Below are 288,358 nucleotides of genomic sequence, written 5' to 3'. Positions count from 1 at the left end.
GGTAGGTGTAATCAATGGCACAAATTGAATTTTTCATTGTATTATGGTGAGGGGAAAAAAGAAGCAAAATGAGCATATAGGTATGAATTCATTTGCCTAGAAGGAAAAACACACTCATATGAAAATCTTAGACAAAATAGAGCATATTGATCATGAAATCTGATTTAACACTTAAGAGATAATCACCATAAGAATATAGATGGATGCTATAAATACTTAATCATCTGAAATGGATAAAGAAAACTAGAGAAATACAGTGCCACAAACCACATCACAAGTATCCCATAAAAATAGCTGCAACTGCATATATTTCTGCAAAAATGTCTAGTACACTAGTTGAAGAGTTGAGATTTAAGAATCCAACCCCATCTATGAGTTCATTCTGAATACATATAGATGCAAAACAAAATTTCCCCTCTCAGGGGTCGAATCCTGCTTCCTAGGAATTGATTTCCTAATCCTACCTAACCACTGCCACATCATGAGGAGTTAGAAACCACTTTCCTCCTTTACACTAACTGATTTGAATTTGACTTTGAAGGCATTTAATTACAAGATATTCACTCTAACCATCATTAAAACACTCAACTACAGGTAAAATAATTTTGACACTAATTACATCAAGAAAAATCAACTCTACACCACGAAAATTCATAAAGAGGCTTTCTCCACAGATGTGCAACGAAAGCTTCAGAAGCATAGCGAGTATTAGTAGAAGCACAAAAAATATTTGAGTTGATGTTTTGATGGCCTTTAAGTGGTTTTGAACTTTGATGACCTAGGAAGATATTTTAGGATGTCTACTACACCCTTAGACCTTTAATTCACCCAAATCCATCATTAAGACTCTTCAAAACTGATTTGAAAAAAAGTACTCTGGAAGCGCAGTGAGTGACCCAAAACAGTGGCAGAAAGGTGAAAAACAGGTACTAATAAAAATTCACCTCCACATGTTTTCCAAACTTCATTTGGAGCCTCTGGGAAAAAGTGCAGTGAGCACACATTGCGTTTCTGTAGCATGTATTTTTGCCAATGCACACAAAACTCCAAAAATTTCAAAACTTTGCAAAAATTTGTCTCCTTTCCTAATTTATGACATGGCTTCAAACAACTAAGGAGGCATCAACCAAAAGATCAATATTATCCCTCTTCTTAAGCTTCTTTAGGGTCTTCTTAAGCTTATTCTTCATGTTCTTAACCCTAATCTTGAATACCATGTTTCTTATGTAATAGTGCCTTTCCATATGCCTCTGTGTGCAGTGTCTCTTTTTACCTTCCTCACAAGATTCTCTAAATGCTCATTCATCTTTTCAATCCAATACTCCCTGTTCTCTTCAAAATAAGCAGTTAAGGATTCATGAAAGGTTTTTTGGGTTTGAGGAGGAGATGCCTCTTTGTCATGTTTTTCTTTCCTTGACATTGCTCTTGTTGTATGTCTCCTTGGCTGTCTTTGAAGGTCTTGATCCTGTTGTTCTACATCAATGACTTCTTTTCCCTTGTACTTGGCTACCAAAAGATCTTCACTGCTAGATGAGGGAGAATTTTCATGTGATTTAATTTTCTACATTAGGCTTAGCTTCAGTCGCCTATTCTCTTGTTTCAAGAAAGCCACCATGAAATTGGTTTTAGAAAGGTCATCTTGTAACTCTTTGATTTGTGCATGTTTCTCTTTAATGATGTCTTATGTTTCCTAATCTCCATGATCAGTCATATCCGCCTCAGGAGGTACCTTTCCATGATGCTGCGATGGTGAATCACCTTATTCCCTAGGTGATTGTTCTCTCGTGGCTTCAGCTTGAACTTATTCAATAATAACCTCCTTAGGCACTCTTCTTGCTTGAGCCCTAGTCATAGTTCTAGGAGTAGGCATGTCTCTTTCTATCTCAGGGGCAAAAACCAACCTCTCACCCTTCTTTTATGTTTGTGAAACCTCTTCTCTAGGTTCTCTTTTGTCACTGATTATTAGGATGGGGTCCCCTAGGTCAGTTTGGGGTTAGTTAACCCAAATTTTGTATACAGATTTGTAAAAGATGTAAAGTCTCCACAATATGTGGATGCGGAGCACGTATATGAATAAGAGTCAAAGGGTCTTAGCCCCCTATTTTGGGTAAATTTTTGAGTCAGTTTCGAGATTCACCCATGGTCCACAGACCATGGCATTGTATTGAAAAGTCTATAAATAGTTGAGTCTTAGTGAGTCTTAGAAGTAAGTTGGATAGAGAATTGGGTACATTGAAGATATTTTTGTTGTCTTGGGTAAGAGCTAAGGCAGGAAGGCTCTGCTTCCTGCACTTAGATAGAGAAGGGAAGGCTCCTGCAGCTGAGTGCATAGGAGGCCTAGGTACAGTCCACAACTAAGTGCGCAGACCCCTGCAGTTGTGTGCACAGGGTAAGAAGAGTCTGTAATTAGTAAATTGAAGATCAATAAAGATATTTTTCTGAAGAATTACTGAGTATTTCCATTTGTATTTATTTATGTTATATGTCGCAAATGAATTACATGTTTATGAAATAATGATTGAATGTTATACGAATGTCTTGAATCTATCTTAATAATGTATGAAATGAATTCTTAGCCACTTCTGTGAAGTTACAACCCTTTTCTCTTATGTTTTCTAATGAATTAAGTAGATCTACATGAACTCCAATCTAGGGTTACTTTTTGATGCGTGTAAGTAGGTAAATTGATTGTTTAAGGTACGCAAAGACTGATCGTGGACCTATGTGAAGTTCTAAAGGCCGATTTAACTCAGTTACAGTAACGAGCCCTAGAATTCTATTGATATGCACGGAGGTAGATCCAAGGAGCTGGAAGACATCACACTAGTCTCTTAATGCAAAAACTTGGTTCTTGCATACCCTAATATTGCTTCGATTGAGACTGCAGCCTGCGCTATGTAGGTTGTTGTCGAAAGGGCCAGCAATGTAGGGTTTTGGTGGTTGGCACAACTAACTCTGAACTTGGGTTGGGACCCCTTAAGCCAACAAATAGTTTTGTTTCTAGGACCGGGATCTGCTTAAAGGGATGTGAGATGTCGCATCATTGGAATCTAACTAAGAAGGAGATTGAAAAGTGGTTAGATGAGAATATTCATGAGTTCATGGCTCAAGAAAACAGGAATTTGCACCTGTCGAAGGAGGAGTGGTTGAATATATATCTGTATAAAGAGGTACATGAAATATTTTGCTGTACTTTCCCAATTGAACCATACAAGTGGTTAGCCAAATTAAAAGACAGTCAAGGAAGGTGGAAGCTCGATAGTCCTATAGTGTGGACTCCACAATTGGTGCGACAACTGGAAGCCTTTGAAAATAAGATTGTGTGGGCTATCAATCATTGGCTTGATTGAATTCTAGGAGGATTTATTATAGAATTTACAGTTGAAACCTCAATCAGCTATAGCGAAGCAAAGTGAAGATTCTTCAAGGGACCGCGAGGTAAGTATTTAAGGTCATTGAATACTTGGATTAAAATTATATTATGTGAAAAGAAGGTAATGCCATTAACCCGATGTTCAGAGCTACGAGAAGTGGAATATTCTTTAGAAATCGGGATGAATCAGGACCAGAGCATAACCCATTAATTGGACCTCCTTTAAGTGACGACGAAGGGGCAGTGCATACAACATTGTGAAGCGTTGTTCAGCTAATAACTTAGGGTTTTTCTAGAACACATCATCCATACACTCAACCTCCACCTCCACCTCCACCACATACACCTTCACCCACACCTCCACCTCCACGGCCACTATTCAACATGGTGAACGCAATGAAGATGTCGATCTTCAAGGGCATAGGAAGTGAAGATCTAGAGAAATTATGTTTTGTTGTGAATGTTGTATGGACAGTGTAACAAATCACTGATGATAATATAAAGAAAGCTCATTTGGTTATCTCCTTGCAGGATCATGGGCTAACCTAGTACGTTAAGTATTGTGATGACAATCCTCATGCACCACCAGCAAAAACTCGGAGAGCTTTGAACAAAGAGTTTAGTAAGCCTAAATCCAAGGTGCAATCGGTAATTGAATTTAAAGAGATAATGATGAAGGTTGAGGAGAGACCTTGGGACTTTGATCATAGGTTGAAGTTCTAGGTCAGATAGGCTAACATGAAAATCTCAGATATCTAGCATTGCAACTGGTTCATCGCGTCACTTTTGCCCCATTTGAGAATTTCCCTATCACAGCAGAAGATCGCAACACATGTAGAATCCTTGGAGATCACGATGAGGCTACATGCATCACCCATTCAGGATACGAACCTAGGGGTACAATAAATCCACTTGTAGTTAGCAAGCCTACACCTAGAATTACAAATTTTGAAGAAAGTAAAGGAGACTAAGCCAGAAGTGTCTGCATATGTATGGTGTTTGAAGTGCAAGGGCCATGGGCACGATAAAGATCATTGTCCCATGTACGTGAATTATATTACAGGGGGGGCCAATTCCCCTAAAGCCAGAAGCCCCAGCAGGGTCAAGCACAGAGGCTGCATTATGGTGTTCTATTTTTCAAGTTACTGGGAAACATGCGATGGATAACTGCCACTTGCTTTAGAATTTCGTTCAGACACCTTAGTAGTTGTTCTGTAATTTCTGTAAACAATGAGTGTCATTGTCAAAGCTATGAGCTGATGATGGAAAGAACCCCTAGTTACCGTATGCAAGAAGAAATTCGACCTCTAGATCCAGAGGAGCACACGGAGGTTTTTAGGGCCAAGGACAAGGGTGAGGAGGAGGACCTAGTAGAGGTCGTGGTCATATTATCTACTACAACTTTGGACAGTCGGGGCACTTTTCATGAGATTTCATGAATCCTACACACCCTTCGTATCAACACTGCAAAAATTTTGACCATGCCATAGAAGAATGTCTAGTGTTAATAGCTAATATGCAAGAGAATAAATCGCAACCTACGCAAAATTTACAAATGATGAGGATTGAGCCCTGCGAGGAGGATCAAGGCATTAATATTGTGCTAAGAAGTGGTATGAAAACTAGCACCAATAAGGGTAAGCGGCCTAAAGAAGATGGATGGGTTCGTAAAGCTCCAGAGAAGGAAGTCAACTTTGATCTTAATCACGCTAAGGAAACATTCATGGAAGCCAAGAAGAGCTTTGTTGAGGCCTCCACCTTAGGAAGCCAAGACAAGATGCAAGAAACTAGTGTGCCATCAGAGGTTGATCCTTCCGTACTCACTACTGTTTTGGAGACCTGCATAAAGTTACTGCATGACAAGAAGGTTTTGTAATGATTGTAGGACCTAATAGACAAGTGCGCCAATAAGGAAAAGACTCCTTTGAAGCAGCACATGGTCAAAAACATTGATAAGCATAAGGCATGCACCAGGTGAGAGATGTGGCTAACAGCATAGATAGGTGATTATGAAATGGACTAGGTAATTTTGGATTTAGGGTCTAATGAAAATGTCCTACCAAAACAGACATGGGAAAGGATGGGGAGACCTGCGCTGCAGTCGTTCCAATTCAGCCCAGGATGGTGAATCAATAGAAAATCATCCCCATGGGATGATTATATGGAGTAACGGTTGATATTGATGGTGTGAGTGCAGTAGCATACTTTGAAGCTATATAAATTGTCGATGAAAATGGGAATTGACTGGGCTATTGATATGAATGGGGTCATTAATCTGAAGAAGAGGACAATTTTGTTTGAAATAAAGTCACTTATGGTTATAGTTCCACTGGATCCTGCAAAAGGGGTGTGCTATACTGAACCAGCCCGCGATTATGTGGAAAGTGACGTCGAGCTAGACCAAATCTACAAGATAACAGCGCGAGATCAAGATTGGATCAATCCAACGGTAGATGGACAGATTGCATGGGATCGAGAGAGCTCCCGCACTTCTGATTTAGACGAGGAATTAGAACATTAGCAGAATCACTTACAAGAAGTTTCTACACTGCAATGCAATATCATGACGAAGTTGCTGCGCAGTGTTTCATAAGAGGTAAGAAAGTTACCTTATTATGATGGTTTGACTGATGTAGATATGTTTTTAGATGAATTCGAGCATGAAGTCCCTGAGGACCACTGATTTCAAGCATTGAAGTTGGCACTGCGTGCTACGCCCGCATGATGGTGGGGTATGCATAAGGATAGTCTTGTTGGATGGTGATATTATAGGAGAATGTTGAAGCTATGGTTTGGGCATGATAATACCAAAATGACTAAGAATTATAATTGGAAGGATGATCCGCACAATCATCTAGAAAAATGGACTAAGGTATGGGGGACAGAACCACAGCGAGAATGGGTACACATATTTTGTCATACCTTGGATACAATCCCCATGAACTGGTACCTTGAAACAGAGCCCCACCACGGCATTGTGGAATGGGATGTATTGAAGGAAGGTTTCTTACTGACTTTCAACTTCGAGGACGGATTTGCAAGCATCGACGAAGCGCTTCAATAGATCAAAGTGGTTATCTTTATTACACTGAAGGAACCTATGGGATGGACCTAACCAGATTGGAGTACACAGCTGTGCCATGCATTGGAATGCTATAATGTTACCACAGAAGAGGAGGAAGAAGACCTGAGGAATATCAATATTCCGAAGAAAGAAGGGCATCGTGAAGTTGAAGGCCCACAAGTAGAAAACACAGACATCTCTGCGCCTTTGAAAATAAGGCAAGTAAACATTGACATTGAAGAAGAACCAAAGTTCATGAAGATTGGAGATTATTGCGACAATGTTATAGTAGATAAAGTTTCTGAATTACTTCGTGAATACCAAGATCTGTTCCCCACTAAGTTTTCAGATTTAAAGGGAATAATTGGCAATTTGGGAGTTATGAAGATCACATTGAAGCCATACGTGAAGCTTGTTAAACAAAGGCCTTATCACCTTAATCCTAAGTATAAGGAGAAGGTTCTCCAAGAGCTGGATAAAATGCTAAAGGCGGGCATTATAGAACCTGTTGAAGAATCTGATTGGGTGAGCCCAATGGTGGTCCAAGAGAAGAAACAAAAGGGCGAAATAAGGATTTGCATAGATCTACAAAAGCTTAATGATGCTTGTGTTCATGATCCATTTCTGACGACGTTTACAGATGAAGTTTTAGACAATGTCAGAGGGCTGAAGGCCTATTCCTTTACTAACGGGTTTTCCAAGTATCATCAAACGAAGATTGCCCCAGAGGATAGAAGAAAAACCACCTTTGTGACAGAGTGGGGTTGATTTCAGTACATTGTTATGCCATTTGGATTAAAGAACGCATCTGTAATATCTTCCAGTGTGGTAATAGCAATGTTCAAATAATTCATTCATAAGTTCCTGGAAGTTTACTTTGATCACTAGACGATGTTTGTCTTGGTGAAGCGCCATGTAGAAAGTCTATGCCTTATGTTGGATACATGTCGAAGATACCAGATAATGCTGAATTTGAAAAAATGTATATTCTGTGTTCCTTTTATAATCTTGTTGTGTCATGTTGTGTGAAATCAAGGATTGATGGTTGACCCCGCAAATATTGCGGTGATTGTGAACTTGGAGGTCCCTAGGAACACCAAGCAGCTGCACGCAATGCTAGGTCACACAAGATACTATAGAAAATTCATCAAAGCTTATGCTTTAATTATCACGCCCATGGAAAGGCTGCTAAAGAAGGATGCGACATTCTATTGGGATGAAGAATGTCAACACAACTTAAATGTGTTGAAAGAAATGATGGTAACTATGCCAATATTGGTATTTCTCGATTGGAAAAAGGAGTTGCATGTGCATGTGGATGCCTCTTACATTGCACTGGGTGCAATGCTAAGGTAGGCAGGCGAAGGAGAAATGGACCACCCTATAGCCTTTGCAACTAGGAAGTTATCCAAGGCTGAGAAGAATTATTCAACAATAGAGCACGAAGGGTTGGCCATGGTCTACGTGCTGCAAAAATTCAGACATTATTTGTTTGGAGGACATTTCAAGATGTATACAGATCATTATGCCTTAAAATACCTGCTCAACAAACCTGTGTTGGGGGGAATATTTGCAGATGGTTGTTATTATTTGAGGAGTATGACTTTGAAGTCATCGTGAATTCGAGGAGGTTGAATGCTACACCTAACCATCTGTCACGAATTGAAATAGGCAAAGAACCCAGTAATTTGGAAGAAGGGTTTACCGATGCGCACCTCTTTGCGGTATGTGTAGCTGATAACCATTTTTCTAATATTATTCACTTCTTAACTATAGGGATGGCGCTTGAAGGATATACAAGTTAGCATAATAAAGAATTAGTAGTGTGTATAACCGATTTTTTGGTCATTACGGGACTTCTGTACAAAATGTGTGTAGATGAAATATTGTGGAGATATGTGTCGGACCTTGAGCGTGATAGTATTATTTCCGGAGCTCAAGGGGGAGCTATGGGAGGTCATTATCCCGGAAAACTAACCACGCAGAAGAATTTGCATGCAGATTTATGGTAGCTGTTGAAATATGGCAACAAGAATATTCCAATTTAATTTGTCCTTGAATTAAATTGTGAATTAAAATCGAATTTAGTCTTAACGGCTACTTGGAAATAATTAATTAATTTATTTTAAAGTAATTAGTTGGATAAATTCAAGTTAGAAGTCTTTCTAAAGTCATGCAGGAGTTATCCCTTAAATTAAAGAGATACGATTGAGTTATATTTGAGTTGTAATTAGTTAAATCAATTTACTGAGCTAATTCTAGTTAAATTAGTTCCAAACTGTTTGAGGAACTAATAGTGAGTTAATAGTCAGTTGATGCATTAATGCACTCAACTAGTGCTACTCCAATTAACTGAAGATTCCCTCATCAGAAACTCATGCATGTCTATTGTAAGAAAGACCCAGTTGAGATTAATGTTCAAGGACAGTGTACTATCAGCTACATGTGTTTTCTCATGGAGAAAACTCATCCATGTCGTCAAGGATTCATCCTTGAGGATTGCGCAGTTTTGAAGGATTGGTTTTCCACTTGGTAATAGGCAAATCATCCACAAGGAACAACACAAGGAAATAGGATCTTGGAGGGCAGAGAGGAAGGCTAGAGAGAAACCAAGATTGCCTGTGAGCATATGTGAGGATTGTACTGAGAGTTGGATAGCTATGAGAGCTAAGGCTTTGTATAATTCCTATGTATTTCCACCATGTATGATAATACAATAGTGTGGGGTTTTTAGCTAAGGATTTCCCCAAAGTATTTTCATGTGTATTGTGCCATTGATTCTTCTTCTTCTAGTTATATTTTTCAACTCAATCTTTAAGCTTCTGCAAATTGATAGTAGAAGTAGGTTATATTATTCTTCTTTGATTTATATTGCATTATCAGGTTATCCTATCAGATATTTTCTACATGGTATCAGAGCTATGAACAGTATACTGAGAAGAGAATCCAAAGTTTAAAGTTCAGGGTTGCAGGTGCAAATCGAATTCATATCATACTTCAAGGTTGGCCAATGGCGTTCTATGGCTTGAGGCTCGAGTATGCCTTGGAAGGTAGCTCGAATTACATAGCATGGAAAGATAGAATGGAGGTTTTATAAGAAGACAATGGCTTGAAGGAATTCATTGATCAAGAAATCCAAAAGCTAGCTTCAACTAATGCACAAGAGTTGGCTGAGTGGAAGAAGTGTGTGGTGAAGGTGAGACAGATCATCCTTGAGGGAGTTCAAGACCATATTGTCTCGAGTCTCCATGGGAAGGATACTCCATTTTCATTGTGGAAGACATTGAAGGACCTCTACCAGAACAGTAGCGACCAGAGGAAATTGGCACTCAAGGATAAGCTTCGAAGAATCAAGATGGAGGAGGGTGACAGTAGTTCCACATATCTGAACAAGCTCACCACCTACAGAGATGAGCTTGGCAGTGTGGGAATAAATATTGTTGATGATGATATGGTGAGCCTCGCTCTCCTTGGCCTTCCAAAGAGTTGGAATAGCTACCAGGACTCTGTAAATGGAAGGAAGAAACTGTTGGATTGGGAATGACTGTGGTCGGATCTTATGCAAGGGGAGATTAAGAGGAGCACACGAGATGGTTCTTCATCCAAGAATGATGATGAAGAAAATCAGGCCTTATAAAGTAAGGCAAGGAAAGTGAAGGGGAAGGATTCACATTTCAAATAGAATTCTTCTCATGGAGGGAAGAAGGGTGACATGTCTAAAGTAATATGCTTTCATTTTCACAAGATGGGACATTATGTGACTGGTTTCCCATCAAAGAAGTCCAAGAAGGGATCCTCGGAAGGATTGGAAGGTGAGGCATCAGCCTCTCAGTTCGAAATGGACTTTACCCTCATCGCATGCATGGTGTCATCGATGATGGGTTGTGTCTAGTATCTTAATTGTGGAGCCTCATTCCACATGACTGGTGATAATAATTTATTCAGTGCCTTGGAGGAGAAAGACCTCAAGATGCGCATAGAGATGGGTGATGATGGAAGGTATAGTGTTTCAAGAGTGGGCACGGTTGCTTTTCAGAGGGAGCATGGAGCTCCTCTAACCTTAACAGATGTGATGTATGTGTCTAGACTGAAGAAGAACTTGGTATCAGTCGTGATGTTCGAGGAAAAAGGATATGATGTTGTCTTTAGTAAAGGAAAGGCATTCCTAGGACACATAGACACAAGTCAGACCAAGAGGATAGGGATTCGGGTGAAGAATCTCTATAAAATAGAGGTAGATGATTGTATAGCATTGAGTACGAAAGCAGAATTGGTGCAAATCCAAGACATTGGCGAGTTGCGGCACAGGCGGTTGGGCCATTTACATCATGAGGCTTTGAAGATAATGCAGCAGATATCTACAGGACTTCCCAAAGGTAAACTTGAGAAATTTGACACATGCAAAGGATGTACCTTGGGAAATTACACCAAGTCTTCCTTTCATGATCGAGACAGTCGAGCAGAGGCTATCATAGAGAGAGTTCATACTGATTTGTGTGGACCATTCTCGACGAAATCCACATCGAAGCAAAGGTATTATGTGATTTTCATTGATGACTATTCTCGTAAATGCTGGATTAATTTCATGCAGAAGAAGGACCAAACTTTCACAAATTTTTGTGAGTTCAAAGCTTTGGTCAAGAAAGATTCAGGGAAGAAGATCAAGGCCTTAAGAAGTGACAATGGTGGAGAATATTTCTCTCAAGAGTTTAAGGACTTCTATGCAGCGGAAGGAATTAAATGAGAGTTGACGACACCTCATAACCCACAGGAGAATGAGGTGGCAGAGAGGAAGAACATAACTATTGTAGGGGCAGCACGGGCAATGTTGCATGACCAAGGCCTACCACTTCACTTGTGGGCTGAGGCATGCAACACAGTGGCCTATTTGCAGAATAGAAGCCCACATCGCATACTTGGGATGAAGACACTAGAGGAAGCTTTCTCCCGTAAGAGACTAGATGTGGGTCACTTCAGGATCTTTGGCTCATCGATATATTTCCATGTGAAAAAGGATGCACAAAAGAAGCTTGAGCCGACAGAAGAGTTGGGGATATCTGTGGGCTACACTAATACACCTCACAACTATCGGGTGTACTTGCCTACTAGTTAGAAGACAGTGGTTCGTATAGATCTCAAGTTTGATGATCAAAAGGCCATGCGAGTTTCCTTTGAGAGGGATCTCCAACTATAGGCTATAGAGGAACAATTGGTTCCTAAGGAGGAGGAGCCTCAGACGGATGCGGAGCAACCAATGCAAAGGTTCCAGGAGTGGAGACATCCACTCAAGCAAATCCTTCCAGATATGGATGGAAGCACACAAGAGAAGGTGACAGATTGTTGGAGGATGCGAGAGAGAATGTGGGAGCACCATCTTCTCAGCGCAGACAAAGGAGGTCACCTGGGAGGTACACTGGATACATGGCCCTCACTGGGGAATGTGTTGAGACCAAGCCATCTTCCTTTGAGGAAGCAATGCAGCAGCCGATTTGGGTTGATGCTATGGTGGAGGAGTATGACTCCATAGTTCGTAACAATGTTTGGGACATGATTCTGAGATCGAAGAACAAGTCAGTTGTGAGTTCCCATTGGCTTTACAAGGTAAAGTAAGCTGCTAATGGTAGTGTGGAGAAGCATAAGGCAAGATTTGTTGCCCGTGGATTTTCACATGTCGAGGGGATTGACTATGATGAGACTTTTTATCCTATCGTAGGGTACTCATCTATCAGATCTATGTTGGCACTATCAGCACAGATGGGTTGGAAGATCCATCAAATGGATGTGAAGACTGCATTCCTCAATGGCCAAATTGAGGAAGAGGTGTACATAGAGTAGCCAGAAGGTTTTGAGACCTTCGATCGTGAGTCACATTTGTGCTGACTCAAGAGAGAATTGTACAGTTGGAGCAAGCACCTCTTGCTTAGTACACCAGGATAGCCAACTACTTCACTGGGTTGGGCTTCACAAAGAGTGAAGTGGATGCAAACCTGTACCACATCGTGGTGAAAGGTAAGTTGTTGATCATTGTACTTTATGTTGATGATCTCATATTGATTGGTGATGATCAGTTGATCATGTCTTGAAAGGAGGACCTTCCAAGAGAATTCGAGATGAAAGACATGGGTCTCATGCATTACTTCCTTGGCATGGAAGTGTGGCAAAAGGAAGGGGAGTTGTTTGTGTCTCAGGGAAAGTATGCCAATGAGATACTCAAGAGATTCCACATGGAGAAATGCAAGCCCATGCAGATTCCTCTTGCAGGTGACTGAAAGAAGGAGGTTACTACTTCAAGAGAAGTGGTAGAGGCTACTGCGTACATGCATATTGTGGGTTCACTAATGTACTTAGTGAACACACAACTAGATTTATGTTATGCGGTGAACCTTCTGAGTCAAGCGATGGTTCAGCCTACCAAGATGTTTTGGAAGGTGGAAAAGCATGTATTGAGATACCTTAGAGGCACATCTCAGTATGGATTATGGTACAAAAGGACAGAGGGAGCGAAGCTACAGGGCTTCACTGATGCAGATTGGGCAGGGAGTCCATCATATTGAAAGAGCACATCAGGAGGGATTTTCAACCTTGGGTCAGTGGCAGTTTCTTGGTATAGTAGGAAACAGAGGTCGATTGCACTCAACTCGGCAGAGGTAGAATACATGGCTGCAAGTCAGGCATCATGTGAGGCCATATGGATGCAAAAAATCCTATTTGGTTTGTTTGAGAGGATGGATCCAGCTGTGATCTATTGTGATAATCGAAGTTGTATCAAACTCTTTGAGAATCCAGTACTTCATGATAGGTCCAAGCACATCGACATCCGGTATCATCATCTCAGAGACTGGGTAGCGAGGAGGATCATGTTTCTACAGTATATTTTGACAGAGGAGCAAGATGCTGACATTTTGACAAAGGCATTGTCAAAGTGTAAATTCAAGTTCCGTAGAGACAGGATCAGGGTGGTAGATAATCCCTTTCCTATTGAGAGGGAGTGTTGAAATATGGCAACATGAATATTCCAATTTAATTTGTCCTTGAATTAAATTGTGAATTAAAATCAAATTTAGACTTAACAGCTACTTGGAAATAATTAATTAATTAATTTCAAATTAATTAGTTGGAGAAATTCAAGTTAGAAGTCTTTCTGAAGTCATGCAAGAGTTATCCCTTAAATTAAGGAGATAAGATTGAGTTATATTTGAGTTGTAATTAGTTAACTCAGTTTATTGAGTTAAGTCCAGTTAAATTATTTCTAAACTGTTTGAGGAAATAATAGTGAGTTAACAATCAGTTGATGCCTTAATGCACTCAACCAGTGCTACTCCAGTTAATTGAATATTCCCTCATCAGAAACTCATGCATGTTTATTCTAAGAAAGACCCAGTTGAGATTAATGTTCAAGGACAGTGTACTATCAGTTGCATGTGTTTTCTCATGGAGAAAACACAAGCATGAAGTCAAGGATTCATCCTTTAGGATTGTGCAATTTTGAAGGATTGGTTTTCCACTTGGTAATAGTAAAATCATCCACAAGGAACAACGCAAGGAAATATGAGCTTGGAGGGTAGAGAGGAAGGTTGGAGAGAAGCCAAGATTGCCTGTGAGCCTCTATGAGGATTGTACTGAGAGCTAGCTAGCTGAGAGCTAAGGCTTTGTATAATTCCTATGTATTTCCACCATTTATGATAATACAATAGTGCGGGGTTTTTAGTTGAGCCTTTCCCAAAAGTATTTTCATTTGTATTGTACCATTGATTCTTCTTCTTCTAGTTATATTGTTCAGCTTGATCTTTAAGCTTCCGCAAAGTGATAGTAGAAGTAGGTTTGAGTATTCTGCTTTGATTTATATTGCATTATCAAGTTAACCTATCATAGATTTTCTACAGTGGCCAACATTACACAAGGATTCCATAGCATATTGTAATGCGTGCGATGCATGTCAAAGGACTGGAAAACCATCTTAAAGAGATGAGCTACCACTACATCCTCAAGTATCTTTACAGGTATTTGAGAAGTGGGCAATTGATTTTTTCGGACCAATTTAGCCACTTGGAAAGAAAACGATCATGCACTACATTATCACTGCGATGGAATATTTGACCAGATGGGCAGAAGCACAGCTAGTAAAGGATTGTACAGGGGCTGCGACAGCAAAATTCTTGTTTGAACATGTCTTAATGAGGTTTGGATGCCCAAAGGTTTTGATGAGTGATGGGGGAACACACTTTCCGAATGAAACAATTAGCGCGTTGAAAGAGGAATTCCAAGTCTACCTTCAGAAGAGTACACCATATCACCCAAAGGAAAATGGGACGGTCGAAGCTTTTAACAAAATTTTGGAGAACGCGTTGACAAAGATATGTAACCACAGTGGAATGGTTGGGATGTGCACATACCTGCAGTGTTATGGGCCTATAAGACAAACTGTAAGAAGCTGACATGACAAACATCATTTAGATTGGTCTATCGCATCGAAGTGGTGATGCTGATGGAATACATTGTGCCTAGCTCGCGCATAGCAGGCTTGACAGATATGGCAGATCACGAGGCCTTGGAAGAATGACTTGAGCAGCTCATGGAGCTAGACGAGGACTAATTTTTGGAAGGATTCCGCCAATAAGTACAGAAGGAACACGAAAAAGCATGGCACAATCACCATATCAAGCTTCACACATTCAAGGTAAATGATCTTGTGTTGTTATATGATATTAAGTTCACTAAATTTCCGGGTAAATTCCAGATGCATTAGTTAGGACCATATATTGTCAAGGAAATTACGGATGGAGGCATAGTTCAGCTCATGAAGCTGGATGGGCAGCCCTTCTCGGGAAAACTGAATGGAAGCAGGTTGAAGCTCTATACAGGGGATCTTGCGCAATAACTATATGGTAGTAGGGCAGTCTTAGTGCTCCAGTAATTTGCAAGGGAGTGCGGGACTATAAACTACCGTACCTAGTTTGAAGGACAAGGTAGCGAGAAGGTTGCGCAAAGAATGACGAGGATGCACTAGATGAAGTAATGCTTAGGACGTTGCATGAGAGGGAAAGGTACCGCGTAACCCAGTAGGAAAATTCCGTTGGAGTTATTATTCATGATGGGACGGCCAGAAAGCGGTTAAGAGTGTAGGAATTTACAGGGTAAGTTCCTCAGAAAGAACACCAAAAGGACACCGCTCACAACCAGATCATAGATCAATACACCAGTATTTTTGACGTGGTTAAAACCCTCAAAGAGGGAAACAGTCCACGGCCTGCGCCAACGTGGCTACTACAGGCAATTTATTAATCAATGAAAAATTACATAAGCTTCTCCCATGCACGGATTACACGAACAATGACCCTCCATGCACTTTAAATAGAACTCATGGACCAATCGGGTGTCAAGCCACGGATCAAGTGTCGGTAATACTGAGGAGAGAGTGAACCGTCGGATCACTACATATCGTGACCGTCAGATTGTAAGTTACAAAATGTACAACGGTAAAGAAACACACTTTACCTAACTCTATACTAGACCAAGTTGAACTTAACTATTTCCTATGTGTCGGAATATCCTAACATCCCCCCTTAAGAACAACTTGGGATAGGATTGAAGGATTTACAAATATGACACAATAGGAGAAGGAAGGAGGCACTAGAGCCTATCCCCCCTTAGTGACAACTTCTTGAACTCCAAGCATATATCGAAGTTTAGTGAACTTCGCCTCTGTGAAAGCCTTTGTGAAGATGTCTGCGACCTGATCATCTGTTGAACAATATTGCACTTCAAGAACATGGTCATGAATGAGCTTTCTGATGAAGTGCATGTGTAGTTCAATGTGTTTGTTGCGCTGATGTTGGACTGGATCTTTGCATAGTTGAATGGCACTTTGATTATCACACCAAAGTGTGGTTGGATGCTGCTGCTCAAAGCAAAACTCTGATAGGATCCGACGAAGCCACAAGGCTTCCTTACTAGCTTCCACGGCACCACGATACTCTGCTTCTGCTGACGAAAGAGAAATGGCAGCTTGTTTCTTACAAGCCCATGTAATAGGTCCTGAACCAAGAGTGAAGACATAACCGGCAGTAGACTTCCGATCATCAGGGTCACCAGCCCAATCAGAATCAGTGAAACCAACTAATAGAGGAGCTGCTTTGGCACTGTAATGAATCCCAAACTGTACTGTACCTCAAACATAACGAAGTATTCTTTTGGCTGCTTTCCAATGACTTTCACGGGGGTTTTGCATAAAACGAGCAACAAGGCCAACAGCAAAGGAAAGGTCAGGATGAGTATGGGTTAAATACAAGAGTTTTCCTACAAGTTGACGGTATAAGGTAGTGTTAGCTACCTATATCAATAGGTTTCATATTTCATGATTGGCAAAGAAAGGTCCAAATATGCTCTACTTTGGTGATGCAAAGATCCCATATTTCCTAGAGAAAACAATGTATGTACATAGTTCTTTGTTGACTCATTTTTGTGGGTGATCCAAAATCCTAATCTGGATCATGCCATGTTTCAATTTTCTGTTGTAGCATAGAGAAAAGAAGTCTGTCCAAACTGTTCAATCTTGGCAGACCAGTAGCTTAGGTAGAGAATTAAGGTTCCCAACTGCTTAATCTGGGACCTTGGAAGCAATAAGGGTAGCATTAGATAGAAAATCAAAAGGAAAAAGCCAAGGAAAAGAAAAAGGCATATAAGGGTCTGCAAGTCTAAGTGCACCCTCCATGAAGAAATAAAAAATGCTAGGCAAATAGATGGGTAGGCAGATGGGGTTGCAGAAGTGTCATTCCTTACAATTGAATGTGGGCTAAACTATTCACAAAGGAAAATCAATGGTTTGAGAACAACTTCTTCTCCATTATGTTGCATCAAAGCGAAGGAGCATGTCTAACTTCCAAGTTTCCCTTTTCACTCCCATTCCTAACATCCCTTCATCAGTTGAGATTCATGGAAGGATTTGTGGTTTTATGATGGTTCCTATTCCTTTAAAAGCCACATTTCTTGTCTAAAATTCTTTTCATTTTGATCTACTCCCTAAGCTAAGTGATTTTCAAATAAAATTAGTGATTTCACCCCTCATTCACCTTTTCCACCCATATTAACCCCTAACTTCTACTATCTAAATCCTCTATGTTACCCTTTCCCTACTATTATAACACTATGGTGTATAAACCCCAAGCATTTTATAAATATCCCTCCCCTTGGCATTATAGCCATATGTTCACGGTCAGGGATTAAATTGGCACCAGGCCAGTTTAAGAACCCTAAACCCTACCCCTTTTCCCCCTTTTCAAGAAGTCATTTGACCCATTTAACCCCTTCATATGCTAAAACCTTATAAAAACCCCATTACTATACCCCTAACCCGCTTCGTTTGCGAAATATCCACCAAAAACCCACTTTTTCATTTTATCCAAAGTCCTGGCGCTATGCGCATTTTTACAAAATAAATTGAAAAACCATAAAAATCCACCATATTTCCAAAGTTTTCCGCCTGGCGCAAATCCCAAAAGAAATATTATTTTATTGCCGCCCTCCACCCGTATCGTTCGGCCATCTCAACGTCTCGTCGACCGTCGGATCGGGCCCCCTTGATCCGACGACCCTTGTGCATATCGGACCGGCCCCGACGTCCGAGGGTTACCTTCCGATATCTGTCAGAGGGTGACGTCAGGCCTCTGCCACGCGCCACCCCCACAGCGTATCGGAGGTACGTCTGACATTTATGTCTCCGTATCAAAAGCGGTGCGATATGAAACCGCTAACCACTTCCGGTTTCGGTTGATCCGCCCTGCCAGCATCACCTCCAGCGTCACCGCCGTGTCAGCGCCCCGTCCTCCAGTCACCCCCACCTGTCTGCCACTTCACCATCCCCGTGGACCTCTGGTATGCCGCCACGTCGCCTGATGACGTCATGCTGACGTCATCCGACCTTGACCCCACCTGATGACGTCATGCTGACGTCATCCAAAAAAGGCGCCAAAGTCCTAAAAAACCATATTTTGGCCGAAATGTCGCATTTTTCGCACTTTTTGCAAAAAACACTGTAATATCCTCTGCATGAATTCTACGTCCGAGCCTTTGCCAACCTGCTGAATCAACCTTGAGACCACTGGCACGCCCATTCACCTACATTCTTGACCATTGCTGACTGTATATCAGGTATTTATCCGTGCAAATCCTTTCTGCGCCCGGTTTTGTCTGTAAATTGCCAAATTAACTTAAAGCAGTGGAAAAATAGATAATTCACCGGCAAATCCCCTCTGCCTGGTTCCCAGTTGCACCTAGAACGTCGAAATTCACCAGCTAAGCCTCGTTCACCTGAAATTTCATTAAAACTGCATTCTGTTCGCGCATTCGCGAACTGGTGACCCACACTGTACCAACTTGCTGCAAAAGAGGGAGCAAGGCCAGACATTTGCCTCATTCGTGTTCTAAGCAGTATTTCAATTGCTGCAACTCACCTTTGTCCTCTGTTCCTGAGTAAATTCACCTTCCTGTTAATAGAAAAACTCTTTGGTATTATTCTACACAGCAACACTAGTCCATAAACAGCAGAATCCTAAAAAGAAATCATGGATCCACCAGTAGCCCCGGTGGCATTAAACGTTGCTCCATTGAATGCCCCTCAGAGACAATTGGAGTGGCAGCCTCTGGCAGACCTGGACTATCAAATTTCAGAGGAAATGCTGATGAGGACCAAGTTCCACATCCACCTGCTAAACGAATTAAAGGCTAAACATGAGAGTGGGACAGATGTGCTGGGCATATGGGACTCTTTTCTCCCTATATTCAAGCTTCCTCAGGTCAATCAGTTCCCTGATTTGATCCACCTATGTGCTGAAAACTATGACCCTACTCAGAGGGCAGTTCTTGACCCTTCAGGCTCGGCTGTGTTCTATATCACCCCAGAAGCTATCAAAGAGATGCTCTGCTTCAGGACTGAGAAGAAACTGGTCCCTCTATCACTCATAGACTTGATAAATCAAGGAGCCAGATTGACAGATGCTCAGGTCACCAAATTAAATCAGCTGTACATTGACTCTGACTCTGTGAAGTATCCTCCTATCAATCAAGTATACCTCAACCAATTGGGCAGAGATCTTGCAGACATGATTAGTCCCACTTTGGGCTACAATTCAATTGAGTTTGTTGATGAAACTTGCTGGTAATGATGCTTATGTTTGCCCCTGGCAAGTCTCCTATCTGCTATGACTATGCCACCTATATATCAGACAAAATACATGAGCAATTGATGAACCTGGCAAGAGAAAGGGTGTTCAGATACACCTCCTACATCTACCATTTGATTTTGTATTATCAACACGAGAGATTTCATTTTGCTATGAAAAGAGTGGATGCCCAAGGCAATCCAAGGTCAGTGGTCTATTGGTCCTCTGGCTTCCACTACAGATCTCACTCTCCATACACTTACTGTGAGTTCATAGATCTCTTCATCCACCCAGCCATGTCTATGTTGATGAGCTCACCTCCTCCAAGGCTCACTGATGACATGCAAAGGATCCTTCAGTTATCCAAATCATACAGCATTGGGGACTGGTACTTCTACCAGAACCACACAGTCATCAGGATTTATGGGTGTGAACTGCCTCCCTACAGATTGCCCAAGTATGTGCCCATGAGATTGTTTTCCCTGGAATATTTCAGGCAATTTGGGAATGCCGATGTGCTGCACTTTTCAGGCAGAGGCAAGAAAGCACAACTAAAGGTCAGGAACCAACTTGGCCACTTTATCTACAACAAAAGGGAAGAAGGTTGGAAGGAGGCGGATAACATGTTAGAATCCCTTGGCCTGCAAACCAGTTTCCTGTGGAAACCATATGACCCCAGTCACTTCATAACTCTAAGAAGGGTCAAGTATAGGTTGTCCGGTTATGATCATGTGAGGATTCCTCACATAGAAAAATATGCTAATCAAGTAAAATGGAGAAGAGGAACCCTAGAGGAGCCTGTTACACAAGAAGAGTTGAATCAAAGAGCAGTGAGAAATCTGAAGAAGATGGCTGACCTTGAACTTTGTTCACAGGTACCCACTCTTCCAAGCACACAAGTGGGAGCAGTTGCCTCGTCCTCAACTGCAAATCAGCAAGCAGCCAAAGCTAGTGAGCAAACCTCTAGCAAAGGCAAGGAAAAAGTGATGGAAACAGAACAGCCACCTCATGAGGAGGTGCAGCAGCAACAGCAGCAGGTAGAGCAGCCACAACAGCAAGAAGAGGGGCAGCATGACAAAGAGCAGCCATTACAGCAAGAAAGGGCAGCTGAGGCCCCAATTTTCACTGAGCAACAGGCTCAGAACACTGTGCCTCCTAGGCAAGAGACTACTACTGAAGCTTCAGTCCTCCAAACTCCACAAAAGGAGGACATAAGTAGGAAAAGGGACAGAGAGACTCCCCTCACATCATCCATAGATCAGGGAGGAAAAAGGCATAGAATGAATCCCTTCTCTGAGGAGGAAATGCCAATAGGGCAGTCTCTGGGCATGGGCCCACCTAGTAGAGAAGCATCTGCTAGCTCCTTCCAGCAGGGACAAGACAGAACAATAGGAGGAGAAGTCAGCTCCTCAAGCCACCAAAGAGAAGCTGAAGGAGGAATCAAACAGCAGTTTATTGATATTAAAAGGAAAAATGAGCCACTTAAAATACAGCTCTATAATCATCTGTTGAAAATGGCTCCTACCAACCAGCAAAGACTGATGTCTGCCTATGATGTACAGGGGGGAAAAATGATCATGAGTCATTTTATGCCAGTTGTAGCACAGCCCCAGTCCCCTACAGATTATATAAGGACCAATCTTGAGGTCCTTGCCAAGGACATCCACCCAATGGACAAAATTGAATTGCACAAACAAACGGGTGAGATGGTGTATGCCTCCTTGGCAGACAAAACACTGGATAACTACAGGCTAGAAAATAGCCTAAATAACACCACTGCCCAGCTTGAATTGGAAAGGGCATCCTCTCAAGCAAAGGATAATAGAATCAGGGCCTTAGAAGATATAATTATAGAACTTGGGCATGATCCCAAGGATATTAAGGCTGTGCAAGCATTGTTGAAATTGAGGGATGCAGACATGGCAGCCCTTAGAAAGATGATCAAAGTCCCAGCAACAATTCACCCACAAACTGAAGAAGTTGCTCAGCTGAGACATGATCAAGATGCCACTGCTTTGCTGGTATCCTTATACAAACAGCTAATCCAGACCCAAGAGAAGTTGGGAGAGTCAGAGGCTGCCCAGGCAGCATTGCAGCAAAAGGAAGGAGGTCAAACCTCTCAGCCTCCTCCTGAAATAATTAACCTTGAGGAAGCTCCTCAAACCACTGCTCCTCCAACTCAACAAACAGAACAGGCACCACCATCCACCTCAGCACCAGCGCCAACAACAGACCAGGCTTCAAGCCTGGACATGCAGAAACTAAGGAATGAAATCCAAGCCCTGGAAGCCCAAATGTCAGAGTTAAAAGAGGCCAGGGAAAATTTGGTCAAGTTAAATGAGAGATATGACAAATCTAAGCAGACTGTAGCAGAAAAGGGCAGGGAAATAAAGGCCCTTAAAGACAGGATTAAGGAGCTGGAGAAGGAGCTCACATTGGATAAAGTGACAGCTGAGCTCAAGACAGTGCTATGGGCCAACATTGGCCAGTCCATCACTGACCAATGGCAGTATATTGAGACAATCCATGAGCAGATTGAGCTCATAGCAAAAGCACAGAGGGAAATCCAGAGATCAAGGGCATCTCTAGGCAATATGCCTGAGGTTGCCAACAGAATGATCAATGTGCTTAACAACAGAACAAGTGCTCAGTTAGCTACTATGGGAATCTCCAACAGAACTGAGACCATCCAGCTAATCAAGAGGGTCCTAACACTGAGAAGCCTAGTGCAGACACTAGAGAGAAGGACCCAGGATATGCAGACCGAGGTCAATAGATTCATGGAAAAATTTGTGGCATTGCAAAACAGAGGTCTTCCAAGCTTACTGAATAGCGCAGGAAGACTACTTTCCCATGAAAACTATGCCAAGAGGGTGAACATCTTTTCCACAAATCAGATCACAGAGAAGGCCAGCACCTCAGAGGAAACAGGGCCAGCAACAGGACAAAGTCTCTACAACAGAGTAGAGAACTTATTTTTTATCATGGATGAGATTAAACATCTGTTTGAAGTGCCTCCCAATTTCTATAAATATACAGAGGCAGATGAGACATTAGATGCAATTTTGAGACACCAATTGCCCACACAGGAATACTGGACTAAAATGATACAGCTGATATTGTAAGCCAGAGCCTGTAAATCAAGTTTTGTTATTTATTATTCAAAAACTACAAGTGATCATGCACAGGAAAACTTGGAAAGATCAGCATGCATGAAAAGGGAAGGGCTGAGCCAACTCAGCAGAACTATTCGGCCAACAAAGCACAATTGACAGCTAACAGGTAGCAGGGCCGAAAGTTACAGCACGACATGCCATAAAGACGCATTTTTCAGAGTTAAAGCAGAACGGTCAGACCGACTCAGTGGCCTCTAAAGGCCAAAATATCTTCTGACAGACATAAAGAGCATTTATGTTGTATTAAAAGCAGTAATAACTTCTTATCTACTGTTCTGTACAAAGTTGGTGAAAACATTCATTTCTCAGATGACTCAACGCCTTAGATATTTTGTATAACCGTTTGTATATATTCCCCCTTGGCAGAAGCTTGCAGGGGTTGTTGTTGATTACTCTTCAAGAGTTCTTTTGCTGTAAATTTTCAGAGTTTAATACAAAGGCCGATGGAATTTCCAAAGTCTGTGTTGTCTGAGGGATTGTGATGTGATTTGCTGAGTGCTACAGGATTCCTGCATGTTGTCATGACTCAATAAGTTTCCTTTGAACTTTCGTTATGTTTCTTTCTGTTATTTTTCATAACTCATCCATGTTCTAGATTTCACAATTAATGGCAGAGAAAAAGACTAATTCCAGGATTTATTCATAGGATACCCTGAATTCAATCTATGCTATTACAAATGTTTTCTTCAGTTATGGTTATAAAGGTGTGATTCTTAATTGCTGCACCTCTACACTGTATCTTTCACAGAAATTATTGTTTAGGAATTCAAGTCTGCTCCTTTACAATACATCTCTTTCTTACAACCCAGCTTAGTGGAAAATTCTTAATTGCTTTTCACTGGTTGCACACATTTCATCACTATAATATCAAGTTTGTTTCATGAGATATTCAAAAGGCCCTGCAGTTTCAGCAATCCTAATCTACTCCTCAAACAACCAGTAACCAAAGACTCCATTGCCCAATGGACTAGAATTATCTGAAGGTTTACACCTTGGGTACAGAAGACATCCCTCAACCAAAACATAAAACCAAACCCTGAACATCTCAGCTAGCCTAAAATACTGTCAAAACAGAGACAAATCATAAAGAGAGAGCCCTCTCTGATTACAGTTTGGCTAGAAACTGTAATCCAAAGATTGGTTAGTGGTTACCCCGGCCGTATTCCCTTGGGAGTCATAGGGAACAACCTGGGTGTTAACATAATTGGCGACTCCACTGGGGACTCCTTAAAATTTTCTAATTACTGTATATCTCCTAAATCTACAGATGAAGTCTGAATACCAGCCAGGAAGCCTTCAGGACTGTTTCTGTTTTACATTAACAGGTTCAGATAAATGCTGCTTCAGTCAATCTTCATGTTAGCTTTGAGAAATATACAGCCATTCCAAAATCTTGCCTAGTCCTTACAGATATAAAAATATTCCAAAAAACATACTCAAAAAGAAGTTCAGAAGCTGGCTCCTAAAAGGGAAACCAGACACACTAGGTCAAACCCTGACCCAAATCCACCAGCAGTTTTTGAAAATCCAAATACAATCCCCAAAATAATTAGGAAACAGCAAAAGCAGGAAAATCCTAGTGATTTGAGTCCTGAGACAGCTCACCCTGAACCAGTTCCAACTCCTATCAGGGTTCTATTTCGGTCTACTCCTGTTTCCCCCAGTTCACCATCTACATCTCAAAGCCCTCCTTTCACATCTTCACCCACTGCACATATCCCCTTGACCAACACTCTAGCTGCTGCTACACCTGTTACCCCTGTGGTACACATCGTTCCTTTTATCCCAGTTGCTCCTATAAATCCCCAAAACCTTGTGAATATGGCTAACAGATATGCACCCTTGCAGTTACCTGCTAATGCTGCAGCTCTACCCCAAGACTACCAAACTAATATCTCATATTTTGACTCTACTGGCCCTTTCACAGCTATTCAGCATGCCAAAAGGATGCAAGATCATTTTGAGACCTATGAAATAGATGATGACAGTGTGAGAATGAGGATGTTTGTTCAAAGTCTGACTGGGGATGTAAGAACTTGGTTTAGATCCCTGAATGCAAATTCCATAACAACCCCTGATGAGCTTTATCAAGCCTTCACTAACAGATGGGAGAAAAAGAAAGATCCTCTGCACATACTCGGTGAATATGACACTATCAAAAGAGGTCCCCAAGAGACTGTTTTGGAGTATTGTGCAAGATTTAACAATGTATATAACGCAATCCCACAAAATTTAAGACCTCCTCCTGATTTGGCCTTGTACAAATTTCCTGATGGTTTTGACCCTGATATGGCCTATCAGTTGAAGGAGAGAGCTCCTGAAACCCTTGCAGATGCCCAAAAGGTTGCTGTCACAGTGGAAGCTAACCTGATTGCCAAGAGAAACAGAGCAAGGTTGGAAAAGAGAACCACCTTCAAAGAAGAACCCTCAGCCTTTGATAAAAAAATAGATGCATTACTCACTGGTATGAAGAGATTGGGTGATAGAGTGGAATCTGTTGAGAGAAAGTCATCATGGGAAGCACCACAAAACAACCCTCCTAGGAATCCAAATTTTAGGAGAACTCAAAATCCAAACGTTGGCAAGGCCAGTTCTGACCCAGACATAAGACCCCCTTTCCAAGAAAATTATGCTGAGACTTCCACATCAAGTGAACCCAATGAAGATCCCCACATTAATTTAATGGGTTTGGATGGTGAAAGTCAAGTCTTTTTAACACAAGAAGATCATGAGAATGAGGAAATCAAGCTGTTCCAAACCAAATCAGGTGAGTCATTTGACTTTAAGCAAGGCTACGACACAGCTGTTTATGAAGTCCATAAACAATACAAGCTAAGGAGTAGAACTGTAAATGTAACACAGCCTGAAAAGATAAAGGATAGCCAGCAGCCCAAAAGAGCCATAGTCACAGAGCCAAATAACACAACGGAATCACTTGCAAAGGAAGTAACCATTGAAGAAATCACTGAACCATTTTCTTCAAAGCAGCAGCCCATGGCTACATCATCCTTGCACCCTAACCCAAGTGTCATTCCTCAAGAGATGAGCAAGAAGGGCAAGCCTCAAGATCAAGATAAGAATCAAGAGGAAGAGATAATGAACAAGGAAAGAACTGTCGTCCACAGCCAAAAGACCCAATCTGAAAAACCCTTTGACCTAGAAACTGAACTTAGCAAATTGAAGGTAGCTATTCCTCTTTCAGAACTAGCCAAGCATGACATTTATAAACAACAAATCAAGAAGTCCCTTCAACTTACTAACAACAAAGATGATGTCAATGTGCTGGATGATACCCCAGAATTGCTGTTCGGTCCAGAAGTGGATGGAAAAACAGTAGTCACAGGGATCTTACCTTTTTATGTCAGTTTACATGTTCATGATAAGATATTACACAATGCAATGTTTGACTCAGGTGCCTCTCACAACCTCATGCCAAAAGCAGTCATGGAAAGACTTAATCTATATATTACAAGGCCATATAAGGACCTATTCTCCTTTGACTCCAGCCAAGTCAAGTGCTTAGGTCTAATAAAAGATCTGTGTGTGTCTCTTGTTCAGTACCCAAATAAAACAATTCCAATGGATGTTGTAGTTGCTGATATCCCACCCAAGTATGGGATGCTGTTATCAAGGTCATGGGGGGCTAAACTTCAAGGTTCCCTACAACTGGACATGTCATACGCCACCATCTCTGTTTTTGGGCAACCAAAGAGACTATACAGAGAAACACTAATGAAATACATGGTCAGCAGTGAAGAAAAGCCCCAAAACTTTCCCATATATGCTGTCCATTCAGACATAGACTCATACATTCTCTTCAATAATACTACAACTCCCTCAAACAATGGTGTTGAAACCAATACACTCATACAAGAGGAGGACACTGATAAAAAAATTGCTACCCAAGGAATAATGGTTAAACCATCACTAAGCAAAGCTGCTGTTCTAGAAATCAAGCTAATTCAATCAAGTGATCAGACTATCATAGAAGACAAACTAGGTGAAAAATCAGAACTTCAACTCATGATCCCAGATCACAGAGGGGTTATTAAACCTCCCCTAGAAAGAGAGAACCTATGGTTTCTTGAATTTGATGGGTTAGTCAACAAATTAGGGGCAGGAGCTGGAGTTTGGATACATAATAAACAAAACAGTCATGCAGAAGGCCGAGCCTACAGACTAAATTTCAGATGCACTAATAACATGGCAGAATATGAAGCTCTTTTACTAGGCCTCAAACTAGTAAAGTCCCTACAAGCCATAAAAGTGTCAATTCTAGGGGACTCAGACCTAGTTATCCAACAAGTAAAGGGAAATTTTGTCACCAATGACAAAAGACTGAGATCTTATAGATCTACTGCTACTGAAATATTACAGTCCTTCACTGAATTTCAAATTACCAAGATTCCCAGAATCCACAACTTGCATGCTCACAGTTTGGCCACATTTGCGAGTACCTGCAAGCTACCTTTCGAGCCTCACCACTGTTTTACAGCTGAGGTAAAACACAGACCTTCTGTCCCAAACAATGTCAAGGACTGGCAAGTATTTGAAGATGATGCACAAATAAACAATTTCTTGACCTTGCAACAAGAATTTGCAGGATTAAATATTAATACTGAAAGAGCAAGTCAATCACAAATACTTGAAAGAGCAAGTCAATCACAAATACAGTTTGAACAGAATAACCACCCAATATCACCCAGGACAGCAAAACAAATGCTACATCCAACCATTTTCAACAAAGAAAACATACAACAAATTCAACAAAACAGTTATGAAGAAGTGCCTGTTACAAAGGCTGAAATCATAGAGCTGAAAGACAATTTTCTTCCAATAGGCCTAACTCCATTAGAGGACATCTTTGACTCGAATGACATCCCTAGAAAACCAAAAATGCAGCCCTTAAATGCGGCCATTGAAGAATGCAACATTGGTACCATTGACAAGCCCAAAATAATAAAGTTGTCTGCATCTTTACCTCCTGATCAAAAGCCCAAATACATTGACCTTTTCAAAGAATTTCAGGACGTGTTTGCATGGGGCTATGAGGATCTAAAATCCTATGATACCTCTGTTATCCAGCACACTATCCCTCTCAAACTTAATCAAAAGCCATTCAAACAGAAATTGAGAAGGATTAATCCCATGCTTCTCCCCTCAATTGAAAAGGAGCTACAAAAAATGTTTAAAGCTGGTATCATAGCACCAATCAGGTTTTCTGATTGGATTTCAAATTTGGTGCCCACAAGAAAGAAAACTGGTGAAATAAGGCTTTGTGTTGATCTTAGAAACTTGAATCAAGTGTCCCTCAAGGACAATTATCCCTTGCCCAAGATGGATCACATTCTCCAAAGAGTGGTAGGGGCCTCAAGGATTTCATTACTTGATGGATTCTCAGGCTTTAATCAGATCCTAGTACACCCTGATGATCAAGACAAAACTGCATTCACAACCCCATGGGGAACTTTCAAATATGTAAAAATGCCTTTTGGATTGAAAAATGCAGGGGCAACATTTCAAAGAGCAATGGATATTGCTTTTGCCAAAGAGATTCATGAATTCCTTGTCATTTATTTGGATGATCTCACACCTTTCTCAAAATCAGACCAAGAACACTTGAAACATTTGAGACAGATCTTCCTAACATGTAGAAAATATGGAATCTCCTTGAATCCCAAGAAATCCTTATTTGGTTTGGAAGAGGGTAAGCTATTGGGACATATCATTTCAAAGGATGGCATTAGAATTGACCCAGATAGGATACAAGCTATCTTACAAATGCCCCACCCAAGAAATATCAAAGAATTGCAAGCATTCTTGGGAAAAATCAATTGCTTGAGAAGGTTTATCCCAAACTTAGCAGAACTGATCAGATTGCTAAATAACATGCTAAAGAAGGATTCAAAAGTGAAATGGATTGTTGAAGCAAATCAAGCCTTTGAAGGTATAAAATTGGCCCTTACTTAAACTCCAGTCCTAACAAATCCTCAATTTGATAAAGAATCCATCATTTTCTCTTTTGCCTCCCAGCATACTATTGCTGCTGTTTTATTACAGAAAGATGACCAAGGAAATGAAAAGCCCATTGCTTTCTTTAGCAAAGCTCTTAGAGATGCACCTCTGAAGTACCAAATCATGGAAAAACAAGCCTATGCTTTGGTCAAGGCCATTAAGGACTTTAGAATTTATATCCTTTATTCCCATGTTATAGCTTATGTGCCTAGTCCTATTGTAAAAGACATACTCACTCAAGAAAACTTAGAGGGTAGAAGAGGAAAATGGATTGCCAACATCTTGGAATTTGACATTGAAATAAAACCTACAAAGCTGATAAAAGGGCAAGGCTTGGCCAAATTAATGACAGAATCAAACTTCCAAGCCTTGGACATAAACCAACTGGACAATGAACCGGAGCTGGCGACTCCAAAGATCAATGTAGCCTTTGAACAATCCCATTGGTATTCTAATATATGTTATGTATTAAAAAACCTGTGTGCTACACCAGGATTGTCCAGAACTAAGTGTAGGTTCCTAAAAATGAAAGCTTCTAAATTCTGTGTTATGGATGGAAATTTACTTTGGAAAAACCATGAAGGGATATTGTTAAACTGCTTAATTGAGAATGAAACTAGCAATATCATAAAAGAATTTCATGCAGGTGACTGTGGTGGACACTTGTACTGGAAGTCCACTGTGGATAAAATACTGAGGGCTGGTTACTACTGGCCCACCATGTTCTCTGATGTCAAGAAATTCACCACCTCATGTCATAAATGTCAAGTGTTTGAGGGAAAGAGACAGTTACTGCCACTTCCCTTGAGGCCTATTGCAACAGAGAGACCTTTTCAACAATGGGGCTTGGATTTAATTGGGGAAATTCATCCCTCATCTTCAGGACAACATAGATGGATTCTGACAGCTACAGACTACTTTACTAAATGGATTGAAGCTGTTCCATGCAGACAAGCAAATGATTCCACTATCATTCAGTTCCTTGAGACCAATATTCTTTCTAGATTTGGTTGTCCTGACAAAATAATAACAGACAATGCTGCTGCTTTCAGATCTAAGAAAATGGTGAATTTCTGCCACAAATTTCACATTACCTTGGGTCATTCTACTGCATACTATCCCCAAGGAAATGGCCTTGCTGAGTCATCAAATAAAAGCCTGGTAAACATCATAAAGAAAGTGCTAGAAGAAAACAAAAAGAATTGGCATAAGAAGCTTGTGAATGCCTTATGGGCAGATAGACTAACAACCAAGAGATCAATTGGGACCAGCCCATATGAGTTAGTCTATGGATTAGAAGCTAAATTCCCTTCATCACTAGGGATTCCTGTCATGAAACTTCTTCAAGAAAGTCAAGCTGAACCAAATGATATGCAGAGAAGGATAAATCAAATAATATGTTTGCAGCAAACTAGAGATCAAGTGTACAGCAGAGTTCAAGTTTTACAAGAAAAGCTAAAGAAAGCTTTTGACAGAAGAACTAAGGCAGAAGACTTTAATGTTGGAGACAAAGTCCTCAAGTGGGACTCAAGAATAGAGGATAAGGGAAAACATGGAAAATTCGATTCCCTTTGGCCAGGACCATTTGCTGTTCAAGCAGTGCAAGGAAACAATACTTATTTCCTCAAAAGTCTTGATGAAACTGATTTGAATGAAGGTCCTGTAAATGGCAGGATGTTGAAGCACTATTTTGACTACTATCCATGAGGGCAGTTGTGTTTCCATTGTACATATCCAGGTGTATATATTGCTTCCTTTAAAAAATATGTAAAAATGCAGTTTCTCAAGTGTTATAAGGTATCAGCAAAAGGCAAATAAGTTCAGACATTTACCATGATGGGAAGAGCACAATTTTGGCATTTCAAAGCAGCATACTTCAAGTTTTGGTAAAAGCAGTCAAGGGCTAAGGCATTCTGACCTGCTGTTCTTGGTCTTTCAAATGAAAAACCATCCCCATGTGGAGCCACTGTTAGCTACCTATATCAATAGGTTTCATATTTCATGATTAGCAAAGAAAGGTCCAAATATGCTCTACTTTGGTGATGCAAAGATCCCATATTTCCTAGAGAAAACAATGTATGTACATAGTTCTTTGTTGACTCATTTTTGTGGGTGATCCAAAATCCTAATCTGGATCATGCCATGTTTCAATTTTCTGTTGTAGCATAGAGAAAAGAAGTCTGTCCAAACTGTTCAATCTTGGCAGACCAGTAGCTTAGGTAGAGAATTAAGGTTCCCAACTGCTTAATCTGGGACCTTGGAAGCAATAAGGGTAGCATTAGATAGAAAATCAAAAGGAAAAAGCCAAGGAAAAGAAAAAGGCATATAAGGGTCTGCAAGTCTAAGTGCACCCTCCATGAAGAAATAAAAAATGCTAGGCAAATAGATGGGTAGGCAGATGGGGTTGCAGAAGTGTCATTCCTTACAATTGAATGTGGGCTAAACTATTCACAAAGGAAAATCAATGGTTTGAAAACAACTTCTTCTCCATTATGTTGCATCAAAGTGAAGGAGCATGTCTAACTTCCAAGTTTCCCTTTTCACTCCCATTCCTAACATCCCTTCATCAGTTGAGATTCATGGAAGGATTTGTGGTTTTATGATGGTTCCTATTCCTTTAAAAGCCACATTTCTTGTCTAAAATTCTTTTCATTTTGATCTACTCCCTAAGCTAAGTGATTTTCAAATAAACTTAGTGATTTCACCCCTCATTCACCTTTTCCACCCATATTAACCCCTAACTTCTACTATCTAAATCCCCTATGTTACCCTTTCCCTACTATTATAACACTATGGTGTATAAACCCCAAGCATTTTATAAATATCCCTCCCCTTGGCATTATAGCCATATGTTCACAGTCAGGGATTAAATTGGCACCAGGCCAGTTTAAGAACCCTAAACCCTACCCCTCTTCCCCCCTTCAAGAAGTCATTTGACCCATTTAACCCCTTCATATGCTAAAACCTTATAAAAACCCCATTACTATACCCCTAACCCGCTTCGTTTGCGAAATATCCACCAAAAACCCACTTTTTCATTTTATCCAAAGTCCTGGCGCTATGCGCATTTTTACAAAATACATTGAAAAACCATAAAAATCCGCCATATTTCCAAAGTTTTCCGCCTGGCGCAAATCCCAAAAGAAATATTATTTTATTGCCGCCCTCCGCCCGTATCGTTTGGCCATCTCAACGTCCCGTCGACCGTTGGATCGGGCCCCTTTGATCCGACGGCCCTCGTGCATATCGGACCGGCCCCGACGTCCGAGAGTTACCTTCCGATATCTGTCAGAGGGTGACGTCAGGCCTCTGCCACGCGCCACCCCCACAGCGTATCGGAGGTACGTCTGACATTTCTATCTCCGTATCAAAAGCGGTGCGATATGAAACCGCTAACCACTTCTGGTTTCGGTCGATCCGCCCTGCCAGCGTCACCGCCGTGTCAGCGCCCCGTCCTCCAGTCGCCCCCACCTGTCTGCCACTTCACCATCCCCGTGGACCTCTGGTATGCCGCCACGTCGCTGATGACGTCATGCTGACGTCATCCGACCTTGACCCCACCTGATGACGTCATGCTGACGTCATTCGACCTTGACCCCACCTGATGACGTCATGCTGACGTCATCCAAAAAAGGCGCCAAAGTCCTAAAAAACCATATTTTGGCCGAAATGTCGCATTTTTCGCACTTTTTGCAAAAAACACTGTAATATCCTCTGCATGAATTCTACGTCCGAGCCTTTGCCAACCTGCTGAATCAACCTGGAGACCACTGGCGCGTCCATTCACCTACATTCTTGACCATTACTGACTGTATATCAGGTATTTATCCGTGCAAATCCTTTCTGCGCCCGGTATTTATCTGTAAATTGCCAAATTAACTTAAAGCAGTGGAAAAATAGATAATTCACCGGCAAATCCCCTCTGCTTGGTTCCCAGTTGCACCTATAACGTCAAAATTCACCTGCTAAGCCTCGTTCACCTGAAATTTCATTAAAACTGCATTCTGTTCGCGCATTCGCGAACTGGTGACCCACACTGTACCAACTTGCTGCAAAAGAGGGAGCAAGGCCAGACATTTGCCTCATTCGCGTTCTAAGCGGTATTTCAATTGCTGCAACTCACCTTTGTCCTCTGTTCCTGAGTAAATTCACCTTCCTGTTAACAGAAAAACTCTTTGGCATTATTCTACACAGCAACACTAGTCCATAAACAGCAGAATCCTAAAAGAAATCATGGATCCACCAGTAGCCCCGGTGGCATTAAACGTTGCTCCATTGAATGCCCCTCAGAGACAATTGGAGTGGCAGCCTCTGGCAGACCTGGACTATCAAATTTCAGAGGAAATGCTGATGAGGACCAAGTTCCACATCCACCTGCTAAACGAATTAAAGGCTAAACATGAGAGTGGGACAGATGTGCTGGGCATATGGGACTCTTTTCTCCCTATATTCAAGCTTCCTCAGGTCAATCAGTTCCCTGATTTGATCCACGTATGTGCTAAAAACTATGACCCTACTCAGAGGGCAGTTCTTGACCCTTCAGGCTCGGCTGTGTTCTATATCACCCCAGAAGCTATCAAAGAGATGCTCTGCTTCAGGACTGAGAAGAAACTGGTCCCTCTATCACTCATAGACTTGATAAATCAAGGAGCCAGATTGACAGATGCTCAGGTCACCAAATTAAATCAGCTGTACATTGACTCTGACTCTGTGAAGTATCCTCCTATCAATCAAGTATACCTCAACCAATTGGGCAGAGATCTTGCAGACATGATTAGTCCCACTTTGGGCTACAATTCAATTGAGTTTGTTGATGAAACTGTGCTGGTAATGATGCTTATGTTTGCCCCTGGCAAGTCTCCTATCTGCTATGACTATGCCACCTATATATCAGACAAAATACATGAGCAATTGATGAACCTGGCAAGAGAAAGGGTGTTCAGATACACCTCCTACATCTACCATTTGATTTTGTATTATCAACACGAGAGATTTCATTTTGCTATGAAAAGAGTGGATGCCCAAGGCAATCCAAGGTCAGTGGTCTATTGGTCCTCTGCCTTCCACTACAGATCTCACTCTCCATACACTTACTGTGAGTTCATAGATCTCTTCATCCACCCAACCATGTCTATGTTGATGAGCTCACCTCCTCCAAGGCTCACTGATGACATGCAAAGGATCCTTCAGTTATCCAAATCATACAGCATTGGGGACTGGTACTTCTACCAGAACCACACAGTCATCAGGATTTATGGGTGTGAACTGCCTCCCTACAGATTGCCCAAGTATGTGCCCATGAGATTATTTTCCCTGGAATATTTCAGGCAATTTGGGAATGCCGATGTGCTGCACTTTTCAGGCAGAGGCAAGAAAGCACAACTAAAGGTCAGGAACCAACTTGGCCACTTTATCTACAACAAAAGGGAAGAAGGTTGGAAGGAGGCGGATAGCATGTTAGAATCGCTTGGACTGCAAACCAGTTTCCTGTGGAAACCATATGACCCCAGTCACTTCATAACTCTAAGAAGGGTCAAGTATAGGTTGTCCGGTTATGATCATGTGAGGATTCCTCACATAGAAAAATATGCTAATCAAGTAAAATGGAGAAGAGGAACCCTAGAGGAGCCTGTTACACAAGAAGAGTTGAATCAAAGAGCAGTGAGAAATCTGAAGAAGATGGCTGACCTTGAACTTTGTTCACAGGTACCCACTCTTCCAAGCACACAAGTGGGAGCAGTTGCCTCGTCCTCAACTACAAATCAGCAAGCAGCCAAAGCTAGTGAGCAAACCTCTAGCAAAGGCAAGGAAAAAGTGATGGAAACAGAACATCCACCTCATGAGGAGGTACAGCAGCAACAGCATCAGGTAGAGCAACCACAACAGCAAGAAGAGGGGCAGCATGACAAAGAGCAGCCATTACAGCAAGAAAGGGCAGCTGAGGCCCCAATTTTCACTGAGCAACAGGCTCAGAACACTGTGCCTCCTAGGCAAGAGACTACTACTGAAGCTTCAGTCCTCCAAACTCCACAAAAGGAGGACATAAGTAGGAAAAGGGACAGAGAGACTCCCCTCACATCATCCATAGATCAGGGAGGAAAAAGGCATAGAATGAATCCCTTCTCTGAGGAGGAAATGCCGATAGGGCAGTCTCTGGGCATGGGCCCACCTAGTAGAGAAGCATCTGCTAGCTCCTTCCAGCAGGGACAAGACAGAACAATAGGAGGAGAAGTCAGCTCCTCAAGCCACCAAAGAGAAGCTGAAGGAGGAATCAAACAGCAGTTTATTGATATTAAAAGGAAAAATGAGCCACTTAAAATACAACTCTATAATCATCTGCTGAAAATGGCTCCTACCAACCAGCAAAGACTGATGTCTGCCTATGATGTACAGGAGGGCAAAATGATCATGAGTCATTTTATGCCAGCTGTAGCACAGCCCTAGTCCCCTGCAGATTATATAAGGACCAATCTTGAGGTCCTTGCCAAGGACATCCACCCAATGGACAAAATTGAATTGCACAAACAAACAGGTGAGATGGTGTATGCCTCCTTGGTAGACAAAGCACTGGATAACTACAGGCTAGAAAATAGCCTAAATAACACCACTGCCCAGCTTGAATTGGAAAGGGCATCCTCTCAAGCAAAGGATAATAGAATTAGGGCCTTAGAAGATATAATTATAGAACTTGGGCATGATCCCAAGGATATTAAGGCTGTGCAAGCATTGTTGAAATTGAGGGATGCAGACATGGCAGCCCTTAGAAAGATGATCAAAGTCCCAGCAACAATTCACCCACAAACTGAAGAAGTTGCTCAGCTGAGACATGATCAAGATGCCACTGCTTTGCTGGTATCCTTATACAAACAGCTAATCCAGACCCAAGAGAAGTTGGGAGAGTCAGAGGCTGCCCAGGCAGCATTGCAGCAAAAGGAAGGAGGTCAAACCTCTCAGCCTCCTCCTGAAATAATTAACCTCGAGGAAGCTCCTCAAACCACTGCTCCTCCAACTCAACAAACAGAACAGGCACCACCATCCACCTCAGCACCAGCGCCAACAACAGACCAGGCTTCAAGCGTGGACATGCAGAAACTAAGGAATGAAATCCAAGCCCTGGAAGCCCAAATGTCAGAGTTAAAAGAGGCCAGGGAAAATGTGGTCAAGTTAAATGAGAGATATGACAAATCTAAGCAGACTGTAGCAGAAAAGGGCAGGGAAATAAAGGCCCTTAAAGACAGGATTAAGGAGCTGGAGAAGGAGCTCACATTGGATAAAGTGACAGCTGAGCTCAAGACAGTGCTATGGGCCAACATTGGCTAGTCCATCACTGACCAATGGCAGTATATTGAGACAATCCATGAGCAGATTGAGCTCATAGCAAAAGCACAGAGGGAAATCCAGAGATCAAGGGCATCTCTAGGCAATATGCCTGAGGTTGCCAACAGAATGATCAATGTGCTTAACAACAGAACAAGTGCTCAGTTAGCTACTATGGGAATCTCCAACAGAACTGAGACCATCCAGCTAATCAAGAGGGTCCTAACACTGAGAAGCCTAGTGCAGACACTAGAGAGAAGGACCCAGGATATGCAGACCGAGGTCAATAGATTCATGGAAAAATTTGTGGCATTGCAAAACAAAGGTCTTCCAAGCTTACTGAATAGCGCAGGAAGACTACTTTCCCATGAAAACTATGCCAAGAGGGTGAACATCTTTGCCACAAATCAGATCACAGAGAAGGCCAGCACCTCAGAGGAAACAGGGCCAGCAACAGGACAAAGTCTCTACAACAGAGTAGAGAACTTATTTTTTATCATGGATGAGATTAAACATCTATTTGAAGTGCCTCCCAATTTCTATAAATATACAGAGGCAGATGAGACATTAGATGCAATTTTGAGACACCAATTGCCCACACAGGAATATTGGACTAAAATGATACAGCTGATATTGTAAGCCAGAACCTGTAAATCAAGTTTTGTTATTTATTATTCAAAAACTACAAGTGATCATGCACAGGAAAACTTGGAAAGATTAGCATGCATGAAAAGGGAAGGGCTGAGCCAACTCAGTAGAACTATTCGGCCAACAAAGCACAATTGACAGCTAACAGGTAGCAGGGCCGAAAGTTACAGCACGACATGCCATAAAGACGCATTTTTCAGAGTTAAAGCAGAACGGTCAGACCGACTCAATGGCCTCTAAAGGCCAAAATATCTTCTGACAGACATAAAGAGCATTTATGTTGTATTAAAAGCAGTAATAACTTCTTATCTACTGTTCTGTACAAAGTTGGTGAAAACATTCATTTCTCAGATGACTCAACGCCTTAGATATTTTGTATAACCGTTTGTATATATTCCCCCTTGGCAGAAGCTTGGAGGGGTTGTTGTTGATTACTCTTCAAGAGTTCTTTTGCTGTAAATTTTCAGAGTTTAATACAAAGGCCGATGGAATTTCCAAAGTCTGTGTTGTCTGAGGGATTGTGATGCGATTTGCTGAGTGCTACAGGATTCCTGCATGTTGTCATGACTCAATAAGTTTCCTTTGAACTTTCGTTATGTTTCTTTCTGTTATTTTTCATAACTCACCCATGTTCTAGATTTCACAATTAATGGCAGAGAAAAATACTAATTCTAGGATTTATTCATAGGATACCCTGAATTCAATCTATGCTATTACAAATGTTTTCTTCAGTTATGGTTATAAAGGTGTGATTCTTAATTGCTGCACCTCTACACTGTATCTTTCACAGAAATTATTGTTTAGGAATTCAAGTCTGCTCCTTTACAATACATCTCTTTCTTACAACCCAGCTTAGTGGAAAATTCTTAATTGCCTTCCACTGGTTGCACACATTTCATCACTATAATATCAAGTTTGTTTCATAAGATATTCAAAAGGCCCTGCAGTTTCAGCAATCCTAATCTACTCCTCAAACAACCAATAACCAAAGACTCCATTGCCCAATGGACTAGAATTATCTGAAGGTTTACACCTTGGGTACAGAAGACATCCCTCAACCAAAACATAAAACCAAACCCTGAACATCTCAGCTAGCCTAAACTACTGCCAAAACAGAGACAAATCATAAAGAGAGAGCCCTCTCTGATTACAGTTTGGCTAGAAACTGTAATCCAAAGATTGGTTAGTGGTTACCCCGGCCGTATTCCCTTGGGAGTCATAGGGAACAACCTGGGTGTTAACATAATTGGCAACTCCACTGGGGACTCCTTAAAATTTTCTAATTACTGTATATCTCCTAAATCTACAGATGAAGTTTGAATACCAGCCAGGTAGCCTTCAGGACTGTTTCTGTTTTACATTAACAGGTTCAGATAAATGCTGCTTCAGTCAATCTTCATGTTAGCTTTGAGAAATATACAGCCATTCCAAAATCTTGCCTAGTCCTTACAGATATAAAAATATTCCAAAAAACATACTCAAAAAGAAGTTCAGAAGCTGGCTCCTAAAAGGGAAACCAGACACACTAGGTCAAACCCTGACCCAAATCCACCAGCAGTTTTTGAAAATCCAAATACAATCCCCAAAATAATTAGGAAACAGCAAAAGCAGGAAAATCCTAGTGATTCGAGTCCTGAGACAGCTTACCCTGAACCAGTTCCAACTCCTATCAAGGTTCTATTTCGGTCTACTCCTGTTTCCCCCAGTTCACCATCTACATCTCAAAGCCCTCCTTTCACATCTTCACCCACTGCACATATCCCCTTGACCAACACTCTAGCTGCTGCTACACCTGTTACCCCTGTGGTACACATCGTTCCTTTTATCCCAGTTGCTCCTATAAATCCCCAAAACCTTGTGAATATGGCTAACAGATATGCACCCTTGCAGTTACCTGCTAATGCTGCAGCTCTACCCCAAGACTACCAAACTAAGATCTCATATTTTGACTCTACTGGCCCTTTCACAGCTATTCAGCATGCCAAAAGGATGCAAGATCATTTTGAGACCTATGAAATAGATGATGACAGTGTGAGAATGAGGATGTTTGTTCAAAGTCTGACCGGGGATGTAAGAACTTGGTTTAGATCCCTGAATGCAAATTCCATAACAACCCCTGATGAGCTTTATCAAGCCTTCACTAACAGATGGGAGAAAAAGAAAGATCCTCTGCACATACTCGGTGAATATGACACTATCAAAAGAGGTCCCCAAGAGACTGTTTTGGAGTATTGTGCAAGATTTAACAATGTATATAACGCTATCCCACAAAATTTAAGACCTCCTCCTGATTTGGCCTTGTACAAATTTCCTGATGGTTTTGACCCTGATATGGTCTATCAGTTGAAGGAGTCTCAAGTTCTGCAATATGGAATCTCAAGAGGAGTCTCAAGTTCTGCAATATGGAATCTAAGATCAGGAGAAATAGACATCCCTATCAAACCACGTGCTTGATCTTGTCTATTTTCCCATTTTGCAGCCTTGTCCTCATCTTTGGGTTTCTTCTCTTGGTCTGTGGCTATTCTGTAGAGACCTTTACTTCTAAGTAAATCTTCCATGTAGGCTATCCATTGGAAGTAGTTAGTGCTGTCAAGAATGACTTGGCATGGACTTTCCATTTTTTTTTTTAAACACTGAAGCTGAAGATGCTGAAAGTAAGTGTTCCAATGGATAGATCTCGAAAAATTAGGCTGTTTTAAAAAAAAACGGCTCTGAAAAAGGCTTCCGGATGAAGAAGTTATGGCTTTTTGAAAAAAATTGTTGAAGTTGCCGGCAAAGTGCGCGAATGTGCGGAAATGAAAAAATCCGCCCCCACAAAATGGAGACTTGAACCCAAAACCTCTACTTTCTTAAAATAGCTTTGAACCAATTGATCTATACAAAAAATTTGAGAGAGAGAGAGAGAGAGGGGGGGGGGGGGGTGCCTTGGTTTGCGTGCTTGCCTTGAGAAAGCTCTTTTTCCCTACAAAACACAAAACACAAAACACAACACGGACATGCAAAGAAAACGAACCTTATGGCTTGAAGTTAGCTTTAGCCAAAAAACTAGATATTTTAAAAAAATGAACCTTGCGGCTCAAAGTTAGCTTTAGCCGAAAAACTAAATATTTTTCTCAATGTTTCTGATTTTCCGAGATCACACTAAGGTGCAGGGAAAAGAGCATACGCATGAGAAAAATCCTTCCTTTATGTTTCTGATTTGCCCAGATCGCACAGAGTCGCAGGGTAAAGAGCATACGCAGAAATGAAAGGTATAGATCCGGTTAAACAAAAGCTAAATAAACTGAAACCGAAATAAGCAGAGAGAAAATAACAGTAAACTGCAAATAAAGACTGTATACCTCCATATCTTAAAAATGACACAGCTAGGGCTACCGGAAACCTTTTCGCGTGAAGCGAAAGGGGTTCCTCACTGGAACAGATGCTCCGAACACAACAGAGCAGTCCTCTCGGCCCGAAAGCAGTCAGAAAAAGCAGATCTAGGAAACGGCAGTTGGATGCAGTTCTACCGGCTTCAGATTTGGATCACCAACGGACGCGGCCCTCAAATAGCTCTGATACCATGTAGGAATTTACAGGGTAAGTTCCTCAGAAAGAACACCAAAAGGACACCGCTCACAACCAGATCACAGATCAATACACCAATATTTTTGACGTGGTTAAAACCCTCAAAGAGGGAAACAGTCCACGGCCTGCGCCAACGTGGCTACTACAGGCAATTTATTAATCAAAGAATGAAAATTTACATAAGCTTTTCTCATGCATGGATTACATGAACAATGACCCTCCATGCGCTTTAAATAGAACTCATGGACCAATCGGGTGTCAAGCCACGGATCAAGTGTCGGTAATACCGAGGAGAGAGTGAACCGTCGGATCACTACATATCGTGACCGTCGGATTGTAAGTTACAAAATGTACAATGGTAAAGAAACACACTTTACCTAACTCTATACTAGACCAAGTTGAACTTAACTATTTCCTATGTGTCGGAATATCCTAACAGCAGGGAGGAAAAAATTATGGCAAAAATATTTGAAGTTCTGCTACCAAAGCAGCATTTATTATCAGAATTTGGGGGCAACAGTCGAATTTGAATTCAAATCCCCCTATAAATTGAGCATGCTGGTTTAGTATAGAACACTTTGCATTCTAAGAATTGCTAGATCCTTTTGTTGTCTGACGCATATGAGCTGAGCGTTCTAGGAAGAATGTATGTCGCGCCCCTCATTTGCGAACTGTTCAGAAGCAACCCAAGAGCTATTCATTGAAATAATGCTTGGCACTAACCCCGCCGAAGCTATGAGTTCGGGTGCTGCTACTTCTGACATGCCAAGACCATAAGTTACAAGTATGGAAGCTCTGGCTTCTTTGCCTACGGTACTAAGATTGCCTTGGCTAAAGCCCACCACTACAAAAGAGAAACAACCCACTACAAAGGTGAAGCACTCCGCAAAGGACAAACAGAAGAAGTCAGTGCTAGTGCGAATGTTGCCAAGAAAGAATCTGGAGGTGCAGCAAAAGGAGAAAAAGGGTAAATAGTCAGACTAAGTAGTGGACCTAGAAGAGGAATAATTCCAGGGTATCATGGATGTTGACACCGAGGGGGTAGAGCCTATGACAAAGTTTCCTGAGTATATCCCTCTACAAAAGGGAAGAACTAAAATAATGAAGGATCCTGATTCAGAGAGATTTGTAATTTCGACACCTTCACTGCCGAAGTAGGTCATGTTTGAAGGTCCTCGGCTAGTGGGCATTCCATTGCTTAAGATGAAGGATTGGGACCTCATGAACCATGCAAAGTTTCCGCACTTGGAGCCTCACAAGTATATGCAGAAGATTTACTATGATGACATGACGGTTACAATGTTGGAGCCCATGAAGTGGGTCCGCAATGTTGAGCAGTCAAGGTTCCTCAATCTACTGTTAGTGCCACATTATCACCTCTCAAACATCAACATGATATGTGTGCACCAGCTCCTCGTGCTAGTGCATGATGGTTGCCTATGGCTAGGTGAGCTTATCCCCATCACAGATATGTTGATCCACCAAATAACAAGGTTTCTGTACAAAGGGGAAAACCCTACCAAAGAGTTTGGAGGAAAATCCAGAGAAAAAAAGTTGGAAAATAGGATGAAGAAAGAATTTGGTCTAATAAAAAAATCACGAGGATACTCTATCACATCTATCTCAGACCTAGTAGTCTAGTTGGTTACCCAGATTCTAGCTAGCAAGTTAATGAGAAAATGTCGCACGGATGAAGTTCTAGCGCCAGTCATCTCGCTTGTAGCTTAGTGTGCGAAGGGTGTACAATACAAATGGGCCATGTATCTCTGTCAAGATTTCCTCGCAAACTACCGAGAGGCCCAAGAGGAGAGTAGGTCATTTCATTATGCCTAGTTGTTGTTTTCGATCATTCTAGTTGCTTAAAAGTTGTCAGAGGATAGCTAGTTTCCTCCACACAAAGAAGATTTGCCCATGGCAGAGTGATTTGCCTCGTTGTGGGCCACAAAAGATCTAGAGCGTGTTAAGGAAACAAATATATTTTGGGTTTTGATGGATATGGACCTTCACATGGTCATTAGTCAGCGACCACGGTTACCCCCCACCTTGTTTGCACAACTATCAGCCTATGTGGAATTCAAATTTGATTTCCATAGGGTCTTAATCAAAGTCACAGAGGCCTTGAGCAGAAATGGCACCAGTTTCCTTATATGGTGACAGACACAGATATATAAGAAGTTGTGGGGCTTTGGCCTCCAGAATGATGTGCTCCTATAGGGTTAGATGTTCGAACAAGCATAGACGCAAAAAGCTCCATTGTGCAAAAGTGGAAGGATGCCACTCAAAAGGTTGCTCATGCACTGACAGAATAGAAGAAGAAGGAAGCTACTAACGCAGTTGTGGAGAAGGCTATAGTGGAAAAAGAGTGTGCTACTAAAGAGTAGATGGAAAGGGAGCAGCAAGAGTCACAGGAAGGTGATGAGCCCCAGAAATGGGTAATTATATGGGCTCATTCTACCTCTTATTTCGACTTAATCCACCATTATCATTAGTTTAATGCATTTTTTTGAATATATTTATGCTCATAGAGTGAATTGGGTTAGTCACTTTTCCATGTAGCCTAATGTGTGTTGTATGCAGATTTTTTGGCCAATTTTGGACAAAGTCAAGGAATTTATGAGAAAATGGCAGCCAAACTCGAGGAAAACAGGGAAGAAGACTTGTAGGAGGGGTGTCTCCTGCATTTATGACCCCTTTCCTTGAGTCCTCCATCAGCAACTCGGAGCACAAAGGTCCACATTGATGATTTCAAGGGGCAGCCGAGCAAGTAAAGTAGGACTGCTAATTATCTCCAGTTCTAGGAAGTCGAGTTCCTTGATTTTAGGAGGACTGTTGGAGGACTCCACTTGTATAAATAAGGAGGCTTAGAGCCTCAGTAGGTTAGCCAATTATTAGTTGATTTTCGCACTTTTTTGCAGCCTTATGCTCAGCTTATTTTCAAGTTCCTTTTGAGAACAGTTTATGTAATGTAACTGCTATTTTTGATAATGAAGATGAAACAGTTTTTGAGCCAGCATTGATATCTTTCAGAGGGATGAAGCTCTTGGGTTAGGGCCCAATCCAAGCTTCCCAGCACCTCCTACTATGTACTTATATGTTTTTTCTTTAGTTCATCAGTTAATTTTTGTTGCATAGATTCACTGTACTTTATTAGATTAGGTTGCTTTTGATGGTTAATATAGTTGTTGTTGTTTTAGTTGATCAAGTAGGTTACTGCAGTGACAAGATAAGATTCAAAAAGGCCAACAACAGGCCCTGATCTCCTTTCTCCCTTCTTGGGACTATGATTTGAGGTCAAGGCACTTCTGCTGCCACCAAAAACACAGTTTTTGCTCTTCCAATGCAACTGCTAGTGTGATAACTTGATTTGGAAAGGTTGATAGATTAATTCAGATTCGGTTTCTTAGATCATTTTCTGTTCTTTTACCATATTTCTCTCCACATGCTTTTCTGTTCATAGGTTACTGTTCAGCATTTTCTGTTTGTAGGTCAGAAATTAGGTGAAGCTAGAAAAAGTTCTATTTTCATGATATAGTTAGCTCTTTCTTTGCTTAGTTTTGATAAGTAAATGTGCAGATCTCTTGCAGGTCATCTCAGTTCACCATAAATCCATAGAATAGCCATAACCAGCTCACTTCTCATAGATTTCCCAGCTCATTCGCAGCATTTCTCCAATCTGCCCTAATTTCTGTGTTTTCTCTATAAAGCTATTTTCTTTCAATTTAAACAAATCCAACCATCCTGTTCATCCCTGATCTTCTTTGACAAGTTCTAGACACCTCAAAACCTTCATCCGACCTTCAGTTCCCCTTTCCCATCATTTTTCCACCTTCAAAACTCCAAAAATAGCTCTCGACCTCCTCCTGTAGAACCTCCTGTAGAATTTCCTGTGAGTTATTTTTTGAAGTCCGATCACAATGGAAGCCTTTATAAGGGTACTAGGGGCCTCTTAGGACCTCTCCACACCTTCCTCCACCTCTGTAACAACCAACTCCATCTTCCTTTGCCACCAAACCTCTGCACAATCACAACCAGATAAATCACAAGCATAATAATTTCACATAAGGACACTCAAAAGCACAAAAATATGTTTTCTTCTGATTTCTTTTCAGAGGTAGCTTGAATAATTGAAATTTACCTTTTCAGTATTCAATGGCACTCATTTCATCAGTTTCCATCTCTTTTCTTGCAAAATTAGGGTTAATAGGTAAATTAGGGTTTGCTAGGGTTTGCGTCACATTTCAGTTTTCCTTCTCTTTCTGCAAGTAGAATAGCCTCTTTAGAGTTAGTTTTCTTTCATCATAGTTAAAATATTCTTCTAAGAACTCATAGAAGTTGGCTTAAGCTCCTAGTGAACTTGTGCCAGTTGATCAAGTGACAGCCTGCAGTAAGAGCTAGTACTTGTGCATTCAACACCATCGCTTTCAAGTTTTTTACAAACTACCAGGTTGATAAAAGTAAAGAAGGAAGCCCCAGGAGTTGCAACATTATTGCTGTAATACTGGAGCTCGCCAGAAGGTGACAAATAAGCTTCACCTGAAATAGAAGAATAGGAGCTATCAGACCAGGGCAGAGGTGTTGATGAGGGCAGAGCACCCCGTTCATTCTGAAGAAATGAAGGAAGGAACAAACTAGAGGATCGAGAAAGAAAATAAAAGTCTGACAAGAAGACACATCTAGATCCCATGGTGCTGACAGAAGACGATCTCAATGGGATTGGCAACAAGATACGGGACACAATGACAGAGGTGCTCCAACAATTTGAGCATCAATACATGCAGATGCTAGGAAGCATCCAGAAGGATTTGTGCAATATGCATATCCAAGCCAACAGGATTCAAGTGGATGTCAGAAAGGTGAGTAGAGCGAATCAATCCTGATGCAGGGTCATAGCACTATCATGGAGATTGAATGGCCTATGGATCTTAGAGTCTTTCCTTTACTAGAGTGGTCGGTCCGCGTGGAATCAGACGAGGATTGCGTGGTGCTCCACACAGTAAAAGATATGGGAATGAAACTTTCCATGTTGCGACTAAAGTCTCTTCATGCATTACATCAGGGGGTCTCAGATGAGTTGGAGATCAGAGAACAATGCGCACTCACTATCGTCAGTGAGTTTAAAGTCAACAACGAGCAGCTATTCGCTGAAAGAACTCAAGCATTGAAGGAGCAGGAAGAGTTGCGGACACAATGCTAAAACCTGGTCAAAGAAATTGAGCAGGCCTACAAGTCTATGTCTAAGCGGAATATCCCTGAATATGAAGAGGCCTCTGCTAAAGTGAGGAAATTGGTTGTTGGAGTGCGTGTGTCAAAATAAAATGTCTATAAGGTTACTTTCGATCTTCAGATGCAAATAGCTAAGTTGCAGTTGAAGTTGCAGACGATGACACAGCCGAAGGTTCAGGAACAAAGAGGTGCGGGGATAAAAAAATCCATGGCTCAGTTAGATGTCACAGTTCAAGGTTGTGACCAGCTCTTCATTTAGGCAATGGGCCTATGGGATACACTACAGGAGGATCCTATGTTGTAGCAATTGAACACATAAATTAGGGAAGTGTAGTAGCAATACGATGAGATCAGTATGACTGCGCAAATATTGGCATCAGTCCAGCGCTTCACGTTCTTGCAGGAAGGCAAGATAAAATTGATGCAGATCCAAGAGTTACATAAAACGAAGTCCTTTCTTAGAGCCTAGATTGGGCCTTGGACAAAGGAATCCTTCTAGTTTTCATAGAACATTCATGAGAAGCTGAAGGAAATGCAGCAGACATAGAGGACTACACAACTGGAAGTAGAGGGGCCAACCATAGAGAAACTGGTCCAGGAAGTACAGAAAGTAGTAGAAGAGAGTATCGTGAAGCTTCAAGCACTGACCAAGGAAATCAGCGAACTTTTCCAGAAAGTGGAACAACCAACTGAGTGACTCGAGGGTGAGTCATGATATTTATGTTGGGGGCTTGTTGGGATGGGGTCCCCTAGGTCAGTTTGGGGTTAGTTAACCCAAATTTTGTATACAAATTTGTAAAAGATGTAAAGTATCTGTGATACGTGGATGAGGAGTGCGTAGATGAATAAGAGTCAAAGGGGCTTAGCCCCCTATTTCAGGTAAAGTTTTGAGTCGGTTTTGAGATTCACCCATGGTCCGTGAACCATGGTTTTGTATTGAAAATTCTATAAATAGTTGAGTCTTAGCGAGTCTTAGAAGTAATTTGGATAGAGAATTGGGTACATTGAAGATATTTTTGTTGTCTTGGGCAAGAGATAAGGCAAGAAGGCTCTGCTTCCTGCACTTAGATAGAGAAGGGAAGGCTCCTGCAGCTGAGTGCGCGGAACCTATAGTTGTGTGCACATGGTAAGAAGAGTCTGTAATCGGTAAATTGAAGATCAATAAAGACAATTTTCCAAATAATTACTGAGTATTTCTGTTTGTATCTATTTATGTTATATGCCCCCGATGAATGAGATGTCTATGAAATAATGATTGAATGTTACGAGAATGTCTTGAATCTATCTCAATTCTGTATGAAATGAATGCTTAGCCACTTCTGTGAAGTTACAAGCCTTTTCTCTTATTTTTTCTAATGAATTAAGTAGATCTATGTGAACTCCAATCTAGGATTACTTTATGATGTGCGTAAGTAGGTAAATTGAATGTTTAAGGTCCGGAAGGACTGATCATGGACCTACGCGAAGGTCTGAAGGCTGCTTTAACTCAATTACAGTAACGATACCTAGAAGTCTATCAATCTGCACAGACATAGATCCAAGGCACTGGAAGACATCACACTAGTCTCTTGATGCAAAAACTTGGTTCTTGCATCCCCCAATAGTGCTTCGAGTGAGAGTGCAGCCTGTGCTACGTAGGTTGTTGCTAAAAGGGCCAGAAATGTAGGGTTTTGTTGGTTGGCACAACTAAATCAGAACCTGGGTCAAGACCCCCTAAGCCAACACTGATGGTATTCTAGATAGCTCAGGTCCTTTTGGCCCAGATGATGTAGGAGTATTGAGGCTTTTGGATTGATAAGAGATAGGAAAGAGCGCAGTTTCCTCCAAGAATGCTTCCCATGACATATTGACCTGTGTGAGCTGGTGGAGAACTATGACTTTGATCAAAGCATGATGGAATAAGCTTGCTTGATGATCTTTCCCTTTATTCTACACCTTTTCATTCATCTTAACTAGGATTCTAAACAAGTAATTTGGTAGGTTTATTTGTTTGATGGATGTGAAATGCATCAACAGCATGATGTGATATTGATATAACCTGTTGAACCTGCCTTCACAAGTGAAATATTTCATAATCATATTCATCAAAGGAGTATATTTATCCAATAATTTCCTGCAAGGAAAGATATGAGATGGGGTTTCCTTATATTGTGGTTTCAGGAACACTTTGTAGTTTTCAATGTCCAAATCCATCCCCTTAAACCAAATTTCTCCTTGATTGGGGATACTAGTGGCTGAAGCTATAACCTCTACTGAGACTATGAAGTCCATCCCTACTATGGTGGTCTTTTTCTTCTTGAAATTGGTGGAAAATAGCCAAGTCATCTCACAATGGTAGCCCACCTCTTGTACTTTCTCACAAAACCCTAGGCAACCTACTTTTTCAAATGACCTATTGATGAAATCTGAAGCATTGATCTCTTGCATATGCGTTGGCTCATACCTTGAGACCTATCCCCCCCACTTGTATTTCTTATTTTCATTGGTCATGTTGTTGGCTTTGCTTGACTTAGAATCTTATTTTGAGAGGAGAAAGGGTAGGGGTCGAGGGCTGCCAAACAAGGGAAACAGAGCATCTAGTTTAGGGAGGGAAAAGGAGGGGATAGGAGTTAGGGAAAATTTTAGGAAAAAATTGAGGGGTAGGGGTAGATGTTAAGGATACTTTGGCAGTGAAATTTCTTAGAATGGGTGAGGGAAGGAGGGAAAAAAGTGGAAAACACGGGGAAAACCCAGAAATGCAACAGAAACGCAGCGTGGGCTTGGGTTTTTGGGGAAAAGTGGTGAGATGGGGAAAACAGGTATGGGAAATGGTTGGGGAGGGTCTATCGAGTATATATAAGGGTTTTTAGGAAGAAAAAATAGGGATTTTATCCTTGGAAGAAATCAAACACCATGAAATCTTAAAAACGCAACAACAAACCCTATGGGAGGAGTTTATCAGTTTTGTGAAGAAATTGACTGAAGCAAGGATTTTTAATGGTCCTAATTACTTGTTTGAATTTGTTTGAAACACTGAGATGTATTTTTCACCTGTTTTTCCCTCCTTATGTCTCCAAAACAAAAGTGCAACAACCCTACCAGAAACGCAGCAAAAGCGTAGTAGGCTGATAAATTGAGCAATTTGATGATGTAGTCTAAACTTTTGATGGTTGTGGAAGGTTTTGCAATGCAAGAGAGGAGCTCTTGAAGGCTTGTAAGGATAGAATGAACTCTTGCAAAGCTTTATTTATCTCTATAGCTAAAAAAAAACTCAATTTTGGCTCATGGCATCATGTGTACTTTTATAAAATCACTAGTGATGTGATTTGACTGTAGCATCATTTCTTCAAATGGAAATGCTACTTTTTTTTACTTTATTCCCTAATTTTCCAACACCCATGATGGTGACCCAAATGATGAACATGACTCTCTTTTTTCTTTTGATGACTGATATTATGATGACAATTAAATGAAAATCCTTGAACATGACCTATATGATGGCACATTAGCTATTTTGATGACCTGGGATACCTAAATGACGACATGACCATGATGGGTGATGGTGAGCTTGAGCAAGTGGAGGGAGTAGAAATGACCTAGACAAAAACCAATAACCATTTGACAACCAAGAGGTATCAAGTTTTATTTTAAAACATAATAATTTGACCAAAGAATCTATTAACCACATGGAAAGAGAACATTTGATCACTAGAACTAATGGACACTAAAAAAACCCATGGTTTAATGATCCTTGTGGGTAACACCTACATGTTTGATGGGATATTAGTGGCTTAATTTGCTAAGAAGTCATATCTAAAAGTGATCTTGTGAGGAAAGGACCCACCATCACCATGGAAACCTATGGCATGAAAATTTCAAATTACTAAATTACATCTAGGACGTGCTCAATATCAGCCAAATTCCTATATTTTATGTGTTATGGTTCAAAGGATATGGATTCCATGGTAGATGAAATATGTATGCAAAATAATTAGTTTAGCATCATCCAAGCTACACAGACCTGGAATTATCTACATTTATATGAAATGATACACAATGATCAACATATTCCTTCTCCGAAAAGCGATCTACATCTATGCAAGAATCACTAGAAAAATCTACATCTGGAATTAATATGTGTGATTTGGTGTTTTTATATTGCAATCCACTACCATATCAGTGGGCAAGGTGATGTGAATTATTGTTGCTCTATTTCATGGAATTGTTTTTTGATGAACAAACACAAAGTGAACATGTCGAGATTTTTAGTAGTAACCATCCTTAACTATAGCAAAGTAATCCATTATTATCTATTTTAAGTTGGAAAGAGGCATAGGCACTAAGGCCAAACCTGCTTTGAAGCCTTATCCATCTAGCATGAGTTTTTGGTATTGAAGAGAATGAGTCAACCTTCTTGTAGGAACACACCTGAACTTATTTAGATTGAGGATTTTGGGAATATTATGGAATATGATGGACAAGAATGAAGTCAAAAAATTGACCCCACTCCTATTTGACAGATTTTCAAATATTCTCATAATATGAAATTGAGATAGGGATGCCTTAGAAAGATAATCAAATAAAAATATATAGTTAGTGAAACCACTAAGAAAGGAACCTCCCAAAAGATTAATGGTTCTCCTTTTTTGTGAATTCATTTTAAGCCATAAATTTTATTTAACATATGCATCTGCCACAATTCAATTCCCTGAGATAACTCAAGAAACCTTGGATGAGTATGAAAACCCTCAATTGAAAGCAGACAACAATATTTTTGATGCATGAACAACATCCATACCCTAGCACTAACCGGCCCCACACATCTACTGGACTGAGAAATTGTGGGTATCATTGAGCATATTGCAAGGAAACCATACACAAAAGGAAAAGAGATGCACCAAGGATCACCATCTTGGTCTAAACTGAAAATGACCTTATCACCTTCCCTCCTACACATAATTTCTCCTCTCAGCAACATCTCACACCATACGTAAAAGGAAAGAGCGACTTCAAAAATATTGTCAGCAAAAATAGATATGCTTTGGTATAATTTTATACACCATGGTGAGACAATTTCCACTACTTGGCTCTAGAATATGTTGTTGCAATGATTAATCTAAAGGGCAAAGTCATTTTGGTTTCCTTGTGCAAGGAATGTAAAGAGGATGATACGTATAGAATTGTGGTTGCCTTGTGCAAGGAATGTGAAGAGAAATATAGGCAGAGAATTTGACCACAATCAAATTTGTGGTTAAGAAGATTCAAAGATACATAGTAATCATGCCCAACAAACAATGCAATGTTTGTACCTATCAATAAGAGTCGAGGAAACAAGCATTCCCATCATCATCTCAATTTTATCAACAAGAGCATTAGTATATTTGATCGATATACTAATACATATCCATGCCTCCAATAACTTGCACATTATGTGAAGCAGAAAAAAAAAAAAAAAAAAAAAAAAAAAAAAAAAAAAAAAAAAAAAAACAAAACAAAACAAAACAAAACGAAACAAAAACAAACAAACAAACAAAAAAACAAAACAAAACAAAACAAAAAACAAAACAAAACAAAAAAAAACCAAAACAAAACAAAACAAAACAAAACAAAAAAACAAAACAAAACAAAACAAAACAAAAACAAAAAACAAAAAACAAAAAACAAAAAAAAAACAAAAAAACATGATGTGATTCATGGTTAATAGTTACGTAGAAATTGACATGGTGAAAATACATATATTTGAAAGGCAGAAACAACCCATTATACCCAAAACATGCATGCACTAGCTTGAAAGGAGGAGGTAAATCACTAATTATTATTCTTATGACCACTTTCCTATATTAAAAAAACAGGAGTGAGGTGATCCATTTTTATTTTTGGGTGAGGGAGCTTTCTAATTGAGTAGCAAGAGTGAGGTAAAAAAAAAAATCTTAAATAAATTTAGACACTTTTATAAATATTATAGCTGCAAAATAAAAATAAAAACGAAGTTTTTTTGATGAGCATAATAGTTAATCGAGTTGTTTGTATTGCCATCCAAGTGGTCCTTGTTGAAATTCTTTGTAGAAAATAAATTTGTGTTGTAAGTGTAAGAGTCAATTGTATCACAAACATTGGATTAATTCATTGCAAATACAATATCTCAATAAAATTGAAGCTTTTATTTTTCCCTATATTTGGCTAAAATTGAATAAGTATATGTTACATACACCATGTGTAGTGTGTGAGTGATTTTTCATTATTTCCTTATGTGATGATTTATATCTAGCTTTGACACTACAATCACAATTTATTCTATGTAATACAACCATATACAAGGAGTACAAAGTAAATTAATATAAATCAAACACATTTAATCAAATCCCACAAAGTGTCTTCAAGTTGTAGACCACGTCAACAACTTAAAAATCAGTGTGAATTTTTAGAAATATGCTTGTAAATAAAAATCAAGTTGAATTTCATTGTAATTAATTGGTGTGTTCTTAGTTTAACTCGACACCTCAACTTTTTGTAAGTCAAAATTGACAAGATTGAGTGGCTTAAACTCAAATCATTCTAAAAGTCACAAGTTGAGGTGCATTTTCAGTAGTATTCAACACCCTTGAGTTTCTACAAACAAAAAAAAGATCCAAGCAAGAAAGATATAAAACAAAAAAATCAAGTGAGCAAATTCAAGAGAGTGGTTTCAAGAATACAAGTGAACATGTGCAACAAAGGTAGAACAAGTAAGCAATGGCTAAAAGTGTGGAATTGGTTTATTTATTGGAAACTTTGCTCAAAACAACATAGAGATGTTTGCTCATATTGACCAATGAGACATTGGAAAATGTTATCGCATGTTTGTAGGTAATGAAAATAAAGGTTAATTTGCTATAATCTCAATTCCAAATCTTGAAATATTAGTGGATGGATCTCAAAATCAAAAGTCTATGAAGTATTCTGAATTAGTCCTTGTTTAGAATACCCCTCTCTTTGATGATGATGATGCTTATGATGATAAAAAATTTATTCTATTGGAAATATTGTTGCCATTGATGTCAAAGACTTGGGGAGATTACATATATCCAAGATAAAGACTAGAAAATCAAGATTGTTAGAAACATTGTTTTTGGGCTTTTGACGCCTGATTTGGATACCCTGTTATTGAAGGAATTTTCTCTAATTGTAAGCTGAAATTATATAATAAAATATAGTTTTGGAAAACTAATTCCAAGACCTTTCCAATAGTATATGGTACTCCCTTTAACTCTAAAGGAATGAGGATATATGAAATTTTTTTTAGCATGACTCATACAAATTACAAGTAGGCCAACCTAACTAGTTCTAAAAATCAGCCCCATAAGTGAACACACAAAAAGTATAAATAAATGTAATATGAGTTCTTTTAAATATGAGGTTGTAAGAGAAATTGAGGAATATTTTTGGGGTGGTTCTTGGAGTCTAAAGGTGGAAGCAAAAATGTGATTTATCGAGTAAATGATTCATCTTGGAAATTTCGCTATAAATTTTCTTTTAGGATGTTTCGGAACATGAAATTTGGAGAATATAAATAGAATATCTTCATGTACAAATCAATAAAATTTTAGACCTTGGTTCACAATAATTTCAGAGATATGGTATAAGGAAGCTAGGCTTCCTGAAAGCTCATGAAGCTCATGAAACAAGTCATCTTGGTATTTTTTCTATAACTATTGTTATGGGATGCTTCAGAACATGAAACTTGGCAGATACAAAAATAATATATCCACATACCTGTGACTAAAATTTCAAGCCTCAATTCACTGTAATTTTGGAGATGTGTTTTAAGGAAGTTGGGCTTCCTAAATGCTCATAAAATCTACTTCAAACATGTCAACTTAGTAATTTTTCTATAACATTCTTTTTTAGATGTTTCAAACTATGGAATTTGGATGAGACAGAGAAAATATCCCAATGCGCTTGTCGTAGAAATTTCAAACCTTGTTTCACTATAATTTTGGAGATATGGTCTAAGGAAGTTAAGCTTCTTGAATGCTTATATAAATCTACTTCAAATAGGTTAGCTTGGTATTTTCACTATAATTTTTTTTTATGATGTTTCAGACTCTGTAATCTATAGGATATAAAGAAGATATCTCAAGGTATCTATAGTATAACTTTTATACCTTATTTTGCTACAATTTCAGAGATATTATCTGAGGAAGTTAGTGTTCTTAAAAGGTCCTAAAACATGCTTCAAACGGGTCATCTCAGAATTTTTGTTATAAATTTCTTTCTAAGATGTTTCAAACTATGAAATCTAGAGGGGATAGAGAATAGATCTCTAGGTAATCGTGGTAGAAATTTTAGAACTATATTTAAAAAATTGGATACATGGCATGTTGTTCATGTTTGTTCTTAGGAAGAAGAAAAAAGCAACATGTTTGGAGAGAAGTATACTTTATTAAGGAAGAAGTAATAGGTAGATTTAGTGAAGACAGAAGCAACTAATAGACTTGGAAAAGGCCCAAGCAACAAGTAGACTTGGTATAAGAAAAAGAAACTATCATACATTATGAAGAGCAAGTATATTCAATGAAGTAGGATGGTGCCTATGAATATTTATAACAGAGGGGATTGGTGACTCTTGTAGGTTGGTACCTACAAATAATGCAGTAAAGGGGATTGGTGTCTCATGTAGGTTGGTGCCCTTTGTTGACACCTAATCTTTTGGATTAGGTAAATTGATGTAAATATTGTAAATAGAAAAAATAAAAGGAAGTTGGAATATAAATAGACATTGGGAGATGAAATCAAATAGTCTCCCTCTCCGTGTATATAGCCATATGTTATCTTAATGAAAATGCAACAATCACATTCGTGGAGTTACTCCTGGCATGACATGGTATCAAATCCAGCCTCATTTTTAACATTTTCTGCCCTGTAATTCTCATCTTCTACCATTATTCTCTGCTACATTCTATCCCTATGTATTCTATTTATTTTTGCTCATTATCTGTGTTGGTTTATGGTGAAGTAAATATTGTTCGGTGCATTGTTGTAGGTATCTATATTTTGTATGACTTGGTGTGGACCGACTCTAGCGACCATAATGGCTATCACAATCGTTGGAAACTGGTGGGGTGAGAGAGGCATCATAGTTTGAATGATGTTGTGCGTCGTACATGGAGGTCCCAACAGGTTTTGAGATATATGTTGACTACCGTGGTATGAAACCTTTGTTGAAGTTTTTAATAATTCATATGTTGTTGCTACCATTGTAGGAGGATAGAGGCACTGATAAAAGTTGACGACAGGCCACCAGAGGCACGCCTTTTCGGACCAAAGTTGTATTGTGTGGTCATGTTAATTGTGGGAGGACAGAGACCCAATGACCTACTGGAAAGGGAACCCCAGCGTGGTTGTTGTGAGGCAGCTTCTTTTGAACTGTAATCGACCAACCCCACTGAGCGTCTGCACATAAAGTGACAGGATTAAAATCCCAGCAGGGACATGGTGACCACTATTAAAGGTGATCCTTTTTAAGGACTGTGTGTGCAATTCTCCGTGCAATTTTTTTACCATTCATCTGTTTGTTGCTATTGGTTTGAATACATGTTGACTGGGTGTTGAAATATGCTAGCTAGAGTTATATTCTAGTCAATATATATTTTGAAGATCAAAGTATATGACAGAGGTCGTGTGCGAAATCTTTTTGTTTGAAATGGTGCGTATTATGTGTGTTGGTCTCATATATTGCATGGCGCGGTGACGCATAAAAACATGTGTGTTGAAATCCATTTGTATATCCATATTAAAAAGTGGTGGCATATTTTTGAGTACCTTTTTTAATATATAATACGCTTTATGTTCCATTTTAATGAAAAATCATAAAAGCGTATGGAGTATATTTAAAGGCGTGAGTGGTATATTAAAGGAGGTGAAGTTTTTTAAAGGTGTGAATGGTATGGTATTATAGGCCATATAGTATATGTTATAGATGATATATGGGAAAATATATATTATTTGAATATTGATATTTTTAATTTGAAGATATAACTAGCATTTGCACTTTATGTTGCAAAGGAAACGTCGTAAAGCATAGAGTGGTGAAGAATAGCATAGAGTGGGGAAGGATAGGGACATGTGAATGGACACTGTTGAAAGCAAGGGTGGATGATAATGAGTTACAATTGCAATAGTTAGTTGTGTATTCTGAAAATGGATATTTTGTAAATAATAATAGTTTGTGAAAGAATAGCGACATGTGAATGGACATTGTTGAAAGAAAGGGTGGATGATAATGAGTTAGAGTTGAAAGTATTAGTTATGTGTATTTTGAATATGGATATTTTGTAAATAATAGTAGTGTGTGGAAAAATAGCAACATGTGAATGGACGTTGTTGAAAGCTAGGGTGGATGATAATGAGTTATACTTGAAATGATTAGTTATGTGTATTTGAATATGGCTATTTGGTAAATAATAGTAATGTCATGTAGAGGTTATTCATTATCCATGTAGTTGTTTTTGTTTATGTGAACATGTTTTTGTACATTATTTTAAAGTTTTTTTTTTTTTTTGTCTTCCAAGATGTAATTTTTCCATAAGCTACCTATTTATGGTGTTATTAGAAAAATACTATTATATTGTAATGGAAGAGGTGAAAGAAACGATACGACATTGTGAACAATATCATGGTCGTCGTTCCATATTTGAAAATGCATGAAAATTGTTGGAGCCATCATGATAATAATAAAAATTCCAGCATGCTTTTGAAAAAATTTAGCTCATTTTTTTGAAAAAGTGGATTATAGTTGTCAAGTTTTAGAATTTTGAGTGCCTTAATTTTGCACAGAAAATCATAGAAATTACAGCGTAATTTTGAAAAAATCCAGCTAATTTTTTTGAAAATGTCAATTCAATTCTCTCAACTCAGTCAACTGAGTCAACAGTCGAATAGTAACCGACAAATGTTTCAATTCATTGCAATTCTCGAGCCTCAATTCCTTAAAGATATTCAAGTGACCAAGTGAAAGTGGTAGACTGTCCAGCGAAGGGCTCCCTATTTCTAGAACTTCTAAATCGCCCAAGTCTCCAATTTCATTTGGAAATTCTTTTATGTTTGTACCCCTAAGATCTAATTTTTTTAGGTACTTTTGATATGCTATTTGCGGAGGTAATATTTCAATGTTCTTACAATAAGAAACATCTAAACATTCAAGTGTGCTGATGTTTCCCAGTGTTTCGCTAGAGACAGTTAAATTATAGCACCAACTCAAATGAAGATATTTAAGACGAATTAAATTACCAAAAGAACCTGGAAGCATCTGCAACTGTAGGGAGTGAGACAGACCTATGTATTTCAGGTTTATTAAATTACCGAAAGACTTTGGAAGCACCTGCAAATGAAAAGTGTGAGACAGATTGTTGTAATCCAAGTTTATTAAGTGCCCAAAGGAATCTGGGAGTGACTTTAGATTTGGGCAACTTGTTAACTCCAATCGTTTCAACGACACCAAATGACAAAATTCATCTGGCAAAGTTTTAAGATTAATCTTATGGAGGACAATCAGTTCGAGGTGCTTAAGGGGCCCTATTGATTTTGGTAACTTTGAAAGGGGAGAATAAATAACTAACTGTCGCAACAGCAAAGGTGCCTGCAAAATGTTCCAGGGTTTTAATCATAAGAAAGAATTCGACGATTAGCTTTTGCAAAACCATTTAAATTCGTTGCAGATCCTACTGTGCGAAATCAATAATGAATAAACACATACTTTAAATCGCCAAAATTTTATTTACCTGATATCCGGATTGCCACAATGATTTCAATTTCTTCCCCCACACTTCTAAAACCCTAAGGTTCTTCATAGGTATCCAAGAAGGTAGAGAAAACCAGGGGCATTTATTCCAGCGAAGCCATATAAGGTTTGGTAATCGCGAGATAGTCAAACCCTGGAAGTGGATAGGGCTAGCTAAAGGCATGCAAGCAAAAGAGTTCCTGGGACTGTTGTGCATCAAGGCCTGTTAATTTATAAATTGATGTGTTTTGAACTCCTGAATCTGTGAGAATAGTTTTGTCTCTAGATGTAATCAAAATTAAGCTATCTGCCCTGAGTACACTTTGAACCAACAAAAATGCATCCAGCTGATTTGCCTGATCTATGTCATCAAAAACTGTGAAAGCATTAGAACATGAGAGATTTCTTTTAAGAATCTATATGCCTTCATAGATGCTGTCTATATGAATATCAAAGTGAGTCAAGCCATTGAGAAGTTCACTCTGCAAATGATGTAATGAACCTTTATTTGCATTTTCCCTAATATCACATAAAAAGTAAGATTTACTGTGATCTAACCTCTTCCTGTTGAAGAGTTCTTTCGCCAGGGTTGTCTTTCCAACCCCGCCTAACCCAACAATCCCCACGACCTGAACCTTTCCACTCTCCTACTGCTACTGCAACAGGACTCTATTTTCAAAATCCTTCACCTTTTCCTCCAAAGCAGTTCAATATTTGGCGACATTGAATATCAATTTTTTCACTTGTTTCAACACGCATTCAACCACTTGATCTAGCAACTCCCCTTCATCTCTGGTTATTCACAAGAAAATAAATACAGCTAATGAGAAACTTTAACCTATGTATATCTAATCAGCGTGAAGTATTACAATACTGAGAGGGGAGGGTTGAGATCTCACCCATTATATGCGTCCAGATCGAAACCCCTTATTTCTGCAACACGAGAAAGGGCATCTCTCCAGGTTTGAATGCTAGTGGAGTCGTATCGCGGTTTCCCTTCACCTGTTTGCGTGATTTCTAAGTTGCATAGATCTTGAGCATACACTCCATCTTTGCCCTGCGACAAACAAAGATCATCTGGTTTTACACCGTAAAACACCGGAATAATAGGAGCCTTCGACTCCAACATCAGGAAGAGCTCATTCAAACACGAAGTCGATGTTGCATATGTACGAGAGAAAATAGCCACATGGACTGAGGCGGTTCTAATGGCAAATTCTATTTCTGAAGAAAAATTCCCCCCCTCATACAATTTCGGTCGGTCCAAAAAGACTCGGATTCCATGTAAACGCAGGCGATGATAGAGATGTCTAGCCAAGGTTTTCTTAACATCCGGCCCTCTATGATTGATAAATACATCACAATAGAAGTTGCGATTGCTGTGGGAATTACATGAGGTGGAGGCTATCGTTGCAGCCGTGGAGGACGAGGCGTCAATCGCTGAAACTGCAGGACGAAGATTGTGAGAACGAGGAGGCGAACTTTCAATTTCTATCCCGATTTTAGTTTCAAGAGGGTTTTGGGGGCATGAGGATATAGGGGATGCCATTGCCAATGCTGATTCGACTATACAAACAGAAATTGGAGCCCGTAAACTGAAATAGCCATTAACTCCACGAAACTATAAACGGAAACAGCCATAAACTCCACGAACTCTCCCGGAAGCTCGACGCACAGATGTCAAGTGGAGAGTGAACTATCAGCCTAATTAACTAATAACTAATACGACTAGAAATTGTCCCAAAAGGTACAAAGAGAGGCCGATAGATTGATTGAGAAAATCAAATCATGAAACTCTTGAAGAAACTACATTTCTAATTTTTCATTTTTCAATTCTGGTAGTGACATGTAGCATATTTCCTTCAGGTTCACATCTCCTCACATATGACCTTAAGAGGGGATTGAGAGAGTCTGAAGTTCAATAATTGTTTTTGTGGAATAATTGAATTAAATGTAAACTTTATGAACCACATACATGTTATTAGTACGTAATCTTAAAAGTAACATGTTAAGAGTGATATGGTTCATAAAATGACTTAATGTAATGTAATAACAAATTATTAATGTTTAAAATATTGGTGGATCCATATCCAATTTTAAATCTAACATCTGGTAACTTATACACATACACACATCAACCGGATTTAGCTCACGTGGTTGGCATAAATGCTGTTAACTTGTTATCGCCCCCAAACAGGTTCAATCCCTACATGTGATGTATTGAGTTCATAATGAGTATTTCTTGTAATGGCTTTGAGCCTTGATGTCTGAGCACTCCCCCAAGGATTAAGGCACATTGTTATTCAATTGTCTTGTGAGCACGAGTTGGCGACACAAGGCAGTGGAGAACACAGATTTGTGTTTGTGTGTGTGAACTTGTGAGAGGTTCAACATACAAAGAGAGGCTTGTGCACAGATTTATAGGAGAATTTCCTTGGGACTTGCGCAAGGAAATAGGGAAGCAGGGATCAAAGTCTTGCAAGGAGTGCTTCAACTTAGTACAAGAATAGAAAACCAAATTGGTTCCTATTGAAACAAGATTGTTTTTGTAAGATATCTATTGCTCATTCTTCTATCAATAAAATTCTCAATCAAGCAAAGGGTTTTCCCAGTTGGGTTCCCTAGAAAAGCAAGTGTTTTTATATTCTGCATCTCGAGTTACAAGTTAGGTTCAGATTTGTTCATTCAAGCAGATCAGAATTTTCGTGGAATTTCTACACATATGACAGTGACTTTCTCTCATTTTATTTTATTAACCTTATACAAGTGACGTGACACACATTCAATGTCCTCTGCACCCTTGGCTGTAGAGTGCACCTCACTTCTCTCAGGGAAAATGGCAAAAATCAAATATCCCAAACCAATAAGGAAACACATTTTCACAAAAGCAATTCGCTTAATTGATGAGATGAATGGATTCATATCTAGGTGCAACAATCTAAATTTATGTCGACTATCTCAAATAGCTAGTTGCAGAACCTACAATTGTTTGGGCAGAAGAGTCTTCGAATGAAGAAGAGCTCCAATTAAATAAGAATGGAACATGTTCCTACAAAATGGTTCACTACAGAGAAGTTGAGCATGATTTACCATGCGATGTACAAGAAGAGATGTTTTGATCCGAAGACCCACCCCCAAACTTCACCCCACAACACCCGGTACTCTTTCTTCCTGAACATTGAATATTTTTACTCTGGGAGCGATGTCCATTTGCAAAACTATAATTTAGAAATCATTGTCAATGGTCAGGGTTTTATAATAATACAGGAAAGGTCAACTCTAAAATTCTAGAAACAACGAAAAATTGACTTTCCAACATATGTCCTACAATATGGAATTCACTAACTGTTATAATTGTTAGACAATAGCTAAGTACAACAATAGTTACATCTCTAAGGTATCCAACAAAGACATTTAGTAAAAAGTCTTGACTTCAAGATCCCGAGTTAGCAATTCAAAAAATCTTTAAAACACAAATTTCTTACATATAGGATGGGCATCTTTTCAAAGTCCATTGTCAAAGGTAGAAATAGTGAGTTACCATCAAACCTGTATGCCATATGTTATTATGCAATCCATGACACTACCACATTTATCCTCCTCGTATAGGTTATTTTCAATTCATCCTTGGATATCTTATGTGAATCTTACTTTGCAAAATGCTCTATGCAATGAAATGAATGCACATTTGCTATAACAAACAGGCAAATACAGAAAAAAGAAGAAGAAGTAGAAGTAGAGATACAATGCACCACAATTTATGCCCTTGCCTCATGGGCCACCCAATATCAGTAGAAACAGAGATGAAAGTTTGTTGCATTCGTTCTTAGCAATCACAACATATAAACATAAAATCAAGACTTTGTGAACAATCTAAAGTGTCCAAACTTGCCCTGATTTATGTACCGTATAAGTTAGAGAAATAAAATGTGTCCTACCAATAAAATTGTAGAGGAGAGAAAATAAAGCATTATCCATACCTTCAAAAGGAAAACAATGAAAATGCACTTTTAGAACCTAGAATAATCTTATACAATGAGAAACGGCTTAGGCTCTTCTTTTTAGTATGCTCTTCTCCCATTGCCTTCTGTTATAATATCTTTAAAAGCTCCACCACTGGGTATCATAGGCAAGACATGCTCCTGGTGTGGCACAATGGCATCCAATAAATATGGCTCGGGGTATCGAGAATTTGTAAAATGGCCTCCCTAACATCTGCTTTCTTTGTTACCTTAGCTGCTAGTATATTGCATGCATCTTCCATCTTCAAAAGATTGAGGAAAATCTTAGATTCAGCAGATGGATCCCCGAGGTAAGTATGTGCTCTGTTTGCTTTGTAAAAGTGATCTTCCCATTGGACCACCATGCCCAAGTGTTGATTGTTCAATATCATCATCTTAACAGGTAGGTTTTCTACCCTGATGGTGGCCAATTCTTGCACATCCATCATAAAACTGACATCTCCATCTATATCAACAACAATAGCCCCTGGATTGGCCACGGCAGCTCCCAAGTGCTGCAGGCAAACCAAATCCCATAGCCCCGAGAACCCCTGATGTCAGCCACAGTCGAGGTCTCTCATATTGGAACCATTGGGCTGCCCACATCTGGTGTTGGCCCACTCTAGTACTGATTATAGCATTACCATCAGTTAATTCACATAGCAGTTGAATGTAAAACTGGGGAGGAATGGCATCCTCAAAATCTTGGAAACTCAAAGGCCATGTTCTTTTATGTTCTCGTAAGTCCCCATTCCACTTGAAAAACTCCAGCCTATCATATCATTCTTGCAATTGTAAATCACGAAAGAAAAAATGTAATATATTTTTGTGTAATCCCAAGGTTGTTCTATAAATCACGAAAGCTACGTCGGATGTTAAATTTAATGAAATTTTTAAATCATGAAAGCTGTGTTGGATATTAAATTTTATATACAATATATGAAAATTTAAAATACATACTTTACTGGGATGTTCATGAAAATGTAAGTTTGTTACATGTACATGTTTCCACTGTAGCCCATCCTCAAGTAGAACAAAAGAAGATTTGCAATTCCATTCAATTCTAAAAACATCCATGAAACAAGGAAATTTACTCCGGATAAGATAATTTTTCACATTAAGATTAATAATAATAAGGTTTATGATTATTCTTTATAATCAGCCGAGATATTTAATTCACTTTTTTACAACAGACAGCCTAATTATTAACCTTTCTACTTCTGAAAGCAGTAATAATAAGGTTTATGATTATTCTTCATAATCACCCTAGATATTTAATTAACTTTTTTACAACATACAGCCTAATTATTATCCTTTCTGCTTCTAATCATCACCATTTAGCGAAACAACTCAAATATCAATTTTGTGCTGACTGCCCTGCACTCTTTATAACTGGCCACATTTGTGATGAGGAGTATGAGGGTTATTGCAGTTTAGCTTACAGGTTGAATAATTGGTTAATGTGGTTGCTGCAGTTTAATCAAACCAAAATATGCACCTCCTTCGGCTTTTCTCAATAGAGAAGAGTGATTTCCTTGTTCAACAACCTTTCCATTCTCAATGACTGCTATACTATCAGCATTATGAATTGTGCTCAAACGATGAGCTACAACCACGCTGATTCTTCCTACCATGACTCCATCCAGTGCTTCTTGAACAACTTTCTCCAAATGACTATCCAAAGCACTCGTTGCCTCGTCCAATAGCAAGACGCTTGGATTCTTTATAATTACCCTTGCTATTGCTATTCTCTGTTTCTGCCCCCCCAGACAACTGAGTTCCCCTGTTGCCGGTGTAGGTCTCATATCCATCCCTCATGCCACTGAAACATTAACAATGCATGGAATTTAACAAGAAGTCTGGCAAGTTGTTCATATAGGACTTATTTATTTATAACTTAAAAGAAAAAGATAACCTGCATTGAATTCAGTAAGAATATTTATAATAACCACTAATTTTTAGGTTTAAGAAACTTGGTTAATAAAACATGAAGTTTAAGATAGGATTCATGAAGTGTCCCATGGAAATTATGTTTTGTAAGTTCAGAAAAGTTTGTGAAACAACTTAAACATGATGAAAAAAGAAACAACTTATACATCATGCAAAAATAAAAAACCGTGGTTGGAAAACAAATTTTGCAATGGCTGAAAAACAAATTGAACAGTGGTCAGGGGATTTATTTCAGTGTACTTATGAAATGAAATCGTGGGCATTGGCAGCCTTTGCAGCCTCTACTATCTCAGTTTCTATTACATTCTCTTTACCGTAAGCAATGTTCTCTCTGATGCTGGCTGCCTGCAAATAGAGTGGGCCCTTGTGAGCTTAACTTGGCAAATGAGAAGAAAACCCAAAACCTAGAGCTTGGAATAACATGCCCAATTTGACATATACTAAGCCCTAATTTAAGTATAAGTCGACAAAGTAATCATTCGTCAAACCTGGGATCTATTCAGATGAAAATTCCACAAAACAAATGTGGTCAGACAAAATCTACAACTTGATATAACAAAAGCTTGCCCAGTTGAAAATAACAAGAGCATTGTACATACACTAAACCTTAATTTAACGACATCATTCAATAGACTGACCACTTGTCAAATTGTCACCTTACCCAGATCAAAATTTCACTTAAGTAACCTAGAGAGAGTTTTCTCAGGCAAAAACTGCAACTTAATATAACAAAAGCATGGGAAACAAACCTTAAAACCCTAGTTTAGCAATGAAATTCAGGGACTGATCATTCGTCAAATTCGTTTTTACCCAGATGAAAACAAGTGTGCTCAGAAAAAAAAAAAAAAAAAAAAAAAAAAAAAAAAAAAAAAAAAAAAAAATCACTTCATACAACACAAGCGTGGCGAGATGAAAGCAACAAGGAACAAGCCTAAACCTTGATGAAAAAAACAATTGAAGAGAACTATTATTCATTAACTTCGGATTTGCAAGATGAAAAATTCACAAGAAAAAAGTGTACCCGATCAAATTTGACAAAATAAAACTTTGGTATTCAATTAATTGACGAGAATTGAGGATCGATTAATTCGCTGCCTTGTAATAGATGGCTTTCCAGGCATTGGAGTTTGCTCAGACAAAAAATGCAACGTAATATGACAAAAGCATGGGAAATTGAAAAAATCAAGGGCATTTAAACAAACCATAAAACCTTAGTTTAGCAAAATAATTCAGGAACTGATCATTCATCGAATAAGTTTTTACCCAGATGAAAATTCCAAGAAACAAGTCTAATCAGAAAAAAAAAAAAAAAAAAAAATTGCACCTTCATATAACCAAAGCATGGCGAGGTGAAAGGAACAAGGGAATTTAAACAAGCCCCACACCATGATGAAAAGCGCAATTGAACAGAACTATTATTCATTAAATTGGGTTTTTCCAGATAAAAATTCACAGAAAAACTGTACTCGGTCAAATATGAAAAACTAAAACTTTGGGATTCAATTAATTAACAAAAATTGAGGATCGACTAATTTTCTACCTTGTGATCGAGGGCTTTCCAGGCATTATCGTCGTTGGCCGCCCAACGCATGGAAGAATTCGTCATGGAGAGATGGCACAAGCTCGGATAATCCAAATAACTGAGAGCATGCGTTGTTATTTCGGGAACCAATTGCTCCATCATCGACGCTCCTGGAGGGTTCTGTGATAACCTCTCAACCCGCTCGCTTGGTGGTCCAAGCATTAAACGAATCAAATGCCTTGCAAAAGCACAAACAGCTGCAGGCTAATAACGTTTTTTAAGGTTTTTTAATGTTTTAAAACATTTTTTATTAAATTAGACGGTTGATTTTTTTCAATCGTCTAACAGATACAATTAGGACAGAAAAGCATTTGGGGGAGTTCATTTCAGAGGGAAACACCTTACGACGTAACTAGATGCAGGAGCATCCTGCTATCTCCCCTCAACTGCAGTCGTGGTTATCTTTTAAGATTCCTTACAACTCAGCAGAATGATTAGTGGAAAGAAACCGCACTACATGATGTGAAGAAAGAAAAACTAACCATGGAATAGGTGCTAACAAAGAAACGTGGACAGAAGGTGGGCAGGTTGGGCAGGCTACTTCTACAACTCAACTGTGGCAATTCCAGAAGGACATACCATCAATGAGATTTGTCACAATCCACTGGCATTTTTTAAGCTCATTAAACAGGAGTCTGGTTTGGTATAGATGTATATCCAGTGCTTATAATTGTCATATGGGGATAAAGAATGTGCTCAGATGAGCCATAAGTTGAGGGAAGCCATTGTAGGGCCGGTATGCTAGTTATCTAGGGAGTTTTCTTTGTATCAAAGATTAGAGATAATGGAATAAAGACAGCTTTTCTAGGTTTTCGGCAATCTAAAGATTGGTGTTGTCCCCTGTAGATTATTCATCCCAAACCTGAATATTTTAGTGGTTTGCATTCATAAATACCGCAATTGTTTGTAGGGACAGAGCATCACGTAATTCTTCACTAAATCTCTTCTGCTATAAACTTGTTTGCAGGTTTTGAGATTGGAAATATTCATTTGATCCCTCTGCTAAAGCTTGCACAGCCTATTCTCTATTATAGTTACTAACCCCTTTTCATATCACAAGAAGCGTTCTTTGACATTTATGTTAGGTTTAAATGGGTGGTGTAAGTCTAACCCTGTGGAAACCTGAGGACCAGAGTGCTGTGCAGATTGGAGGTGTCTGCATCAAAACATAAAGGCATACTTTTCTCGTAGAAGAACACTGTTAAAAATTCCATATGTGAGCATAATGCATACTTCGCACATGCAAAATATGAATATATCTTACTGTGATATGATTTGTACACACTAGCTTGAGCACTCTAGTATTGTTCACAGCAAATGAGAAGATCCATTGATCTCCATTGTCTTTCACAAAATACACTACTTATTGAATAATAGTGAACTTAAAAATGCTTATGAAGGTTATAAATTTTCAACATAAACACATCAAAATAGTCACTAAATACACCACAATGGCAACCCCAACAACACAGAGATGTTTGAGCCTGGCCAAAAACAACCATCCAGACATTGCAATCAAGATAGCTAATAGATAGAGTTAATACAATTATACCAATCGATGTGATGAAGTATATTCCATGAAATCGCAATGTTTGAGATAACTGCATTTAAGATAGAAAAAAATGCCACAATAATATTTTTGTCCAGATAGAGTACAAACCCTTCACACAATTCTTTCAGGAAAAAGGATGATATTGAAGAATGTAGCAAAATTAAAGGCATATTTGACCATACCATAGGTGAATAACCTAAAATAACCATCCATATACAATTACACCAATTGATATGATGAAGCATATTCCATGAAATTGCAATTTCTGAGATAACTACATTGGAGAAAAAAAATTGTCACAATGACATTATTGTCCAAATAGGGTACAAACCCTTCATACCATTCTTTCAGGAAAAAGGATGAGAATGAAGAATGTAGCTATTTGTTAGCTGCTATAAAGTAAAGGTGATTTGACTATACCATGGGTGAATAGTATATTAAGAAATAAGTTAACTTCCAGTTCAAAATTTATGCAGAAAACTACAATTTCTCTCTAATATTTAGAGATAAAAATAGAATCAAATAAAAATAATTAGGCTATATCCTGCACTAGTACCTCCAAAACATATTCCTATTTTGCACTGTCACAAGATCCGGCAGGGTATTCCAAAGCAATTCCTTTATGCTCCGCAATCCCTTGTTCAACTAGGCATCAAAAGGAGGTTCTTTCACACCATTTCCTCCCTCTATTAGAAACCTCTCTTGCAGATAAAATAACAGCAATTTCTGCAGAGCAGAGATCTCTCTAACCTTGCCTTCAAACTCACCTACTCTGGTTTCAAGCTCTCCTGCTCTTTCATTCATTCTTGTATCCAACAGCCTTATGAGCTCATCTTGAATCACCTTCTGTATCATCTGGGACCTCTTATACTCATCCACTTCCTGAAGCCACAGATCTGCGAATTGGAAATCTTTCCAGGCCTCGAACCAAGGGCCTCCCATTGTATAATGTATAGCTTTGGGAAGTTCCTTGTCATCAATCTCATTGTGACCAACAAGGAAATTCCAGGTGTAGGGAATGGGTCCAATATCATTGTCATCAAGCCAAGTGAATCTATGCAAAAATTCCCTAGATTGGGAATTCACAACAGAGGGTGTCAAAACTTTGTTCTTGGGGTGCCCGCAATTATACAAAACCATAGATGACTAGTTCTTTCTAGGGTAAGTAGTCTGCACAACCCCATCCATTTTTGTAGCACTCTTGGGCTTGTAATCGTGTTTGACACACATTATAGCATACTTATCATCAATGAGCTCAGCTAATTCCCTAACGTCAACAGTATAGAGAAAATCACAGTCTACGAACATAGCCCAACCCTCGAACCCAGCTAGGAAAGGAGTCAAGAACCTGGAAAAGGAGAACTGGGTGCTCTCAGTGGGATCCCTTGTGCGCTAGTAAAACCCAGCTTTGCGGAGATCCGCTTGTTTGATGGGGATTACTTCAACTGGAAATGTGGCATGTTTCAGTATCGAATGCCTGCAGACCTTGTAGGCAAGATCCTCACGGGGATCGTAACCCACAAAGATCTTGAGCTTTTGAAGCACTTTTCCACTCTTGGTAATAACAGGTCCTCCCATAATGCCTGCTCGAGGCTGTGGTGAGACTGGATCTCGCGACTTTTGGTCCTCCTGCATCTTCAGCTTCAGTTCTGGAGACTCGACAAAACTTGGGGGAGATACTGCGAATGCCAGCCCGATGCCCAGTCCCAGTCCCAGTCCCGATACTAGCATGTCTCTAGAATTCCTATATGCATTCGAATGTGAATGCCCATTTCCGCTACTGAAAAATCTCTGCGGAGGAATTGAGTGCGAGGGGGATCGAACCTTGGCACTGATAACCTCTCAACCCTAACCAAATTGGTGGTCCAAGCGTTAAACAAATCAAATTCCTTGCAAAAGCACAAACAGCTGCACGCTAATAACGTTTTTTAAGGTTTTTTAAATTAGACGGATGATGTTTGTTCAATCATCTAACAAAAGATCTAACTGCTACGATTAGGACAGAAAAGCATTTGGGGGAGTTCATTTCAGAGGGAAACGCCTTACGGCGTAATTATATGCAAATTAATTAGTTGTAGAGACATATCAATTTTATTGTAAGTATTTTGGGTCCAATTAAAATTTGATGATGCATTCACATATCTCTATAGTGGGAGTAGTTATCATTGGAAAAGAGAACTACCATGATTGGTCTAGGAAGATAAAACACACCTTGATTTTAAATGAGTTGTGGAAAAGAGTTCGTGAAGGAGAAGGAGACAATGGACTAGAAAATATCACTTCAAACAAGGAGCTTTCCATTTGGGAAAACAAGAACAGCAAGGCCTATGCCTTGATTGCAACATCAATAAATGAAGAAGTGAATCATCATATTTCTCCATTTTCAAATGCCTTCGAAGACTTAAATAAGTTTAAGGAATTGTATGACTAACATTATGAACTTAAAGTTGTTCAATTGATGATTGACTTGTTCAATATTAAGTTGAAAAATTATGACCCTCTTGCCTTAGCATTAGAAGCAAGATCAATTATGCATGACATAAAAACCACTGGTGTTGAAATATATATTCCTCTCATAGCTTATGTCAAGGCACTATATCCCACCTATTCACATTATCTTGATTCATTGCAAGCAAGTGGCAACCTTAAGGAGATTACCTTTGACTCCCTTGTGAAGAAGTTTGTTGAGAGAGAGAAGGGTTTGGGGAAAAAGAAAAATCCTTAGTCTACTAAACAAGTTGTGTGCCTTGCACAAAAAGAGAAGAATCGTGCACAAGATTCTTTAGAGGAAGAGGTGGTCGAATAGGAAGAGGAAGGAAGAATTTTAGAAGCAAGGGGGCAGACATTTCCAAGGATAAAGGTATGATCTTCATTGCATACGATGAAAAAGATGGACATGATGCTTCCACTTGTAAGCTAGCTTGGGACAAAATTTAGAAGGAAATTAAAGAAGGAAAAGGTAAAACACCTCACAAAGGGAGAGGAAAAGCACATGAGTCCACTCATTATGTTGTGACACATTGAAAAATTGGAGTAACGAAAGACTTATTCAATGCTTCATTTGCTTCATGGAAAGATACTTGGTTGCTTGATTCAGGAGCAACTTGCCACATGACTTTCAGGAGATATTTCTTTGAAGAATTCATTGATAACATTGATGGAGGAGTATACTTTGTAGATAAGTCAAAACTCAAGCCATCAAGGCTTGGCACCATCGGGCTCAAACTACCTGGTCTTCTAGAATTTCTTCTACATGATGTTCCATACATCCCTGAGTTGAGGAGAAACTTGTTGTCTTTGGTCCAAATCCACAAGCAAGGAAACTCTATTCATATATTTTATGGCAAGGTAGAGGTAAGAAAAACATCAAATCACTCACTCTTCATGACTGGGATAGAGGAAGAAAGACTTCTAAAGCTGCAAGGAACCTTTGCTCATGCATAGAAATTTTCATACAGTTCTCACAATGATGAAGGTACATTTCCATAAAGTATTTTATGGCATGCTATATTTGGACACTTCAACTATGACGGCCTCTGTTTGTTGAATAAAAATGGTGTTATTGGTTTTCCTATTATTCCTAGGAAACTTAAGCAATTTGATGCTTGTATCTTAGGAAAACGCAACAAACAGCCTTTTCATGTTTCTCATTCTAGAGCACATAGAAAACTTGAACTCATTCATTCTAATTTATGTGTCCCAATGCATGTTCCTTATGCAAATGGTAATAAATATATGATGACATTTATTGATGACTACACTAGAATGTGTTGGGTTAATTTATTGAAGAAAAAATATGAAGCTTTAGAAACATTCAAGAAATTTCATGCATGGATTGAAAATCATGCACAACCTCATATTGGATCTATTCGTACTGATAATGGAAAACAATATACATCAAATGAATTTGAAAACAATTGTTATGAAACCAGCTTCAAGAAAGATAGAAAAGATATATCAATGCCTTAGAATTCAGCCTCTTGGAGGGGCAACCTCCTTTACATTACATAAATGAACAATTCTTGGATGATTCAAATGACAAAACCTCATTTCTATATATAGGAGTCTAAGGAGTCACAATATAACCCAGCCGACCTAACAATAATAATATAAAGCCACAAAAATAACAATAGAGGGATTCTATGGGGCAGCAGTAATAACAATATGGGGATAATAGGGGCACAACAATATCAATAAGGGGTACAACTACAATAGTAATGGGGTAATCACTAGTATTATAGGGACCCAACATGCCCCTCTCCTTCAAAAAAGTGTTGTCCTCAACGCTTGAGAAGTTCTGGATGCTTCTGTATAAAATTCTCATCCTCCCATGTGGAATCTTCAGCGGATAAGTTCTTCCACTTGATAAGATACTCCGAAATTGATCGATTTCGTAGATGTCGAGTTCTTGTTTCTGTGACTGCTTCCGATTCCAATATAATTTTTCCTTCCTCGTCAAGTTTTGGCAATATTGTTTGAGCTAGGAGCTTGTCGCCTATAACCTTCTTTAAACATGAAACATGGAAAACAGGGTGCAATCGAGAAGCTGCAAGAAGCTCCAATTTGTATGCCATAGTACCAATCTTTTGCAACACCTTGTATGGACCATAATACTTCGATGATAATTTATTATCCTTCTTAGCTTGCTTGAGGGACATTTTCTTATATGGTTGTAGCCATAGGAATACCCAATCACCTACATCAAAACTTCTTTCGCTACGATGTTGATCTGCCTATTATTTCATTCTATTCTGTGCCAACACGAGGTTATCCTTTAAGAGTTGGAGGACTTGTTGTTGATGTTCAATGTGATGTTCCACTGCTTGAACCTTAGAATTTTCTCTTAAATATGATGTGACGGATGGTGGATGATATCCATAAAGTGCCATAAATGGGGTCATTTTTGTTGTTGTATGGAAGGAAGTGTTATACCACCATTCAGCCAGAGGCAACCATTTGACCCATTGTGTCTGTTTATCAGATACAAAGCAACAAAGATATCCTTCCAAACATTTGTTTACTATCTCATTTTGCCCATCAGATTGAGGATGATAAGATGAGCTATGAGCTAACTGAGTACCAACACAAGAAAATAATTCTGTCCAAAAATTTCCAGTGAAAATGGGATCTTTGTCACTTACAATAATCTTTGGGTTTCCATGTAGCTTTTGAATTGTTTCCATAAATGCAGTAGAAACTGTACTAGCTTTAAATGGATGTGATAATGCACAAAAGTGTGCATACTTGGTAAGTCTGTCAACTACCACCATGATGACACTCTTTCCCTCAGACTTGGGTAAACCTGTGATAAAATCCATTGAAACCTCCTCCCAACGTTGGCTTGGAATGGATAAAGGTTGTAATAGACCTGGTGTCTTAATTGTTTCAACTTTATTTTGTTGGCAAACCAAACATTCTGCCACAAACTTTTGAATATCTGATTTAAGGCCATCCCAAAAAAATTCCTTCTTAACCCTGTGGTAAGTTTTTAAAAATCCTGAGTGCCCTCCTAAGGGAGAAGTGTGCAATTCCATAAGAATCTTTTGTTTTAGCTGGGAATTCTTACAGAGGTATAAGCGATCTTTGTACCATAACGAATCATTTTGCTAGCTAAATGTATCAGACATACTGGAATCTTGTTGTAACTGTTGAATAAGTGCCCACACTTCTTCGTCATTCTTCCATTCCTCCCTTGCTTCGTTTATCCAATCTGGTTGGATAATAGAAATGGCGCACAACAATGCTTCCACATCCTCATCCTTTCTTGAGAGTGCATCTACCACCACATTTTGCTTCCCTTTTTTGTAGATGATTTCAAAGTCATAACCCAACATCTTTGTGACCCACTTTTGTTGCTCTTCAGAGGATAATCTTTGTTCTAAAAAGTATTTAAGGCTATCATGATCCGTTTTTACCTTGAAGTGTCTTCCCATTAGGTAGGGTCGCCATTTCTTAAGTGCATGGAGTATTGCCAACATTTCCTTCTCATAAATAGCTTTGTGTAAAAACTTTCCCTTGATTGGACGACTTTCAAAAGCAATGGGTCTTTCATCTTGCATTAAAACAACACCCTTCCATTTCCTGAAGCATCACATTCCACAATAAAGGTTTTTGTGAAGTCCGGTGTAGCTAACACCGATGCTTGGCACATTGCCTCTTTAAGATGTTCGAATGCCTTTGTTGCTTCTGGAGTCCATGAAAATACATCTTTCTTCAATAATGTCGTTAGAGGTGCTGCTATTCTCCCATAATTCTTAACAAACTTGCGATAATACCCTATCAAACCGAGAAATCCTCGCAGATGCTTTATGGATGTGGGAATTTTCCATTCCTTAATGGCTTTAATTTTGCTAGGGTCTACCTTAACTCCTTCATCAGATACAATATGACCCAGATATTCCACCTCTTGTACTCCAAAGAAACATTTGGATCTTTTTGCATATAATTGTTTCTCCTCCAATAGTTGTAGCACCCTGTCAACATGTTCAACATGATCCTTCCAAGACTTGCTGTAGATTAGTATATCATCAAAAAATACTAACACAAATTTTCTAAGGAATGGTTTGAAAATTGAATTCATCAAACCTTGAAATGTTGAAGGTGCATTGGTAAGGCCAAAAGGCATGACCAAAAATTCATAATGACCCTCATGAGTTCTAAATGCTGTTTTCGGAATGTCTTCAATCTTCATTCTGATTTGATGATATCCTGAACGAAGATCCAACTTGGCGAAGTAAATTGATCCATGCAATTCATCCAGTAATTCATCAATGACAGGAATGGGAAACTTATCTTTAATAGTGAGTTTGTTGAGCTCCCTATAATCCAGACACATGCACCATGATCCATCCTTCTTGTGCACCAATACGACTGGAGCAGAGAAAGAACTTTGACTTGGTTGAATTATACCAGCCTCTAGCATTTCTGCAACCATACGTTCAATTTCACTCTTTTGGGCATAGGGATATCTGTACGGCCTGATGTTTGGAGGAACACTTCCTGGAATCAGATGAATAGCATGATCATGATCACGAATAGGTGGGAGACCTTTGGGAGTCTCAAATACCTTGGAATGATTGTCCAAGACTTTTTGGAGATCTGGAGATATAGATGATTCCACTGTGGACACATCTAGCGAACATAATTGTGCAATTACACCTCTTTGTTCCTTTTTTAGAAGCTTTGTCATACGATTAGAGCTGATTATCTTTCCCGATTTCCCTGCAATACCCCTTAATTCAACTTCCTTTCCTTCCACAGAAAATTTCATGAAAAGTTCTTGAAAATTAAAAGCTATTGTACCCAAGGATTGTAGCCATTAGACTCCTAGTACAACATCAGCACCTCCCATTGGAATGGAAATCATTGGGCTAGTCAATACATATTCTCCCATGGATAGCTTGATATTATGGCACTTTCCCAAGCAATTTATTGTTCCTCCATTTGCAACCATCACTTGACACTCTGGTGCTGGATATAAGAAGCAATTCAATTCTTTTGCTACCTTACAATGAATAAAATTGTGGGTACTTCCTGAATCAATCAACACTATTACCTTTTTCTTCTTGATTTGTCCTTCTATCTTGATGGTTTGAGGAGTGGTAATTCCCGCCAATGCATTACAAGATATGGTCGGATTCATTTCTTCTTTATCTAGGCTTTGTTCGTGGAGTATATCCTCTTCTTTTGACCTTTCTTGCTCCTTTTCTTCTTCCTCTTCACAATCTATGTAGAATAATTTCTTCTCAGCACACTTATGACCTTTAGTGTATTTGCTATCACAACTGTAACAAAGCCTTTTTTCTCTTTTTCTTCCAATTGTTGTGGTGTCAACCTTATAGGTTGTAGAAGACTAGCGGCAACAACACTTCCGTCTTTATAGTTGTGAGTGGTATGCTTCCTGGTTGCCATAATTTTGCTTTCCATTTTTCTTGCTAACCTGAATGCCTTCTCTAATGAATCAGGTTCCCAAAGGCGAACATCATGTTGGATATTATCCTTTAAAGACCCTATGAACACATCAATCCTATGCTCCTCTAGAATATCTTTTACCCTTATGTTCAATTTTTGGAACTCCTCAATGTGCTCCATTATTGAACCCTTTTGTTTGAGACTTATCAATTAGCTAAAAAAAGTGTTGCTTTTTGTATCCTCATAATGTGCTATCAATTCTTCCGTAAAAATTGCCCAAGTGATAAATTGTTTACGAGAGCAAAGCCATTGATACCATACAAACTGATTTGGTTCCAAATATAAAGTTGCAATACGTACCTTTTGTGTGTTTTGCACATTATTGAGATCGAAAAATTGCTCCATCTGTAATATCCATGTTGCGGGATCCTTGCCATCAAACTTCCTCATATCAATTTTTGGAATATGGTGGGTCTTTGATCCAACATTAGAGTCTATGGAATCATGATTAACATTTCTTTTGTTCTCATCATGAGTTTCCTTTACTACCCTTTCACCATTAGTGACCCTTTCTTGTAGCAACTTATTCATATTTATCTTCAATTCTTCCATGTATGTCTTCAAATCTATCTTCAAATTAACCATCTTAGCTTCCACTTCATTCATCTTAGCTTCTACACCTTTCTTTAAACAATCCATCTTAGCTTCTACGCTTTTCTTTAAACCATCCAGCTTAGATTCTCTTCCTTTTTGTGCAAGGGACAGTTGTTGCACTTGGTCTTGTAATTTTGATATATCATGTTGCATTTCTTCCTCTTTTTCATGAGTCATGCTAGAGCTTTCAGGTTCCTTACTAGGTGTTTGCATTTTCTTTCCTCGGGGCATCAGTTACCGATAATAATTCTCTACTATGCCCTTTGAATTCCTTCAAAATAAATTTTCAAACCAAGCTTAAGCAAAAATTTAAGAAAATCTACACACCTTTTTTCACTTTGTATGAGCTCGATATTGCCTCTGATGTATCTCTGTACTTTCCAATCATCTAGATCTAAATTTGTGATCTACAGTAGCCCGTTGTGTCCTTTTTCCAATGCCACAAGTCTGACCCAAATTGGATTCTCCAAAGAAGAGTTATGCAAAATCTCCCACAGTGACTTGATTATAGACTAGTTCAGTAGAGCGAACTTGTACGACGTGCCACGAGTCACTGTTTCGACCTTTGGATCTGAAAAATGCATACAAGAAACTAAAATCCGTCCTATTTTTGTAACTTCTTACGAAATTTCAATCCGATCCCCAGAGAGAAAGTTATGACGCTTTTCCCCAGGTCACCTGTTTGGAATGTAATTCAGGAGTCTGCAAAAATACCAACTTCCTCAGATCATATCTCCGCAAATATAGTACGAAAAACTCTGAAATTCGGATCCAAGGTTCAGCACGATTTCTTCTCGAATGGGTTTTTTTTGCAACTTCTGAAACATCACAAAAAAAAGTTATAGCGAAAATGCCAGAATGACCTGTTTGGAGCAGCAAAACCCTAGAATCCAAAGCTCTGATACCAAATGTTATGAAACCAGCTTCAAGAAAGATAGAAAAGATAGATCAATGCCTTAGAATTCAGCCTCTTCGAGGGGGCAACCTCCTTTACATTACATAAATGAACAATTCTTGGATGATTCAAATGACAAAACCTCCTTTCTATATATAGGAGTCTAAGGAGTCACAATATAACCCAGCAAACCTAACAATAATAATATAAAGCCACAAAAATAACAATAGAGGGATTCTATGGGGCACAGTAATAACAATATGGGGATAATAGGGGCACAACAATATTAATAAGGGGTACAACTACAATAGTAATGGGGTAATCACTAGTATTATAGGGACCCAACAACAATCTTCGTCAACATGGGATCAAACATCAAACAATTGTGCCTTATAATCCCTAATAAAACATAGTACTTGAAAGAATGAATAGAACAATCTTAAATATTGTATGTTCCATGATGCTTTTCAAAAATGTTAAATTGATGTTTTGGGATGATGCACCTCTATGTGTTTTGTATATAAAGAATAGGTGTCCATCTAATGTTGTCGAAAATAAGACTCCCTATGAAATGTGGTATGTCCACATTCCTTCGGTGAGGCATCTCAAGGTTTTTGGTTCCACTTGTTATGCCTTGATACCTAAGGAATAGAGAAACAAAATCGGTGCAAGAAGTCATAAATGTATCTTCTTGGGGTACTCAAATACCTCCAAAGCATACAGTCTCTATGATGAACTGAATAAGAAGTTTATAATATCTAGAGATGTGATTTTACTTGAATCTTCCAAGAATGACAATGTTATTGAGCAACAACTTGACTTCTTGGATAGATTCATACATGCAAGGTATTTTCAAGGGTTTGATAATGATATTCCACATCTTGAAGGGGGGGTCCCTATACTGGATCAATCAGTGGAATCTTCTTCCGAAGCCCTCTCTAGAGATGTGAATTTTCTTGAATCTTCCAAGGCGAAGAATCTTGTTGATCGATAACTTGATTGCTTGGATAGATTCATACATGAAAAGTGTTTTCATTAGTTTGATAATGAGATTCCACATCTTGAAGGGGGATCCCTATACTAAATCAATATATGGAATCTTCTTCTTAAGAACTCTCTCCCCTACATGAAGCTCTAGCCAAATATGACACTTTGAGTGATGTGATTGAAAAAATTGGGAGACTAAATCTTGATTCATCCTCATCTCAGTCAATTGAGTAGCCTAGGCCATCTCAGAAATGTACTCCAAAATGGCTGACAAAGACACTTGAAAGTGTCCATCCTGATGAGGTTGGAAGTACAGGAATAAGAAGCTCAACTAAACAAAATGGAGGTGATGTAGAAAATCCTTATTGACCTGTTGATATGGATGTTGCTTATGATTGTCAATTTAATTTGTCTACAGATTTTGAACCAAATTCCTTCAAAGAAGTTGCTTCTCATGATGAAAAGAAAGAAGTGATGTAGAAATAATATGATTCTTTGATAAATAATGGCACCTAGAAGCTAGTGGATCCTCCATTGGGCACAAAACCAATTGGCTGCAAGTGGGTCTTTAAGAATAAGTATAAACAAAATGACTCACTTGACAAGCATAAAGCTAGGCTTGTGAAAAAAAGTTTTGCACAAAAGGAAGGGGTTGACTATGAGGAGACTTTTTCCCCAACAGCAAAATGGGCTACTATCCAGACACTCTTTGCCTTAGCAGCTTAGAATGGTTGGAATTTCCATCAAATGGATGTCAAAATTTCTTTCTTGAATAGAGGTTTGAAAGAGAATGTTTGTATGTCCCAACCAGGAGGATTTTTTGTGAAAGGTCAAGAACACAAAGTATGCAAGCTTTTTAAATCCTTGTATGGCCTCAAGCAAGTACCGCGAGCCTGGTACAAGAAGTTAACTAAGAATCTTCTAAAACTCAACTTCAAAAATTATGATCTTGATGATGCAACTTTGATTGTAAAGAAAGTTGGCAAAACAATTGTATATCTTGTGGTGTATGTAGATGATCTTCTAATGATAGGGAGCAATGAGATCTACATTGCATCCATAAAGAAAGAACTATGGAAAGGTTTTGAAATGAAAGATTTGGGCTATGTTCACTACTATCTTGGTATTGAAGTAACTCAACATCTAAAGTTTATATTCCTCTCTCAGAAGAAGTGCATTGGAGATATGTTGAACAGGTTTGGCATGGTTGAGTGAAATCATTTCACTACTCCAATGGAACATAACTCAAATCTCACATCCAATGAAGGAAAATAATTTGAGGATGCCAATGAATTATAGACAGCTCGTAGGAATTCTCAACTACCTAACTACCTCCATACCAAACATCATTTTTTGTTGGAATTCTCTCCAGTTTTATGCAAAAGCCTTATGAGGGTCACTGGTCTGCTGCAAAAATAGTTCTAAAGTACTTGAAAGGAACTCAAGGCTTTGGACTCAAATATACAAAGGTGGATGACTTTAGCTTGATTGTATACTCTAATTCAGACTTCAATGGAGATAAAGAAATTGAAGTATCTGCTTCAAGTTATGTTATGAGTCTTGGGTCAGGAGTTATCTCCTGGAGGTCGCAAAAGAAATCAATTCCAACAGATTCCACAATTGAATCATAATATGTGGCAGTCACTGAAGCAACAAATGAAATTGTGTGGATCGGGAAATTTATGGAAGATTTACAGGAGAAACAAGTGCATTCAACTCCTCTTTTGATTAGCAACACTTCTACAATAAATTTGGCCAAGAACCAAAAGTTATGTGATCAAACGAAGCACATCAATACAAAATACCATCTGATTCGACATCATGTTGAGGCCAAAACAATCCACCAATGACATTGTTCCACAAATAAGCAGATTGTAGACATCTTCACCAAATCGCTTGGAAGGGAAAAGTTTGAAAGATTCAAAATGATGCTTGATCTCACCAACATCCTTTTAGATTAAGGGGGGAATGTTGACACCTAATCTTTGGGATTAGGTAAACTTATGTAAATAGTAAAATTAAAAGGAAGTTGGAGGATGAAGATACATTAAGAGATGAAACCCAATAGTCTCCCTGTCCTTGTATATAGTCATATTCTATCTTAATGAAAATGAAACAATCACATTCATGGACTTACTCTTGGCCTAACACCCACAAAGTACCAAGGGGATTGGTGTCTCCTATAAGTTGGTACCTACAAAACAGTAGAGGATATTGGTGTCTCCTATAGGTTGGTGGCTACAAAGAAACAGAGGGGATTGGTGTCTCTAGGAGGTTGGTGCCAACAATTGATGTAATTATAGTTTGGTGCCTACAAGATCTTTCATATAAAGATGTTTTGTGGTATTCTCCTATAACGGTTTCTATGTATATAATGTGCTACTTGTTTAGTTTATGATATTGATGTTTTGTGATGTTCTAATGTTTAAATAAGTAAAAATTATATTCACCCACCCACCCCAACCCCCCCCCCCCCCCCCCAAACCACCCCACCCACCCCCCCACAAGTATAATTGTGACCCAAAAAATTTATGAGACACCTAAAAGTACAACTTCAAGTGTATAAGATGGTGAAGTTGTACACAATCAAGTTTAGCACAAAATTTTCCGCAACATTGTAAGGTCACAGGAAGAAGTCCAATGTAGAAAAAAACAACATGGGCTAGGATATGAGAAAGAAAACTAGTTTCCTATCCCAAATTACTCAAAACCACTTAAGTTTCTAAATGGAGGATTTTAGGATAAATATACATCAAAAATGAATGAACGAAAATCGAAGTGAAAACATTTCAATTGCACTAGTCATATGGAAGATCAATGTTTTGATCTCTATTCTTGCTAGCATTATTGAAAGAAGAATCATGCAATGGAGAAATGTTCCAAAAGAAACAGAATTGCAATATCAAAGATTCACTATGATTTGTTCAATCATTGGCAGTGGTCATTAATAGTCAAGTGAGTATATCAATCTTACCAAATAATTCAATCTCAAGTAAAAACAAGTCCTATAATGGATATTGGTACTCTCTTGCGCTTCAAAGAGTGGAAGTACATTGAGGAACTCTCCTACACCTTTTGGGTTGGGGGAAGGGAGTGTAAAAGTCAAAATTATATGGTTTGTGGTCAACCAAAAATAACTAGTGGTCTCTCCTTTAAAGTGACAAAAGGGGAAATTATGATGGTTTTTAGACTCAATGTTTTAGGAACAAATTGATCACCATATGAGCATCAACAATTTATAGAAGAGAAACTTCAACATTCAAGCAGGTCTGTAGTGACAACTAACTTACTTCTCAAAAATGATTATTCAATATTTTTTGATTGAATCATGCGCATGATATAGTATTAGGATGTTGAGTGAGAGAAATATTGTAGACATTTTTTCACCTGGGTAGTTATTTGACCTAACAGGGGATAGATGGATCTTTTTGCAGTATAGCTTAAGGAATTTGATTGAGTTTTAAAGCATTTTTAAGGATGTATCAAACCTATTTTTGATTCACTTGTCTTGGTTTTCTCTCATCATCCTAGAGTTCAACATTCGATTTTGGCAATTTTTCACTCAATTCTTCATTGAGGCTCAGCTTAGGAATTTTTGTGTGAAGACTTGGAGATGATACCAATGTTTACTACATTGCCAATATTATTGTCAAAACTTAAGATTGAACAAGGGAATGTTAACCACTTATTCATATACAATCATGAGGTTCTAATGTACCACCTAATGTATTTCATATTTAAATCTATTTTTGTCATCCTAAGTGTGTTTATAGATTCCTATTTTGCCTCGTCCTTATTTATCTCTTGATGAGGTGAAAACGTGAGAGAAAAGAGGTAGTTTTAATAATTTATTACATACTTTTATCTTTGAAATGAATAAAATGTTTATAATATGGATTGAGGCCTTTTATATCAAGTTTCTTTCTTTTCCTCATTCTTGTTTTATATTTTATCAACCATGGCTTCATGCATAAACTTGCATTGCCCCAAAACCATCGACCTGATTAAGAATCAGATCCCCATCTTTAGAAATGTCAAACTTAGCAACAAAGAATCCATTTTCACAAACGTTAATGAAGGCTTTCTGTTTAATCACTATAATTAAATATTTCACAATCTAGTCATGGAAACCTGCAAGCCAAGGCCAAAACCCATAAAAAAACAAACCAAGCTACTAAAATTGATCAAAATTTCTTTTTCTTCAACATTAGTTCCCATAGGAATTGAAATGGTTGGGGATCCCCACACCAAAAGAGAGGAAACAAAGAAAAAGAGCTTTACTACACAACATCCTTGAAAGGAAATCCTCCAAAAGCACCACATTAAAGATCAAACATTGATGACATGTTACAGGGTGCACTAGAAGGAGATCCATAGCACATAGTGATGATAGTGGACAGTGGCACAAAACATGACATGGATCTTATGAAACATGATACAAAGGATACGAGAACGAGAAGCAAGTAACTAGAGTAAAGCCCAGTCACAACAACTATGAAGAGAAGCTCCATCATTGATTGTCATCCTCTCTCACTCTCAATTTACACAATATAGAATCATTACAAATTAAATTTAAAGTGTCTTCTAAAGTAGTGTTGATGGTGTTGTACCCGCCAACATTTAGGGGATATCCCTGATATGAACTCCCAATTAGACCTCACACCATTTGGAGTACGAGTCCCAACAGTGGGTGGTAATGTTATGCCTTCGCCATGGAAACGTGTAGAGGAAAGTATGATAACTTTGGGTAGGAGAAAGTGTGTGACCCTACGGAGAGTCAAGCATGATTCATGAAGGTTCCAACACACGAAGGGAAAAATTAGTGTGCCCCTTGGAAGCCTGTAATAGTATACAACTTGAAAGGAACACACGAGAGGAATGACATCACACACTAAGATGCGGAATAGTCCACAAGTTAAAGTGATGATTTAATCCAACAACACACATTCAAAAATATTTGTACGAATGCAAACAAAATATTTCATAAGCATATGCGTAAGTTAAATAACATACATTTCCAATACAACAAGAATAGTCTTACTATATTAACAACATATGCATGAAAGCATGTTGGCTCTGATTTTATTATTATAAGTGAAATTTCCATCCTTGCATACACCATTGATGACCACTAGCCCTAATAGTGGAACATTACATTCTAGAACACATGCTCCTCCAAAGAAGTATACTCACTCTATGCTATGGAGAAGCCAAGGCTCTTCACAATACTCCCAAACTCTTTCTAAGCCTAAATCTAGCCAAAATCTTAGTTCCCAAAATCCCCTTACATGAGTTATGAGGTTCTATTTATAACAAGAGGGAGGGTGACCCTTCAACTCCCATTTGTGATCTTTGGACTACCCTCATGACTCTTCAACTTATTCACAAAATAAAACATTACATTACATGATGACTTTTCATACTCCAATATTGACACTTGGAATTTCACTTACAACATAATTACAAATAATATTACATTTTCCACTTGTACCCATATAAGACAAAATAGGGTAGGGACAACCTAACAAGACACAAAACTATGATTCTAAAGTTTGGGGGAAGTGTAGCTCAACCACCTCCACTTGCTGCTTCTCGGTCAAATATTGGTTCAAAGCTTGGTATTGTGTGATCTTGTCCCCAAACTTCTTAATGGTGTCTTGCTGGAAGCGGATTCTAGCCTCCATGGCATCCAGGTACACTGTCTTAGAACCTATGTGAAACTCATTATGAATCATGAGAAGCATTTTTTGACTTTGACAGGACCACTGATGAACTTCTGCATGTTATGTGCGCTCAGCTCCAAGTCTTCCCTGGTGGCAACATGTCTCAACTACTCCAAGTACTCTTCAATATCCTCCCTGAATTGGTGTTTGCGTTTAGCTTTGGTGAGTGAGTTGACTGATGGGGTCTTGTGGGTTCTCACCATGAAGTCCAATACTGTCGTACAGTCGTACATATGGGGCCTGAATGTTTCCAACGAATGAGGCAAGATGCTTGTTTTTCTGAATCAACATTCAAATTCTTTCTTTCTCCAACTCTGCTCCTATCTTCATCTTCTTTACCAAAGTAAGCAGTGCCCCTTTATATTTCCTTGTCCATTCTTGCATGGTGGTGATGGCAGTTTGCACATTCCTAAGAGTCTTGAAAATTTCCTTACTCTACCATTCTAGGCTATGCACGTGGACAACTTCCTTATGTATGGCCATGAGCTCCTCATAGAGGCCTTGCATGGTCTCTTTAAGTGTTGATACCTAACCAAGTATCGTTGTTATCATTTCCCCCAAGCATACCTGTGTGGGAGTTGCATTATACATTGCTTCGTGGAGCTGTTATATCCTTTATCAAGCAACTTGTAGATTTTTTATCAATTTATTGCTCTCGATCATCAAATACTAAGATTTTTATCTTTTCATACCCATGAAGGCCAAGTTAGCTTCAGTAATGGAATTTGAATTCCTACTGGTGTCCACCGCAATCACCATTTCTCTAATGAATGCAGGTGATGCATGATAATTGCTCGGGGCTAACTCTGTGGCTGGAGGTGGTAGAGGTTGAACGATGACCTACAAGGTATTCAACATCATATCAATATCTTCATCCTACGATTCTGGTCCCAACTCCATGTTTGCAACTTCAATCAAATCTTCGATCGGCTGAGCAAGATCCTAGTCCTGCATATTTTCATTCTTTCCCTCTACTCCTAGTTGGTTTCATTCTTGAATTGGCACTATTTCTTCTATCATTACACCTTTCTTTTATTCTCCTTCCTCCTTCTGCTTCTGTTCTTGTTGTTTCCTCCTCAGCTCCCATTCTTCCTTCGATCCTTGTTATGCTTGCTTCGATCTCAGTTCTACTACCTACAAGCTCTACTTTTCTCTCTTCCTCTACTCTGGTCTTTGTATCCTCTACTTCCTTTTTCTTTTTCTTCCAAAGTTTCCTACATAAATATTGAATCTAATTTCACTCTACAACTTTTTTCTCCCTCGTTTCTATCAGTAACTTTCTCTTTCCCAAATCTTGTACTAGATTGTTGTTGGACTTGTTTCCATGTTAGCGTTGACTTGTTTTCTATGAATACTTGAGTGTCTACATATATTGGCAAGTTAACTAGAACTTTCTCAACTGCTTCCCCAGTACTTCTTTTAGTGGTCTCTCTTGAATCAACTTTCTTTGGTGCCATGGTAACAATGATTGTTGGAGAGAAGTGCTTCATGAGTGTGGTACTTGTGCAACAGAAAGGACACTCATGGCAAGAAAACATTAGCTCTTGCAAATTTAACTTCATAGCATGATCAAGCAGCAATCCGAGCATCTGACGAGAGTGATTGTGAAATTTTCACCTACAAGAGGGACTGACAGGCTATGGGAACTATGAATTTCATAGTCCCATCAGCCAAGGGTGTATCCCAAGTCTTAAGATTGTACAATTCACAGTTCATCCCGGGAAGAGCCTAGGAGAGACTACGCATTACACAGTCTCAGTGGCCAAGGTTGATAGGATGAGCCCTAGAATTATGCAATGCACAATTGGGATTGGCCTTTACTCTGCACTATGTAGTTCCAAAGGCCAATCTTGGAGCTTAAGCCTTAAGATTGCACAGTGCCCAGCTAGGCAAGGAAAACTCTGGCCAAAGGAAGTGCAGATCTACCTGATGGAGGCGTGAAAAATGAGTAAAATTTATTGATAATGCAATCTTCAGTGAAGATTTGACTAAGTGATGATAAATCAATGAAAACAAGTGTAGAAACTCAATGAACATAAAGAAACTCAAGTATGTGAGGAGAGTCACTGAGATAGCAATTGTTGGTGCAAAATCAAGAAAATAAATGCGACACTTGTGAAAGGAAAATGACAAACTGAAACAACACTTCTACAAGCTAAAGGAAGTTAAAATTCTAGTAACCAAGAAGTGAAACAAGTGAAGCAAAACTCACACAAGTCAAACGACAAAGAGCGATAGAAAAGTGGCAAAAAGCGATAAAAGAAAAACTCACTTGGAAAAGCAATGATGATCCCACCAAAGGTTTGTTGATATCTTTAGGAATGTTAGAGCTCCAATATTGAATGCTCAAATGAGCTCTAGAGGTGTCAATTAACTAGATTTGAGCAAACAAAGTTTTATGACGCACATGCCCGAGATCAAGGACAAAAGCAACACTTGGCGGAAACTTCTAAAAATAGCAATGTGCCACCTTTAGGAAACTAATAGTAGATCTGTACTTCGTAGGGATACTTTTTTCCCTTTAGTTTTATTTCATTTCAAGGATAAACTTGTCATACACACTGTCGGGCAAGATTGGGTAGTTCTGGAGAACTGGGCAACTTTATGTCTCAGTGTGCACTGTACAATTTCTAAGCTTAGTGAGGGTTGTACAGTTTTTGGGCTTAGTGTTGGGCTGCCTTCCATGACTGTGCAATTTATGAGATCAAGGTTGACTACCAATCTAATCAGCGCAATTCCAATCATCAAGGCTGAGTGCCTTCCCTTACTGTGCAGTTTCTGAGTTCAAGGCTGACTGCCAGTCTGAACTGCACAATTCCAATCATCAAGGTTGACTTCCTTCAAGGATTGCACAGTTTCTAGAGGCAATCCCATAACTTTTGTGTGACCAAGTTGGGAGATCAGCTTGTGACTTAGAAGAATCAACTACGTGAGCAAACACAAGTGAAAATGAAAAGATTAGTCTCATTCGAAACATGAATACCTAGATCAGTGTAAGATGAGTTGTTGTAGATAAGAAGGGAGGCTCCAAAGTCAAAGCATAGGAAAAATTTTGGAAGGTGGTTGTAGCCGCTACAACAAGTAGTTACATCTTTATTTATATATCTCCATATGGTTGCAATGCACTCCTTCCGTTCATCTTTAGATATTTTTTAACTTTTTTTTCGGTCAAGTTGTTTGTGTCCTCTAGAGATGACTATAGGCTTAACCTTTGGCTTGAGAATCCGCGACCAAGGGGCATCTAAGCCGTCAAAATCACCTAATGATCTCGCTCAGCCTTGGCCACACTAGCCCTTAACATGACTAGAATTTTCCCATGAAGTTTCCAACCTATGACTTTCACATCACAGAGTGACTTAACGGTATGCCCCATCACCGTCTATTCTTTACCCATAGACTTTAATTTTATTTTTTAAAATAAAATATATGCATGAATTATAAATAATGAATCATTATTAAACAAGTGATAAAAAAAATTAAATATATTATGTTTGGTATTTTTAAACAGAAGGATTTAATTTCTAAATGAATTCATTGACTTTAAATAATAAAAAAATCATTTTAAAATAGATAAATTTTATTGAGTAAAGTTCTAAATAAAGTTGTCTATATAATATTTTTCTTAATAATTTTTAACATATTTTAAGACGAAACAGAATGTTAATATTTCAATAAAATAAAATTGAAAGAATAATAGGTTATAAAATAAAAATAATATATAATTATAAATTAATATTTTTAGTATATAATTTTTTATTAAATATTTTTTTTTTTTTCAAATTTTTCTCTAAAATAGAACACAAAATTCAAAATTCGCATGTCACTTATTTTAATTAAAAGATAAAATTTAAGCAAAGTATTTCGGTAGAAATCACGGATCACAGAAGCTTGAATACATAAATTTATAAAAAAAAAAAAAAGAGAGAGATAAAATTTAATTCATAATATCGAAGATTAAAATAATATTTTAATCATTTAAGTTAAAAAATTAATATAATTGATGTGTGATCAATCTTACACTTATTTTAATTAGAAAACAAAAATTACTCCTTAATATTAATGATTAAATTTTTATTTTTAAATTTAAAAATATAGTTGATATGTATTTATAAAAAACATGAAATATGTTTTTATTTCTTGTTTTGATTTTTTTTCGTCATTTTTTTTGGAATTGATTGGATCGGATTCATATTTTAATGCTTCATCACTACTAGATGAATTCATATATATCTCAAATTTCACAAAAACTTTCACCAATACAATTTTGAAATTTTGAAAAATTAAATATTATAATTATTAATTTTTTTCACGAAGAAAAAAAATCATAATTTTTATTAAAGATAATAAAATTACATTCTGTAAACACATCAAGTGTGTATGCCCTGTGCTTTACACAAAAATTTGTTGAGAACAGATATCATCAAAAGAGTCATAAATATTGGAATGAGGACTAAGCGATAAAAAAATAAAGTCACAGAGATAGGTTGGGATCAAGTCTCGGAATTGTACCCATAATATGTACATATATGCTCACACCAAGAGCCAAAAAAGAGCATTAAAATAAGCTCCTATAGCATTGGATATGAAGAAAAGAGATGCAAAAATAGAAATTATGTAACATCTCCCGCCTTTGTAATAACAAGCATCGTCATTAGACCACGAACATATGAGGAAGAAACACCATAAAGAACCTCTTGAACCTGCCAAGTTCCATGTTCCAGAACTAAAGTTGCCTTGGACAATCGATCTACCTCCATGTTCTGCTCCCTGAGTGTATGATGACATGAAAGGGAGATAAAATAATTTTTTATATTAATTCTATGGTCCAATATTGGAGACAAAAAAATATTTCTACAAGCTTGAGCACTATTAAGCCAATTAATCACAAGCAAAGAGTCACCAAACAACTGAATGTTTGAAATCCCTAGGTCAATGGCAAAATAAAGAAGATTGCAGCAAGATAATAATTTTGCAAAGTTTTTCAACCCTAGTCCAAATCCCATAGAGAAATGAAAGTAATAAAAGGTTGATATGTGTAAAGTAAAATCACCATGATAGCGATCCCCTAAGGCAATGGATGCCCCATTGAAAAAATCCCAAGGAAGGGATTGATCGGGATTTTTTGCTTCTATAACCCTAACTTTGTGTGCATCCCTTTCTTGGGGGAAATGACACAAAATGGCCATTACTTTACCAGCAATAGACCTCGAAGAGGAGGAAACATCTTTAAATATTGTTCTAGTATCAGAAATACATATTCCTCAGCAAATAATCAGAGGAAATGTTGTACATGACAAGAATATGAGAGAGAAATCCATTGTTGCCAGGCCTCTTCAGTAGATATACCAGACCAAGAACTGATCGAAGACTTGATAGATGTAACCACCTCCTCCCACATTTACCCATTTTCACCAATTTTCTTGAGGTAAACATGAGCTGGGGGTCACTATGATAATACTCAACCTCCTATAGGACCTTAAGGAAATGGAGCCAATGACTTAAGACTTTACTGACTTCCCTCAAGTGTTACAGGACCTTTAGGAGCTACCCAACCACTCCAGATGTCCAATCCCTAAGATGACTCTCTCTTTTCACTAACCTGGATCCTCAGTTGCTCCCTCTACAAGACCTCTAAGCGACTGTAAGCCTTCATTCACTCCCATAATCCTACTTCCGAGCGACTATGAACTTTTCCAATTAGTTATGTACCAGCGACCCTGAATTCTGAGCCACTTTTTCATGGCTATGACTCAGGCCTCTTCTTAGAACTCAATGAAACTTCCATAAATGATAAAGAGCATAGAAACAAAGCCTCTAAACCAAAAAAAGGAACAAGGACTTTACCTAACCCCTCCCAACTAAGACAGGAATTTCGTCAAACACATGGTAAACATGCAACCTATGGGTCATTAATGCATATATGAACATATGGATTTGAAACTTACCTGGGGTGTAACAAGAAGGACCAATTCCTTCTCACAATAGTTATCGTAACACCAATTAGATCATGCATTCATTATCCATACATTTATTATTTAAAATGTGATAAGATTCATACTTAAATATTTCATATAACCATGCTTATAACTAGCATATAATCAAATAGATAACACTGAAAGAACAATCATTAAAGCCACATCATAACAAGTATAATTATTCATCAAAGACAAGATAAACTTAGCTATTATTAACAATATGAAAAAGACAACCAAGTCAGGGACTTCCACATACCAACTGACCATATATTGGGTTGAAACAAATCTCTCTTTCAACCAAACACCCCCATGCCATATTCCAAGCATGAATGTGGGATCTCATGGGATAAACAAATCAATAAATAATCAAGAGAATACAGAGGTTAAACCACCTCCACCCTCACCATACTATGATCTCACCTAAACTAGTCCCGAGATCAAAAAACCAAACAGAGCTTGGATGCCTCAAATTTCCTCCACCACCCCTTGAGGAATTTTCCTATCTCCACCCACCTGTTGAGGGCTTCCTGTAGAAAAACATATCCACCCCCAACCCTTGGTATTTTCCTGAGACCACCTCACCCAGATCCAAAACCTTCTGGTAATCCAAATCTCAACCAAGGAAGAATCCAATCACACCATGGTTATCCGGAAATGGCAAGGTAAGGCTAAAACCACCATCGAAACTCAGCAAAACCCATACCAATGATAGTAATGAAACCAAATACAGATGTGCACATACCATGCATGCTAAAACCAGCTAGGAAATCATACATGCACCTGTTACCTACAAGTATTCCCATTGAAGTTGCTTGATCCAACCTTTTCTTGCTTGAACCTTACTTTCCTTTGATTTCTTTTTCTTTCCTTTACTTTGCTTGTCCTTCCTTTGCTTTCTTGCTTTCCTTCTCCTCTTGGTGCTCTTCTCCTCTCTGAAACCAATTCTAAAACTGAACTAACAAAAGCTAAACCAATGAAAGCTATGAACTGATCCTCATAGGCCTTTTTATTATTGATGCCTCTAATTCCTTCATTTTCCTTAATTTTCCTAAATTTGCCTTCAACTTCGTCCTCGCATGCAACTTGTGACCTTTCACCTTCCTTTTCTCCTAATTTCCTTTATTTTCACAAAGAAAAGCCAATAATGCATTTTTTTTCCTTTTGAAATCCTTTGTCATTGCCTTTTCCAACTTCCCCTTAGCCAAAATACACAAAACGTGATGCCCACTGGGATATTTTTCCCAACATTCAACTTGGGAAAGTGTCCCATGACCTTGGTATTATTTTTCCTTTATTAACTTTATTACATGAACTGTTAATCTAGGGTTGTTACAAACCCCTCCCCTTTAGGGGAAAATTGTCCTTGGTGTTCTATGACACCTACAACTAGAAAAACCATTGAAAACCAAAACATATTGCCCATCGAGCTTTATAACCTAGTTCATTGTAGTATTTACAATGAACAACCTACTCAAAAGAAAAACCATCAAGACAAACATGACAACCTAATAACCATACCACTTATTGGAGCTTTATAACACAACTCATTGTGGTATTTGCGATAGAAACGATACATAAATAGGTAAAAATACCAAAAAACACATTTTTATCCACCGACAAATAATGAAGGATGCATAGCCAACATTTGATCAACCATCTCCCGTGTAGCTTCATCGAGCCCAAAGTTCTTCCACTGCACTTTAACTTGCTCAATTGCTTTGTTCCAGAGCACGAGTTGTTTCATTTGCAATATGCACTGAGGTTCTGGCTAGAATTCTCCTTCTAGCTCCACCTGCAATATATACCAATCAATAACACGATCAACATCCTTTACATATCTTTTAAGTAAAGAAACATGGATAACATCATGGAATTTCACTGTCGAAGGAAGTGAAAGTTTGTAGGCCACTAGTCCAATCCTCGCAAGGATCTCAAACGGCCCACAATACCAAAGTGCCAATTTGGTACATGATCTAATCATCAAGTAGCTCTTGTTGGGCTTGATGTGCAAATACACATGCTCCCCAACCTGAAACTCCTTAAATTCTCTATGTTGGTTGGCATAACTTTTCTTCTCATCCTATGTTCCCTATAAGTTCTTATTTATAACCTCCATTTCCTGTCCATTTATGTCAACATATTCATTCTAATAAGTACCCTTTTCACTGGATCACTTCAGCTTATGGATGTATTACAACTCCACCCATAAAATGCCTCAAATGAACTCATCCTCAATGACTCCTAATAACCATTGTTGTAAGCAAATTCAACCAATGGAAGGTATTCCTCCCATCCGCTCTTCTTGTGCATGACATACATCCTCAACATATCCTCGAGAATCTTATTGAACCTCTCTGTATGTCCATCTATCTATGGATGATAAGTTGTATTGAAGGCCAACTCTTTCACCAAACCTGCAAACATCTCCTTTCAAAACTTGGAAGTGAACTTAAGCATCCCTTTTGGACACAATCTTCTTCGGAACACCATGCAATCTCATTATCTCCCTAATGAATAATTGTGCCACCTCACTAGCTGAATAAGTAATATTCACTGGAATGAAGTGAGCTACATTGCTCAATATATCAACCACAAACATGATAGAATCATTCTTCCTCGATGTCCTTCTGTTGATGGTGCTAGACCCACCAACATGTCAAGGGGGTCTCCCTGGTAAGAAGTCCCAATTAGACCTCAAACCGTTCGGTGTAGGATTCTTAGAAGTGGGTCATAAGGTAATGCCTTAACCACGATTTCACACAGAGGAAAGTAAGATAACTCCGTCAGTAGCAAGGGTGTGACTGATGTAGTGAGTCAAGGAAGGAGTATGAGAGGTTCCAACACTTCTGAAGGGGAAGGAGGTGAAATTGAATTCCAGGTTGAAAGGGATCAGTCCCAACTCAGCTAGGAACACACAACTCAAAGGACATGCACATCTTCCAATGGAGAAGTCCACTCAGATGCAGTAGTCACATCATACAAGGTAAGATAACACGTACAACACACACAGATCAGTCTGAGATGAGTGGGACGGTTTTTATAGCAAGGTTCAAGTGAAAGGCCTATTTGATGTCTAGCAGAGAAGTCAACATGGACATTGACAACATTAACAACATATGCAACACATTAACAACAAGATTCATATAATTGCACGCGAATCAGTTCATACACAAGTATGTAAGTTAAACAACACATATCATTAAAGTAACTGAAGCATTCCAACTACAATAACAACATATGCATGAAAATGTGTTGGCTCTTATTATATAAAGAAGTGTAAGTCACACTCATACAATACATCCATGTAAACCTGGTAGCCCCAATAGTGGAATGTTACAGCCACGTCTTCCTGCTCCTCCAAAGAGATGTACTAGCTCTGTGCAGTGGAGAAGCTAAGGCACGTTATAATACTGTCCAAGCCTTCTTCAAAATAGTCTTAGTAGAAGCTTGACTGACCAAAAGCCCATTAAATAAGTTATGAGGGACTATTTATAGCAAACCGTGGGGTGACCCTTGACATTCCCCTTTGTGACAATTCAACTACCCTCATGACTCTTCACCTACTCTATGACTGTTACATCCAGTTGTTGACACTTTACTTACACTTGACATGAATCAACATTACAATGCACATGTACTCATGTGAGACAACATGGCTTGAGCAAGCCTTGCAAGACATTACTACCACTTGGTCCGCTGTGGTGAGACCAACTCTTTGACATGCTTGTGATGTTGAAGTTGGTGAGCTGATGCCAAGCTTGGTCATCTGTGATGGTGTGCATGCACCTCATGGTGACATCTTGTTGATGCAAACTCTTGCTTCCATTACAATTGGTGCATTGGTTTGGCCCCTTCATACAACTCATCTGCTAACATGCGCATAGTCTTATTGGGTGCGGCTGAACTGGTAGCACACTGATTCATAGTGTCTGTGTTGATCTTCAAGTGTGTGTTGGTGGTCATGCGCATAAATTTGTTGAAGTACCCATTCAACTCCAGTTGGACTTGCTTCTTGTCTTCGCCTTGGTGAGTGTGTTGAATGGGTTGGATTGCGTGTGTGTGCACCATGACATGCATGTTGTTGAATCCCTTGCATGTGATCAACCACACTACTCACCATGTCTGCTCCGTGTTAGCTACTGGAATGGATCTTTAACTTGTCCGGGCACAGTTCCATCTGTGAGTGCATGTTGAGCCCATTGTTGTTCTTGATCCTACTGCAACTCATTCGTCTATCTAGCACATGAAACTCCTTCTTCATTCCATTCTCTATCTTTGTGCAATCTTCATATCGTGCTGTCACCTCATAGCCTCAATCTCCAAAGTTTCTTTCATTATCAGTGGATCTGCTTGATCTTGCAGTGTTTGGTTCGCCTCTGTGTTGTCAACAACCTTCAACTTGCATTCGTTGTATTCATTGCGTTCGCTGCATTTGGTATGTTGCCTACAGATGTTGTTCACGATGTTGCTCGTTGTGATGTTGCTGCTTGATGTCCTTGTCTACGAACAACTTGATGTCTTCGTGAGTAGGCAAGCTCATAGACACTTGATCGACCGCATCTCCAAGAATTCTCTGAATGGTGTCTTCGTCTCTGCTCTCCTGGAAACCATTGTACCTGTACTGTTGAGAGGAAAATGAACACCTACAATACCTTGAGATATGGAAACACTAATGGCAAACAATCTGCCAGTTGAAAACCAAAATGAACATGAGAACTGACTTCTAACATACCTCGATGAATGATCATGAAGGTTGTGCTATTTCAGTCGGGAGGTCAAGAGACTGACTGCCAAGACTACACAAGGCACAATCTGGGCTGTTGGGAGACTGAATGACTATTGGAACTGCACAATGCATAGTCAGTCTCGTTGTTTACTGCTGGGATTGTGCAATGCACAATTCCAGCTAAGGAGGATTGCTGGCCTAGGGACATATTTGCACAATTTCTTGGGCCAAGCAGCCACTGTCCTCCAGAAATCCACAAAATATTCCTAGAGGCTAGTGCTGGTTAGGAATGCGTAAATCTAGAGAGGAAGGTGAGCTTTCCTTTCCCAAATTGCACAATGCAGCCTTGGTGAAGGCAGAGTTCGGGCCAAGGTTGGCCAAACATGCCGACGGGCAACCGAAAGCAAGTAATTCATTGAATGCATGGCGACGCTAACTGATAGTAGAAGTGATTAACAGTGCATGCAAAACATGAATGAAATATTCAACAAATAGATCAACATGCATGTGGGTGAGGCAGTTCATCGGTTGGACGAGCATCCGTGAAAAACAATTTCATGCATGTGACAGTAGTGAAATAGCAATGAAAACTGAAACACAGATAGGACAAGCTAACATACATGTAAATGACAACAAGCATTCAAAGAAATCAAGCAAACAATACTCATACAAGTGAAAACCCAAAAAGCGACAGAAATGCAACAAAAGCCATGGGAAATGGGCTTACACCAAAACGGATGAGTTCGATGTGAAAAATTCTCCTAGGTGTGATGTGGTATGTCAGAGTTGCAAGGTTGATGTGAGGAATGAGCTCGGCAGCATCCGATTGATGAGTTTATATAACATCGAGGTTGTGATGTGCATGCCACAAATCTAGGGGAAGCGACACTTGGTAGGAGGTTAATGAAATGATCCTTGCATGTAACCTCCAACTGCTAAAAATAGATCCCTGAAACAAGGTATGCCTTTGCATGCTGCCTTGGGAGAAGCAGCCCATGCATACAAGTCAATTTTTCTCAGTCCGGGAGGGAATCGGTCAACTCAACTGCACATGCAAGAGACTGCTCGACTGCTAGAAGGAAATGTGCATTTTTGGTTGGGTGTTTGGTTGACTGCCTAGGAGATTTTTGCAATTTCTGGGTAGAGCTGCTGAATACTACCTAGATTTGCACAAATCCTGAGCTGAACAGCCTGCTACTGGGAAAATTCACGCAAATCTTGTTGGGAGGGTTGGCTGGTAGGATTGCGTAATCCTGGAGCCCAGTAGGTTGTCAGAGAGAATTTCACAATTTTTGGAGGGAAGGTTGGTTGCCCTCTAGAAATGTGCAATTTTCAATGGGAAGCTGCTCAGCCAGCAGCTGGACCAAGTACGAGTGAGCAGCCTATGAAGGGAAAAGATCAAACTGTGATCGACAGGCTGCCTTTGTGCAAGAAAGACATTGAAGCTTGAGGACTTGACGAAGCAACACAAGATGTTGTGTAAGGTTGGTAGGAGGCTCCAAAACAAGCTAAGGCAAAATTTTGGAGGGTGGTTGTAGCCGCTACAACACTTGGCAACACACTGGTAGAACTCTAGCTCTTTGATGGACCTTGTTCATGAAAAGAAAGTTTAACACCTCTAGAAGTATTGTTCAGTTCTTAGCTCATCTTAGCTTCACACTGGCTTAATTGTAAGATGTAGCATCTACTAGACTCTTGATCGATTGACACACATCCCAAGCCAAGTTAACATAGTTGTTTCGATTGTGGTTGAGGGGTATATAGGTGCACAAGCAATATAGTCGTCAAAGTCTTAGTTTCATCTCTAGTGTTGCTCCACTACTAGCAGGCCTGGACAGTACCTCGGTGGAGTCACATAGGAACACAAGCATGCCTCAACTGCCAACGAGCCTGGTCAGTACCCAGGTCGAGTTACTTGCATCACCTCCCTGCGCAGGAAGCCTTTCTCTTCTTTCGCCTTATTCATTTTTCACTTTGAATTTTTTTTTACTTTTCATTTTTTTTCATTTTTCATTGTGCATAGCACTTATTCATTTCAGAGGCAGAAGAGCGATCTTGACTTATTGAGAGAAAAAGAGGTTGTTCCAGCAGAGAAGTAGTTTATTGTATCTTTGACATGCTTGTTAAGGTTTTCCCCCTCACCTTACTCCACTTGATTGAGCTGACAAGGGTTAACCCAAAAAAAATCGACTAGAGAAGGTGGCACTAGTTAGTGCACAAGCATTTTGTTTTCACCAAGGTTCACCTCGAACAGTATGTATTTTCCTTCAACGTATCATGGACTAAAAGTAACAAGCTCATCATACAGAGGCAAGATGAGAGATAACCAAGTAGTGATAGTTGTACAATCCCTCTTGCACTTTACCCAGCTCGTTTCATGAGTCACACATGGCTTCATGCAAACTAACCTACGAATGAAACAAGCAAATGAACTAACAATCAACAAAGCAAAGAAAGAGTAGAAGAAAAAATGAAAGCGAAGCAAGTAAACAAACAAGCAAACAAAGCATGTAAGAAGACAAGCATGCAAGCAAACAACTGAAATAAAACACTACTCCTACTCCTACACTAACGATGCATGGGCCTAATCACGTGAAGTGATACTTCAAATGCAGCCATCGGTGCATTGGTAGACCCATGTTAGTGAAGGCTTGGTCCATGAGCAACCTAGTTGTCCATACCAGTAACCAAGAAAGATATAACAATGAAGACAACCACACTTTGTGTTTCAAAGTGCCCACAGGACATAAGTGAGTGCATGTGCATGACGGGCAGTATGTGGACTTATTATGGTGTTGTGTGACACTACGTGAAACTTTGAAGCATAAGTACACTCTTGACTAAGACATGCAAGAAAACGAAAGAAACAAAGATAATTTGACTCGTGAACAAGTGCTTGCAATGTAAGACTCCTCTAATGCATGAAAAATGGGATCGTGCAGTTCAAGTGGAGGAAGTGTGATCTATGTGTAAGATTGATATTGAGTGCATACAGATGAGTGATGAGGAGCCTTGAGTGTTTGAATAATTTCCTGATCAAAAGCAAAACCAACCTCAAGACAGCAAGGGCCTGACATAACCATTAGCTTGGGTTGAAGTGCCTCAACGGTCTGTGGGGTTTGGACTTTGCTGGAATATGGATCTTCATAGACCAGTGGCTTAGATAGATTAAAAACGAGTGAATCAACATCATGATCAGATGATGAGGTGAAGAGATCATGACAACCAAGATCAGAAAATTTAGGATGTTGGTTGGCTTCCTCATGATTTGATGAATCACACAAAGGGGTAGCTGAGGAGGAAGGATGTTCAACCTTTGCATTTCTAGGAAAATCAGATGAAATATCAAGTGGATTTCTAGTGAATGATTGGTCCTCTCCATTGTTGGATGATGGGCTAACATACGGTGTGTCCTGCAAAATATCAACAACGGGTGCATCCATGGATGAAGACACACATGCGAAATCATGGATGGTAGTTTCACCAACGATGTTAGGAAAGAGCAGAGGGGGCTCAGACAGAAGGGAGTCATCCTTCACCAATTTTTGAGGCTCAAACTCCCACTAATACTCTTCATGAATGACAACGCATGTTGGTTGTGCAACACCAACACCATCAATGGGTTGTTCCTCGTTCACAACAAATGAAGAGTCTGGAATGGATGAACACAAGACATCATCATCCAGAGGAACACCCAGGTGCGAAGCCGGAGGTCAAAGAAAGGAATGCATATGAGAACTCGAAGGACTCATAACCAAATCTGCATGAAAATTGAGTGGAGTGATGTTGGGAGAGTGTGAAGGTTGAATAGGTGTGTGAGCATGATCCTCAACATCACTGGGAAGTGGTGGAGCTATTGAATGAGAGGGAGGTGGATAGTCAGTTGAGACAGTGCCTACTCCCACATGAGATTGCACAGCTCCATCAATGAAGAATGTTGAGCGAGGCTTGATCTCAAGCTTTCTCTTGGGATGTGAAGATTTATTAAGGAAATACTTGAACCAGTCCCAAAGAAAAGTGAATTTCATCTGGCTCTTCAGAGCTTGAAACTGCAAGTCACGGAAGTGCTGCCAAAAATCAATAATGGATTCATGCGGAGCCCTCCATTGCTGTAACAATTTCTAGTCAAGATAGTCTGGATCAAAATGATAGAATGTGTCTTCAATGAGATCGTAGAAGTGCTCAAATGAGTACACAGTGTCAGCCGATAGGCTGAGCACCCAACGAAATAGAGAAAACTCATCTTCCTCATAAATCATGAAAAGAAAGTTATGTAAGTGCTTAGGCTAGGCCACTTCGCCTTCACCGCCATACATGTGAGTGGACAAGAGATTGAAAAGCTTCCTCGAGATGGAGACATATTCACGATTCGAAAAACACCTCGGGGGAAGAAGAGTGCAAGACTCCATGAAAGATATGCAAAGGTTCAAAACTGGATGAGAGGACACAACTTGTCATCAGGCCCTCCTTCTAGTGTCAGAAATGTTGATGGTGATGGATCCGCCAACAGGTCAAGGGGATCTCCCTGGTAAGAAGTCCCAATTAGACCTCAGACCGTTTAGTGTAGGAGTCCCAACAATGGGTTGTAAGGTATGCCTTGATCGTGATGTTGTACAGAGGAAAGTAAGATAACTCTATCAATAGCAAGGGTGTGATTGATGCAGTGAGTCAAGGAAGGGGTATGAGAGGTTGCAACACTTTGAAAGGGGAAGGAGGTGAAGGTGAGTTCCAGGTTGAAAGGGATCAATCCCAACTCGGCTAGGAACACACACCAGAAAGGACATGCACAGCTTTCGACGGAGCAGTCCACTCGGATGTGGCAGTCACATCATACAAGGTAAGACAACACGTACAACACTCACAGATCAGTCTGAGACGACTGTGATGGTTGTTATAGCGAGGTTCAAGTGAAAGTTCTGTCTGATGTCTGGCAGAGCAGTCGACACGGAAGGTGACAACATTAATAACATATGCAACACATTAACAACAAGATTCATATAATTGCATGTGAATTAGTTCATACACAAATACGGAAGGTGACAACATTAACAACATATGCAACACATTAACAACAAGATTCATATAATTTCATGTGAATTAGTTCATACACAAGTACGTAAGTTAACCAACACATATCATTAAAGAAACCGGAGCATACCAACTACAATAACAACATATGCATGAAAATGTGTTGGCTCTTATTATATAAAGAAGTGTAAGTCACAATCATGCAACACATCCATGTAAACCTGCTAGCCCCAACAGTGGAACGTTACAACCACATCTGTCTGCTCCTCCAAAGAGATGTACTAGCTCCGTGTAGTGGAGAAGCCAAGGCGCGTTATAATACTATCCAAGCCTTCTTCAAAATAGTCTTAGTAGAAGCTTGGCTAACCAAAAGCCCATCCAATAAGTTATGAGGGACTATTTATAGCAAAGGATGGGGTGACCCTTGAAATTCCCCTTATTGACAGTTCAACTACCCTCATGGCTCTTCACCTACTATATGATTGTTACATCCAACTGTTGACACTTGACTTACACTTGACATGACTCAACATTATAATGCACATGTACTCATGTGAGACAACATGGCTTGAGCAAGCCTTGCAAGACATCACTAACACTCGCTCTGCTATGGTGAGACCAACTCTTTGACATGCTTGTGATGGTGAAGCTAGTGAGTTGATGCCAAGCTTGGTCGTCCATGATGGTGAGTATGCACCTCATAGTGAAATCTTGTTGAAGTGAAATCTTGCTTTTGTTGCAACTGGTGCATTGGTTCGGCCCCTTCATCCAACTCATATGCTAACATGTGCATGATCTTCTTAGGTGTGGCTGAACCGGCAGCACACTAATGCATAGTGTCCGTGCTAATCTTCAAGTGTGTGTTGGTGGTCATGCACATCAACTTGTCAAAGTACCCATTTGGCTCCAGTTGGACTTGCTTCTTTTTGTTGGCATTATGATACAGGTATGATACAGGTGTTGTCCTTGATGGCAACTCACTCAGAGGTATGATACAGGTGTTGTCCTTGATGGCAACTCAGTTAGATGACAAATCATAGTGCAGCAAGTCAAGAGCAAAGAATTAATGATCAGAAAGAGGTATACACAGGTTAACCTTGATGAAAGTGCATATGCACGTGGGTTATATGAACAAAAGGCGTGTATATGTGCACATGCAGGTTCACAGAAAGAAAGGCGCGTACATGTTGGAAAACTATGCTTTGGTTCGTGGTATTTGGTCCATGGTATTTTGGTATTGGTCCATGGTATTTGGTTTGAAGTATTGACCCCAGGTATTGAGTCCAAGGTATTGATTCTACATGGTTTTGGACCATGGTATTGAGAGAAGCCTAAACCTATATAAGGAGAAGATCATTAGGCCAAGTGGTGGGGTGTGCAAGTGATGAATATCTGATGAAGCGTGAGATCTAGTATGCTAGTTATGGGTTTGTGATGCTTTTCTTAATCTGAACCTAGGAGGCAACTATGCGGTTGATAAAGGTTGATGGACCAAGATCATGAAGACTAAAATGCATTATCATTATTTGGTATGATCATGAATAGATCTGAATATTGACGCATGTTTTATCCTTTATATCTTATGTTCTGGGTATATCTGAAGTTGAAAATTGCGGCAAAGGTATAAGTAATTATTTTCAGATCTGTACACGGGTTCTCTATGGTGAAAGGGCGTATACACGTTGGTTCAACACAGTCAAGTAGCATATACATTATGAGATTTGATGTTTGAGGTTGTTGTTGGTTCTAGTGGTTGTTGCAGAGTTCTAGGCTCTACTCTGTGTTCCGGTGACTGTGTTTTGATGACAGGGTTTCAGTGATTTAGTTGTTGGGTGATTCGGAATTAATGATTGTATTGCAGTGGTGATTGTTTTGTATTTATGGATCCAGTATGAAAATTTATGAAACGTGGTCCCTGGAAAAAAAGAGAAGGTTGTAGCCTTCTGTAGGTCAGCACCTATGTACTAGTACATCAGCTCGTATAAGAGCTAAGGGGGTTGTAGCTCCCTTCCAGGAAAAGCTGGAGAACGAGAGAAGGTTGTAGCCTTCTTCAGGTAGAAGCCTGCATACTAGTATAAGACTGCACCAGTATAGAAATATTGTAAAAAGAAGTTTCTTATTAAAAGAAGATAGAGACGAATTGGAGCAGGTAGTTTTCACCCACATTGGGTTTCCACCTTATATCATGGTGTTCATGTGTGATGATCTGTTCTGTTTTACTTCACTTGTTTACTCTCTACATGGTTAATAATGTTCTGATGTACTCATTAAAGATCAACTAACTGAATCATAAGTTTACTGTATATATGCTAGTTGCATTAAACACAGTTGCGTATACACACGGGTTGCCTTAACTGAAGTAGCGTATATGAATCTGAGTATGAAAATGAAAAAGTGTTTGATTTTCTAATATTGATTCAACCCCCCCCCCCCCCCCCCCCCTCTCAGTATTATTTCCAACAATTTGTATCAGAGCAGGTTCTTTAGAAGAAGCTTGATCGCTTGAAGGAAGATCCATTAGGATGAGTAATCACGAAAGAGAGGGATCCATCAAACCACCAATATTCGATGGGAGCAATTTTGTTTACTGGAAGATAAGAACCACATCATATCTACAATCGCTTGGAACAGATGTTTGGGGCACCGTGGAAGGAGGATATACATATGCATCAACAATTCCTACAGATACAGCAGATAGAAAGAAATATGAACTCAATGCCAAAGTTGTTACTGTCTTATTGGGAAGTTTGACACAATCAGAATTTGTCAAGGTCATGCAGTTCAAATCAGCTAAAGAAACATGGGACAAAATCATTCTAAGCTACGAAGGAGATGATCAGGTAAAATGTGCTAAGCTTCAAACTCTCAGAATACGGTATGAAACTCTTAAGATGCATAGTAATGAAATCACAGCTAATTACTTCTTGCGTATAGATGAGATTGTCAATTGTATGAGGAATCTAGGTGAAGAAATTAAGTTGTCTTAGTTGAGAAAGTTTTGAGATCCTTGTCTACTAAATTTGAATCCAAAGTGTCTGCCATAGAAGAAAAGGAGGATCTGCATAAAATCACTATGACGTAGCTTCACGAAATCCTAACTGCTTTTGAGATGAGAAAAGGAGGACCATTAGATATGAGAGAAGCCGCATTTAAAGTGTCAGCAAATGGAAAAGAAAAACTCAGTGAATCAAGATACATTTCAAAAGAAGAATATGAGGTAAATTTTGTCAAGAATCTTGAATGAGGATATGGAAGGTTCAAAGGTAAGCTACCTTTCAAATGCTTTTCTTGTGGTAGAGTTGGTCACTACGCTGCCAGATACCCTCATAACAAAGATAAGATGTATGAAGAAGGTAATAGAAGTTATTATACTCATGATAAAAATAATGACTCATACAATAGTGACGAAGACATTAGACTTCTCATGGCATATCAAAATAAGGACGTAGAAACAGAAGAAGTTACCAGATTAAAAGAACAACTGGAGGCAGTAACCAGAGTAAGGGAGCAGCTGTAGGATGTAGTAAAAGATCAGAGCATAACAATTCGTAGGCTTGAATCTAAGATCCTCTCTCTAAAATAAGATCTTAAAGAATCAAAGAAGAATAATAAAGAAGCTCTTTAAGAACAAGAACATGAAGTGCTCGAATTAAGGCAGCAAGTGGAAGAAGGAAGAAAAGCTGAAGAAAACAAAAGGAAGCAAAATCTGGAAAAGGAAGAACAACATCAAGTTGAGGTAAATATCTTAAAAGGTAAATTAGAAGAAAAGGATAAATTGTTACGATTTCAAGACAGTACTAAGATTTTGGATGATATTCTTAGTAGTCAAAGATCCCCTGCTATCAAAACTGGTCTTGGATTTTATGAATCTGTTGAAGGTGAATCTAGCTCATAAGGTGAGGCAAGGAACTCTAATGAGAATTCTGAAATTCTCAACAAGGAGATGAGAGGACAACCTCATCAACAGCCAAGGAAAGAAATTCCTCAAAGAAAATCTTTTGCTCCTAACTATGGAAGTGATAGACGATTATTTCCTCCGATGAATAATGTTGAATGTTATGTATGTCATAATCTTGGACATGTTGCAGCCAGATGCAGAAGTAGAATGGTTCAAGACCGTCACACAGAAAGATCATCACATTCCAGGTACTTCAAGGGATATTGTTTTGCTTGCAATATGTTTGGCAACAAAGCAATTGATTGCAATAGAAGGAACATGAAACATGTAAGATGTTATGCATGTAACAAGTTTGGAAATAAAGTAAGGGAATGCAGGAGAAAAATTCAAACTCCAAAGCAAGAGGATCATACATCATCACAATTCCAGACAAAATTAGAGATAGAAAGATGTGGCATAACTCAGTTAGCTGACATAACAAACACAGGGGAAACTGAAAGTGCAGACCTTTAGTATTCCAATTTTCATACGCAAATATTATGAAGATAAATCGCATATATACGTGAGTTAGAGGCTACAGAGTCGCGTATATGGAGCTCTGAAGAAAAAGCAGCAAAACAGACTCAGGAAATGGTTCAGTCTTGGTATATGATGGTTGGCACAGGCTCAGGGGGAGCATATGCTTCGAATAATGCATTGTTGCCATTATGGTTAGAAGTCTTTGGTGATAATGCTTATTGACACATCTTGCTACTGATTATTGATTGGCCAAGAGAATGGATTGTAGGTTACAGATCTGGATGCTAGTGATAGATGCTTATAGTGCAGATCATATATGATGTACGATAGTTGCTGATGACTATCATGACTCGGCATGTGCTCAGGGGGAGCATGGACGGATTGATGCATATTAGTATGTACAAAAGGGGAGCTCAATCAGAGATTTCAGCATGTACTCAGGGGGAGTATGGACAGCAAAAGGTATATCAAGGAAGATAATATCTTGGTCTGCCCTTTGCCCTTGATGTCAAAGGGGGAGAGTGACTTGGTGTGGTTGTTGCCATCAAGTCCAAAGGGGGATATTGTTGGCATTATTATACAGGCATGATAGAGGTGTTGTCCTTGATGGCAACTCACTCAGAGGTATGATACAGGTGTTGTCCTTGATGGCAACTCACTCAGAGGTATGATACAGGTGTTGTCCTTGATGGCAACTCACTTAGATGATAGATCATAGTGAAGCAGGTCAAGAGAAAATATTTAATGATCAGAAAGAGGTATACGCAGGTTAACCTTGATGAAAGTGTGTATGCACGCGAGTTATAAGAACAAAAGGCGTGTATACATGCACATGCAGGTTCACATAAATAAAGGCGCGTACATGTTGGAAAAATAAGTTTTGGTCCGTGATATTTGGTCCATGGTATTTTGGTATTGGTCCATGGTATTTGGTCCGAATTATTGACCCCGAGTATTGAGTCTAAGGTATTGGTTCTACATGGTTTTGGATCATGGTATTGAGAGAAGCCTAAACCTATATAAGGAGAAGATCATTAGGCCAAGTGGTGGGGTGTGCAAGTGAAGAATATCTGATGAAGTGTGAGATATAGTATGCTGGTTATGGGTTTGTGATGCTTTGCTTGATCTGAACCTAGGAGGCACCTATGCGGTTGATAAAGGTTGATGGACTAGGATCATGAAGACTAAAATGCATTATCATTATTTGGTATGATCATGAATAGATCTGAATACTGACGCATGTTTTATCCTTTATATCTTATGTTCTGGGTATATCTGAAGATGAAAATTGGAGCAAAGGTATAAGTAATTATTTTCAGATCTGTACGCGAGTTCTCTCTGGTGAAAGGGCATATACAAGCTGGTTCGACACAGTCAAGTAGCGTATACATTATGAGATTTGATGTTTGAGGTTGCTATTGGTTCTAGTGGTTGTTGCAGAGTTCTGGGCTCTGCTCTGTGTTCCAGTGACTGTGTTTTGATGATAGGGTTTCAATGATCCAGTTTTTGGGTGATTCAGAATTAATGATTGTATTGTTGTGGTGATTGTTTTGTATTTATGGATCCAGCATGAAAATTTATGAAACATGGTCCATGGAAGAAAAGAGAAGGTTGTAGACTTATGTAGGTCAGCACCTACGTACTAGTACATCAGCTAGTACAAGAGCTAAGGGGGTTGTAGCTCCCTTCCAGGAAAAGCTGGAGAATGATAGAAGGTTGTAGCCTTCTGTAGGTAGAGGCCTACGTACTAGTATAATACTACACCAGTACAGAAATATTGTAAAAAGAAGTTTCTTATTAAAAGAAGATAGAGACGAATTGCAGCAGGTGGTTTTCACCCACATTGGGTTTCCACCTTATATCATGGTGTTCATGTGTGCTTCTTATGTGTGATGATCTGTTCTGTTTTACTACACCTGTTTACTATCTACATGGTTAATAATGTTCTGATGTACTCATTAAATATCAACTAACTAAATCATAAGTTTACTGGATATAAGCTAGTTGCATTAAACATAGTTGCATATACACGCGGGTTGCCTTAACTGAAGTAGCATATATGAATCTGAGTATGAAAATGAAAAAGTGTTTGATTTGCTAATACTGATTCAGCCCCCCCCTCTCAGTATTATTTCCAACAATTGGTATCAGAGCAGGTTCTTTAGAAGAAGCTTGATTGCTTGAAGGAAGATCCATCAGGATGAGTAATCATGAAAGAGAGGGATCCATCAGACCACCAATATTCGATGGGAGAAATTTTGTCTACTGGAAGATAATAACCACAGCGTATCTACAATCGCTTGGAACAGATGTTTGGGGCATCGTGGAAGGAGGATATACATATCCATCAGCAATTCCTATAGATTCAGCAGATAGAAAGCAATATGAACTCAATGCCGAAGTTGTTACTGTCTTATTGGGAAGTTTGACACAATCAGAATTTGTCAAGGTCATGAAGTTCAAATTAGCCAAAGAAATATGCGACAAAATCATTCTAAGCTACGAAGGAGATGATCAGGTAAAACGTGCTAAGCTTCAAACTCTAAAAATACGGTATGAAACTCTTAAGATGCATAGTAATGAAATCATATCTAATTACTTCCTGCGTATAGATGAGATTGTCAATTGTATGAGGAATCTGGGTGAAAAAATTAAGTTGTCTTATTTGAGAAAGTTTTGAGATCCTTGTCTGCTAAATTTGAATCCAAACTGTCTTCCATAGAAGAAAAGGCGGATCTGCAGAAAATCACTATGACACAGCTTCACGGAATCCTAACTGCTTTTGAGATGAGAAAAGGAGGACCATCAGATATGAGAGAAGCTACATTTAAAGTGTCAGCAAATGGAAAAGAAAAACTCAGTGAATCAGGATACATTTCAGAAGAAGAATATGAGGTAAATTTTGTCAAGAATCTTGAATGGGGATCTGGAAGGTTCAAAGGTAACCTACCTTTCAAATGCTTTTCTTGTGATAGAGTTGGTCACTATGCTGCTAGATGCCCTCATAACAAAGAAAAGATGTCTGAAGAAGGTAATAGAAGTTATTATACTCATGATAAAAATAATGACTCATCCAATAGTGATGAAGACATTAGACTTCTCATGGCATATGAAAATAAGGACGTAGAAACAGAAGAAGTTACCAGATTAAAAGAACAGTTGGAGGCAGTAACCAGAGTAAGGGAGCAGCTGCAGGATGTAGTAAAAGATTAGAGCATAAAAATTTAGAGACTTGAATCTAAGATCCTCTCTCTGGAATAAGATCTTAAAGAATCAAAGAAGAAGAATAAAGAAGCTCTTGAAGAACAAGAACATGAAGTACTCGAATTAAGGCAACAAGTGGAAGAAGGAAGAAAAGCTGAAGAAAACATAAGGAAGCAATATCTGGAAAAGGAAGAACATCATCAGGTTGAGGTAAATATCTTAAAAGGTAAATTAGAAGAAAAGGATAAACTGTTACTTTTTCAAGACAGTACTAAGATTTTGGATGATATTCTTAGTAATCAAAGATCCCCTGCTATCAAAACTGGTCTTGGCTTTTATGAATCTGTTGAAGGTGAATCTAGCTCACAAGGTGAGGCAAGGAACTCTAATGAGAATTCTGAAATGCTCAACAAGGAAATGAGAGGACAACCTCATCAACAGCCAAGGAAAGAAATTCCTCAAAGAAAACCTTTTACTCCTAACTATGGAAGTGATAAACGATTATTTCCTTCGATGAATAATGTTGAATGTTATGTATGTCATAATCTTGGACATGTTGCAGCCAGATGCAGAAGTAGAATGGTTCAAGACCATCACACAGAAAGATCATCACATTCCAGGTACTTCAAGGGATATTGTTTTGCTTGCAATATGTTTGGCCACAAAGAAATTGATTGCAATAGAAGGAACATGAAACATGTAAGATGTTATGCATGTAACAAGTTTGGACATAAAGTAAGGGAATGCAGGAGCAAAATTCGAACTCCAAAGCAAGAGGATCATACATCATCACAATTCCAGACAGAATTAGAGACAGAAAGATGTGGCATAACTCAGTTAGCTGACATAACAGACACAGGGGAAACTGAAAGTGTAGACCTTCAGTATTCCAATTTTCATACGCAGATATTATGAAGACGAGTCATGTATATACACGAGTTAGAGGTTGCAGAGTCGGGTATATGGAGCTCTGAAGAAAAAGTAGCAGAACAGACTCAGGAAATGGTTCGGTCTTGGTATATGATGGTTGGCACAGGCTCAAGGGGAGCATATGCTTCGAATAACGCATTGTTTCCATTATGGTTAGAAGTCTTTGGTGATAATGCTTATTGACACATCTTGCTACTGATTATTGATTGGCCAAGAGAATGGATTGTAGGTTACAGATCTTGATGCTAGTGACAGATGCTTATAGTGCAGATCATATATGATGTACAATAGTTGCTGATGACTATCATGACTCAGCATGTGCTCAGGGGGAGCATGGATGGATTGGTACATCTTGGTATGTACAAAGGGGGAGCTCAATCAGAGATTTCAGCATGTACTCATGGGGAGTATGGATAGCAGAAGGTATATCAAGGAAGAGAATATCTTGGTCTGCCCTTTGCCCTTGATATCAAAGGGGGAGAGTGACTTGGTGTGGTTGTTGCCATCAAGTCCAAAGGGGGATATTGTTGGAATTATGATATAGGTATGATACAGGTGTTGTCCTTAATGGCAACTCACTCAGAGGTATGATACAGGTGTTGTCCTTGATGGCAACTCACTCAGATGACAGATCATAGTGCAGCAGGTAAAGAGCAAAGAATTAATGATCAGAAAGAGATATTTGCAGGTTAACCTTGATGAAAGTGCATATGAATACGGGTTATAAGGCCAAAAGGCGTGTATACGTGCACACGCAGGTTCACAGAAAGAAAGGCGTGTACATGTTGGAAAACTAAGTTTTGGTTCGTGGTATTTGGTCCATGGTATTTTGGTATTGGTCCATGGTATTTGGTTTGAATTATTGACCCTAGGTATTGAGTCGAAGGTATTGGTTCTACATGGTTTTGGATCATGGTATTGAGAGAAGCCTAAACCTATATAAGGAGAAGATCATTATGCCAAGTGGTGGGGTGTGCAAGTGACGAATATCTGATGAAGTGTGAGATCTAGTATGTTGGTTATGGGTTTGTGATGCTTTGCTTGATCTGAACCTAGGAGGCACCTATGCGGTTGATAAAGGTTGATGTTATGAAACCAGCTCAAGAAAAGATAGAAAAGATAGATCAACGCCTTAGAATTCAGCCTCTTCGAGGGGGCAACCTCCTTTACATTACATAAATGAACAATTCTTGGATGATTCAAATGACAAAACCTCCTTTATATATATAGGAGTCTAAGGAGTCACAATATAACCCAGCCGACCTAACAATAATAATATAAAGCCACAAAAATAACAATAAAGGGATTCTATGGGGCACAGTAATAACAATATGGGGATAATAGGGGCACAACAATATTAATAAGGGGTGCAACTACAATATTAATGGGGTAATCACTAGTATTATAGGGACCCAACATGCCCCTCTCCTTCAAAAAAGTGTTGTCCTCAACGCTTGAGTAGTTCTGGATGCTTCTGTATAAAATTCTCATCCTCCCATGTGGAATCTTCAGCGGATAAGTTCTTCCACTTGATAAGATACTCCGAAATTGATCGATTTCATAGCTGTTGAGTTCTTGTTTCTATGACTGCTTCCGGTTCCAATATAATTTTTCCTTCCTCGTCAAGTTCTGGCAATATTGTTTGAACTGGGAGCTTGTTGCCTATAACCTTCTTTAAACATGAAACATGGAAAATTGGGTGCAATCGAGAAGCTGCGGGAAGCTCCAATTTGTATGCCATAGTACCAATATTTTGCAACACCTTGTACGGACCATAATACTTTGGTGATAATTTATTATCCTTCTTAGCTTGCTTGAGGGACATTTGCATATATGGTTGTAGCCGTAGGAATACCCAATCACCTACATTAAAACTTCTTTCGCTGCGATGTTGATCTGCCTGTTGTTTCATTCTATTCTGTGCCAACACGAGGTTATCTTTTAAGAGTTGGAGGACTTGTTGTTTATGTTCGATGTGATGTTCCACTGCTTGAAACTTAGAATTTTCTCTTAAATATGATGTGATGGATGGTGGCTGATATCCATAAAGTGCCATAAATGGGGTCATTTTTGTTGCTGTATGGAAGGAAGTGTTATACCACCATTCAGCTAGAGGCAACCATTTGACCCATTGTGTCTGTTTATCAGATACAAAGCAACGAAGATATCCTTCCAAACATTTGTTTACTATCTCAGTTTTCCCATCAGATTGAGGATGATAAGATGAGCTATGAGCTAACTGAGTACCAAGACAAGAAAATAATTTTGTCCAAAAATTTCCAGTGAAAATGGGATCTCTGTCACTTACAATAATCTTTGGGTTTCCATGTAGGTTTTGAATTGTTTCCATAAATGCAGTAGATACTGTACTGGCTTTAAATGGATGTGATAATGCACAAAAGTGTGCATACTTGGTAAGTCTGTCAACTACCACCATGATGACACTCTTTCCCTCAGACTTGGGTAAACCTGTGATAAAATCCATTGAAACCTCCTCCCAACGTTGGCTTGGAATGGATAAAGGTTGTAATAGACCCAGGGTCTTAATTGTTTCAACTTTATTTTGTTGGCAAACCAAACATTCCGCCACAAACTTTTGAATATCCGATTTAAGGCCATCCCAAAAAAATTCCTTCTTAACCCTGTGGTAAGTTTTTAAAAATCCTGAGTGCCCTCCTAAGGGAGAAGTATGCAATTCCATAAGAATCTTTTGTTTTAGTTGGGAATTCTTACAGAGGTATAAGCGATCTTTGTACCATAAAGAATCATTTTTCCAGCTAAATGTATCAGACGTACTGGAATCTTGTTGTAACTTTCGAATAAGTGCCCACACTTCTTCGTCATTCTTCCATTCCTCCCTTGCTTCATTTATCCAATCTGGTTGGATAATAGAAATGGCGCACAACAATGCTTCCACGTCCTCATCTTTTCTTGAGAGTGCATCTGCCACCACATTTTGCTTCCCTTTTTTGTAGATGATTTCAAATTCATAACCCAACATCTTTGTGACCCACTTTTGTTTCTCTTCAGAGGATAATCTTTGTTCTAAAAAGTATTTAAGGCTATCATGATTTGTTTTTACCTTGAAGTGTCTTCCCATTAGGTAGGGCCGCCATTTCTTAAGTGCATGGAGTATTGCCAACATTTCCTTCTCATAAATAGCTTTGTGTAAAAACTTTCCCTTGATTGGACGACTTTCAAAAGCAATGGGTCTTTCATCTTGCATTAAAACAGCACCAATTCCATTTCCTGAAGCATCACATTCCACAATAAAGGTTTTTGTGAAGTCTGGTGTAGCTAAGACCGGTGCTTGGCACATTGCCTCTTTAAGATGTTCGAAGGCCTTTGTTGCTTCTGGAGTCCATGAAAATGCATCTTTCTTCAATAATGTTGTTAGAGGTGCTACTATTCTCCCATAATTCTTAACAAACTTGCGATAATATCCTGTCAACCCAAGAAATCCTCGCAGATGCTTTATTGATATGGGGATTTTCCATTCCTTAATGGCTTTAATTTTGCTACGGTCTACCTTAACTCCTTCATGAGATACAATATGACCCAGATATTCCACCTCTTGTACTCCAAAGAAACATTTGGATTTTTTTGCATATAATTGTTTCTCCTCCAATAGTTGTAGCACCCTGTCAACATGTTCAACATGATCCTTCCAAGACTTACTGTATATTAGTATATCATCAAAAAATACTAACACAAATTTTCTAAGGAATGGTTTGAAAATGGAATTCATCAAACCTTGAAATGTTGAAGGTGCATTGGTAAGGCCAAAAGGTATGACCAAAAATTCATAATGACCCTCATGAGTTCTAAATGTTGTTTTCGGAATGTCTTCAGTCTTCATTATGATTTGATGATATCCTGAATGAAGATCCAACTTGGTGAAGTAAATTAATCCATGCAATTCATCCAGTAATTCATCAATGACAGGAATGGGAAACTTATCTTTAATAGTGAGCTTGTTGAGCTCCCTATAATCCGGACACATGTGCCATGATCCATCCTTCTTGTGTACTATTACTACTGGAGCAGAGAAAGAACTTTGACTTGGTTGAATTATACCAGCCTCTAGCATTTCTGCAACCATACGTTCAATTTCACTCTTTTGGGCATAGGGATATCTATACGGCTTGATGTTTGGAGGAACACTTCCTGGAATTAGATGAATAGCATGATCATGATCACGAATAGGTGGGAGACCTTTGGGAGTCTCAAATACCTTGGAATGATTGTTCAATAATTTTTGGAGATCTGGAGAAATAGATGATTCCAATGTGGAAACATCCAGCGAACATAATTGTGCAATTACACCCCTTTGTTCCTTTTTAGAAGCTTTGTCATACCGTTAGAGCTGATTATCTTTCCTGGTTTCCCTGCAATACCCCTTAATTCAACTTCCTTTCCTTCCACAGAAAATTTCATGAAATGTTCTTGAAAATTAAAAGCTATTGTACCCAAGGATTGTAACCATTGGACTCCTAGTACAACATCAGCACCTCCCATTGGAATGGAAAGCATTGGGCTAGTCAATACATATTCTCCCATCAATAGCTTGATATTATGGCACTTTCCAGAGAAATTTATTGTTCCTCCATTTGCAATCATCACTTGACACTCTGGTGCTGGATATAAGAAGCAATTCAATTCTTTTTCTACCTTACAATCAATAAAATTGTGGGTACTTCCTGAATCAATCAACACTATTACCTTTTTCTTCTTGATTTGTCCTTCTATCTTGATGGTTTGAGGAGTGGTAATTCCAGTCAATGCATTACCAGATATGGTCGGATTCATTTCTTCTTTATCTAGGCTTTGTTCTTGGAGTATATCCTCTTCTTTTGACCTTTCTTGCTCCTTTTCTTCTTCCTCTTCGCAATCTATGTAGAATAATTTCTTCTCAGCACACTTATGACCTTTAGTGTATTTTCTATCACAACTATAACAAATCCCTTTTGCTCTTTTTTCTTCCAATTGTTGTGGTGTCAACCTTATAGGTTGTGGAAGACTAGGGGCAACAACACTTCCATCTTTATAGTTGTGAGTGGTATGCTTCCTGATTGCCATAATTTTGCTTTCCATTTTTCTTGCTAACCTAAATGCCTTCTCTAATGAATCAGGTTCCCAAAGGCGAACATCATGTTGGATATTATCCTTTAAAGACCCTATGAACACATCAATCCTATGCTCCTCTGGAATATCTTTTACCCTTATGTTTAATTTTTGGAACTCCTCAATGTGCTCCATTATTGAACCCTTTTGTTTGAGACTTATCAATTGACTAAAAAAAGTGTTGCTTTTTGTATCCTCGTAATGTGCTGTCAATTCTTCCGTAAAAATTGCTAAAGTGATAATTTGTTTACAAAAGCAAAGCCATTGATACCACACAAACTGATTTGGTTCCAAATATAAAGTTGCAATACGTACCTTTTGTGTGTTTTGCACATTATTTAGATCGAAAAATTGCTCCATCTGTAATATCCATGTTGCAGGATCCTTGCCATCAAACTTCCTCATATCGATTTTTGGAATATGGTGGGTCTTCGATCCCACATTAGAGTCTATGAAATCATGATTAACATTTCTTTTGTTTGCATCATGAGTTTCCTTTACAACCTTTTCACCATTAGTAAGTATTTCTTGTAGAAAATTTGTCAAATCTGTCTTCAAATCTTCCATGGCTATCTTCAAATCTGCCATGTCTCTCTTCAAATCTATCTTCAAATCTATCTTCAAATCATCCATCTTAGCTTCCATGCCCTTTATCTTAGATTCCACACCATTTATCTTAGCTTCTGTTAGCTTTTGTGAGCGTGACATTTGTTGCACTTGTTCTTGTAATTTTGATATATCATGTAGCATTTCTTCCTCTTCTTCATGAGTCATGCTAGGGCTTTCAGGTTGCTTACTAGGTGTTTGCATTTTATTTCCTCAGGGCATCTGTTACCGATAATAATGCTCTACTATGTCCTTTGAATTCCTTCAAAATAAATTTTCAAACCAATCTTAAGCAAAAATTTAAAAGAATCTACACACCTTTTTTTCACTTTGTAGGAGCTCGATATTACCTTTGATGTATCTCTGTAATTTTGGATCATCCAATTCTGAAATTGCGACCTGTAGTAGCCCTCTGTGTCCTCTTTCCAATGCCACCATTCTGATCCCAATTGTATTCTCCAAGGAATAGTTACGTCAAATCTCCCACAGTGACCTGATTATAGACCAGTTCAGTAGAGCGAACTTGTACGACATGCCACGTGTCTTCAACCTTTGGCTCTACAAAAGTTATACAAGCAACTACAGTCCATCCTCTTTCTATACCTTCTTACGAAATTTCAATCCGATGCTCAGAGAGAAAGTTATGACGATTTTCCCCAAGTCACCTGTTTGGAATGAAATTCAGGAGTCTGCAAAAAGACCAACTTCCTCAGATCATATCTCCACAAATATAGCGTGAAAATATCTGAAATTTGGACCCGAGATTCAGTGTGATTTCTTCTCAAATGGGTTTTTTTTTAGCTTCTGAAACATCACAGAAAAAAGTTATAGCGAAAATGTCACGATGACCTGTTTGGAGCAGTGAAACCCTAGAATCCAAAGCTCTGATACCAAATGTTATAAAACCAGCTCAAGAAAAGATAGAAAAGATAGATCAACGCCTTAGAATTCAGCTTCTTCGAGGGGGCAACCTCCTTTACATTACATAAATGAACAATTCTTGGATGATTCAAATGACAAAACCTCCTTTCTATATATAGGAGTCTAAGGAGTCACAATATAACCTAGCCGACCTAACAATAATAATATAAAGCCACAAAAATAACAATAGAGGGATTCTATGGGGCACAGTAATAACAATATGGGGATAATAGGGGCACAACAATATTAATAAGGGGTGCAACTACAATATTAATGGGGTAATCACTAGTATTATAGGGACCCAACAGTTGATGGACCATGATCATGAAGACTAAAATGCATTATCATTATTTGGTATGATCATGAATAGATCTGAATACTGACGCATGTTTTGTCCTTTATATCTTATGTTTTGGGTATATCTAAAGTTGAAAATTGGAGCAAAGGTATAAGTAATTATTTTCAGATCTGTATGTGGGTTCTCTCTGGTGAAAGGGTGTATACACACTAGTTCGACACAGTCAAGTAGCATATACATTATGAGATTTGATGTTTGAGGTTTTTGTTGGTTCTAGTGGTTGTTGCAGAGTTCTGGGCTCTGCTCTATGTTCTGGTGACTGTGTTTTGATGACAGGGTTTCAGTGATTCAGTTGTTGGGTGATTCAGAATTAATGATTGTATTGCAGTGGTGATTGTTTTGTATTTATGGATCTAGTATGAAAATTTATGAAACGTGGTCCCTGTAAGAAAAGAAGGTTGTAGCCTTCTGTAGGTCAGCACCTACGTACTAGTACATCAGCTAGTACAAAAGCTAAGGGGGTTGTAGCTCCCTTCCAGGAAAAGCTGGAGAAAGAGAGAAGGTTGTAGCCTTCTACGAGTAGAAGCCTGCATACTGGTATAAGACTGCACTAGTACAGAAATATTGTAAAAATAATTTTCTTATTAAAAGAAGATAGAGACGAATTGCAGCAGGTGGTTTTCACCCACATTGGGTTTCCACCTTATATCATGGTGTTCATGTGTGCTTCTTATGTGTGATGATTTGTTCTGTTTTACTGCACCTGTTTACGTCTACATGGTTAATAATGTTCTGATGTACTCATTAAAGATCAACTAAATGAATTATAAGTTTACTGGATATATGCTAGTTGCATTAAACACAGTTGCGTGTACACACGGCTTGCCTTAACTGAAGTAGCATATATGAATCTGGGTATGAAAATGAAAAAGTGTTTGATTTGCTAATACTGATTCACCCCCCCCCCTCTCACTATTATTTCCAACACTTTTCTTCTCCTTGGTGATTGCGTTGAATGGGTTGGATTGCATGTGTGCGCACAATGAAATGCATGCTGCTAAATCCATTGCATGCGATCAACCACACTTCTCACCATGTCTGCTCCATGTTAGCTGCTAGGATGGATCATTTACTTGTCCGAGTGCAGTTTCATCCATGAGTGGACGTTGCACCCACTGTTGTTCCTGATCCTGCTGCAACTCATTTGTCTGTCTAGCACATGCAACTCCTTCTTCCTTCCATTATCTATCTTCGCACAATCTTCATGTTGCGCCGTAACCTCATAGCATGAGTCTCCAAAGTTTCTTTCATTATCAGTGGATCTCCTTGATCTTGCAACTATGTTCCGCCTCTATGTTTTCAACAACCTTTGACTTGCATTCGTTGTATTCGATGTGTTACCTGCATTCAGTATGCCGCCTGCAGTTGTTGTTCATGATGTTGCTCATTGTGATGATGTTGCTTGATGTCCTTATCTACGAACATCTTGATGTCTTCATGAGTAGGAAATCGCATAGACACTTGATCGACTGCATCTCCAAGCATGCTCTGAATAGTGTCTTCATCTCTGCTCTCCTAGAAACCATTGTACGTGTATTGTTGAGAGGAATATGAACACCTAAGATACCTAGAGATATGGAAACACTCATGGCAAGAAATCTGTCAATTGAAAACAAAAAATGAACATGAGAACTAACTTGTAACATACCTTGGTCAATGATCATGAAGGTTCCGCAATTTCGGCTGGGAGGTCGGGAGACTGACTGCCAAGACTGCACAAGGCATAGTCCAAGCTGCTGGGAGACTAACTGACTATTGGAACTGTGCAATACACAGTCTAGTCTAGCTGCTGACTATTGGGATTGTGCAATGCGTAATTCCAGCTGGGAAATACTACTGGCCCGGGGATATATTTGCGCAATTTCTTGGGCCAAGAAGCCATTGTCCTCCAAAAATGTGCAAAACAGTCTTGGAGGCAAGTTCTGGGAAGGAATGCACAAATCTGGAGAGAGTTGTGTCTTGGGACACTGTTCAGCAGATAACTTTACACCTACATGAATAGGAACCTTCACCGGTTTACTATCCTACATATTAAACCTCTGCAATATTGTCTCGACATACTTCCTTTGGTTTAACCAAAGCTTCCTCTTTGTCCGATCTCTTTTAATTTCCATGCCCAAAATATAGTTTTCAACACCAAGATCTTTCATGTCGAATTTGGAGGACAAATGGGTCTTCAAATCCTGGATAATTTCTTTGTCATTTACAACTAGCAACATATCATCCACATACAAGACTAAATAAATAACATGGTCACCAATTAATTTAAAATACACACAGTGATCTAATTTGCTTCTGGTGAAGCCAAGTCCCTGTATAAATGTATCAAATTTCTAATACCACATCCTTGGTGACTGTTTTAACCCATATAGAGACTTCTTTAACTTGCATACCAGTTCTTTCTTACCCTTCACCGCAAAGCCTTCAGGTTGCTTCATGTAGATATCCTCTTCCAGATCCCCGTGAAGAAAAGTTATCTTCACATCCATCTGTTCTACCTCAAAGGCAAAAGAAGCAGCAACAGATAAAAGTAATCTAATAGAAGCTACCTTGGCAACAGGAGAAAAAAATATCACCAAAATCAATTCCCAGCACCTGGGAATAACCTTTTTCTACCAACCTAGATTTGTATTTCTCCACCTTTCCTTCTACATTTGTCTTCTTCTTGAACACCCATTTGCTGCCAATGGGTTTCCTTCCAGCCGGAAACTCCACCAGATCCCAAGCCTAATTTTTGTGCAAAGATGCCATTTCATCAGCCATGGCCTCTTTCCAGAGTTTTCCATCCTCTGAGTCTACTGCTTCCTTCACAGTTCTAGGATCTTCATCAGTAATAGATAAATAAAAATTTGAACAAAAAGCAGATGGACTATACCTTTCTGGATGCCTTCTTTCTGGAACTAATCTTCTCACACCCGGAGTTTGTGGCTCTTCATCTTTTGGTTCCTCCTTTGTTGTAGAGTCTGATTCTTCCTCCTTTATCTCAAACTCTATCTTCTCAGGTTCCTTTGGTTGGACTTCATGTTTAATAACATCTTTTACCTCTCTGAACACCACATCTCAGCTATACACAACCTTCCTTGTTACCGGGTTCCAAAGCTTATAACCCTTTAAACCATCCTTATGCCCAATAAAGATGCACTTTTCAGATTTACTATCCAACTTGGTTCGTTTCTCCTTTGGAACATGTACATATGCATCACATCCAAATACCCTCAGATGTGAAAAAGAGGGTTTCTTACCAGTCCATACCTCTTGTGGTGTCTTATCCTCCAATGCTGATGAAGGTGACCTATTGACCAGGTAACATGCTGTCTCCACCGCCTCTACCCAGAATTCCTATCCTAACCCGACACCATTCAACATGCTTCTTTCCCTTTCCATCAACGTCGTGTTCATTCTTTCTGCAACTCCATTTTGCTAAGGTGGATATGGAGTAGTCTTATGCCATGCTATACCACACTTCTTACAGAATTCTTCAAATTCCTTACTGCAAAACTCTCCACCATTATCTGTCCTCGGCACCTTTATCTTCTTCTCTGTCTGGTTTTCCACCAGAGCCTTAAATTCTTTAAACCTATCAAAGACTTCAAATTTCTTCTTAAGGAAATATATCCATGTATTCCTTGAGAAGTCATCTATAAATGATACATAGTACACAAACATACCCAGTGATGGAACCTTCACAGGTCCAAACACATCACTGTGCACAAGTTCTAATATTTGTTTCGCCCTCTTATCACTAGAGGGGAAACTCACCTGATTCTGCTTCCCATATACACAATTTTCACAGAAATCAAAATCCAGAGAGCTATTACTCATACCTTCTACCATACCTTTACCATGAAGTATTCAAAGGCCCTTCTCTCCAATATGTCCAAGCCTTTGATGCCACAGCATGGTCTTCTCCCCGGAGACCAATAGATTTTCTGCTCCACTTTCAGGAACCATAGAACTGTTGCATCCATCAATAACAGTGCTACCATGAAGCTTGTACAGAGTTCCAATTCGAACTCCCTACATCAATACCAGTGCCCCCTGAACCATCTTGTAGGTATCCTTCTCAAACACTATTTTTACACCTGCATCATCCAGCTTGCTTACAGAAATTAGATTTCTAGCTAATGTAGAAATATGCAAAACACCCGGAAGTGTTCTAACCCTTCCAGCTTGCAACTTCAACTTTACTTTTCCATGACCAACGATTCTAGCCTTCCTGTCATCCCCCAAGAAGACATCACCACCATCATATTTCTCATACTCGTAGAACCACTCTCTATGGGGAGTGAAGTGAAAGGATGCACCTGAGTCAATTAACCATGCCTCGTGATCTACATGTGTACTTGAAGAAGCCAAGTACACATCCCCACCTTCATATGAGGTGGTTTTCGCCTCTGCTGAAGGAGCATCATCAGATCCCTTTCCTTTGTCAGGAGCTTTAGATTTATAGTCCCTTTTGTAGTGCCCTTCCTTTCCACACTTCCAGCACACCATCTTTACATGTTTTAATTGAGATTTAGATCTCCCACTCGATGACTTATTTTTGTTTTTGTTCTGGGACCATCCTTGTATAAACAAGGCATCACCATTCTAGCTATCCATATTTTTCCGTCTCATCTCCTCCATCAACAAGGATGAGACTATTTCATCAAACTGCAAGGCAATTGCATTGCTACCTATTGCAATAACCATACTATCCCGCAAATCTGGTAGAGAACACAACAAATTAATGCACTTATCTTCATCTGAAATTTTGATATCAACGGGCAATAGCTGACATACCACAGTATTAAACACATTCAGATGCTCTGTCACCGAGTCTCCATCTTTCATCCTCAGGTTATACAGCTTTTTCCATAGGAACAGTTTATTCACCAGAGACTTAGATTGGTACAAAGTCCCTAACTTGTCCCACAAAGCCTTCGTTGTAGCTTCCCCCGATACTTTCAGCAGTACTGAATCTGAGACACATGATCGTATTGTGCTCTTTGCCTTCCAATCCAACTTCTTCCATTCTCCATCAGACACTCTTGTTTGTTTAGTACCCGGATCTACCACGACCCACTGATCTTTATCCATCGACAGATCCTCCATCTTGAGTTTCCAGAACTCAAAACTCTGACCATTAAATTTCTCGATCTCTATCTTTCCACTGCTCGTCATCTTATTTTACCACTAAAATTGATCTCACAAATCTCCCACTGAATAGGGTCTACCACAGGCTCGAGCAAAACCCCTCAGCAACAAAGGCGTCCCCTTGAAGCCAAAATAGTTCTGATACCAAATGTAGGTTTTAACCCCGTACAGAAATTACCTGCATATGAATTCTAAAACACATAAAATAAACAATGCGAGAGCATAACACATAAAACAGATATACACAGAGATTTGCCCCTGGAACCCAAAACTAGGACTACTAGCTTGATTTTTCATTATGTTCCTTTCAATGTTACAATACATGTTTATACATGTCGAAGCATCCAATACCATTGACCGAAATCCATCGTGTCCAAAACCATGGACCAAAAACCATCTTGTCCAAAACCATGTCCAAAAAACATGCACAAAATCATAGGTAGGTCTGCCCAACCTAATATAGGGTCCAAAACCAAAATTTTCTGGGGCGTTGCCCCAGGCCCCATAGAGTGGGGTTATCTGCACCGCTCAAACCCCCTGTGACTCCCCCTGCTACACAATTGGTGCAATGAAGGGGGGGCTCCACCCCCTTCTAACCCCCAGTTAACTACGTGGGCTAGTCGTGGAAAGAATATAACACAACCCAACAATGATAACCTAAATTTCATATCATGACTTCAGAAGGCATGTTTGACCTGCTATTCATTCATAACTATAACCAAGACCATACATGCATAACGACTACATATAAACATATAACATATCAGTACCAAACCATATACACCTCATTCTAGCTAGAGTCCAGTCATCAATGCATGACCATATAAACCACACAAACCATGACCTCATGCATGACACAACCATTACTCCATTGTACACATTTCCACATGCAACCATCACATGCATAAGAAATGCCTAATTAACTACACATACACATGAATGCATGTAGTCGAGCATAAGCAATCAATTCTTGTAACCAAGCTATAAGAGTGATACCTGTAATCAAAGATACAAGAATGTAACCTAACATGCAAGGATGTAATCAAGTGACATATAAAAATGTGTAAGAGTCATATAACAATATGTAACCAGTCATATACTCATGATGATGCATTCCACAAAATCAATCATCAAGTTCCTAATGACAACCTTACTACCATCATAATCAACATCAAGCAAATGCAACAATCACATGGAATTCAAGTGTAAGAGACACACATGTAACTGGCATGCATGCATGACTAACACAAATCACCCATCTAGTCTGAGGGGTGAACCATGCTCTGGTACCACTCTGTAACACCTTCCTCCCACATCTACCCAAATAACCATGCCAACAGGGTAAACATGCAACGAGAGGCTACTATGATTAGGTTTGACCCCCAATGTGACCTTAAGGAAGTGGAATCGACGGAACACATCAACCAACCTATCCACATCAGCAAAAGAACCCTGAGGAGACATGTCAGCCACTTAGACATCCTGTCCTTGGGTCCCACTGATGTTCTGGATATCTTAGGCCTCAATCGCCCCATGCTATAGGAAAGAGAGCGTCTAGAAACCAAAAGTCACTCTCACATACTTGCCTGGAAACAACCAGAGACTAAATTTGGTAGTGCTATGCCAATGACTCCGGGATTTGAGCCACTTTTTCAGGCCCAGAGCCAAGGTCACTGCCCAGAATGGAATAATAACTCAAGCATTGTAAAAGAACAGGGAAAAATGATGCAAAAGTAACGAGTTGAACAAGACCTTAATCAGACCCCTACTAGCTGTTAGTTTTAATATTTTCATACTGCCATCAGTGATCAAAATCCTCTTTTCATATCATATTAGGGTCCCATTCTAAAAAAAAATTCATTCCACTAGGTCGTCATGCAAAAATTTGGTCACTCAAGGTTGAATTAGGGTTTCCTTTACTCCTTTTAGAAATTTACCCCTTGCTGGCTCATTTCAACCTTGCTGAGTATCCATTGTCCATAAAGTTAATGACATCATGCCATCACATTAGTCATGTCATCTTGAAATTCAGTCCTTCAAGGTCTCATTAGGTCTTTTAGGGTTTTTCAAGGTTTCATTAGGTCATTAGGGTTTCCAAGGTTCCAATAAAACTCCATTCCATTGCATAAGACTGGCAAGTAAAGGGTGATCAAATAACATCTCTTCACCATGTGAAGATGATTTGTAAAGAGAAATGCTTATTTCATCATGTAATTTTATGTTCACTATATGTAAAAATTATTGTTCCTAAGCTGCCAACTCAATCTCTATATGCCAACTTCATTAAAGAAAATTCAAATTCAAAGAGTTCTCAAAGACCATCAAAATATCAATTTGTCAAAGGAAATAATCAAGTGAAATGGTAATGTTTCAAAAATTTAAGTGAATGCCAAAGGGAGTTGTCTTTTCCCAAGGGTGTCCAAATCATCATTTTCCATAAGAACTAAACCCTAGTTTCCTCTCCCACTGAGCTAGGGTTGGCTATGGAATCAAAAACATATGAGCAGAGGAGGCCTAAGGGAGGTCATTTCAGCAAGTATGAGGCCATTCCAAACTCACAAACATCATGCCTCCATAATTTTTCAAGAAGTCATTCCAAGGGACAAATCATTTGTCACACATAGGGCCAGTTTTGCTTCAAAGTATGTCTCCAACCAAACAGAGATAAATTTTACAAACGTGCAAGAAATTTTTGTCCATAATAGGCCAAGGATGGAAAACCTACTTAATTTTTTACACAAGTGTCATGTTTTTGGAGAAATGTCAAAAATACAATTGCTACAAGAGAGTTGTTGCACTTCTGGAGTGACCTCAGGAAAATCAAAATTTCTTCTAGATGGATTGTCCAAATAACTTTCTTGATGAGTCCAATGATAACTAGGCATCAATAGCTTTCCAATGAGATATCATGAGCTCAATTTGGAGTTGAGGAAGACCTCCAACAGTTTCTTGCAATATCACACTTCATTTTTTCACCCATGTTCTACACTTTTTTACCAGCCTTGGGAGAATGAACTTTTGGACGATTAAATCAAGTCCATTTTGAGAAATAAAGGCATATTTGAAAACTATATAGGATACAATTTCCAATGAAATATCCTAGGCTCAATTTTGACAAGTTTTGAGCAAATTTTTCAAGTTGTGAATTAATGTGTTTTATAAGGCATTTTTAGCACAGTAAAAAGGTCAAACATGCAACACCTAAGGTGCTGCGTTCTTTTTTAGGGCATCTAATGAGAAAAAGGTCAACATAATTGGATTCAAAGTGATAAGGAAATGCACCATGTGCATTTTCTAGGCATTTGGTGACAAATAGGTTAGTCAAAAAGATTAAAAACCACCAAAAAACCACCTTTCTGCCTCATTTCTAGCTTGGGCGATGCGCGTTTACCAGTCTTGGGAGATTGAGTTTTCGACAAGGTAAATGAGCTCCAAATTGAAAACTAAAGACATGTATAGAAAGTATACTTGAAGGTATTTCAAACGAGCCATCTTGGAGCAAATTTAGACATCGGGAGGGCACCCAAAAGCAGTCTTGGACTTGGAGGGCGCATTTGACAAAGAGAGGGCATGTTTAACAATCTTCTCCAATTTTCTGAGTTTCTCTCCTGTTTTGATTTTCACCTTGGCAAATGATGATTTTACCTATGTCAATGATTTGTTAAAATAGCAACAAGAAATGATAAAAATAGAATCCTGAATATTCCAATTTTAATTTGTCCTTGAATTAAAATTGAGAATTAAAATTTGAATTTAGTCTCACCAGCTGCTTGAAAAATAATTAATTAATTCATCTTGAGTTAATTAGTTGGATAAATTCAAGTTAGAAGTCTTTGTGAAGTCATGCAACAGTTATCCCTTAAATTAAGGAGATTATCCCTTAATTAAGGAGATAAGGTTGAGTTGTAATTAGTTAGCCCAGTTTACTGAGTTAAGTCCAATTAGATTAGTTCCAAACTGTTTGAGGAACTAATTGTGAGTTTAGTCAGTTAATGCATGCATCCATCCAACTAGTGTACTCCAAATAACTGAAGATTCTCTCATCATTAACTCATGAATGTCTATTCTGAGAAAGACCTAGTTGATATTAAAGACAGGGACAATGTACTATCAGTTGCATGAGTTTTTCTATAAAGGAAACTCATCCATGCAGAAGGAATAATGTTCCTTGAGGATTGCGCAGCTCTGACAGTGTGTTAGAGCAGGATGTGAGATAAATGTGAGTGATCAGTGTTACACTTGGTAATAATAGGATCGCCCAGAGAAAATGTGCAAGGAAATAGGAGGCTTGGAGCGTTGAAGAGAAGGTTTGTGAGAAGCCTTGTTTTCCTGTGATTATCTAGGAGGATTGTACTGAGAGTTGGCTAGCTATGAGATCTAAAGCTTTGTGTAATTCTGATGTATTTCCACCTTATATGATAATACAGATAGCGGGGTTTTTAGCTGAGGCTTTCCCTAGAGTATTCTTCCGTGTTTCATGTGTATTGATTCTTTTTCTCTGTTATATGTGTTCTGTTTGATCTTTCTCAAATCGATTAAGCTTCCGCAAGTTTGATTGTAGAAGTAGATTAAGTATTTTTCTTTAGTATATTGCATCATCAGGTTAATCTACAATGAGAATTTCTACATGGTATCAGAGCTAGCTGATCTATAAAGAAATTTCTACATGGTATCAGAGCCAAGTTTATCAGAGCAGTGAACAGTATACGAAGAAGAGAATTCGAAGTAAAAAATAAATAAATTGGGCCGCAATTTTGCAGTGCAGATCTGAAAATTTTTAGAAACAAATAGTAAATCTTGATTCCTTATGAAAAAAATACCCAAATTCAAAAAAAAAATCGACTGAATCGGAGTTTGGATGAGGGAGATATCACTGATTTAAAATCAGCCCTTTTTTCCAGAAAATTTCGTGATGGCAGGACAGATGAAACAAATTGGTGTGCGAGTCAAGAACCCGTATGCTCTTGAGGTTCAAAATGCATGCAAAGTCTTGAGGAGCAAGGAAAATGTTAGAGACTTGGTGGTTGAGAGGGAGAGTAAATTACCTCTCAACATGTAGTCCCAGAAGAAGTCTCAGACAATTGTGGAGGAGCCACAATTAGAGTCAGTAGAGGGATCACATGCAGCCATACCTCCATGTGTGAAGTGGGGCGATGTGAAGTGATAGTCCCAAGAAGGCTGAAATTGGGTAGGGTCCATTGAGAGGTTTTATCTCATGGATTTTACCTTGCTACGGGAGCCCAAAGTACATAGTAGCGGGAGGAATCAGTGGGATTGATTCATTCAGAGATCAAAGTGACATAGGCTAGAGCAGTCAAATATAGAAGAGCACAGAGAAGGATTGACAACAGGCAAAGTCAATAGAAGCAAAGAGTTTTTAGTTGATAGAGGCAATAACAGTCAGAGACTTTGATGACAAATGCATCATACTGATTCAGGTTGGATGTTTTTTTTTTTTTTGTTTCTAGAGTTGCTAGAGCAACAACACTAAAAAGAAGTGGTGCATGCAGAACATCCTGAAGGTTCAGGATTAGGATCGAGTTGAATTCCTTTCTTGTTGAGAGGGAGTGTTAAAAATATCAACAAGAAATGATAAAAATAGAATCCAGAACATTCCAATTTTAATTTTTCCTTGAATTAAAATTGAGAATTAAAAGTCAAATTTAGTCTCACCAGCTACTTGAAAAATAATTAATTAATTCATCTTGAGTTAATTAGTTGGAGAAATTCAAGTTAGAAGTCTTTATGAAGTCATGCAACAGTTATCCCTTAAATTAAGGAGAGTATCCCTTAATTAAGGAGATAAGGTTGAGTTGTAATTAGTTAGCTTAGTTTACTGAGTTAAGTCTAGTTAGATTAGTTCCAAACTATTTGAGGAACTAATTGTGAGTTCAGCCAGTTAATGCATGCATGCATCCAACTAGTGTACTCCAGATAATTGAAGATTCTCTCATCATTAACTCATGCATGTCTATTCTGAGAAAGACCCAGTTGAGATTAAGGACAGAGACAATGTACTATCAGTTGCATGATTTTTCCTATAAAGGAAACTCATCCATGCAGAAGGAATAAGGTTCATTGAGGATTGTGCAGTTTTGATAGTGTGTTAGATCGGGGTGTGGGATCAGTGTGAGTGATCTATGTTACACTTGGTAACAGTAGGATCACCCAGAGAAACTATGCAAGGAAATAGGAGGCTTAGAGGGATGAAGAGAAGGTTTGTGAGAAGCCTTATTTGACTGTGAGCATCCACGAGGATTGTACTAAGAGATGGCTAGCTGTGAGAGCTAAAGCTTTGTGTAATTCTGATGTATTTCCACCTTGTATGATAATACAGATAGAGTGGTTTTTAGCTGAGGCTTTCCCTAGAGTATTCTTTTGTGTTTCATGTGTATTGATTCTTCTTCTCTGTTATATGTGTTCTATTTGATATTTCTCAAATTGATTAATCTTCCACAAGTTTGATTGTAGAAGTAGATTAAGTATTTTTATTTAGTATATTGCATCATCAGGTTAATCTATAGTGAGAATTTCTACATGGTATCAGAGCTAGCTGATCTATAGAGAAATTTCTACATGATTAAATTGGGTGTAATTATCATGTTTTTACTGTTACCTAGGGTAAATTCATTAGGTAAATCAAGCAGATGAGGTGTAATGAATCATTTCACTTAAGATAGGAATGAGTCACTTGGACCATCCTACAATTTAGCTATCAGTTCAGATTTTTGTGTAATGTCTTCCTCACCTCATGGATTCGATCCCTAAGGATGAGGGGAAGTGGTTTTCATGTCTATTTAGTCCCTTTCTTCAACATAGACAATGGTTGGACTCAGTTGGATGTTTGGCTATTGATCGGAGACACTAGTGTAATCAGTATTTGGCATAATTTAATGAATGAGTTGCAACTATTTTGATGGAATAACCATGGTATGGAATTTTGACATAGTTTCTTCTTGTGTTGCGTATGTTTGAATGGTTTTCACTCCCATATTTCATTTCACTTCTATGATATGTTGATTTTCAAGTTGATGAGCAGAATACATCTTACATGCTCTGTTTTGGGGAAATATTCATAGTTTGTCCATTTTCTTCAGTTTAGAAAGAATACATACTTGTCTTGATTTTTCTAGCACCTCGCCAGTCTTATCCATCTCACTTCATAACCTTTAAGTTTTTGAGTGCCTACCTACCTTGCTTCATAAGATGTCTGCAATCATACCCTTATTTTCCTGACCTAGTCTTTTTGACCTAATCCTCTCCAACAACCCCACCAAATCAAATTAAACAACCTATGCACATCATAACTAGCCTAAAACCCTAATTCATCCAGCCCTCTTGGCTGTTATTATTTGGAGAGAGCCCTCTCCGACCTGGTAGGGCTAGCTACCAAGTCAAAAATTGGTCTGTGGTTACCTTAGCTAGACTCTTCCTTAGCCTTGGAGATCTAGAGGAGTGATAACACTAGACATGCCAGGCATTTCGTCAAACATATCATCAACATGTAACCTACAGGTGTAAACAACAAAACTAAGTGTAGGATCTCATACTTATCTAAGAATCACTATGAACAAATGTTCCCTCATGTCATTTGTTGCATTATCATCTATTAGGCCATAGATACATTATCCATTAATTTATAAGTAAAAACAAGATGTGATCCATACATAGTTGTTGTAATAAAACATACATATAACCAGCATAATAGGGACAAAAATATTATAAGCATATCAGCCGTGAAATCCACATATACATCAATACATTTACACATGAAAATCAAGGGAATAAATTTCTCATTAATGAATGCAATAAACCAACCAAAGATGGGACTACCATTCTCCACCAGACCATAGAATGGTTGAGCCAAATCTCTATTCAAACATTCACCCCCATGCCATTTTGCAAGCATGAATGTGGGACTCAAACCAAAAGAACCAATCAGGGCATACCGAGGCTAAACTACCTCAGTCTCATCAATAGATACTAGGCTTTACCATAATCCATCCCAGATCACTAGGCCAACATAATGAATACATAATAACAGGCTTTAGTGTAATCTCCACCCGAACACTAGGCCAAACAAGCATGGATGCCACCATATTTCTCCACCTACATCGTGAGGAATTTTCATGTCTCCTAGTCTCTCAGGCTTTACCACAATCCAAACCCGGATAACTAGACCCTAAACCGAGACTTAATCTCCAGGATTTATCGTGTATCACAAACTCGAGATTACTAGGAACAACGAAGATCAAACCACCTCTTGGATTTACCATATATCATGTCATTCACCGGAAAGGATTCCTAGGCCCACCGAGGCAACACAACCCTTTCTTTACCGCAACCCACAGTGTAGCTCATGAATCACTATGCCAGTGGCTTTACCGTGATCCATAGTTTGGTTTAGGGACCACTAGGCCATGTTCTTGATCATTCGGAGATCCACCCCACTTAGCTTTGAATCTATCCAACAATCTAGCTCAACCAAAACATGAGAACCCCATCACACCATGGCTATCCGGAAATAGAAAGGCTAGGTTGAAAACATGGTTACACCTGGAAAAACCCATGCCATGATAGAAAAGAACCACATGCAATACCATGCATGAAAAATCTAGCAAGGAAAATACACATGCAAATTGATACTTGCAATGAATCCTACTATAGCTGCTTGATCCTACCTTTCTCTGCTAGATCTTTGCTTCCTCATGCCTTCTTTGCCTTTCTTGCTCCAATGCCAAAAATTGCTCCAAGAAAACTCTAAGTGCCAAAAGTGAGAGAGAGGGAGAGAATAATGAGAGAGCTCCAAAACTCAATTTATCAAGATTGCCAACTGATCTTCAGAAGCTTTTTTATCAATGAGGCCTCTATTTTCTTTATTTTCCATCATTTTCCTTCAATTTCCTCCTCACATGCAACCGGTGACCTTTCACCTTCCTTTTCTCCTAATTTCCATTATTTTCATAAATAAATGTTCCAATTAATGTCTCCTACCTTTCCAAAGCCTTAGCCATTGCATTTGCCAATTTCCTTAGCCATAATAAACTGAATTAACACCCAATAGGATGTTTCCCCCACCATTCAACTTGTAATATGTGTCTCATCAACCGTGGTCTTATATAATTTTACACAGAGTTTTTACCAAGGTTGTTATAGTGAGCATAATATATAGACAAGTTATGAATGCTTCACCATGTATTTGTTTCTTATTATATGCTTGAAATAAATTCACATGAGAAACTAGACAGATTGGACTCCTTCCTATAGTGAAGAATATCCTTAAAGGACTACTGAGTAATGAAATGGAATATATTTCTAGTGTTGTGTACAGTAGTGAAACAAAATGTGATGGTTATTTTATGCTATATGAGATACCTAAAGTTCCCTATACTGAGCACATTGGTTAAAACACTATAACAATTAGGTTGGATTCACTATATGGAAATTTTTAAGCATGGAAATTTATCTTAAAGTTTAGAAACCTTGTTGAATCTTGTTAGTTTTTGTAGCAGCATATGTGTTCTAGCCACAAAATTCACTGGAGAGGCTAGAATACATGAGATCTCCAAAACCCAAAATCCATTCTGGAAATTCCACCTAGAGATGACTTAATTAGATTATTAACCTATTTTTTAATGTTTCCTAAGTCTAAACTTAGGAAAAATGGTTAATTGATCAGAATTAATTAATTCAAGGTGAGAATAGTATAGAAAATCACATGCACTGATTTCAATATGATCCTGACTAAGTTTTAATCTTGGCAGTTCATGCTCCAACAGAGGATTATAAGAAGAAGTCAATGGGCACTTGGAGAATACATTAGAGACACTTTTGGGAGAGGACTTGAAGGTGAGGAGCACTTGAAAGTGTGACCAGTTGCAGATACTCAGTTATCTAGATAGATTGATCCTCCAATGGAGGTCAACAATAGTGATCAAGTCAGAGACCGACTAGCGAAGTGTCAGAGGGGCAGAGACAATGATCCAAAGGAATATTTTCAGATCTAGAGAGGTAGAAGGCAAGTGATTGAAGTACTCCACATCATAGCTAGCCCAAATCAGCCATAAGGGTCACATGGATTTTTCTCACATCGCAGATTAGGGCTATGTAGGTTCTCCCAGAACAGATGCATAGATTGTGCGGGAGTTCCAAGCACAACCGCGAGGATAGTCAGAAGCATATTCAACCTGTGCAGAGGTTGAAGACCATATTTTAGAGGCCACGGGTTTTCTTGTGGAGGGAGATAATTATTATCTCTAAGTATTTGTTGTCAGATATTGCCATTTGGATAGCCAGTTGGGCTTCCAAAGATTTTACTTAGAATTCACTACTGCAAAATAAAATAAACCCTCAACTGCTACACCGGTTTTCCCAAGTTTGGTTTTTCCGGGGAAATTTGTCCAAAAATAACAGTTTCATATTTTTATGTGTGTATGCTAGCTTTTTCTCAATTTCCAACACTTTGTTTCCTACAGTTTATTTGTGAAAATCACAATGTGAATTATTTGGTATTTGTCATTGTAAACTGCAAATAAATTGTTTAACAAATAGGAAAATAATTTCCATTTGTTGTGATAGATTGAAATTTTCACATAGTATCAGAGTGTGAATGATAAGCCAAAAAGATCAAAAGCAGCAGAAATAATTTTGCTACTCTGAGAGAGCAACAAGCCAAAATTCTTAGAGGAAACATAGTGCTCAGATAGGCAGGCTGAATTGTTGGGGCATAAATTTGATTTTCAAGTGCAAGGTTTCAAAAAAGTTGAGTCACCCAGGTTAGTGATTACAGAAGTCAAAGGGGGTAGTTGCAAATCATATTTTCGTTGAGAAAATTGCTTGGTTGGATGTAGAGGGTTTTTCAGCAATGAAGACTACCCAAGAATACCCGCCGAAGCCGTAAGAAAATAACAACACCACGAAGACAAAGAAGGACACGAGAAAATTGTGTGAATTCCATAAGAGCTCCACTCACAACACAAGTGAGTGTCGGGCCAAGCAGTCACTGGTGGCCGAGCTAAAGGCATTTGAATCAAATGCATGTTTTGAATCTGAGTTAGAACCTGATAAGGGGAATGACAAATGGAAGGAGATCATTTATGTGGAGCCCAGTGCCACCATGGCCACCACCAAGACCCAGAAGAATGAGAATGAAGATCCAAAGGAGGGGGAACACCTCTTCCACTCACAGATGTGGGTGAAGGGTTATCCACTGCAGTCATTGTCGATAGCGGGAGCAAAAAGAACCTCATTTCAGCAAAGGTCGTGAAGTGGCTAGGCCTAAATACTACAACACATCCACAACTATACACAATCAGGTGGCTTCACCAAGGATGAGATCTTTATGTCAACCATCAGTGTCACCTTCCCTACAATGTCAAGGCCTTCACGGATGAGGTATTGTGTGATGCTTTTCCTCTTGAAGTTTGTGATGTATTATTAGGAAAACCATACTTTTGGAAGCGACATGTTGTATATGAGTCTAGACCTCGCTCTGTGATTATTACTTTGGCCAATAAATTGTATAGGATACCGGAGGTAGCCCTGCCTACCACCATCTCTTTGATTAATGAAAACCAATGTAGTGAGAACATTTCCCATAATAGGAAATTTTTTTTCCATATGATTCGCCTCAAGGCAAGAAGAAGGTTGTGGCCACGACTTCGAGACAGGGCTCCTTCGTAGAGTAGCAGCAGATGGACAAGGACGTGGAGGAGTACAGGGACATTTTTTCCTCACCTACAGGGATACCTATTCACTGTCAGGTCAAGCACTCCATCGATCTAACCCTGGGCATGCCGCTACCCAAAGGACCAATCTATCGATGCTCTGTTATGGAGAATCATGAGCTCAAGAGGCATATTCAATAACCATTGCAGAAAGGGCATATCAGGCCAAACTCATCACTCTGTGGGAGCCTGATTGTATTGGTACAGAAGAAAGATGGGACCTGGAGACTCTATATTAACTATTGGGGGCTAAACAAGATCACTTTCCGGAATAGGTTCCCAATCCCAAAAATTGATGACCTTCTAGACCAACTCAAGGGGGCCAAATATTTCAGCAAGATTGACTTGAAGTTAGATTATCACCAGGTGCCTATTGAACCCTTTGATGTGTGGAAGACTACCTTCAAATCCAAGTAGGGCCTTTTCGAATGGTTGGTCACGCCTTTCGGGTTGACGAATTCCCCTACAACCTTCATGATGTTGATGGAACACATCTTGTGACCCTTCACTAATGCATTTGTGGTGGTGTATTTAGATGACATATTGATCTTCAACCATAGTTGGGAAGAGCACCTCCACCATATTTGATAGGTCCTTAAAACCATTCGACAACACAAGTTATGTGCTAACTTGGAGAAATGCACTTTTGGCCTGACCCAGGTTCAATATATAGGGTATATCATTAATGAGCAAGGTTTGCATGTGGATCCAACAAAGATATGAGTCATTCAGGATTGGTCAGCCCCAACCACTCTAACAAAGCTCCGTAGATTTTTGGGTCTTTCCAATTTCTACCGTAGGTTCATCTTGGAGTTCTCTCATATCACTTGGCCTTTAAGTCAATTCACCAAGAGTAGAGCGAAAGCAAAAAAAAATTGGTCTAAAACCCAACAACAATAATTTTTCAAGTTGAAGCGTCACCTCTTTTCTGCACCAGTCCTCACATTACCAAACCTGCAACAACCATTTGAGATTGAGACAAACACCTCTCACTATGCTATTGGTGTAGTTCTTACTTAGCAGGGGCATCCAGTGGCTTACCATAGTGAGACACTTTCAGACACAGTCAGAAAGTATCCCACTTACGACAAAGAAATGTATTCCATTGTGTAGGCCTACCGTCAATGGAAGCATTACATTATGGTGAAGGAAATGGTCATCCACATAGACCACCGACCCCTGCAGTTCATACAAACACAAGGGAAGTTACAGAACGATTGCCATCAGAAATGGTCCACCTACCTGTGACAGTTCCATTTGAACACTAAGTACAAGAAGGGAAACAACAATAATGTTACAGATTAACTCAACCGACCACTAGTCATACAGTTTGATGATTGTGCTCGATTCCTATGGGAACGAGACTTCGGGGTGGCTCATCTTTACTAAAGCGATCCAGAATTCTGAAGCACATACTAGACACTCTTTGAAGGGAAGCAAGTTCCAAATTTTTAGCTTCAGGATGCAGTGTTATTCCACCTAGGACACATCTGTGTTACTTCAAGTGAGCGTGCCAAGATTATTTTGGAGGCGCACTACAGTCGGGTCACTGGACATTCCAAAGTAGAGAAAATAGTGGTGATATTGCAAAAGTATTTTTACTGGCTGAAACTTCGTCAGGATGTTGGGAAGTACATAAGATCCTGCACCGCCTGTGCCATTGCCAAACAAACCATCAAGAAGCAAGGCCTATATACTCCTCTACCTACTCATAGTCAGCCTTGGGAATCTATCTCCATGGATTACATGTTGGCTTTTCGTTCTACTAAGCACAACAATCACTGCATTTTTGTGGTCATTGATAGATTCTCTAAGATGGCCATCATGATGGCCTACAAGAAGAGTATCACAACAAAGCCCATTGTTAAGCTCTTCCTTGATTGAATGTGGGTACACTTTGGGTCTTAGATCAAGACAAAATATTCCTGAGTGCATTTTGGTCAAGTCTCTGGTCAAGGCTGAATACAAAACTCACTAATTCCATGGCTTTCCCTCCCTAAACTGATGGTCAAACAGAACTCGTCAACATGATGATCATACACATTTTGTGCATGTATAACTCGAAGCATCCACAAACATGGGATTAAAGTAATGTGATCAACATCAGGTGTTGCACAAGTTCTAGGTGGATGACAAAGTTTGGTTACATTTGCAGAAGGAAAGCCTTGTTGGACCCCATCGCAAGCTTCGCCCACTCTAATATGGGCCATACAACATCATCAAGGCTATAGGGGACAATGCCTTAGAGATTAACAATCCACCATTCCTTGGTTTGCACCTAGTTTTTAATGTATACTGCCTTCGACCATACTTTCCACCATTGCTAGACACATCTGACATTGCAGAACGACTCACACCAACAGAGCTAATCTGAGACTGCATGGAACATGCCACATCTGATCGGATCATGGAAACATAGATCAGTAACACTTACCAGCAGAAGATCCAATTATATCGGGTTGTCAACGCTGTCCAACTCCTGCACCAAGCCAAGTGGCTCACCAGGGACCAAGTTCAATAGAAGTTTCCCCATCTTGTGGAGGCACTCCATGCAATGGGGACCATTGTGTCCTAAGGGGGGAGGACTGATCCATGTGGATATTGGTGGCCAACCTCCTATTCCACTTGGACCCCCAACACTGCCTCTTTCAATTTTTTAGTTTCCTTAATTGTAGCACAACTTACTATTTTTAGCAATTTTTCAGGTCCTGAACTTCCGAAGCTGTTTTAAGGCCCTAAATGATGTTTTTAGGGAAAACGAAGAGAACGAAAACGTCCCAAAAAAGCTTACTTATTTTTTTTTGACCTTCTCTTAAAGATCTTCGAAATGAGGTATTATGATAGCCAAACAAAGATTGTATGCCAAAGTTATGACCCCAAGAAATTGATGTACCAATTTACCCAAACGAGGCCCCCAATTTGGGGCTTCATCTCCTAGAGTTAGGTTTTTGGATGTTTAGGATTTTCCATTGTTTCTCAATAATAAATAGGCCTTGGAGCCTCATTGTAACATAGTTCAGAGGCATGTAGCCACCACATCTCTTCTCAAAGATAAGTTACCATCGCCCGAGTTAGTTTATTTCCATTCTTTTTGTAAGTTGTTGTACTATGAAACAACCCCCCCATTTATATATAGCAATAGCTAAGGTTAGACATATAAATGGGGACCCTTTTTAAATTTTTGGTCTTAGAATAATAAAACCTAACTCTAAGAAATTGCCTTAAAAAACTCTTAAAACAACCCAAAGATAGGATCCCCATCGCAAATCGCAAATCACGTTTTTCCATGTGATAACCATGAAACACATTTAAAAAATTGTGATGCACAATCAAACCTCTCGCTGCGATATCCCAATCAAACAACTTACGAAATCGCAATCACATTTTGCAAAAATTGCAAGTAATTAATCCTTGCCATTATGAACTTCATTAACGATTTGCGAAATGCGATATTGTGATGATCATAATCGCATTTCACCTTATAAGAAGGCAACACTACATTACGTCATTTTAAAGATTGTGATGTGCGAATAGAGTAGTAAGCGTGTGAAATAATTGTGTTTTAATATAATAATGAATAGTTTAACAGGGTAATAAATGTTTATCAGCTCGAGGAGAGGTAATGATTTTCCAAGTTATGGACAGTTAACATTGGATATCTCATCTAAACCTTTCCCACGATTCAAAGTCATTTCAGAAGAGCTTTCAATCTTAATTGCCCGATACCGTCTATGTTGATATATCTCGTCCATTTCAGACAAGCTACAAAAGACATGTCATTGAGGAAGGTGATGTAGAAACAGAAAAAACAACCCATTTCTATAAAATATGTCATGTTGTTATTTTTCCATTGCTTCAATTAATTTTCAATAGGAAAGCCCTCAGGTTCTCCCAAGAAGTCGCTACAAACCTTCTGGCTATCGGCAAATATTTTGTTGAATAATGGTTCACCTATATTAGGGTTTTTGGTAGCACAATAGACCCACATGTCCTCCCTTTGTATATTTCTGATAAATTGTTGACAAGGGAAATCACTCACGAGATCGTGCAAAAAGGCCTTACCAAAGTTCTCAAAGAAAGCAAGAAGTTATTATGGCCATATTTTCCTATCCAGTGCGGTTATTTTTCTTTAGAAAATTTTAATCATGCGATAAAGGAATCAGTAAGCCTAGAAGGCCTCAGGCTTCATACTTTGTCGAAAAGGAAATTTGATCCAAACAAGATAGCATATAACATCACTACTGCGCTAAAGATCAAGCCATATAACCATGAGGCTAATGATTTTGAAGACCTGTTACAGTCGGTTGAATCCTTCGAACAATCATTTGAATGGGCAAGGGAAAATATGAGTCCTGAAGATTTTGAAAACTTTCAGGAGTTCAGAAACAGAAGGCTCGAAGTAATCCCAATGCACTTGTTGAAAATCAAGGACAAGCCTACACCCAGTGTGACTGTCAATAGCAAAGGACCTAGTTCTCACATAGAATCTCAGGTGAATACTGAGAAAACACTGGATACAGGGAAGGCCCAAGACACTGATAACACAATAGAATCCAGTAGGAAGTCAACCAAGAAACAGTTTATGAGCACCGCACTTAAAGAGATCAATTCAGAGGTCAAAATCGGTAGTTTGGAATAGGAGTGGGATCAGTTTAATAAGAAACTGCAAGACACTCCCAACACGACAGATACGCAGGAAATAATGGAGTGCCAAACTCATCTACATAATCAGTAAAATACAGAGTCCAAGCCAATGGATGAGCAAGCGACAACATCTCAACAGATTGAGATTATCCCTGCTCTACCCACATCAGAGATTGTCTTGAAAGTGATTGAAATTCCTCCTCTAGATGTGTTCTACAGCTCGATGCACAAGGCTGTTGTAAGAAGATAGAGGAAAAGGAGAAGGGTAGAAACACTCAACCTCCCACCTAGAAATGAGCCAATGGACATAGTTTGGAGAGACATTCCTTCCAACCCAACTAAGAACTTGACTAGATTGTCACAGTTTACGGGAGCATATGCAATGACCACCATGGAAAAAGCCACTAAAGTCTCTATTTATTTGAGAGAAAAGGAGGAGAAGATTGCACAGCTTAAGAAGCAGCTCGAAACCGAGAGGGAAAGTGTGAACAAGAAAGCCGTTGAGCATCTCACCCAATTGCAACAGAGCATGGATATCCTGAAAATAAGCCATGAAGCCGATATATCAGCCAAAAATATGCAACTCCAAGAATTGCAACAAGCCATGGAAAGATATAAGGATACTCCTACTGTCGAGGAGTTCATTAAAGAAGTGATGGAACTGAATTCCCTCCTGATGAAACAACAAGAACGATTATGCCAACAGATGTCACACATCACTCCATATCTAATCACTAGTGACCAACTAACAGATAAATCGATTGACCAGAGAACTAAATTTATTGATCTAAACACCAGAATCTCAGAGTTCATCGAATGGCAAGAAACAAAATAGGGGAGGAAAGCTAATATACCTGAGATTGAGGAGACACACAATGACATCCTTTTCATAGATTGGGACGCAAGGATCAAACAAGCTGAGCTAGCAGTGGCAAGAGCAGCTGGGGTGGTGAAGAACATAATCAAGGCGGTAAACCACACTTTGTTTGCCACCAACCTGGTAAGAGAAGGAAATCCAAAATAAATGCCCGATTTAGGTGATTTGCATAAAAGCTGGCAGGAAAAAGTAGAATCTCAAAGGGAAGCAATCGTAAAATTGGCAAAGACCGACTAGGATTCGTATTGGAAATACCTCGTCAAGTCGCATAGCAAAATCATGACCCTTAACTTCTCACTTCATTCAACTCAGCGGATGCTACCACCTCTCGCCGATGCAATTTTCACAAGACAGGTTAGAACACATTTTGGGGCACCTCCTCAAGTAAAACTGATGGCCAACATATGTGATTTGTAGGAAAAGTTGGCAGACAACAAATAATCATCATAGCCTCTGCTCATCAAGCCATTGTTTATTTTTAGAGTTAGTTAACTAGTTAGGAGGAAGGTTGTTTGAAACCTCCTCAAATTTTTGTATAATCTATTTTTGCACATTAGTTAGAATAGTATTTATACCCTTCTCATGCATTTAGAGAAGGGTCCATAATTTTATCAAAAACATTTGCAAAGAATGCACTATTGTAAGTTTGTGAATGCTTTGGTGAAATTATGGAACATGATCGTTTCTTTTAAATATCAGACTACTTTCCTTTGTTGATGCACTATTGTATACTTGGGAGATAATTTGATTTGAAGAAAGGAGTTGATCCATGTCATTAGTCAAATGAGAAAAACTTCACACATATGGTACTTTTATCTTGTATGTTTGATTATGTTTCTATTTAATTAGTGACAACACTTTATTTTCATGAATTGTGTATGGGATATATTCTTTCTGTTAAGCGTTAATTGCACTATTGTATGATGCCTAGCCAAAATTTTCTACTTTCATATATAAATCATCATATATGCGATATAGTTTATACAATTTCTTTGACTAACTATTTAGTAAAATAAATTATCTTGATACGTTATCATCTCTGTTTTATGCATGATTGATCTTTATTATCACATGTCAAGCAGATATCTTTGTAGATCACATATCACACAGAAATACCCGGTTTTATAATAGAATAAGTTAGCTAGAGATTTGTATAATAGAATTGGTCATTTAGATTATCATTATTCTATTTCAATCACTCATGAACCACCCACTCTCATCTTAAAACCCACACTGGGAAACTGGTCCCATTATCCCCACTCAGAGCCACCACTTTAAACGGAAAAGGAGCTGCCCTAAGGTTTGGACCGGGTGGTTATCCCCCATGTTGGGGCTACAGAAATTTGAGGCCGTAACATTTTGGCGCTAGAAGGAGGTCCATTTGACTATGAATGGCATATAAACCTAAATATCATTCAAAAAACATTCATAAGAGTCAAAACCCCTCCACAACTTATACACCTTCTAGATCTCGTTCAAAATATCCTGATCAAAAATCTGAAGTTTTAGAAACATCTCCCTCATCTCCTGAAGTAGTAAGACAACCTCCTTCTCCAGATTACACTCCTAAGTCTCCCGAAGTCCATTCTTTGATATAGAAATTGGAACATATATCCATTTCTGTCGAGAAACCAGAGAGGCTTGAAGTTTCTGAAGAAATTCTTACTTCCTTATTACAACAAACTGGTGTATTAACTAGATTGCAAAGTGAAAGGCTTGGAGTAACCCTTTTGAGTTCCCCATTCCTCCATGATGTAGGAAAGTTACTATTGGGTGCAATATAGGGTCTATAAATGTACCAACATTTAATTTGTCAATCCGGATAGTTCATGAACTTCAATACGCGACACTGGTAATGCTAGAGAGAGCCCTTGGCAACCTACAAAACAAATGCTAGTCTATCTTGCATATTAATCTCGTCAATAAATGAAATCCTGCACTAAAATAGAATTCGAGAAAACACACATCCAAACAATTAAATCATGTGGGAAATAAAAGGAAATTAACAATGCGAAAGGAAATCACAACTGGAAACGGAACAGTGTCGACACAATATCGAGACACTGTAAATGCTAGAAGGAATTCAAAATAAATTCAAAATCATTTTGACTGTACTATTTATGCTTGTACTAATCTTGTATGAAATTAACTTGAAAGCATCGGCAAGTATCTACCGTGTAAATAACTTACGAAAGAAATCAAATCAATTTGAATCTCGTGTTCCTTGTCCCTGAAAATAAATCATGGAGAACTGTAAAGAAGTTTAATGGAAAGTAAATATCATTGTTTTCAACATGACGCAATTTGCTTTCATTAATATCGGCTCCGCGGCATACAAGTAATATATGGTTTTTGTAAGCATAGTTTAAATGGATATGTCAGTACCTCAAAACCATAATCACTCACATCGTTTTCATGTTATGTAATATAAATCAATTACAGCTCATCAACGCATAAGCAGACCTTGTAAATAAGAACAAATGGAGAAATAACCCAAGTGTAAGCACAAATCTCAAGTATAGGAAAAATTTCCTAATGCGACAAATCAATGAAGTTTAGAGATGAAAGGAAAACGTTGCAACAAATTAAATAACATCAATCTAGAGAAGGAAAGAAACTATAATTTATTAAATAAAATTCACACAGTAAATGACAATTTAAATGCTAATTAATTTAAGAAATGAAGAGCGGTGGCGAGCTGGTCTGGTGGCCAACCCAGCCAGCTCACACCCTCGATTAACTTGGTTCACACAGTAATCATAATCATTAGACACAACAAATATATAAAAAGAACATGTTGGGAAATTGCTTCAATTAATTCCTAAAAAAATAAATCTTTACATCAAGCAGACAATGCTCAGATCCAGCAAGACAAAAGCAGTGATCCATGAGTTATGAACTACGTGAGGCTAAATTGGGATAGCTCCTCTTCCCTTCTACGCCTTCCTCCGTGTGCATTGCCTCTTGCTCAATAGATTTCCTAATTCCTGTCTGTCTAATTAATTGACTAAATTATGTTTGCTCGAGTCAATTTCTTATATAGACATCAAATTACATACTGGGCCTTTTAATTCAACCAATTAAAATATAGAAGATTCTTAGTTTTAACAATTCGCCGAAATAAGAATTAGTTTGAAACTAAGTGTTGAAAGAGGGAACGATTCTGGTGAATCATTCCTCTTTTCCTAGAGTAGTTGTTGCTGGAAGGTGTGATTCAATTGCTTCCTCGAATTTCCTGTTCAAATAAAATTATTTTCCTCAGCAAATTGGGATCGCCTAGAGAATTTATATTTTACAAATAACAATGTTGACTCCACATCGGATGGGCACATTACTGCCTCATCACAACTTTGCATAGCTATAGAAGAACAATTATTTAGCAAAGTTTTTGAATTAACAAGGTTTGAAACTATTCTTCTACCTATGCAATTGCCAGTTCAACTAGTGGCTTCACACACAGGATCCATAAGACTGTAAATGAAAATCCTTGGAGTTGTTCTTCAAAGTACTCCACCAACACAATTCAACTATTTGTGGGAATGACCCAATTATTGTCGTGGGGAGAATTGGAAGATTTAACTTTTGCTCAAGACTGGCGTAGCTCGTCGATGGTCAGAAGTCTTCAACGCTGCAATGGCCTTTTGAATTTCCTCGTTGGTCGTTCTTAGAGACATCCTCCTTGAAGTTTGTGCAAATGCGTTGACCGCAACTGAGAGTCAGTATCTCCAAAAGAGCTGCTCGAATATTTCCCCAAGGATGAAGTTATAATAGCATGAACAATTTCCTTCTCAACCTCAGTACCATCTGTCGCAGCCTTAGCGGCCTTACTATGCATGTCAACCACTCCAACATTCTTACTTGGTGAAGCATCCAGCAGAATATTTCTCCAATTCTGAGAGTAACTATATTACAATTAGAACCAAGATCGTTGTGTGCAAACCTGTGCCTTCTTTGCAAGATGCACCACCAATCGGCCAACAGGAAATGGTGAATCATACAAGAATTTGTAATGGATATACTCAGGCATCATGTGAAGAGATAGCATGCGCTCATCTGTAGTAACACCAACTTCAAGCTAAAAATACTCAAATATATTACTGCCCAAATCACTTCATCACCAAAGATACAATTCATGATAAAATAAAATTTAATAAAATAAAGGGTCTTATGGTGAAGCAATTAAGAGCAGCAGTGCATGATCATCGAATCCATGAATCCTAATGGAAGATTTGTGTAACACTAGAACAAGATCAAGGCACCCGGATCAACACATTTCTTGTCTCCTAGTGTAGGAACGTGAGAATTCTTCAGAGTGCAGGAAGCCATAAAAACATGCCTTCACTTGAACATGCCTGCACTAGTGCAGGAATCCATTGCATGGTGTAGGCAGGTAAGTGAAATGGTGCAGGCAGGTAAATACAGGTTCAAAGGTTGTATAAGACATGATCAAATTGATGTTTATACCTGCAACATACAAACCTTAATTAATAATGTTTTAATCATGTTAAAACAAGGAAGGTAACAAATATTCTCAACAATTAATCATTTAACCAAGCTAAATGAATGAAAATAAGACAAATTGGAATCCCAACAGTTACCTCACCAAGATCTAATTCAGATACCAACGAGATCACATCACCTTTTCATCCATTCACTTCTACTCAATCCACAACTTCTCAACTATCCACTTCTACTCAATCCATAGCTTCTCAACTATCCACTTCTCCAATTAGTACTACTACTAGTAGTACTAACCCAGTAGTAAGTTCTTCACCATCTATACCTACTTCTGGACTGACCTTCCCATCTTCTCAGTCTCCAACTCAAGTTATGGCCAATCAACCCACTCAACCTTGGACAAATCCTGGTGTTGTTCTGGTTGCAAATCCAAATGCACTCCCAACAAACCCAGAAAAATGGCTACCTAAGTATAATCCCGACGATGGTCTTCCTGCTGAAGAACATCTAAACAACTTTATGTTAGCCATGAATCTTAATGGAGTTGCACATGAAGATGTTGTAATTAGACTGTTCCCGTATACCTTCCAAGGATCTGCTAGATCTTGGTATTTTTCCCTTCCAGCGGGTTCAATAAGAGACTGGGACACTTTTCAAGAAGCATTTCTTGCAAAATTTTGGGATGATAGGACCATAACATCCTTGATCAATGATCTTTCTAAATTAAAAGCTAATTCATATGAAAGGATCAAAGAATTCAACTCCAGATTTAACAAGTCGCTAAATAAAATCCCAACTACATCAAAACCTGTAGTAGATGTACAAATAGAATGGTACATATCATCTTTTCCTTCTAATATTGCAATTTTTGTAGATAGAGCCAATAAGGTGACCCTTGTAGAAAACATGAAAGAAGCTCTGTTTGTTGAAAGAAGGATTATAGCTTTAGAAAAGAGATCACAAATAGATGAGAGGAAGTCAAAGAAAATAAAATTTAAGGATGATTCAAAAAAGAAAGCTTCAAAGGACCCTTTTGATCTTGAAGGCCTTCAAAAAGTGTTAAAAACCATGTCTAATGAAATGTTTGAAATCAAGAAACGGGTCACAGAATCCTCTGCCCCTAGGAAACCTTTTCACTTGTTTAAAAGAAATCCTTCTTCCACATCGCAGCTGCCAAATACTATTTCAAATTCCAAATCTGATCAAGAAGTAGAAGAAGACTCACTAGCCGAAGAGGAAGCTGAAATAGAAGAAGAAGTTGAATTAAATGGAATGTGGGATTTCATCCTCCCAATTGAAGAAGAAGCACAATCTATGCCAGTAACCACAAGAAGTAAAAACTCTCCTGATATGTCTATAACAAATCAGAAACAAAAGACTGCTACCCCTGTAAAGGAGAAAACACTAAGCAAGAAGTCTAAAACTATCCAAACTGACCCTATTCCACTAGATCCTCCAAATGCTTCCAAAACCTTGGTAATCTTAGATACAGTGGAATATAACATAGTGGAAGATATGAAAAATACTAGAGCAAACATTTCATTACACGAACTCACTAAACTCAAACAACAACAAAAAATTCTATTAAGAGAGTTAAAAGCAGTTCTTGTATCTCCTTTACCATCTGCTGTAGTTACTCAAGTTGCCTACGATATGGGAAAACCTCCCTCATCTTCAAACAAAGTAGATCCTTTAGATTTAGTCCTAATCGGTGATATATCTATTTCTCATATTCCTCCATTTCTTCTTACTTATGAAATTTTCAACAAAAATATTCATAATTTCCTTTTTATGATGTATACGCTACTTTGATATGCTGAACCATCGTGTATATGATCTTTTACTAAAGTGAACCTGTGTACAGATCTATAAATGTTAACTTAAAACATTACAACTCTTCCAGACTTCAGTCATACCCAAATCATCACATTTATAGAATAAAACATGTGCCAGTATTCAGATCTAGATTGTTCAAGATCAAACCACATAATGATAATACCTTTAAGCCTTTATGATCCCATTCCATTAACCTTCATCAGCCATATAGGTGCATCCTTAGATCATATCAAGCAAACCATCAGAAGCTCATTAACCTGCATATATGATCCAACACTTCATAAGATATTCAAAATCCCTTGCACTGCCTAGCCTAATTATCTTCTCCTCCTTATATAGTTTTAGGCCTTTCTCAATACCATGGACCAAAACTACTTAGGACTAATACCTTGGACCAAATACCTCGGACCAATTACCTTGGATCAAATACCATGGACCAAAAACTTTGGTTTTCCAAGATATACACTCTTTTCCTTCTATGAAAGCGCATGCATACGTATATGCTTCTTTTGTTTAGTAAACCTGCATGTATACGCAGCTTGGACAAGGTGAACCTGTGTATACCTCTCTTTCTTCATTCTTTGGAATCTGATTTGTAATTCTTTGTTGTTGACCTGCTACACTGTGATCTTTCATATGAGTGAGTTGCCATCAAGGATAACACCTGTATCATAATGCCAACAATCTCCCCCTTTGGACTTGATGGCAACAACAACACCAAGTCACTCTCCCCCTTTGACATCAAGGGAAAAGGGTGGACCAATATATTCTCCTCTTTTGATATACATTATGTTGTCCATGCTCCCCCTGAGTACATGTTGAATTCTTTGATTGAGCTCCCCCTTTATACATGTTGAGATGCACTAAACAGTCCATGCTCCCCCTGAGCATATACAGAGTGCAAAAATATTTTTCAAAAGAATAACATGACTCTATAACTCAACTAAGTGAGTATCACCAATGACTCATCCATACATCAATCTCCCAATCCACATGGGGATGTACCAAAATTTGACTCATCCACCCAACCAAGTACGGATATACCAATTGTTTATACATGACAAAAATATAATTACATCATCCTTCCCATGCAAAGTGGGGATACAAATTACATCATTTGTCCAATACGACTCATTCAAATATATGAGAAGACATATCACACCCTAGACTTTTTCATGACATAAGAAATAAAAAGGTATAAGTATCTGTAGCCATAGCTGGATTCAGCGACCATAATGCCAACAATGCAGAATGTGAGTGAAGGTTAATGCTCCCCCTGAACCTATGCTACATGTGCATTGTTAATAAGTCAATGATCAAGGAATCTTTGTCAATCAGATAAAAATTAATGAACATGGCATATCAATAGACTGTAATTAGCAACATTAGACAAATCTCCCATATCAGAGCCTGCCCCACTATTTTTCTTGTCTGAAAAATATATATGCTTCTCGACCCACAGAAACCCCCACGTGTATGTGACTATACTTCATGAAACACGCGTATAATAACCTTTCTCTAAAGAATTGGATGTAACAGTAGGATGATGCAGCAAGTACTCCTAGATTTTGTCTGAGATATTCAAATGTGTCTCTAGGCAGTGGTTTAGTGAATATATTAGCAACTTGTTCTTTGGAGGGAACATACTCCAATTTGACCTTTTCTTCAAGCACTTTTTCACGTAGAAAATGGTATTTGACGGGTATGTGCTTGGTCTTGGAGTGCATGATTGGATTCTTTGAAATAATGATGGCACTTGTATTATCACATAGAATGGAGATGGGTGGAGTACATGTGATCTAAATTTCATGCAAGGTTTGCATCATCCAAAGTAGTTGTGTGCAGCAAGATGCAACAGCCACATATTCTGCTTCAGCTGTAGATAAAGCAATTGAACTTTGTTTCTTGGTGAAGCAAGACACTAACCTGGAACCCATATAGAATGCACCACCACTAGTGCTTTTTCTATCATCAATACTTCCTGCCCAATCTGCATCTATATATGCATGAAGAGTAAGATTTGTATCTCTAGGATACCATAAACCAAAGTCCTGAGTTCCTTGAAGATATTTAAAAATTCTTTTGACTGCCTGAAGGTGTGATTCCTTTGGATTTGCTTGGAATCTTCCAACTATTCCCACTGCCATCATGATGTTAGGTTGAGTACCTGTTAGATAAAGCAAACTGCCAATCATGGATCTATAAGTTGGTTGATGTACTACTGTTGATTCATCATTTGAGCTGAGACTGCATCCTGTTACCATTTGGCTACTACAGGTTTGGAATCTTCCATTCGTACATTTTCAAGATCTGTTTGAGATATTTCGTCCGTGAAATAAAAATACCACCTTTATTTTGTTGAACTTGTATACCAAGAAATAAGTAAGTTCACCAAGCAAGGACATTTCAAATTCTTGCTGCATTACTGAAGCAAAATTCTGACTCATGGATTCGTCATTGCAACCAAAAATAATATCATCAACATAAACAATAATAATTAGCAATTTATCAGTTCAATCTTTGTACATAGATTTCTATCTGTTAAACCTTTTGTAAAACCTTGTTGGTGAAGATATTTGTCAAGACGGTAATACCAGGCCCTTGGAGCCTATTTTAGACCATAGAGGGCCTTTTTAAGTCTGCATACAAGTTTTGCATCATTTCCAAGAATGAATCCTTCTGGCTGTTCAATATAAATTTCTTCTTCTAAATCTCCATTCAGGTAGGCTGATTTTACATCCATTTGATATACTTTGAATTTCTGAAAGCTAGAAAGAGCAAGAAACATCCTTATGGCTTTAAGTCCGGAAACAAGTGCAAAAGTTTCTTCAAAATATATACCTTCTTGTTGAGAATACCAGTTACAAACTAGTCTGGCCTTGTTTCTAATGACTTCTCCATTTTCGTTCAGCTTGTTTTTGAATATCCATTTCGTTCCTATAATATTTTTATCATGAGGTCTAGGAACTAATTCCCAAGTGTCATTCTTTTCAATTTTCTCATGTTCTTCATCCATGGCCTTGACCCAACATTCATCTTTGTATGCTTCATTTACATTTTGAGGTTCGGTGGAGGATAGTAATGCTAGATATCTTGAGGTCCCTATAATAGTTCTTCATGTATGTACACCTACCTCTTTTTCCCCTAAATTTTGAGTTTCTGGATGATTTTTCTGAACATACCTGGACTGAGTCTTTTCTTCTACCACTATTTCTTCTTCAGGTGCTTCATTTTTTTCTTCTTCAATATCATTTTGATTTGATGTGGGAAAATAGTCCCCATATTCTTCATTGTCATAACCTTCTATTTTTATCTATTTTGGTATTTTTCATGCTTCATCAACTACAACATCAATTCTTTCAACAATTTTTCCAAGTCTTTTATTATAACATTTATATCCTTTACTGCTGGAAGAATAACCAAGAAGAATACCTTCAACTGCTCTGGTTTCAAACTTACCAAGTTTTTCATTAGTCCTTTTGATATAACATTTTCTTCCAAAAAACTTTAAATTATTTTACAGTAGGAGTCTTACCATACCAAAGTTCATGTGGAGTTTGAGTGCTATTTACCCGAACATTTTCTTGGTTGAGAATAGTTACAGCAGTGAATGCAGCTTCACCCCAGAAGGTTGCAGGAGTTCTAGATTCATCTAACATAGCTCGAGCCATTTGTTGAACAATTCTGTTCATTCTTTCTACCACTCCATTTTGCTGAGGAGTCCTTGCGGTGGAGAATTGCCTTTTTTATTCCATGTTGTTCACAAAAGTAAAAGAATTCATCTAAGGTAAATTCCCCTCCTCAATCGGATCTGAGGCATTTGATTTTTCGATCTGATTCATTTTCAGCCAAAGCTTTGAAGGCTTGGAACTTTTCAAATGCTTCATCTTTATGCTTTAGAAGACCTATGAAACACATTCTGGAAAAATTATCAATGAACAAAATAAAGTATTCTTCTCCACGAGGTGACTTTTTCCTTGATGGTCCACATAAATCAGTATGGACAAGTTCAAGAGGCTTACTAGATGACCCTTCTTTTTCCATGAAGTAAGTTATGGTTTGTTTACTGATTTGACATGGTTTGCATATTGTATTTTCAAGTATGCTGATATCTGGAAGATCACGAACAGCCTTGAATCTACATGCTTTTCTTATTTGAGAAAATCTTAGATGTCTAATCTTCTATGCCACAACAATTTTTCAACATTTTTGCTTAGATATCACTGTTGTTGTCCTCCCTTGAGTATGTATAAGTTGTTTGGAGTTCTTGTACCTTTGATCACGGTCTCTCCTGTATCAAGTTCACGAACAATACATCTGTTTGATTGAAACAACACTTCATTTCCTTGATCACACATTTGACTGACACTCAACAGGTTATGCTTTAAACCATCTACATACATAACATTTCCAGCTTTAACCTTTTCTTTCAAGAAAACAGAACCTTTATCTTTTATGACAGCAGGAGTGTCATTTCCAAATGAGACATTCTTTTCTTTTTCTAAGGCATTATATGAGTGAAGTTTTTCTTTATCACCTGTCATGTGTTTTGAGCATCCACTGTCGATGTACCACTGATTTTCTTGTCCTTCTGCATACAAGGCTATACCACATCTTTCTGTTTGAGATTCTTTCCTTCTCCATATCTTGGGATTTAATGGAGTTTGCTCCTTTTGAGACGTTTGTCAAAATTTTCTCCTGCATTCAGGTTCTTCATGACCAAAGTTGTTATAGATTGAGCATTCTATTTCATTTTCAAGAAGAGAAAAGTTATTATAGGAACTTTTCTTGATCCTTGTTACATTACTTTGATTTCGTGCTTCTCTAGTCATGATGGTTTTGTAAGAAATACATTGAGCAGCTTTGTGTCCAAAATTATGACATGAAAAACATTACCCATTAAAGAGGTTCTTGTGATTATCGAATCTATTGACATGGTGATTGAAGTTTCTATTGGTATTCATCTTTGGAGAAAATTAAGTATGATTTACCTGAGGTTGGTTGTGGCTTTTATTCATCCTTGGAGTAATTGAGTCTGATTTACCTGGTGATCTACTTTATTCTTTTGCTAACGATTGTCATACTGTTCACTGGTCTTTGCTGCATCAAGATAGCTTTTGGTGGAGGTTGATGGCTTTTGTGATTGAGATGCTTCTTCAGTATATCCAAGACCAGTCTTTATCAGAGGAGAACATTGAACTTTGATAATTTCATTTAGGTTTATGATCCTTTAGCAAATCTAAGATTGAGGGATTTCGTTTTCTTAATATCCTTTCTTAGACCCACAATTTCACATTCTAGTTTTTCATTGTGTTTTTCCTTTTCAGCAAGTTGATATGTCAAGGTATCTATAATCATATTATTTTATTCTAAATAGATTTTGAGTTTAGACATTTCTTCATGAAGGTCTTCCTCTTCTAAAGCATCTAAAAAATTATCCTCATCATAAGCCATGAGAAGTCTGTAATCTTGTCCAGTTTCATCTCCATCACTATTAGATAAACCATCGCTATCTTCATGAGTATAGTAGCTCCTTTTATTCACAACTTGTTTTCTATTACCTTTTGCATATTCCTTTCCTTTTTCAAATTTATCTTTATGAGGACATCTGGCAGCATAATGACCGACTCTGCCACAAGAAAAACATTTGAAGGGTAACTTACCTCTAAACCTTCCAGAACCCCGTTGAAGCTTTTTGAAAAAGTTTACCTCGTCTTCTTCTTCTGAAATATGTCCTAATTCATTTTGTTCTTCCTTTACTCTTGTTGAAGCTTTGAATGCGACTTCTCTCATATATGATGGTCCTCCTTTTCTCATTTCAAAGGCTGTTAAGATTCTGTGAAGCTGTGTCATAGTAATACTCTGTAGATCTTGTTTTTCTTCTATGGCAGACACTTTGGATTCAAATTTAGCAGACAAGGATCTCAAAAATTTCTCAACTAAGGTAACTTCCTTAATTTCTTCACCCAGATTCTTCATACAATTGACAACTTCATCTATACGTAGGAAGTAACTAGCTATACTTTCATCACTATGCATCTTAAGAGTTTCATACTGAATTCTGAGAGTTTGAAGCTTAGCATGTTTTACCTAATAGTCTCCTTCGTAGCTCAGAATGATTTTGTCCCATATTTCTTTGGCTGATTTGAGTTGCATGACTTTGACAAATTCTGATTGTGACAAACTTCCCAATAAAGTATTTACAACTTTGACATTGGTTTCATATTGCTTTTTACTTGCCATATTTGTAGGAATTGTTGTTGGGAATGTATATCCTCCTTCCACAATTTCCCAAACATCCATTCCAAGTTATTGTAGATAGGTTGTGGTTCTTATTTTCCAATAAACAAAGCTGATCCCATCGAATATTGGCAATCTGATGGATCCCATGCTTTCTTGATTATTCATGATGATGGATCTCCCTTTGAGCGATCAAGCTTCTTCTGAAGGACCTGCTCCGATACCAATTGTTGGAAATAATACTGAGAGGCGGGGGGTGAATCAATATTGTTAGATATATAATTTTTTTTCCCAAACTAATTTATATATGTTACTTCAGTGAAGTGAACTAGCGTGTACACGTGACTGTTCTTAAAGCAACCAGCGTATATGCATAAAACTTTTTATTAGACAATTTATCCTATATTGAGCTTAAATTGGTATATCAGAGATTTATTAGATAGTACAGTAAAAGCAGAATAAAGCATCACACATAAGCAACACACATGAACACCAAGATATAAGGTGGAAACCCAATGTGGGTAAAAACCACCTGTTGTTGTCGTCTTGTTTTCTTTTAATAATAAGAAAATATGTTTACAATCTTGTACTGGTGCAAACTCATACCAGTACGTAGGCACCCACTTGTAGAAGGCTACAACCTTCTCTCATTCTCCAACTACTACTAGAAGGGAGCTACAACTCCCTAGCTCTTGTACTAGCCAATATGTTTACTAGTACGTAGGTGCCAGACTACAGAAAAACTTCATTCTTCCACCAAGGACCATGTTTCATGAATTTTCAAACTAGATACTCCTAAAACATAACATCACAACCTGAAGGCCACGTTTCATCCAACTTTCATACTGGACCCATCAACAACATTGAAACCCAAAAAATCATATCTACAATACAACCATCTCATACATCTGCATCAACCAATCACTAAAACTCAATCATCACTTTCTAAAACAACCACAACTGAATCAATCAATCACTGACAACCCATCATCACTACAGCAATTCACAATCAAACAATCTAATCATTCAGAACACTGTCACCAAAACACAAAGCAAAACCCAAAACTCTGCAATAGCAAACAGAAACAACTGAAACTTTAAACATCATACTTTATAAGGTATACGCTACTTCCATGTGACGAACCAGCGTGTATACACACTTTTACCAAAGGGAACCAGCGTACAAATCTGTAAATTCCAATTTATGATGTATACGCTACTTTGATATGTTGAACCAACGTGTCTACACTCTTTTACTAAAGCTAACCTGCGTACAAATCTGTAAATGCTAACTTAAAACATTACAACTATTCCAGACTTCATTCATACCCAAATCATCGCATTTACAGAATAAAACATGTCAGATCTAGATTTCTCAAGATCAAACCACATAGTGATAATAATTTTAAGTCTTTATGATCCCGTTCCATCAACCTTCATCAGCCATATAGGTTCATAAGATATTCAAAGTCCCTTGCACTGTCCAGCCCAATGATCTTCTCCTCCTTATATAATTTTAGGCCTTTCTCAATACCATGGACCAAAACTACTTAGGACCAAATACCTCGGACCAATTACCTTGGGTCAAAAACCTTGGACCAAAAACTTTGGTTTTCCAAGATATGCATGTTTTTCCTTCTATGAAAGTGCGTGTGTATGTATACGCTTCTTTTGTTCAATAAACCTGCGTGTATATGCGGCTTGGACAAGGTGAACCTGTGTATACCTCTCTTTCTTCATTCTTTGGAGTCTGATATGTAATTCTTTGTTGTTGACCTGCTACACTGTGATCTTTCATCAAAGTGAGTTTCCATCAAGGACAACACCTGTATCATAATGCCAACAGAGTTGTGTGCACCAAATTGAATATTACACCTCGAAAGTCTGCAGTACACATATTTCAATTAGACAAGACAAAAGTAGAGGTACTTGGAGAAATAGCATCAATTTCAATTAGGCTTTCTTCTAATCCAAAATTTTCACAAATAATTGATATTCTAGTGGCTGATATCCCATAATTCTATGGTTTGATTCTAAGTAGGGATTGGTCTGAAAAGTTGCATGGTTACTTCGCAACTGATTGGTCTCACATGTGGTTGCCACATAATGGTAAACCAAATCAAATTAGATTAAACCGAGAAAAGTTCATGAAATACACAGTCATTGACCTCAACGGAAGCAATGAACATGTTGCCTTCACCAATAATATCATTGGAAATTACTCAGCCGAATCATTTTTGGGATCCTTTAATGCTCAAAGGTCTCCCTTCCCAGATAATATTGTAGTGTCTCAAATAGAATTTTTTTCACAAAAAGATGCTTCCAAGTGTGTAAATGTAGTAGATAAAATTTCAAATAATTCTTTGTTCTAGACACTTTATTTTGACTGTTCGAAATCTGAAGATGGCATAGGTGTAGGATGCATTTTGATCAACCCACAAGGAGAGAAAACCATGTTAGCCTGGAGACTTGAATTTTAGTGCACTAATAATATCACTGAATATGAAGCATTGATCCAAGGATTGTCTAAAGCCATTGGTCTTAGTGTCAAATATTTGCAAGTCTATGGAGATTCTGAAATAATTGTTAAGAAGGTAAGAAATACAATTCATTGTGTCTCTGGGCACCTTAAACATTATCAATCGTTAGCCCAAAAACTTACTTCTCATTTCACTGCTTTTAACATTTCTTCAGTTCCTAGGTTGCAAAACGCAAGTGCTGACTTACTCGCTAATGTGGCATCCAAGCTTATACCCTCAGAAGATTTCAGTCCAGATAGATTTTCAATAGAGTTAATATTTAGGCCATCTATTCCTAATAATGTAACAAATTGGAGAGTATTAAATAACGATGCGGATATAGTTAATTTCCTTAAATCAGAAGGGTTGTATGAGGAACAGATCATAGATGAACATAAACATGATCTGCAAATTAAACACAATCAATATTAAAACCCAATCTCGAAGTCTGTGGTTAAGATGGAATATCTCTACGATCTAAAGGATAGGTTCAAGAAAGTTACCAACTCCAAAACTCAAAGTTCTAGTTTGATATTTGAAGTAGTAAACCTAGGCTCAATCGAAAAACCTCAAAATGTCAACCTAGGTCTTAGCCTATCATCTGAAGAAAGAATATCATTCATTAGGTTGTTGAAAACATGCAAAGGTGTCTTTTCCTATGATTACATAGATATTAAGACCTATGATACCTCCATGATTCAACATACCATACCTATGACTTCGAATGAAAAACCAGTTCAACAGAAGCTTCGGAAAATTCACCCAAACCTTGAGAGTCAAATCAAATCTGAATTGAACAAGCTTCTGAAAGCCAAAATAATCTTCCCTGTTAGACACTCAAAGTGGGTATCAAATATGGTGCCTGTAAGGAAAAAGAACGATGATATTAGGATTTGTATTGATTTTAGAAACCTGAATAAAGCTTGTCAAAAAGATAACTTTCCTTTGCCTACCATGGAGCAGATATTGCAATCAGTTGCAGGTTCCAAATTAATGTATTTTCTAGATGGATTTTCAGGATATAATCAAATTCTTGTGCATCCAGATGACAGATTAAAGACAACATTCAGGACCAAGTGGGGAACATCTACCTATCAGAAGATGCCTTTCAGACTTATTAATGCAGGTGCTACATTTCAATGTGCTATGTATATTGCTTTTAAAGGTATGATTAATAGATCAATTGTTATTTACTTAGATGACATCATGGTCTATTCTAAGGATATGAACAATCATTTAAGTGACCTGAAGAAAATTTTTGAAATATGCAAGAAATATGGCATTTCCTTAAATCCCAAAAAATCTTATTTTGCTTTACCTGAAGGAAAACTTCTTTGGTTTACAGTGTCCAAGAAAGGGATTTACATTGATCCTGATAGAGTCCAAGGGATAAAAAAGATTCCTCTCCCACATAACAAAAATACCATGCAATCGTTCCTAGGCCAAATTAATTTTGTAAAAAAGATTTGTTCCAGATTTTTCACAGATCATACTACCCCTTCAAGCAATGATAATAAAAAACACAGTTTTCAAATGGGGAAAATATTAAAAAGAGTCATTTGAGTTAATTAAAAAAGCCATTATTAATGCTCCTTGTTTGAAAACTCCTAACTTTCTCAAACCATTTGTATTATATACTTTTTCACCCAATACATCATATGTAGAAATTTTGACACAGCTAAATGATAAAAATATCGAGGCACCCATCTCTTTTTTTAGTTCCAATTTGCAAGGTGCCAAGTTAAATTATTCAGCTGTTGAGAACAAGTATTGTTGTTTTTAAGACCTTGAAACATTTCAGATCTTTTCTTCTCAAAATCTATACAAAGATAGTAGTACCCTACTCCGCAGTAAGGCAATTATTGATCCAAAGAGAAGTAGGGGAGAAAAGAGCCAATTGGGTTACCGTGCTTCAAGAATATGATGTAGAAACCCGACCAGCTAAAATTGTTAGGGGCCAAGGTTTTTGCAAGATGTTAACTGGAGCTTCCCATTTATCAGCAGAAGGAGATCAAGGTAATGAAGTATAAATATCATAGGTAATCCTTAATGATACACAATTAGAATATGCTGATTTGAAATTTTATTTGAAGAATGGGTATGCTCCTATGCATCTTAATTATAAAACAAAGTGTGCTTTAAGGTTGAAATCAAATCAGTATGAATTAGACAATGATGTCTTGTTTAGAAAAAATTATGATTCAGTATTGTTAAGATGCCTGGAAAAAACTGAAGCTGAGAAGGTCATGCAGGAATTACATGATGGACCAACTGGAGTATATTTCAGAGGAAATACCACAGCTCACAAAATCCTACATGCAGGATATTATTTCCCAACAATATTTAAGGATGCACATGAATATGCAAGAAAGTGTAAAATTTGTCAAACCACAACCAGAAGAGAAAGGAAGCTAGCATTCCCTTTGCAACCAGTGAACATCCAACAACCATTCGAGCAATGGGGATTAGACATAATTGGTGATATTTTTCCTAAATCTTCCAAACAACATAGCTACATTCTTACAAGTACTTATTATTTCACAAAATGGGTAGATGTAATGCCCTACTTAATCTTATCATGCAAATTTTACTGTGTTTAAATTACCCTAAATATTGATTTATAATTATCAAGAAATATTGGTACATACCTACATTGGTGAAAATGTAAATTTATTACTGATATAAGTTTTGTTATTATTCAATTCCCAACTTACCTCCTCAAATTTAGATTTTGATAGGATATGGTTTCCTTCCATTTATTCCAATTTAAATATTCATATCTCATCCCCAAAATGTCCTCTAAAATTTACTTCGGAGAAGACATGGTCCTCCCCAACTAATTACCAATTTAAATATTCATATCTCATCCCCAAATGTCTTCTCAAATTTAATTGGGAGAAGACATGGTCCTCTACAATTAATTACCAATTTAAATATTCATATCTCATCCCCAAAATGTCATCTCAAATTTACTTGGTAGAAGACATGGTCCTCTCCAATTAATTACCAATTTAAATATTCGTATCTCATCCCAAAAATGTCCTCTCAAATTTACTTGGGACAAGACATGGACCTCTCCAATTAATTACCAATTTAAATATTCATATCACATCCCCAAAATGTCCTCTCAATTTACTTGGGAGAGGACATGGTCCTCCCCAATTAATTACCAAATTATATATTCATATCTCATCCCCAAAATGTCCTCTCAAATTTACTTGGGAGAAGATAAGTCAAATGTAAGGATGAGGGGGTATTTATGACATTAATAAGAGGTGGTTGAGGTGGAGAAGAGAAGGGAGCATAAAAGGGGAAGGATGAGGGGAGGAGGGGGGATCCTTGGTCTTGCTTTTGGTTTTGGTTTGGTTGTGGTTTTGTAGGATTTGTTTTGAGAGGAAGAAGGGAGAAGGGAGAAGGAAAATAATGAGAGTATTATTATCTTGGACACACACTACAACTAGTTGGACTTGGGCTCGGAGGGCTAGGGAACCTGTGGAGGTTTCCCGGGCTAGGAATTACTTCCTAGTTGGCTAGGAGGTAAATCCAGTCGGTAGTCAATAGAAGCATCCCAGTAGGATTAGGAACTCAAGGGAATCTCATCCAGGCTATGGGAATAGGTATTCCTATATTTATAGATTACTCATGTAAGTGATTGAAATGAAATGCTCACTATTTAATTGTAGGAAATAAATTTTAATGGTAAAATATCATCGATTAAATGTTTAGTTAGAAATGAATTATTTCCCATTTTATTGTATTTGAAATTAGAGAATTTAGTTCTATTATAGGACCCTAGGATGGAGCCCTCACACATGGTATCAGAGCCAAGTTTCAACTCTTTGGGAGTTTATAGGCCCTATGCACTTGCTTCAACATACTAAAATTCGTGGTCCAATATTTTGATTAGACACTTTAACCATCACCATAGACAAAAATTATGAGAAAACTTATAAAATACTTTCCAAGGAGTTTAATTTTCTTTTAAAAAGCCTCCAAAACCTGCCAAATGGTTTCCTTCTCATCTAAAAGAATTCAAATGTATTACAAATATTATAATTAGTGGTATCGCAAATGATAAAATTGAGTTTTGCCTGAGTTTCAATCAAGTCAAACTATTGTGGTAGCTAGATAGGCCCAGCTCATAAGCTATATATAGAGCTAGTAATTACATAAACCAAAGACATATAGTGGGTCTTTTTGTCTGCACATATAACTGTAGCGTAGAATTTCTATTAGATTCCTTGTGATGCAAAGTGCTAATTTTATAATTTCTATAATGCAAAGCACCAATCTTCCCTCTGCATTTCGGTATTTCATATCTATCTTTCCAATATCAACCCAGTTTCCCTATTAGATATAGATACAAAGCCATTCCCATTACATTGTCTTTGATATTTAAACCAAAAGATTTGGGTTGATTCTCTATACGTTGGTTATTTCATATCTAATATTTTTCATTATCAACACAATTCCCTTTTTCTTCATTATCAACCCAGTTTCCTTATTAGATATAGATACAAAAGCCTATCACCCTCGTGAGTTCCCAGACCGATGCTAATTTCACCCTTATCCCTAAGATAATAATCACAAGTTATTGTATATATCCCAATTATTTAGGGAAGATTTTAGAAAGAAATTAGTTAATGATTATATTGGGGTTTTAGAAGAGTTTCAAATCCAGATGCTTCAATTTTTAGCTAGACAGATGCTTCTAAGCGTTATTGGGTAGCGCCAATAATTTGGTTTCCTTTGAATTCCCTACACATTTCTCATCTGCCTGTTTATAGTGTATGTTCATTTTCTCTTTTCCGTGATAGGAAAATTATATCATAACACTGCATTGTCTTTAACATCTAAACCAAGAGATTCATTGCATTGGTGTTTGGAATTTAAACCAAGAGATTTGGGCAAATCAGCCCTCATATATTGCATTTATGTTAGAATTAACTTGGGATTCAAGACTATCATGAGAGAAGCTTATGAAAACCGAAGTGAATCCCTCAATGAAACGTAGATTGATGGATATAGAAATAACACAAAATTGAGCTTACACGGATCCAAAGAATGATACACTTTAGAATACTTGACAGGCACAGAAAATTGAACAAATATCCTCATTTTCTAAGGAAATAGCTAAATGATGTAACTAACATAGTTGCAACATTTATAAAATGAAGCATTTAAAGAAACATAATCCACCTTAACTGGGTATATTTTCCTCTTTTGATCTTTATCCTATGTCTCGCCTCTATAGCAACTACAAATTTGTTCTTTGAATTTGGCATTTGGTCATGAAGATCATTTGAAATGTTAGTGCCAAACAAAGTTTTCTTCCTGAGCGTTCAGATCAAGAAAACCTGAACAATGAGTATTCTTCTTAGCCATAGCACCATCCTTCTCAAACCCAAATGATAACTCAGAGGAAAAAGGATGTGTTGGCCTTCCAAGCCTCTGTGGCTAGTCATATGTCACGACTAAAGCTTACCTACCAAAGCATTTTTCACAATGCTCATGCTCATCGCATCTTTGAAAACTACCACATGAGGCAGTTGTTTCTATTTTCTGTCTGGTGCTTGAATGAGATGAAGATGGCCAAAATATTTAAGGCATGTTTTGATCTTACCTTTGCTCAAGTCATAATGCCAACTGCTAAACTCAACCAAAACTATTTGTCAATAAAACAATTACCCATGTCTCCTACTTGCAAATATGAGAGGGTGTAAATAAAATGATCGAAAACCCAGATGGGATATGTACCTGTGATTTCATATAAAAACTATAATATTTTGAGTCTTGATTTATTTTTCTCAACTTCTCTACCCCTATTCAAAACACAACTTGTGAACATCTGCTTTGGGCAAAAACCAGATAAACAACACATGGGAACATTCCAATTTCGTTGAACCCAGTAAATGACACAATCTAGGAAGAACCTGGCAAAGGTGAATGACATTCAGCTCAACAACTGACCATGATGGTGATAATTCGGAAGCATTCTAGCCTGTGAGAAACAATTAACAGAAATGACCCTAGTTCAAGTTTCCAATATTATAATTTAAATCACAGTCACCATTTTGCTATTAATGTGAATAGGGCATCTGGTGGTTTCTATGCCATGACCAGTGAAGCAGATGGTGTGAAAAATAGTGGTCATATCTTGGGTTATTCCTACCAACAATTATATGAGGGACCATACAATGTATAATCCATGGCATTCCATTAATAAAGTTTTCTACCTCATCCAAATATCCAACTCTCCTAAGAATTTCGACCATGCAGGTATAATTTGAAACATTGGGAACTATACCATAATTTTGAATCATCAAATTAAAGTAGCCAAGACCTTCATTGACCATGCCAGCATGGCTGCACGCAGACAAAACACCTACAAAGCTAATTTCATTTGGTTTAGTGTCTGCCTGCATCATCTATTCAAACAGTCGGAGAGCATACTTTCCTCGTCCATGTTGTGCGAAACCTATAATAATCGAGTTCCAAGAGACCTCATTCCATTGGCACATTTTCTCAAACACTTGGCAAGCATCTTCCATACTACCATATTTGGCATACATATCAGCAAGTGCACTCTACACAACGACATCCTCTTTTGCTCGAGTATCCTCATAGCTTGAGCTTTGATAGTGATCTGAAATCACTCGTGAGTGATCTCAGTTAAATAATTAATGAATGAAGGTATTACAGACTCATGTGCTGGTGTGTGTCTATGTTATCTTAGGCAACAGATCGATCAGATTGCAAAATACATAGACACTGGAATGGAAAACAGTAAGAGAAACACAGTAAGCAAATACAAGAACATAACAAATTTAATAAGGAGTTCACCCTATCCTCCAGGGCTACGTCTTCGGTCCAGCTTTCAGTGGTGGCCTTTTCTTATTGTGTCTTTAAAGCAGAGATTTACAATGAGGAGCTCAACTTGAGTCTCCTAAAACAGAGGATGCTTAGTAGGGTGGTTCTTGGATTCCCCAAGCCACTAGAGTGCACAGACTCTTTCCTTACCAAGTCTCGACCTCTCTGGTCTTTAATGGGAGGAGCCCAATGTGGTACTCAATTCCCAATAGATCCTCACAGGGATTGCTTGAACCTCTCAAGCCTTCTGTCTACTCAATGCTGCCTTACACTACAGGTCAGCTCGGCTCTCTGTTTTTCTGCCTCTTGCTTCACTGTCTCTTTCGTCTTTCTCCACTGTTCCCTTCTTTGGTTCTTCCTTTTATTCTTTGTTCTCCATTTGTTCATGGCTTAGAGCCAATTTGTCCTTGACTGTTCGCTTCCTCTTCCACCCCTTCGGATCACCTACTGTTGTTCGCTTGGAGTTCCCTACCTCTGCATCATCGCCAATGTCTCACAAGGAGGTGGCCACTTGTCCTCTCACAGACTGCGCCGGCTCTTCCTCGATGGTTCGATATTTCAGTTACACTGTGGAATGACTCATCCGTCAACTCAACGATTAAATCAGACTTTATACTTTTATATGCCATGAATTAATTCCCCTGTCAAATCTTATTTGTCCATCAGGTGCAATCTCCGCCGTCAGATCTGGAGCCCCCAGATCCAATGGTGTTCACTTATTTCACACGGTTGACTTGCTCGACCATTAGCTCGCGATGAGAGGCAGTTTTCTCTCTCATCCACCGGACACGCGTCGTGCAATGAATGTAATCACTCGTTTTCTACCAAATCTGCTTACCGCCCCAATATTCCTCCGATATACCGCCGGTTTTGGGAGCGCGGGACCTGACTTTCACCTTAGCGCTTTCCCTACGGTTTCCCAGCTTCCCATGCGACTGAGCGCTTTGGGGTTTTTCCTTCTCGAGGGGTTTTTCCCAGCGATGCACGATTAGCGTGATTAGTGCTAAACGCTAATCGCGCATCAAAAATGGCCTCTGTTTCCTAATTCTGGCTTCTTAACTGCCAGTTTTGCCTCTTTCGTGGTCTCCATGGGCCTCAGTCAGCGTGCTTTGATCGAGGTCCTCGTCGTTCCTTGCTGGTTGCAAACTGCCACTGTCCAGAGGTCTTCCTGATAGCTCTTTTTTTATAAACTCGAAGTCTATCCTAATTTGATACAGTCATGGCACTTTGATCATGTTCATGGATCCAATTCAGATCACAGCCTTCCCACTGAAAAGCTTTTGGACCACCGAAAGTTGGTTTTCAAGCATCAACTAAGTGAGGGTACAATTGTCTCACTTGTCCAATCTCTATCCACTTTGCATTGCTTGGCTTTGAACCCTTGAGCCCAACTCTAAGGTACTCCACATCTTCCCTGCGCATCATCCTCACCTTCCTATCCAAAACTGTGTCTTCCTACAATTCATTAAGATATTCAAGTAGCAGGTCATCAATAAAAGGCAATTGACTCTACTCTTCGGGATCCTCAATTAGTGATGGTTCAAACAATCTCCAGCAATCTGCATTTACAACTGAGTAGATGTGCATGTAAGCTAGTAGATCAAGGCAAAAAGCATTCTCACCAATCTTCTCAAGTATCTTGAAAGGTCCATACCTGATAGGCTTTAGTTTTTTACCTTCACCTTGCATTCTATCCTTGCTGATGTACATCCAGACTTGGTCACCAACTTGCAAACTATGCTCCATCTGATGCTTGTCATGCCTTGCCTTGTATTTGGCTTGGCTATTTTCCTACTATTCCTATACTCCCTGGTGGATCTCTTGGATCTATTCAATGAACCTAGTTGCCATGTCCACGTCACTGTGTCCCTCAACTGTGGTGTCTTTACCAAAGACAAAATCCAAAGGATACCTTGGTGTGAAACCAAAACAGGTCTCAAAAGGAGATCTTTGTGTCAAAGAATGTTTTTCTCTGTTGTAAGCATGCTGCACATAACATAAATGTTCATCCCAAAGCTTAGGATGCTTGCTACAATATCCCCTGAGTAACTGGATCATTGTCTTGTTAACTACTTCGGTCTGGCCATCAGTTTGTGGATGAAAAGTTGTGCTTTTCTTCAGTTTGGTGTCCATCAGTTCCCACAGACTTGACCAAAACTTCCCCACAAATCAGGTGTCTCGATCAGATACAATGGAAGTGGGTAATCCAAAATGAACCCATACATGTTGAAAGAACAGTTTTGCAGTTTGTTTATTTGTAATATGTTTATTACAAGGTATCAAAATACATATTTTGTTGAACCTATCTACAACAACATATAGATAATCATGACCTTTCCTAGATTTAGGAAGTCCTCCAACAAAATCCATGTAAACACTTTCCCAAGGGTGAGAAGGAACCGGTAATGGAGTGTACAAGCCTAGTTTTCTATTGTTGTGCTTGCTTTTAGCACACATAGTACACCCTCTTACATATCTAGAAACTGTCTCATTCATTTTTGGCCAATATAAAAATCTTTGCAGTTGTGAAACTGTTTTACTTACCCCAAAGTGACCTGATATTAGAGAAGTGTGTGCTTCTCGAATTATCTTTACTCTTTCAGTTTGTGGAATGCATAACTTCCCACAATGATATAAGAGTCAGTCCTTTACATGATAATCCAATTCTTCTATTCGTTTGCCTTGACTTAAAGTTGCATATACATCTTTAAAATCTATATCTCGAGCATATTGTTCAATGTAACTCTCATGTGACACAGAATTATGCTTAAGTATAGTAGATGCATTTATAATGGGTCTAGATAACATGTCTGCAACTTTATTATGTATGCCCTTTTTATATATGATGACTAAATGAAACTGTTGTAGAAAACCCATCCATCTATAGTGTCTTGATTGCTGCAACGTAGTTTGGGAGTGTAGATATTGAAGTGGTTGATGATCAGTATGTATTACTATCTCTTTGCTCATTCAGTAATGTTTCCACTTTTTCACACTCTGTACTAATGCATACAATTCTTTATCATATGTAGGATAGTTAACTACTGCAGAATTAAATGTCTCAAAATGATAACATATGGGTTTACCGTGTTATGTCAACATTGCTCCCATGGCATAGTCATTGGCATCCATTTGGATCTCAAATGGTCTTTGAAGATCAGGCAGTGCTAGTACAGGTGTTGTACTAATCTTTTCTTTTAAGGTGTCGAAGGTTTTCTGTTGTTTGCCTCCCCACTGAAACACCTTGTTTAATCCAGTTAAAGCATGTAATGGAGTTGCAATGTAGGAAAAGTTAGAAATGAACTTTCTCCAATATTGTGCTGCCCCTAAGAAGCTTCTAACTTCTATAGCAGATTTGGGTTTAGGCCAGTTCACAATGACTGCCACCTTAGAGGGATCTATCTTCAATTCACCACCCCCTACTATGTGTCCCAAAAAATTCAAAGATATTTTGCCAAATTCACATTTTGAGAGTTTAACATAAAGTTTTTCTCTTTTCAAAACATCTAATGTCTGCTTAACATGCTTTAAATGTTCTTCCCATGTTTTTCTAAATATCAGAATGTCATCCAGATACACAATAAAAAAATCATCAAGAAAATTTCTGAGTACATCATTCATTAATCTCATGAAAGTAGCAGGAGCATTAGTTAATCCAAAAGGCATAACCAGCCACTCATACAATCCCTGCTTTGTTTTGAAAGCAGTCTTCCATGCATCTTGTTCTGTAACCCTGACCTGATGGTATCCACTGTGCAAGTCTAGCTTGGAAAAATAAATAACTTCTTTCAATTGATCTAACAGATCATCTATACGAGGAAGGGGATAATGATTTTTTATTGTTATCTTATTCACTGTGTTAGTGCCTAAATCTACCTCAGTCTAAAGGAAGGCAGGTCTAGGGTAACATCAAACCACACTTAACCTGGTAGCTAGCCCTACCAGGTCGAGAGAGGGCTCTCTCCTTGCCAACAAAGTGTCACTGCAATAAATAAAATCTTAGGCTAGCTATAGAGTGCGGGGATTTGTTTGAAAATTTTTGGGTCGAAACAGCAAGAGAAAGGATGATTGGACTATGGAGTCGATGCCAGTTTCTATCAGCAAACTTGGGGAAAATTAAGTGGATTGTAAATGTGAGAAGTATGAGGGAGAAAGCTCGCTACCCTACAGGCATTAGACAAAGGATGGATCTACAGTAGCAACTTTAGATGAAAGAGAATAACGAGGTTGCTCAACAGAGCATCTAGCAACGGATGAATTCTGCTAAGACTACCATTACAACTAACAGCAAAATCATCATGAAAGGAGCATCATTATGGATGAATTCCTAACATATCACTTAGATAATGCTGAAACAAAGGAGAAAAACATAATTTATAAATGAATTACAGGAGAAAAAACATATTGAACATTTAAGCACTGTGATGAATCCCAGGCCTAAAGGGCAAAAACTGCTTTATTATGATATTCAATAAAACTTTACACAGTCCAAATGCTTCTTTGCTGCCAAAATCCAACCTCTACACTATGAAATTCATAAAATATATACATTTTCTCATCCTTGTACTAAGGGAATTGAGCTCAACCATTTTCTTCAAAATAGAATTAGTTACATTAAACTTCGACCGAATTTCTGAAAAAAGGTGTTGAAGATGAACTCGTATCTCCTAAACCATAGCACTTGTTACAAAACTGAAAGAGATTTTTGTAGATAAGGTTATGTTGGAGAAACACCTCTCTCAAAGTTTGGAAATTCGTTTCCAGTTGCTCGAAATTTGTGCCACAAAATCATCTCTAAAACAGAAAAATCATTAAAAAATTAAATCTGTGAAAATGAGCTATAAAGATCTAGTGACATATCTTAATTCATGACACCCGTGAATAAACTGAAAGAGGCTTATTCAATTCTTTGCTTACATAACACAGAACACACACCAACACATGAGTTTGTAATACCTTTATTCAATAAATCTTTAACTGAGGTCACTCATAGGGTGATTATCAGATCACAAAGTAAAGGAGATAAATGTTATAATAAAAGACCTGGGAAAATTATTGAAAGTATTGATGTTGTAGTTGATGAAGCATGCAAAAATCCAAAATAGATAAAAACCAAAGATCATGACAATGAAGAAGATGTGGATCATTTTCACACATCAAATCACACTGATTCTGAAGAAGAAACCAATGAGACACCAGAAGATGAGATAATGATAGAAGAAAAGACTTCGTCCAAGTATGTTCAAAAAAATCATCCAGAAACTCAAATTTTGAGGGAAAAAGGAGCAAGTGTGTAGACAAGAAGAACTATTACTGAAACCTCAAGCTATCTAGCATTACTATCTTCCACTGAACCTAAAAATGTAAATGAAGCATGCAGAGATGAATGTTGGGTCAAGGCCATGAATGAAGAACTTGAGCAAATTGAAAAGAATAATACTTGGGAATTAGTTCCTAGACCTCATGATAATAATATCATAGAAACTAAATAGATATTCAAAAACAAGCTAAACAAAAAAGGATAAGTTATTAGAAACAAGGCCAGACTTGTTTGCAAAGGATATGCTCAGCAAGAAGGTATAGATTTTAAAGAAACTTTTGCACCTGTTGCTAGACTTGAAGCCATAAGAATGTTTCTTGCTCTTTCTAGTTTTCAGAAATTCAAAGTATACCAAATGGATGTAAAATCTGCCTTTCTTAATGGAGACTTAGAAGAAGAAGTCTATATTGAACAACCAGAAGGATTTATTCTTGGAAATGATGCAAAACTTGTATGCAAACTCAGAAAAGCTCTCTATGGTCTAAAACAGGCTCCAAGAGCGTGGTATTACCGTCTTGACAAATATCTCCATCAACAAGGTTTTTCAAAGGGGTCAGCAAATAACAATCTATATACAAAGATGGACACTAATAAATTGCTAATAATTGTTGTGTATGTTGATGATATTATTTTTGGTAGCAATGAAGAATCCATGAGTCAAAATTTTTCCTTAGTAATGCAGCAAGAATTTGAAATGTCCTTGCTTGGAGAGCTTACCTATTTTCTTGGTCTGCAAGTTCAACAAAATAAATATGGTATTTTTCTCTCACAAACCAAATATCTCAGACAGATCCTGAAAAAGTACGGCATGGAAGATTTTAAACCAGTATGTACCCCAATGGTAACAGGATGTAATCTTAGCTCAAATGATGAATCAGCAGCATTACATCAACCAACTTATAGATCCATGACTGGAAGTTTGCTTTATCTAATAGGTACCCGATCGGACATCATGCATGCAGTGAGAATAGTTGGAATATTCCAAGGAAATCCTAAGGAAATAAACCTTCAGGCAGTCAAAAGGATTTTCAAATATCTCCAAGGAACACAAAACTTTGGTTTATGGTATCCTAGAGATACCGATCTTACACTTCATGCATATATAGATGTAGATTGGGCAAGAAGTGTTGATGACAGAAAAAGCACTAGTGGTGGTGCATTTTCTATGGGTTCCAGGTTAGTTTCTTGGTTCAGCAAGAAACAAAGTTCAATTGCATTACCTACAACTGAAGTAGAATACGTGGTTTATGCATGGTGCTGCACACAACTACTTTGGATGATGCAAACCTTGCAAGAAATTCAGATCACATGTACTCCACCTATCTCCATTCTATGTGATAATACAACTATCATCAGTATTTCAAAGAATCCAGTCATGCACTCCAAGACCAAGCACATACCCATCAAATATCATTTTCTACGTGAACAAGTGCTTGAAAAAAAAGTCAAACTGGAATATGTTCCCTACAAAGAACAGGTTGCTGATATATTCACTAAACCACTGCCTAGAGAGACATTTGAATATCTCAGACAAAAGCTGGGAGTAGTTGCTGCATCATCCTGTTGTTAAATCTGATTTTCTTCAAAGAAAGGTGGTTATACGCGAGTTTCATAAAGCATAGTCACGTACATACGCGGGTTTCTGTGGGCACAGTCGCGTATATGCTGGTTTGAAGGAAAACAGTGGGCCAGACTCAGAAAAAGGGGTCTGCCATGGTTCTGTCAATTATCTGCTCTATTTGATGATGGTTTCACTCTGCTGATAACATGTGGAAATATATTGGTCCTCATAAAGTTGTTGATAACTTGATGAATATATGATTGATGATGATGCTTTGATATCTCTTACTGACATATGCAATGATCAGATCTGACAGTGAACAGGTGGAACAGGTTCAGGGGGAGAACATGGTTGATGATAGTTTGGGAACTAATGATGGACATATACAGGTTGCTAGTCTGGATGCTGATTGACAGATGTTGTTGATGGTGCAGATCATATGATAGTTGTTGATGACTATCATGGTCTTGTTTTAGATATTTGGTCTCTATTATATAAGTCATGTACATCTTTTAATGTAAAGTTCATGAAAATACCTAATTTGTAACCCCACTATGCATGGGATGGATGATGTAATATTTGTGTTTTGCCATGTATAAACAATTGTATATCCCCACTTGGTTGGGTGGATGAGTCAAATTTGGTATAGCCCCACTTGGTTGGGAGATGGATGTATGTATAGAGTCATTTTCTTCTTTTAGAACATCTTTTTGTAGACTTTTCTTATGCTCAAGGGGAGCATGGACTCAATCACAGGAGCATAATCAACACACTTCAGCATATCAGAGATTTCAACATGCACTTAGGGGGAGCATGACCCTTTGACCTTGATGTCAAAGGGGGAGAGTGACTTGGTGTGGTTGTTGTTGCCATCAAGTCCAAAAGGGGAGATTGTTGGCATTATGATGTATGTGTTGTACTTGATGGCAACCCACTTATAGCTGAACAACTCACTTGTATATGGTAACTAGATGAATCTACAGAAGAGATATCAGATGTGACAGAATGCATGACAGTAGTGTTTACAGATGTGATGAAATGCAGGGCAGCTTCAAGGAATCAGTTTAGAAGGCAACTCACTCAGATGAAAGATCATAGTATACCAGGTTAACAGCATAGAGTTACAGATTAGAATACACAGAATGAAGAAAGAGAGGTATACGCAGGTTCACCATTGGCCAAGCCGTGTATACACGTAGGTTCACTGTATAAAAGTCGCATATACATACACATGCACTTTCACAAAAGGAAACGCACATATACCTTGGAAAACTAAGTATTTGGTCCATGGTATTTTGGTCCATGGTATTTGGTTCGAGGTATTGACCCTAGGTATTTGATCCAAGGTATTGGTCCTAAGTGGTTTTGGTCCATGGTATTGAGAAAGACCTAAAACTATAAAAGGAGGAGAAGATCATTAGACCAAAATACACAAGCATTAAATATCTGATGAAGTGTGAGATCTAGTATGCAGGTTATTGGGTTATGGTGCATTGTTGGATCTGAACCAAGGAGGAACCTTAGCATTTGATGAAAGATAAGATCTAATGATGTATCAAGATCTCAAGGCTTGAAGTGAATTATCTTTATGTGATTTGCTCATGTATCTGAATAACTAGCGCATGTTGTAGTCTGTAAATATGATGATCTAGGTATGACTGAAGTCTGGAATAGTTGTAACGTTTAAATCATCATTTACATTCACTTTAGAAAAGGAGTGTATACATGCTGGTTCTACATATCAAAGCAACGTATACATCATAAATTTCATTTGCAAATCTGTACGTTGGTTCACTTTGAGGAAAGCGCGTATGCACATAGGTTCGACACATGGAAGTAGCATATACCTTATAAAATATGTTTTAGTTGCTTCTGTTTGTTGTTGCAGTGTTCTGGATTCTGGCTTACCTTATAAAATATGTTTTAGTTGCTTATGTTTGTTGTTGCAATGTTCTGGATTCTGGCTTGGGTTTTGGTTACTGTATTCTGGTGACAGTATTCTGAATGATCAGATTGATGGGTTGTCAAAGTGATTGATTGATTCGGTTGTGGTTGGTTCAAAAGGTGATTGGTTGATGCTGATATATCTGATATGATGTTGTTGATGGATCCAGCCTGAAAATTTATGAAACGTGGTCCCTAGAAGAAAAAGGAGAAGGTCGTAGCCTTCTGTAGGTCGGTGCCTACGTACTAGTAAACACATCGGGTAGTACAAGAGCTAGGGGGTTGTAGCTCCCTTCTAGTAGAAGCTGGAGAATAAGAGAAGGTTGTAGCCTTCTGCAGGTAGAAGCCTGCGTACTAGTATAAGACTGCACTAGTACAAAAACTGTAAACAGAATTTTCTTATTAAAAGAAGACAAAGACGATTGCAGCAAGTGGTTTTCACCCACATTGGGTTTCCACCTTATATCTTGGTGTTCATGTGTGTTGCTTATGCGTGATTCTTTAATTTGTTTTTATTGCATTATCTAATGAATTCCCAATATACTGATTAAAGTTAAATACATGATAATTTGGGTAAATCAAAAGATCTCTACATATACCCTGGTTGCATTAAGTACAGTCGCGTATTCACACTAGCTCACTGAGCTGAAGTAGCGTATACAAATTAGTTTTGAAAAATTAATTATTGATCTGATAATACTTATTCACCCCCCCTCTTAGTATTATTTCCAACAGGCGTATGTGTCTGGATTGTAGGGAGCTCAACAATCTTGCTATTAATGATAAATTTCACATTCCTGTCATTGATGACTTGTTGGATGAATTACATGGAGCAATTTACTTCACCAAGTTGGATCTTTGTTCAGGATATCATCAAACTAGAATGATGATTGAAGACATTCTGAAAACAACATTTAGAACTCATGAAGGTCATTATGAATTTTTGGTTATGCCTTTTAGAATTACTAATGCACATTCCACATTTTGAGGTTTAATGAATTCCTTTTTCAAACCCTTCCTTAGAAAATTTGTGTTAGTATTTTTTGATGATATACTAATATAAAACAAGTCTTGGAAGGATCATTTTCAACATGTTGACATGGTGCTCAAACTATTTGTGGAGAACCAATTATATGTAAAACCTCCAAATATTTCTTTGGGGTACAGGAGGTGAATTATTTGGGTCATATTGTATCTCATGAGGGTGTTAAGGTAGATCCTAACAAAATTAAAGTCATTAACGAATGGAAAATCCACACAACCCTAAATCATCTTCGAAGATTCTCCAAATGACAGGTTATTATCACAAGTTTCTTAAAAATTATGGGAGAATAGCAGCGCCTCTAACAACATTTCTAAAGAAAGATGGATTTTCTTAGACTCCAGAAGAAACTAAGGCCTTTGAACATCTTAAAGAGGAAATATACCAAGCACTGGTCTTAGCCACACTAAACTTCAAAAAAACCTTTATTGTTGAATGTGATGCCTTAGGAAATTGAATTCGTGTTGTTTTAATCCAAGAAGGAAGACTTGTTGCTTTTGAAGGTCATTTAATCAAGGGAGAGTATTTACACAAACCTATTTATGAGAAGGAAATGTTGGAAATAGTACATGCACCAAAGAAATGGTGACCTTACCTAATGGGAGGACACTTCAAGGTAAAACAAGATCATGATAGTCTTAAATACTTTTTGGAACAAAGATTATCTTCATAAGAGCAACAAAAATGGGTCACAAAGATGTTGATTTATGACTTTCAAATCATCTACAAAAAAGCAAAGAAAAATGTTGTAGCAGATGCACTCTCAAGAAAGGATGAGGATGTGGAAACTTGATCTGTTCCATTTCTACTATCCAACGTGATTGGATAACTAAAGCAATGGATGAATGGAAAAATGACGAGGAGGTGTGGACACACATTCAAAATTTTCATCAAGATATTAGTACATCTAATACATTTATCTGGAAAAATGATTCATTATGGTACAACATCACTTATATCTATGTAAGAATTCTCAACTCAAACAAAATATTCTTTTGTAATTGCACACCTCCCCCTTAGGAGGGCACTCAGGATTTTTAAAAACTTACCACAAGGTCAAGAAGGAATTTTTTTGGGGATGGCCTTAAATCTGATATTCAAAATTTTGTGGCACAATGTTTGGTTTGCCAACAAAATAAAGTTGAGACAATTAAGACCCCAGGTATGTTACAACCTTTATCCATTCCAAGTTAGTGTTGGGAGGAGGTCTCAATGGATTTTATCACATGTTTACCCAAGTCCGAAGGAAAGAGTGTCATCGTGGTGGTAGTTGATAGACTTACCAAGTATGCACACTTTTGTGAATTATCTCATCATTTTAAATCCAATATAGTTGCTACTGCATTTATGGAACTAATTCAAAAGCTACATGTAAACCCAAAACTTATTGTAAGTGATAGAGATCCCATTTTCACTGGAAATTTTTGGATGGAATTAATTTCTTGTCATGTTACTCAATTAGCTCATAGCTCATAGCTCATCTTATCATCCTCAATCTAATGAGAAAAATGAGAAAGTGAACAAATGTTTGGAAGGATATCTATGTTTCTTTGTATTTGATAAGAAAACACAGTGGGTCAAGTGGTTACCTCTGGTTGAATTGTGGTATAACACTTCCTTCCATACTGCAGCAAAAATTACCCCATTTATGGCACTTTATGTATATCATCCATTGTCCATCACATCATATTTAAGAGGAAATTCTAAGGTTCAAGCAGTGGAAGATCACATTGAGCATCAACAACAATTTCTCCAACTCTTAAAGGATAACCTCACTCTCGCAAAGAATCAAATGAAACAACAGGTAGATCAAAATTGTAGTGAAAGAAGTTTTGATGTAGGCGACTGGGTATTTTTACGGCTACAACCATACAAGAAAATGTCCCTCAAGCAAGCTAAGAAGGATAATAAATTATCACCCTAGTATTATGGTCCTTACAAGGTGTTTAAAAAGATTAGTACTATGGCATACAAATTGGATATACCTGCATCTTCCCGAGTACAACTAGTAAGAAGGTTATCCGTGACAAGATCCCAATTCAAAAATATTGCCAACACTTGACGAAGAAAGAAAAATAATATTGGAGCCTGAAGCAGTCATGGAAACAAGAACCCTATAGATATGGAATCATTAAATATCAGAGTATCTCATTAAGTGGAAGAAATTACCTGCTGAAGACTCCACATGGGAGGACGAGAATTTAATACAGAAGCATTCATAACTACTCAAGCATCGAATACAACACCTTTTTGAAGGAGAAGGGAATGTTAGGTCCCTACAATACTAGTGTAGCCTCCTTATTGTTATTGTTAGTGTAACCCCCTTATTGTTATTGTTGTGCCCATGTAGCCCCCATATTGTTATTTTTTCCCCATAGAAACCCACTATTGTTATTGTTGTGCCCTTACATTATTATTGTTATGTATGCTCTGATTATATTGTGACCCCTTAGACTCCTATATATACCAAGGAGGTATTGTCATTTGTGTCATCTAAGAATTTTTCATTTATGTGATGTAAAGGAGGATTACCCATTGAAGAGGCTAATTTTCAAGTCATTGATCTATCTCTTGTTTTTTTTTGTGTTTTGGTTACATAACAATGAAGTCAACTTTCCCTTCCCAACTTCCAAACTTCACCATAACATATTTCATTATCCCAGAACTTGTATTCCTTCTAAATTCACTACTTTAGAAGATGCATGGACTGGAACAAACTTCAATCCCAATCTCATACCCAGATCTTCCTTCATAAATTTGCGAGACACTTTACTATCTAGCATAGTCATCAATTGACTCCCAACTACATCCACTTTCATGAAATCCAGCTTCATCCTTTCTAGATCATGTTTCAAGGTATCTCCATTTACCGTTGTTGCACCCAAAACCTACATTACTCCAACTGATGCATGAAAACCTTGTTCTCTCTCTTCTTTCTCAACTTGATGAAAAGTTGTGTCCTTCTGCCTTAATGGATAATGTTTGGCCATGTGTTTTCACTACACAACTAGCATACAAGAGGTTTCTTTCCCTTCGGAAAGCCTCCCGACTTCACTCCATATTCCTTTGAATAATTATCTCTCCCTTTATCTTATTTCTTCTTCTTCTTTCCTTGATCCTTCCATTTTGTCTTGCCTTCATGGTAATCCAGAACCTTATCTGTAATAGTGAGACCTTATTAAATAGTTTGAACCTTCTGCCTCTTATTTCAGCATGAGCCCAAGATTGCAACCCAATCATGAATATGAACAAATTATCCTTATCATCCATATATGGAAGTTCCAACATCACACTTGAATACTCCCTTATATACACTTGCAGGCTCACTATTTGCTTAATAAACTTTACCTTTTTTCTTTCACCCCAAGTCTCATCATTTGGCCTGAACTGAGTTACTAAAGCTTCCTTCATCTTCTCCCATGTGATGATGTCTTCCATTAAGTGTCCCAAAAAAATATTCTCTACCCACTTTCTCCACCACATCTTTGCATCCTTCTTTAGGAATGATACAACAATCCATATCTTAGTCTCCTCTGAAGTCACTCCTAGTCAGAGTAAGTATTGTTAGGTATCCCACATGAAGTTTCCCAATATGTTTGCATTTCTTAGACCATCGTACGATTTTGGTTCCTTCACCTTTACATGGATTGAAGTGCTAGAAGAACCCTTCCCTACAAATTTCTTCAAGACTATAAAATCATTTGGTGGTGGAGAGGTTTTGTATAAACTCATACAACCTACCCAATCTTTCATATGCTTCTTCAAGTTTATCCATATAATGATGAAACTTTTCCAAAGCTTAGTTAAGCAAATCCCAGTCCTCATCCTGATTTTAGCTATTCTCTCCTTCACCTAGAAGAGACTCCATCTCACTAACCTACTTTTGAAAAAGTCCTCCTTCGAGAACTTTCGCTCTTCAACTATTTTGAAACCAATTTTCATGACAATGATAGTTTTGAAGAGTGTACCATTATCTTCTACTCTGGGAAAGATCTGATACCATTTGTCATGCCCCCATTGTGTGCCTTCAAGGTGACGAGCTTCCTAAGTCCCCTAGGGAGTGTGAAACTAATGTGGTCTCTTCTAAATGGCGAAACCAATTTGAGGTTACTAACATTTGGACTATGCCTCTAGCTATTTTGTTTTTTATGTGAGAATAAAATATTATACTTGCGGAATTAGTATGCAATTTTCTCTCAAATACAAATCCTTAACTTATGTTTATGTGAATTATCCAATTATGATTATGTTTACTTCGTAATATAAAAACCAACACAAACCATGCATAAAAAACAAAAATTACATGGGAGGGAGAACTCCAAAGCAATTCCAAAAAAAAATATTTATTAACTTCAAAATAATACTTCAACTTGGAATGAACCTCTATACGACTTGTTGTCACAATATTACAATTCTTCAATTGGACTGAGCTCACACTAGCGTGTTGTCACAATACGTGATAATACAATAAGTGAACTTGAATTGTATCCCTTCAACCTACAACCCACATAATCTAATAATACAACCAAGTCATGGTCCTTCGGCCTGCGCTATATCCAACAAAATACAATACAAGACCTAGAACGATATATAATATCACCACTTTACAAAACAAACTTCTCTTCATAGATTGTTTAATGTGCGATCTCATTAATCAGGCTCAACTCCCTTTTTACTTCGTCGTGTGTATATTCTCATTTTTTTGTTATGTGTGTGTGGTGAGGTTGATTGTTGAAAGTCAACTCCCTCCTCTTCTATTAATATGAGTCATCCCTTTGTGAAAGGGATTGACTCCACCAAAGGTTGTGACAATCGAGCGTGAGGAAACTTGTCTTATTCTTTAGTTGACCATTAACTGAAACCCCAAATATATTGTCACACTTTCATCACTTCTTCATGGTTATTCCAACTCACCTTCAGTCATAACGACCCATCCTTTGACTCGTCCACTTTGGTTGGGCGCACCTCATCTCACCAAGGTGACTCATGCAAAGCAAGTTAAACCCCAAATTTCCAACTTATTCAACTGAAGTCAACTCAACTTGAGTGCCCAAGTCTGAGGGCCTTACAATATCATATCTATGATTTGATCAATTTCATATATTTAACTCCAAATTGATATTAGACTAGGTTCAATATGAAAATATTATTGAAGGACTTCATTTATGCTAATAATTTATCTTCTTGTGTATGATGTTGTGAAGTTTGCACGTCCTAACTTGTAGACCTCCATGATTTCAACATTATTTGACAAATTTACATCTTTTATGTTGGCCTTTATACTTTTCAAAATATCATACAAAAGAGAATTCTCATGGTTTCTTCCACTTATGCATCTAGTCAATTCTCACTCCTTGACTTGAATAAGTTTAGCATTTCCTTGAATCAACACTCCACTGAATCAGAAACCTTAGGAACCATTATTGGTGCTACACCTAGATAATATTCAAATTTCAATTTAGGTTGGGTTAGCACTAAGGTTCCATGACTTTTATTAACTCGGATCTTCTTCATTGCCTTTTTTCTCTTCAATTTTTTTGCAAGTCTACTAAGGGATTATAATTTTCATTATTATTTTTTGTTATATTATAATTTCTTTCTTTCTCCAATGTATGTTCTCTCTCAGTCATTACTTTCCTATTTATGTTCATTTTTAATGGTGTTATCATTTATTCCAATGTCGATTTTTGAAAGCTCTTAATATACATCATGATTACATCAATGGAAACTTCAATGGACAAGAAGCTCTGGAAGGATGGCAGGAAACCCTAGAAGCCCCACACTTGTTAAATTTTTTAAAGATGGAGATTAGTGAATTTTCTCTAGAGACCTTCATCAAATGATGGTCCTCATCATGTTTATTGTAACAGTATATGGCACTTCTTGCAACTCCTCACGGTTGACAAGATATGAGCAATCAAAGGCTAAAGCCTCCATCCTGTGGTCCAAGTCTCCAACACCAAGATGATGTGGCAAATCGACATTTGATGTCCAAGCAAGTTTTTAATTAAATATTGAATCAAAAAAGTTGATTTTAATATTGTTATGGGCTTTTGAGGATCATGTTATACTCAATTTCAAGCATACATCCCTATTTGATCAAGTCAACCCCCTTCTCTAAGTCAAAAAAATATATTCATGCTCTCACTCAAGGTTAGCCTCACATGGATTAAGGGCACATGTTTTTGGCATCAATCGAGCACGGGGGCTTCACTGGGGAGAATTACCATACCATGTGCATTCATATTGGGGTATATATATTGAGGAAAAAACAACCTAATATATTGAGCATATAACAGGGGTAAAGGGTTTTTATATTGGCAAGTATAAAAAAATGGAGATCAAAGTTAATGAAAAAATATAAAGGGGTATGAAAAATATTAATCAAAAAATGGATACTTACAATATGTAGTAAAAGTAGGGGTTTTTAAATTGGGAAGGTGTATTAGGTTCGTATTTATAGGGGGTTAAATAATGTGACTTTTAGATGTATTTTCCAATATGTAGTCAAATTAAGTGCATTATTTAGTATGGCATAAAAGCACATGATATGTCAGAGGTTCATTGAGTGAATCCCCCATGCAATAGATATTGTGAATTTCCTCTCAAAGACATCGATCTAAGCTAAGAAAGGAATTAACCTCTGAAACAATCTTGACCCTATGGAGGACAGAATCATCTTAAGGAGGCTTGATTTTGCTCTTATTCTTTGTCTTGTTTTGGTATAAAACTTTCATTGGTGGCACAGTAAATCAGAGAACATTTTATATATATTTATTTTGGTTCTAGGGCTTCGCTCTTGTGTTCTTTATTGGGTTGAAGCAGATTCATTGTCTCTCCATTCATGTGCACACCTCTGTTTTGAGTTTGTACCTATTCATCCCTATTCTGGCCCTAATTAGAACATGGTTCTAGCCTTTGATATGGCCCTAATTTGAACTTGGTTCTAGCCTCTATTCTAGCCTAAATATTGTTTTTGTTTATCCCTCATTTCAGCGTGTTTTTAACCTATATTCTGGCCCTTGATTCGTACCCTCCTTCAGCCTCTCTTTTATGGACTTAAAACCATTTCATCTCAACCCTATATTTGTCCCAATTCGCTCTAATTTTTAGCACTAATCTTGTTTAGTTCGGGCCCTAAACTTCATCCTCATTCAACCCTCAATATCACTGTGATCTAGGATATATCTTCTATCATTTATCATTACACATTTTCCCCTCCATACAACGTATTTTTGGACACATATTTTACCCATTAACACTATACATTTATCCCTCCAAATCATGTGCATTCAACCCTCAATACCATTGTGATCTAGCATGTCCTAATCTCTATACATTTGGCTCTCCATAGTGGATTCTAGTCATGTGCTTTATTCTTTACCTATGTGTTAAATAGTCCCAGATTCAAGTATTAAAGTCTATAATATTTTAGCCTATCTTGTTCAGCTCTTATTTTGTAGCCCTATACATATCCTAGCCAATGATTTGAGCACCAAGAGCTAACTTGAATCACTACAAGTTGAGCATGGAAAATGTTTAATTCACATTTTTGGCATACAATCAATTTTTGTTCAGTAAGAACCATCAACTATGATCATTCTAGAGAATTATTCACTTGTGGCATATTCATGAAGACATTCTTGTACTAAAGAAAGTTTCAAACAGTGAAAAAATTATTTGAACATGAGGACAAGGTATCCTTGCATCAATTGTTTCAATGGAACTAAAGTAGAAGCATTACGCATGCGCTACATCAGCCATCAAGACTTGCAACATATGCCAAATCATTGTATTAGAATAATGACTCGAAAGTAGTGAGAAGATATTAGTATGGCAGTATATCAAAGAAAACATCTTCAAGCATACAGTTAAATAGGACATTTTCAACAAAACTATATGTTTCAGCACATTACAGTATGATTTGATTTGAGGAAGCATCTCAGTGGTTGATTGGACACTTTATCAATTGATTGAGTCATGAAGTTTGGGACATCATGTGAAGTATATACATCAGTAGTGGATCATTTGATAAATCCTACATTTATGATATAACTGAATGAACATACATATGTTGTTATACTAGTCTAAGAAAATGCATTACTAGGGTTTTATCTCATCTTAGCAAAGAGGGATATAAGCCTAGTGTTCATAAGTTGTATTTGGTCACAATATAAAATTTGAGGCAAATTTTGTTGCATCATATGATTAGACGCTCAGGGATTGATCCTTGAGCATAGGCTTAGTTGGTACGGCATCCTATGATCCTAAACTCATAAAGACAGAAGTTGATACAACTTATATCTATACATAAATCAGATTGGTAACATATATGATTGTGCTCGTGGGGACAAGTCAATAGTGAAAGCAACGGAATTTATACAATATTGTGAGTCCAAAGCAGAGACAGTGTTGATTGTTGCAATTGTGAGTTTAGCCTACTACTGGTAGGGCTATCAAAAAATAAATTTATCTGATGAGTAGTATTGGTCACACTTGTGAAGCTATGGTTTTAGCTACAAAAGTTGAAGTACAACACTGGTATTGACATCTAGGGTTTGATCATTGAAAAAAATAAGTTGTTGTATATGTTAATGACTTTATGTCAGTACTACAGAACAAAAAAATCCAACAAGATATTTGATATAGTTTATTTTATTGAGCATAAGTGGATCTAGTATGAAAATATATGAAACATGGTCCACTAGTGTGAGTTGAAGGTTAGAGCCTTCAGGGCAAGTTGCAACTTTCTGAGTAGGGTGGTAGGGTGGCGCAAGGCAAGATATTGGAGTCTCCTCCAGGTTGGATCCTAAGAACACTTCAGGGTGGCAGGGTGGTGCGAGGGTGGGTTGAAGCCTACATAGGGTGTCAAAGCATCCTTTCATTCAAGTTTTATAAAGCCAAGAACATTGGAGGTAGTAAACTAAGGCGTTGGAGTGTCCTTTTAGTTGTAGCCGATAAATTAGGTGGTTGGAGCATCCTTTTAGTTTTAAATAAAGAACATTGGAAGTTGGAGCTTCCCATGGATGTAATCTTGAAAATACATATATTAAGAAGTGTTTGATGGTTTTTCTCCCGAAAGGGTTTCCACCTAAAAATATAGTGTCTATTATCTTTGATACTATGAATTGTTGAATGGTGTTGTTTATGTTTTGATTTGATGCTAATTCTAATTAATTCTCTATAAAGTGAAAATGAAATAATTGAAGAGAAACACTTATTCACCCCATCTCAGTATTCTAATAATTGGTATCAGAGCAGGTTCATTCAATTACATCTTAACAACTAGAAGGCAGATCTCAGAGTGTAAAGATGGGATAGTTAAAGAAGCAAGCCACTAAATGTTCAAAAGAATCAAAGGAAGTCTCACGTGTTGCAGTTGATGAAGTGAATCAAGTTGGTCTACCAGCTTCTGAATTCAATGAAGCCAATTATGAAATATGGGAATCTAGAATGAAAGTCAATTTACAAGCTCAAGGATATTATGTATGGAAATCTGTTGTTTTTAGAGACAGGTCTACCAACGAATATAGAAGGTACAATACAAAAGCCATGAATGTTATTCTTAGTTCTCTTCCAGATCCTGTAAAATCCAAATTTGAATGATGCTCATCATCTAAAATTATTTGGAAGAAGCTCCATGATCTCTACTCAAAGAATCATGCAGGTCAAGATAAAAATGATGATGAAGAGCGTGATTCAAATAAAGAATTTTCTCAGGTTAAAGAATCTAACAATTATGAAGAAGAAGTAGAAGTGATCATCGAGAAAGTATTGATCAATGCTACAACAACAAAGGAAATTTGCATCGAATCTAGCTCTAGATTTTAGTGCATGTTTTTTACAAATAGGATGAGAAACCTAGCTCTATTGTACATTTTTTAAAGTGCCCTTTTTTGCGCCTGATTTTGTATCATTTTTCATGCTAGATTTTGCATCATTTTTTACACTAGATTATGCATAATGTTTTGTGTTAAATTTTGCACCAAGATTTGCATCTGATTTTATGACAGGTTTTCCTTCTAGTTTTGTGCCATTTTTTGCATCTATTTTTCATCATTTTTTTCTTCCTATTACATGTCATTCTTTGCTTCCATTTTTGCGCCATCATTTGCATCAAGTTTACACCGTCTTTTGCATCCAATTTAGCATCTTTTCTTGCATCCATTTTGTGCTGATTTTTTAATCTACTCTTACACCAGATTTCATCTTGTCTTACACTAGTTTTTGCTTCTAATTTTGTACCTATTTTTGCATCTAGTTTTTCACTTGCTTTGGTGCCTACCTTTGCACCATATGTTGAATTTGATTTAGCACCAAATCTTGTATCCATTTTTGTGCCCCATTTTGCATCTTTTTTTCGACCATTTATTATGTCCACTTTTTCTTTTGATTTGCCTCCCTTTTTCACATCCCATATTGCACCATATTTTTCATCCTTTTCTACATCCTATTTTCCATCGTTTTTAACACAATTCCTTGCATCCAATTTTACACCCTTTTGAGCATCCAAATTTTCATCCTATGTTAAGTCATGTTGTGTCCACCTTTGCATCCTATTTTGTGTCTAATGTTACATTCAATTTTGAGCCATTTTTTACGTCCACTTTTGCATTTGTTTTTGCACCAAGTTTTTCATCCAACACTGCATCTCAATTTGCATCCAATTTTGAGCTATTTTATGCCCATTTTTGCACCCCTTTTTTGTGTTTTTTTATGTGTTGTTATACCATTATTTAAATCCACTTTTTCATCCAATTTTTCATCATTTTTGGTGTTTAATTTTACATCATTTTTTTCATCCAATTTTGCATCCTTTTTGGCATCTAATTTTACATCATTTTTGCCATCCAAATTTGCTTCCTTTTTCTGCCTTATTTTGTGTCCACATTTTCCTCTCGTTTTTTGTCTATATTTGAGTCTAAATTTTCATCTGATTATGCATCATTTTTGTCATCCAATATGGCGTCCTTGGTTTCACCCTTTTTTTAGCCTCATTGTGCATCTTGTTTTATGTCTTTTCTTACATCCTTTTTTTTTTCCTTTATTTGCACCCAAGTTTGCATCCCAAATTTACACCATTCTTTGCATCATCATTTGACATCTTAATTTGCATCTTTTTTTTTTCTTTTTAGCACCCAACTTGACATCCCCTTTTGCATCCTATTTTACATCTAGTTGTTTGTCCTTTTTTTCATCTAGTTTGGTGTCCATTTTTTAATCCTTGTTTGTGCCCAATTTGGTATCCTTTTGTATGCCATGTTTTGTTCCCTTCTTTGTGTCTATTGTTGCACCTTTTTTTACTTCTAGTTTAAAACACTTTTCGTGTCCTTGTTTGCATCTTATTTTAATGCCTAATTTAACATCCAATTCTACTCCCAATTTTGCATCCATGGTTATATCCTCATTTACATTTGCATTTGATTTCTTGTGTAGATTCAACTTTTTTCCATTTATGACTCCCTTTATGGATTCATTTTACTAATTTCAATTGCATAGTGAAATATATCACAATTTTTAAATATCATTAAAGAAGATATCACAATTCAAATTGATAACAATGTTTGTAAAGAAATTTAAGGGAAATTGACAACATCCATCCAAAAAAATAGCAATGTCATCATATACAATAATTCTCTATCAAAAAATCATTAACAAATTTTAATTTACATATATGACTACCAAATCAATACTCATCATAGATATCATTATTCCAAAATAAATTCACATCCACACAAGGAAGGAACCTTTGGTCACCTCTTCCCATGACCCAAAGGAATAATAAGAATATGAAGAGATGCAGGATGTTGGCCATAGTCTATGACTACTAAGAATTCTCAGCAAGAAATCCCTTTTACACAACCTTGCGATCAATTACTTTTCCAATTAGAGGAAATTTCAACTCAAAAATAACCACCTAATAAAAAATTAAGAAATTAATAAAATAATATCATGTAGACATTTTTTTAATATATCATTTTAATTATTTTACTTTTATCAAATTTACCCAAATATATGTCACTTTAATCAAAATAACTCTATATATATTTTATATTTAAATTAATTTATGAACACAAGATTTAATAAAATTTGGTAATCTAAAATTTAATATACCATTTTAAATTTATTATATAAATTCCTAAATATAAGGGACAAATCTATCATATAAATTCCTAAATATGAGAAACGAAGTTAGTCATTAATAAAATTTGATTAAAATTAAAAACATTTGTTTTAACAATATTTCTTTTTTAATATAAAAAAGAATATGCACGAAAATAATTGTTATATAGAATTTATTCAATTAATAATAGTATGAAAAATATAGTGTTCACAAAGGTTATTAAGCTCTTATTACATACTATTTACTATTCCTTTATTATATTTTTTCTTACATATTGTTTTACGTGAATATATTGTAATTTAATATATATATATATATATATATATATATATATATATATATATATATATATATATATAATAACAATTTAAAGTAAAGTTATAATTTAGTCTTATTTATTTAAATTTTACCAATATAAAATATATATAACTTCTTATTTCTAATAACATAAAGAAAAGAACATATAAAATAAATAAGCACATACATTAATATAAATAATTCCAAAAACAAAATCTATACAATTGTATAAATAGCATATTTAAATAATAAAATGTTATAATTTCACCACACATGTGTTTTTTATATCACATCAAACATTTCTTGCTTTTGATATTAAGGTTATGTCATCCATGTATAACAGTTTAGGATCCTTCTGAGCTATGAGCTATGGTTGCAAGTCAATTATGCAACAACAATATATTATTGTTAGTCATTGGTACACATGGTTGCAAGCCAACCTTTTTTATTTCCAAACTGAAAAAAAAAAAAAAAAAAAAAAAAAAAAAAAAAAAAATTGTACCTTTCTATCTCAAAAAGAAATCAAATGTTACATACATATACATTTCCGAATAGGTCCAAAAATTAGTTCAAAACTTCACACAGGGCTCATGCCAACCTTCTATAGTGAGGAATCAAATATCGAGAAACCAATACTTTCATAATTTTTGAAAGTCATTTCAATTGTAATTTTTCTGTTGGTCTTCCATCCTAATATTTAATCACTTCAATCAAGGATATAGATAACATGATGAGATTAGCAGTACATTGGCACATGCGTGGAACATCATCATATCATATCTCAATAATTGTGGCATGTTGTATAACATATTAGAGATGTTATATTATAATGTAAGTTATATGACATATTAGACATTTTATAATATAATGTAAGTTGTTACTTTGATTTGCAGTAATGTTTAACAATTTTTTTAATTGATGAAGAGATTTTTTTAAAAGAGAAATGGGTTAATAATTGGTGGAAGTGATAAATGAATTATTTTAAATATGATATATTTTAATAACATGGAATATATATTTACCACTAAATTCAAGATCCAAATTTCTCTAATGCACCATCCAATAGATAAAGACCCATGTGATGCCAAAATAGTGTAACAATATTGTTTGTTTTTTAATTGGCCAACCATAGAAAATATAATAATGAAAAACACCCACTATGACTCCTATCATATACAAAGAGAAAAAGTGACATTAGAAAAACAAAATAGATGAGTGACATCACTGAGTAGATTGAAGTTGTTGTTTTGTTATTCTAGTGATCTATATAAATAATAAAATATTCTAGATGACATTTTGATGCTCCACGGGGATATTTCCATTCAAAATGTTAAATGAGAGCTCTAAGAATGCCAGACTTCTGCAACAACTGAGTTGATATGGTATCTCTCCTTTTAATTGATTGTCGAACAAACTGAGCTTCTTCAAATGAAAGAGATGTCCCAATTGAACTGGGATATGATGGTGGAATGCACTGCTAGAGAGATCAAGTGAGAGGAGAAATGATAACGTGATGAGGGAAGGAGAAATAAAGCCTTCCATATCCCTAGAATTGAGGTCGAGATTGACCACTCTCTAAGCATGGCAATGTTTGTAGGTAATACCAGTCCAGTTGCACAAAGAGACTTCAACACTCCAATAGGCCATGGAATTATGAGGGTCCTTCGTGACGAGCTTCTTAAATTCTAAGAGGGATTCTTCATCATGAGTGAAAATAAAAGTGTGCCCAAAAATCTTGATTGCTACATTTTCGAAATAATATAATGTCACCCAAGTGTTTCACAAAAATGGAAAAAATTAGTTAAAAACTTTTTATTGGTGCATTTTTCAAAATATTCTAATGTCACCCAACTTCTCATCATGAATTTATTCATGTATATGAAAAGTAAAAATCCATTAAAACACGAAGAAAGTGTGGCTAAGGAAGGTTTTACCATTGGTTGTGGCAATTGTGGCAAGGTTGCTCAACACATTTACACAAACGCTCTTCGATTGTGACATTATTACTCGGCATACAAAAAGCCAAAAATAAAGAAAGCATTTTGAAAAATATATTTCTTAAAATGAAAAGTGGCAAACATTAAAAAAATAGATTTATTCACATTTAAAAACAAAAAACAAAAAAATTATTTAAAATATATAAATTTCTAAAACATAAAATGAAAAAATATTGAAATATATTTGAAATAGGAGTTTTAAAGTAATATTTAAAAATATTTCTAACTTCGGTATCTTGTTTCTAAATATTTGTGCATAGAATTTTTTCTTAAATGTTAAAAAGGGTAATATTTAAAAATTTAAAAATATTAATAATTTTTGGCATTTTGTTTTTAAATATTCGTGCATAGAAACACATGTTATTAATATTATATGGGTTCGAAAATTTTAATTTTTTTTTCTAATTAATATTTTACCTATGATTTATGCTTCATTAAAACCACACTCAACCCATGATTTATCATTCATTAAAAATATTCTCGATATTCTAATTTATATAGATTAAGATATTAATTTTATTTTTAATATTTAATATAGTTTTAGGTCACTTGGGCACCATTCACGCATAAGGTAGGTAAATCATATTATTAAAAAAATTCACCTATACCCAAATTAAATAATAAGAATTGCCATGTCATTTTAGGTGCCTAGTCACACCTGTATCTCTATTAAATTTTAAAGAATTTTAATTCACTTACACATTATGATGTGGAAATTCAATATTAACCTTTTAAAATATTTTTTCTCTACTTGGAAAGAAATCCATTTTACACAACCTCATGTCAAGAAATCCCTTTTACACAGCCTCATGTCAATTACGAAAGCTATGACATAGTAAATCCATAATTATTGGATCCAAGGTATACACATTCACTGGAATACAACGGTTTCGTTGTTCCTTACTTACCCTATGGTTAGTCTTATCTAATATGAATAAATGGAGATATTACTTCTCTGTATATGTATTGTAACTATAATGTAGAGTAATGTAACAAGGAATGAGCTAATTTATTCTTTCTTGGTAATGACTACTCAACAACTTAAACAAGTAGAGTTATTACGGATATTATCTTAGTTCTTAGAGCTTATATGACTCATATTAGTATAAGGCAAAGCAAGGTTTATATGACTCATATTAGTACAAGGAAAATCAAGGATGTATAACACATCTCGTAGTAAGCTCTTCCTTATCTAACATATATGGTATCATTAGTGATTATCCTAAGATAACATGTAACTCCAACATATCACATCATTAAATATGGAATCTCAATTCTGAACATTGGTTCCCCTAACATTACTAGTTTTTCCCTATCTTATCTTTTTACTTAGGTTATGCAATGGGTGTTTCCACTATCGTCGAGGTAACTGATGGAAGAACATTTATTGATTGCAAAGGTATAAACATTAACTGAGGAGTATGGACCAAGGTCGAAAGGTGGGGTGGGAGTAGGAGGATCCAAATTTACACTTTCACTTAAGGAAATACAAGTAGATCTATAGTCATATTACATGATGTTTCTCTTATATGTATAAGGGAGCCACCTTGAGGAGCCTTGTTTTCTCAACTAAATGGTGATAATGACGATTATTTTTCCAATTTTATTAACCCAATGTTTGATCTATAGATCTCTCAATCTAGAAGAAGATACTTTAGATTCTCTCTCTCGTTCATAGCACCCCAACAACACACAACGACACACAAGGGGATTATGGATGATTTTGTTGTATCTCGAGTTGGAAGTTTCAAGAATTATACAAAGGATATAACATAAGTGTAAAATGAGATATGACAAGCATAAGTCTCAAGAAAATTGAAAAGTTGAGAGACAAAACATTTGAAAAGAGATCAGCTCAAAGGAACATGTTATAAATTAATGTTCCCACTCTAATATGGACTCACACTATAGTAAGGAAGATATAAGATAACAAATAAACTTGATATGCCTCTTGACTTAGGGCTACATCTTGATTTCAACATGGAGCTACCCCCACTAATGATCAAATCAAATTAATGCACATACACCTAGAGATCCACAGGACATATAGCCAGATTCTATAACTCCAGTGACTAAAAGTTGAATCATGGAAACTTATAGCAGATAGACTAGGTGGTATAGTAGGACTCATGATACATTGTTGTGCAAAGTTATGTAGGTAGAGTAGTTGCCAATATCATTGTACATAATGATTCATTGACAATTTTCAACACATACATAAAATAGTAACATAATACTAATAATATGATTATCATTTTTAATCAAATCAACTAAAATTCAAATGTGATTACCAAATAAAAATATTTCATGAATATCATTCTTCTAAGATAAATTCGTAGCATACATCCAAAGATGATAATATCATCATACATATAATTCTCCATCAAAATAATGGTGATAATTTCATTATATACATCAAATAAAAATATAATAATGATAATATCATCATCATCTTTAATAAAATCAAAGTCATTGTATGATTACCAAATCAAAATGTTTCATAGATATCATTATTCTAAGGTAAATTCACAACATCCATCTAAAAATAGGAATTTCATTCTACACAATAATTCTTCATCAAAAACAATTCATGTGCATGCCTAGATAGCACCACTAAGATCATCCTCATGACCATTGCCATGATCATTATCTTGAAAATCCTAATTAGTCTCATCCATGTCTTCATCACCAACACTATCGACATCCTCCTTTTCCTCATCTCCTTCAATAACACTATCACCATCCTCATCCTCATCATCTCTTGATGTATGCTCAACATAGTTTAGATCATCATTACGTATAGAATTTTGGAATATATGTATATGTATATGTATATGTATATGTATATGTATATGTATATGTATATGTATATGTATATGTATATGTATATGTATATTATGTATATATATATATATGTGTGTGTGTGTGTGTGTGTGTGTGTGTGTGTAGAATTAATCCCATAGCATAATGCATATTTTTGTTGTACAATGCTAACCATAAAATGAGGTAGGATATAATATCTAATAGTACTAAAAAATAAAATGAAAATATGGTCCAAAAATATATTTGATATCCAACTAAGATTACATACCTCACACACCATCCACACAACAAAATCAACCCATCTTTTTTTTTATAGTGTCTCTTTTTCCAAATGATTTGGATGCCTTCCATATTTTAGTTCTCGTCAATCAGTAAATATGGATAAATTAGATAACATTGATTTTCTTCTAGTACAAATTTTATTAAAAAAATATCACACATTTAATATACTTACAAAAATTGTTATCAGTGCTTTTATCCCTTTCTCACCTCTATGATGAGTGTCTTTTGTCTTTTCTAACCTCGCCTTGGAATCATTTTCCTTAAACATAAACCAATTCAATTAATTTTCAAACAAATACACGTCTAAGTAATGGAGGTAACCTGATAAGAATTAGAGCTAGAACCAACTCCTGTATGTTTCCATATCATAAAACTTCATGTTTATTTATGTATTTATCCAATATTTCTAATTATATTAACAACTTCGGATATATTATACATTGAATATCAATAAGATAGAGAGTGTATAAATCATTAGAATTGGTACCTATAATCAGAGACTCACTCTATAACCTTAGAACTTATAACTAATTCCCAAATAAAGACTCTTACTAGATATTGAATAAGTAGGATATAAGAAACTCAGAATACTCCTTTGACTCTTTAGGAGGTAATAATGAATTTGTATAGTAGTATTTATCTAGGTCTCAAGAATAGGAAGTAGGAGATAGATCTATAACTCCATTTCTTTATTTTGAAACCCATTTGGCTAACGTTTTACATTTATATGAGGGAGAGATCCCAGTAAGACTCTTTTAACACACCTTTATCTCTATAATTCCCATTTTTGACACACCATGCAGAGGATCAATTCCCTATTGTGGAAATTTACCATTTGATATATACAATAGATCCTTAGTTTTTAGCATTAGATATATAAGAATTGAAAACAATGTAGGGTGTATTAAAATAATGTTAGACTATTGTATCAACAAATTTCAGAGAATTTCAGACTGAAGAAAGTTGAGTTGAAATTATTGGCATATGTCTGAACAAAAGTCGAAAGGACACAACCAAGAAAACCTAATGAAAACCCTAATGTTGTGGATCATTGATTTCCTAAGGAGAAATCAAAATCGTTCATGTAAAAATGCCTCGTAAACACCACAAACTATGTCATCATGTGAAGCTCACACATATCTAGCACACATGGAGGAATGTGAGTGCTCCACGTAAACTTAGCACTTACTTCCATTCATATCATATAGTTGTAATATCATTTCGCGGGAGGTGTTTAATTATCGGTGACATCATAGTCGTTGGGACATAAATTGAAATGAAAAAGATTTTAACATGGTAAACTCAATTAACAACCAATACAGGTGATAAATTGACCATGATAAGTAACACGAAGGATTAATTAAAAAAAAGGCATTGTATCAAGGCTATGCTTTAGAAGTGCAATTAGGATGATAAACTTGATTAGAGACCATAACTAGCATTAAGACCAATGTTAAAGTAAGTAAACTATAAGATATTATAAATGAACGATCTAATTTAGTAGAATAAAATGTTAAGTTATAAACCTACATATAATAGTTCCATATGTCACATATATTATATAAATTAAAAATACAAAGAACATAGATTAATTTAAAAGCTAAGTATTAGACTTTAAAAATGAGTCAAGTCTAGTTAAAAATGTAAATTTTGGAGACTTCAAATTTTATGAACCTTTCAAGACTACAATTATGGTTTGATACCAATGTTAGGAAGTCCAATAATCTTGAATGCACTATAAAGGAAGAAAAAATCACATTGATAATAGAGTTCCATAAGACTAAATTAAGAATAATCTTCAATTAGGAAAAAAAAATTAGTGTGAAATGGGAGGTGTTACACATTAGTAGTAATTTCAACAAGCAACTCGCATTCCCCTCAACATGCACAACCCAAGGTTAGTAAGGCCTAAAGACCATAAGGGAGAGGAAGGATTTCTTGCCCATGAAATCAATCTTTACATATGTAGAGTTCATTCCTTTTCAATTTTGCAATGGTTATAGTTTTTATTCTAAGAAACATGAAAAATGTTAGTTATGATAATTCTACTTCAATTTTTGTCTAGGTGGGAGTTTGTTGTTTTAAGCATAGTAAGGAAATTAGGAGGGATTGCTACTATATGAAATCAATCTTTAGAGATGTAGAATTCTATTAGAATTATGAGTGTAATCTTCATGCCTCAACACACTTATATGTAGCATTAATGTATTTTTCATAATGGCTAAGACCATCGTTCGATCATTTATTATCATTTGTTGTAATAGTAGGGAAAGGATAAGGAAAACCTACTAAATTTGTACATGTAGGCTCATTAACCCCTAGGCAGAGCCCTTCTTGTGTATAAGTACACCAAAAATCTCATTTTATTCCATCATCTTGTGATATTCTTGATCTCCTTTATAGAGTGTTTTATGTCTAAGGGCACATATCTTTGTGCATCTCTTGTGTAGCACACTTGTGCTTGGGCCTCTCTAGCGCACTATGGTTATATATCTCTATCACACTTGTCCAAGTTCATCATAATATGTAATTATTTTAGGACATTTCTAGAATTTATGGCCAAATTCTTTCCACACACTCTTACTAGGTCAGCCTTTGAATGGTTTGAAAACCTTCCCAAGATCTCTATAGAGACTTTTGATAAAATATGCGCTAAGTTTTTGGGAATGTATGATCTTAAACCAATCGATGTATTTGAAGTGGTTAGTATTATATAATTAAAGCAAGGAAAGAGGGAATTTATGACCTATTTAATCCATAGATTCTAATTTTCGTTAGCTAGAAGTGAGACCAAGTTCTCTCTAGGAAAATCTTGGTACAAGGTATAAGAGAATATTTGCAAGTAGAATGTACTAATAATAAATAGATAACTTATTAGGATGCTATTAATAAGGTTTTTGACTTATAAACTATCAACATTATATATCACATAAGAACTTATTATCCTCCTATTATAGCTAGTGAAGTAACTTCTCTTAGGTGGCCCATAATCAAGAGTGACTAAGCCAAAAGGAAACAAAAATGATAGAAATGTTGTAGGGGATGGTATTACCAATTTAGTGCATGAATTTGTTTCTTCCACTTCTTCCACTCATGCTAATCCACCCATAAAGGGACTTTTTAAAAAGAAATATCAACCATCTTCTTCAAAGCCTCTACCTCTACAACCATCCACTCAACCTCCACCACCTCTAATTGATCCATATCCACCATAACTAGTGGAACAATATTATGACAAGCTTAAAAGGAATCAATTTCTTATTTTCCCTTTCATCCTAGCAAGTATTACAATTATCATAAGAGACCAAGGCATTCTATGGAAGAATGTTTTACATAACAAAGAGTGAAGCACTTAAAAGAAGAATAGTCACTTCAAATGAGTCTTATCCCCCATAAAAATTCCCAGTTGGAAATATTTTGTAATTGATTCCCTCAACATCCATCTTCATCTATTCAGCCTTCATAACCATCCACTTATTCCCAAGATACTTTTTATAGTCATCCACCTACTTCTCCTTCTCAATCTAGCCAGAAATTCAAGAATTTGCTTCATTGTTGAATTTATACAAAGGTAGTATAATTTGATGTCAATGTTAAAACAAGAGCTCGATAATATGATGGAGTTACACACTCTTAGATGGGCTAAATATAAAATAACCAAATAATAGCCCACTTGTATACCAAAAGGAAACCAAGACAATTATCCCTCTAGCTCTTGATAATAAAATTATTAGATACCTATGAGAAGACCTCCCATACAAGTTTCTTTCCTCTATTCTTTTTGTAGTATCACATTTTTCTGGCTAACATCTTTAAGTTGTTGTGAATTTTTCCCACCTTATGTGACTCTTTGGTAGGGGAAATTTACCTATCCCGAGGATTTTATACACCTATAATCAATAAAATTGAGTCCTCTTAGGTCAACCATGTTGTTACTACCCCTCAACCTCCTTTCTAGACCAAGCAACTTCGCCCCTCTCCCTAGGAAATGATATCCATAACCTATATATTCATTGTCTTATGATAATTTTTTTTTGACCCTATTAAGGCACCAACTGATGAGGAAATAATCATAGTGGAAGACCCTACTTTGTAAATAGAGTGCACTATAGGGACTTGCTATGTTAAATGTTACTTTGTAAACTATAATTGTAACCTGAATGTGGTGTCACATGATGTATTATTTATTATGCATTATGCTAATGTGGACATGAAATTTGTTGTCATTGACATCATGGAAATCATCATCATTCATGTCATTATTGTTGTTGATGATGACCTGGATGGCAATGATGATAATGATGAGAAGATGATGAAACTTGGATGATGATTCCAAAGATAATGATTATGGTTATGACAATGATAACATTTTAAAATTTTGAATATTGGCCAAGATCGTTAGCATCATCATCATCATCATCATTGTCATTATAACCACCATCGTCTTTATAATCATTATTATTATCATCATAATCACAATTCATGCCATCATCATCATCTTCATTATCATCATCATCATGATTGTTGACATTGTCATCTGTTGTTCATAATTTTCAATGTCATAAGATATCATCAATGCTAAAAATATGTTGAATGTTGGAAAAGGGATGTAAAAGTAATCACAAAAATTGAGGCAAAAATACATGTAAAATTGCATGAAAAGTGGATGCAACATAAGTAGATGCAAAACCTAACATAAAAGTGGATGAAAAAGCATATGCAATAGTTAATGCAAACTTGGATGCAAAATAGGATGTAAACATGGATGCAAAAGTGGAATAAAACATGGGTGCAAAAGTAGGCATGAAACTTGGCAGGAATTGTTGTGAAACAAATGTGGATGCAACAAGAGACGTAAAAATCGACTTCGACTTGGATGAAAAAGGGAGACAAACTTGTATGCATAAAAGGATGTAAACATGAACACAAACATGGGTGCGACATTGGACACAAAATTAGATGCAAAAGTGGATGCAACAAAAGTGGATGCAAAATAAGATGCAAAACCTGATGTAAAAGTGCATGCAATAGGGGATGCAAAAAAATACACAATATTCAATGAAAATTTGGACACAAAAGTGGAGAAATTTTGTCTACAAATCTAGCTCTGTAGATCTACTGCAGGTTAACCTGATAATGCAATATAATCAAAGCAAAATACAATAACCTACTTCTACTATCAACTTGCGGAAGCTTAAAAGATTTGAGCAAGATCAAGCAGAACACATATAACCAAAAGAAGAATCAATATACATGAAACATAGAAGAATACTCAAGGGAAAGCCTCAGCTAAAAACCCCACTATCTGTATTATCATACAAGTTGGAAATATGTCAGAATTACACAAATCCTTAGCTCTCGCAGCTAGCCAGCTCTCATTACAATCCTCACAGATGCTCACAGAAAAAAATTGACTTCTCATAAGTCTTCCTCTTTGTCCTCCAAGCTCCTATTTCCTTGCGCATTTTCTCCTGGGTGATCCTTCTATTACCAAGTGTAACACTAATCTCACACACTGCTCTAACACACTATCAGAACTGTGCAATCTTCAAGGAATGAATTCCTTCTGCATGCATGAGTTTTCCTTATAGCAAAACACATGCAACTGATAGTACAGTTTCCTTGACATTGAGTTCAACTGGGTCTTTCTCAGAATAGACATGCATGAGTTATTAATGAGGGAATCTTCAGTTATCTGGAGTACACTAGTTGAGTGCACTCATGCATCAACTGACTGATAACTCACAAGTAGTTCCTCAAATAGTTTGGAACTAATTTAACTGGACTTAACTCAGTAAATTGAGCTAACTAATTACAACTCAAATATAACTCAATCTTATCTTCTTAATTAAGGGATGAGCTCCATAATTTAAGAGATAACTGTTGCATGACTTTAGAAAGACTTCTAACTTGAATTTCTCCAACTAATTAACTCAAGAAACTGGTGAGACTAAATTCGAATTTTAATTCACAATTTTAATTCAAGGACAAATTAAAATTGGAATATTCTTATTGCCACATTTCAACACTCCCTCTCAACAAGAAATGGATTATCCGCCACCCCAATCCTGTCTCTATGGAACTCGAATTTACACTTTGACAACGCCTTTGTCAAAATGTCAGCATCTTGCTACTCTGTCGAAATATATTGTAGCAACATGATTCACCTCGCTACACAGTCTCTGAGATGATGATACCAGATGTCGATGTGCTTGGACCTATCATGAAATACTGGATTCTCATAGAGTTTGATAAAACTCTAATTATGACAATAGACCATAGTTGGATCCATCCTCTGATTAAACAAACCAACTAGGATCTTCCGCATCCAGATGGCCCCACATGTTGCCTGACTTGTAGCCATGTATTCAGCCTCTACTGAGCTGAGTGCAACTAACCTCTATTTCCTATTGTACCAAGAAACTGCAATTGACCCAAGGTTGAAAATCCCTCCTGATGTTCTCTTTTGATCTTATTGACTCCCTGCCCAATCTGCATCAGTGAATCCCTGTAGCTTCACTCCCTCTTCCCGTCTGTACCATAATCCATACTGAGATGTGCCTTTGAGGTATCTCAATATATGTTTTTCCGCCTTCCAAAACATCTTGGTAGGCTAAACCATTGCTTGACTCAGCTGGTTCACCGCATAACACAAATTTGGTCATGTGTTCACTAAGTACATCAATGAACCCACAAGCTACCTGTACACAGTAGCCTCTACTACTTCTCTTGAAGTAGCATCCTCCTTCCTCCAATTACCAGCTAAATAAGTCTGCATGGGCTTGCACTTCTCCATGTGGAATCTCCTGAGTATCTCATTGGCATACTTGCCCTAAGACACAAACAACTCCCCATCCTTCTGCCACACTTCCATGCCAAGGAAGTAATGCATGAGACCCATGTCTTTCATCTCGAATTCTCTTGCAAGGTCCTCCTTGCAATGACATGATCAACTGATCATCACTTGTCAATATGAGATCATCAACATAAAGTACAATGATCGATGGCTTACCTTTCACCATGATGTGGTATAGGTTCACAACCGCTTCACTCTTTGTGAAGCCCAACCTAGTGAAGTACTTGTCTATCCTGGTGTACCAAGAACGAGGTGCTTGCTTCAGCTAGTACAAAGCTCTCTTGAGTCGGCACACATGTGACTCACGATCAAAGGTCTCAAAACCTTCCAACTTCTCTATGTACACCTCTTCCTCAATCTTGCCATTGAGGAATGTAGTCTTCACATCCATCTAATTGATCTTCCAACCAATCTATGCTGATAGTTCCAAGATCGATTTGATAGATGAGTACCTTGCGACACGAGAAAAAGTCTCATCATAGTCAATCCCCTCGACCTGTGAAAAGCCACGGGCAACAAATCTTGCCTTATGCTTCTCCAAACTACCATCAGCAGCTTGCTTTACCTTGTAAAGCCAATGGCAACTCACAACTGACTTGTTCTCTGGTCTTAGAACCACGTCCCAAACACTGTCACAAACTATGGAGTCATACTCCTTCACCATAGCATCAACCCAAATTGGTTGTTATACTGCTTCCTCAAAGGAAGATGGCTCGATCTCAACACATTCCCCAATAAGGGCCATGTATCCAGTGTACCTCTCAGGTGACCTCCTTTGTCTGTGCTGAGAAGATGGAGCTCCCACATTCTCTCTCGCGTCCTCCAACAATCTGTCAGATTCTCTTGTGCGTTTCCATCCATCTCTGGAAGACTCTGCTTGAGTGGATGTCTCCACTCTTGGAACCTCTGCATGCGGTTTCTCCACATCAGTTTGAGGCTCCTCCTCCTTAGGAACCAACAGTTCCTCCACAGCCTGTATTTGGAGCTCCCTCTAAAGGGAAACTCGCATGGCCTTCTTCTCATCAAACTTGAGATCTCTGCGAACCACTGTCCTCCGACTGGTAGGCAAGCACACCCAATAATTATGAGGTGTATTAGTGTACCCCACAAGTATCCCCAACTCTGTTGTCAACTCAAGCTTCTTCCATGCATCCTTTGTCACATGGAAATATACCGATGAGCCAAAGATCCTGAAGTGACCCACATCTAGTCTCTTACCAGAGAAAGCTTCCTCTGGTGTCTTCATCCCAAGTATGTGATGTGGGCTTCTATTCTGCAAATAGACCGTTGTGTTGCATGCCTCAACCCACAAGTGAAGTGGTAGGCCTTGGTCATGCAGGATTGCCTGTGCTACCCCTATAATAGTTCTGTTCTTCCTCTCGGCCACCCCATTCTGCTGTGGGTTATGAGGTGTCGTCAACTCTCATTTAATTTCTTCCGCTGCACAGAAGTCCTTAAACTCTTGAGAGACATATTCTCCACCGTTGTCACTTCTCAAGGCCTTGATCTTCTTCCCTAACTCTTTCTTAACCAAAGCTTTGAACTCACAAAACTTTGTGAAAGTTTGGTCCTTCTTCTATATGAAATAAATCCAGTATATACGAGAAAAATCATCAATGAAAATTACATAATACCCTTGCTTCGATGTGGATTAGTCGAGAATGGTCCACACAAATCAATATGAACTCACTCTAATATAGCCTCTGCTCGACTATCTCGATCATGAAATGAAGACTTTGTGTACTTTCCTAAGGTACAACCTTTGCATGTGTCAACTTGCTCAAGTTTACCTTTGGGAAGTCCTGTAGATATCTGTTGCATTATCTTCAAAGCCCCATGATGCAAATGGCCCAACCGCATGTGCCACAACTCGCCAATATCTTGGCTTTACACCAATTCTGCTTTTGTACTCAATGTTGCACAATCATCTACCTCTATTTTATAGAGATTCTTCACCCGAATCCCTATCCTCTTGGTCTGGCCCATGGTTATGTGTCTTAGGAATGCCTTTCCTTTACTGAAGATAACATCATAGCCTTTGTCCTCCAACATTACGACCAATACCAAGTTCTTCTTCAGTCTAGGCACATACTTCACATCTGTCAAGGTGAGAGGAGCTCCATGCTCCCTTTGAAAAGCAACCGTGCGCACTCCTGAAACACTGTACTTTCCGTCGTCACCCATCTCTATGCGCATCTTGAGGTCTTTCTCCTCCAAGGTACTGAATAAACTTTTATCTCCGATCATGTGGAATGAGGTTCCACTTTCAAGATACCAAACACAACCCACCATCGATGACACCATGCATGTGATGAGGGAAAAGTCCATTTCGAATTGAGAGGCTAATGCCTAACCTTCCGATCCTTTTGTGGATCCCTTCTTAGACTTCTTCGATGGGCAATTAGTCACATAATGTCCCATCTCGTGACAATTAAAGCATCTCACTTTAGACTTGTCACCCTTCTTCCCTCCATGAGAAGAATTCGATTTGGAATGGGAAGCATTCCCCTTTCCTTTCCTTGCCTTACTTGCTAAGGCCAGATTTTCTTCATCATCATTCTTTGATGAAGAACCATCTCATGTGCTCCTCCTGATCTCCTCCTACATCAGATCTGACCATAGTCATTCCCAATCTTGTAGTTTTTCCCTTCCATTCACAGAGTCCTGGTCTTATTCCAACTCTTTGGAAGGTCGAGGAGAGCGAGGCTCACCATATCATCATCAACAGTAGTTATTCCCACACTACCAATCTCATCTCTGCAGGTTGTGAGCTTGTTCAGATATGTGGAAATAGTATCGCCCTTCTCCATCTTGACTTTTTGAAGCTTATCCTTGAGCGCCAATTTCCTCTGGTCACTATTGTTCTAGTAGAGGTCCTTCAATGTCTTCCACATTGAAAATGGAGTATCCTTCCCATGGAGACTCGAGACAATATGGTCTCGAACTCCCACAAGGATAATTTATCTCACCTTCGCTACACACTTCTTCCACTCAGCCAACTCTTGTGCATTAGTTGCAATTGGCTTTGGGATTTCTTGATCAATGAAATCCTTTAAGCCATTGTCTTCTAATATAGCTTCCATTCTATCTTTCGATGCTATGTAACTCGAGTTGCCTTCCAAGGCATACTCGAGTCTCAATCTGTAGAACACCATTGACCAACCTGAAGTATGATATGAATTCGATTTGCACTTGCAACCTCGAACTTCAAACTTCAAATTCTCTTCTCAGTATACTGTTCACAACTCCGATAACCTTTGCTCTGATACCATGTAGAAATTCTGTCTACAAATCTAGCTCTATAGATTTGTTGGAGGTTAACCTGATAATGCAATATAACCAAAGAAAAATACCATAACCTACTTCTACTATCAACTTGCGGAAGCTTAAAATATTTGAGCAAGATCAAGTGGAACACATATAACCAGAAGAAGAATCAATGCACATGAAACATAGAAGAATACTCAAGGGAAAGCCTCAGCTAGAAACCCCACTATCTGTATTATCATACAAGGAAATATCTTAGAATTACACAAAGCCTTGGCTCTCACAGCTAGCCAACTCTCAATACAATCCTCACAGATGCTCACAGACAAAATGGACTTCTCATAAGTCTTCCTCTCTGTCCTCCAAACTCCTATTTCCTTGCACAGTTTCTCCTGGGTGATCCTCATGTTACCAAGTGTAACACTAATCTCACACACTGCTCTAACACACTATCAGAACTGTGTAATCCTCAAGGAATGAATTCCTTCTGCATGCATGAATTTTCCTTATAGGAAAACAAATACAACTGATAGTACACTGTCAATGAAATTTAGTTCAACTGGGTCTTTCTCAGAATAGACATGCATGAGTTACTATGAGGGAATATTCAGTTATCTGGAGTACACTGGTTGAGTGAATGCATGCATCAACTGACTAATAACTCACAATTAGTTCCTCAAACAGTTTGGAACTAATTTAATTGGACTTAACTTAGTAAATTGAGCTAACTGATTACAACTCAAATATAACTCAATCTTATCTCCTTAATTAAGGGATAATCTCCTTAATTTAAGGGACAACTGTTGCATGACTTCAAAAAGACTTCTAACTTTAATTTCTCCAACTAATTAACTCAATATGAATTAATTAATTATTTTTCAAGCAACTGGTGAGACTAAATTCGTATTTTAATTCACAATTTCAATTCAAGGACAAATTAAAATTGGAATATTCTTGTTGCCACATTTCAACAAAAAGAGGATGCAACTATGGATGTAAAAGTGGATGTAACAACAGACACACAAAAGATACAAACTTGGATGCAAAATAAGATGCAAAACAAGATGCAAAAAGGGTTGTAAAAGTGGATGCAAACATGGGTGCAATGTTATGCAACCAGCTAACAAAATAGAAGAAAGACATAGATCATCAACTTCAAAAGTAGCCTCTTTGAGGGGGAAACCTCCTTTACATTACACAAATGAAAAAATCTTGGATGATACAAATGACAAGACCTCCTTTCTATATATAGGAGTCTAAGGGATAATAATATAATGAGAGCCGACATAACAATAATAATATAAGGGTACAACAATAGCAATAGTGGGCTTCTATGGGGCACAATAATAACAATATGGGGACAATATGGTCACAATAATAACAATAAGGGGCTACAATGAAAATAATAATAAGGGAATACACTAGTATTATAGGGACCTAACATGCCCCTCTCCTTCAAAAAATTTCTTTCCTCAATGCTTGAGTATTTTTGGATGTTGTATAAAATTTTCATCCACCCATGTGGAATCTTCAGTGGATAAGTTCTTCCACTTGATGAGATACCCTAAAATTGATCGATTTCCTAGCTGTCGAGTTCTTGTCTTGTGACTACTTCAGGTTCCAGTATGATTTTCCTTCCTCATCAAGTTCTGGCAATATTGTTTAAACTGGGAGCTTGTCACCTATAACCTTCTTTAAGTATGAAACATGGAAAACTGGGTGCACTCGGTAAGATGCAGGAAGTTCCAATTTGTATGCCATAGTACCAATGTTTTGTAGCACCTTGTATGAACCATAATACTTTGGTAATAATTTATTATCATTCTTAGCTTGCTTGAGGGACATTCGTTTGTATGGTTGTCGTCATAGAAATACCCAGTCACCTACATCAAAACTTCTTTCACTACGATGTTGATCTGCTTATTGTTTCATTCTATTTTGTGCCAAAGTGAGGTTATCCTTTAAGAGTTGGAGAACTTTTTGTTGATGCTCGATGTGATCTTCCACTACTTGAACCTTAGAATTTTCTCTTAAATATGATGTGATGGACGGTGGATGATATCCGTATAGTGCCATAAATGGGGTAATTTTTGTTGCAGTATGGAAGGAAGTGTTATATCACCATTCAGCCAGAGGCAACCATTTAACCCATTATGTATGTTTATCAGATATAAAGCAACGAAGGTATCCTTCCAAACATTTATTCACTATCTCAGTTTGCCCATCAGATTGAGGATGATAAGATGAGCTATGAGCTAACTTAGTACCCAGACAAGAAAATAATTTTGTCTAAAATTTTCCAATGAAAATAGGATCTATGTTGCTTAAAATAATCTTTGGGTTTCCATGTAGCTTTTGAATTGTTTGCATAGATGCAGTAGCAACTGTACTGGCTTTAAATGGATGAGATAATGCACAAAAGTGTGCATACTTGGTAAGTCTATCAACTACCACCATGATGACACTCTTTCCTTCAGACTTGGGTAAACCTATGATAAAATCCATTGAAACCTCCTCCCAACATTGACTTTGAATGGATAAATGTTGTAATATACCTGGGATCTTAATTGTCTCAACTTTATTTTGTTGTAAAACCAAACATTCTGCCATAAAATTTTGAATATCAGATTTAAGGCTATCCCAAAAAAATTCCTTCTTAACCATGTGGTAAGTTTTTAAAAATACTAAATTCCCTCCTAAGGGAGAGGTGTGCAATTCAAGAATAATCTTTTGTTTGAGTTAGGAATCTTACAAAGGTATAAGCGATCTTTTTACCATAACGAATCATTTTTCCAGCTAAATGTATCAAATGTACTTGTATCTTTCTGCAACTTTAGAATGAGTGCCCACACTACTTTGTCATTCTTCCAGTCATCCCCTGCTTCACTTATCCAATCTTGTTAGATAATAGAAATTGCACAAAGCAATGCTTCCACATTCTCATCCCTTCTTGAGAGTGCATCTACAACAACATTTTTCTTCCCTTTTTTGTAGATGATTTCAAAGTCATAACCCAACATCTTTGTGACCCATTTTTTCTTCTCTTCTGAAGATAATATTTGTTCTAAAAAGTATTTAAGACTATCATGATCTGTTTTTACCTTGAAGTGTCTTCCCATTAGGTAAGGTCACCATTTCTTAAGTTCATGTAGTATTGCCAACATTTCCTTCTCATAAATAACTTTGTGTAAATACTTTCCTTTGATTGGATGAATTTTGAAATAAATGGGTCTTTCTTCTTGCATTAAAATAGCACCAATTCCATTTCCCGAGGCATGACATTACACAATAAAGGATTTTGTGAATTCTGACATAGCTAAGACCAGTGCTTGGCACATTGTCTCTTTAATATGCTCAAAGGCCTTCGTTGCTTCTGGAGTCCAAGAAAATGAATCTTTCTTCAGTAATGTTTTTAGAGGTGTTTTTATTCTCCCATAATTATTAACAAACTTATGATAATACCCTGTCAACTCGAGAAATCCTCACAGATTCTTTATGGATGTGGGGATTTTCCATTCCTTAATGGCTTTAATTTTTCTAGGGTCTACCTTAACACCTTCATGAGATACAATATGACCCAAATATTCCACCTCTTGTACTCCAAAGAAACATTTGGAGGTTTTTGCATATAATTGTTTCTCCTCCAATAGTCTGAGCACTTTGTCAACATGTTGAACATGATCCTTCCAAAACTTGTTGTACATTAGTATATCATCAAAAAATACTAACATAAATTTTCTAAGGAAGGTTTTGAAAATGGAATTCATCAAACCTTGAAATGTAGAAGGTGCATTGGTAAGGCCAAAAGGCATGATCAAAAATTCATAATGACCCTCATGAGTTATAAATGTTGTTTTCAGAATTTCCTCAGTCTTCATTCTAATTTGATGATATCCTTAACAAGGGTCCAACTTGGTGAAGTAAATTGATCCATGCAATTCATCCAATAATTCATCAATGGCAGGAAGGGGAAATTTATCCTTAATAGTGAGCTTGTTGAGCTCCCTATAGTCCAAGCACATGCACCATGATCCATCCTTCTTGTGCACAAATACTACTGGAGAAGAGAAAAAACTTTGACTAGGTTGAATTATACCAGCCTCTAGCATTTATGTGACCATATGTTCAATTTCACTCTTTTGGGCATAGGGATATCTGTAAGGCTTGATGTTTGGAGGAACACTTCCTGGAATCAAATGAATAGCATGATCATGATCACGAATAGGTGGGAGGCCTTTAGGAGTCTCAACTACCTTGTAATGATTGTCCAAGGCTTTTTGGAGATGTGGAGAAATAGATGATTTCAATGTGGGAACCTCTGTCGAACATAATTGTTCAATTACGCGTCATTTTTCTTTCTTTAGAAGCTTTGTCATGCCGTTAGAGTTGATTATTTTTCCCACTTTCCCTGCAATACCCCTTAATTTAACTTAGTTTTCTTACGAAAAAAAAATCATGAAAAGTTCTTGAAAATTAAAAGCTATTTTACCCCAAGATTGTAGCCATTGGACTCCTAGTACAACATCAGCACCACCCATTGGAATGGAAAGCATTGGAACATTCAACACATATTCTCCCATGGATAGCTTGATATTATGGCACTTTCCATAGCAATCTATGGTTCTTCCATTTGCAACCATCACTTGGCACTCTGGTGCTAGATATAGGAAGCAATTCAATTCCTTAGCTATCTTACAATGAATAAAGTTATGGTAATTCCCAAATCAATCAACACTACTACCTTTTTCTTCTTGATATGTCCTTCTATCTTGATAGTTTAAGGAGTGGTAATTCTACCCAATGCATTACAAGATATGGTCAGATTAATTTCTTCTTTCTCTAGGGTTTTTTCCTGGTGTGTATCCTCTTATTTTCATGTTTCTTGTTCCTTTTCTTCCTCCTCTTCACAATCTATGTAAAATAATTTATTCTCAACATACTTATGACCTCTAGTGTATTTTCTATCACAACTATAACAAAGCCCTTTTGATATTTTTTCTTCCAATTGTTGTGGTGTCAACCTTGTATCTTGTCGAAGGCTAAGAGAAACAACACTTCCATCTTTATAGTTGTGAGTGGTAGGCTTCCTTGTTGCCATAATTTTTCTTTTATTTTTTCTTTCCAACTTAAATGCCTTCTCCAATGAATCAATTTCCCAAAGGAAAACCTCATGTTGGATGTTATCCTTTAAAGTCCCTATCAACACATCAATCCTATGCTCCTCTAGAATATCTTTTACACTAATATTCAATTTTTGGAAGTCCTCGATGTGCTCCACCATTGAACCCTTTTGTTTTAGATTTATCAATTGGCTAAAAAAAGTGTTGCTTTTTTTATCCTCATAATGTGCTATCATTTCTCCGTAAAAATTACCCAAGTGACAATTTTTTTATGAGAGAAAATCCATTGATACCATACAAATTGATTGGGTTCCAAATATAAAGTCGCAACGCATACCTTTTGTGTGTTTGCACATTATGGAGATCAAAATATTGCTCCATCTGTAGTATCCATGTTACGAGATCCTTGCCATCAAACTTCCTCTTATCGATCTTTGGAACATGGTGGGTCTTCAATCCAATGTTAGCGTATATGAAATCATGACTAACATTTCTTTTGTTCTCATCATGAGTTTCCTTTACTACCCTTTCACCATTAGTAAGCATTTCTTGTAGCAACTTGGTCAAATCTATCTTCAAATCTTCCATGTTTCCTTTAAGTTTTGCTTCTATACCATATATATTAGCTTCCATGCCATCCATCTTTCTTCCATTCCATTCTTGAAACCATCCATCTTAGCTTCCGTTATTTGTGAGAGCAAAATTTGTTGCACTTGGTCCCGTAATTTTGATATATCATGTTACATTTCTTCCTCTTCTTCATGTGTCATAGTAGAGATTTCAGGTTGCTTACTAGGTGCTTCCATTTAATTTGTTTGGGTCATCAATGAATGATAATTATGCTTCACAATTCCCTTTGAATCACTTCAAACTACTTTCTCAATTCTCTGAGCCTCACTTCAAATTTCCGCTTTGTATGAGCTCGATCTTCAAACAACTGCAACTCTGTAATTTCAGACCTCCAAGTTCTGAAATTTGGCTTGCGATAGTCCTCTATGTCCTCTTTCCAACCCCACAAGTATGATCGTGATTGGATTCTCCAAGAAATAGGTATTCCCAATCTGATGTGATGACCTAATTATAGACTGGTCAGTAAAGAGAACTTGTACGACAAGCCAAGTGTCACTGTTTCAACCTTCAATTCTAGAAAGGATACCCAACAAACTACAATCCATCCTATTTTTGTCACTTTTTACCAAATTTGAATGTGAGGCTCAGAGAGAAATTTATGATGATTTTCCCAAGGTGACATGTTTGAGGTCGAATTTGGGAGCTTGTAAAAACCCTAACGTCCTCAGTGCATATATCCGAAAATACAGCGAGGCAAGATTTGAAATTCGGTCACAAGGTTCATCACGATTTCGTCTCAAATGGATTTTAATTTAAGCATCTGAAGCCTCCTATAAAAAATGTTATAGCGAAAATCCCACAATGACATGTTTGAAGAAGCAAAACCCTAGAATCCAAATGCTCTAATACCAATTGTTATGCAACTAGCTCACAAAATAGAAGAAAGAGATAGATAAACGACTTCAAAAGTAGCCTCTTCGAGGGGGAAACCTCATTTACATTACACAAGTGAAAAATTCTTGGATGATACAAATGACAAAACCAAATTTCTATATATAGGAGTCTAAGGCGTCACAATATAATCAAAGCCGACATAACAATAATAATATAAGGGCACAACAATAACAATAGTGGGCTTATATCGGGCACAATAATAACAATATAGGGACAACATGGTCACAAAAATAACAATAAGTGGCTACAATGACAATAATAATAATGGAATATGCTAGTATTATAGGTACCTAACATGCAATAGGTGAAACAAAATTAGATGCAATGGAAGTATATGCCAAAGTAGATACAAAACAAGATGCAAAACCCAATGCATAAACCTGACACAAAAGTGGATGTAAAAAGAGATGCAATATTTGATACAAATATTGGATGTGAAGGAGGACATGAACATGGATGCAAAATTAGAAGCAAACGTGGGTACAACAGTAAGTGAAAAACATGGCAAAAATTGTGGCACAAAAAAAGTGGATGTAATGATAGATGCAAAAAAGGAATCAACTGAAGATGCAAACGAATATGAAAAAAGGGATGCAAAAGTGGACGTAAACATGGGTGCAAAAGTGAATGCAAAATTGGATGCATAAGTGTTATAGACATTTTTGTGCCTTACAGCTCTAAGCATGAAATGTCCATAAACCAAGGGCTCCTAAGTCCCTAAAAGTGTTGTTCTAACTCCTAAAGGAACAAGGTCAACAAATTATAGCTTCTCCCAGAAGTTCTCCACCAGAAACTGCTCAGAATCAATCAAATCAGGATCATTTCAGCTGCTCCACTAGCCAAGTGCGTTGCATAGCACCCAAGTCCACTATCTAGGTGCATTGCAACGCACCTAAATGCACTACCAGGGTGCGTTGAGTGGGAAATGACAAGTGGCAGAGTCATTCCACGAGGTGGAGAGACAATGGAAGCTTCCAGAATCTTCTCCAATGACACTTGCCTCACTGAATTCGACCAAGGATGAGTAAGAGGCTCTCAGTCTCCAAGTGGAAGCAAGAACTGATAGAGAGAAGACACTAGTCAAATCATAAGCTGACTCATACTCCTTGCATACATCTATATATGGATCCCTCATCCCAAAGATCTAGAGGCTGGAATTTTGTACATTGTAAAGAATTGCTGTTGGTTTTGAGATAGATATCAGAGTATTGGGTGATTTATGCTTTGTTGGAGGTGAAGAGGGGCTTCTCTGCTGGGAGGTTGATGCTGGATCAGGAATCATCGGTTGTAACTCCTCCTGGATCTTCTTGTTATATCAATAAAACTATTTGAGTTTCTCCTACATGCTTGTGTATCATTGATGTTTGTTACATTTGTATGTTTAGCTTAAAACTGATCCTAAGCTTTTTATGAATATAAACCCATGTCTTTGTATAGTTTCCTTCTTCTGTGATCTTGCAGGTACTTGGTGAAGCTGGGCAAGTAAGGGAGCAGGTAGCTGGAAGCTGTCAAAGAGGAGAGAGATTGGATCAAAGGACTAGCGCAAGACACAGGTTGGTTCATCCTATTTCTCTTTGTTTATAGTTCATAAAGAAGAATACAAAAGTAGTTTTCTCTGTTTGTTTCTAAGGTCACTGTCACACCTTAGTGGGATAGGGTCGTTCTGAATAGACACTTTTCCCGTTAACAAAATGGCGACTCCACTGGGGACGATTGTCTAGTTAGTTTGTTTGTGTTTCTCTTGTTGTTTGTTTCATAAACTTAGAAGTAGCAAATCGAACTGCATTTGCCATTAACAAATGCAAAGTAGACATCTGCTGCTTCAATCCATTCACTGGATCTGTTTATGATTTGAACAGCTGATTCACAAATGATCTGATTGCCCTTTGTGATAGCTCTTAGACCTTCTTTAAATCTACCCTCTGATTGTGCATTACTGATTGCTTTTACTCGGCCAAAAACCATAGATTAAACTGCAAACCGTGACCCAGAACCCGGATAGAATTCTCGTTTCTGCCCCAGCGCAGGTACTGTGAAGAGTTCCTGCATTTCAGCGCAGTTCTCAAGAGGGCAACCTGCGTTGCAATCCAGTTTCTCTGTGTAACAGGTGCGCTGATCAGCCCAGCCTTGTGCAGCTGAGGTTCTAGTGCTTCATTCTTTCCAATTTTGTCTCTGATTTTTGCAGCCTGTGATCAGTGTATGTGTCTGTTTAAAAACCCCTTTTCTTTGCCGTAATTCCGCCTCAGTTGTACAAAAAGATTGTAGATGTTTTTTGTGTGTTTGTTACGTCGTTTACAGTTTTCCATTGCAAAATTATAATAGTCGTACTGTCGTCCTTTGATTTAGATCTGTCACAAGTGTCGATTTTTATCATAGGAGAAAGTTTATTTGCTGTTGATAGTCGATTATGCTTTTACTTTTTCCTTTGGCTTGAATTTGTGACTTCCTAGTGTCGAAACGAGTATTTATTTCAAAATCATAAAGTGTCGTAATCGTCTCTACCTTTTGATTTCGAAAAGAAGCTTGCTTGTGTTTTTCACTTGAAAGCAAATTCAGATTTGTACAACAACTTTCTTTTTAGGCATCAATATTAAGAAAGTAAAAAACAAAACACATGCATGTGCATTTGCATATTGGCAGTCTGTTTGGCTTGATTTAGGAAAAGTGCATTTACAGTGTGCTCTTTGCTCTTTGCAAAAAGATTGTGTCTTTCTTTTCCCTTGTAGCTAGGATTTTCATTGCTGAAAAGAGATAAAAGTTTGTTTGTCATCTTTAGATTGCATTTTAGGAATTACATCTACATCTCGTGGTGATCCCAAAAGGCAAACTTCATAAGAAAGATCAACTTAAAATAAACTCAATGAACTTAACAACGCTTTGTAACTTAACGCACAACATTTAGAGGTCTAGGCTAGAGACGTATTCCGGCGTCGTAAAGCCTGGTAACTGTTGTCCTCACTGATGGTTGGGTGATTCCTCCACTTTGAGACGATAAGTGCCAGTACGGACTTGTGCTCCCACGTACCGTCGAGTATATATTGGGAGACCCCTATAGGCTTAAAACCTTTTATCCATAGGAAGCCGTGTCGGCCGCACTACTGATCGCAATGCACCGAACACAGCATTCGGGAAGATTGACTGTCGTACCGTAAAAAGTATTCTGCAGTTTTGCGATTGGTTTGGTACTCCCTCTACCTAGACCTCCAGAGTAGTCCCTTTCGTTCCTTTTCAGACTCCTTAACGGAAAAGGTCCATCTGAGCACTTGTCACTTCAGGCTCATTAAAAATCGAAGGAGACTAGAGTCATCTTTTGTTTTTTCTCGACTCTTAAAAACTGAAAAAACAAGTTGTGTCAAAGCGTGTTAAAATTTATTTTAAACGGAATATTCATACCCTTTTCCTACGTTGATCTTGGGGTTGAGAAAATGGAGCCTACCAACCAAGGAATTCCCCTTGGTGGAAATCCTAGTCCTTTCTCCTCTTGGGGAGATGTTGGTGCGCCCCATATGGCCACATTGTCGCTTCCAGGACTGACAATTGGCTTGCCAGTATGGCTCTTCTCAACCAATGTCGTTCAGAACACCACTATTCCTGAATAATCGAATCAGCAATTAGATGAATCCAGAGTTACCCACCAACCTTCTACTTCCTCTAATTCTTCCTCTCCTCCTTCCTCTTCGCTTGATGGAACTGGTAAAGCTAAAAGCCAAGTTCCTAAGGAGAAGAAGGAAAAGAAGAAGAAAGAGAAAAAGAAGAAGGAGCCAAAGGCGAATGGGGGAAAACAAGTGTTGTCTAACGAAAATCCACACACAGCACCGACCAGGCCTAAATCGCCATGTGTCATTTGCAAAGGAGACCACTTTCACAGAGATTGTCCTTGCATCCCCCGGATATTAAGGGACTGGTCTCCTCGTTTGCACAATCCGGTGTCATCAACCTCTGGTGATCATGTTGAAAGTACACCGTCAACTAGTGAAAGTGAAGCCCCAGGACAAAAAGGGAAAGCTAGATTTCCTTGTAAACTGTGCGAAGGCAATCATGCCCTCCACCGTTGTCCCTTCTTAGACAAAGCTAAAAGAGTTTTGGATGATCGTCCGGTTTCACCGTTACGACTTCCTCCTGGATATAAAAAATTCTTACCGAGTCCGTCACTAGTTGAGAATCCAGCTGGCCCGCTCAGGTGGTCGGCTGAAGCGCCTATCATTGAAGATAAACCAACTGAATCCATACCAGACGAAAGTCAAAAGGTTGAGGCGGCAGTTGACCCGGTCTTGCCTTCAGAGGTTTTATCTTCGGATGATACAGTCACTGAAAAGAACAAGGATGACACCGTCCAAATTCTCTTCATCAACACAGACTCCGACGAACATGGGGGCAATCTACCCATTCCTTTACCGCAGGAAGGAAGTTCGTCAGAGCCATACCCGGCCGTCTACTCGGTCCCACCTCCAAGCAACCTAGTTGTCTCCTTCGACTGGAATCAACTAGGCAGACCCCGTTTGCCAGCAAGCATACCATTCCGAATTATCGTTGAAATATATAGAATGGTCATGGCTAGTACCATCATAGATGAGGGGGTTTCTGTGAGTATCATTTCCTCTATTGCTTGGAAAGCGCTTGGTTCGCCATCGCTTTCGCCTGAGATGAGAAATCTGACAGGCTTTGATAAAGGAACCAGTCGACCTTTAGGGATCCTTCCCGATGTGCCCATAACATTGAGAAGGAAGATGGTTCGCATGAACGTCATGGTAGTTCAAGGACCCTTGTATTATAACATACTCCTTGGACGAGACTATATTTATTGCATGGGAGCCATTGTCTCCTCACTCTTTAGAGTAATGTGTTTTCCGCACGAAGGAAGAGTGGTCAAGCTCGTGGACCAGCTTTCATTTCCCGGATCACGCATAGCAAATAGTCATATACCGTCCCTAAATGGTCTCTTCACGCAAGAAATGTCTCAATCCCCAGTCCGTCCTCACGATAAGCGCGAGTAATTCGGAGGGATATGACTGAAACCCAGGGGGCATGTGTCCTGGTCTGCTTCGGCAGGAAAACTTCGGGTATAGGGTAGGTTTCCGTGAGAGAATATGACTAGTCTGTACCCCGTCCATCGGTGGAAGAGGGGTTATTCTAGAATAAGATTCTCTTGTCAAAGTTATGTGAGTTGGCGGACGTCATCGCTCACCTTTGTTTATCTCGGTAGACATCGCCGAAGAAGTGTTTTGTCTGCGCCGCGAATAGAACAATCTTTGGGTGACCTGTAAGAGGTAGGCCTCTCCCGATAGAACAAATGTTTTGTCTGCAAATTGAGGGGTAACCTTGAAACCATATTTTATACCTGGGGGCATGCAAACCTTTTGGAGTGCAAGCGAAGGGCGACTACTTATTTTTTAAATTTTTAGGTCCTCCATTTAAACCCGTAGGCTAACCCTTTAAACTCGTAGGATTAGTCGTCACCTAACTTGCATAAAGAAAGGATGTGGGGCAAAAATCTAAAAGTTGTCATTTTTATATGAGACATTCTTATCATATGACTGGATTAATCGAGCAGTTTTAGCGCATAGTTCAAGCTTGTTAAAAAATAAACATAAGATATGAGCAAATGTTTCCACCCGCGTTTAAGCTCGTTAAAAAATGAACTATTCCCCGGTAAATAACCACCGTGAATGAAGCATTTCAGCCATTAAAGCCTTGGTCGTGTTTGCACCCTCACCTCCACTTTTCCATTGGCCGATCATTCACCTCCATTTGATTGTTTACCCATTTTGAGGAACAACTATGAAGAGTGATTTCATTAGCCATCCTTGTGACACTGCCGTGATTGGAAAATTCCAACCCTTACCTAGAATCAGCTGCTACCCATTTTATCACTCGTTCCTCGAAAGACGAGTCTTCTTTAAGCTCTTTTCAACTGACTCGTAAAATATGAAAAGATTGCCGAGTTTTGGCCTTCCATCTCGTTAAAGCGACAGGAAGTGCTATCCCTCCTCTAGATTTTAATCTTTTTGGACCTGAGGGATTATTGCACAAAAAGATCGAGCGCTTGTTTTGTTCGGCTCGTTAAAACTATCGAAAATTCATCCCTTCTGTATTGTTTTATACTTTTTCGGACTTAAGGGATTAGATGACGAAAAAGGAATTTCGGAGTTACCTTTACGTACCTTTTCAGACTCTCTAAAAATGAAAAGGACCGAGTTATCTTTGTCGTTAGACTCGTTAAAAAGATTAATAGCGACAAACTTGTCTTTAGACGAGAACGAGTTTCACTATCGCTAGGATCGTTAAAACATAGCGGTGGGTTTGCCCGAAGGGCAAATTATAGAACAAGCATATGTTATCCTCCTCAAGCTTGACAAAAATAAAGAGGTACTGGTCAGCAATGACTGGGGAAAAATTGGGAAGAAAGCTCAAAGAATCTTTATTGGTAGCAAGTCGCTCTTGAACATGACACTTCCACTCCGTGCCCGAGTCAGGTTGGGTTGTTTCATTCACCGGTCAAATCACCATGGTCATGCCATACCATCCACATTTGGGGTAAATGCTACCAATCCATCACATAAGTGTCGCCGACATGTTCAAGAGAAGTCATCCAGAGAAGTCACCTGTGTCCCATCCACTACCATACATTATACTTCATTTTTTCATGACCGCCATCCTGAACCATATATCATCAGATCATTTTCACCTCCATCAAAATCATTTGCTTCGTTCTGTGTCATTGATGTGGGATTCATTAAGGCCCTCCTTTGACAGATCGCTTCTTGTCGACATCAGCGCATTATCCAAGAAGTTGATCTAGGAACACCCCATTCAGTACTTTGAAGCTTGCATGCCTCAATGGCAAGTTTCTCACTTCCGGCGACAGGTATACATCAATGACCTTCGACCGAAAGATTTTGCATGGTGTTCGACACCAAGTCCTTTATTCACACCACGTGAATTGTACTGCAGTACCTTGAGGGTCATTATCATTATCGGTGATTCCTCTCGCCCTTGTTAACAGTTTACATCATTGACTGGTAATCAAGCGATGTCTTTCCATGTTCGACTTCAAGACATTTCTCGCATGGATCGACTTGTACTTCAAGTGAAGATCAGACGAGATTGAAGACCCCGGATCTAGTTTCATCCATCCGGGCTGCGATATATATTCAGGAAAATAAAGACATTGAAATGTATAGCATTGTAGCACAGATAATCATCCTACCAAAAGGATGATGGCTCTATCAGAATCATCAGTCTACCATCAGACGATTGTCTGTCCTATGTACATGAAAATGAATTTATAAAGCTGAGCATGGGAATACCCACCTCAGCTAGATCATGAAAGCAGTATGAAGATAATGTATTGTATTGTATCTTATTACAGGTCTCCTCCCAGCATTTAAAGAACTTCGGATCCTCCTAATAAAGCATTTCACCCGATAAACGGCCTCATACTTTAGGGGGCAACTGTTATAGACATTTTTGTGCCTTACAGCTCTAAGCATGAAATGTCCATAAACAAAGGGCTCCTAAGTCCCTAAAAGTGTTGTTCTAACTCCTAAAGGAACAAGGTCAACAAATTACAGCTTCTCCCAAAAGTTCTCCACCAGAAACTGCTCAGAATCAGTCAAATCAGGATCATTTCAGCTGCTCCACTAGCCAAGTGCGTTGCATAGCACCCAAGTCCACTAGCTAGGTGCGTTGCAACGCACCTAAATGCACTACCAGGGTGCGTTGAGCAGGAAATGACAACTGGCAGATTCATTCCACAAGGTGGAGAGACAATGGAAGCTTCCAGAATCTTCTCCAATGACACTTGCCTCACTGAATTCGACCAAGGATGAGTAAGAGGCTCTCAGTCTCCAAGTGGAAGCAAGAACTGACAGAGAGAAGACACTAGTCAAATCATAAGCTGACTCATACTCCTTGCATACATCTATATATGGATCCCTCATCCCAGAGATCTAGAGGTTGGAATTTTGTACATTGCAAAGAATTGCTGTTGGTTTTGAGATAGATATCAGAGTATTGGGTGATTTATGCTTTGTTGGAGGTGAAGAGGGGCTTCTCTGCTGGGAGGTTGATGCTGGATCAGGAATCATCGGTTGTAACTCCTCCTGGATCTTCTTGTTATATCAATAAAACTATTTGAGTTTCTCCTACATGCTTGTGTATCATTGATGTTTGTTACATTTGTATGTTTAGCTTAAAACTGATCCTAAGCTTTTTATGAATATAAACCCATGTCTTTGTATAGTTTCCTTCTTCTGTGATCTTGCAGGTACTTGGTGAAGCTGGGCAAGTAAGGGAGCAGGTAGCTGGAAGCTGTCAAAGAGGAGAGAGACTGGATCAAAGGACTAGCGCAAGACACAGGTTGGTTCATCCTATTTCTCTTTGTTTATAGTTCATAAAGAAGAATACAAAAGTAGTTTTCTCTGTTTGTTTCTAAGGTCACTGTCACACCTTAGTGGGATAGGGTCGTTCTGAATAGACACTTTTCCCGTTAACAATAAGTGGATGCCACAAAAGTTGATGCAAAATGTGACACAAAACCTAATGAAAATATTGATGCAAAAATGGATACAAAAAGTGATGCAAAAATAGATGTAAAATTTGATGAAACCTAGATGCAAATGTGGATGCAAAATTAGAAGCAAAAGTGGGTGGAAAGAGAGGTGCCAAACTAGGCACAAATTGTGGCACAACAAAATTGTATGCAATAGTGGACACAATAATAGATGCAAAAGAGGATATAAATATGGATGTAAAACGAGATGAAAAAGTGGATGCAACAAAACTAGATGCAAAACTAGACACAAACCTTGACTTAAAACTTGTCACAAAAGGGATGCAAAAATGGCTGCAAAAAATGATTTAAAGAACGATGCAAATGGGGATGCAAAATTTGATGCAATTGTGGGTGAAAAAATTGGATGTAATAGAGGATGAAAAAATAAGTGAAACAAAATTAGGTGCCAAACTTGATGCAAAACTTGGAACAAAACTTGGTGCAAAGGATGGCACAAAACTTGGCATAAAACCTGGTACAAAACCTGGTGTAAAATCTATTTCAATACCTAGTGCTAAACTTCATGTAAGACTTTTTGCAAAATTCGATGCAAATTTTTCATCAATTTTTGCACCATAATTGATAAATGGATGCAAATAGCACCAAAAATGGGCTCTAGACGTAAAAATAAATAAAATAAAATAAAAATAAACGTTAATCACAAGGTTTTGTTGCACTGCAATGCCTTGAAAGAATTGAGGAACATAGAGAAGGAAAATAACACACTCAAATAAGAATTTTCTCTCTAAGACTCCAAGTGAAGGAAGGAGAAAAGAAAGAGAAAAACTTGACATGTCAATTAGAGGAATCTGGTCAAAGGCACGTAGTTGAAGTTGGTTAAAAGAAAAAAGAACTTAATGCCTCTTTAGAAAAAATTAACAAGCTCAGAATTGAAATTGAAAGGAAGAAGGAACAAATGCAAGATATTAACAAAGTATCATAAAAGGCCACCCTTCTAAAGCTACAAGTAGATGAGAAGAAGAAAGAAGAATGACTTGAAAATCTAATTTCAGGAAGATATTGCTCAAAAGTAAAAAGAACTATACACTACCTTAACTGAAATAGACATGTTCAGGAATGAGAAATTATTGGATGACAAAAAGAAGAATAATGACATTGCTTAATTGAAGATTAAGGTAAAAGATGTAGTTGAAGCTCCATGTGACAAAAGCATAAGTTCCAAATCCCCGTAGAGCAAGATTAATGAGAAGCCTGACATTAGGATCCCTCATCGAAATGAAGGACAAAAGAAGATTAAAAATGTTGTGGCTCCAAGAACTAATGTTGAAGTATTCAAGGACAAGGATCAATAAAATACTATACCTCCTCCAAAAAGGAACGAATACAGAAGATTATCGAGAGAAACCAACTCATCCAGGTACACTAGCTTGTTTAATGGTTATTGTTTTTCATGTACTAACTTTGTTCATATGGCTAGGGATTGTACAGCTTATGATAGGTATGATTATCAAGGGTGTTATCAAAACCATAGAAGTAAGGTTGCAGGAACTCAAGATAGATACTCTGATGATTTTGTCAGCAGAAAATATATGTTAGTTTTTCCATCATTCAGGCCCAATGTTGAAGGTTACAAATTCCATAACTATGGGCATATAGCTTGTGATTGCGGGTACAAAATAGAACCTTTTATGGAAATCCCTAATATTAGGTACAAGAAGGTTTGGAGAAGAAAACAAAATCAAGAAGATCAAGCGAATGAGAAATTCTCCGCAGTCATGCTTTCAAGTTTTGCATAGTCAAAACCTCATGATGAATCTATAACGAAAGATGCCTTTATTTAACATGATTCAGATGAATAGTTGGTTCATACACTATTCTGAAGAATTTATCCTGACAACTACCTATCATGAGAATGTTAAAGAGGGGGGTGTCTATGCAACTGTGGTTTCACCTTTGAAGATTTATCCTTTGACAAATGGAATATGTGAAGAATTCGTCAAAGTAGTGATCGATGTGGTGGGAAGATTAGTCAACTTTGTGGAGCAACAAGTTTTAGAATCAAAGTCATAGACATAATTTCGAAAGGACTCGGGTGGAATCAACTACGCAGGAAGCATCAAAGGAAGATCATTAGTCATGGGGAGAGAAGAAATTAAAGGAAGACATAATTTTTGCACGGAGTTAGAAGAAGATATTTTTTTAGGGGGAGTAACCCTTTTCCAATGATGTCAAAACAGGAGAGAAATCAGGAAAATAATATCAAAGGCATCGAGTTAGGGGGAGAAATGTTCGCAGGGGTAGTATGTGTTACCATTGATGAAAAAGGGCGAGATTGTTGAATGGTGTTTTCATTGATGCCAATGTCCTTTCTTTAACACTCTTAATATATGTCATGATTACATTAGTGGAAAAATTCAATGGACAAGAAGCCCTAGAAGGATGGTAGTGTTGAGAAATGGAAACAAGAAATTCCAATTTAATTGGTCCTTGAATTAAATTGTGAATTAAAACTGAATTATATTCTCATAACAACTTGTAAATAGTTAATTAAGTTTAATTAACTTAATTATCTTAGGAATTTTGAGTTGGAAGTATTTTGGAAGTCATATAAGTGTTCTCCCTAAATTTTAGGGGTCCAGTATAAGTTTAGATTGAGTTGTAATTAGATAACTCAGTTTACTAGGTTATAGTCAGTTAAACTAGTTCTAATTGTTTGTTGAACTAGTAGAGGATTAGACGTCAGTTAGTGCATTGGTGCATCCAAGTGCTACTCCAGATAATTGAAGATTCAATCATCAAAAACTCATGCATGACAGTTCTGAGAAAGACCCAGTTGAGACTAGAGTGCATGGATAGTGTACAATCAGTTGTTTGATTTATTGAGATGTAAATATCATGCATGTAATCAGGAAGAGGACCTAAGGATTGCGCAACCTTGGAAGCACGAATTCCCTTTAAATATGGGCTATTCATCCTCAGAATTGTGCAAGGAAATGGGGATTTGGCAGGCAGTGGAAATTGGCTAAGTGTTGGCTAATAGCGAGCTTATGAGGTAGAGAGTTAAGCATACTTGTGCGGAATTGTTCTAGTGAGAAGAAGATTTGTATCTTCACCCATAATTATGATTTAATGCAATATAGATAGGTAGGGTTTTGAGCAATGTCTTTCCCCAAGAAAAATTGTTGTGTTATGTTCCATTGATTTGTCTTCTTCTTGTTCATATTGTTTTCATTGATGTATTGTCTTCCGCTTGTTGAAAGTAGAAGTAGATTCTTGTCCTGTGCTTTAGTAAATTGCATCAGCTTGTGAATATACAGGAAAATCTACATGGTATCGGAACTGAAGACATTATACTATAGGAGATTTCAAAGTTTTGAGTTGTGGGTTACAGGTGAAATTCGAATTTGAAATACATAATTCAGGATCGGCAGATGGCATTATACGGTTTGTGGCTTGAGTATGCCTTGGAAGGAATCTCCAATTATATACCCTGGAGGGAAAAAATGGAGTTTGTGCTGGAGGATAATGGCTTGAAGTAATTCATTGATCAAGACATTCCTAAGCCAGCAACATCGAATGCACAGAATCTGGCCGAATGGAAGAAGTGTGTGGCAAAGGTGAGGTGGATAATCCTTGAGGGAGTTTGAGACCATGTTGTCTCGAGTCTCCATGGGAAGGAAACTTTGTATGCTATGTGGAAAGCATTGATGGACTTGTATCATAACAATAGTGGCTAAAGGAAATTTGCATTGAAGAACAAACTTCGAAAAATCAAAATGGAGAAAGGTGAGATTATTCCAAAATACTTAACCAAGTTCGCTCAATGTTGTGATGAACTTGGAAGTGTTGGAATCACGGTTGTCAAGGATGATATGGTGAGTATTTTTCTTCTAGGACTCCCAAAGAGTTGGCATAGTTATCAGGACTTTGTCAATGGTCGGGAGAAACTTCCAGATTTGGAACGACTATGGCTAGATTTGATGCAAGAGGAGATTAGAAGGAACACCAAGGATGGCTCTTCATCAAAGAATGATGATGAAGAGAAATGTGCCTTAGAGATTAAGGAGAAGAAGTGGAAAGGGAAAGATTCCCATTCCAAATAGGATTCTTGCCATGGAGGTAAGAAGAAAGACATGACAAAAGTTAAGTGCTTCCATTGTCAAGAGTTGGGCCATTTTGTTACAAATTTTCCACTCAAGAAGTCCAAGAAGAAGTCGTCATGAGGTTTGGTGGGTGAGGATTTGGCCTCTCAATTCGAATTCAAATTTTCCCTCATTGCATGCATGGTGTCATCAATTATGGGAAGTGTATGGTACTTAGACAGTGGAGCTTCATTCCAAATGACTAGCGATAAGGAGTTATTCAGTGACCTGGAGGAGAATGATCTCTAGATGCATATCAAGATGGGTGGCAATGGGAGGTATAATGCTACTGGATTGGGCATGGTTACTTTTCAAAGGGAACATGGAGCTCCACTCACCTAAAATAATGTTATGTATGTGCCCCGGCTGAAGAATAACTTGGTATTTGTTTCCATGCTTGAGGATAGAGGCTATGATGTGATCTTCTTGAAAGGAAAGGCGTTCCTTTGACACATAGCATTGGGTCAGGTAAAGAAGATAGAGATTCAAATGAATAAACTCTATAAGCTAGAGGTAGAGGATTGTGATTCTTTGAGCACGAAAGAATATATGGTGCAAAGACAAGATGTTGGTGAGTTGTGGCACACGCGATTGAGTCACTTGCATCATGGGGTTTTGAAGATCATGTAGCAGATCTCCATCGGTTTTCCCAAAGGTACAATAGAGCAAGTTGATACATGAAAGGGGTGTACTTTGGTTAAATACACCTAGTCTTCCTTTCACAACAGAGACAGTTGAGTAGATACCATTCTAGAGCAAGTCCATTCAAATGTGTATGCACCATTCTCGACAGCATCCACGGCCAAACACAAGTATTATGTTATATTTGTTGATAAATTTTCTCGAAAATGTTAGATATTTTTCATGTAGAAAAGGGATCAAACCTTCACAAAGTTTTGTGAGTTTAAAGCATTGGTGGAGAAAGAGTCGGGCAAGAATGTTAAATCTCTACGAAGTGATAATGGTGGTGAGTATGTCTCAAATGAGTTTAAGAACTTATGTGCAACAGAAGGGATTAAACGAGAGTTGACAGCACCCCATAACCCTCAGTAGAATGGGGTGGATGAGAGGAAGAATGTTGGCTTAGGGGGTCTTGACCCAGGTTCAGAGTTAGTTGCGCCAAACAACCAAACCCTACACTACTGGCCCTTTCGGCAACAACCCTCGTAGTGCAGGCTGCAGTCTCACCCAAAGCAGTATGGGGGGATGTTGGAACCAAGTTTTTTCATCCAGAGATTAGTGTGATGTCTTTTAGTACCCTAGATCTACCTTCGTGAAGATCTGTAAACCCCTAGGGCTTGGTACTCCAACTCTACTAAAACAGCTTTCAGGCCTTCACAAAGATCCATGATCGGTCTTTGCAGACCCTTAACAATATGTTTATCCACTTATGTGCATCAGGGAACTACTTTAGACTAGGGCTCACGTATATAATCTTATGTTATTAGTAAACATTAGACAATTCATCAAAGTCTTTGCAGAATTACATAAACATGCTTGCGTACATCATCTAAAAGTTATTTAATAGAATCATGCATCATTAGATCAATAATTCATAAACATATTATTTACCAACAACATAGGTTATAAACAGAAGTAAAAAACAATACACAATATTACTCCAGAAACAGCTTCTTTATTGATTTCTAGTTCAGAATACAGACTCAAAACTTCCCTATGCACTTAGTTGTATGGGTCCATGCACTCAGTTGTGGACTCTACCTAGGCCTCCGTGCACTCAGTTGCAAAGCTTGTCCCTCCTATCTGGCCCACTTCTCTGCACTAAGACTTTCAAGACTTCATTCCTTATCCATCATGACCTTATATCTCTCTACCGTAGACTCTCTAAGACACACCTACTTATAGCTTTTTACATATAATCCCATGGTCCACTGCCCATGGGTAGATCTCAAAACTAACTCAACTTTTACATAAACAAGGGGCTAAAACCCCTTTGACTCCTAACCATCTACGCGCTCCACATCCACAAATCATGGAGACTTTACATCATTTACAACAATTACATCAAATCTTGGGTTTATAACCCCAAAACTGACCCAAGGGACCCCATCCCAACAGGCCCCCGACACAAATATCATGACTCACCCTAGACTCACTCGCCTGGTGCTACGAACCATTTGCTGGCTTAGGGGGTCCTAACCCCATGTTCAGAGTTAGTTGTGCCAACCAACAAAACCCTACACTACTAGACCTTTCGGTAACAACCCTCATAGCGCAGGTTGCAGTCTCACCTGAAGCAATATGGGGGGATGCTGGAACCAAGTTTCTGTATCCAAAGACCAGTATGATTTATTTTAGTACTCTAGATCTCCCTTTGTGTAGATCTATAAGACCCTAGGGCTCGATACTACAACTCTACTAAAACAGCCTTCAAGCCTTCACAAAGCTCCACAATCGGTCTTTGCGAACCCTTAACAGTCTTTTTATCCACTTACATGCATCAGGGAACTACTCTAGACTAGGGATCACATAGATAAGCTTGTGTTATTAATAAACATTAGAAAATTCATCAAAGTCTTCGCAAAATTACATTAACATGCTTGCCTACATCATCTGACAGTTATTCAATAGAATCGTGCATCATTATATAAATAATTCATAAACATATTATTTACCAATGACATAAGTTATAAACAAAAGTAAACATAAATACACAATAATTCTCCAAAAATAGCTTCTTTATTGATTTCCAGTTCAGAATATAGACTCAAAACTTCGTTGCACACTCAGCTGCAGGGGTCCACACACTCAGTTACGGACTCTACCTAGGCCTTTGCACACTCAATTGTAGAGCCTTTCCCTCCTAGCTAACCCACTTCTCTACGCTAAGACTTTCAAGACTTCATTCCTTATCCATCATGACCTTCGATATCTCTACCTTAGACTCTCTAAGACACACCTACTTATAGCTTTTTACATACAATCCCATGGTCCACGGACCATGGATAGATCTCAAAACTGACTCAACTTTTACATAAACAAGGGACTAAAACCCATTTGACTCCTAACCATCTACGCACTCTGCATCCACAAATCGCAAAAACTTTACATCATTTACAAAAATTACATCAAAACTTGGGTTTTTAACCCCAAAACTGACCCATGGCACCCCATCCCAACAGGCCCCCAACACAAAGATCGTGCCTCACCCTCGAGTCACTCAGCTGGCACTGTGAACCATTTGTTGGCTTAGGGAGTCCTAACCTGGGTTCAGGGTTAGTTGCGCCAACCAACAAAACCCTACACTACTGGCCCTTTTGTCAACAACCCGCATAGCATAGGCTGCAGTCTCACCCAAAGAAGTATGGGGAGATGCGGGAACCAAGTTTCTGCATCCAGAGATCAGTGTGATGTCTTTTAGTACCCTATATCTCCCTTCACACAGATCTATAAGCACCTAGGGCTCGGTACTACAACTCTACTAAAACAACCTTCAGGCCTTCGTGAAGGTCCACGATTGGTCTTTACAGACCCTTAACAGTCTGTTTATCCACTTACCTACATTAGGGAACTACACTAGACTAGGGCTCGCGTAGATAAGCTTGTGTTATTAGTAAACATTAGACAAATCATCAAAGTCTTTGCGGAATTACATAAACATGCTTGCGTGCATCATCTAATAGTTATTCAATAGAATCACGCATCATTAGATCAATAATTCATAAACATATTATCTACCAAAAACATAAGTTATAAACAGAAGTAAACAACAATACACAATATTTCTCCAGAAATAGCTTCTTTATTGATTTCTAGTTCAGAATATAGACTTAAAAATTCCCTACGCACTCCGCTGCAAGGGTCTGCATACTCAGCTGCGAACTCTACCTAGGCCTCTACGCACTCAGCTACAAAGCCTTGCCCTCCTATCTAACCCACTTCTCTGCGCTAAGACTTTCAAGACTTGATCTTAGACTCTCTAAGACACACCTACTTATAGCTTTTTACATGCAATCTCATGGTCCGTGGAACATGGGTAAATCTCAAAAACGACTCAAATTTTACATAAACAAAGGGCTAAAACCCCTTTGACTCCTAACCATCTACGCCCTCTACATCCACAAATCATAGAGACTTTACATCACTTACAACAATTACATCAAAACTTGTGTTTTTGACCCCAAAACCGACCCAGGGGAACCCATCCCAAGAGGCCCCCAACACAAAGATCATGACTCGCCCTTGAGTCACTCAGCTAGCGCTGTGATCTTGCTGCGAAGATCCCCCAGCTCCACCTAAACTACTACAACCTCGGCAGTGCTCTGCGTAGTTGCCTGCTTGACCTCTTCCACTAGCATCTCTATAGCTGGTCCTTCTACGACCAGCTTCATCGTCTGTTGTGTCTCCTGTAAGCTTGTGAGATTCTCCTAAATGTTGGTCGTGACCTGGTAAGATTCATCTAACGAGGGCCCCAGCATAGCCTTAAGCAAGGCCTCCTTATTTTGTGCTACTTTGACCTGCGCAAGGAGCTCCTTCCCTTCCTGAAACTTGGCTAGGCATTGTGCTGGGGAAATGGAGCGCGTCATTGTCCGGACTTCATCGTACTGTTTCTGCAACTCCCGAACCTCTATATTCAGTATCTGCAGGTTTGGGTCTTCCTGCAGAGTCGTCACCAACTCCATTGCCTACTCAAATAATTTCGAACAGTTAGCGACTGTGGCATCCAAGGTGGCCATCCCTTCTTTTATGGTGGCTACACACTGCTCCCTGGCCTCAGATGGAATCATGGGCTACAACTATAACTATAGCTCAGTTATTTTCATGTTGAGTTTGAATTGAACTCGGCCAACCTCTACCTTTACCTCGTGCACTATGTTGGAATAATACTGAGAGGGGGTGTGAATCAGTATTTACAAATCAATTTCATTTCCATAATCATATTTATATACGTTACTTCAGTGAAGGTAACTCGGGTGTGCACGAAATTGTTCTTAAGGCAACCAACATATATCCAGTGAACTTATGATTATGTTAATTCATCATATGTTGATCTTTAATCAGTGCATCATTACTTTAATAGACATTAAACAGTAACCTTGTGTAGTAATAACAGAATAAACGATCACACATGAACACCAGTATTTAAGCTGGAAACCCAATGCGGGAGAAAAACCACCTGTTATTATTGTCTTTGTATTCTTTTAATATAAATAATAATCTATTTACAATCTTCTACTGGTGCAGAATCATACCAGTACGCAGGTACCCACATGTAGAAGGCTACAACCTTCTCTCATTCTCCAACTTCTACTAGAAGGGAGGTACAACCCCCTAGCTCTTGTACTAGTCGATATGTTTCTTAGTACATAGGAATCGGCCTACAGAAGGCTACAACCTTCACTCATTCTCTAGCTGCTACTAGAAGGGAGCTCCAACCCCCTGGTCAAATCACCAACCACTACTGGTAGGAAGCTTTGATTTCCTCACTGAAGGCTCCAACCCTCAGCATCCTTTAGGGACCACGTTTCGTAAATTTTCATACTAGATACTCCTAATACACAACGATACAATATGAAGGCCACGTTTCTTCAAGTTTTCACATTGGACCCATTAGTAACATTGAAGCTCAAAATCAATCACCACTGCAATACATCCATCAAATACATCTGTATCAACCAATCACTGAAATTCAACCATCAATCTCTAATATAACTGAAACCCAATCATCAATCTCTGAATCAACCATAATTGAATCAATCAATCACTGAAACCTCTGACATACTGAATCAAACAATCATTGAACCTATGACACAACTGAATCAACCATTCATTCAAACTTAATCAAATTCAACCAATCAACTAGAATAGATAGATCATTGTAACCAGTACACATATCTGAACCCAAAACACTGCATCAATCACCAGAACCAACTGCAACCTCAAAAATCATGCGTCAGAATGTATACGCTCCTTCAATGAAGCCAACCTACGTGTATACGCTACTTCCTTTATCCCAACCTGCGTATACCTCTAAATATACTAAATCATACAACCTTTGAACCACAAATTGTACCAATCATTGACATTCTGAAGATCTACTGTCATATTACAGAGTTCTAAACAAATAGCAACAAGTATCACCCTTATTTCTCAATCAATCAATCAACCAGACTCAATCTCCTTATATAATAAATTTTACTTTCAAATCTAATGAAGACATCATTAACAAACAACAGTTAAACAACATCACTAATCAGATAGATCAATCATTCCTGAACAACAAGATTTTCTTTTGCATACGTTACTTGGAGGTTCTGAACTAGTGTGTATATGTGCCTTCACCAAGGCAAACCAATGTATAGATATGCAAATAAAAACTTATAACTTTGCAGTTATTCCAGACTTCAGATATACCCATATCATAGCATTTAAAACACAAAACATTTGTTAGCACTCAGATCTATCCTATCCATTATCAGATCACACAATGATAAGTCATTATGATCCTGATCCATCATTAGATATCATCCATCATCAAACACTCAGGTGCATGCTTAGTCTAGATCAAGCAAAGCATCAAAAACCCATAACATGCATATTTGCTTTTGATCTAACACTTCATAAGATATTCATTACATGTGCACTTAGCCCTTTGATCTTCTCTTCCTGATATACTTATATCATTTGTCAATAGCTCAAACCAAAACCTCGGACCAATACCTCGGACCAAAACCTTGATTTTCCATCCCATACGCACTTTTCATTCTATGAAAGTGCGTGCATACGTATACGCTTCTTCTATTCTATGAGCCCGTGTGTATACGCTACTTGGACAAGGTGAACCAGCATATACTTCTTAGCATACCTAAAAATGTCATTTTTCTTCAACTTCTTGATTATGATCTGTAGTACTTTGTTCCTTCATCCTATTCTTTGGTACCATTACTTTGTTCCCTCTAAATAGACCTGTTATACTGTCATTTTCCCTTGTACATTACTTCTGAACTGATTCCTTTGAACTACCCTGCATTTTTTCATATCTGTAAACACAACTTCCATGCATTCTGTCATATTTGATATCTCTCTTGTAGATTCATCTAGTTACGCAGATTCATCTAGTTACCATATACAAGTGAGTTGTTCTGCTACAAGTGGGTTGCCATCAAATACAACACATGCATCATAATGCCAACAATATCCCTCTTTGGACTTGACGGCAACCATATTGGTGTTGATTACTTCAAGATGCAGAACCTTTTAGATGTATCAAGCAACACCAAGATACTCTCCCCATTTGACATCAAGGGAAAAGGGTAGACCAATATATTCTCTCCTTTTGAGATCAAGGGCAAAGGGTTGACCAAAATGAAGACTTCCATATTTGAATAGTTGAATATGAACATTGATCATGCTCCCCCTAGGCACATGCTAAATTATCTGATTAAAATCCCCCTTTGTACATGCTGAGATGCACTAAACCATCCATGCTCCCCCTGAGCACATGCAGAGTTTGCAAAAATATTTTCCAAAAGAATAACATGACTCTATAACTCAACTATGTGAGTATGACCTTCCTATCACCAATGACTCATACATACATCAATCTCCCAACCAAGTGGGGATATACCAAATTTGACTCATCTACCCAACCAAGTGGGGATATACCAATTGTTTATACATGACTGAAATATAGCAATTATTACATCATCCTTCCCATGCATAGTGGGGGTACAAATTACATCATATGACCAAAAATGACTCATTAAAAGACTATGACAGACATAGACATATTATTACATCATGGGCCTTTATATGACCTTTACATCGAATGATATACATGACATTTATAACAAAGACCAAAGATCTAAACAAGACCATGATAGTCATTAGCAACTATCATACACCATATATGATCTGCACCATAAGCATATGTCAGCAACATCCAGACCAGCAACCTGTATATGTCCATCATCAGTTCCCAAGATATGACAATGTAAATATCATCAACTCATGACAAAGTATGTCGCATATAGATATCAACTCATCCTCTTGATCTCATCAAGATCAACTTTCTCTATTTCCTTAGTAGAAAAAGCCTTATCATAACCTTCCATGAATCAACTAAGCATATGTCATATCTCCAAGAAGTAACACAAAATCATTCACATCATATCATATGTATGTGAAAACACCATAGTCATCATCTATGATCATAACATCATCAAGAACTGCATGATCTTTCCACAATAACCCTCAATATATCAACCATGTATCATCACTAGGAAACATCCCACATCTGATAAGCATCAACCATGATAATCAACATATGTGAGTATCAAACCTATCATCATAAAGTAAGAAGTCATCATCATTATGTGACTAAGTAAGCCATGTCTCTAAATAGTCATGTCTTCAAATAGATATGCCTTCATGAAACCTGCAATAACACCATTCTCTTGTCTAGCTAACATTATTTACCAATGTGTAATTGAAGTGATCATCCATGTATCCAACATAATATGTATCCATCATAGAGATAGCAATATGTATCCAGCTTCTCATCAATGTGAAAAGAAGACGATGAGCTCATAGTCATTTTTCAAACTTTCTTGATACCATCAAGAGAAACAATTCTCACCCAATATATCATGTGAGAGCCAAGAACTATCGGAATCCTACACCATAACTACACTATATGAACTTTATGCATCTTTGAAGGCATGATGACAACAGCATAAAGAAATGAGTGACTCTTATCATCATGAAGTTGTGTACTCAAGATTTTTTGTTCTCCTTGTCCTTATGAAGATCACTATGTAAGAAGAATACCATATGTATTATATGCATCATCAAAATAGTCATCCTCAATCATCCATAAATTTGATCTGAATAACAACTATGTAACCCCAAGCAATACAAGTATCATCTGAGACTTTATCATAGGCAACTCATAACCTCAGCGTAGCATGATGTATCATTTAAACACTTCAGCAACATAAGCATCATTACCATTTATCATAATCATTGGGTACCAAAGACTTCTAAACATATGCCAACAATGCATTATTAGAAGTATAGCATATTCTCCCCCTAAACCTATGCCAACTATTCACTATCAGATCTGATCATTGCAAATATCATTAAGAACCATCAAGGCATCATCATCAATCAGATATACATCAAGTAATCAAAAACTTATGAGGATCAAAAGCACTTATAAATAACATCCACAGACTATGGTCATTAATCATCAAGACAGAAAGAATAATTGATAATTTTCTGAACCATTTTAGATCACTTTTCTGAGTCTGTCCCCCTGCTTCTTCATCAAACCAACATATACGCGACTGAGCAGCTTCAAAATCACGTAAATACGTGAATTGTACTCATGATAACTGCATATGAGAATTAGAACACTGAAATTTCATACTTTCATTTCCTCCTAAGTCTGTTATGTCTGTATATTGAGCTCTGCCACATATTTTTTACTGTACTTCCTTCTCCTTCCACACTTGGAGTGTGATGATGTTTTCTCGTATGTTGGCCGAAATTTTCTCCTGCATTTTTTTGATATATGCCCAAACTTATTACAAGCATAATGTCTTATATGTTCCATATTCCCTCTATAGCAGGCAATGGCTTTGTGACCAAACATATTGCAAGAAAAACAATATCCCTTAAAGTACCTGGAATTTGATGATCTTTTTGTGTGACGGTTATTAGCTTGAACCATTCTACTTATGCATTTTGCTGCAACATGTCCAAAATTATGAGATATAAAACATTCAACATTATTCATCAGAGGAAAGAACCAATTATCACTTCCATAGTTAGGAGTAAATGATTTCTTTAAAGACTTTCTTTCCTTGGTTGTTGATGAGGTTGACCTCTTATCTCCTTGTTGAGCATTTCAGATTTTGCATTAGAGTTCCTTGCTTCAATTTGTGAGCTAGATTCACCTTTAACAATTTCATGAAAACTAAGACCAGATTTGATGGTAGGAGACCTTTGACTACAAATAATATCATCCAAAATCTTAGTACTATCTTTAAATCGTAAAAGTTTATCCTTTTCTTCTAATTTACTTGCTAGGATATTTACCTCTACCTAATATTGCTATTCCTTTTCAAGATACTGCTTCTTCATGATTTCTTCAGCTTTTCTTCCTTCTTCCACTTGTTGTTTTAATTTGAGAATCTCATTTTATTGTTCTTCATCTTCTTGAGGTAGTTCTTCATTCTGCTTATTTGAATTTTCAAGATCTTCTTTTAGAGAGATTAACTCAACTTCAATACTTTTATAGTAACTAGATATTTCTATAAGTTTCTTGATTGTTGTATATTTTTCATTTACTTAATTTCTCAATGATGTCACTTCATCTTGCAGCCTTTGACATTGATCTTCCTTTTCCTTGTATTGCTTCCTTACTTTGTTTCCTTCCTCCAACTGAGATTTTAACCTGGTAACTTCTTCTTTATAGGCACATTCCCTTTTATCAATTAGATCTTTTTGATCTCTAATTGTGTCTGTGAGATTTTTAAATTCTGCCTCTATTTGATTTCTTTCTCTTTCACCCATAAGAGAAAATTCAGTTGTTTCGCTGTCACATTCATTATCTTCAAATGAACAGAGAAATGTGTCACCAGAGGACAACAAATTCGTACCTAGTAATTCTTTTTCTTGTTCATCTTCATTCTAAGGTGATTCTCAATCTGAAGAGTTGCTTCCACATAATGGCCAATCATATCTCCCACTATCACCATTCCTTTTGGATGTCCTCTTCTTTTGAGTTGCTTTCTTCTTTTGCTTCTTTCCCATTGTTACTACGAATCTCCTTCAAGCGATCAAGCTTCTACCAAAGAACATGCCCTGATACCAATTATTGGGAATAACACTAAGAGGGGGGGTGAATCCGTATTTACAAATCAATTTCATTTCCATAATCAGATTTATATATGCTACTTTAGTGAAGGTAATTCGCGTGTCCACGCAACTGTTCTTAAGGCAACCAATGTATATCCAATGAACTTATGATTCAGTTAATTCATCATATGTTGCTCTTCAATCAATGCAACATTACTTTATTAAACATTAAATAGTAACCATGTGCAGTAATAATAGAATAAACCATCACACATAAGCAACACACATGAACACCATGATTTAAGGTGGAAACCCAATGCAGGAGAAAAACCACATGTTGTTGTTGTCTCTGTATTCTTTTAATATAAAGAATAATATGTTTACAATATTGTATTGGTGCAGACTCATAACAATACGTAGGCAACCACCTACAGAAGGCTACAACCTTCTCTCATTCTCCAGCTTCTACTAGAAGGGAGCTACAAACCCCTAGCTCTTGTACTAGCCCATATGTTTACTAGTATGTAGGCGTCGGCCTAGAGAAGGCTACAACCTTCACTCCTTCTCCTACCTCTACTGGAAGGGAGCTCCAACCCCTTGATCAAATCACCAGACACTACTGGTAGGAAGCTTCGACTTCCTCACTAAAAGCTCCAACCATAATTATCCTCTAGGGACCACGTTTCATAACTTTTCATACTGGATACTCCTGGTACACAACAATACAATATGAATGCCATGTTTCATCAAATTTTCACACTAGACCCATTAGTAATATTGAAGCTCAAAATCAATCACCATTGCAATACATCCATCAAATACATCTGTATCAACCAATCACTGAAACCCAATCATCAATCTCTGAATCAACCATAATTGAATCAATCAATGACTAAAACCTCTAACATATTGAATCAAACAATCACTGAACCTCTGACACAACTGAATCAACCATTCATTCAAACTTAATCAAATTCAACCAATCAATTGGAATAGACAGATCACTATAACTAGTACATAGGTCTAAACCCAAAACACTGCATTAATAACCAGAACCAACTGTAACCTCAAAAATCATGTGTCAGAATGTATACACTCCTTCAATGAAGCCAACCTACATGTATACACTACTTCCTTTAGCCCAATCTGGGTATACCTATAAAGATATTGAATCAAACAATCTCTGAACCACAAACTATACCAATCAATGACATTTTGAAGATCTACTGTCATATTACAGAGTTCTAAAGAGATAGCAAAAAGGATCACCCTTATTTCTCAATCAATCAATCAACTAGACTCAATCTCCTTACATAATCAATTTTACTTTCAAATCTAATGAATATATCATTGACAAACAGTAGTAAAATCGTAGCACTAATTACATAGATCAGTCATCCTTGAACAACAAGCTTTTCTTCTGCATACGCTACTTGGAGGTGTTGCACCAGTGTGTATACTTGCCTTCACCAAGGCAAACCAACATATAGATCTTCAAATAAAAACTTATAACTTCCCAGTTATTCCAAATTTCAGATATACCCATATCATAGCATTTAAAGCACAAAACAGTTGCTAGCACTTAGATCTATCATATCCATTATCAGATCACATAATGATAAGTCATTATGATCCTGATCCATCATTAGATCTCATGCACCATCAAACACTCAAGTGCATACTTAGTCTAGATCAAGCAAAGCATCAGAAACCCATAACATGCATATTTTCTTTTGATCTAACACTTCATAAGATATTCATTACATGTGCACTTACCCTTTGATCTTCTCCTCCTTATATACTTAGATCCTTTGTCAATACCTCGGACCAAAACCTTGATTTTCCATCCCATACATGCTTTTCCTTCTATGAAAGTGTGTGCATACGTATATGCTTCTTATGTTCCGTGATCCTGTGTGTATACGCTACTTGGACAAGGTGAACCAGCGTATACTTCTTAACATACCTAAAAATGTCAATTTTCTTCAACTTCTTGATTTTGATCTATAGTACTTTGTTCCTTCATCCTATTCTTTTGTACCATTGCTTTGTTCCCTCTGAATAGACCTATTATAATTTGATTTTCCATTGTACATTACTTTTGAACTAATTCCTTTGAGCTGCCCTACATTTTGTCATATCTGTAAACACAACTACCATGCATTCTATCACATCTGATATCTCTTCTATAGATTCATCTAGTTACGTAGATTCATCTAGTTACCATATACAAGTGAGTTGGTCTACTACAAGTGATTTTCCATGAAGTGCAACACATGCACCATAATACCAACTCTAGCGGCTAGCTTCTTGATCTTCGCTTACGGTTGTGTGTCCTTGGGAATGTGAAGCTCAGGTACTCTTCTACATGCCTCTGCAACTGTGGACTCCAGTCGAGAACTATGTGCTTGCAGTATTTCCTTTTCTTTCAAGGCCTACATTTTCTTGGCAAACATCTGCTCGCTTTTCACCCTATATTCATTGATCAGACTGAGAGTGTGCTGCTCACGAGCTCTCAATTCCTCTGTCACCCCTGCATGTAGCGCATGAAGAATCTCATTGGGGAGCACTGCGATGTTCAGCCTGATGTTCTTTAAGGTGTTTAAGATGATGCGATCATTGGCTGACTCTGCACGTAGGGATGCTTCGAGTAATGCAACAGTGCGAAGATCTAGGTTCCTTACCAATTCCACTGCTTGACTCATCCACAGGGCCAGGCTCACTTGTGCTACACTCGCTTGACCCGTGCCCACTTGTATACTGTTAGCCTAGATCTACAGCTCACGTAGATCCTTTTGGACACTCCCCAACGTTTGCATATATTACAGCTCGAACTGTTGTACCACTTCGGTTGCAATGTCTCGTATTTTATCTCTGATCTCATCAAGATCATTTTTCGTTAATACCATGGGATCACCTTGTGATTTGTCTAATTTTTTATTTTTCGAGGGACCTTCCCGCTGCTCCTATCCACGCTTCTTTAGCTGAAGCAGGGTGCTCTACCCCTCATCTCCTGCGCCACCTTATTCAAAATTTTCTTCCTCCTTGGCCTCTGGCGAAGGAGATTTTCCACTTCAGTTTGACTCATGCTGCTCCTATTCAGACTGCTCCTTAGTAGCGCACTCTTTCTCCAACTGAGCCTTCTGTGCAGCTTCCTTCCTCATTTGCATGGCCAAGTCTTGTGCAGCCTGCTTGGCTGCTTCCTTTCTTTTTTGTGTTTTCGAACTTCCCGCACCCTTACTGGCTCCAGCATCTAGGTATGAGGGTGTGCACCACTCTGTGGACCATCGCTTGATGACCTCCTATACGTTGGTATCTATTACCAAATATGGCACATCATGCCATTTCTGTTGTGGATCCTTTCGCGCCTGAATGTATACTCAGTGAAAGTCAGCCTTAAACGCGGCATAGGCTGACAACTACGTGTACAAAGTCGGGGACAACCTTGGGCGCTGGTTAATGGCCATGCGGAGGCTGGATTCCATCAAAACCTAGAAGATTTTTGTTTCTATGACCCGCACCAGGTCCTTTATAGCCCACACGGAGGAAAACTATGTTGCCTCCGGTAATCCTTCTTCTAGCGGAGGAAACTGACTATCCTCCGGTAGCTCCCATGCAACCAAAATAATGGAGAGCAACAACCAAGCATAACGGAATGCCTTGGTCTCATCCTGGGCCTCGCAACAATTCATGAGGAATTCCTAGACCAGTTTACCTACACACTCTTCGCGCATTGTGTAGCTAGGGAGACCACGGGCACTAGAACTCCCTTTGCGCTGCACTTTCTCATTACCTTCCCTAGTAATATCTGCATAGCAATTTTCATTATGGAGTCATTTATGGAGGTGATTGAGTATCCTCGCGCCTTCTTCACGAGGTCAAATTCCTTCTTCATTCTTTCTTCCAAATCCTTTTCTCCTGTCTTTCTGCCAAACTCCTTGGCTGAATTCAATCCCTCATATGGAAGGTGTGTGATCCTATGGATGAGCATGTTAGTGATGGGGATAGGCCCTCCTAGCCATAAGCACCCATCACACACTAGAGTGAGTAGTTGGTGCACACAAGCTGTGTTAATATGGGTGCGGTGATAATGGGGCACCCACAATAGGTTCGGCAATCCTGACTTCTCCACACCGTGGATCCATTCCAATGTCTCTAGTGCAGTGACACCTAATTCCGCGTAGTAGACACACTACATATAGTTAGATGTTTCTAAGTGAGTAAACCTAGCATGATCTGCGAGGTCTCAATCTTCCATCTTTAGTAGTGGGATCACCACAACTCGTGGAGCTTCAAAGGGAACTTGCTCAAGTAGCAGGGGCATAGAAATAGAAAATTTGTCCAGGTCTAGGTCCTTGGTGACCTTCACCTTCCCCTTGCATGGAGAGATATAGTCAGGTAGCTTTGTGATGAGTCTACATTCCCTCATCATCTATGTCTTATGTGCCTTGTCCTTCATCTGCCTCCAAATCAATGATCTTCTTGGGCTGCTTGTCTTTGTTTTGATTTTATGCTGCAGAGTCCTTCCTGGGCGATTCGCACACTGGCACCGGTTTTTTCTGTTTATCCTTCTTTAGTTTCTGTGTTTCTTTAGCAGGGGTAGGCTTCAACCTAGGTGACATCGGCGCAGTAGGTATAGAAGCTGGATCTTCCATACTAACCACCTCTAGAGTAGCTCCTTCAGAAGCAACATCACCACCAGTGCTCACAATCTCTGTAGGGCTTGGTCCAAGCATCTTTTCAAGGATGAATTTCTGATTCAACTCAGACAACTTAGCAAATTTAAGGCTTGTGACTAAATCCTCCCAATACGAGCGGTTCATAGATTATACACAGCACATCTCAACAAAAACTCTCAGGGTGCAAAGTGTTCTCTATTGGACCGGGATGCATAATTTATAGGGGTTTTCAAATTCAAATCTGACCGTTCCCCCCAAATTCCAACCATTAATGTTGTTTTGGCAACAAATCTTCAAATATTTTGGCCTTAAATGTCGCCAGCCCACTCCTCTTAACCATCTTTTGGCTGTCAAATCATGAATAGTGACTCCAACGGTCATTTTTCTGTTGTGTTGCGCGGTACCTCCCTCCATACCTTAGCCTCAGATGTTGCAACCTTACGATCTTCCACGTAGCCCACCTGTTGCATAGTCCTTCAACCCTGGAAATGTAGTTTATAGTCCCGCACTCCCTTGCAACTACCTAGAGCACTAAGACTCCCCTGCCACCATATAGTCATTGCACAGGATCCCCTATATAGAGCTTTAATCAGATTCCAATCACTCTTCCTGGAAAAGGCTCTCCATTCAGCTTCGCGAGCTGAATTGCACCTCCATCTGTAATTTCTTTGATAATATATGGCCCCATCCAATGCATCTGAAATTTCCCCAAAAACTTAGTGAACTTGCTATCATACAATAAGACCAAATCGTTTACCTTGAATGTGCGAAGCTTGATGTGTTGATCGTGCAATGCTTTTTCACATTCCTTTTGTACTTGCTGATGGAATCCGACAAAGAATTGGTCTTCTTCAAGCTCCATCAATTGCGCGAGTCATTCCTCCAAGGCTCCGCAATCTACCATACCTCTGAGAGCTGTGATGCGCATACTAGGCATGATATACTACATTGGGATCATAGCTTCTACACCATAGACCAACCTGAATGGCGTTTTTCCTGTCAGCTTCTTTCAAGTAGTCCTATATTCCCATAGCACTTTAGGTACATGCACATCCTAGTCATTTTGTTGTGTGTTGCAGATCTTCATCAACGCGTTCTCCAAAATCTTGTTGAATTCTTCAACAATTCCATTGGCCTCTAGGTGATATAGTGTACTCTTCTGATGGTATACCTAGAATTTTTCTATCATCACACTGATTGTTTCATTTAGAAAGTGTGTACCTCAATCGCTTATCACTACTATCGAGTAGCCAAACATAGTTAAGACATACTCAAACAAAAACTTTGTTGTTGTAGCCCCTGTATAATCCTTAACCGATTGTTCCTCTACCCATCTGGTTAGATACTCCATCGTGGTGATGATGTAGCATGCACCTGTCTTCTTCCCTGGGGGCTGAATTGGCCCAAAAAAATCAATCGCCCATTTTTCAAATGGTTGCAACGATATTGAGGTTGTAAGGGCAATTCATCCCTTCACAATGTTCTGCCTATTCTTTGACATGCATCACATGCCTTACAATATGCTTTAGAATCCTTATGCAGTATTGGCCACCATAGACTTGTGCGTGAAATCTTCTGCACAGTCGCTTTTCCTGCATAATGTCCTCCCACAGTCCCTCCATGAGCTTCAACGAGAATGCTATTTCTCTCAAAATCGGGCATATACCTTCGCAGTATCTCGTATGCACCCATCTTATACAGATGTCCCGCAATTACTAAAAATTTTGTCGCACACTACTAGCTCCCTCTTTTGCTGACTTTTATACCCTTTCAGTGCCATCCCCATAGTCAAAAAGTGAATAATATCTGCAAAATTATTGTCTGCTATGCGCACTGTGAAGAGCTGTGCGTCTGGAAACCCTTCCCCCAAATTACTAGGCTCCTCTCTTGTTTCTATCCGTGACAGATGGTCAAGTCCTACATTCAACCTTCTTGGCTTCACAATGACCTCAAAGTCATACTTTTGAAATAGCAGTAACCATCGTCATATCTTCCCTCCCAACACAGGCTTATTACATCTTGAAGTGCCCTCCCAACAAATAGTGCATGAACTTCTACAGCGCGTACACCATGGCCAATCCTTTGCACTCAGTCGTTGAGTAATTCTTCTCGGCCTTCGATAATTTCCTACACGTGAAGGCTATAGGGTGGTCCATTTCTCCCTCACCAGCCTCTGTTAATACTGCACCCAACGCAATGCAAGAGGCATCGACATGTACATGGAATTAGTTCTTCCAATCAAGGAAGACTAAGATCAACATGGTGACCATCTTTTCTTTCAATACATCTAAGTTGCGCTAACATTCTTCATCCCAACAAAATGTGGCGTCCTTCTTCAGCAGCTTCTCCATAGGTGCGGTAATCTAAGCATATGCTTTAATAAATTTTCCATAATATCTTGTATGTCCCAATGTCGTGCGGAGCTACTTTACGTTCCTTGGGGCCTCCAGATTCACTATCACTGCAATCTTGGGAGCTTCCACCATCAACCCTTTCTTGCACACCACATGACCTAGCAAGATTCAAAAGGGAGCACAGAATATCCATTTCTTCATATTCAGCGAGATCTAGTATCTACAACACGTATCCAACATCAAGCGCAGACTTGTTACATGGCACTTTACTAGTATGAACACCTTCCAATCATTAAAGTACACTTCCAAGAACTTATGAATAAAATCCTTGAATGTCGCGAAGACTACGCGAGAGAATATCATAGGCACATTCTTGAGTCCAAATGGCATCATGGTGTATTGAAAGCAACCCCACTCCATGGTGAAGGTCATTTTTCTCCTATCCTTAGGTGAAATCTTGATCTGATGGTACCCTGAAAACCCATCAATGAATGAGTAGGCCTCCTACCCTCCAACATTTTCTAATAACTCATCAGTAAATAGCGTCGGGAATGGGTCATGGACACACGCATCGCTAAGCTTCCATAGATCTATAAAAATCCTTATTTCTCCCTTCTGTTTCTTCTCCTGAACCACCATCGGGCTCACCCAATCAAATTCCTCCACAGGTTCTATGATTCCCGCCTCCAGCATATTATCCAACACCTGATGAAGCTTTTCCTTGTATTTGGGATTCAGGAAATATGGCCTCTGCTTAACAGGCTTCGCTTCTGTCTTCAGAGTAATTTTCATAACACCCAAGTCTCCTATTATGCCCTTCAAGTCTAAAAACTTAGTGGGGAAAAGATCTTGATATTTGCAGAGTAACTCAGCAACCTTATCCATAGTAGCGTCGTCCCAATAATCCCCAATTTTTGAAAACTTTGGTTCTGCTTCAGTTCGAATGTTCACTTGCTTGGTTTTCAATGGCACAGTGATGTTTGGGTTGTCTATTTGTGGGCCCTCAATTTCACGATGCCCTTCAACCTCTGGAATATAAATATTTCTTAAATCTTCATCCTCCTCCTCAGTGGTCACATTATAACATTCCAGTGCATGGCACAGCTGGATGCTCCAATATGGTTAGACCCATTCCAGAGGTTCTTGTGGTATTCTAAATATCACTGCCTTAATCTCCTGTAGAGCTTCATCAATGCTCTTGAACCCATCTTCAAAACTGAAGGTAATTAAGAATCCTTCCCTCAATATATCCCACTCCGCAGTGCCATGGTGGAGCTCCTTCTCCAAATACCAATTCATGGGGATTGTGTCTAAAGTTTGGCAAAATAAGTGTACCCACTCTAGTTGTGGCTCCGTTCCATAAGCTTTAGTCCACTTTGCTAGGTGATCGCGTAGATCATCCCTCCCGTCATATCTCTCAGTCAACCAAATTTTAGGTCGCCCAAACCATAACCTCATCATTCTTCTATAATCTCGTCATCCCTCAAAGTTATCCTTGTGTGTAACCCACCATCGTGTGGGCGTAGCGTGTAGTGCCAAATCTAACACTTGGAAGCGGTGATGCTCAGGGACTTCACTTTCAAATGCATCCAAAAACTTATCCACATCAGTTAACCCATCGTTATAAGGTAAATTCCTTACCTCCGACGAAACGCAGTGCAGCAATTTAGTCATCATATTACAGCGTAGTGTAGATACTTCATGCAGCTGATTTTGCGAATGCTCCAACTCTTCATCTGAATCAGAGGTGTAGGAACTCTCTTGGTCCTATGAAATCCATCCATCTGCTGTTGGATTGATCCAGTTTTGATCTCACACTGTTATTTTTTAGATTTGATCTAAGTCATCTTTACTTTCTTCATAATTGCGGACCGGTTCAGTGTAGCGCGGCCCTTCTGCAAGGTCCAACGTTACTACAACTCGAAGTGATTTCTTTTCAAATGAAATTGTCCACTTCTTCAAGTTGATCACCCCATTCATGTCAATGGCCTAGTAAATTCCCAGGAGCACAGGGTATGGATTACTGTCATCAACGATCTCTATCACTTCAAAATCATTGATTGTGCTTGCACCTTCTATATCCACTTTTACTCCATGTAATCATCCCATAGGGATGATCTTTTGCTGGTTTTCCATTATAAGCTAGATTGGAGACCACTACAGCATAGGTCTCCCCATTATTTCACATGTTTGTTTAGGAAAAATGTTGACGTCAGACCCAAATCCAGAATGACCTGGTATGTCTCATATTCTCCTATATGTGCAGTTAGCCTCATCTCACGCCCTGTTCTTGCCTTATGTTTCCCAATTTTTCTGACTATGTGGTGTTCATTGAGGACATTCTCTTTTCTGCCACATTTGGTTATTAACTCCTGCAAGCCTTTCACAGCTTTGCTATCATGCAAAAGTTTCATGCAGATCTCCAAGAACATGGTAAGCATAAAGGGATCAACCTCTGTATGCGCACTTGTCTCTTGCACTTTTCTCTAGCTTCCTGAGGTGGAGGCATCAGTGAAGCTTTTCTTGGCTTCCATAAAATTTTCCTTCACATGCTCCAGATCAAAACCAACCTCCTTTTTTGGGGCCTTGCAGACCCATCTACCCTCTTCAGGTTGTTTCCCTTTGTCATCACCAGTTGTATTTCTTCTTCTCAGCACTATGTTCACGCTTTGGTCCTCCTCGCGAGGCTCAACTCTCATCATCTATAATTTATACATAGGTTGTTGAGGTTGTGCCTTCTTCTCCTACATCTTATCTATCGGCATCAGGAATTCCTCTATAGTGTGGTCAAAATAGCTACAGTATTGACATGACGGGTGTTTCTGATTCTGACACTCCCACGCGTAGTGCCCTGGAGTTCCACAGTTATAGAAAATAACATGTCCACGACCTCTACTAGGTCCTCCTCCTCCTCCGCCTCATCCTTGTCCCTGATATCCTCTGTGCGCCCCTCCATTGATCTACTCTAGAGGCCGAGTTTCTACTTGCATTCGGTAGGTAGGTGTTCTTTCCATCATCAGCTCATAGCTGCAATAGTAGCACTCATCGTGACCCACTAATTTGCAGAAGTCACAGAACAACTGTTGTGGTGTCTAAACAAACTTTTGAAGCAAATGACAATTATCCGTTCCATTTTTTCTAGCCACCTGACAAATAGCACACCATAGCATGGACCCCACACTCAGCCTTGATGGAGCTTCTGGCCTCAGGGGAATTGGCCCCCCTCCTATGATATAGTTCACAAATACAAGACAGTGGTCTTTATCATGCACCTAGCTCTTACACTTCAGGCACCATACTTCCTCTCACACCTTTGGCTTAGCCTCTTTGTCTTTTTTCAAGCTCTGTAATTATAAACAAAGACTCTGTAACTGAGAGTGAATTTTTTACACCCCCAAGGTTTTATCCTACATAGGCGTCGCATGCAACCTCATCATGATTTCCAGGGCTTATGCTTGAGTTCCTATCTTCTGCTGTGACAAAAAAATCCTCAGGTGGGGTAGAAGCAAAGCTATGAACCACTCACGATGTTGACCATCTATGAGCTACATGTTAGCTTCTTGAATTACACATTTCAGCCTTTGATATAATTCCCAAGGCGTCTCATCAACCCTCATCATTATCTCCTTAAATCCAACTACTGACTGCGAGTCAAACTTAGGATTACTAAACTCTTTGTTTAAAGCAGCCTTAGTCTCTACTAGTGTTGCCACAGGGTGATCAAAACAGTACTTAATATACCACGTCAGCACGCGATCCTGCAGAGCGGTAACCAATTATTCCTTCTTTATGTTGTCATCAGTAATTTGCTGTGTTTTCCACACAACATTCTCAACAAACCAAAACCGATCTTTGTCTTCACTCCCTATACCTTTGAAAATTGGCAACTTCGTTGTGTTTGACATGTTGACCGGTGGCGGCAGTGGTGGAGGTATGGGCAAAGGTGTATGTGGTGGAGGTGGAGGTGGAGTGGATGGATGAAGTGTCCGCAGAAAACCCTGTCTTATCAGCTAAACAACACTCCATGGTGAAGTTTGTACCTCTCCTTCGTCGTCACTCGAAGGAGGTCCGATCAATGGGTTGTATTCAGGACCTGATTTCTCTTGATCTCTGAAGATTTTTCCACTTTGCGTAGCTCTAAACATCAAGGAAATGGAATAACCCTTTTTTCACACAAGATCATTTTAATCCAAGTATTCAAAGATCTCATATACTTACCTCACAATCCCTTGAAAAATCTCTGCTCTGCTTTGCTGCAACTGACTAAGGTGTCAACCACGAATTCTGTAACAAATCCTCCTATAATTCGATCAAGCCAGTGATCAACAGCCCGCGCAATTTTTTTCTCAGTGGCTTCTAATTGTCGTACCAGTTCTGGAGTCCACAGTATTGGACTGTCAAGATTCCACCTCCCTTGGTCATCTGCCAACTTAGCTAACCACTCATATAATTTGATAAGGAAGGTGCAAAAGAAAATTTTGTGTATTTCCATATACAAATATCTCTCCAACCGTTGCTCCTTTGACAGGCACAGATTCTTGTTTTCCTGCGCCGCAAATTCGTGAATATTTCTGTCTAACCACTTTTCAATTTCCTTCTTGGTCGAATTCCAGTGATGCAACATCACACATCTCCTTCAAGTAGATCCCGGTCCTGGCAACGGAACCATTTGTTGGCTTAGGGGGTCCTTAATCAGGTTCATACTTAGTTATGCCAACCAACAAAACCCTGCACTATTGGCCCTTTTGGTAACAACCCATGTAGTGCAGGATGCAGTTTCACCCGAAGTAGTATGGGGGGATGTTGGAACCAATTTCTGCATCCAGAGATCAATGTGATGTCTTTTAGTACCCTAGATCTGCCTTCACGTGGATCTATAAGCCCCTAGGGCTTGGTACTGGAACTCTACTAAAATAGCCTTCAGGCCTTCATGAAGTTCCACGATCAGAGTTTGTGGACCCTTAACAGACTGTTTATCCACTTAAGTGCATCAGGGAACTACTCTAGACTAGGGCTCGCATAGATAAGCTTGTGTTATTAATAAACATTAGCAATTCATCAAAGTCTTCGCGAAATTACATAAACATGCTTGCGTACATCATCTAACATTTATTCAATAGAATCTCACATCATTATATCAATAATTCATAAACATATTATTTACCAAAAACATAAGTTATAAACAGAAGTAAATAGCAATACACAATATTTCTCCAGAAACAGCTTCTTTATTTATTTCCAGTTCAGAATACAGACTCAAAACTTCCCTGCACACTCAGTTGTAGGGGTCCACGAACTCAGTTGCACACTATACCTAGGCCTCTGTGCACTCAACTGCAAAGCCTTGCCCTCCTATTTGACCCACTTCTTTGCGCTAATACTTTCAAGACTTCATTCCTTATCCATCATGACCTTCGATCTCTCTACCTTAGAATCTCTAAGACACACCTACTTATAGTTTTTTACATACAATCCCATGGGTAAATCTCAAAACTGACTCAAATTTTACATAAACAAGGGGATAAAACCCCTTTGACTCCTAACCAGCTACGCGCTCCACATCCACAAATCATGGATACTTTCCATAATTTACAATAATTACATCAAAACTTGGGTTTTTAACCCCAAAACTGACCCAGGGGACCCGATACCAACAAAGAACAAAAGCATATTAGGGGCAGCGAGGGCGATATTGCATGATCTAGGTATCCCACTACACTTGTGGGTTGAGGCATGCAACACAACAATTTATCTTCAAAACCATAGCCTGCATCGGATAATTGGGATGAAGACAACAGAGGAGGCTTATTTTGGTATGAGGCCAAATGTTGGTTACTTCAGGATTTTTGGGTCCTCGATATATTTCCATGTGACCAAAGATGCATGGAAGAAGCTTGAGCCGAAAAAAGGCTTGGGGATATTTTTGGGGTACACTGATACACCTCACAACTATCAGGTGTACTTGTCGACCAGCAGGACGACAGTGGATCACAGGGATGTCAGATTCGATGTGGAGAAGGCCATGCAATTTTCCCTTGAGAGGGAGCTTTAGCTACAATTAGTTGTGGAGCTTTTAGCTCCTAAGGTTGAGGAGCCTCAAATTGATGTGGAGTACCCAGGTGCAAAGGATCTGGGAGTGGAGACATCCACTCAAGAAGAGTCTTCGAGAGATGGGAGAAAGTGCATCAGAGAGCTAGATAGATTGATATCGGATGCTAGAGAGAATGTGGGAGAACCCACATCATAGCGCAAACAAAGGAGGTCACCTAACAGGTACACTAGATACATGGCTCTTATGAGCGGATTTGTTGTGACAAATCCATCTTCCTTTAAGGAAGCAGTGTAGAAGCCGATTTGGGTTGATGCCATGGTGGAGGAGTATGACTCCATAGTTCATAAAAATGTTTGGGATGTGGTCCCAGGACCAGAGGATAAGTCTTTGGTAAGCTCTCATTGGCTTTACAAGGTAAATAAAGTTGCAGATGGTAGTGTGGAGAAGCATAAGGCTAGATTTGTGGCCTATGGCTTTTCATAGGTAGAGAGGATTAACTGTGATGAGACCTTTGCTCTAGTTGCAAGGTACTCATCAATCAGATATTGGCACAATCAATACAAATGGATTGGAATATACATCAGATGGATTTAAAGACAACCTTCCTTAACAGCACGATTGAGGAAGAGGTGTACATAGAGCAACCTAACGTTTTGAAACCTTTGACCGTGAGTCGCATGTGTGTTGGCTTAAGAGAGCATTGTATGGGCTCAAGAAAGCACCTGAGCTTGGTACACCAGGATAGATAGCTACTTCACCAGGTTGGGCTTCACGAATAGTGAAGCGGATGTGAACATGTACCACATAGTGGTGGACGGTAAATTGTTGATCATTGTACTTAATGTTGGTGATCTCATACTAACAGGTGATGATCAGTTGATCAAACCTTTTGTTGGGTCCCTATAATACTAGTAATTACCCCATTACTATTGTAGTTGCATCCCTTATTAATATTGTTATGCCCCTATTATCCCCATATTGTTATTATTGTGCCCCATAGAATCCCTCTATTGTTATTTTTCTGGCTTTATATTATTATTGTTAGGTCGGCTGGGTTATATTGTGACTCCTTAGACTCCTATATATAGAAAGGAGGTTTTTTCATTTGAATCGTCGAAGAATTGTTCATTTATGTAATGTAAAGGAGGTTGCCCCCTCGAAGAGGCTGAATTCTAAGGCGTTGATCTATCTTTTCTATCTTTTCTTGAGTTGGTTTCATAACATTTGGTATCAGAGCTAATTATCTTTCCCGGTTTCCCTGCAATACCCCTTAATTCAACTTCCTTTCCTTCCACGGAAAATTTCATGAAAAGTTCTTGAAAATTGAAAGCTATTGTACCCAAGGATGATAAGATGAGCTATGAGCTAACTGAGTACCAAGATAAGAAAATAATTCTGTCCAAAAATGTCCAGTGAAAATGGGATCTCTGTCACTTACAATAATTTTTGGGTTTCCATCTAGCTTTTGAACAAGGTGGATCTTGCAAGACAGCTTGAGATGAAGTAATTGGGGCTCATGCATTAGTTTCTGGGCATGGAAGTATGGCAGGGTGATGGGGAGCTATTTGTGTCTCAAGGCAAGTATGCCAACGAGATACTCAGGAGGTTCCGCATGGAGAGTTGCAAGCCTATGGAGACTCCTCTAGCTAGTAACTGGAGGAAGGAGGATGCTACTTCGGGAGAGGTAGTGGAAGCTACTATTTACAGACAACTTGTGGGTTCACTCATGTACTTGGTGAACACATGACTGGATTTATGCTATGCAGTTAACTAGCTTAGTCAAGCGATGGTTAGGCCTACCAAGATGTATTGGAAGGAGGAAAATCATGTATTGAGATACCTCAGGGGCACTACTCAGTACGGAATATAGTAAATATGGACAAAGAAAATGAATCTTCAAGGCTTCACGGATGTAGAATGGGTACATCCAGCCAGAAAAGCACATCAGGAGGGATTTTCAATATTGGGTCAGTGGTAGTTTCTTGGTACAACAGGAAATAGAGATCGGTTGCACTCAGTTCAGTAGAGGCAGATTACACGGCTACAATTCAGGCATCATGTGAGGCCATCTGGATGAGGAAGATCCTGGTTGGTCTGTTTGCTCAGTAGATGGATCCAACAATGATTTACTACGATAATCAAAGTTGTATCAAACTCTCTGAAAATCCAGTTTTTCATGATAGGTCCAAGCACATTGATATCTAATATCATCATCTCAGGGATTTTGTATTGAGGTGGATCATGTTGTTAGAGTACATTCCCATGGAGGATAAAGATGCTGAAATTTTGAAAAAGGAATTGTCAAGATGTAAATTTGAGTTTCATAGAGACAAGATCGGGGTAGCAGATAATCCATTTCTTGTTGCGAGGGAGTGTTGAGAAATGGCAACAAGAAATTCTAGTTTAATTTGTCCTTGAATTAAAATGTGAATTAAAATCGAATACTATTCTCATAGCAACTTCTAAATAGTTAATTAAGTTTAATTAACTTAATTAGCTTAGGAATTTCGATATGGAAGTCATGTAAGTTTTCTCCCTAAATTTTAGGGTTCTAGTATGAGTTTAGATTGAGGGCTAGTTAGATAACTCAATTTACTGAGTTATAGTTAGTTAAACTAGTTCTAATTGTTTGTTGAACTAGTAGAGGATTAGTAGTTAGTTAGTGCACTGGTGTATCCACAAGTGTTACTCCAGATAACTGAAGATTCACTCATTAGAAACTCATGCATGTCAGTTCTGAGAAAGACCCAATTAAAACTAGAGTACGGGGACAATATACTATTAGTTGTATGATTTATTGAGTTGTAAATAGCATGCATGCAATCAGGAAGAGGAACTAATTAGGATTGTGTAGTTTTGGAAGCATGAATTCCATTTAAATATGGGATATTCATCCTAGGAATTGCGCAAGGAAATAGGGGCTTGGCAGGTAGTGAAAATTGGCTAATTGTTGGCTAATAGCGCGCTTGTGAGGTAGAGAATTGAGCATACTTGTACAGAATTGTTCTAGTGAGAACAAGCTTTGTATCTTCACTTGTATTTCTGATTTAATGGAATGCAAATAGGTGGGTTTTGAGCAGTGGCTTTCCCCATGAAAACTTATTGTGTTATGTGCCATTGATTTGTCTTATTGTTCATATTGTTTTCATCGATCTATTGGTTTCCTCTAGTTGAAAGTAGAAGTATATTCTTGTCCTGTGATTTAGTAAATTGCATGAGCTTGTGAATCTATAGGAAAATATATAGGTAGGAAACCCTAGAAGCCCCACACTTTTTATAGTTTTTGAATATGATCAATACATTTTCTCTGGAGACATTCATTAAATGATGGTCCTCACCATGTCGATTCCAATGGTATATGGCATGTCATGTAACTCCCCACGGTTGAGGAGATATGGGAAATTAAAGGTCAAACCCATCCTGTGGTGAAAGTCCCCAACACCAAGTTGATGTGGAAACTCACCATTTGATTTCCAAGCCAGTCTTTTCTTAAATATTGAATCAAAATAGTTGAGGTTAATATGATTATGCGTTTTTTGAGGATTGTGTTATATTCAATTTAAGGCATACATCGATATTTGATCAATTCAGCCTCCTGCTCTAAGTCAAAAAATATATATTCTTGCTCTCACTCAAGTTTAGATTCACATGGATAAAGGGCACATGTTCTTGGTATAAATAGAGGTCATTATTTTCCTCTCAATGGCATTGATCAAAGCTAAGAAAGGAATTAACCTCTAAAATTATCTTGGCCCTATAGAGGATAGAATCATCTTAAAGTGGTTCGAGTTTTCTCTTATTCTTTTTGTTTTTTTGGTACAAAAATTTTGTTGGTGGCACAGTAAATTAGAGGAAGTTTTCTGAACATTTATTTTGGGTCTAGGTCTTCACTCTTGTGGTCTTTATTGGTTTTAAGGGGATTTGATGTGTCTCCATTCCTATCAACACATTTGTGTTGAGTATGTACCTCTTTGCACCTTTTCCTGCCCTAATTCGCACATGGTTCCAACCTCTGTTCTAGCCTTTATTGGAAGCTTTTTCTAGCCTCTATTCTAGCCTACATGTTGTGTTGGTTCATCCCTCTTTCCAACAAAGTTTTAACTTTTGTTCAAGCCCTTGATTTCATCCCTCCTTCTACCTCTCTTTTTTGGACATAAAAATGTTTCATCTCAACCCTATATTTATCCCAATTTTCTCCAAGGTTTATCCCTATCTTGTTTGGTCTGGGCCATCAATATCATTGTGATATAGGCTATATCTTCTATCCTTTATCGTTTTACATTCAACCCTCCATACAACGTACTTTTGGTCACATATTTTACCCATTAAATCTGTACATTTAGTCCTCCAAATCATGTGCATTTAGCCGTCAATATCATTGTGATCTAGAATGTCCTCATATTTTTACATTCGATCCTCCATAGTGGATTCTAGTCATGTGTTTTATTCTTTACCTCTGTGTTGAATATGACTAGATTCAAGTACTAAAGCCTGCAATATTTTATCCTATGTTGTTGAGCTCTAATTATGTAGTTGTCTATGTATCCTAGCCAATGATTTGAGCACCAAGAACTAACTTGAATCACTACAAGGTTAGCATGAAATAGGTTTAATTCACATTTGTGGCATACAATCAATTTCAGTTCAGAAAGAAGCATCGACAATGATCATTCTAGAGAAGTATTCACCTATGGGGTCTTCATGAAGACATTCATGTTTTGAAGAAAGTTTCAAATAGTGAAAAGTGTATTTGAACAATAGGACAAGGTATCCCTGCATCAAGTGTTTTAGTGGGACTAAGGCAAAATCATTACACATGTGTTACATTAGTGTTACACTGGCAATCCCTCTTGCGGACAAGAGTGATATCCCTAGATCCTAAATGGAAACTAGAAACAATCATGACAAATGAACTAACTCTTTCCCGAAGTTGAACTTATTTGAATTACAAGCAGTCTAACTAATGGATAGACCTCTTACTAGTTTCATGAAATGCTTGATGAAGATCCCTGGCTATGACTTGATGCAGCTCTTCAATGCTTGGTAGAACCTGCAAACATAAACCATAAAAAGGATCAAAAGCACTTGTGATATAGTAATTCAAACAACTTAGCCTAATGATCAACGAAATTAGGGATTGAACTTGCCTTAATGAACATAATAAACGATTGCAAAATATCCATCATTCACAAAAGACAAAATCAATGGGAGAAAGTGCTCATTTGTATTAATTAGAAGATAAGAGAAGCCTTACAACCTTCGCTTGATATCGTGAGGTCCATCCCAAATGCCTTCAAACTCCTCCTTAGATAACAAGCTCTCCAATCTCAAACTAACAACATAAGTTTGTATTCTCTGAATTCTAACCTCTTTCAACCCTCAACCCTCTAGTCCTTTTATAAATCAAACAAGGGGAAGTTTGAGATCCCTAAGAAGAGGATGAACCTCCTTTAATTAAGGATTAGGTTACCATGAAAAAAGGTATGGATATTCATTTTATGAGGGTTATAGTTCGAATAATCATCACCTGGAAGATTTCAGTTGGGAAATATTCGACCAGCTATGTTTCTAGAATGTACTTTTTGTTTTTACTTTCTAGAATCCAGCTACGCGGGTTTATAGTTACAAAAAGAGCGCAACTCTCCAGTATTCTCAGAGTAAATTTCAATGCATGTATAGGAAACACTAAAGAAATCGGAAAAGGTGGAACTGAACAAGGTGTGAGAGTTATTTGACCCAAATTTCTCATGGAATTTAACATATTTTGAGTTGTTGGACTTCTAAGGGAGTTGGTTTCAACATGTTCATGGATGGTAATAATATCCATAAACTGATCAAGTGTCATGGCGACAAATTAACGTGTAATAATTAGCCATCAAGACGTGTAATATATGTCAAATTAGTGTATTAGCATCATGACCTAAAAGCAGTGGGAAGATGTCAGTGTGGCATTATATCAAAGAAAACATCTTCAAGCATAAAGGTTAAAAGGACATCTTCAACAAGACTATGCTTCAACACATTAAAGTATGATTTGATTTTAGGAACCAGCTCAGTGGTTGATTGGACACTTCAGCAATTGATTGAATCTTGAAGTTTGGGACATCATCTCAAGTATATTGTTAAAATTGGAAACTAGGGCCAAACTCCATGTGGGTAACCTTATTTATGGCAGCGAATAGTTTTCTTGGATTCCTCTCTCCAATAGGTGTAGGATTGATCTAAATATCATTCGATTCTGACATGTATTTATGGAGATATGAATTTATTTATATTATTGACAATTTGTCAAGATCGGCCAGCAAGTAAAACAGTCATTTTCACCCCCAAATTAACCTCAACGTTGCATATAAAAGGAGAGACCTTGTGGCATTATTTCATCATCTCATACATTCATCCTTCTCTCTCCTCTCTTGTTTGGGTACACATTTCTGGAGATGCTTCTCTCACACGTGTGAAAGGACGAAGTCTGTTTTCTGACTAGGGTTGTGTTGCCGAGGCTGCAGGAAGGTAATCTAACCATCATGGGCTCCTCCTTAACTGTGGATTAGGTGTGGATGCTTCTCCTTGGTATGCCGTAGATTTTTTCGTGCAAACCAAGATGATCTAACCTCAATTTTGACCGGCGTTGACTAGCCTAATTGTTGGCTACATGTTGACTTCTATTGACCTTCGTTTGGGTGAATTTTGGGACTGTTTTGGGCTGCTTCTTCTTGCTGGTGAAGGTCGAGTTGTCTGGGGTATTGACCGAGATAATTGGAGGTCAAATCTAACCTATTTGACCAGCTTTGACTTTGTTGGTTAGAGTTTGTTGTTGTTGTCATTAAATATCATTTTTGTATATTTGTATTATCTCTCTCTGCTGAACTATTGAAGATTATAAGAAGAATTGATCAAGAGTTCCCCCGCATTGGGGTTTGTCCCTGGTTGGTGCCACATCTTGTGTCCTCTTGTCTTGGTTTTTCTTCTACTGCTTATGTTTGTGTTCTATCTGCATTTTACTATCATGTTGATGTGCTTGCTAATCTAGAAATTGATATTGAGCTAATAAGAAATTTGAAGTAAATTTCTCTTAAGCATAGAACATACCAAAATTAACATGGTATCATAGCTGAGGTGAAGACAAAGCCCAAGAAAGAGTGAAAGGGAAATCATTGAAGACATTGGAAAGGAAAAAAGGCTCAATGGGTTCCTCATCCCACTATGCGGCTAAAGACAAGCTCTGTGAAAAGTCTGACTATCACGGATGAAAGATGTCTCTTGATCTAACATTGGAAGAACAAGAAGTGTTGGACTATGTGAAAGGTAAAATCCCTGAGCCTCCATCAAATGCACCAGTTGCTACAAAGAACAAGTGCGCTAAGGGTGAACTCAAAGCGAAGAAAATTATAAGATATTCCATTGACAAGCGTCTGGTGGCCTACATCTCTAATTTGAACACCTCCAAGGAGATCTACAATAGATTGGTAAAAATGTTCAAGGTTAGTGATGCAAATCAAGTTTTGTTCCTCAAAAGTAAGTTGAAGGATATTAAGAAAGGCAAGGATGAGGAGATTCAATCCTACTTCTTAAGGATCACTGAGATCAAGAATGATCTTCTATCAATTGGAGGAGTCATTCCTAACAGGGAACTTACTATCACTACCCTTGGAGGGCTCCCACCCAAGTGGTATATATATATAGAACCACTATTCTCAATAATGATCGAATTCTAGGATTTGAAGAATTGATTTCGAGATGCATTCAAGAAGAGACAAGAATGGTGGAACAAAAAATGCCTTCAAATAGAGGAAACCCCACTGCTTTCTCTTCTCATGCCAAAAGGAGAAATAATTATGGGTCTAAAGGGCATTTCAAAGGAAAGCCCAGATCTAAGGGTAGAAGGAAAGGAAGATGCTTTGTTTGCAATAAGTTTTGCCACTATGCGAGGGAGTGTCCAAATAGAAAGGACACATCACATGATGATGATCACAATCACTCCAGGGGAACTTCAACAACAACAATCAAAGGAATGGCATGTTCAATGGAAAAGGAAAAATGAATGCGGGAAATCATGGAAATAGTCAACCCTCCATGAAAGCAAGGAACTCCATGTATGAAGAGTCAAATGTTGTTAACAATAAGCAAAATGAGTATTATCTTATATCGGCCTTCTCCACGACCTCTTCTCTGGACACTTTGGGGAATTGGCTTATTGATAGTGGTGCCTCAAGGCACTTCACCAGATACAAGGAAGCTCTCTCTAATTTGATAGAGAAGGAGACAAACTTGGATATTATTCTTGGAGACAATGCCACCTATCCCGTAAAGGGTGTAGGGAATGTTACCCTTCAATTGAATCAGGGTAACAAGATTCCTTTACAAGAAGTTCTATATGTACCTGATCTCAAGAAGAACTTGGTGTCCATTTCAGCAATGGAAGACAAAGGTTACAAGGTTGCATTCATCGATGGAAAGGTACATGTTTGGAAAAATAATTTTAAAGATGATTTTACTCTTGGGTTTTGGGTTGACACTTTGTATCAAGTTGGAGGAATTCCATTGGGGGCCACACCTTGCAACACATCTCTACAATCTGAACTATGGCATCGTAGGTTTTCCCACCTTCATTATAAGTCCCTACCCAATGCGACAGATGGTGACAGGGATTCCCAAGTTCAAAGTAGAGTATGAAGGTATATGTCCAAGATGTGCCGAAGGAAAACTTAAAAGGGGAACATTCCCCTCAAGTAATAGCAAGACCACAGATATATTGCAGTTGGTCCACTCCGACATATCTGGTATGATGCCCGTAAACTCTTTGGGAGGATATCTATATTATCTCACATTTAAAGATGATTATTCTCACAATACTTGGATCTACTTCTTGAAAAAGAAGGACGAGTGTTCACCTAGTTCTGTTGCTTCGAGGCCATGACTGAAAATCAATCTAAGAAGAGAATCAAGATATTGAGGACTGATAATGGGACCAAGTATGAATCCAATGAATTCCATGACTTTTGTAGAGAATCTGACATTAAGAGGGAGACCACTATACCATACACTCCTAAGCATAATGGTGTGGTTGAAAAGAAGAACCGTATTATTATGGAAGTTGTCCGTGCCATGCTTCATGATCAAAGGCTTCTGAAGTTTCTATGGGCTGAAGCTGTGAATATCGCCATGTATGTTCAAAACCGATGCGCTCATCAAGCATTGGACTCCAAGGCTCCCGTAGAAATGTTCACTGGTAAGAAACCCGATGTCTCTCATTTCAGAATTTTTGGAAGTCTTGTATACTTTCATGTACTGAAAGAGAAAAGAAGCAAATTGGGTGCATCTGGAAAGAAAGGAATCTTTGTGGGCTACAAATAAAATTCTAAGGGTTATATAATTTATGTGGTTGGTCAAAGGGATGTTGAGATAAGTCATGATGTCACCTTTGACGAAGATATGGCTCTTAGCAAGGTTGAAAACCTTCTTATACCAAGGAAGGATAAAGGTGTTAACACCAGAAACCCTGATGAAAAAGAAGATGCAACGATGTCGGATGTTGATGAACCTATGGATCCTATTGATCCTCCTCCTCCAAGAAGAGTCCCTCATGGCTTAGGGGGACTCTCGAAGATGTCAAGAGACATATTTCACCAAGGGGGACTGTTATCACCAAGAAATTGGTCATCTTGCCTAATTTACTAGATGGATCGAAGAACATCATGTAAAGCCACTTTTACCATAGTAAAATTTCTTTCGCTGTGAGAAATTACTTAATAAACCATATTCTTTAAGTAATTTAAAATTAAACTCATGAAGAATAATTAAATAAATCGCTATTTATTTGATTTTCTTCTAAGAATAATTAATTAAAAAACTGTTTAATTATTATTCCTTGTAATATTTGACCCAATTATGAAAAATCAACAAATAAATTATTAATTATCTTATATTTCTCTAGGAATAATTAATTAATCACTAATTAATTATTATTCCTTGTCAAATTTGACTAAATCTCTTAGGAATAATTAAATAAATCATTATTTGTTTATTATTCCTTAACCAATTACTTGAGATGATAAACAAATCATGTATTTATTTATTATTTCTAAATAAAAGTTTAAATACTTTTTCCGTCCTAACCAAATATAATAAAATATTCCAAGTGGTTATTCCAAGAATGGGGTTAATAATATTTTATTATTTCTCATTATTCAAGGATAACTCAATATTTTGTTATAAATAGAAGAGTTTTCCATTCATTATTCACTTTTGATTATTTTCGTTTTCCGCCACCATTTTTCTTCCATTTGTGTTCCCATTGAGCTCAAACATTTCATTTGTTGGGTTTACACATTATAGAGGAGAGAGACTCTACACAAGCTGAAAACGTTTGAGGATAGCCAAGAACCAATCCCATCAAGGGGGGCTGGTAACATTTATTTGTTCCCTTCACAGGTGTTATAATAAAAACTATTCTCTGTATATTTGGTTTCCATTGGATGATTGGAGTTATTATTGTTTCTTTTTGTTGTTTAACTATGATTGTCACATTTTTTGGTGAGAACATGGACTTTCCGTGAAATCAAGAAGTCAACCAAGTATTAGGGATACCTGACCATTATGAGCACTATCATTCTAAACGAGCCTACATCATTCGAAGAAGTCGTGAAACATCAAGTATGGAAGGATGTTATGAATGAAGAATTCGAGTCCATTATGAAGAATGATGTCTGGGATGTGGTCCCTAGACCCCAGGACAAATCGATTGTCACCTCTAAATGACTCTACAAAATCAAGCATGGAGATGATGGGAGTGCAGAAAAGTAAAAGGCTAGCTTTGTTGCTCGAGGCTTCTCTCAAAAGGAAGGTGCAGATTACAATGAGATATTTGCACCTATTTCCCAATACACCACCATCCGCTCATTCATAGCCCTTGCCACTTCACAAGGATGGAACCTACATTAGATGGATGTCAAGACCTCTTTCTTGCATGGTTCGATTAAAGAGGAATTCTATATGGAACAACCTGAGGGGTTTGAGATTCACGATCGGGAATCTCATGTATGCAAGTTGAAGAAATATCTCTATGGGTTGAAGCAAGCACCCGAGCTTGGTATGAGAGGATCGACAGCTATTTGATGAAGTTGGGATTCACTAGGAGTGAAGTCAATCTGAACCTTTACTTTAAGGTTGAAGATGATAGACCTCTCATATTGGTTCTTTATGTGGATGACCTCTTTCTAACTGGTGTGGACCCTCTCATTCACAAATGTAAGAGGGAGTTGGCTTCCAAATTTGAGATGAAGGACCTGTTGCACTCTATTTTTGTCTCTGATCATACACTTTTCATACTACTTTTTGCCCTGTTTTAACCTACAGTTGAGCTCTTTTCATGTCATTTTGACCTCCTTCTGCCTGGACTATACCAAATTCCCATCGAAGGTAAAAGCATTACAAATGGTGTTGTTTTAGCTATTTTGATGATCAATATTAGGTAGTTGAATGTGTGCTTGTTTGTTTACTAATTATTATGGGTGATAGATGTGAAGATTTCTCTCACAGGGATCCAGGACTTCTGCATCAAAAGAGAATTTTGCACTCAAAGAAGGAACTGCACTTAAGGCAGCAATCTAGAATTGCACTCTAGGAAATTACACTTGAAGATTTGCACTTAAGGATGAGCAAGATGGTCAACGTGACCTCATCGAATTAAACAAGGAAGATCGATGCTTCTTATGCATAACTAGCTTTCAGCTTCCAAAACAAAATTTTGTCTTATCATTTAGATCTTGTATAGCAAACTGTTGGTTGCTAAGCCTTGATTAGAATGGAAATCAGATTGGCATCTCCATGATTTGATTTTTACTAATTGTAATATGTAAAATGGATTATAAATCCTATAGAAACAATGTAGAAGGCGGAGATATACACATACATACTGAGGAATCTAAACTCTCTTGTTGTTCTACTGAGATTTATCAATTGAAATTATCTTTGCCTTGGTTTTGCGTTGAAGAAGAAATTGTGATTGCAAGAGTTTGTAAAATGGTTGATATAGTTATCTGATTCTCTTCATTTTACTGTAAGTTTCATACCCAGTAGTGGCAAGGGCCCACCACCACTGGGCAATTTAAACCCGTAGCTAGTAGTCGATTTGATTGCTTTAAGTTTTAATTCATTTCTCTGAATTTTTTTGAAAAGAATTTAAATCTAGTTTCCGGCATTTGACTGATTGTGTTAATTTGTTTCCAGAGCTTCTAAATTCATTTTGATTATATAACAACGTTCTGGCATTCTAGCATATCTTGCTTTGGTCTCTGAGTGAGCTAGTTTTCATAAGGTTGGATTTGGTTATATGGCGAAGGAGTAGATTAATTAGAATTTACTGTTGATTGGATTGAGCATTCACTACAAGTTGATCTCAATAAAAATGCATTCCTTTGATTTCTTTTTAGACACGCTCTGTTTTCAAAACGAATTAATGATGAATGTAATGACCTCTGTTCACTTCGTCTTCGACCCGGCATGTTGATAGTTTTGTTTCTTTGCTTCTGGTCTAAAATGCATCTCATAGCCTCTGCAATATTGTTTTACCCCTTGTTTCACAGTAGTGTTGCCTAGTCATGGGCATAACCTAAATCACAAGCCTATACGCATGCCTTTCTGAGTGAATTACACAGTGATCATGTAAATTCCTCCATAAAAACCCGATTACAAATACTTCTTTGAGCTCGAAGAATACTAAATGGATGTTGTGTGTAAGGTTTATGTAGCAAGAGAATTAGAATTCACAGTGTGGAGTATCGATTGATCGATCTCATAGAATCATTGAAACTTAACATAAAAATCCCAGAACTATCAATTGAACTTGGTATTATAATGATTGGGATAATTGAGCTGCTGAGATAGTTAATTCCACTCTCTATTTCCATTCATAACTTGCAAACAAGCAGAGCATGTGTTAAGCATTAAAAATCGATTTCCAGAACATAACTAAAGAATAGTAGTTACTAGATGATCATTTCTCTCTTTGATTGATTAGATCAGGCAAAAGATTACTTTTAGCTCAAATTTATATTTGAAACAAAGTATAGGGTAGGAGTGACATAGCTTTATCAGTTTGAAGACAAGCTTTCATTGGTTTGATAAGAATAGTTGACATCTCATTTAGTTAAGTTTTCCTTTCATGATGATTGAATGTTAGAGGTTGTACTTTGTTAAGCTAGGGTTTAATAGTAGATTGAAAGTTATTGTATCCTCTTAATTTCAGGCATAGGATTTAGATTTGTACTTAGTCAAATAAGCAAGATGATTGAAATAGGTTTTTAGTTGGAAATTCTTTTGAGTTACGCCCAAGAGTGAAGCTTATCATAGGGTCCTAAATATTTAAAGTTACCTTTGAAAAGTTTAGTTTCAAGTCTACTTGCCTTTCGAACTTGCTTGAAGTAGATTAGAATTTGCAACCTTTCATTCAAGAGTAGCATAGGTAATAGAATTAGGGTTTTCATGGGATTTGAGTTATTTGACAAAGTGTTTTAATTGGAATTTTTTGCTTAGCATATATCTCATGATTCAGATTGGGATTTCATAATAGTTTTAAAGTACAGGTTCATTAAGAGTTTCAAAGTTGAAATTTGATAATTGATTCTGCTTGCTAGAATTTGATGAATTGTGTGCTAGATTCAGCGAAATCATTTTATAAAGGAACCACTATAACTCTAACCAAGTACTAAATTTAGAAATCACAGTACAACTTGTGTTTACGAGCCCGGATTGACATATAGATGCAGGAGAATTAGTACACCCTTTAAATATCTCAACATTTTGGCGTCATTGTCGGGGAGTTGTAATTTCTTATTTAGTTAACTATTATATCAGAGTTTCAGGATCTTGCGGTACTTTCAGAGGGTGGAGAGTGTACGATAAGATGTGAGTGAAGAGTCGCACATCCACTTTTGTGGGGTTGCTCCAAAGTCTGACCAATTACTTCTTGTTCTCAGGTTTCTATTTCCTTTATCTTTATGTGTAGGAGTACAAGTAGACCTAGAGATAGTAAGGGTAGATTTATTTCTAGTTCTAAATTTCCTGCAACCTTTGGATCAGTTAATATACCTCTTATTAATGTTGCTAATCGATATGTAGGACTGAGACAAGAAGGAGGAAGTGTTGATACCAACCTGGTTTCGGATCGAGAATTCTTAGATCAAGGAGAAAAGACCATTCAACAGGTTGTCTTTGAAAACACTGAAGGGATCAAGGTAGAAGAACCAGTAGAGTTGCAAGATAACGTGGACGTGCAATCAACCAACATCAACTGTGTTCCAGTACCTCCTGTTCACACTATAATGAGAAAATATCTTCAGGTGCCCGTCACAGATATGGACCACCAAGACAGGGAGAACAGAAACAACGAAGAACACCATGGAGAGGGAGAAGGCCCTCGACGCAATGTTAACTTATTTGGAGGAAACAACCCAGAAGGACCAAGGGGAGGACTAGAGGAAGACGATGAGGAAACTACCTTCGAATTCCCTATTCTAGATGTGACTCGCAACATCAACATGAAAAACATCCAAATGGCATCTCTTCCACTATTCTACGTTAAATCATTTGAAGATCCCAATGCATTTCTTTTTTAATTCAATATTTTATGTTGCAATTATAATTACTATGAGGATGCACATAAACTTAAATTGTTTCCCGCCACTTTGAAAGATGCAGCCCTTAGATGGTTCATGAGTCTAGGGGAACACACTATATACTCGTGGGATGACATGAAACTATTATTCCTTAAAAAGTATCAAGATTTTTGTAAGAGTAGGAACATCAACGATATCCTTAGGATGCAACAAACAGAAGACGAAAACCTAGAGGAGTATCTTGAACGATTCCTATATAATTTTCACAAATCTTGTGGGTCAAACTTAGATGAAAATATTATCAAAAATGCGTTCCTAAAAGGACTGAGGGATGTCTACGTTGAAACATTAAACCTTATTAGCGGTGGGTACATCTATAAGAAGCCATTTGCTGAAGTAGTTGAGCTTTGTTGTACATATTCTAGGAGCCAAGCTAAAGTAGGAAAAAAGCTTCGTGAACTTAAAGATAGCTCCAGAGACTATGTGCTAAAGAAAACTGTGGCTAATGTTGTTACGAGAGTCAAACTGGGAAACTTAATAGAAAACTCTAAAATTGATATACTCAACACAATCAATGACCAACTAGAAACTAAGAAAATCAAACAAAAACAGGAGGCTGAAAAAGCAGTCATGACAGTCTTTTGTCCTAAGTGTAGGTGCAAACATCCAGATAGGGAATGTCCTTTAAATGCCATTCAGATTCTTGGAATCTATACTCTATAACACCCGACTGAGAAGTTCCCATCACTTCCCGGCCTACAGGCTATCTACAAAGGGAACGTTGAAACCATTGACCAATCTCAAGCCACCAAAAGACCCATCTGGAGAGGCCAGAGTCAGAATGTGTTTCCAGATCCAAATTCCCAAGGTTATGGTCAGACTCAGCCTTGGACCTTCCAAGCATCTTACCCTCCTTGGGCTACTCTGCAACCACAAAACACTCTCTAGAAACGGAATTGGAGGACAAATCCCTATACCAATGCTTATCAACCCCAAACCCAATTATATGTGCCTTACCCAAACATGCCAAGTACCTCATATAATCCGACCATGCAACCTTATCAGCAAGGGCATAACCCTAACATGTATCAACAACCCATGCTGCCACCACCTCCTTTGCATCAGTTGTTACTTGCACCTTCTAACCCATCATCCTCGCAGGCACTTGCTACCTTGAACCCACCCCGACCTACATTATTGCCTGCGCAACCCGTACCTAACCCAAGTCATAATAGGCCACCTCAACCTGTACAAAACATTGATATCCAGCCTTTTCCTACATATATGATCACCGCCATTCCTATGAATGAAATCCAATTACGATCAGGAAAGACAGTTAACAAAGGAAAATCAATTGTTGTTATCCAGGAAGAGGTGCCCTCCACATCATCTGAAAACCATTTGCAAAATGAAAAACAACAACAACCACAAAAAGAAGAATCAAATGAACCACCATACCCAGAAATATTGATTGTAAAGAAAGAAGAGACCTCGCTTGAATATGATTTGGAAAACAAACTAAGGAATGTCTGCATTAAAATTCCACTTTTACAAGCAATCAAAGAAATTCCTATTTACACCAAAATTGTCAAAGATCTTTGCATTAAGAAACAGGGGAGAAAGGGGCATAAGAACCTGAATGTCAAAATCAGAAGCCAAATGTCCACTATGATTTTTTACTTGCCTGTGAAGTACAATGACCCTGGGAATTGTAGAATTTCCCACTGTAGATCACCAGATTATGCAATATACTAAAGCAAAATACTTGATCTACTTCTACAAACAAACTTGCGGAAGCTTAATCGATTATGAGCAAGATCAAATAGAACACATATAACAGGGAATGAGAAAGCAATCACACATGAACATAGAAGAATACTTCAAGGAATGCCTCAGCTAAAAACCTCGATCTCTATATTATCATACAAGTGGAAATATGTCTGGATTACACAAAGCTTTAGCTCACAAGCTATCCATCTCTCAGTACAATCCCTCACTGCTTCTCATAGACTGAATAGACACAACATATGCCTTCCTTCAGTCCTCTAAGCCTCCTATTTCCTTTCATAGTTTCTCCTAGGTCCTCTGGCTACCACCTGTGTGAATTGACCTCTCACACAACTCATCAAGCTCCGAAGTAACTGCGCAATCTCCAAGGAATGAATTCCTTCTACATGCAAGAGATATCCTCAATGGAATATTCCTGCAATTGATAGTACATTATCGCATCATCTTATATCAATTGGGTCTCTGACTGAACTAACATGCACGAGTTATTTATGAGAGAATATTCAGTTATCTGAAGTACAGCAGTTACACGCATGCATGCATTAACTAACTGAACTCACAACCAGTTCCACAAATTGTTGGAACTAATCTAACTGGACTTAACTCAGTTAACTGAGCTAACTAATTACAACTCAAAGTACAACTCATCCTGATCTCCTTAATCAAGGGATAACTTCCTCAATCAAAGGAGAAATTGTTGCATGTCTTCACATAGACTTCATGTTTTATTTTCTACAACTAATTAACTCAAGATGAATTAATTATTTATTTTACAAACAGCTTCTAAAATCAAATTCAAATTTTAATTCTCAATTTTAGTTAAGGGACTAACTAAAATTGGAATGTATCCCGAAATGTTATTTATAGCAGTGTTATTTTTTTTATCACTTCCATTTTTAGCAATTTCTTGTTGCTATTTTCAACACTTCCTCTCAACAAGAAAGGGATTATCAGTCACCCCAATCCTATCTATGTGGAACTCGAACTTGCATTTTGACAATGCCTTAGTCAAAATATCTGCATCATGTTCCTCGGTCGAAACACACAGCAACAACATGATCCTCTTCACCACACAGTCTCGAAGATGATGATACTGTATATCAATGTGCTTGGACCTATCATGAAATACTGGATTCTCAGAGAGTTTGATACAACTCTGATTATCGCAATAGATCACAGTTGGATCCATCCTCTAACCAAACAATCCAACTAGAATCTTCCGCATCCAAATGGCCTCACATGCTACCTGATTGGCAGCCATGTATTCAGCCTCTGCTGAGCTAAGTGAAACTGACCTCTATTTCGTGTTTTACCAAGAAACTGCAGCTGAACGAAGGTTGAAAATTCCTCCTGAAGTGCTCTTCCAATTTGATGGACTCCCTACCCAATCTGCATCTGTGAAGCCCTGAAGCTTCACTCCCTCTATCCATTTGTACCACAATCCATACTGATATGTGCCTCTGAGGTATCTCAACACATGCTTCGTTGCCTTCCAAAACAGCTTGGTAGGCTGAACCATAGCTTGACTCAGCTGGTTCACCGCAAAGCACAAATTTGGTCATGTGTTCACTAGATACATCAATGAACCCACAAGTTGTTGATAAAAAATAGCAGCTACTACCTCACCTGAAGTAGCATCCTCCTTCCTCCAGTTACCAACTAAAGGAGTCTGCATCAGCTTGCACTTCTCCATGTGGAATCGCTTGAGTATCTCATTCACATACTTGCCTTGAGACACAAACACTTCCCCATCCTTCTACCACACTTCCATGCCTAGAAAGTAGTGCATAAGACCCTGTTTTTCATCTCGAACTCTCTTGAAAGGTCCTCCTTGCAAAACTTGATCAATTGATCATCACCTGTCAAAATCAGATCATCAACATAAAGAACAATGATCAATGGCTTACCTTCTATCATGATGTGGTAAAGGTTCGCATCTACTTCACTCTTGGTGAAGCCTAACCTGGTGAAATAGCTGTCGATCCTAGTGTACCAAGCACGAGTTGCTTGCTTCAGCCTATACAAAGCCCTCTTGAGTCAGCACACATGCGACTCATGATCGAAGGTCTCAAAACCTTCTGGCTACTCAATGTACACCTCTTCCTCAATCTTCCCATTAAGGAATACGGTCTTGACATCCATCTGATGGATCTTCCAACCCATCTGAGCTGATAGTTCCAACATCGATCTGATAGATGAGTACCTTCCTACAGGAGCAAAAGTCATAGTCGATCCCCTCGACCTGTGAGAAACCACAGGCAACAAACCTTGCCTTATGTTTCTCAACACTGCCATCAGCTACCTGCTTTACCTTGTAAAGCCATTGGGAACTCACCACTGACTTGTCCTTCGGTCTTGGGACAACATCCCAAACATAGTTCTGAATGATGGAGTCGTACTCCTCCACCATAGCATCAACCCAGACTAGTTGCTACACTGCTTCCTCAAATGAAGAAGGTTCAGTCTCTACACACTCCCCAACCAGGGCCATGTAACCAGTGTACCGCTCAGGTGACCTCCTCTGTCTGCGCTGAGAAGATGGATGTCCCACATTCTCTCTCACATCCAACATCAACCTGTCAGCTTCCCTTAAGCGTTTTCACCCGTCTCTGGAAGACTCTGCATGAGTGGATGTCTCCACTCCCAGATCCTCTGCATGCGGCTGCTCTGCATCAGTCTAAGGCTCCTCCTCCTTAGGAACTAAAAGTTCCTCCTCTGCATGCAACTTGAGCTCCCTCTCAAGTGATACTCGAATGGCTTTCTGCTTGTTGAATTTCAGATCTCTGCATACCATTGTCCTCTAACTGGTAGGCAAGAACACCCGATAGTTGTGGGGTGTATCAGTGTACCCCACAAGTATCCCCAACTCAGTTGTTGGATCTAGCTTCTTCTAGGCATCTTTGGTCACATGGAAATAAACCGATGATCCAAAGATCCTGAAGTGACTCACATCTAGTCTCTTCCTGGAAAAGGCTTCCAATGGTGTCTTCAATCCCAGTATACAATGCGGGCTTATTTTCTGCAAGTATACTGTTGTATTGCATGCCTCAGCCCACAAATGAAGTGATAGGCTTTGGTCATGCAACATCACTCGATTTTCTCCCACAATTGATGTTTTCTTCCTTTCATCCACCCCATTCTGTTGTGGGTTATGGGGTGCCATCAACTCCTGTTTAATTCCTTCTACTGTGCAAAAGTCCTTAAACTGTTGGGAGACATACTCTCCACCATTGTCGCTATGCAAGGCCCTTATTTTCTTTCCAGATTCTTTCTCTACCAAGGCTTTAAACTCAAAAAACCTTGAGAAGGTTTGATCCTTCTTCTGCATAAAGTAGATCCAACATCTACAAGAAAAATAATCAATAAAAATAACATATTACCTTTGTTTAGCAATGGAGGCTATAGAGAATGGTCCACACACATCTATGTGAACTCACTCCAGGATTGCCCCAGCTCTAGTATCTCGCTCCTGAAATGAATATTTTGCATACTTACCCAAGGTACAACCTTTGCATGTATCCATCTACTCCAGTTTTCCCTTGGGAAGTCTGGTAGAAATCTGCTGCATGATCTTCAAGGCCCCATGGTCCAAGTGGGCCAATCTTCTATGCCATAGCTCGCCAACATCTTGGCTCTGCAACAACTCTGCTTTGGAACTCAATGTTACACAGTCGTCTACCTCCAGCTTGTAGAGATTCTTTACTCGAATCCCAATCCTCTTGGTCTATCCAGTGCCAATATGACTCAAGAATTCCTTTCCTTTGTTAAAGACTACATCATAGCCTTTGTCTTCTAGCATAGCGACGGACACAAGATTCTTCTTCAGACCAGCCACATACTTTACATCAGTCAGGGTGAGAGGATTTCCATGCTCCCTCTGAAACACAACTGTACCTTCACCTAAAACACGGTACTTTCCATCATCGCCCATCTTGATCTGCATCTGGAGATCCTTCTCCTCCAAGGTACTGAAAAGATTCTTGTCGTCGGTCATGTGGAATGAAGCTCCACTGTCCAAGTACCAAACACATCCCACCATCGATGAAACCATGCATGTGATGAGGGTGAAATCCAATTCTAACTGTGAGGCCAGTGCCTCACCATCTGATCCCTTCGAGGATCCCTTCTTGGATTTCTTCTGTGGACAATACGTAGCATAATGGCCCACCTCATGACAATGAAATCATCTCACTTTTGATTTGTCAATCTTCTTCCCACCATGGGAAGAACTGGATTTGGAATGGGACACCTTCCCTTTCCCTTTCCTTGCCTTACTTGCTAAGGCTATATTTTCTTCATCATCTTGCTTTGATGAAGATCCATCTCTAGTGCTTCTCCTTATCTCCTCCTGCATCAGATCCGACCAAAGTCATTTCCAATTTGGAAGTTTCTCTCTTTCATTTACCAAGTTTTGGTAGCTATGCCAGCTCTTAGGAAGACCGAGGAGAGCAAGACTCACCATGTCATCATCGACTGTCATGATCCCTACACTTCCAAGCTCATCCTTGCAGGTGGTGAGCTTGTTTAGATATGTAGAGATCATGTCGCCCTTTTCACACTTGATTTTCCGAAGCTTATCTTTCAACGCCAACTTCCTCTAATCGCTATTGTTCTGATATAGATCTTTCAATGTTTTCCACATTGAAAATGGTGCCTCCTTCCCATGGAGACTCGATACCATGTGGTCTTGAACTCCCTCCAGAAGGATTCTCCTCGCTCTAGCCACACATTTCTTCCATTCCGCCAATTCTTTGGCATTAGCAGTTGTTGGCTTGTGGACTTCTTGATCGATGAAGTCCTTCAAACCATTGTCCTCTAATACCACTTCCATGTGATCCTTCCAGGATATATAATTCGAGCTATCATCAAGGGCATACTCGAGTCTCAAACCGTTGAACGCCATTGGTGAAATTTGAGATGTGATAAGAATTCGAATTCTATAATCAAGAACTTCAAACTTCGAACTTCTCCCTTATTTGTATATATTTCTTCACTTTGATCACCTTTGCTCTGATACCATGTAGAATTTCCCACTATAGATCACCAGATTATGCAATATACTAAAGCAAAATACTTGATCTACTTCTACAAACAAACTTGCGGAAACTTAATCGATTATGATCAAGATCAAATAGAACACATATAACAGAGAATGAGGAAGCAATCACACATGAACACAGAATAATACTCTGGGGAAAGCCTCAGCTAAAAATCCCGATCTATGTATTATCATACAAGTGGAAATATGTCCGGATTACACAAAGCTTTAGCTCACAAGCTATCCAGCTCTCAGTACAATCCCTCACTGCTGCTCATAGACTAAATAAACACAACATATGCCTTCCCTCGGTCCTCCAAGCCTCCTATTTCCTTGTGCAGCTTCTCCTGGGTCCTCTGGCTGCTACCTATGTGAATTGACCTCTCACACAACTCATCAAGCTCAGAAGTAACTGCGCAATCTCCAAGGAATGAATTCCTTCTGCATGCAAGAGATATCCTCAATGGAATATTCCTACAACTGATAGTACACTGTCCCATCATCTGATCTCAACTGGGTCTCTGACTGAAATGACATGCATGAGTTATTTATAAGAGAATATTCAGTTATCTGAAGTGCAACAATTACATGCATGCATGCATTAACTAACTGAACTCACAATCAGTTCCACAAACTGTTGGAACTAATCTAACTGGACTTAACTCAATTAACTGAGCTAACTAATTACAACTCAAAGTACAACTCATCCTAATCTCCTTAATCAAGGGATAAGTTCCTCAATCAAAGGAGAAATTGTTGCATGTCTTCACATAGACTTCATGTTTGATTTTCTACAACTAATTAACTCAAGATGATTTAATTAATTATTTTACAAACAGCTGCTAAAATCAAATTTTAATTTTAATTCTCAATTTTAGTTCAGGGACTAACTAAAATTGGGATGTATCCCGAAATGCTATTTATAGCAATGCTATTTTTTTAGCACTTCTATTTTTTGCATTTCTTGTTGTTATTTTCAACAGGAATCCCATTAGCACCATTGAGATAAACAGAGTACTTCTGCCAAATACCCTCGTGGATTTAGGAGCAACAATAAATGCAATGACCTATGAAACAATGACATCTTTACAACTACCTGGACTTAAATCCACCCCTATCCTTCTAGAAATGGCAGAAAAATCCGTCTTAAAACCAATGGGAACCCTAGAGGACATAGTGGTCACTATTTCTTCTTGGAAATATCCCATATATTTCATTGTCATTTCTCCGAAAACCTCTAGGCCTAGACACCCTGTGGTTCTGGGACGACCATGGCTGGCAACTGTTGATGCCGTCATAGGATGTAGAAATGGAGAAATGATTATTTCTAATGGTCCCCACAACCAAACTCTGTCTATTTTTCCCCCTGCTCAAACAGCTGTTGAAGTACCATTATGGCTCAAGAACCCATATGGAGATGAAGATTGTATGTTTCCTTTGTTGTCATTAGATCAGTCTAGAGATCTCCAGGAGCATTCTGATCAACATCTTTTGCAGAAGTTTTTACTTGATATCTCTTGTATCGATTATCCTATCTCTTTTAATGGTTATCAACATGTGTCTAGTGATGAGTTTCAGGAAACTTTCCATCCAGTTGTCTTCGCCTCTTTTGTAGTAATGGAGGAAAGCTAGGAACCCACTATAGAACCTGTAGAAATTTTTCAAGGAAAGATCTTTCATATCAGTACAGGATTGACTGCAAAACAAAGGCAAGAGTTGATGAGTATGATTCGCGAACAATCTGGAGCTTTTGCATGGGATTACTTGGACATGAGGGGCATACATCCAGACACCTGCATCCACCATATCTATACAAATGAAGAAATGAAACCTATTCGGCAACCACAAAGGCATATGAACCCAGCATTAAAAGACATTGTCAAAGATGAGCTTCAAAAAGTTTTGGTTGCAGATTTCACCTGCCCCATTGTTGATAGTAGGTGGGTGTCACCTCTGGTAGTGGTTCCAAAGAAGAATGGCAAGTGGTGTATCTACGTCGACTATAGAGAATTAAAAAAGGCCACATTGCGTGACTATTTTCCACTACCCTTCATTGATCAAGTCCTCGACACGCTTTTAGGTAAGAAGTATTTTTCTTTTTTAGATGGGTACAGCGGTTACAATCAAATACAAATAGCTAAACAAGACCAAGAGAAGACTACCTTTACATGCCCTTGGGGTACGTATGCATATAGAATCCTCCCCTTTGGTCTTTGTAATGCCCCCGCCACTTTTCAGAGAGTTGTACTTGCCATTTTCTTTGATTTGATCCATGATTGTGTGGAGGTCTATATGGACAACTTCACAGTTTATGGAGATGACTTTTCACAGGATTTGGCAAATCTAGAGAAAGTATTGATTCATTTTCAAGAAGCTAATCTAGCCCTTAGTAGTGATAAATGTAAGATGATGCAAACTAAGGGGATTGTTCTAGGCCATCATGTGTCACTAGAAGGAATTCAAGTTGATCCAACAAAAATCGAGGTAATCTCGCATATCCCTATTCCTAGTTCTCAAAAAGAGGTAAGAAGTTTTTTAGGGCATGCATGTTATTATCGACAATTTATTGATAATTTCACTATAATTGGAGCACCATTATTTAAATTGTTAACTAAAGATGCTAACTTTGTATGGAATGTTGATTGTCAACAGGATTTTCAAGTACTAAAGGAAAAGTTGTCCACTACTCCGGTATTGAGAGGGCCAAATTGGTCCTTACCTTTTCATATTTGTATAGATGCTTCAGATACTGCACTGGGAGCGGTCTTGGGACAAAGGGAGGATAACTTTCCCTATGTTATTTATTTTGTCAGCAAAAATCTTTCTTCCGCTGAATTAAATTATACGGTTACTGAAAAAGAGTTGTTAGCAGTTGTGCATGCTATAGGAAAGTTTAGGAATTATAGACATTTGTCCATACCGATCATTCTATTGTTATATTTTTAATTAATAAACCTATTACTAACAGTAGGATAACAAGATGGTTCTTACTTTTACAAGAATTCAATATAATTGTAATTGATAGGCCTGGAAGGGATAACTTGGCAGTTGACTTCTTATCTCATTTGAACATTTCGAAGGGAAGCATGCCAACACCAGTGCCTAATGAGTTTCCAAATGAAGCATTATTTTCCATTTCTACTATTACTCCTTGGTTTGTTGATGTCGCCAATTATCTAGTATTAGGGAAATTACCTCAAAACATGTCGGCCTGAGAAAAACATAATATAGTGCAACGTAGTGCTAATTTTTCTTGGATCGAAGGGGATCTATTTTATACCGGTCCAAATTTGATTATGAGGCGATGTATGCAGGAAGATGAAATGTATGATGTGCTGAGATCATGTCACAACGAGCCTTGTGGTGGCCATTTTGCCGATAAAAGGACTGCATACAAAGTTCTCTGTACTGGAGACTATTGGCCTACACTTTTTAAGGACGGCAAGAAGTTTTTTTGAGTTGTGATGCTTGCCAACAGATGGGGAGACCAGTTGCCTCCAATGAAATGCCTCTTCAACCACAAATTGCCATTGAACCTTTTGAGAAGTGGGCATTGGACTTCGTAGGGCCCATCTCCCCAATGTCAAAGAAGAAAAAATATATCTTGGTATGCACTGACTACGTCACCAAGTGGGTGGAGGCTAAAGCATTGTATGCTGCCACTGAAAAGGAAATAGTAGAATTTTTGTTTGAGGACATCTTTACGAGATTCGGTGTGCCTCGTGAAATTGTCACTGACCAGGGTACACAATTTACATCAAATTTGGTCAAGGCACTCACGGAGCAGTATCAAATTAAGCATCACAAATCGACTCCTTACCACCCCCAGGCTAATGGGCAAGTGGAGTCCATGAACAAAGTTTTGGAATCCATCCTCACAAAAACTATTCAACTACATCATATGGATTGGGTGGATAAGTTACTGGAGGCACTATGGGCTTATCGGATCACTTGGAGAAATGTGACAGGACACACACCTTATGAGTTAGTCTATGGTAAACAAGTGCTCTTGCCCATTGAGTTCCAAGTAAAAACATTCAGGACTGCCACCCAGTTGGGCATGAATCTAAATGAAGCTCAAGAGCAGAGGCTGATGCAATTGAATGAACTTGATGAAATCTGACAAGATTCCTACCATAGAACTGCGTTGGTGCAGAGCCAAGAAGAAAGTCTTTCACCCAAGTGACTAGGCCTTGTTATATGATAGTAAGTTTAAGCATTTTAAAGGTAAATTTTCTACCAGATGGTTAGGACTGTATGAAGTAAATGAAGTTTTTGATAACGGTTCAGTTCATATTTGTACTATCGATGATGATAAGACTTCTTTTGTAGTAAATGGTCATCGGCTTAAAGTTTATCACAAACCACTTTCACGTGATCAGTTTTTGCAAGAAGTACGAAAGGATCCAGGGTTGGAGCTGATTCATGCAAATGACCAGCCCCTTGCTGGTTCAGTTGATTAATTTATTTATATATATATATATATATATATATATATATATATATATAAACCAGTGGGCTGTTATTTTTCAAATTTACAGGTGGTTCTCCCCACAGCGCATGTAGAATAAAGGAGGAATTCAACAGGAGAAATTTTATTCCTTTATCCAATCCTAGTGGATTACTTATGGAAAAGGAACTTGTGGAGTCTTCTTTGGAGGCCTTCAGACTCTCTAAACATGAAGCTCCCGAGCATTAAGTGATCGAGGCTCACAAAATTATATGGACCAATATTAGTATAGGGATTCCTTGAGTATAGAATTGTTCTTTTCTGAGCTCAAGGAAATGTTTACGGAAAGGAAACCCCCTAGAGTCTATTATGGGAAATCCAAACTCTTTAAACATGAATTCCTTGAGCACAAACTACTTTAGGCGTGCTAAAACAATAAAGTAGTGGTAGTTTAGGGATCCTTTGGGCATTGAGTTATTCTTTTCTGGGCCCAAGGGAATAATTACGGAAAAGAAACCTCCTTGGAGCTCTCTTTCCGAACATTTCTAGCTCCCTAAATAAGAAATGCCCCAGGTAATTATCATATCAAGCCTAGTCAAAAACCATGAGATGATGGATAGGGTTCTAGTGCTATCCCACAACAAATTTGATGCCAATTTGTCAAAAGAATTACATATCTATGTTCTATTTCCTATGTTTAACTAGTTTTTTTCTCAAGTACTTAATGTTGGGCTAGAGTCTTCCTCAGAGTCAATTGTTTCAAGATTCCAAAATATTTGTAGAGATATGAATGTTCAAGTGCTAATCCTAACAGCAGCACCATCAGTCTCTCAAAAACATATCAATCTCTCAAAAATATGTAAACTCTGTTGTTAAAGCACCAAGAAGTCTTCTCAGATGATTGGATCTCTCAATTCACTGCAAAAATCGTTGTTCTCTGCACAATGAGGAAACATGTTTCAACCGATGGATCTAGAAGGCGTTCACACTATCCTTTATACCCAAGATCGTTACATTGACACAAGAATTGCACTTAACTTACCTAATTTGCTCTCAAATAGTTCTAATGCTCACCAAATGTAATTGTATTTTACCTAATTTCCTAAAAAGCTGGGCTCCATTCCTATTTTCACCCCCACTTCCTAACGTATTGAACCACTTCCCATTTGGCTTCCTCATGATTATGGCCCCTATCCTTTACTCACGTATATTCATAATTCGGGCATGATTTCCCTTGATGGGCACGACATACACTGATTTGTGGGTTGGATGCAGGGTATTATTCTTTAGAGTATGCACAGGTGTTAGTATGATGTGACGAGCAGCCTTTGGTTGAGGTCGACTCTGAGTCTATTCCGTATCAATGGTCCTTTGTCGGGTTTTGTTCACAGATGTGATGTTGTAATGATGAACAATTGTCCCTCTCGCTCCAAAAGGCAGCCAACACATTATTTCTCTCGATGGCCATGACTCCAGCTTGAAATACATGTTCCTTTCTAAGTGCATTACCTTAAGTTCCATTCTTGAATTTTTAATTGCTGCATCATTTCTATTTATTCACGATCACTCCATATGAATTGTTCTCATGCAGAGGTGTCCCGTAATTTCAATTGGGTGCTAATTGTGGAGTGACATTTGCTATAAGAGAGTCGGTTCGTTGGTTCAGTTGATCACTTGTCTGTGCCAGCGAATTCTACAGGTGCACTCAGAATTTGACCATGGGAGTGGATAAGAACGAGCCAACATTTGGTTAGTTTTTGCAGACCCCTGAATATCAATCTTGTAAGGCGGCCATCGAAGAGAAGGGATGGACAGTTTTTCTCCAAAAGTTTTAGGGGTACAACGATGTAGTTGCTTTGACCTTTGACCAAACGTTTGATGGAAAGAGAGCCACAGTTGGAAACTTGTAACTCAAGATCACAGAGCAGTATCTCAGCGAAGCAATAGGGCTACCTTCAAGTGGGGATAATTTCTTCAAGGGCAGCCAATTACACATTCCCAATTGTGTAGCATTTTTAAAATTTGCTTATCATTCACTAAGCTGGGCCAAAGGAGTCTTGTGTACCTGCATTCAGGATCAATGGAATCCCTTGTTAACTATAATCTAACATTTCTTAACCTGTGAAGGAAGGTACGACATCATTTTTCTATATCATATCAGGCTCTTGATGCATTTTACAGAGGACTGCTCCATAAATACTCCCCATTTCTCGAAATTAAGCCTCGACAAGATGGTCAGGGGTGTTAGTTTCAGTCTTTGCAGCGTTCCTCCAGTGATCAAACATGCTCTTACAAAGTGATTTTAAGGTGTCAAGGTCAAATTTTGTCATTTCAGTGAGTCCTCAAGTAAAATTTGGTCACTAGGTATTAGGTCTAGGGTTTGCTTTTACTCTTGTCAAAGTTGTCCAAATGTCGGTCCATGTCACCATTCAGCTGAGTGTACCATCATTCAGAGGGTTTTCATCATCATGTCAGGTTCCAATGGGTCATTTTATACCTTGTTCATGCTTAAGTTGCGCCTAGGTAAGGTTCATTTCCCTCTCCTAGGGTTTTGAAGGTAATTTCTCTTTGATAGTAAAATCATCAGCAAAAATTGTATCCTGATGTTCATGCAACTTCCCCTATCCTTAATGTACCTTATTAAACACTTCCCATCACTGATATCCCTCAAACTCTTCATTTTCGCACAAACCCTAGTTTCTTGCTACAACTTGACAATTTTCTAGGCTAGGCCTGCGTTTTGCCCTTTTGGACCCCTTACCCTTACTCAATATTTGAAATTCCACTTTCCCCTACTTCCTAACATCCTTCCCTACTTCCCAAAATTTTCTCAAGAATTTATAAGCCCCTTATCCCCTTCATTTCACGTCATTTCAACAAATCCCTAGTTCCACCCATCGAGGTAGGTTTTACTCAAATGATGTTTCTGAGCAAGAAAAGATGAATTTGGGAAAACTGAGAGAGGTTTTTGTCCAAAATAGGCCAAGGAAGAAAAACCTCCTTCACGTTTTACACAAGTTTCATGGTTTTAGATAAATGTCAAAAATACAGTTTCCACGGGAGAATTGATGTACCTCTGAAGTGACCTTGGGAAAACCAAGTTTTCTCCTAGATTTATTGGCCAAATGACTTATTTGATGAGTAAAATGATAACTAGACAAAAAAATATTTCCAAAGAGCTATCATCAGCTCAATTTGGAGTTGAGGAAGACCTTCAAAAGTTGACTGCAACAACACTCTGCCTTGACACAGCCTCATTTGGCACATTTTGACCAGTCTTGGGAGATTTGATTTTTGACGGTGCAAATAGAGGCAAAATTGAAAAATTCCACTTGGGTTGGAAAGTAGACAGGCATACCTTTCCAACAAGCACACTTGAAGTGAATTTGGACACCGGAAAGGCCTTAAAAGTGGCTCCAAACAGGCGCTATGCATAGAGAAATCAGGCGCAGCGCATAGGAAAAATTTTGCCAGTTTGACTAAGTATACTCTGTTTTTCGCCTAGCTTTTGCCAGTTTGACTTTTTCACCTTCTGAATGTCAAATTTGCGATGTAATTTAATGTACATTGATGGATCATGAGGTAAATATGTAAAATTTTCACTTATGGAGGTAGATTCATCCATGAAAAGGTAGTTTGCAACTAAATGAATTAGTTCCCTAGTTTATAGAGGCAAGTTGTTCCACTGCCTAATTTGTAGTTCTCAGTTTAGAATTAGTTGGAACAGCTCCTAAACTCATGAGCTCGACCCCTAGAGGCTAGGATGAGTTGTTTTTTGCTTGTATCTTATGTTTTTTCAGTCATTAGCATGGGGGGACTTTTGAGAAAGCCTTGAGCTTCATTGTACACTCATATCAGCATTTTGGCTAAGGAATTGAGACCAGGGTTTGCAGCACTCTTTGGGATCCATTTGGCAATTTTTCTTGGTATAGTGCTTTTCTTTGTAAATGTGAATTTATTTATGTGATTTTATGCCATTATCTCTCTTATTTCTTCTCAGCTAAATCAAACAAGAGTGTAAGTAGAATCCATTGAAATTGCAGTGCTCTACTTGAGGTTTGCTTTAGTTTCTTGATATTTTCAGCTGTTTGGAGAGGATCCATGATTTCTCTTGCCCCCTTCAACTCCTCACCTGTCTAATCCCTCCATCTCATTTGATTTGAAGTGCCAAAATCAGTTGCCTACCTTGCCCCATTGAGATCTCTGCAAGACTGAGCCTCATTCCCCACACCCAAAATCGGCCTTTCCATTAGAGCCAACAAAAACATCATTTTATTCAATCAAACTCTTTCACACATATACCTAGCCTAAGATCAGCAGTTATATCAGTCATCTCAAGCCTTTAGTGATCATATTTTTTTGAGATTGACCCGGAGAGAGCCCTCTCCCGACCTAGTAGGGATAGCTACCAGGTTAAGCATGGTTTGATGTTGGTCCTGTATCCTACCTTTCTCAGCCTGAGGTAAATTTAGGCACTAACAAGGGGAGTGCAATCTGAGGGTAAGAAACCAAATACTTCCCTCTACCATCATAGTTTGATTAAAATTCTTATTGTGGCTTAACTGAGTAAGAGAAAGAAGTCTTGGGAAGACTTTCTCATAGAGAACTTTCCAGGAGAAGAGACACAGTCAAGTGGAGACAGAGACCTGTTGGTAGAACCTTGAAGTCTAGGAAGGAAACCCCTGCACCTACCTCACAAAGTACCCCTACTTCCCCCACTTATCTTGCCCATTCTGTGTCACCTCCTCCCAATAATTTTAAAATTCTTGATCCCTCTTCTAGCCAAGTAGCTGAGCCTTCAAAGATACAGTTAGAAAAGAAAAAAAAAGAGAAAATAGGAAGGGAGACCTTAACCTCCACATATGAGCCAGCTGAAGTTCCCTCAACAGGTCAACAAAGTCATAAGCCCAAAAACAATGTTAGGAGGACTTTATTTCTTGCTCACAAAACTTCAGCTCCTACTATAGAAACTTCTATATAAGGTAGAAGGAGGACTCGAGCATGAACAAACCTCCTCACACCTCATCTTCATTTCGAGCTACCAGTCCTCAACAAGTGTTTCTAACCTCATATCCAGAGTTCATTGCTCAATCTCCATTATCTTTCCCTCGGTCTCCTTCACCTCCATTGCAGTCCCAAATTCCTGATGACATTGCCCAAGTTTTACACACTTCCACTCATCCTTTAGCCAATCAAAAACAACAATTATTTTCACCTAAACATAGTGCAAGTCAGATTCCTGGAGGAAGTCCTTCCCAACAATCCACAGCTCCAGCAAGGACACTTGTTTTTGAAGAAGAAGAGAACCTAAGAATTAAGTTGATCAGACTCCAGAAGAGGATTGGTAAACTCAAAGATCAGGCTCATAAATTTAAGGTATTGTTTCACTATGTCAAAGGAGTGAATGATTAGCTGTGTGATAGTAACTTGAGACTCTTCGCTCAAAATGATGCTTTGAAGAGAAAGAATAGATAGCTTTTGACATGGAAAGCAGCCAAGACTCATCCTGCAAAAAGGATCAATGCTCAAAAGTTAGCCAGGTAGTTCACCAAATGTTCAGTGCCAGTGAAAAGAGGACTTGAAGTCTTGGTCAAGGCAACTGGCCTTTGACCAGACACTTAGGTGATTCAATCTCTTTTTGGTTTGAGATGCATGAGGACATGCATCACCTCAAGTGTGGGGGAGATGTTGGACTCTATTTTTGTCTCTACTCATACACTTTTCATACTACTTTTTGCCCTGTTTTAACCTACAGTTGAACTCTTTTCATGTCATTTTGACCTCCTTGTGCCTGGACTATACCAAATTCCCATCCAAGGTAAAAGCATTACAAATGGTGTTGTTTTAGATATTTTGATGATCAATATTAGGTAGTTGAATGTGTGCTTGTTTGTTTACTAATTATTATGGGTGATAGATGTGAAGATTTCTCTCACAAGGATCTAGGACTTCTGCATCAAAAGAGAATTTTGCACTCAAAGAAGGAATTGCACTTAAGGCGGAAATCCAAAATTTCACTCTAGGAAATTACACTAGAAGATTTTCAATTAAGGAGGAGCAAGATGGTTGACGTGACCTCATCGAATTAAACGAGGAAGATCAATGCTTCTTATGCATAGCCAAATTTCAGCTTCCAAAGCAGAATTTTATCTTATCATTCAGATCTTGTATAGCAAATTGTTGGTTGCTAAGCCTTGATTAGAATGGAAATTGGATTGGAATCTCCATGATTTTATTTTTAATAATTGTAATATGTAAACTGGATTATAAATCATGTAGAAACAATGTAGAAGGGGGATATACACGCATACATACTGAGGAATCTAAACTCTTTTGTTGTTCTACTGAGACTTATGAATGGAAATTATCTTTGCCTTGGTTTTGCGTTGAAGAAGAAATTGTGATTGCAAGAGTTTATAAATGGTTGATATAATTATCTGATTCTCTTCATTTTACTATAAGTTTCATACCCAGTAGTGGCAAGGGCCCACCACCACTGGGAAATTTAATCATGTATCTAGTAGTCGATTTGATTGCTTTAAGTTTTAATTCATCTCTCTGAATTGTTTGGAAAAAAAAATTAAATCTAGTTTCCGGCATTTGACTGATTGTGTTAGTTTGTTTCCAGATCTTTTGAATTCATTTTGTTTATATAACAATGTTTTGGCATTCTGGCATATCTTGCTTTGATCTTTGAGTGAGCTAGTTTTCGTAAGGTTTGATTTGGTTATATGGCGAATAAGTAGATTAATTAGAATTTACAGTTGATTGGATTGAGCATTCACTACAAGTTGATCTCAATAAAAACGCATTCCTTTGATTTCTTTTTAGACACACCCTATTTTCAAAATGAATTAATGGTGAATGTAATGACCTTTGTTCACTTCGTCTTTGACCCAACATGTTGATATTTTTGGTTCTTTTCTTCTGATTTAAAACGCATCTCATAGCCTTTGCGAGATTGTTTTATCCCTTGTTGCATAGTAGCATTGCCCAGTGGTGGGTATAACCCAAATCACAAGCCTGTACGCATGCCTTTCCTAGTGAATTACACAACGATCATGTCAATCCCTCCATAAAATCTTGATTACAAATACTTCTCTGAGCTCGAAGGATACTGAATGAATGTTGTGTAAGGTTTATGTAGCAAGAGAATTAGAATTCACAGTGTGGAGTATCGACTGATCGATCTCATAGAATCATTAAAACTTAACATAAAAATCCCAGAACTATCAATTGAACTTGGTATTATAATGATTGGGATAATTGAGTTGCTAAGATAGTTAATTCCACTCTCTATTTCCATTCATAACTTGAAAACAAGCAGAGCATGTGTTAAGCATTAAAAATCAATTTCCAAAATAGAAATGAAGAATAGTAATTACTAGAGGATCGTTTCTCTCTTTGATTGATTGGATCAGGCAAAATATTACTTATAGCTCAAATTTCTATTTGAAACAGAGTATAGGTTTGGAGTGACATAGGTTTATCAGTTTGAAGACAAGCTTTCATTGGTTTGATAAGAAGAGTTGGCATCTCATTTAGTTAAGTTTTCCTTTCATGATGGTTGAATGCTAGAGGTTGTATTTTGTTAAGCTAGGGTTTGATAGTAGATTGAAAGTTATTGTATCCTCTTAATTTCAGGCATAGGATTTAGATTTGTACTTAGTAAAATAAGCAAGATGATTGAAATAGGTTTTTAGTTGGAAATTCTTTTGAGTTGCACCCAAGAGTGAAGCTTATCATAGAGTCCTAAATATTTAAAGTTACCTTTGAAAAGTTTAGTTTCAAGTCTACTTGCCTTTCGAACATGCTTGAAGTAGATTAGAATTTGCAACCTTTCATTCAAGAGTAGCATAGGTAACAGAATTAGGGTTTTCTTAGGATTTTCATGCGATTTGAGTTATTTGACAAAGTGTTTTAATTGGAATCTTTTGCTTAGCATATATCTCGTGATTCAGATTGGGATTTCATAATAGTTTTAAAGTATAGGTTCATTAAGGGTTTCAAAGTTGAAATTTGATTATTGATTCTACTTGCTAGAATTTGATGAACTGTGTGCTAGATTCAACTAAATCATTTTATAAAGGAAACCATTAGAACTCTTACCAAGAATTGAATTTAGAAAGCGTAGTACAACTCATGTTTCGAGCTCGAATTGACATATAGATGCAGGAGAATTAATACACCCATTAAATCTCTCAATAGGACCTAGTACTAATGCACTACTTTCTAGGGTTGGAGGTCTAGCCAAAGCCAAGAGAAATTTTCCTATCTCAAGGAAAATAGTTGTGAAGATATTGGAAAGATTTGGGATGGTATATTGCAAGCCCGTGACTACCCCTATGGAGCTTAACTTTAAGAAGTTATGCGGTAGTGCTACTGGACCTAAATTGGGAAATGCTTATGAGTATCGTCAACTCATAGGAGTACTGATGTTCTTCGTGAACTCCCATCTGGATATATGTTTTGTAGTTAACACATTGAGCCAATATATGGTTGAGCCTCATCACTCACATTGGTTTGGTGCCAAGAATCTTCTAAGATATCTTCGGGGCACAATCACTCATGGACTAAGATACACTATCAGAGATGTGAGACTGCATGGTTATTCTGATGCTGGTTGGGCAGGCAGTGTGGTGGATCGCAAGAGCTCTTATGGGTGTTGTTTCTCTTTGGGTTCTGCTTCGATATCCTGGATGAGTAGGAAGCAGAAGTCAGTTGCTTTGAGCACCACTGAGGCTGAATACATAGCTGCGAGTATGGCCTCCTGTGAAGCTATCTAGTTGAGGAAGCTCTTTAGTGAGTTGTTTAGACATGTGTTGGATACCACCGTGATCCTATGCGACAACCAGAGTGGGATCTAATTATCAGATAATCTCGTATTTCATTATCGCTCCAAGAACATCGATATCAGGTACCACTTTATCTATGATATGGTACAACAAGGAGCAATAAGGCTCCATCACATTGGGACTAATGTGTAGGTCGCCGACATTTTGGCAAAGCTGCTGGGAAAGGTCAAATTCTTGACTTTCCGAGAACGACTAGGAGTCGTGGAGAGACCCTCTTATGAGGGTCATGTATGATATGGACATTGATCTCTGGGAGCTTCGGGGGGCTTGGGGTACTTCTTGGAGTGATGAGAAACCATAGAGTGAGTGGTTCAGCCTTCCCCTAATGGTCTGTTGTGTACAAGGTGAGTGGTCCGGCCTTCCTCTGTGATACCCCATGGCGACATGTAGGCAAGACAAGTGGTTCATCCTTCTCATGTTGAGACATCGTTCCCATTTAGTCTGGGACTCATGGGAAGTACCTCTCATCTGGACAATGAGAATGGAAATGAGGATAGGGACCATAGTACTACTGATGGATGCATTGTGTACTACAATACTCCCTATGCTAGGATGATATTGATTTGGGATCAATTGGAACTGACTTTGGGTAGTAAGAGTGGTATGACACACTCTATTTATTGGAACTGACTTCGGGTAAATAAGAGTGGTATGAGACACTCTCATTTATCTGGGAATGACTTTGGGTTAGTAGAGAATGGTATGATACAATCTTGATCACTTCTTCTTCTTCATAGTTCAGCAAAGTAGAGTAGAGTAGAGAAGTTCATTGATGGTAGAGATAGTATCGACTGACAAATGGATTAGCAGATGGAATTATCCCTAGTTGAGAAGGAGTTTTAAAATTGGCAACTAGGGCCAAACTCCATGTGGGTCACCTTATTTATGGTAGCTGATATTTTTCTTGGATTCCTCTCGCCGAGAGGTGTAGGATTTATATAAATATCATCCAATTCTGACATGTATTTATGGAGATATGAATTTATTTATATTCTTGACAATTTTTCAAGGTCGGCCAGCAAGAAAAACAGTCATTTTCACCCCCAAATTAACCTCAACGTTGCATATAAAAGGAAGAGATCTTGTGGCATTATTTCATCATCTCATCCATTCATCCTTCTCTCTCCTCTCTTGTTTGGGTATGCATTTCTGGAGCTGCTTCTCTCACACATGTGAAAGGACGAAGTTTGCTTTCTGACTAGGGCTACGTTGATCGAGTTTGACTGAGGTTGTAGCAAGGTAATCTAACTAGTGTGGGCCCCTCCTTGACTGTATATTAGGTGTGGCTACTTCTCCTTGGAAGGCGGTGAATTTTGGCACACAAACCGAGGTGATCTAACCTCAGGTTTGACCAGCGTTGCCTGCCCTAATTGCTGGCTGCGGGTTGACTTCTATTGGCCTTTGTTTGTCTGAATTATGGGACTGTTTTGGGTTGCTTTTTCATGTTTTTGGAGGCTGAGTTGTTTGGGGTATTGATTGAGCTGATTGGAGGTCAAATCTGACCTATTTGACCAACTTTGAATTTGCTAGTTAGGGTTTGTTGTTGCTGTCATAAAATATCAATTTTGTATATTTATACTATCTCTCTCTCTTTGTTGTACTATTGAAGATTATGAGAATAATTGATCAAGGGTTTCCCCACATTGGGGTTTGTCCTTGGTTGATGCCACGTATTGTGTCCTCTTGTCTTGGCTTGTCTTCTATTGTTTATGTTTATGTTCTATCTACATTTTACTATCATGCTGATGTGATTGCTAATCTGGAAATTGATATTGGGATAATAATAAATTTGAAGTAAATTTCTCTTAAGCATAGAACATACCTTAATTAACATATATACATCAATAGTGGATCATTTGAGAAATCCTACATTTATGATATAACTGAATGAACATACATATGTTGTTGGACTAGTCTAAGAAATTATACTACTAGGGTTTCATCTCATCTTAGTAGAGAGGGATATAAGCCTTGTGTTGATCATTTGTATTTGGTCATAGTATAAAAGTTGAGGCAGAGTTTGTTGCAACATATGACTAGAAGCTCCAGGATTGATCCTTGAGCATAGGATTAGTTGGTCCAACATCATATGATCATAAACTCATCAAGGAAAAAGTTGAGACAACTTATAGTTGGACATAGCTCGGATTGGTGGCATATAGGATTCTGCTCATGGGGACAAGTCAATAGTGACAGTAGTGGAAGTTATACAAGATTGTGGGAACATAACAGAAATAATGTTGATTATTTTAATTATGATTTTAACCCACTACTACTAGGGCTATCAACATATACATTTATATGATTATAATTATTGGTCACACTTGTGAAGCTAGGGTTTCAGCTACAGAAGTTGAAGTACATCATTAGCATTGACAACCAGAGTTTGATCGTTAAACAAAAGAAGTTGTTGTGTTTGCTGACAACTTTGTGCTAGTACTACAGAATGGAAAAAGCCAACAGGATATTTGATATTATTTATTTTATTGATCACAGTAAGATTCATTCTAAAAATATATGAAACTTGGTGCGCTAGTGTGAGTTGAAGGTTTGAGCCTTCAAGGAAAGTTTCATCTTGCTAAGCAGGGTGGAAGGGCAGTGCAAGGCAGAAGATTGGAGTCTCTTTCAATTTGGATCCTGAAAACACTTCAGGGTGGTAAGGTGGTGCTAGGGTAGGTTGAATATTGCACAGGTTGTTGAAGCATCCTTCTAGTTGAAGTTGATAAAGCCAAGGCATTGGAGCATACTTCCAGTTGGAGTTGGTAAATTAGGGCATTGGATAGTCCTTTTAGTTGTAGTTGATAAATTAGGGGGTTGGATCCTCCTTCCAGTTGTAGTTGGAGAATCTTGGAAGTTGGAGCTTCCCATTGATGTAATCTTCAAAATTTATATATTAAGAAGTGTTCGGTGGATTTTCTTTCGAAAGGGTTTCCACCTAAAATTTAGGTGTCTATAGTCTTGGATATTATGCATTGTTGAATGGTGTTGATTTATTTTTTGATCTGATGCTAATGCCAATTAATGATGTATAAATTAAAAATTAACTAATTGAAGAGAAATATTGATTCACCCCCCTCTCAGTATTTCTAACAGTTCCTTGGCATACTTCTCGTATTGGTGTCTTATTTCTTAATATGAGTACACTAGGGTTAATTCTTTATAGCGTCATTTAAGGAGTAGCTACCCCTCTATCATTAACCCTGAGTCTACTCTTGGTCAATAAGGGTAATCATAGTAGTCATGTTCCTTTTTTTTAAAATCATTCCCACTCCTCTTACTTCTTCCAATTGTTGGAAATTGTTATTCTTGAGGGAGGTCTTGGATTGATCTCATGATTAACTCCTTTGTCAATGAAAAAATTTCATAGTAAAATTGGTAAGAATGAAGAAAAATTTTCATGTAGTTCAATGAGGAAACTTCACTTCATGTCATCTTGAATGTGTGCTCCTTAATTTCTTGTTCTTAACAAATTCTCGAGTCATCTTCTTGACCCATTGAAACAAATTTGTTTTGCCCCTATTAAGAAACTTTAGCATCAATTTATAATATTCCATTCAATTTATCATGTTCTAAGTCTTTTAACTTCTTTCTTCATGTCCAAAAAGACTAGTTCTAAGAGATTCTCATAGGTTTTTTTTTTAAATTGTTCCCAAGCCATATAAGAATTGATTCCTTCTAGCATAATTATTGAAATAGTTTTTCAACTTTCTCTCCCACCACTCATTGATCTCCTTCTCACTTAGAACCCATGCATGCATGCAACTATTATATAAGGTGTTTGACCTAAATCCACACTATTGGCAACAAAACCAATGTTATAATATACTGGATTATGAAGTTATTATAGTCACTAGTAGTTCAACATGAAACCATAATATGCAAGCATGCATACACAAAAGGAGGGGAAAGAGATCAACTAACTATAAAACCTACAACAAGTAGTGCTTATTTGTATATCTCTCTCTAATTATCATATTATCATATTCATGTCTATGTATATAACGTAGAAGACGGAGATAGTTATAATTTCCATAAGTACCCTAATTAGATGAATGACTTGGATTCCTAGTTGACTCATTCTATTACATTACTTAACAAGCTACATAGTAGCGAATACCTGCCACCTAGTTTAAATATAACTAAATTAAAGTAAAAAAAAATATGAATATTTAGCCAAATAGAAGCTTATATAAGTGCATCTAGAAAATGAAACCAAAACTAGACAACAAAAAAAAAATAGGTAAAATTAAAAATAATATATTGAAAATAATTAAAAATAAATAAATAAAATAATTTTGTATTTACTGTAATAAATATATGTCCATATTATTTACATTCACATTACTTTTTTAAAATTCAAAATTCAAAATTACTATTAGTTGCTTAGATATTATTATACTAAGGTGATAGGACTATATTATTTAAATTCAAAAGATTTTTTTTATAGAATAATAAGATTTAAAATTTGATTTAATTGCGTAGATCTTATTATATTTGTGGGATGGTATATATAACAATAACAATTCATTTAATCTTAATGATTTATCTTTCCAAAAAATAAATTGGCCTAGTAATTTTACAAGGCTTCATAGCGCTTGGTGCACATTGGACTAGAGGAGCCTACCATGTACTTAGCGCATGCAAGAAGATTAAAGCTCTCCCATAAAACTTTTATTAAATTAATCCCAAAACAACCAATATGTCAATACGCCCTTAATGGGAATTGTAAGCCAGGCCTTTCTTAATATCCCAATACAAGTTGGTGAATATACTTCTTGCCTACAGGTTAATGAGTGCGTCAACCAGTGGGTGCTTCGCAACCTAGCTTCGTGAAACAGTGGAATCTGCTCACGTTATAGATTAGGACGGTGACCTTTCTAAGTCTTTCCAACTCTTAATCCTACTCTTATGGGCGGTGGGTTTACTACTCAAATATACTAGAAAAGGAAAGTCTATAACAATGTGAACTGCCCACTCAAATGGAGGCTTTGAAACCGACCCAAAAAGATCTTAGTGAATTTCATTTGCCTGTATGAATTCAATGACGTTTTGATAGATATAGAATGACGTTTTGATAGATATAGAATGAGATATCTGTATTATTATGATAGTAGCGAGTACCTGCTACCTAGTTTAAAAATAATTGGATTAAAGTAAAAAAATTGTGAAGATATATATATATATATATATATATATATATATATATAATTTTAAGAAATCTAAATTTTGAAATATTTAGATAAATTGTTATATTTTTTAAAAAATTGAACTTATCCAAAAAAAATGAATTTTTTTTTAGAGATTTACTAAAACAAATCATATTTTTCATATATAATGAAGTTTGAAAATTAAATTAACAAGGAAATTTATAATTATAATACGTTTTATTATTTTAATAATTAAATTTATTATAATATGTTTTTCCTCTAAAATTAATGTTAAAGTTTAGAATCCAACCAGTTTTGATTTGTAAATTGAGATATTTTATTAATTATAATTCTAAATTGTGGTGGTGGACAATCCAATCCTAAAGAGCAACAATAACAAATTAAGCAACTGAATAAAAATCACTACTTAAAATAAAATAAAATTAAGTAAAGTCTTTTGGTAGAAATCACATAAGATAATTTTTTGGCGGAGGCGTTTCGAACCAAAGACTTTGATTTAGTTGTTTGGTTTGTTATTTCTACCAAAAGACTTTGCCTAATTCATTACGGATATCAGAGAAACTTGAATACAAAAATAAAATAAAATTTTAATAAATCATTATACCTAATCATTATTTTTTAAATTACACTAAATAATCTTTAAAACAATAAAATAGAATAATGATTTTAAAAAAATTATCTTAAAAAAATTAATACAATAAAAAATGTCATTATCATAACTACATTTATTGTAATAAAAATAATATATACTTCTTAATATGTAATATTTTGTATTTACTTAATGTTTTATATATAAATCATAATTATATTATTATAATAACAGTTTGAAAATATATCTTTGAAGGTCTAATATGTTGTATTCAATTAAATAATATTATATAACCTTTATTAAAAAACAAATTAAAAATAAAATATATTAAGATGATGTCACTGTTAATATATACATGCAAGGCAATCTTGATCACGTTCAATCAATTCATATTATCACTACATACATTTTCCATTTTGAATGATAATTGTTATTAAAAGTAACAACCATAATTGTATTATTATAATAATAATTTTAAAATATATCTTTGAAAGTCTAATATGTTGTATTAAATTAAATAATATTATATAACCTTTATTAAAAACAAATTAAAAATAAAATATATTAAGATGATGTCACTGTTAATATATACATGCAAGGCAATCTTGATCACATTCAATCAATTCATAGTATCACTACATACATTTTCCATTTTGAATAATAATTATTATTAAAAGTAACAACGGTTTGAATAATTTTCGCATAGAATACAGGTTATCTTGTGGCTTAGTTTAACTATTATATATATATAATTTTTTAAAAGCTCTTAATCTATTCATAAAAAAATACATTTTATTAATTTTTAATAAAATATTCAAAAGTATATAAATACATTTTATTAATTTTTTAATAAAATATTTAAAAGTTATAATAAACCATTATAATTATATAAATACATTTTATTAATTTTTTAATAAAATATTTAAAAGTTATAATAAACAATTATAATTATATAAAATAAATAATTTGAAAACTTGAGAGGTAGTGTAATTAGGTTGTGTTTGATTTGACTTGTGAAAAGAGGCCATTTGGACCAAAAAAGTTTTTTTAAATATAAGTGAATATCGAATGTATTTTTATTGTACAAAAATACTTGCAGGCCAAGTAATATGAAAAGGTAGGGTGACACTGCTATTGGTGTTTCAAATGCTAATGGTTTCCACAAATGCAAAAATCTAGAAGGGATATTGGAACACCTTTCCTTATACCTATAGAGGGGATAAAAGGGGTCAAGGAAACCCCATTAACCAAAACTAAGAAGAAAGTATTAGAAAGTAGGCTTAATACTTAATTAGTCTAGATATGAAACTAACTAAAGGTCATAATTATGTTTTGAAGGAAACTCCAATTTGGTTTGTCAAAATCTTTTGACATGTCAAGTTTTATCAAAATACCTGGCTACTTGTTGCTTATGAGAGTATGGATAACTTCGTGGGACACTAAGATACCATCAAGGATTTGCTTACCTTTGATATATCCTCCTTTATTTTGTGAGATGATCTAATACATGATTGGATTAAGATAAATTACTATAACTTTGGTGATTATCTTGTAGATAACATTATAGAGGGAGATGAGATAGAAATTGACTGTCAAGTTAGGTTTTCTTTTCTTTGGGAGGGTAAGTCCCCCTATACATTTTGGATATTCTATCATCTTTTAAATTCCTTTCCAACATCCTCCCAATAATCCTTAAGTAATTCTAGTGTGAGCCCATTTTATCTTAGGGCCTTGCCCAAGGCCATGCGTTTTACAACTTCTATAATCTTCTTGTAAGTTATTTGTGTCATAGGGAGGTGTTCTTCTCCTATATGACTAGCTTGGGGATGTTTCTAAGGATGCCTTTAGTTTCTTGACTTTGTCATTAATTTCTAGTTTGGTGCCCTATGTATTATGTAAGAAGTGTATTTCATTATGATTTCTTCTTTACAAGGTGGTGCAATGGTAGAATTGTATATTTTTGTCACCCTCTTTAAGACAACAAACTTTGGAATTTTCCTTTCATTAACATTATTCTTGTTTGTTAAAGTTTGTTATCAATTCCCTCAACCATTTTCTTATATAATGAAGTCCTTAGTCCTTCATGTGTCCATTATTTCTTGTTGCGTTGCAGCCATGTATTGTTCCAATTATCATTTGTCTTGAAAGATGTTTCTATAATCTAAACTCCTATTTGTTCCATTGTTTAAGTTTGTATTTAACATATTTCAGTTTTTCTTAGAGTTTGTGCATTAGGAATTATCCTCCTTCTACCATGCACCCTTTTTTTGCTTGAAGTCTGGGTTGGCAATCTAGAATTTTTTAAATCTAATTAGAGTAATTGATTGGTTTTATTTTCCCACCCATTTCATGCATATGGGTCGATGGTCCTAGCCCACACTAGGTAGCACCTTTGATTCTACATCATACCCTTTGTTCTAGAACTAGAACGTATCTAAGAGTAGGAATCCATTCAATCTCACTAGTATTCCTTAGAAAGCCCCTTGCTTCTTGTTCCAAGTGTACAATCCATCTCTTGTGGGAATGTCTATTAGCCCAAGAGAGTTAATGACTTGTTTAAAACACTTATTTTATTCTCCTAAATTCATAATCCCTCCCATATTGTCTACCAAAAGCATTATGAGGTTGAATTATCCCTTAATGATCCACTATTTTCCATGTAGTATTTCCCCCAATCCTTGAAGGACATTGAGTAAGACTCCTTTAAGGTGGGACATTAGTGATCCATAAATGTTAGTAATTTCCATTTGGCCATGGGATCCTCTTTCCAAAGAGGTCCTTGAGATGAAATTTGCTGCCGTTTTTAGGTTGATCATGATGATTCAACCTTTATTCAATACCATGACCATACCTCCCACCATACCATCAAAAATATTTACGAGGAGGTCATTGTTGATTCATCACTTACTTTCTGTATTAGCATGGATTTATATTTTCATCTGATTTCCTATAGAAGCATGATATCTCATTTCTTTTGTAAGGTTTTATTTTTTAAGTGGTAGTTCTTTCCTTTACTAGTCTCTTTTTCTTTTAGAGGTGGTTCACGGGTGGCCGCTACATCCAAGGAAAATCTGGGTAGATCAACCCCGAAGGGAATATTTTAAAGCCCTTTGGACAACTAGCATGGCCTACCCCAAGGGCATTGAGGAGAATTGACCATGTCACCTCCCGATCGGCGAGGTACTTAACAATGGAGACTCGACCAATTGAGCTAACCGTTGGGGCTATTCATGTCTCTTGTATTCTAGGTTATGATTTTTATGATTAATTAGATGTGGGGTGGATTGGGAACTTAACTAAGAGAAGGTTGCTCTAGCCAAAATTAATCTAAAGGGAGCTTTTTTTTTGTAATTTATGTTTGACGATCATCCTCCTTGGCTTCTTTATTTTCAAGGAGGACTACTAAAAAATAATGCTCTAAACTAGTCATGGATTCAAGCTAATTTTAAGCTTGTCCATTATTGTTTCTTTACTAATTTCCTATTATCCCTCGTGTCATCCTTAAGCTTCAATCCAAGGCCTAAGAGGTGAAGAACATCAAAGCTAAAATTTTAAAACATATCCCTAAGTCTTAGTAGTCCATATTATTGACTTGTTTAACTATGTGGTTGATCCAGATGGATATTGGTGGCCACCCACCTATTCCAGTTGGAACCCCAACCTTGTTTCCAATAAATTTCCTATTTTTCAACACAGTTTCCTATTTCGAAAATTTTCTATTTTTGGCATATTTGGGTCCTAAAATTTCAGAGCCATTTTGAGGCCCTAAATGGGATTTTTTGGGGAAATGAGAAAACATTATACTACAAGTAAATGTTTGCATTTGAAAGTTTTTTTCCTCAGATATACCTTTCTAATGGACCATCATGCATGCTAAACGAATATAGTATGCTAAAGTTATGACCCCAGGAAGTTGACATTCCAACTAACCCCATAGGGGCCCATAAGATTTTGGTGCTTCTTATCCTAGGGTTAGGTTTTTGGATGTTTAGGATTTCTCATTATTTATTCATGATGAAAAGGCCTCAAAGCCTCATTGTACTATAGTTCAAAAGACATGTAATTGTCATATCTCTTCTTAGAGATAAGCTACCATTGCTCGATCTAGTTTGCTTTCATTGTGCATGTAAACAATTTTCAACATTTTCAATTTATTAATTGAAATTTCGTTTCATTGTAACTATGTGCTTTTTTTTCAATCATTATTTCATTTCATTCCTTCATAAATCCATATCAATGGTGACCCATGGATTTTCACCTTCTTGGACCTCCCATATCATAGATATCATCTACAAAAATGGCGAACATATTGATCCTAGTAACCACTACATTCTTATGGTTGGTCATACATTGGCTAAGATATTTGTCACAACCTTAGACATTCACATCTCTATATGGGTAGAGACAAAGACAATTAGGGCCAAAGGATAGTCAGGACTTATGAGTAACCATAATACCAATAATTGTATGTTTACTTTCAATTCCATCATTGATAAGGTTAAAACAAACACATGGGAAATACATTGTTGTTTTGTGGACTTCAACGAGGCATCTGACATAGTCCCTTGAGGCCTATTAGTTGATATACTTAATACTTTGGGTCTTCCACTCTAATTATCATCATCTGTTATGACAATTTATGATACCATTGTTGGAAAAGTACAAGCAAGCACTAGTGAGATAGAGGAGGTTCATATATAGCCTTTCTGGAGTTATATATATAGCCTTTTCTAGAGTTCGAATTAACCTCATATAGGCTAACTTGATCAGGTAAGGGCCGACTTGGTGTATAGGTGAAAAATGCCTTATTTTACTCAATAATAATTCTTTTTACATGATTCAAAAGCCCAGTAAGGGTCTCATAAAATGAACAATGACTCTATTGACTCAATATCAAACCTAGAAGTCCTCAATGGAGATTTTTGACCTAAAACATGATGACCCAAGCATGAAACCCATGCTTTAATAAGTCATAATAATAATAATAATAAATTCTTTTTCTTTCTTTTGATAAATACATTTCATTATGACTCAAATACAATTATGAAGACCAAACCTAGTTACATTGTTGGACACCTAATCCTAAAGGGTTAGTGTGGAAGTTGAATGGACAAAGCAGTCCAAGAGACCTTGGGATCTGAATCCCAAGAGTCACCTATTGTACTATAAATGTGTATCTTATGTTAATAAAAAAATGCACTCACTGATTTATCCTTCATATATTTTGTGCTGTCCATGTGAGTTTAACATGGTATCAGAGCTGGTACGTTCATAACCTTCTCAATATTGTGTGAGCCACTTGTTTTTGTGGCCTGTGTAAACCAACGCTTGGAAGTTGTTGAACTGCGCCCTGCGCTTCTGTTGTGCTGTCATCCTGGCATTGAAACGCCTGAGCGCTGTCATAACCTGAGCGCTGCCCTGACATATTCATTTGAATGCGCTCTGACTCCAAAACCGTTTCATATCCTTTGCACTCCCTGGACTGTGCATATTCCTTTCCTGCGTGCTGTCTGCACTGTCCATGAGCGTTTCATGATAATTACCTTGCTCCAGGCTGCTCATTTTTCATTGCCAGACGCTGCTCAATTTTCCATATAAAACGCTGCGCTGCTGATGGTGTCAGCTCCCTGAATGCCGACTCCAAAACCGTTCTGACATACTCAGCTCCCTCAAGACTGTAGAAAGATTGGTTGAGCGCTGGAAACGCAGGCACAAATAGGATATGCCTTGCAATGTCTAAAGACTTTCGTAGTATCCGCAGGTTAAATCATTTGTTTCGATTCTGGAAATCTTCATCACTGTGCACTCTCGTGTGTTGAAACATTTTTGTCTGCATTTACATTTTTGCACAAGTTAGTTCGATTACAGTCGAAGGGATTCATTGTATTTTTAATGTTGCGTACCTATTTAAATGTAAATACTTATATTTTCAAAAGAAAATGATCGGTATCAAAGAACCAAAAGGAATGGAGTGAGAAACATTTGGTCTCCTCGTGGAACTAGTCACTTGGTTCATTGCTAGCTGTGGTGCTGGTTGATGATGCAACTGCTGATGCTGAGGTTGCGGTAAATGATTCAATGGCTTCTTTACAGTCACTAAAAGCCTGTCTCTGTTCATAGTTCAAGCTGTTGGCCTAGCGCGTTGCAAAATTTAACTCCATGACAGCCAGCGTTGAGTTCTGGAGCGTTTATTTTTTCTTGTATTGAAGGGCCCGTTGTTCATGTGTTCATTATCACTTCGCCCCTCAGGCCCCGTTGTTTGGGTACGCTGTCACGCTGTAGCACAGAGATGTTCAGAAATTTCGGGCTGCCTGTGGCGTCATCGCTATCAGGTCACTGATCAATTGCGGAGTCGTTATCACTACAATTGGTATCTAATTGCTACAAGAAACTGCTCCAAAATCTCAAGTGGTAGTGTTGGTATCGGCATCGGCTGACAGCGTTTAACATGATATGGTAGTGTAAGTAAAGGGTAAACGCAGAGGCGAAGCTCGTAGAGGGTTTGCTGGCAGCAAAATTGCAGTGCAGTAGAAAGCATCGGATCCGCTGGCTTCTGATGCAGTTACTGCACATTCATTCATATTCCAACCCGTTCTTTCTTTTCAATACTCTTCCCACTTGAAGCCGCTGGCCATTGCACCACCATCGTTAAAAGTTCGATTTTTATTGTTGGACAGTAAGACCGACAACTCCTGTTAAGGTCTCTCTCGGCTTCCCACAGATCGAGCTCCAATGGTTGATTAAATTTTGGAACAAGATCTAAACATGGTATCGATGGAGGTGTAATCTTGTATGTATCAATTGGTTTCATAGTGGCGTGAACGCATCGTGGTAACCCAGTGCGCAGAGTGTATGCTCGGAACAAGTGTGATAAGCCAGTTTATGAATTTGTTGCCAGAACCTGTTACGGGGTGCAAGGCAGTGCGATAAGTAAATGGCAGAGTTGTAAATAAGGTCGAACAATGGCTGTCAACTAGCATGGACCTGTGCCTCGAATTCTGGGCAGCATATTTCAGTTTCTCAACTAAGCTGAAAGCTGTCATTTCATATGGGTTATAATTGTTGGCTATCTCTATTGATGACTGTCTTCAAATATCTGGTTCCATATTACTGATTCCCTCACTGTATTTTCAGATTTCCATAAAAAGAATTTATTCTGTGGGCTGCCTTATTATATATCAGTGATGTTGTGAATTTTCTGAGCACGTATGGTGAATGTATAATTACTTTCTTGAATGCTGTACGGTGCCTGTATGTTGAACATATTGCTCATAAAACCAGAGTCTTATAGAATAGCTGCAGCGGAGTGCAAACTAACACAGCTCACACCCAAAACTCAGATATTGTTATGAGCAATCTGGCGAAGCATAAGTCTACCATGAAGAAAAAAAACTCGATACTCGATTTTCTGCGTCTCGGATTAAAAAGATAATGCAAGCTGATGAGGACATTGGCAAGATTGCTCCATCAACCATTTTTGCGACATTGTTGCCACTTGATAAGCCCTTACAATATCTTGTAGTAAGAGTACAATATTATTTTTCTGTTGCTGTTGCCTCAGTTGTGTTTTTTAAGTCACATTGAAGAAAAATGGCCAGACTTGAAGATACATTAAAGTTATTGAATATCCTAATTCATTCCACTGTTGATGAGATGGTCAAAGTTAACAAAGAAACTCTCTTTGACATCCAAACCTCTCTGCAAACTGTACATGAGAATATTGAGTTTTTGCAGCTTGAAACAAAGCTACAGCAGGAAGAATTACACCAGTGGAGTCATCATTCTGACCCTGTTTCTGTTCAGAACAATGAAGCAGACTCCCATAAACAACAAGTCAATAATGTTACAGTTCATTCAGATAAAGCAGCAAAGTTACATGCAGACGCAGAGGTTCAGTCTGCACTTCCCAAGCCCATCATCAGTCCTTGGGAACAGCTTGTCCACAACAAGCACAGAACTGGTCTTGGATATGACAAGGACTTGTCCTTTCATATTCCAGACTATGCCAAGCCCATTCAGTTTCAGAGTGCTGGATTCATTAATGACAATTCACCTGCTCCTTACGACAGTTCAGCTTCAACTGTTCCAGATTCTACTCCTCTTCCACCGCAGCAACAACAACAACAGATTGTAAAATGCCAACACTGTGACCGAGTTGGCCATTTGAAAGATCACTGTTTTGATCTTCATCCATGTAAGCACTGTCATAAAACCAGCCATTCTTCACACAGATGCTTCAGAAATAAACGTCCTGCAAGAACAAAGATTCATCTTGGATGGATCGCTTCTTGGCAATGGGCATCAACAGCCAAGAAGATATTCCAAACACATGTCAGAACTTGATCCAGAGTATTGAACAGTCTTGCAGTTGAGTTTTCTCCATCTTCTCACCTTGTACCTGACAGGGGGGAAAATGATGGTCATCTACAAGCTTCAAAGCCACATCAAGCGAGCCTGAGCCACAACATGCCACACCAGTTTCAGAGTTGCAGCCAGAGACAAAGATGCCCGTGAATAGATTGAGAACACTTCCTCTAGCAGAAAACTTCAGTTTCTTGCCAGTTTTGGAAGAGTTCCGGGAAATGCACTAAGCGTTCCAGTGTTGGTGGTCATCCTTAAACCACCGCCCTTTTTTACCAACATTTCATAGAGCACATTCAGCCTAGTGCTGCCATGCATTTTTTGCACATGTTGTATTACAGCTCTCTTCATGGACTCATACATAACCCTTCGGATTAAGGGGGGGAATGTTGGACACCTAATCCTAAAGGGTTAGCGTGGAAGTTGAATGGACAAAGCAGTCCAAGAGACCTTGGGATCTGAATCCCAAGAGTCACCTATTGTACTATAAATGTGTATCTTATGTTAATAAAAAAATGCACTCACTGATTTATCCTTCATATATTTTGTGCTGTCCATGTGAGTTTAACACTTCAATACTCCCTCTTAATTAGGGAGGTATTCATATATATACAAGTACATGGAAGATCACAAAACACATAAAC

At 38.0% G+C, this 288,358-nt stretch overlaps 1 pseudogene; it reads right to left on the bottom strand.

Annotated features, from left to right (window-relative positions):
• Nucleotides 1-67,007: 67,007 nt before the first annotated feature.
• On the bottom strand, nucleotides 67,008-219,293 carry LOC149167388 (uncharacterized; annotated as a pseudogene).
• Nucleotides 219,294-288,358: the final 69,065 nt, after the last annotated feature.

The sequence above is a fragment of the Pinus tabuliformis genome, chromosome 5_1 (genome assembly GCF_031772625.1).
Source record: "Pinus tabuliformis cultivar Carrire ecotype Pingquan chromosome 5_1, CPIR1, whole genome shotgun sequence".
Lineage (NCBI taxonomy): Eukaryota > Viridiplantae > Streptophyta > Pinopsida > Pinales > Pinaceae > Pinus > Pinus tabuliformis.
The sequence above is the reverse complement of the archived record's forward strand: the minus strand, read 5'-3'. Positions and strand labels throughout refer to the sequence as shown.